This window comes from Anser anser (assembly GCF_964211835.1).
Source record: "Anser anser genome assembly, chromosome: 30".
Taxonomy (NCBI): domain Eukaryota; kingdom Metazoa; phylum Chordata; class Aves; order Anseriformes; family Anatidae; genus Anser; species Anser anser.
In genome coordinates, this window is record NC_139751.1 from 1,343,664 (window position 1) to 1,614,460 (window position 270,797).

The 270,797-nt window shown below is 55.1% G+C and overlaps 12 protein-coding genes and 2 long non-coding RNA genes across 37 annotated transcripts in view; 6 read left to right on the plus strand and 8 right to left on the minus strand.

Moving 5' to 3' along the window:
* The first annotated feature begins 5,399 nt into the window (after positions 1–5,399).
* Positions 5,400–31,654, plus strand: LIMA1 (LIM domain and actin binding 1). 4 transcript variants are annotated; one of them, XM_083814073.1, is made up of 11 exons: positions 5,400–5,526; positions 8,963–9,098; positions 11,704–11,749; positions 13,763–14,221; positions 19,515–19,623; positions 20,510–20,670; positions 22,942–23,049; positions 25,131–25,188; positions 25,919–26,034; positions 28,957–29,090; positions 29,482–31,654. In XM_083814073.1, the coding sequence occupies exons 2-11, from the start codon at positions 8,980–8,982 to the stop codon at positions 30,479–30,481; spliced, it is 2,310 nt and encodes a 769-aa protein (XP_083670199.1). In that variant the 5' UTR covers positions 5,400–5,526; positions 8,963–8,979; the 3' UTR covers positions 30,482–31,654. The 4 variants fall into 4 exon arrangements, with proteins under 4 accessions (XP_083670199.1, XP_083670200.1, XP_083670202.1 ...); XM_083814076.1 differs by lacking the exon at positions 5,400–5,526 and adding an exon at positions 5,740–5,840; XM_083814075.1 differs by lacking the exon at positions 5,400–5,526 and adding an exon at positions 8,351–8,475.
* A 2,030-nt stretch (positions 31,655–33,684) lies between these two features.
* Positions 33,685–52,651, plus strand: CERS5 (ceramide synthase 5). Of its 2 annotated transcripts, XM_083814083.1 has the most exons (11): positions 33,714–33,954; positions 39,724–39,829; positions 41,942–42,072; positions 42,701–42,728; positions 43,042–43,099; positions 43,681–43,731; positions 44,395–44,487; positions 45,819–45,947; positions 46,221–46,327; positions 48,216–48,372; positions 51,342–52,651. In XM_083814083.1, the coding sequence occupies exons 3-11, from the start codon at positions 41,991–41,993 to the stop codon at positions 51,492–51,494; spliced, it is 858 nt and encodes a 285-aa protein (XP_083670209.1). In that variant the 5' UTR covers positions 33,714–33,954; positions 39,724–39,829; positions 41,942–41,990; the 3' UTR covers positions 51,495–52,651. The 2 variants fall into 2 exon arrangements, with proteins under 2 accessions (XP_083670208.1, XP_083670209.1); XM_083814082.1 differs by lacking the exon at positions 42,701–42,728 and having other exon boundaries at positions 33,685–33,954.
* Positions 52,652–52,761: 110 nt separating this feature from the next.
* COX14 (cytochrome c oxidase assembly factor COX14) lies at positions 52,762–53,256 on the minus strand. The gene is made up of 2 exons (XM_083814085.1): positions 53,099–53,256; positions 52,762–53,019 (listed from the first exon to the last, which is right to left on the minus strand). Exons 1-2 carry the CDS (start codon positions 53,223–53,225, stop codon positions 52,859–52,861), a joined length of 288 nt encoding a protein of 95 aa, XP_083670211.1. The 5' UTR covers positions 53,226–53,256; the 3' UTR covers positions 52,762–52,858.
* A 1,892-nt stretch (positions 53,257–55,148) lies between these two features.
* GPD1 (glycerol-3-phosphate dehydrogenase 1) lies at positions 55,149–60,440 on the minus strand. Its single transcript, XM_083814084.1, has 8 exons — positions 60,304–60,440; positions 59,975–60,152; positions 59,357–59,497; positions 58,873–59,011; positions 57,806–57,918; positions 57,257–57,490; positions 56,959–57,065; positions 55,149–56,690 (listed from the first exon to the last, which is right to left on the minus strand). Exons 1-8 carry the CDS (start codon positions 60,342–60,344, stop codon positions 56,594–56,596), a joined length of 1,050 nt encoding a protein of 349 aa, XP_083670210.1. The 5' UTR covers positions 60,345–60,440; the 3' UTR covers positions 55,149–56,593.
* Positions 60,441–61,365: 925 nt separating this feature from the next.
* On the minus strand, positions 61,366–68,744 carry SMARCD1 (SWI/SNF related BAF chromatin remodeling complex subunit D1). Of its 2 annotated transcripts, none has more exons than XM_083814077.1 (13): positions 68,503–68,744; positions 68,201–68,388; positions 66,843–66,885; positions 66,622–66,744; positions 66,188–66,316; positions 65,600–65,716; positions 65,154–65,255; positions 64,894–65,055; positions 64,702–64,799; positions 64,140–64,275; positions 63,670–63,792; positions 63,317–63,418; positions 61,366–63,091 (listed from the first exon to the last, which is right to left on the minus strand). In XM_083814077.1, the coding sequence occupies exons 1-13, from the start codon at positions 68,668–68,670 to the stop codon at positions 63,038–63,040; spliced, it is 1,545 nt and encodes a 514-aa protein (XP_083670203.1). In that variant the 5' UTR covers positions 68,671–68,744; the 3' UTR covers positions 61,366–63,037. The 2 variants fall into 2 exon arrangements, with proteins under 2 accessions (XP_083670203.1, XP_083670204.1); XM_083814078.1 differs by having other exon boundaries at positions 66,194–66,316; positions 68,503–68,743.
* A 1,046-nt stretch (positions 68,745–69,790) lies between these two features.
* On the plus strand, positions 69,791–73,648 carry LOC310887909. Its single transcript, XR_014575789.1, has 3 exons — positions 69,791–70,324; positions 70,447–70,575; positions 72,973–73,648. It is a non-coding gene; the product is annotated as an uncharacterized lncRNA (long non-coding RNA).
* A 238-nt stretch (positions 73,649–73,886) lies between these two features.
* ASIC1 (acid sensing ion channel subunit 1) lies at positions 73,887–95,826 on the minus strand. 2 transcript variants are annotated; one of them, XM_083814091.1, is made up of 13 exons: positions 93,452–95,826; positions 93,196–93,322; positions 92,438–92,832; positions 91,351–91,546; positions 78,205–78,355; positions 77,639–77,766; positions 77,294–77,444; positions 77,159–77,215; positions 76,931–77,084; positions 76,760–76,851; positions 76,425–76,504; positions 76,082–76,186; positions 73,887–75,912 (listed from the first exon to the last, which is right to left on the minus strand). In XM_083814091.1, exons 3-13 carry the CDS (start codon positions 92,800–92,802, stop codon positions 75,808–75,810), a joined length of 1,584 nt encoding a protein of 527 aa, XP_083670217.1. In that variant the 5' UTR covers positions 92,803–92,832; positions 93,196–93,322; positions 93,452–95,826; the 3' UTR covers positions 73,887–75,807. The 2 variants fall into 2 exon arrangements, with proteins under 2 accessions (XP_083670217.1, XP_083670218.1); XM_083814092.1 differs by lacking the exons at positions 91,351–91,546; positions 92,438–92,832; positions 93,196–93,322; positions 93,452–95,826 and adding an exon at positions 79,421–85,595.
* Positions 95,827–107,321: 11,495 nt separating this feature from the next.
* Positions 107,322–115,676, plus strand: RACGAP1 (Rac GTPase activating protein 1). 3 transcript variants are annotated; one of them, XM_083814090.1, is made up of 17 exons: positions 107,322–107,472; positions 108,712–108,800; positions 109,249–109,451; positions 109,822–109,958; positions 110,175–110,244; positions 110,455–110,508; positions 111,165–111,242; positions 111,381–111,498; positions 111,689–111,819; positions 111,970–112,134; positions 112,510–112,605; positions 112,851–113,049; positions 113,354–113,459; positions 113,649–113,781; positions 113,922–114,057; positions 114,317–114,425; positions 114,715–115,676. In XM_083814090.1, the coding sequence occupies exons 2-17, from the start codon at positions 108,716–108,718 to the stop codon at positions 114,788–114,790; spliced, it is 1,896 nt and encodes a 631-aa protein (XP_083670216.1). In that variant the 5' UTR covers positions 107,322–107,472; positions 108,712–108,715; the 3' UTR covers positions 114,791–115,676. The 3 variants fall into 3 exon arrangements, with proteins under 3 accessions (XP_083670216.1, XP_083670215.1, XP_083670214.1); XM_083814088.1 differs by having other exon boundaries at positions 107,431–107,472; positions 108,716–108,800; XM_083814089.1 differs by lacking the exon at positions 111,165–111,242 and having other exon boundaries at positions 107,430–107,472; positions 108,716–108,800.
* LOC310887910 lies at positions 115,523–127,480 on the minus strand. 3 transcript variants are annotated; one of them, XR_014575790.1, is made up of 3 exons: positions 123,710–127,480; positions 122,334–122,425; positions 115,523–121,509 (listed from the first exon to the last, which is right to left on the minus strand). It is a non-coding gene; the product is annotated as an uncharacterized lncRNA (long non-coding RNA). The 3 variants fall into 3 exon arrangements; XR_014575791.1 differs by having other exon boundaries at positions 122,334–122,472; XR_014575792.1 differs by having other exon boundaries at positions 123,680–127,480.
* A 3,403-nt stretch (positions 127,481–130,883) lies between these two features.
* On the plus strand, positions 130,884–211,344 carry HDAC7 (histone deacetylase 7). Of its 11 annotated transcripts, XM_083814105.1 has the most exons (27): positions 130,884–130,984; positions 131,101–131,245; positions 134,417–135,188; positions 196,289–196,485; positions 198,065–198,155; positions 200,517–200,631; positions 200,794–200,909; positions 201,072–201,194; positions 201,478–201,587; positions 201,928–202,044; positions 202,252–202,450; positions 202,624–202,832; positions 203,070–203,273; positions 204,116–204,341; positions 204,809–204,942; positions 205,432–205,552; positions 205,657–205,706; positions 207,046–207,153; positions 207,280–207,335; positions 207,551–207,638; positions 207,890–208,009; positions 208,240–208,337; positions 208,434–208,552; positions 208,738–208,871; positions 209,068–209,152; positions 209,372–209,510; positions 209,845–211,344. In XM_083814105.1, the coding sequence occupies exons 3-27, from the start codon at positions 135,170–135,172 to the stop codon at positions 209,888–209,890; spliced, it is 3,024 nt and encodes a 1,007-aa protein (XP_083670231.1). In that variant the 5' UTR covers positions 130,884–130,984; positions 131,101–131,245; positions 134,417–135,169; the 3' UTR covers positions 209,891–211,344. The 11 variants fall into 11 exon arrangements, with proteins under 11 accessions (XP_083670231.1, XP_083670226.1, XP_083670230.1 ...); XM_083814102.1 differs by lacking the exons at positions 130,884–130,984; positions 131,101–131,245; positions 134,417–135,188 and adding exons at positions 169,268–171,048; positions 171,171–171,318; XM_083814104.1 differs by lacking the exons at positions 130,884–130,984; positions 131,101–131,245; positions 134,417–135,188 and adding an exon at positions 157,493–157,660.
* LOC310887914 (uncharacterized protein) lies at positions 157,667–164,089 on the minus strand. Of its 2 annotated transcripts, none has more exons than XR_014575794.1 (2): positions 160,585–164,089; positions 157,667–160,471 (listed from the first exon to the last, which is right to left on the minus strand). XR_014575794.1 is itself a non-coding variant. In XM_083814109.1 (2 exons), exons 1-2 carry the CDS (start codon positions 162,470–162,472, stop codon positions 159,949–159,951), a joined length of 1,512 nt encoding a protein of 503 aa, XP_083670235.1. In that variant the 5' UTR covers positions 162,473–164,089; the 3' UTR covers positions 157,667–159,948. The 2 variants fall into 2 exon arrangements, 1 of the variants encoding a protein (XP_083670235.1); XM_083814109.1 differs by having other exon boundaries at positions 161,484–164,089.
* Positions 211,345–216,632: 5,288 nt separating the features above from the next.
* LOC310887915 (twist-related protein 2-like) lies at positions 216,633–220,214 on the minus strand. Its single transcript, XM_083814110.1, has 2 exons — positions 219,561–220,214; positions 216,633–218,056 (listed from the first exon to the last, which is right to left on the minus strand). The coding sequence occupies exon 1, from the start codon at positions 220,047–220,049 to the stop codon at positions 219,567–219,569; it is 483 nt and encodes a 160-aa protein (XP_083670236.1). The 5' UTR covers positions 220,050–220,214; the 3' UTR covers positions 216,633–218,056; positions 219,561–219,566.
* A 15,647-nt stretch (positions 220,215–235,861) lies between these two features.
* Positions 235,862–249,433, minus strand: SLC48A1 (solute carrier family 48 member 1). The gene is made up of 3 exons (XM_083814566.1): positions 249,259–249,433; positions 238,639–238,806; positions 235,862–237,963 (listed from the first exon to the last, which is right to left on the minus strand). Exons 1-3 carry the CDS (start codon positions 249,395–249,397, stop codon positions 237,827–237,829), a joined length of 444 nt encoding a protein of 147 aa, XP_083670692.1. The 5' UTR covers positions 249,398–249,433; the 3' UTR covers positions 235,862–237,826.
* A 12,215-nt stretch (positions 249,434–261,648) lies between these two features.
* RAPGEF3 (Rap guanine nucleotide exchange factor 3) overlaps positions 261,649–270,797 on the plus strand; it is a 15,086-nt gene continuing 5,937 nt past the window's right edge. Inside the window, exons 1-11 of one of the 3 annotated variants that reach the window (XM_083814304.1) lie at positions 261,649–262,020; positions 267,982–268,035; positions 268,342–268,448; positions 268,585–268,706; positions 268,845–269,019; positions 269,268–269,352; positions 269,522–269,582; positions 269,789–269,865; positions 269,999–270,145; positions 270,394–270,503; positions 270,690–270,778. In XM_083814304.1, coding sequence (XP_083670430.1) covers positions 261,715–262,020; positions 267,982–268,035; positions 268,342–268,448; positions 268,585–268,706; positions 268,845–269,019; positions 269,268–269,352; positions 269,522–269,582; positions 269,789–269,865; positions 269,999–270,145; positions 270,394–270,503; positions 270,690–270,778 — 1,333 coding nt within the window. In that variant the 5' untranslated portion in view covers positions 261,649–261,714. Of the gene's footprint in view, positions 262,021–264,864; positions 267,376–267,981; positions 268,036–268,341; positions 268,449–268,584; positions 268,707–268,844; positions 269,020–269,267; positions 269,353–269,521; positions 269,583–269,788; positions 269,866–269,998; positions 270,146–270,393; positions 270,504–270,689; positions 270,779–270,797 lie in introns of those variants that run through there. The other 2 variants (XM_083814303.1, XM_083814305.1) reach the window with 2 other exon arrangements.

Consider the following 270,797-nt stretch of genomic DNA (forward strand, 5'->3'; position numbering starts at 1 on the left):
CTGGTTACTCAACGGCCATTTCAGCTTCCTGTTCCTCACTTAGCCCATTGTAAAATGGGGATGATTCTTCCTGAGCTTCTAGTAATGCAAGAATCACCTAATGAGTGTTAATTAGGAAGATTCAAAAACAAATCGATAGATTACTGACTATGAAATACACGCTCGCTAGAGAATTGCTTAGCAGAGCCTCTCGGATAGGAGCCCGCATTTGCAAGCTCCAAAGGCCTGAGCTTCAAGCACTGATGCCAAGGACAGCCACGAGCTGCCAGGGAAGGGGGCTCCAAGAACAGCTCGGCAGTTCTGGCTGTGTCCCCCAGAGAATATCCAACCCGCGGGGAATCTACTTGTCCCTTCCATTTTCTCTGCAATAATCTGAAAGGTGTACAAAAGGCAAGAAATCCGTGACTGTTCGTCACACAGATCCAGTGTCTTTCTCAGTCCCCAGAAGTGAGAAGTGAGAATGAATTCTGTAACTGAAGAGAAAGAAGCAGCTGTGAGGGTCTGGGAATGAAAGCGCTCGCAGTAAGCAGTTGCGTGGTTAAAGTTACCTGCAGACAAAAAAGGCCTTGGGACACGCTGGGGGAAGAGATCGGGCTGTCCTGGGGGTTCTGCTATGGAGCGGCGCTGCCGTACTGAAGGCAGGTTGGATTCTTTCACTGTGAAGTAAAGCAGCTTTTGCTTTATAAGCCTCCAACGTGTAGAGCGAGAACAAAGCGTGCATCTGTGCTGAGACCTGAATTGTACAACACTCACCGGGGGGCTGGAAAAGAGGTAAGCAGCAAGGCGACAAAGTTTACTGCTGCTGCAGAACTACTCAGGACATCCAAACCAAGAGGCAAGAGCTAGGGAAGGATCCCACAACACCCAATACCTGGGCAATTAAGCTGCATGCGAGACGAAATACAAATGGATACACAGATGCTGGGGCAAAGCAAAACCTACCTGTAATTATACAACGTGGGGTCTAGGTTGGCTGCTGCCACTCAGGAAAGAGCTCATGGAATTATTATGGGGTACCCGGCTATGCACTCACTGCTGGTTAGAAAACACGAAATATTTTTTAAATACATACATATTAAATATGGAATTTAAAAAAGGGAAAAAAAAACTTGCAGTGACCTCGTAGGATACCATCGCATTCTTTTTTTATCGTACTTTACTTGCAGGGTTAGTACCTAGGTGTGCGGTTGTTTTCTCCTTAGCCAAGGTGACAAACGTGCTGCTGAAAGAAGCGATCCTGGAGCCCTGAACCGTCTGCTTGAATGAGAGCTTGGCAAGGCCTCCAGGAGCCAACGGGGGCACTTGTGCTGTAACGTATCTAAGAGATATCAGCTCTCATCTTCTGGCTTTCTGTACAGCCTGAAGCTTCTGCTCTTCAGCCCCACAATCGCCACATCTAATACCACATCACAGGGATGTGAGGTCTCCTTAGAAGAGTTATGCCATGCTACTTTAATGGTGCATTTTTCTATTGCCTTGGTGTTATTAAAAAAATGGGGGGGGGAGGGAGGGAGGGAAATGTAAGGACTGATAGGGTATGTTTGGAAGCGAAGTAAAATTCCAGTTTAATCACTGATTAAACAAACCAGTGGTGCTGTTGGGAGGGGTCACATGAAGTTCACTGCTTGGGTGGAGATGTTAAAAAAAAAAAAGAGAGAGAGAAAAAAAAAGCCATGTGGGTGTTCAAGCACTGTCCATAGCTCCAAGTGTTTCTTCAGCAGCTGCCTTACCCTCTCTGCTGGTGCTGGGCCTCTTCTGTAGGAAGCTCGGCAGCCCCAACAATCAGAGAAATCAGAGAATGCAGACTCCCTCAGGAAGCGCTGCTGCGCCAAGAGATAGACCCTTAGATGAAATATCAAAAAGGGAGGACCGAATAGACAAAAAATATTTCTTTGGACTCTCCTCTCTGGTATAAATCTGCTAACAGAACGGCATTCTGCTGCTCTAAGAGTAACGCTAGAAACGATGCCGGCCCTGGAAAGCAACAAATGCCATTCACATGTTAATAATTACACCTGAGATTATTTCCCGGAACAAGTTGTTCATATCCTATTGACTCCTCACCCTTTCTGCCTGCAATTCTCAACAATCTCTTACCAAATCAACACCAAAGCCCACTTTAAGCATTCTAAATCAGTGAGCTCAGAGCTCTCAGCTGCAGCTCAGGAAGGAGATCCCAGCATTGCCATTGCCAGTTCTCTGAAACCACTGGCTCAGGACGCAACAGCAGCCAAAAAAAGCCAGCTGAACGTTGGCTGTTTTCAAGAAGGATACCAAGGTGAGGGCAAAGCCCTCGTTTTGCCATTACAGAAATCCTCAGTGCGCTCATAGCCGGAGCATAGAGAGTGGCTCTGGTCCCAACAGTTCAAGAAGAACGTGATGGAGTTACAGAGGGTCCAGCGGAGGGCAGGGACCAGCTGCCTTCAAAAGAAGCTACCAAAAAGTTTCGGACTCGCTCTTCAGTGTAGAGAAAAGGCTTAGAAGGATCACACTGAGGTTTGCAAGGTTCTGAAGGCAGTAGAACAAGCGAATAAAGACTTTGTATTCACCAAATCCCCATACAAAAGAATGAGAAGGCACACCTTGGAACTGGAAGATCAATTGAAAGAAGAAAGTATTTTTTGACAGAAGTCTGGAACCTGCTGTTACAGAAAACTGGAGACGCTACCAACGAGTTTAAAAGAGTCTGCATAAATTCAGGAGCAACAGATCTGTAAAGTGCTGCCAAAAGGGCAGGGGTGCACCCTTTAGCCTCTCTAACCCATTCGGTGTGCTGTGGAGGAAAGCAAGGACCCAGGCTCGTGTGCTTGCCCAAACAGCATCTCCTGTTGCCACCACTGGAGACAGGATACTGGGCTAGAGGTGCCACTGCTCTGCCCCAGGAGGATGTTTTTAACCTTCTAAATTAAATCCTGAAAACCTCACAGTTAATTAAGTCAACGTGGTATCTTCCAACTGCTGCACTCATCTGCCTCTCAGCCCGTCCTCGCTGCTGTGCGCAGCGCCTCATGTTACAGCGTGGCCTCATTTAGACGCACACTAATGCTACAAGCAGCTCTGCGCAGGCAGATCCCTTTGCCACATGCGGCTCTGCTGAGACCAGCAGCGCCAGAAACCGCTGGAGAGAGGAAGCTGCACATGTGGCACAGGCACCAAGGGTCAGGCTTTAAACTTTGATGTGCGGCTTGACTGTTTGTCTTTATCATTATTTGTCACCGATTTTGATCAGCAGTGTGTGAGCTGTTGTAGTGACATGCATCATTTGATATCCTTGATAATTGGATAATTAAACTTACAGATCCTACCACAGTATGCTTTGTATTCACAACATTGCCAAAGAATTACTCCATCATGTATACGTAGCTCTTAAAATGATCGTTTTCTAAGTATATATTCATAGAGAATGAATAATAGAGAGTGACGATTTCTCACTTTGAAAATCTCGAAGTCTATTGAAATAACACCACTTTCTGTATCACCCTTAGTCAAAATAAACCACTAGAGCATTTCTGCGGATGAGGCTGTACGTTGGTGAAGTGGGAACCTCTTGCTGTGGGTGCCTAAACGTTGGCATCTGGTGTCGTTTGAGATACTCTGTGGTGTTCCCATCAGCCAAAAAAGGGGTGAAGCTGGTCCGGAGGGGGGCATGCCTCCAGTGGTCCCGTGTCAGCCCTGTGCAGATGTCTCATGTGTCTGAAACAGCAGCAGGCACTTCTGCTTAGGCAACTGAATGAAGCTTGAAGCGTCCTGCTCACATAACCTAAATAAACATGCAATTTCCTGTACAAGTCATGCCTTTAATAACAGCACATGCAAGTTTATCTGACGTGCTCTAATAAGTGGCACATCTGCTCCACCTGGACATGCCTCCGAGCCTCCAGTACACAGATCCCTATGCTGTTTATTCCAGCTATGAGGTCTGTAATTTATAAGGTGTACGTATTTTCTGGGCCATAATTCAGGCTTTTTACTGTGATGAATAAATTTCACGTGTCAATGCTGAGATTACTGTAAAAATAATACTAACATTAACTAATCACTTCCTGCCTTAATGGCCATGGCATCTGGTGAAGACTTACGAGGAGGTCCAAAAGCACAGAACGAGAAGGCTGAGAATTTGGGACAGCTCAAAGTAGAGGCGAGCTGCAGCTACGATAAAGGCCACGTTAAACTCCTGGTCCAATTAACGGCAGCGGTGGTGAGGCTGGGTTATAGCACTAATTACATTATTTTTTACCTCAGGAATCTGGTACTTTACATGTTACGGAGAACAACAAGGAAACGAGAGAAGAAAAGCACCTACAGCTATTCCTCAAAGTACGTTGCTCAGATAAACATCTTGAGGAGCCACGGTATGGCTGCAGAGCGAGCACTCGTGTCATGCTAATGAAGACACACAAACTTTCCAGTATCTCAAGAATGCAGGTTATCTAGTTTGGCTGCCGAAAACCTCATTTTTTGTTTTTAAACAAACCCAGGCTGCGGGGGGGCCTCAACACCTAGCAGGGGCACGCCTTCCTCACAGCACACAGCTTTATTCTTACGGCCTAGCCTTTCTCAGGGACCTGCAAGCCATCAAGATCGGGGCATGTTGGAAGGACACAACCAGCCACAGCTCCGAGACCTTGGTTCCACCCTCACTCAGTGGGCTGAGGGGGAGGCTGGGGGCTGCGAGCCAACTTTGAGTAACTGGGGGCTGCATGCACCCGCTGCCAGCAGAACTCTGTGTGGAGAGCAGCCGGGCCATGAGGGGACCATGATGGGACCATGAGGGGACCATGATGGGACCATGAGGGGCCATGAGGGACCATAGGGTGACCATGAGGGAGACATGAGGGGACAGTGAGGGAGACACGAGGGGACTGTGAGGGGCCATGAAGGACCCTGAGGATCCATGAGGGGCCATGAGGGACCACAAGGAGCCATGAGAAAACTATGAGAGGCCATGGGGGGACCATGGGGAACCACGAGGGGCCATGAGAGGACCATGAAGACCCATGAGGGAACCCATAAAAGACCATGAGGGGCCATGAGGGGACCACAAGGAGCCATGAGGGGGCCATGAGGGGCCATGAGACCAGGAGGGGCTATGAGGAGACCATGAGGTGACCCATGAGGGGACCGTGAAGAGTTGAACTCGATAATCCTTATGGGTCCCTTCCAACTTGGGACGTTCTATGATTCTATGATGATGGGCCATGAGGGACCCATGAGGAACCCATGAGGAACCCATGAGGGGCCGTAAGTGGGCCGTGAGGGGCCGTAAGGAGACCATAAGTCGCCGTGAGGGGCCGAGTTCTCCTCCCCCCCCCCGCACCCCCTCGCAAAATGCAGCAAAGCGCAAGCGCACGGAAGCCCCCCATGGCGGGGAGCTGCGCATGCGCCGGGGAAGACCCCGGCCGAGCGTGCCGGGGGGTGTGCCCCGGTGTGGGGGCGTGGCCGGGGGCGTGGCCGGGGGCGTGGCCAAGCGGCTGCCCGGTGCCGCCGCGGGCGGGGGGGGCGCAGTCGGTGCTGCCGTTGCGACAGGTGCGAGAGGGGGGGACCGGGACCGGGACCCGGGGACGGGGACGGACGCGGGACCGGGACCCAGGCCTGGGATCGGGGACTGGGTCCAGGACCGGGACCGGGACGGGGGACCGGGGACCGGGACCAGGGACCGGGGACCGGGGACCGGGGACCGGGGACCGGGGACCGGGACCGGGGACCGGGGACCGGGACCAGGGACCGGGATCCCCCGTTCTGTTCCGGAGCCCGGCGGTGGGGAGCGAGCTGCGAGGGGCTGTGCTGGTGCCCGGTGCCCGTTATTGCACCCCTCCGGGCTTCCCCTCCCGGGGCTGCCGGTGAGCAGGGCAGGGCCGGCTCGGTACCGGCTGGGGCGGGAGGCAGCGGGGTCGTGCTGCTGGGGAGCAGCCCGCGAGCTGCTTGGGCAGGTGCCCTGCGCTGCAGCCACCTGTAAGGAGCCCCTCTGGGGCCTTCGTTAACCGGCGGTTCTTCTTGAAGGACTTCATGGGGTTTTATCCTGCTTTATGGGGTTTTATCCTGCTGCGAGGCTTCTAGGTAGGGTTAGCAGAGCCGGGTCGGGTGCGTTACGGTGGATAAGTCGTGGTCCTTTCCTTCCCTGCTGCCTCGCACGTTCCTTTTCCCCTTCTCTATCCCCTTTGGACTCCGTGCCGTTCTAAATGTAACCTGCACCATGCTTGTGAGCTTGTTTAAAATTTAATACATACAGTAAAGGGCTATTTCCTGGAATGGCCTGGGAAAAGTATTCAGAGCGAGCAGCAAAAGAAGCACAAAAAAGCTTAAGTGAGTTGAAGCCGTAAACATGCAGGAAAGGGCTAAGAATGTGGAATGGCATTAAAAATGCGGGAGCGCGGGTTTCGGGGCATCTTGGCGTTCTGCTTTTTGTCGTGAATTGTGTCTGAGCCTCCAAATGTGCTTCTTAGCTTACCGTTTGAATGACCCAACAGTAGCTGCTGCCTCTAGGAAGGGGTTTTGCCAAAACGGTCCTAATTGTCTTAATGCACCTGTGGCTGTAATGGAGAAAATGGAAAGCTGAACAATAAGAAACCAAACAATGACACAACAGGGTGGAAAAATGTATCCATAAACAGTGAGTGCTTCAGTGGAATGCTTAGGCATCGAAATCAGGAGTATTTTCTGCACAATTTAACTAGATTGTGTTTTCTCAATATTTTACTGAAGCTGTCCTTCCGTGTAAGGTGCACGTCAATCAGCAACCTGTTATCTCTGCCCGGGGAGGCTTCTAATGAGTGCCCTGCTACTGTTTCCTGTGCAAAACTGACTCAGTGGAGAGAAAGGCGATTGAAACAGCAAAGTGGGCCTTCAGATGATCTCTTCTTTGTCTCAAGAGTAATCATAAAACAAAAGTTTAAACCGTAGCATTACACAGCTGAATTGGATTAGTTTTTTCCTTTTTAACAGATATGTTTCTCAGGAGTAAATTTTAACTACAATCTCCACACATGTTCTGTGGCTTTGTTAAATCTTTATGCTAAGTGTTTGCTACTGCGCTCGATTGTAGTGACTGCATCATGTAATCCCAGAAATGCGTATTTATTTGTACGTAAAGTATGCTTGTTTAAAAGTGGGAAAGTCGAGTGCTCCTCATAGTCTAATTAGATCCTTTTTCTTTGTGGATGATCGTTTGTGCAGTTGGCAGAGACTGGTAACTATTCTAAGCCTGGAGAATAGCATCCTTTTTCTAGTTTAGTCTGGACAAAACTTCTCAGGTTAACAGAAGAGGGTAATTTAGTGACGCAAGCTGTTTTCTGCAAACTATAAATTTCAAAAAGTAACTCTTCAGTCTGAGTTTCTCTCCCTGGTTGAAAGGGGCAATGGATTCATTTTAGAGACTGCCTCAGTTGGGAATGAGTCTGAAGCTGCAGTAAGCTGCAGCTGCAACCATAACGTTGATAAGCAGTTTCAGTGTTTCAACACCCCAACAATTTTGGTGTAACTTGTCTTGTTTGCCATGAGAGTTCAACCTGCATATCTGAAAGCACCATCTAAATGATGATCTTGAAAAAACATGTGTTGGCGTGGTGTGTCATTGCCTCTGTTACGTCAGGTGAATTAAGGAATGTTAGAGAAAGTCCCATTCTTCCTGACTACATCCACCAAGGCAGCAACATGCTCATCTGCTGCCTGTTTTATCTCTACGCAGCAGCAGGGTGCAGCACTGGAGAGGTTCCTATGGTTCCAGCAACAAGCGGGCACCTCGTGGACCCGGTGTTCCCCTCTCAGAACTGGAAATCAGGTTCCTCCGATCCAAATTCTCACAAGATCAGTCAGACTCTGCATGCTGCAGCTGAATTCCTTTGGACTGAGGTGTTACAGCATCCCAAGTCTGTCGCTTATGAGGAATTGCATTACATGCCTCTGAGGATTTCAGAAACATGTAGATGTAGGGTCTTCCCTACATCTGACTGTTTATATCAAGTTCTCTTAAGGTGTTACTTCAACTGTGCCTAGTGGTCGAGCAGACCTGTACTCAGACTTCTCGAATCCTGTAACCTAACGGGGCAAATCAGTTAAAGAAACTGATGGAAAAAATGAGAATGAGATCAGCCTGCCCGATGTTAGCGTTGTAGGATCAGTCAGTGCACTTGCTGCAGGCATTGTGTGGCATGAGACTAGGGATAAAAGAAAAGAGGAAAAAAGGAAAGGCGTTGTCCCACAAGCTTTATTTTTGTCTTATCAAGGAACTCTTTAAATTAATCTCCCCTCCTTTCCTCCTCCACAAAAGAAAACTAAGTAAAAGTAAAAATCTGATACTGTCTTGTTGGCTTCTGTAGTGAAAAGCTGTATAAAATCTCTTCTGGTTTACAGCAAGACAGGGCAGTCAGAAGTATTCCTTTAGGTAACTGATAACTATTGCAACGTGAGGTTTACAGCTGCCTGCATGAACACAAGACTTAACTTCAGCTCACGGAGGAAACGGCTGCTGCGTTAAGAGTGAGTGCTGCCAGGGTGAATGAAAAATGTTTGCATAGGAATTACATCCTCTTAGGTTTCATAACTCAAGCCTTCTTACATAAATGCCAGCACATTTGGTTCAGAAAGCAGAACAAGAGAGGGCACACTAGGGCTTCCTGGAGCCTGTCTGCGTGCACGTGTGTAAAAGAAATACAGAGCTTCACGTTAGCATCCTTTTCAATCACAGCTTGCTTCTTACTCGTGTTCTGGTTTACAGCTTATCTCTCGCCCCTTTTATTGTGGCTAGTGTTTTATCAAGGGCCCCATCTCAATAGCATCTGCAGAGGAAATTATAAGTTTAATCTGATGCCGTTTTTTTTAGTCAGTTGAAGGACAAGATCCTGAATGATCGGGACTTGGTGGCACTAGTATGTTAGGTTCCTGAGCAGTGACTTAATATCAAATCGCGCTGTGAAACTACTTTTCTGCTCTGTATTGACTGGCACTGTACTTTCTTCCTGCGTAGGTGTTCATGGTGATAAGATGGAGCCTTCCCCATTTAACAGAAGACAATGGACTTCACAGTCTTTGAAAATCACTGCAAAAGAGCTTTCTCTGGTCAACGGGAATAAGTCGTCAGCTCTTTTGGAGAGGTTCTCCAGGTAAGTGCTGTGAGGCTTCTGAATGCAATCTGGGGGGGGGGGGGGGGGGTTGGCAGCTGGAACCTTAACAGTACTGCTTCACTGACAGTTGCTTTGCTTCTCAAAAATAGTGTCACTCTGGAGGCATTTAAAGTTCTGGCTTAATATGTACTGTGCAAAGCTTTGTTTAGCTGCTGATGTTATATTGTTTCAGCAATCAGAATTATAACCTCTTCTTTCTTCTGTCAGAAAGTACAGCGTTCTCTGTCGAGTTACAATTTGGTTTTGAGGGCCGAGTATTGGCGTGCAGGCAGCTATTGCTGATAAGACTTTTACTCCATCAGAAATGGGCTTTTACAGCTTAGTCACGAGCTACATCGGCTTCTCTCTTAACGTGGCATTTCCTGGCCGGTACTTTAAAAAGTAGCATTAATGTGTTATCGGTTAACTGGAGACCAGTTAGAATTTGTAGTTCTGTCAACTGCTGGTGATGGATGTAACCCTCTAGGAAGAGCTCTTTAAGAGAATATAACAGTAGCTACGTTCTTCACAGATGTCACTTCCAGCTGTCTCACAATACTGGTTTAGAAAAGGAAAGCTACCCATCCCTTTTCTCTGAGAGATGCATGATAGATTGCAATCAGATCATAAAGTAATATGCTGGGAAAGCTGAGCGGCACTAGCCTACTTGTTTTTGGGAAAATCAAGCATTTCCTTAAGGAAATAGCTAGACTAGAGCCTGAATTTTCAATGGGAGAGGGGCAGCCCAGTCGGCTAGACTACTGCATTAACAGTGCACCAAGGTTTTATTTAAATCTTGAGAGTGAAAACTTTATGGAGGCTATAGAGGAAAGATAATTGTGATGTGGACTTTACACAAACATAGCTATTACTCTTCAAGTACTCTGTCCTAGGGAGAAGCTGCTTGCTTTGACCACGCTTGTTAAGGTGATTTATTCACTCATTGAAACTTGATTACAGAACCTGGTCATCTTGCTAAATGTTGATAATCCTTTGGAAAGGGCTTACTGGAAGTAATCCAAACTGCTATTCCTTAATCAAGTGGAGCTCCTCTACATAACCAGTGTCAGTTCCTTGCAAAAACACAGTCCTACTTACTTTACTGGCTTTGCCAACTCTGTCACTAACAGTGAGGAGCATAATCTTTCTAAATTGCTGATACCTAAATATTTGTATGTGAAAATAGTTTTTAAAATTCCCATGGTGTCTAGGTAATCAGTTTTGCCAGGTCAGAGAAATGCAAATTTGCAAGAGGCAGAGACTTAAACAGTGCACTGTGGTGGGCTGACTTACCGTGAGCGCTGCCTGGAACTCTTCAATTCTTGTTTATGTTTTCCACTGTGGTACTGGACTTTCATCGCCATGTCTCTGTTGATTCTTCCAGTGTTGATCTCTCTTCCACCATAAACTTACTTTCTCAGCATGTCTCATCCAAATTATGGAAGCTGTGTAGTATAAAAGATACAGGTTAATACATCTGTATTGATTTAAGAGAGCCACCTACAATCCTGTAGCAGCTTTCAGTCTGTACAGAAAATTCAGCTTGTTGAGCAGAAATAAGCAAGGGTGCAATTTGTCCACTCTCCAGCATAACAAGAGAAGAAATTTACGTGGGAGCACACCTTTCAAAACAGGAAAAAAAATCACTAAGAGAAATGAGTTGCAGAACAGGTATTTATTTGCACATAAGTATTTTTCTTTTCCTTCTTAGAAGGAACCAAGCCCCTGATATATATTAGTTCTTGGTTTGATACCAGCAATTATTTAAGGTCTGAAGCTGACGACTATTATAACATTAGTGCCTTGTTTATGGCCTGTAACATATTCACAGTCGTATCAAAAGTAGAATTCCACAGATAAGAAAGACAGAAACATGTTGAGTCATGATTCTGCTCTTCAAAAGAAGCAGAGCTCTAGTTACAAATGGCAAAATTTGTCTTATCTGATTAATTTGGGCATTTCAAAAGCAAACTGCAGTCACCTTGGGCTGATCGGTGTGGTCTGTGTGCTCCTAGCTGTGGAGTGGAGCGCAGATTGCTGTGTGTAGCGTGCAGATTGCTGGGAGTTTTCTATAGCTTCTTAAAGGACTTTGATTCATGATCCAGGGAGGCTTATCTTCAGAGGACTGTGATTGCTGTTTCCACTGCTGGGATAGTTCAGCTGCTCCTGAAGCAACTGCTGAATTGGTGCAGTTTACAACCCAGCATAGTAAGATAAACTGGCACTTATGTAGATTCTCTGCGTATGCCAAGCTGTAATTTGTTACGGTTCAGCAGCTGCTGTATAAATAGCTGAGTTATTCCTGCAAAGGGGCACAGCAGACAGCTGGGTGGGAGAAACAATACAGCTATTCCAAGGTAAACTGTCTATATTTGAGAATGAGAGTGCTTAGCTAATGAAAATTATCAACGCAGGTTGTTATTGTGAGCTGAATGTAAAATGTGTCTACCACTGTGCATTGTTCAGATAGTATTTGCTACTATTTTTCCAGCCTTTGGTTTTATTTGATAGGTCTGGTAAGTGCACAGAATCCTAGGTGGAAATGAAATCTCAGCTGTCTTCATGAGCAAACTGTGTGTTTTTTTCTCCATCCTCTTTCTCAAAGGTATCAGAAGGCAGCTGAAGAAGCCACTGCTGAGAAAAAAAGAAGTGTAAGTATTTGTTTCCTAGGCAATAAGCAACACTCTGCATGAAAAATGGATCACCTACATGAAACGTTGCTGTGATAGTTTATTTTGGGAATATCAAAGCTGTTGCTATGTGTCCTACAGAAAACTTAGCTTAGACACAGTGGCTGTCTTTGACCCATTCCCCTTCCCTTTCCCAGTGTGAATGAAAGGAAAGAAAATCAAGTGACTTGCCCAAAGCTATATATTGAATCACCAATTCACTCTTAAGCAAAAGGCAGAACGAGTTGGCTGTCAGTCTTCATTTCTAACCACAACCTCTTTGTTCTTAGCTGTAGGCAGTTATGTGGTACCTCTTCCTTTCTTAACTAAATTTAAAAAGTCTGCTTAAAAGAAACTGCCAGCCTCTCTGAAATCTAACACGCACCTCTTTGATAACTATAGAATCTGTTAAGGGGGATCTTCTGGGAAGTGATTTGCAAAGTTCAAAATGTCCCCGAATGAGGGAAAGCCATCCTTTTTGGCTCTGTTTAGATCCTTGCATCCCCTGTGAACTACATTGCACTCACTGTTCTGGGGTCACCCTGGTGGAAGGCCAGGCAGTAAGACTTAGGTCTGTTTTTATAAGCAGATCCTTTAATTTTCCTTTTGAAAGACCAACAACATTTACAGGATATATAGGAAAGTCTTTGCTAGAGCATACTTTTTTGAGCTCTTTAATGCTTGAGGAGTCATTCTTCTGTTTGGAATACAAGTGTGATAAAATAAGTGTTCTAAAAGTTACTCTCCAGTCTTAAGTTTTCTTCACTGTTTTTATGATCAGGGACAGGCGAGTCCCAAGCAAGAATGACTTGTGTTATAAAGAATGCCAGGACGTCATAGCAATATGTCGCACATGCAGAGGTGGAAACCTGCTGTGCGCTTTTGAGTATGTCTATTACAACATTTGCCTTACAACTTTAGTGCTTTCTTCTAAATACAGTCAGCAAGCAAGCTGATCTTTTTGAAGCCTAGGTGGATTCAAGTTAATTTGCAAAGCAGTGTTCAAAATGTGACCAGAAGAGTAATAAGGTGAGAGACTTAAATCCTAATATAGCCGCTAATCCCGATTAATTCCTGTAAGCCTTGCAGACCTGTTCCACTTGCAATGAGTTTGTTACAGAGCACTCTCCGTAAGGGAGAGACAGCAAAAATGCAATGCTGGCAGGTATTGGATTTGAATGAATCAAAGGTGGGCTGGTCTGTTACTGTGGGGAGAGGTGACTACGTGTAAGTAAAACTAGTCTGGAAAGCATTTGGATGGGAGCGGTATTACTGCTCCACATAGTACCATCTAACTCACGATGGTGAGGCAGCACTTGGGGGGTGTGTGGATGTGTCGAGCGATACAGAAGAGTTCCAGCAAGCAGTCTCGTGTTTATGAACGGGAGCAAGAAGAAATTTCTTGTCAGTACTTAGCTTAAGCCTTACACTGAGTGGTATAAAATACTGAAGAGGGATCTCTTGTAAGTAAAAGGCTTTGGTTAACTGATAGCAGAAATGCAAAAGACCAACAAAGCAGTGGTTTCTGCGAGCTAATCAGTAGCTTTTTGGAAGACCTACTAGTTATTGTCTTCTGAACCAGCTGGAAGACACTGCAATGCCTGGCACAGCACCCATCTCTCATGTGGCTGTGTTTTCTGTTGCTTGCTTGTTCCAGGACTAGAGACCCTTGCAGCGTGGATTTGGGTCCCTTTTCCTCCATGTGTGGATTGAAGCCTTTTGTGTCATTTAACTCATTAGACCTTGACTCCCTTTTTCCTTATAAGGCCATCCTGTTTGCTCACTTCCTGCTTTAGCTCCTGACTTTTCTCCCCCCTCCTTCCTTTCCTATCCTGGATGCTTTCTCCATGTGGCACAGTTGTAACTATTCACAGCTGTCTGAAAAAGCCGAGAGCAGAGCTCAGTGCTGAGCCTTTAACTTCCTTTCGCATAGAAAGGAAGTGTTTTAGTGCTTCATCAGGCATATAACTGGAATTAACTTCTTGTTCTTTGTAGAGCACAGAAAATCTTCCCCCTCATTTTAAAAGGGGGAATCTGAGCGTGCTGAAGAAGAAGTGGGAGAATCCAGTGCTGGGAACGGAGTCTCGGAAGGAAACGCTCCGAAGCAGCTGTGCTGAGGTTGGGCACAAGGTCGCAAGCTCCGGGCTTGGAGTCGGGACCAGCCCTGCTTCTTGCTCAGACCCGGAGCAAAGCCCAGCAGCCGGCACCGCATCTCTCGCCCAGGCCTCTTCTGGCACCGCTGGCCAGCTGCCGGGTCCCGGCGTTGACAGCGAAAAGTCTAAAAGCCACTCAGTGGAGAGTGGTAAAATGGAAAACTGTCTGAGAGAGCCCAGAGAAGCGGAAAAGCCTGAAGCTAGTGAAAACACCGACTCCTCGGGGAAGATAGAGAAGTACAGCGTTCCGCTGAACAAGCTGAAGATGATGTTTGAAAAAGGTGAAGCGGCTCAGACCAAGGTAAGGATCTGTCCTTTCAAATCCTAAGAGAAACTAAAACTCGGCTGCCTCCCGGGCACCAGGAAAAGTCCCTGGAGGGAGTGGCTCAGAGCTATTGACTCTGCAAGTAATTGTATTCATTGTTTTAGGTGAAACATAGCCTAGCTGCTGTTACTAACTTATTCGAGCTACACAAAACCTGTAGAGAGCTTGGATTTGTCAGTATTTGTGACTGCTTATTGCAGATGTAAGATGAATTTGCTTTTGATAGAGGTTTACAGTTTAAGATGGGGAAAAACAAGTCTGGAATTTACTGTTTTTCTTCTTTTAAACAACCAGGGAGTGTTTATCTCCTGAGGATTAAGGTGAATTATGTAAACAAATTGTGCAAAACATAAATAGTTTATATATAAAAGAGAAAGTAACTGTTTGAAATGAGCTCAGCAGTCTCGGGCAGCTGAGATGGAAATACTTGCCAGAGTTAGGAGCTTTATACGTGTCTGGATGTGTGTCACACGTACAGGCGTATAGGTGTGTATAAATGTGTCTATCTAAAAGTACTGTGAAATGCTCCCATCTTTTCCTTGCTGTTCTCTCATCCTTGTCTCTTAACAAATGTTTCTTATCAAAAACTCCTCACCAGGAAAAAATAAGCAAAGATAGCCAGATGAGCTCCTGCCTTCACTAGTTTTGACTTGCAAATGCACAGGGCTTGCATTTTCCTACAACTGCTCATGAAATCTGATCCTGCATGTGGACTGCAGACTGTGTGTCCCGGGGGAGAATTGCTTAACTAGAAAATGAGTTGCATATGCCAGTGACTTGCAACATAGTCCTGAGGCCTTGATGCTGGTGGATTTTCCAGTTTTCTCATATTTTCCTTTACTTCTGGCTTTGTTTTACTGCGGGTGGTTTTCTTGCAGTACCGAGTAAAACAAATATATTTAGTACAAAATTTTTAAAAATATCTATCAGCTAAGGGCTTCAGGGGAGCAGCTCTGTGTTAAAGTGAATTTTAGGTCTGTGTATAGTAATTTTGCAACTTAGATTTTGTAGTCTTTGTCCTTATGTAAGAACTGCCCATACTATCACAGCTGTCGAAAGGTTGGGCTGAAGAGGGTGATCACTTGATAGCACTTCTCTGAACTCTTGCTGTAGGATTAGTCAGCCAGGATTCTGCAGGAAAGTACCATTTTGCAGCTGGACTTGAAGTAACTTTATCATAGCCTGGGGAATAAATTGTTTTGGAGCTGATTGAATCTGGAACTGAAATTTCTGTGAAGCTTAGTCATTCGAATGTGGTTGAAAACCAACTGAAGACAGTAAATATCATGCGCTAAATATGAAACTATTCAGGTTAGGTTCAAATTCTGTTCCTATTCCAAGTTAATCTGGTTACTTTTTAATTTTGGAAGGGAAAAGGCATGAAGCGCTCTGAAGTTTGTGTTGGGGGGGGTGTCTTTGTGATTAGAACACCCCACTGTAAGGTTTCTGGTTGTGGGATTTTATCTGAGGATTGGAGGATGTCACGTAGTCCTGTACAATGAAGGTCGTTAGGCACTGTGGCAACACAGACCTTCTTCAATAAGGTAGGAAGTGATGTGGTACAAGTTTAACTGCAAGCTTTGCAATTGCATCTTCCATTTATGCTTTTCCTGAACTCTGTCCGATGATAAACCCCTGATTTAAGCGCAAGCAAGGCTTCACCTGAGAGACGGTAATTCTCCTTAGTATTTACTTCAGCCTCGTGGTATAAGCACTGCCAGAGCTTTCCTGAGAAAACATCTGTATAAGCTAAGCAGCAACACTGCTATAACGTCATGGCAGTAAAGATAAAATAACTTGCCTGGTTGCTGGGTAAGTCCATGGCAAGAATCCAGATTAGAGCCTGGATTTCCTGACCCCATCTCACACTCTAAACAAACCTATTCTGATGGTCAGAACTATAAGCAAAACCCTCTTAGTTTCTTCATCTGTTTGTTCAGATCTTGCTCCATCTTCTGCAATTTAAATAGAAGCCAGCTATTTTTCTTCCATGAAGATGCAATAAAAATGCTTCTTGGGACAATGGTCTGAACCAAAAGCAGGAATATCAGTCTAGATTGGTTCAGCACTAAGCAAAGGCTGAACATGAGGTCTTTTATCAATTTCAAAGAATTCTTCCAGTAAGTGATAGCAAAAACATACACAAGGTTAATCAGAGGAAAGGAAAGAACAAGCAGATCTACAATACTTCTTTAAAAAGTTGTCTCTAAGTTGCTTTGTGCTTTTTTCTTTAAGGCAAAAACTTACTGTGTCTTGTGGATCTAGCCCAATGTACAGGGTCACATTTGACACAGTTATTTATAATGAAATAGGTGTAACTTTTATTTGGTCTTTTGCCCAACAACTCCTTGTGCCCTAGGCGAAATGCTGTTAACTCTGTTTGTGGTACCTCTGCGCTCGCCTCTTTTGTCTTAGAACCTTGGGGCTTTCCAGACGCGAGGAATATTTTATTTCATTTTGCAAGGAGCAGAAGCTGTGGCACTGGAATAGTGGCCCAGCCAGGACTGAAAAGAGAACTGAGTGCCATAAGCGTAAGGCTGGGAGTTGGGGATTCCTTCAGGCTAAAGGTGTTACCTCCCGTGAACCCTAATCGTCCTAATTACTTGTGGTCAGTCTATTGGTGCTAATGGAGAAAGTCCCTCATCTTCGGTAAATATTTTTTCCTAGCACTCTGTGCTTTTTTTTTTCTTCCACAATGTAAGACTGTTGATATAAAATCTACACAGCTGTGGCTTGGTATTTGCAGGTTTTAGTACTAAGTCTTGCACAGAAATATCTCTGAACTCTACCTAAAGCTTTTGTATGTTGGTGTTTGGGATTTTTAATCTCAAGACAGGCTAACCGTGTTATTCAGAAAAGTTCTTCAGGTGATGCTGTAACCTCCCTAGGTATCGGAGGGGACAGGGGAGGAGCGGGCAGGACTGGAGGTGATTCAGCTGACAATAACTCAGTCTGCCTAGCTGGTCGTGAGATGGCTGCCTCTGATAATTGAACACTTCCTGCTGCACTGGATTCTGCAGCATGGTGATAAAATGGGGGGAAAGCTGCTCGTTCTCAAGTCAGAACTCATGCAGCCTTCAAGTTAGATGAAGGTAATACAGTCACAGACAAGGCTCTTTCTGAGGAATCCTTAAGTGCTGGTGAAATCTGAATTTTTATTGCTTGGAAGAAAAAGTTGATTTTATGTGCCTAGATGAGATGCTAACAGCTGATCCAGAACTTCTGCTGGTGGCAACAGACTGATGAATCCTTGTCAAAATTGTTTGGCAGCATGCAGGCCCTTTGCCACTTCCTATGTAGAGGTTTAATTTGTTTAATAATTAATTTCAGTAATAATAGAGCTTTCTTTACCCTCTCAACATGAGGGCAGTTCTGCATATTACTGAAGGAAAACCACAATGAAAATAAATTGAAATGAGATTCTGAAAGAAAGGAGAATGAGAGGGGGCAACTTGAACAAGTTTCCAGTCTGGGTTTCTAGCTGCCTTTTTTCTCCAGAAAGATGCTGATAGTTTCTGGAGTCTTGGAATGCCAGACACGGAATCTAAATTTCTTGACCTTTGTTCCCTAGTAGTGAATTCTTCCTTATGCATGCTGCTGACCAGTTAAACTTCTCATGTGTCTGTACTGCAAGCTTTTTTGTTCCTTTTGTAGATGTCAGTCTTGCTATGTGCAAGAAACTGTATGTGGTGCCATGTTAGAAAAAGATTAAAAAAAAAAAAAAGAAACCCAGCTTCTTTGAATTCAGTAGGGCAGTGATGAAGTAGTTTGGGGTTTCAAACGGCCTAAGAAACATTTTTTCTCCTGTGTCCTCACAGGATGTTGTCTTCAGATATATGCTGCCAATAATGATCTTTCCCATATACTAGTCAAAAGCTAGACCCTTTAATGACAAATTTCTGAGTTGTAAGAACTTCAGACTCGAGGTGACATGAAAGCGGACATAGGCTTAATAAGAATCATCTAAGGGTAGTTTGCACAGAATGAGGAATCTGCAAGTTCTTACAAGCGTGCAGACACTCCCAAACTGAACCTATCAACACACTCAATAATGGAAGGAAAAGACTTGTCATAGCTAAGCTGTTTTCCAGTAAGAAAAGTTACCAAAGTCTTAAACCACAGAAATAAAAAATATTTCCCATGCTAATGGAAATAGAGGCTTTCCAGCTGCGTTTTCCTTTCCTGGTAAAGTTGCTGTTCTGTATGCCAAAGCAGCCTGATTTTTCACAGTGATTATCTTACAGCGCGGTTCTGTTAAAATAAAACTTTGGAATTTCCTTCAGTTTGGTGACCAGCAAATAAGAAACTTGTTGGAAGGGGGTGGGGAGGCAGGGATGTGTGGTTGGAGCATCTTGCCAAACCTGCCTTTTTCCTTGCGTTAGCCTCAATTGCAATTTCCAGCTGGCTCTGTGATTTAACTCTTCCGCGGGAGGGAGCGAACAAAGATCTATCGCTTTATTTTCTAGGATGTCTTCCGTGGCTGCAAGTCAAAATATCTTGACGAAGTCCAATTAAAATCTGCATTTCACGAGCATTTGGCAAAGCTGCTTTTTCACAATTTCTTCTATTGAGCACTAGATTTTGGGGAGTCGGTCTCAACACACATGTATTAAATCTGATTGAGCCAGCCAGAGCACTTCTGTGGTAGCTACAAAACTGTCCAGCCTTGCAAGTAGTGATTATCCTGGATATCTGAGAATATTTATCTCTAGCACTCTGCTGCTTAAGCTTCAGCCTTATCAGACCTAATCAGGGAATTATTTGGTACCAAATGCATGAGCTATCCAAACCAAAACAAGTAGATCTAGATAACTTTTATTACAATAGTATTTTTTTCTCCTTTCTGTTCCTGAAATTCAGTGCAAATTTTTGATAGCATACTCCTTTCGTACTTCTTTCTGATTTTAAATCTTCATAAAATTACCTTGAACATTGACTTCAAAAGAAATTGTATGAGCTGCAAAAATCTAGACTGAAGTTTTGTACTTGCAGCCATAAATGCCTAAAAATCTGGTGTGTGGTTCTGATTTTTCAACAAATATAGCTTGTCAAAGGGCACCCACAAATCTCTTCACAAAAATGTTTTCCAGGTGACGGAGGGTCATGTATTCTGTGATCAAACTTTATATTGGTTAAATAAGATGTCACCTGCTAGAGTTGTTTATTCTAGTAAAGCAGATTTGCTAGTGACACCTGTGCATCTTAAAGGATTAAATGCAACAATCTTTGTTTGTCCAGGCAGCTGATAGGTGGGTTTTGTCTCTGCCAGGTCCCTAGAGACCAGAGGAAGACAGCAGTCAGTAGGAGGATTTCTGAAAACAGCTTCTCTTCGGAAGACCTTGATGTTGGCCAAGGAGAGAGGAGCCACAGTACATCAGGTCAGTAATACCCGATTGGCTTTTTCTCCAGCTTATAAAATTAAAAACTACTTTATACAACACAATGGAAATAATTTTTGCCTTTCAGAAATAGAAGTGCAGCCATCTTCCATCTGTAAGGTCCACGCGATCATCGCATTTAATGAACTGAGTCTTGCTGTGAATGTTAAACCCTTAACTCCTTAAGCACAGGAAACTGAGGCATGGGGATAACTAGCAAGTTAAGGAATGGAACACGTTTTTTCCTGTGTCTTAATTCTAGGACAATCCTATGACTACTTTTTAATAGTCGATCTATTTTAGAAACTAAGTGGAGAACAGACAAGACAATACATCGTCTTCCCTGTTGCTTTAATTCTTGTCCCTCCTACACCTTGTCCAGATGCTACAAAAGATCTTGCCAAGATGAGTGAGGCTAAACTGAATTATTTCATGTTTGCTGTTGTGGTCCTCATCTTTAGCATGTCATGTGATAACTTATTTTCACAGAGAAGGTGGAAGTGGCAGGTGAAACTTCCTTTTTCACTTCTCATGTCCTCCACAAAAGACTTTGATAACTGTTCCACTACAGGAATGAACCTCGTTTCCATTTAGCCACTGTAGCAGCTGCTGTCATTTGACAGTAACACTAAAATAATCTTCAGGGTTCATACTGCTTGCTTCTGATTCCCCTGGCTGGAATTTGACAGGTGGATGTATTGTTTCTGAAACCAGCTGGATAAATTATGAGATGTAGAATGTAAGCCTCTGAAGCATTTCTATGTTCCTGAGACCTGGAATTTCTGTGCTCTTGGGACTGGTGAAGGGATGGATTAATAAACGTTTTTGCACACAAGTCTGTTGGTGTTCACAAAAGTTACTCTTTATTCATGTAATTCTTTTCCAGGGCATCTTGTAGATACCAGTCCAGCACTCAGCCCAGATAGGGCAGAGCCCAAGAAAAGCCTGGAGATGCCCCGCTTATCAGAAACATCGATAAAGGATAGGCTGGCGAAATATCAGGCAGCTGTGTCCAAGCAGGGCAGTTCCACAGGCCTTGTTACCACGGTAAGTCTGTTCAGCTTTGGCTTGTGCAGAAGTGATTTTTTGCCCCAGCCTGAGGCTAGAAAGAAGATCTTAGGGCAACCAGGCCATTTGAAGATAATGCCATCTTGTTTTGAAAAGACCTCCGTGCTTGTAGGATTCATTTCTGATGAAGAGCCTCTACAGACTGCAGGGAGAAATAAATACTTGCATCTTGCTGCAATGATCTTGAAAGTTTTCAAGGGAATTAATTGCTGGTACCCTGACTGAGGTGCCTCTGAAACACAGCTGAACTTTTTCTTTCTGCCTGTCTGTAGCTGTGGGTTTTTTTTTTATTTAAAAAAAATAATCTGTAATGTGCATTCGCTGTAAGCTAGGGGAAGCTGAGGCACAGTAATAGGAGCAACTTTCAGTGTCCTGCAGTGCACAGAACCTAGATTTCTTGGCCTGCAGCCTTGAGATCACCAGGCAGTTGTTCTCCCTTTTGTTTTCACCTTCCTTCAGGTCTTCTCACCCATTATCTCATTCCAGCTGGCCTTGCAGTGAGTTAACCTACGTCGGTTGTGCAGATATTTGAACAGGAAGTGAGCAACGAATTGAATCATAGTAAACTACTGCAGCTGAAGAGACTGCAAGAATCTAAGCTTTTAATAAAAGAAAGTTAAATGTGCTTAACTACATTTGCTGGAACTGTCTCATGCTTTTGCTTAATGATGGGAACTTTTACTGTTTAAGTATGCCTTTTGTTAACCATACTAATAAATTGTAACGGGAGAGACCTTTTTTAAGTTAGGAAACTTGCACTGGAAGTAAAAGCCAAAAATGTTGTTCCTAGGGTTTAGAAGAATGCATGCACATGTCTTTATAATGATGCTAAAATCTCTACCCAGCTAAAATGATTTTTGAATTTCATGTGCAGCATGGGCTTAATTCTCCAGCCCTTGGGAGGAAAGTCAAGTAAACTTCATGGAAGGAGTGGAAAGTAATTGCATCCAGTGCAACAAATGTCATTAACTGCAAACTGCTGATTTCCAAGTCCTGTTTCTCACCTGCATTCAGTTTGCTAGATCATCTTTTCCAGTTTGTGGCTTGGAGTGGTAGCTGATCCACTAAATTATGTCCTAATGTCAAGAGATTTACCATAGATGTTTCTTGAGACCATAATTTGCAAATCTCCAGTGCTATCAGTTTGAGAGTCGGTCCAGTGTCATGCTCTTAGGTCCCATTTGGCAGAATCTCTTGATTTTTGGCTTGCCCTATCAATTAGGGCAGCAGGTAAGATGCTGACGAGGCTGTTTGCAGTACTTCCAGTAAACCGTAACTCTTGGATGTTTTCCTTCTGTGCTGCCAAGGGAACTATGGGTCTTTGATATGGTAGTGTGCTATTTGAACTTCCCTCCTCTGAAAAAGTGCTGCAAAGAAAGGACATAATCTGTCTTGGGAGCAACTGTTTTGAGGGCATTGTAGACTAATTAGATCTGGATTAAAACTGGTAGTTGTTTTTACAGTTGGTTAGAGTGAGGGTGAGAAGCAATTTATTTCTATAGCATTGCAAGCAATACAGAAAGGGGACAGAGATGAGGAAAAACATATTTAGAGATCTATGTATTAAAACAGCAACACTTAATTACATACCTATTAGACACGATTGGTTTACAGAATCCAGTACGCTGCTGGTGCTGGCAGTTGGCTATTTCTCTTCCATGTTAGAGAGAAAATGCCTTGTGAATGGCACGAGTCTTTCTCCAATTATCTTGAATCCTGTGGCAATGAAACACAAGACTTCACTGGATTTGTTTTTTAAAGTCTGAAAGATTCTTTTGTGTAAATCTTAAGACAGTTCGTAAAGTACAGAGATCTTGGTAAATAACAGTATTTTTTTGACTAAACAAGGGTAGGATTTGCTTTTATGTTGAATTATATTAATTACACGGTGCTTTAGATGATGCTTGTCTTGAAATATTTAGCACTTCAAGTGAAAAATTAACATATCTAGGAAGGGAAAATGTGGAGTGAGCAGGGGAAAACAAAAGAGCTGATTTCAAATGGAAATGTGGAAGCAAGGAAAAGGGCTGCCATTACCTTCATAGAGTAAAATTCTACAGCCCCATCTTTCTTCCTCATTAAAATGCATCACTTAGCAAGTGTGTATAGATTTTTATGTTCCTTCCTTTAGTTATCAATGTATATGCTAGGAAATCAGTTTTCCAAAAAAAAAAAAAAAAAGAAAGAAATATAGGAAGTGCTTTCCTAGGAGAAAAGAACCTGTCAACTTTCAAGTGCTTTATTCTATAGAATGAGATTCAAGCCAGTGAAAGTGAACTCAAGAATTACAAATCTGAGCAGAAGGAGAATATGCCACCAAGTTTTGAGGACTCCATTTCCTATCAGGATGGGGAGAAGGTAAGATGCTCATGCTGGTGAAGGTCAAGGACTTCACTGTAAGTGGAACAAGTTGAAGAGGGTCATCTGAGATACTTGTTCCCCATGCCATCTAGAAATTGAACCTGAGCAGCAGGTACTATTTACACACTGCAGAATTCCTTTTTCGTTTTTGTCCAGATTATATTATATGAATTATAAGATAGCAGGTCTCAGTGAAAGACTTCTTAAGCAGTTGTAGAGTAACTAGAGACAAATCTTACCAATTTTCCTGGAGTTTTCCCCTGTCTTCTCGATGATGACGTGTCTGTAGTGTGGCAGAATCCTTGAATATCATGCTTATGTATTCTTTTTTAGGGGCTTCAGCAGCTGACTAGAGCTGAAATCTCTGGTTTTAGGTTGTCTTCCATTTTGACTCTGCCCTTAACATTTGATTACAGTGAAGTCACCAAAATTTTTCTGTGTCATGTTGCCAACCATAAAAATAATGATTCACAACTAGGTATTTGATTGTTTTTTAAATAAATGAAAGTATGAAAAGCTTTGTGTGACAAATGTAAAGGGACTTTGTCACCGTTTCTTCTGCATTTAGTGGCTAAATTTTGGTTAAGGTAACTGTGAACTACAGTTTGGGTTTGCTCCTGTTTTTGAGCTTCAGCTGCAAATAGAGGCTAAATTACTCCGTGAATACAGAGATAATAAAGCATGTTCAAGCATTTGTATACTAGTAGCAGACAGGATAAAAGTGGCTGAATAATAATTGGGGTACTGTGTATTCAAGCCATGCTGAACACGTGGCAGCCTAATGCCAGGAGGGCTTTTAGAGCTTTCCAGCCTTCCTTGGGCAGGGGGCCAAACGGTTGCTTTCAGCTGTTCCTCGCTGACAGCTGAGCAGCTTCATGTTTAACTGGTCGAGACTGCTTTTGCTAAAAGGTGAGTTAATTAAAAGAGCACTTATGAAATCTGAATACTTCCCTGCTGTTGGATGGAAGATTTGAATAAAATCTCTTGTATTCAGCAGTAATTGCGAAGTTGCTTGTTGAGGATCCCAGGTGCGATAAAGAGCCTGAACAGAACATTGTTTGAGAGGGAGGATTGTTCATTTGAAATGACATCATCAAGTTGGGAAGTCTAATTAAAACTCCTATTAATAATTGCCAGAGACAGGAGTCTTCTGGTGAAAAGGGAGCAAAAGAAACTTGCTAACCTCTATCATTTTTATACTGAATCCATGAAAGATTTAGTAACCAGACATGTGTGACTCAGCCACAGAAAACACCGATGCGCTTCCCAGTATACTAGTGGTAGTGATTTGTTCAGTAGAACGTATGCTAATTTATATCAATTGCTTCATCCATTAACTCATTAATTTGCAAACAGTTGTGTGCAATGGACTGTTCAATCATTAAAGTGAATTAACGATGATCTACATTTAATCTTGTTACAGTGTTTCAGTTTCTCACCTACTTATAACTATTCGATGTCATAGCAATAGTGCCAAGTTTAACAACTCTACATCAAGAGCTTTATTTATAAAAAGCTTGGTATCTGAAACTGGTTTATAACCAACTCTTATTAAAAAAAAAATGCTTTTTGAAGGTGTTTTTTTTTTTTTCCAAAAGCACTGTTTTGCTGAATGCTTAAAAGTCATAGATACGTCAAATGTTGGAGGGAGCCATGAGGTTTGCACTAAATGTGTCTTGCTTGATGGCAAGGGATTTCTCAGTAAGAAAACCTAGGAGGTACCTCAACAAAATCAACAGGGCTTTTTAATAACTAACAGAGAAAGATGTACAAGCTGCAGGTGTCTGGGGAAACAAAACCCCAATGTTTGTGTGAATACTGCAGCAGGTGATCCGCATGTTGCAGCAGCTGTAAGTGTGTGAGGGTGGCTGCCTTGTAGCAAGGACAGAACATCACTGGCAGTCAGCTGGCCGCTGTCGTGTGCCTTACAAAACAAAAGTAGCTTCACGTGCACCTTAGTGTGGCCGGTCTCTTCCTGTCATGGTGCTTACACTGTCGAATTGTCTGCGTGTTACTTGGGATGTTGTTATTCAGCCTTCTGAAGGTCACAGTATTCATTGCCTAATATTTTCTTGCAGGTTTCCGTGGGTGAAAACAGCTCGTCTTTCCACTCCAGCCTTTCAGAGGATGGCAATGGTAAGCACTTGTCTTCGCACCTCACCAAGAGTAGAGAGCATGGATGAGGAAAAGCACCAACTCTGCCCAGTAGTGTGTAGGATACTTGAGATCACTCTTTCAGATGATGAATTTGGCCCTATAAAAGCCTGTCTCATACTAAAAGTGTGTCCTGTGCTTAGCTCAGCTGTATAAAAATTTCTTTCAGGCTTAGAAGTTCACTTGCAATTGTAGTTCTAAGACATCTGTAACTTGTTTGCTCTGACTGAACATATTTAGGTGTAGCTGCCTCCCCAGCTAGACTTAAACTAATAGCTCTGGCAACTCCCAGACCCGTCAGTAGGCTGGATATGCTAATTAATGCAGGATGGTCACCAAATATCTTTGATGTTGACCGGAGGTAGACAAGTTCCTATTCAGTAAAGTACTCGAGCATGTTCTTGTGCTGCATTAGCTTTACACCCGAATTCAAGTCCACGCACGAGCACTTTGCAGAAATGACGAGTCCTTCCTTGGAGTTAGATGTTGTCCATGTATTAGTCTTCTTTATGTATCAACTTAGGTTTTCTGGTACATGGGAGGAATAGATTGATCGTTTTTAAATAAATTTGCTTGATCTAGATCTAATGGTTTAGCAGCAAATGAAAGTTTCAGCCCTTAGTTGGTAGGATTGCTGTTTGGTTTTATCAGCATAAACTTGCCATGGGTTTACAGTCATTATAATTCTTTTCTTCCTGCTCTGCTCCCTTAGTTGGACAAAACCTGGAGAGCGAGACAGAAGTTCAGAAACCTGTCGGCACAAAACAGCAAAACCTTGGTTCCAAATCACTTGGCCAGGCAGATGCATCTCTGCCAAAAGCAGTGAAGGTAAAGGAGCTATTTATTCTGCAACACTGGCAATGGTTAAAACCAACTTTCTTCTCTATTTAATACTATAAAGCCTTAATGTAACAAAGGGTCTGGCAGTAGCTGTCAATATCTGATGTGGCTGTTCACGAGGGAACTTGAGTTCTGGTTGGAGAAGCACCTCCAAACTGTCAGTTTTTCTTCAGAGGTGAAGTTGGAGTTGCTTGCTGGGAGCTCCCTTGCCCCTGCTGAAGTGGTGTGGCCCTGCAGCAGGGGCAGTTTTTTTCTTCAGTGTGGGAAAAGGGGGTTGAGCAGGGAAGTCAGGATTCAGATCCTGCCAGGGTTTGTCTGTGCCTCTTGTCAAGTCAGAGCTCCTACAGAGCGGCCTTGAGGTCCTGATCCTGAAGCCCAGAGCCTTCAGAAGGCTGGGACCTGGCTCTCCACCCTCCTCTTCCAGCTGTTCCCCGAGCAACTGCAGTTGGTAGGAACTTAATAGTAAGGGTGAGTGGTGAGTGACCCTCCAAAGATCAAGTCTGGCGTTCCTAACAACAAGTCTTTAATGTAAAATTTTTGTTAGCAAGGACTATAAGGCAGATAGAGAACTTCTTTGATAGGAATGTATTTGCTGATCTTATGAGCCACCCAAACAGCAGTTCTGAACATTTTGATCATGCTGTACGTGCCTGTCACGTGTGCTGTCTGGAGGTAGGATGCCTGTTCCCTGGGCTGCCACAGACTTCCTGGCTCGCTCTTGAGGAAACAACTGGGCTTTTGTTGTTTTCCCCATCTTTGAGAGGAACAGCGCTGACCTCACTGAGCCCAGTGAGCTGCGGGTTCCTAGTGTTCTGGAGTATAAATGCCAGTATGCAAAATTAGTCTGCTGTCTGTGACGGTTTTGTAATCTCGTTCTGTTAAAGCACACAAGGTATGTGCAAGCTACGTGTTTTGGTCCTCTACAATCTCTTTCTATTAGTATAACCGTTTTAGTCCTCTACCTTGTTACTGCTCTTGATGCTGCACTGCTCAGATAGAAACCCAGATGCTGTTTATTCATGTCAGGTTCCTATTTGTCTCTTCCAGCTTCTGTTTCCTGTTCTTGGTTCCTAATCTCTACTCCTGCCTTCTGCTTCCCTCCTAATGTGAGCTCAACTCTCAGCTTTCTCTCAAGTTTTTTATATTTACTGGACCTCACCTTCCTCCTGTAGCTCCTATTTGTAGTATGCCTGGAAAGGAATTTCTTTCTCTTCACACCCCAAAACACCTCTCATCAGGCACAGGGCTCATTGATACACAAGTAAGTTCCTCTTCTTAGATGGGGACGTGCATTGCAGAAGCACATGCCGGCGCTGTAATGTAATGTTGCAAGCAAAACTGAGCTACGGGGGAGAGTCTTTTTGATGGACAAACAAATTGTTGCTGCCTTGCTTCCTGTGGCAAATGTGGATGACCAGATTTTTGTTTGAATTGGTAAATGCTCTCCATTTTTGAGATTTCATTTAGCAACTCAAAATTCAGAGTTTGTACGCAGTTCTGGCGGCACCTAGAGATTGTGTCTCTTTTCAAAAGGAGCTCTGAATTCTTTTTGGTCAAGCTGTCATCATAATTAGAACTTTAATCTGCTCTTACTTAAAGCAGTGCCTTAAAAAATTGACATACCTGTTGAACTGGAATCAAATTGGCAGCAAATTTTATGGCTGTGACAAACTGACTTCAGCTGGCTCTGTCTTCAGCAATCTGTCCCTTGCATATTGTAACTTTCATTGCCTAACCATTGTTTCTTGTCTGGTATAAATAAATTGCTGTAATAATGTTTTCCTGTGACCTTCCTGTTTTTTTTCTCTTTAGCCATGTTTTCCTCAAAGGTTTTTACTAAGTTTGTAGCAGGTAATTCTTTGTCAAAGGCAAGCTACGATATCAGTGTCTATGCAAACCCATGGATATGGAGCCTAGGCACTTCCACCCTGATGCTAAAACAGTAACAATCAAGGGGCAGCCTGAGAATGCCAATTTTTCATTTGCAAATTGTTTTTTTTTTTTAAAGGTATCTTTCCTGCTGGCCAACCATAATAGTTTCCAAGAAGTGCATGGCATCAAGTGACCTTTTTCATGGACAACATACTTGTTTTCTTGATGCTTTCAGAACACAAAGTCTGAAACCGTTCCCATACAGCCCAGCAGCGACACTTGACTCCTTAGCGTTTAAGTTTACCCTTGCACTAAATTCTCAGGAAATTCTCTTAGTGAGTACATAAACATTTTTAGCTGTTTAACCTCAAAGCCCTGCTCAACTTTAAGTCTTGGGTGAGTTTGAGGGCTGTTTGTGCTGAAACCCGAGTATGGTTTCCTTGCTATAGAACTGGAATTACTTACAAATGAAGTCAGAAGCGTTTCCTGCTGTCTGCATCTGTGCTGAGACTATTTTCTCGTCACTAAAAGGAGAGAGCATTTAGCAAAAATGGATTTCAAACTGCTGAGGCAGCCTGTTCCGCTCCTTTTCTTTCTTCACCCTCTACCTATTTATTTTGAAGTCATTTCAGATTTTTTTTATGATAACTTTCCTAATTTTGGTAAATCTTATACTGACTGTAATCTACCCTAATATTTCTTCATCATTTTCCTATAAAGAAAAAATGAGGTTGGAGAAATAGATCAGGCAGATTTCTGGGAACTGGCTTAAAGTTATAACTGAGTTCTAGTATTTTTTATTGTTCCTTCTCAGCCACTGCTCTGCTTGCAACGGGGCAAAATCTTGGCTGTCAAACCACACCAACCCCTGTGGGCTTGCCATACCTGACTCACGCATTGCCCCCCAGAACCCACTCTAGCACTGAGCTGCAGAAATGCTGCAGCTTTTCTGAGCCCTCTGGAAGCTGCGCATGAACCCAAGCCAAGTCTAGCAGTTGATTCATTTTCCAGCTAACGAGCTTTCTCTTCTTCCCGTAGAAGTTTCAGTTGCCAGCGAAGGAAACCTGCGTTGGGTGTCAGAAGACTGTGTACCCGATGGAAAGGCTCTTTGCCAACCAGCAGGTGTTCCACATCAGCTGTTTCCGCTGTTCCTATTGCAACAGTAAACTCAGGTAAACACACTGCTCCGCTTGGCTGCCTTCTAGGAAGCGGGGCTTTCCTCTTCTCAGAAGCTGAGTAAGTTGTTGTCCAGGCTTAGCTGAGGTGAAGGCAACTACAGCGCGGAGAATTGAACAGGAGCATGAGAGTGGTAATGCAGTCCTAGTTCTGCCAGCGGCCTCTGCACTTGATGCAGTCTATTTTTTTTACTCGTAATGTCACTTGCTGGGGGGAAAGACATAATGTCCCGCTCCTGAAAAAAGGGTTGTACCAACCTATGAGAGCTGTAAGAACGTCTTTTCTGAACATGTTGGAAGAAATTGAATCTGTTCAGCACCATAACTGAAATATACACCCACCGCAGTGGCTGAATGCTAACATTTGACTTTGTGTCTTTCTGAGCAGTCTTGGGACATACGCTTCTCTGCGTGGGAATATTTACTGCAAGCCTCACTTCAATCAGCTCTTCAAAGCCAAAGGCAATTATGATGAAGGCTTTGGACACAAACAGCACAAGGAATTATGGGCAAGCAAAACTGAATGTGAAGAATCCCCGGAGAAAACTCTCCATGGTGTAAATGCAACAGACAGTCCTCAAAACCCAGGAGTAGAGGATGCCCCAATTGCAAAAGTAGGAGTCCTGGCAGCAAGTATGGAAGCCAAAGCCTCAGCTTTGCCTGAAAGAGAAGAGAGACCAGCAGAAACAAAAAAGCTCAGGATTGCCTGGCCACCTCCGTCTGACCAAAGTATTCAAGGGAGTGCCCTGGATGAGGGCATCAAAGTATTCAAACCCAAGTGGCCCCCAGAAGAAGAGATTTCCAAGCCAGATGTGCTAGAAGATGTGGATCTGGATCTCAAAAAGTTGAGAAGATCTTCCTCGCTGAAGGAGAGAAGTCGTCCCTTTACGGTAGCAGCCTCGTTTAGAACAGTATCTGTTAAAGGCCATAAAACAGACAATTCAGCTCCTCCTAAGGCAGAGAGAGACGCGTTGAAAAGAGGTGAGGAACTAGAGAGAGAGGTGGCAGACAAAAAGCAAAAGGAAAAGAAGGTGGAGAATAGGAACATCCAGAATGCTGAAGAGAAAAATACAGAGGAAGAGCAGGAATTGCCTGTTATCAAAACAGCAGAGCATAACTTTGTGGAAAATGGCCAGGCGAATGAAGAGACAGATGAGGAAGAACACGGTATGGAAGAGAAGCAAACCCCAAATGAAGAATTCCTCGAACCCAATTCTCCTAAACATTCCAGTTTTTCCAGTGTCTTGACGGCTAAGGAATCATCTCCGAACCAGAATCGCAAATCCCAAGATGTTGGTTTCTGGGAGGGTGAAGATATGGAAGACCTCTCTGTGGAAGAACAGATCAAAAGGAACCGTTACTATGAAGATGATGATGATGAAGAATAAATTGGCCTTTTACTATAAAAACTTGCTGCAAGGTGCTGGGCCTCTTTAAATTGGTGTTTTTAGCTTTAACAAACAGCTGCCCTCCATGCAAGTGATGCTATACTGCACATCGACATTAAGGGAATCAGATGTACAAATTATCTCAAGCAGAAGAGTACTGTGGGAGCCTGCAAAGAGGATACTTAGGGGCATGGAAATGAGAATCTGTGGCTGTGGGATGGCATCAACAGGTAGTGGCTGTCCACAGGATGGGAACAGAGCTCTTCTGTACTCCTATTGTCTTATCCTTTTTGAGCTCTGGTACCTGTTTCGCTAACGACTTACAGACTGCCCCTGCGCTCTCAGTGGTGGTGTGGAGCAGGCTTTTTGTAATACACTACTTTTACCACTACAAATGCGACTGCAGTGCTTAGGGACCAATTTCAAAGGGACTTTCTGACCTGCTTTAAAACTGGTAACTAAATGCACTTTAATACATGTAAAGGGCACAGCTGTTTTTTTATGATAACAAAAGCATTTGGTTTTGCTCGGAATCCATCAACTAAAGCATTTTGAACTGAGTGCAACGTGACTTTCTTTCTCAAAACTGCCAATGATCAAGACCTACTACTCCATTTTTCTCTGTGCAACTGGAATGGTGTGCCCACTGCTGGAACAAATGTATTTTAGTGCTGATCCAGAAGCTGCGCTGACTGACTCTTTGAGGGCAAGTCAACATTTTTGCAGGAGCCTGCAGGGCATTATTTTTGCATTTCATATGCATCTGAAGTGTGTTTTTTGACTTTTTTTTCTTAGCGTTCATCATAATTCATTTAAAACTGCAGATAACATTTTAAGGCCTTTTGACAATTCTGAAAATTTACTTGTATCAAACTGCCATAAATCTTTTCATTGTGGCTGTGAAATTCTGCTGCATTATGAAATCTTTGGAATAAAACCATATGAACAGTGAAAATTTCTGATTGCTAGCATTGAAGCTTAGTATGTTTTTAAACTTGACTGCATTTATTTTACAAATAATGGAATCTGGTGGAAGGAGGATGTCCTTTTATATTCGCTTTTATTTGTACTGTACTCATGAGAATTAGCTCTAACTATATTTGAGGTGTAAAATATCCTGCTTTCTTAACAGTCCTGCTAACTTCAATAAAGTTTGGTCATTTACATAAAAAATTAGGTCTGAAGACTGGATTCATGCTCATTTTGCAAAGAAGCAGTATTTTAAAAGGACCTGCGGGAATGATAGGTAAAGTACTGGTGTTCTTACTTGAAGCTGGAGACCAGACGGTGATTTTTCTGGTGCCACTAGGTGACACTGTGGGTCCACTTTTTTGTGGAATGTCAGATGGGCAGACTGCTCTCTCAGATGCAAGGCTGGAAGAGAGATTAGAACACGATGGGCAAAAGAAATAAGGACGTGCAGGTATTTTACATTTCCATTTCTGGTTTCATCTGTTTCTCAGGCGTGGTAGCTGAAGATAATTGGGAATTGTTTTTGTTTTTTCCTTCCTAGAAGCTTATTTGTATTGCAGTTGTCTTATCTCAAGCCTGGGGTGGTTGTGGTTGGGATAGATGGGGTTAAGATCTAGAAAAAATGCAGTAAGTGACCTGCAGTAGCATAAGACAGTGTGTGGTGGTGTATGGCATGGGGAATGAGGGGGAGAGAGGGGAAAAAACTGCTATCTAGCTAGGTGTTAGTAGCTACACATCCTGAGGTGTACAGCCTGCTGGCTGGCACTTCTTAAGGGAGAGCTGAGCCTTGACTTCTTAAGGGAGAGCTGAGCCTTGATTTGAACAGATAGAGGGGTATTGCAAAACTAGGAAAGCGGCTGTAAAAGTACATATGGCTTTCTTTAACCTCTAAGTCCTTATCTTTTTCTAACGAAATCCACTTGGTATCAGATTGCCTCCTCAAATTACTAAGCAATTGGAGATCTTTCTGGCTGGAAGCTATTTGTCGTGGACTCAGATTTATTGGATATGCCCATTATTTGTTTCTTAGGAGACACAATTGAATTTTACAATGCATCCCCAGTTACGTGATACTAAAGGTACACTGGCTGCAGTTCCCAGAGACTTTACTGTTGTACATCGCTAATTCTAGTTAAATCTGAGGCATCTGTGAGTCCTTGAGCTATAAGGATGCTTACTGCTCGCTCAGCCAGGCTAAACATGTTCATGGAGAAATTAGTGCTACTGGTATGTTTAAATAAAGTTGTTCCATTGGAAAAAAGTGAACATATTATGAACTAGCCTGTCCTTGAATCTATTAATTATCATAGCATTTGAGTGCTTAATGGGCCATTTAATTTGCTCTCGACTGGACGGATGCCAAAAAGGCTATTATATGAAAGATGGATCATTTGCTGCGATGGGGAAGGAAGCTGATGCTGTCCGCCTTCGTGGAGAATTTGAGAACCTAATTAAAAAGCTGACCTAAAGGCTAGGTTGCATTACTTGGTAACCCTCGCCCCAAGGCTGTCAAGCTGAAAACATGAGAAATTTTCTGAATGTTTTGAAAACTATTACGACTGTCTTAAACTTTGGTAACAAGCATACCTCTCTGTGTTTTGTCCTTAAATGTTTAAACACATGGGTGTTATTAGTAAAACTAATCCGTGGTACCTTACCATAAACTCTTCATGTGAGAAATTGCACCGTCCTGCCTTGGAGCCCGATTTTGAGGTGAGTGAAGCGGGCTGTAAGCCTGTGTGAGGAATGCTGCCCAAGGGGTTTATTGAGGTGTGTGTGGGGTTAGCTGGGGGTCTTATCGAGGGGGGTTATCTAGGGGGGCTTTATCGAAGGGGGCTTTTGTCGAGTGGGGATTCATGGAAGGGGGATTTATCGGCGGGAGGGGGTTGATGGAGTGGGTTTTATGGAAGGCTGGGTTATCGGGGGGTGGGTTATCCACCGCCATTTGATCCCACAGAGGCTGCCTCGGGTCCTGCCTCACCCAACACCTTCCCGAGGCAGAGACCGAGCCCCTCTGAGAGGAGCCCGTGCTTCAGGGCTTCTCCCGAGGGCTGTTCTCCCAGCGCCACCTCGGGGCGCGGGGCCGTTCCCGCCCATTCTCCTCAGCGAGCCGCGGCGGGCGCCTAACGGTCCGCGGCGGGGGCGGGGCGGGGCGGCCCCGGGCCCGCGCACGCGCCATGTTTGAGGGGGGCGGGGCTTGGGGAGAGGCCCCGCCCCCTGGCCGTGGCGGCTGTGGCGGCGGCGGCGGCAGCGGCGGGGGGCGGGGGGAGGTGACGGGAGGGAGGGAGGCGGCGGCGGAAAATGGCGGCGGCCGCGGCGGCGGCGCTGCGGGCCTGGTTCTGGAACGAGCGGTTCTGGCTGCCCCACAACGTGACGTGGGCGGACCTGGCCGGGGAAGCGGGCCCTCCGGGCAGCGGGCTGCAGTACCCGCGGGCCGGCCACGTCCTGTCCGCCTTCCCGTTGGCGCTCGGTATCTTCGCCGTGCGGTTGCTCTTCGAGAGGTGAGCCCCGGTCCCCCCCCCACCCCCGGTCCTCCCCTCAGGACTTCAGCTCCTGCCTCGGGGCGAGGCCGCTGGGGTCCTTTAGCAACGGGCCCCGGGGGCAGCCGGGATCAGGGCCCCGGGACAGCCGGGCTCGGGCCCCCCCCCTCGCCCTTCAGGCAGCTCCGAGGCCTCCAGCCTTCCCCCTGCTTTCTTTTTTATCTCCTTGAGTGGAAAGGGAACGGCAAAACCCATCCCTGGGGCTGTCAGGGTACTCAGGACCCCCCCCCAAGGCTCCCCTCTCCCGTGGCTTTGGGCCCCGAGAGGCTCCTCAGGTGCTGGACGCTGAGGTAAGGCGAGGAGGAGAGCCCCAGGAGGTGGTTTTATTTCTTAATGCTCGTGTCCAGCTTGGCTTGCTGGCGTTGCTGGGCTCTGCCTGCGGTGTACTTTCCGTCCCAGTTCCTGGATGAGGAAATAGGGCTCGTTCACATGGCCTGGTGTATCATTAAACAAGCTGTGGATCCCCCCGCGTGACGGAAGCGCGTGCGGATCAGCATATCTGCCCATAAGCAGGTGTAATGCAGCGTTTCCCATTTGTTTGAATATCCATAAGCGTGTATTAACTCTCCCCTGAGGCAGGAGTTTATCCTTTGCATGATGGATATCTCCTATAGCCGTACGCAGGGCAGGCTCTGTGGGTGACAGACACTAATTAGGAAAGCAGCTTGCTTAAGAGAACCGTTAGGTGAAGCCAACTAAAACACCTTGGGTACCTGTTCAGATAGTTCTTTAAAGGTTGATTTCGTCTTAAATTTCTGCAAGAAAAGAGCGGAAGTATTTCTGAGTGTGGAAAGGCCTGTAGGATTAAAGCAATCAGGGATTGAGTTGGTGTTTTTTTGCAAGTTTTCTTTAAAAAGTGTACCTTTTTTTTTGAGCTTTCAGAAATTAAACAACAGGAGGGAACTGGGACTAAGTAAAAAGACAGGAGAACTGTAGAGAAAAATGTGAAGCAGGTAAGCAGAGTAGGAGAGAAGTTTGAGCATCTTTTTTTTTCCTTCCCTCTCCATCTTATCTTTCGAAGTACTTCAGAAAGCTACGTTCAGCTCAAACCAGTGCAGAGGACCCAGGAACACCCAGATACGTGGCAGTGCCAAAACCTCATCTTAGCTTTGCACCTTGCTGCTCCTCTTGGCCAGATGTATGCAGTTGCCAGCAGACAAGGCAAGAAGTTGGGAGGCAGGATGCTACCCCTGGAAGGAGTATTGTAGGGAGGTCTTCTCGCTTCCCTAGCTCAGTCCAGGTGTCTTAGCTTGGGGAAGAAGTGCAAAAGTTTCTTTTTTCTGGATTAAGAGACATACAGAGAGCTACAGTGCATCCCACTGTACCTAATAACGCAATCCTCCTACTAACAATTATTTTATCCTGATAATGTCTGCACTGTGCCCCGGTACGTGAAATTCCGTTTGCGGTGTTGGTTTAGGGAGGACTCAAATGAACAATTAAGTGCTCCTCCTGCACAATAGAACCTAGAGACCACAGGCTGCTTCCTGAGAGGGTTTGTTTCTTTCCTTTAACAGTGTCAACGCTGTAGTGTGTCTCCGTGGTGGTATCCCAGTGAAAGTAGATTGTGAAGCAAAATGCAAGGTTGTTTCTAGCATGTTTATTTACAAAGGCCACATTTTTCAAGAAATGCTTTCTTCTTTCTCCTGCCACCTTGAAGGTGTTGAAACTTCAGTTTTGTCTAATAAAATCGCCTTGTGCAGATACCCCAATTCTGGCCTTGGGGATGATTAAGTCAAATGGTTTCCTTGACACACAATTGGCAGTCGGACTTGATGGCTCAGAACTTGAATTATAAATGTCTGTATCTCTTTTGTTTTAGCTCCTCTCTTCATTTCTTTTTGTCTGTTTGCTGTAGATCTTCAGTGTGAGGAAGTGCTTTTGCTACACTGACACTTGTTACACTGGCACACGTTTCTCTGTTGGCAAATGCTCCTGTAAATTAGCCTTTGCATCACGATGATGGCAAAATGCTCATTGGGCTGGCTCGACTTGGGAATAGTGTGTGCTAAAAACCTGACTGTAGGGATGAGCCAAGACTTGCAGGGTGAGGTAAGGTCCTGACTTGGCTGAAGGTGGATTTTTGGTCAGGCGAGATAAAGAAGTACTTCTGCTTACAGATTTGTGTGGCTTGTTTTTTTTCTTTTTTTCTCTGTTATGTTTGCTGTGGTTTCTTCCTATGCATCTTGTCCCACTGCAGGCGTAAAATAGTTCCCAGGTATCTGGGAAAACACAAAGCCTGGTGATCGTACAAGGTGTTTGTGTTTACACCAGAATTCCTTTTCACTTATAGGTATTCTTGTTACTCTCTGCATCTGAGGAAGGATATGCTGCTTGTGCTCGTTCTGGTAGGGGAAAAAATAAACTGGTTTTAGATGTTGCTTTGTCAGTGCTGTCTGGAAAATTTGGTACAGTTTAAGTGAGGTTTAATCTTAACACAGTGAAACTGAGAGACTATAAAGAGATGAACTCTTGAGTGCATTAGCTGCAGGATGTGCCTACTTCATAAATCTTATTATTTAGGGGATTGTTCTTCCTTTTCAGAACTGTAGTAGGGATTTACCAGACAAACCAAACTGTTCCGTAAAGGAGGATTCTGAGGCTGGATTTGTCAAGTACGACATGCGCGAGAAGTGCTTGTTATACGTGAGTCTGCGTGCTAGAAAACTGGTGTTGGTGTCAAAACCAGTTTGTCTTAATAACCAGGGTGAAACAGATAGGTTGGTAGGCATGGCTTACATCAGTGCGCAGGTACGTGTTCAGAAAACCCTAATAAAAGTAGTGAAATGATGATAACTCCTTGCAGCAAGGGTGTGGCAGGATCTTGACCTTGGGAATAGTTGCTGCAGTGAGTATTTCTATGGTATCATAAAGTAATTTAGATTGGAAGGGACCTCTTGGTCACCTTTTCAGTCCTTTCCTCAAAGCACGACCAATGTTCTAGTCAGGTCAGGTTGCTCGTGGTGCTGTTCAGTTTCAAATATCCCCAAGAATGGGAATTCTGGAAAGAATGGGAATTCCGGAAAGAATGGGAATTCTATGTTTTGGGCAGTGTTTTTTGGTGCTTAACTGCTATTGCTGTGCAGTTGTTGTTTGTTTTTTTTTTTTTCCTATGAGATACGCTGCAAAAATTGCACATCTGGAAATCTGTTTTGGGGCCAACACTGTAAAACACCACAGTCGCCTTAGCTCAGCCCTAAAGGCACATCACCTGGTTGTATTTCTGACTGGCAGCAGGGTGGATTGTTCGCTTCGTATTCCACCTGCAAGGTGGTAACTGGCCGAGGCAGCTGGGCAGTGGCATGGACTCCCGAGCGTGAGCCAGACGCGTCGCGGCCAGGTAAAAACACCTCGCGTGGCTGCTCAGGAAGCCCTGCAGACGGACAGACGTACAGTGGGATTTGCAATTCCACTGCACGGAGCCATTACTTGCCGAGTTAGAGAAGCAACGTTACAGCGTTGGGCTAGACTTCCCTAAAAGTAACGAAATCCCTTGCTGCCATCGTTTTTCCTTCCTGTTTCTGGGGCTGGGACGCCCTCCCTTAGTGTGGCATGTCCTGTGCGCTTGCATTGATGTCTGCTTGCTTCCGTGCACCTAGAAATGTTGGTGGGGGTTTTGTTCTGCTCTGTGCTCACCTGCATGCCTGATGACTGAGTTCCTTGAGTCCTGTGCAGTGTCTGTAGCCTGTAGCCTACTTTTGATGATTTTTTTTTTCCTGATTTCTGGAAACATCTGTATTTTTTCCCAAGGCCTTCTAGTGAAGGAAGCTTACAACGCGGGAATACTTTTCTGCAGAGTTGTTGATTGGTTGGTTGGTTGTTGGTTTTTTTTTGGTAAGTGTTAGGTTCTAAAGTGAATTATTTCCACTCATTTCTGTACCTTTATCTAAGGAGATGTTCTTTCTTCTTTCTTTGATGCTTCAGGATTTGAATTCTAAGATAAAGCCACATTCTGTGCATCATGTGAGCTTTCTTAACCATTCATTCTCCTCTTGGCTCTTAAGCAGAGTCTCCTGAATAATAAATGTATTGAATGTGCAGATTTGCAGATTTCCAGGTTTTCTCTGACATACGAGGAAACTTTTCCCAGCCCGAGTATCTTCAGACCAGCTTGGGATTTTTTTTTTCTTTATGGAGCTGCAAACACTGTGTTCCAGCAAATGGAATAAAGGTATTGATCTGGCATACTGCGACTGCACACGTGTGCTCCTTTGCTGTTGTCATGGTGTATCCTGCAGGAAAGCAAAGTATGGAGATGTGCGCTTTTATGAAGGTCCAGCCAAGTGTTTTATAACATCCTAAGATGATTGCTGGCTGGTGGTCTAGATTGTAGAGGAAGCAGTGAGCCTTTAGAGCAGGGAAGAGCCAAGCTGAAAGGAAATCACCCTTTCCTTTTTTTTGTGTGTGTGTTTTTTTTTTTTTTCTTTAGCTGCGACTGTTGAAACGAACAGGACATGTGAAGAAATCTGGCAGGACAGTGAAACCTGGTGCTACAGTGCCTGGTACTTGTTTAGAGTTTTCTGAAAGCAGAGGAGTTCCTTTAGGATTACTCATGAGCTGATCCACAATTTCTCAAGGGGAAAGCCCTAGAACCTGCGTCTGTTCTTAGATCCAGTCGTAGCTATTTGTTACTGGAATATTAACAGTGTACTCCCAAGGAAGGTTGCGGTTGGAACACTTAGGGTAATGATCCTGCTGAGTTTTAATCTCTTCTTTTAAGCACAAGGAGAAATGGCAACAGATTTAATGGTTGGAAAAAGCAGCGTTTTCTGCTTAATGGCACTCCTAGTCTTCTAAATGGAATACATATGTGTAATAAAGTTGTCTCTGAATCAATCTCTGTTTTGAGGCAAAGTAGATTTAATGATGCAAATGTTGGGTCCTTTTCAAAATTGTTTTTGAGAAACAGTTTTTTTACGTGCTCTCAAATTAATTGATGTTTTTCTTGAATTTGCTGTACCTTGAAAGCTCTTGCCCCACCGACAGGAGGGAATACAATTTACATTTTCAGGTAACACGTGCATTTTCCATAGTATCCCTTGGCCAACTTGACACAAAGGTACAGCAAAACCTACTTAGTTTTGAAGACATATATATTCATTTTAGTTTTTGGAGTGTCTGTGCTATAAAATTCACAAAGTGCTTGATCAACTTTGGGAAAACATGGTGCGTGCAGGACTGAGATGTTGAGATCTCGGCTCTCGGACTGAGAAACTTCGTACATCTTCCCTATTCTTCCTAAGGAAATAAGACACTTTTTTTTTTTTTATCCTCTTGGGGAAAAATAGAACTGCGTCTGTGTCTTTTAGGAACCGTGTCACTTGAACTTCCCTTTTTTTTCTGAGCCATGCGACACCAAGAAGCAGTCTGGAAATAAGGCGTTTTGTTCGTGGTGCTTCGGGGGCTCTAGCAGTTGTTTGCAGAGATCTCCCATCAGTGTCTATTATTTATTTCTGAGCTAACATATCCTGATCCTGCAAGCCAAGGGCATTAAGGTTTAACTTTTCATTTTAGATGTGCGTACTGTATGCGCTGTCTACAATTACCAGTTGGACTAATAAAAAACGTTTCTTTACCTGTGAAGTTTCTTTGAGCAACATGAGTGAAGATCTTCAAAAGGTTTTTGAATAGGTTTTGCAATTTGTGATGAGTTGGGGTTGTTGTGATTTGGGCAGAGGAGGGAAACTAATGCCTTGTTTTAATGTGGCTCTTTGTTCGCAACTCTTTCAGATTTATTGCCAAGCCCTGTGCCATAAACCTTGGCATTCAAGACAGTGGACCTCACAGAGCCCAGCCTAATGCAATTTTAGAGAAAGTGTTTACATCCATCACTAAGGTGAGTCACACTGCAAATTCTGCTAGAAACGGAAGCCTGTAGGAATGAATGTTGGTATTTTTTGTCTTCCACTTCTCTAGTGTGAAGAGTGCGTTTCACACTGTGCATGTACAAGTGTGCTCTTCCTTATTTTATTTTGCCTCTGAGATCTTCTCGTAGGAACGTAAATTCTCTTTATGGCTGACCTGAGCTTTTGCACATAGGGGAATCTTTTTTGAATCAAAGTTGTTGCCTTTTAAAAAGATAAGAGGTTTCTTCCTTTAGTTCCCTTTGTCCAAATTGTAACGAAGGGAACGGGTGGCAACCGTTGGTTGAACAAGCAATTTCCTAGCATCTTTCACTTTCCATTGGAAAAGCACTGCTCCCTTGAGGTCTGGTGGCCAGCGGTGTGAATGCCTTCATCTTCCTTTTGCCTCCTCTGTGCGATTGCTCAACAGCTGTCACAGTGGAAGTCGCTTCCACAAGTAAAGCCATTCGGTCAATGGAAGCGTGCCCTGACAAATGGCAGGCTGTTGAATGTTGACAGTAGGTATTCCTGTTGTTATCAGCTTCATGTCTTTTCTCTCACTTGAGCTGACAGTGCTCTTTCACTTTGGAACGACGGAATTGCGCGCTGTCTGTACTCTATTGAATATTGACAGTTAAATCAACCCAGATGGTGTGATAGATTTTCATTAAAGATAGTAAAATGGAAGGTTTTATGTTCTCATTTGGTGATGCTGAACTCCATTCCGAGTGCAGCAGATAAAGCACTCAGTGAATGGAAGGGAAATTCTATAAAAACCTTAGCAAAACTTGCCTCGTGGGAACATTAAAGTTCTGAAGTATTTGGAATGACATGTGAACTGAAAGGCCCCTATAATTTGATGCCATTTGTGGGGAGGACTTTTATGTAGGGGATGTCCTTGAAATTAATGTTCAGGAAACCCATGGGGATGCATGCTGTGCAAAATTTATCTAGCTTATGAAAACAGAGCTGCATTTAACTGTACCAGTACGCTTGTGTGCTGTTAAGATCTGGAGGATCGGAATGTAGGGTGGCACTGATGCAGGGGGAAGATGTCATTGCTGTTCTGAAACGGAAGCTCTGTCCGTTCTCCTTTGAGGCAGGTTCGCTTCCAGTGCACAAGTGTCAGGCAGCCCGAACCTGAGCCTAGTACAGAGGCAAGAGGTCTGGCAGCGATGGAATTACAAGAAAGTTGTGGTTTCAGTACTGAACATCAGATTACATTATTCTGCTTTTCAGTTCAACAGTCTGGTGACTCTTTATTAAATGAGCATTCTGCATAGCTTTTGGGGTTTGTATGTAACTCGGGTGGTAAAATGTGTTTATCATCTTTCAGTTGTAAGAGCTCCCTGGCAGAGCTTGTTAAAAGGACACTGGTCTGAAACTAACGTGGCTTATCTCACCACTGGGCCATTTTAGAGGTAGTTATCAGGTTTTGTTCACTTTGCTCTTATAAATCCATTTATGTCATTATTCAAACAAACAAACTGCCGGTAGAGTTTCCAGTCGGAGAAGAGTGATGCATTCTTCATTGTGCAGTTATTTCAGTTGTCAAGTGTAATTTTATTCATAAATTTAAAAGTGATAATGGAAATAACGCCATCTCCATCATGCCCTTTTGGAATATATTAGTATCTGATGTGTTAAACCCAAATTCTTACTTTAAAGTTTCCCTAAACTCCACAGTGAGTAACAACCCATAAATGTGTTCAGCTTTGATCTGTCTGAATTCTGGACAGGTCGAGTTGATGTGCAAGTTTTAACAGGTAGGGCAGGACATTTTAAAAGTTGCTCCTCCTCCCAAATTAAGAAACAGAACAATTGCATTCTGTGTAGTAATGTGCTGTCAAGTGACGAAATAGATGAGGAAATGCTAAACCAGAAGTGTTCTGAATAATTAAGTCATTAGTGGCTTTTGATGGTTAAACTTGAATGAAAATTTGTGGCAACAGGTTCTTGCTTCTAAACTGTAATAGTCTGTATGTAGTGCCTTCGTAGTGTGTTTTTTTTGTCTGTGCATCGTTTCTGTCATAGTACAGAAGGGTTTTCAGACTGCACGCAGATTGAGAAGTAGGAGAAATGACACTTGTTTCATTTTCCTTCAGTCTCCAGATGGAAAAAGGTTAGAAGGCTTGTCAAAGCAGCTAGACTGGGATGTTCGAAAGATCCAGCGCTGGTTTCGTCATCGGAGGAACCAGGACAAACCCACCACCCTCACTAAATTTTGTGAGAGCATGTATGTTTGTGCAGAGGCCAAGATGTGCCTTCATCTTAAAGCTCCAGCTGTATGTTCTCTTTTCTAACTGAAATTGTCAGCTGCTAACTTAAACTAGTGTCTTGGGGTTGGCTGGTGGAAGATAGATACTCGTATAGGCAATTGGAAGAGATTAGGAGGGCTTTTTAGGATTGGTTATTCTCAAATACTTTGTATATGTGCACCACAGCCCAGGCCACCTGTACAGGAGTCATTCCTGCCTGTGATAAGCAGCTTTTCATAGCCCACCAGGTCCATAATGCAGATAGTAACACTTCGGGGGTGTGTATGCATATATGCATGTGCACAACTCCAGTAATTATACCAAAGACAAGTCTGCTGTCTGCACACTTACGTTGTAGACCAGCATTTTTCCCAAATAGAGTGACCTTATGGCTTGCACAATGGTGTGTGTGTACTATGTTATAGACACTTCTTGGATTCCTGTTCTTTTCATTTCAATTCATTCTTTTGTTCTTTGTTTCCTTCTGAATGCTTATAGTTACCCCTGTTAGTGTAGTAGCAGCTGAACGTTTTTTCCTGACTTATTTCTCCTGTGCTGGTTTCTTTCCTTTCCAGTAACTTTCTTCATATTAATTCTTCCCCCCAGTATGGTTTTGTCTACTTAAAGCCACAAGGTAAGAGGGACAAATACATTTATTAGGATACCTTCTGGATAACAATGACTTTTCTTGTTGTTATCTTGATTTGATATGAAAGATGCATGTTCACTCTGGACTTGACTGTTGATGCAAACTAGTCTGGTTTGAAAACTCTTAAATAGGTTTATCCTTGCACAAAATATTTACAAGTGGAGGATTACCAATTGGTGGGTGAATGCTTTTTAGGTGTCAGAATTGTTTTTTTCACAGTTTGTTCCGATTTTTGTTACAAATGTTAACCAGAAACTATTTCTATTTCATACATTTCATTTTCTGCTTCCTTTTCCAGGTGGAGATTTACATTTTATTTAAGTATATTTTTTTATGGAATCAGGTTTCTCTGGACGGTGAGTAGATCTTTCACACCCCTCCCGCCTTACTCTTCTGTGTGATGTGCTAGTGGATTTTGTCTGTCCTGCTGAAATTTAAGGGGTTTGATTAGCAGCGTGCCTTCTGTGCTTGCGCCTAGCTTAAAACAAGGGGAGTTTAGTGGTGATAGTCATCTTTGTGTTCCCTTATTTGACATCCTGGTTCTAAACAAATCTGTCATTATGGAAATATTAGAAACCTATTTGTTGTGTTACACCAGAACAGCACAGCCCTGCTTTCTTGGTGTGCAGAGCTGCTTATTTTCTTGCTAATCTCTTTCCTTCCTGCAGGGATACAGATTCATCTCTTTGGGTCATTATTATTAGCGCTGTATGCTTATTCTTTGTATTTCCATTGCATTATAGTGTGCCTTTGGGTGCCCAAAGAATATTTTAAATCGTTATGACGTCTTACAATAAACTTAGCTTGGATGGTAGGATGGAGATACAATTTATGTGAAACAGAATTGTAGTGGTCAATTGCCTTAGATGGTAGCGAATTAAAAAACAATAACAACAACAAAACAATGCAGAATAACAACTTGTCTTTTTCCTTTAAGGCACCCTGGTTTTGGGACACACGACAGTGCTGGTACAACTATCCTTTTCAGGTAAGATGTAAACACTTACTGGGTCCAAATCTTTGCAATTTCATTTCTTATTTTTGTTGATGACAGCAAATTGAAACTCATTAGATGCGTCTGCTTCGCATTCTGTGCATGCTGCACAGGCTGCAACCTGGTAAGCTTTCTCCTTAGTGAATGGCCATCCATTTCTGTAGGTACAAAGATGGCATTTGCCCTTCGTGTCTTCAGATCCTGGTTAGGTTTGTTAACAGCAGTGTTTCCTCAGATGGAAGAGACTCAGTTCATATTCATTTTGTGTTTACTTGCTGCTGAGGTTATTAAAAGTAACTTATTTACAGTGTTATTTTAATTATGCAGCAAGTATGATTGTATAGAGGCCAACCAGTTTGGTTCAGTGCCAGGTTTTCCTAATCCAAGAGGCTGCAATATGATTTGTAAACATTGAACTTTATTCAAAAAGAGTAAGATTCTGCTGTCAAACACAAATGTTTGCTTGTGTGAATAAGCCTATAGTAAGATGGCTGTTGCTTAAGCTTGTTTTTACTAAACCTTAATGCTGGATCTTTTAACTTATGCCTCAGCATTCTGAAGGAACAGAGTGGGATGGGAAGGAAGGAAGAAGTGGATTTTAATGTAAATTTTGAAGTATTTTGTCCTCTAACTGTGCTATGTTTGTTTGTTTTCCAGCCTCTAACATCCAGGCTTTATTATTACTATATCTTGGAGCTGGCCTTCTATTGGTCTCTCATGTTTTCTCAGTTTACAGACATTAAACGGAAGGTGAGATTAACCAGAATTGCACTAACCACTTTGCTAAATAGACAAGACTAACAGAAAGTGTGAGTGTGCTTGGCCAGTAGAGCTGAAGCATAGTAATAACTGAATTTTCTTCCTCATTCACATCTCTGTGTAGCCTACCTCCTTCTGTAATCACTACACAGTCCTGGGGGAAAGGGAGGAGCAAGCCTGCTATGCAACCTGGTATAGCCTCGAGAGTCCCTTTCACCTTCCAGGGAAAAGAACAGAATCAGTCAATACCTCCTAATAAGCAGTCAGCAAATCATTGAGAGATAAAAAAGAAAGATTTAATTAGAAGGCTTGCAAGAAAGGAAAATAAAATGCTCTAAGCATTACCTTGCTGAGCAGGATGAGAAAATGGCAAACACTAAAGCGATAATGCATTCTTTTTTTGAAAGTAATTTTTCATCTGTGTATGTAGCAGAATGATGACTGGTCATGATTGCTGGAATCTAATTCCGTTGCGTTCTAGGATTTGGCTTATTGTTGCTGTTGGAAAACAGTTCAAAATAAATCATGGTTTATTGCGTCTGTTATACAAACTGCAAAGTAACAAATTATCCCAATTCTTGCATTAACTGTTTAAAAAGAGAATTATTTTTTTTTCCCTGTACTGGAATATCAGCTCCAAAATACAGAGTAGATGCAGAAAGAGTGTGATTAACAGCATCTCTGATATAATCTGTTCGTAATATTTAGTTTTGTGCTCTGTGTATTACATCCCTCATGATAAGGTACACTGAGGTGGAGTGTAAGTGTTGTACCCAGGGGACTGAACTGGAACAGAGCCTTGAATGTACGTGCATTGTGAAAACTTTTTAACTGGAGTGGCCTAGCTCTTGCTGTTGGATTATCTTGTGTTCTATGCCTGCTATGCTCTGGCAGGTTTTTACATGCTGACAACAGTAACAACAGCGTGCTTACGGTTTGTGCCAAGAGCTGAAAGGACTAGCAACATGACTGCAAAACCAAAAGGAGCCAAAAACAAGGACCATATGTTGTCCTATCAATCTTTTGAGAGGATTCTGCAGCCATACTTATCTTGATCTTGCGAGTATGTGCCAAAGAGTGCCGTACTCCTGTACGCAGAATTACAGCCTTACAGAAGCACAGGTGCTGGGAGAGACCTTTCTGGAACCTCTAGCGATCGTGACAGATGTTGTGCGATGAGCTGTGCTTCATACAAAGTGGAGTCGAGTCTGAACTGAACTGAAGTAATCCTCTGACCCCAGTTAGTCAGTTTGGTGGCTCTGCTCTAAACATCTGTATCTGTTTGACAGCCAAAGGGTCTGAATTCTTTTTTCTGTTTCCAGGACTTCCTGATCATGTTCGTCCATCACTTGGCTACAATTGGACTCATTACGTTCTCTTACATGAATAATATGGTGCGGGTTGGAACGCTGGTGCTGTGTCTCCATGATGCATCCGATTTCCTCTTAGAGGTGAGTTTCCTTTCAGATCTTTACCTAACGCTAGTGTGGTCTCAGGGGAGCAAGCTGACTTTCCTGTTCTTGCTAAAACAGCATTAAATATGCCGTAAAACCTGTGTTGCTGATCCTGCCTTGTCAGCTTTTCCTCATAACTGCTGAGAATAATCCCTAAATGTTCCTAAGTCCTTACAAATGTGATGGCTTGAGGGTTTTGGAGCTCTACAGCCTGGTAATTACATGATTGCATGAAGGGAATAACACTCTCATATTTCTTTCCTTTTTTAGGCTGCAAAGCTAGCCAATTATGCCAAGTACCAGCGTCTGTGTGATGCCTTCTTCATGCTCTTTGGTGTCGTATTCATTGTTACACGGTTGGGCATTTATCCTTTTTGGTAAGCACCTTGAGGTATAAGGTCTTGCTTGTTCTTCCAAGCCCTTCCAAGCCCTTAAGCAAAGCCTTTGTACCTAGACTTCTTGCAAGCAGTACAGCCTGTCCCCTCAAGGCAGCCTGAAGTTGCAGACACCCCAAGTAGCATTTGGAGCAGTACTTTCAATCAAAACTACGAAGAAACCTCTCAACAGTCAGTTGAGAGAGTGTGAAAAGTGACTAGAATCTTAACGCACAGCTGGCCCCTCTCCTCTTACTGCAAAGTGATGACAATGCTCATTAGCTGGAGCAGAGTCAGCTGGTATCTGAACGACTCAAAGGGTTGTTTGCTTCTCTTGACTTGAGAAGTTTTGGAAATAGTTACAGCTGAGGCATGGTCTCTTGAAGTAAAATTAATTTCTGAGTATCTGGCTTAGTCATCATTGCCGCTTTTGATTTCTTATGGCACTTTTGTCCTACCCTTGAGTCGTGACTATGTAGAGCCTAAAATAAGTCTGAGGTTTCTGGAGAGGTAAAACCCTGGCTAAATGGCTTATAGCTAATCGTTGTATAATGAGATTCCCTTTACCCCAGTAGGCTTGGTGAGGTGGTTCTGGTGTTAGCCACTTGTTTCTGTTGAAAGAGTGTACTGAAAATTTGGTTATAGCTGATTATCACTCAATTAATTTTGATTTTACTTCATATGTTTCTTTCCTGAGCAATGGACAACCTGCATGGCTATTCTTCTGGCGTGCGTTAGTGGCAGACAGAAACAGCCCTTCATTTATGTTTTAGTATCAGGGTTGCAATTAAAGCTCCTGCTTGTTTCCCGGAAAACGCATCAAAGAAATCTGGATAAGGAAGGGCCTTTAATCCCTTTGTTTCCATTGTCTCCTTCCAGTGACAGATGAGGTAGTTGTTGTTGTTTTTCTTGCCGTTGTCTGTCATAAGGTGATGCTCTTGCATCATGCTATTGCTCAGCAGTCCTGTAAATCTTTAATACATTTTCCACTGGCTGTAACGTAATTCCACAGCTTTGTGCAGAAATCTGGCAAGCTTGCAGTGGCATTGCAAACCTTAGGCTGTTTCACTTCATGTCTATTCCCTTCCCTAATTAGTAGTGTAAAACATCAACAGACCTCAGGAGTTCCATGTAAGTCATCGATAAGCCAGCTAGGAGGTAGATGTTTCTGTAACTGTATTTTGGGGGGGCCTGGGTTCTTCTTTGAAAGGCTTGTTTTTATTTTCCTGCGAAGCGTTCAAAGCTCTGTGAAATTAGTGGCATCTTTAAAGGTCTCTCCACACATCTCTACTTCATAAAGTCAAAAATGTTTATTAAATTACTTAAGTACTGGCAGTAACTCCCAGCGATGAGAACAGCAAAGCAGCAATGAAAGAAAGCACAATGCTTTGTCCGTGAACTAGTTTCTAGTCCTCCAGCTTGGCAGGAGGAACCTGTAAAAATAAGAGAGAAGGGAATAGCACGCAGGGAGGCAGACCTACTGGGACCAAAATTCTTCTGTGATCTTTAAATATGGGCGAAGACGGCCTGAGTAGGAATGTGTTAACAGTTGTTTTGATGACTGGAGCAGCTTGACATCACTTCCTGTAAAGTTATTACAAACGTTCATGCTGTTGAGAAGGAAATTGGCAGCAGATCTGTGTGTGTAACCAAACTGCGGAACGTTCGCATCTTCTCCTGTTTGTTGCTCCATTCAAATGTTTCTAATTAGCTTTAGTCTGTCTCTTAACTCTGGCAAGAGACTAGATGCATCGCTGCTCTGACAGGAGCAAAGCAACAGATGCTTAAATGGTACAGACTGGTGTGCAGCTGGCCAGTCATCTTAATTTAGAGCTGGAAGCCATGTTACCAGCACAACTGGTCTGTAATGTGTTTCTGGATCTCTTTTTAGGATTTTGAACACAACCCTCTTTGAAAGCTGGGAGTTGATTGGTCCCTATCCTTCATGGTGGCTCTTCAATGGCCTTTTGGTAATCTTGCAGATCTTGCATATCATCTGGTCCTATCTCATCATTCGCATCGCCTACAAGGCCCTCATGCGGGGAAAGGTAAGATTGTTGGTGACTGTTTTGGGCCCTCTTTCTATAAGCTCTGTGAAAGAATCCTGAGGAACTGAGCCCTTCGGTGAGGGCTGGTGTTAGTTCTCAGTGTAATTGCATCAGAAATGTTTTGTAGGAGAGCAGGTTGGTTTGTTTTTTCACCCTGGTTGCTCTGCAGACTTGAGAGGCCAGGTATATACAAAGGCGAGGATGCTTTCCTCTCTGTTCTGGTCATACAGGGAAATAATGCCATTACCCAGTACACTGAGATGTTGTAATAGTGATGGTGATGACAGATCTGTTAAGTCCTTTTTTGGAGTTTAAAGCATTGGAAAGCTCTTTTTTGAACAATTTGAACGGGCTGGTTTTTAGCTGCTAGCTTTCCAGCATCTGCTGGTTCTTGGGTTGCGATGAGGACTGTGCATCTTCCGCTTGTTAGCAGTGACAAAGGCTTCTGGCTGCCAGTGCACGGCCAGGCATTGAGCTGCAGCATGCAGAGGAGAAAGGGTTATCAGAAATTCTGGGGAGTGTGCTGGCTGTTACCGGGGTCCAGTCTAGCTTCAGTCGTAAGTATTCGAATTTTAATTGTGTTGGGGTCTTAGGGAGAATGAGGGTGAAACTACAGCAACTCGTTAGCAGCAGATGGTACCCTAAGAGCAAACAATGCTGATTTTTGGCTGCAACCTAAGTTGCCAAGCTCAAAAGGTGCACTTCAAGTGAAGGGGCACGAGACAGGGAAAGCCAGTCTGGGAACTAATTTGACACTTGGCCAACCCATCAGGAGAAGCCGCTTCCTTCCATCTACCAGAGTGCAACAACTGATTTACTAGCACAAAATGCCTTTTTTATCATGTATCTGAGTTTCTTTCATAGCTCTGCTTTATTTTGTGTGATTTCTTAGTTGCCCTTACACATGGAACATAACCTTGAAGAATATATCGTAGCTGTTTGTGGCGCTCGTCATCAGAGGAAGACATGGTTTAGAGCATGCACATGGTTTTTTTCATCTGTTCACCACAGCTGCTACTGCAAGGCTTGTTTTCTGTCTGTGCAGCTGTTCCTACAGCTGAGGTCTACACCTTTTTTCCTTTCCTTGCTTCTCTCCTGTCCAGGTGACCCAGCCAGAGAAAGGACTCTAAGCTTTGTCTTCTTCATTCTTTTCTCACTCCTTTTCCTCTGTGCCAGACTGGAGCTGGACAGTTTCATCCTTTGCATGTAAGTGTGATCTGTACTTCCGTTTCTACACTGAAACACATCTGTGTCTGTTTCTAGGCTGAGACGAACGCAAAGCTATGGTCTTGGGGTTTCGGATGGGTAGTGCCTTCTCCTAAAATGTTTGACTCCCTGTTTTGTGCAGTGCTGGCTTTGACGGTACGCCAAAATGCAGATTTTTCCAAAGGTCTCTGAGGTCTAAGCAGTGTCCTGTGGTGGTTTGTTCTTCTGCTGTCAGATGGCTGCATGACCTTGACCTTTCTGCTTTCGTAGGCCCACAGAGACTCCGATATCTCTCTTTAGTGCTCGTTAACAATCTGCTGGGTGAAAGAGGGCAGCAGAGAGGCAGTCCTTTTTTTGTGAAAAGGATTACAGCAGTCACTAGCCCCCCAGAAAATGGGGAGAAACAGAGGGATTTCTGCTTCCTTCCTGTGACCCTTTGAACTTCCAATATAGGAGAGTGGGGAAAGATACCAGAAGTTTTGGCAACACACAGAAGCCAGTACGTCCGACAGGCCTGTCAGAACCAATCCTGGAGATCATTAACTTGACCTGGCTTTCCGCCACGTCTTCCTTGGAGCTGAAAAACTTCCCGGCTGGTACTGATTGAAAGCCATAAGCCTGACTCAGAGCAAGCAGAGTAGGATCGAGTCCCGAAGTGCCTGGAAACATGCTAGCCACAAAGTGCTTGCATGTGAAGTAAATGAGGGCTATTAGTTGCAGCCAGAAGTGTGGAGAGCCTGCCTTGGGGTATGTAAAGCATGTGCCATTCACGCAGCCACAGCTCGGCACCGGTGCGTTTATGGCTCTGGCGCCCAGCCAGTGACCAAGGTGCTTATTTGCAGTTAGGGCCGGGCTTGCGATCCCTTCCCTTCACCTTCTGGTGCGCTTGGCTGTGCGGTGTCGGTACACTGCCCTCCTGTGGCACTCTGAGAGCAGCTAACAGCGACATGTGCCGACTCCTGGCCAGAACCATGCCTGGAGGGGTTTCCAAAGGTCCAAAATCCCACGTACAAACCGAATTCAGCTGGGTTTGCAGCCCATCTTTTAACTAAAACCATAACGCTGTAGAGCAGATCTAGATTCCTGTGGCTGAGATGCTCCTGCTGTACCTGAACTGGTTTTTGCTGGATTAGATAGTTGTCTCTTTTCTACAGCTTGCTGTCCGAACACACTTTTGCTCGTAAATGGGATCTCGTGTATGAATCACAAGCTGTGAAAATGGGAGGCGCTTTGTGCAAACAGTAATGTGATAAATATAGCTGGTTAATTTTTAAAATATCAAAGGCACTCCCTGGAGTGTGTTCTCTAGAGGTGATATACATACATTTTGTCATCATACTTGCTGATTATAAAGGTGTGAGAAGATTTATTTTTTCAATTTTAAACCCATTTGTTGTTTGGAAAAGCAGCCTTTAACCAATCTAGAATAAGGCTCTCCGAGGACAAAAGCAGGCAAAGATCTACAGCATCCTCTGATCTGGTGAGAGCGAAAATGTGCAGTGCTTCCACAGATGGACAGGGCATTTGAAAAATGGAACTCGTAGCTCCCAACTGCCTTTTTCAACATCTTTCTTGCTTTCTGTACATGATGACAGGCTCTTCCTAGTAATTTTGAAGTTACTACAGATGGAATATAGAAGGTAATTGTAAGTGACCGAGGCTGGTTAATCACGTGGACGCAACCTTTTTTACTGCTGTTTCCTGTTAATTTATCAACTTCCCTCCTCCCCTTCCCACTACCCAATCTCTTTTGAATTGTTTAGGTATCAAAAGATGACCGCAGCGATGTCGAGAGCAGCTCTGAAGAGGAGGATGTGACTTCCAACAGCACAAAAGGAGTTTTCAGCACTTCGAGCAATGGCTCCAACCGCGTTAACGGCCATGTGGCTAGTGGCCAGTGGACAGAAGAGGAGTAAGGCTGTGGGTCAGCCTTGAGCAAACACGAACTTGTCTTTAAATATCTAGATGTGTTGAGCTCCACATTCCCATGTGATCTTTAATCAAGATACCCCTTCCCCAGAAAACCTCCAGCAAATCTGAAACGGGCACAATCCAGACCAGTCAAAGGCTTTGCACGACAGAAGGGAGAAAGCCGATTACTAGGGCAAAACCAAAGCCACAGATTTCGTTTTAAGCCATGTTGTACCCAATCTTAGCCCCACTGATATTTGCAGAGGTGTGTTTGTATGTGACAAACTGGTTTTTACTAGGATCAACTCAAGGTGGAAACGAGTTTGGATGAGGCTGGCTGCCGCCCGCAGGAGGGTCCGGGTGCCATCTCGGTGACTGTTCCAGCGCAGGTTCCGCGCGGCTCCTCGATGCACTCCAGAAGCTGCTCAGAGCACGGAGAGAGGGGTGGGTTTCTGGTCCACCTCCAAGCTATCCGGGCTGTAGCAGAGACTTTCCTCAGCCCTACTGCGAGCGCTCTGGACCACAGCCAGGCTTTGAATTGGATTGTGCTACAACAAAACCGCTGTTCTGACTCGGCGGTGGGGTGCTGTAGGCTGAGGAGGAGGTTCTCGCTTGTTATCTCTGCTGTCACGAGGGACCAGGCCAGCGTTTGCTGCCTCTTTTGGTGCTGCAAGCCCCTCTGAAGTCTTACCTACAGCCTTCCAAAAAGGGGGAGGGGGTTTGCTTATTGCCCCTGAGTCAACTCTCACAATACATGCCTTAATTTTTTTATTTTTTTTTCCTGTTGCAAGTCATGGTTCTGAAGACTTTTCTAGATGTACAGGCTCGAGTTGGCTAAGCTAGGACCTGAGGGTGGACCAGGGCTGGGGGGCTGCTTGTAGTTTTCCCCAAAACGTTTCAGTCCTGCTCGTCTGTACTTTTAGCCAGAAGTGAATGTTGCTGCTCTGATTTTTGCAATTCTGTGGAGGAGATCACTGGGCCGGCAAGGCGGCCGTGCCGCGGGCTTCGCTTCTTATTTTTTACTTGATGGTACTTGGGGGCAACGGGCAGCCCTGCGCGCCGAGCAGGAGCAGGATTGGGGGAAACTCCTTGAGTTGTTACCGTTTTATACCATTGTTTACTCTTTATCTCCGATTAAAAAAAAAACAAAACCGCTTCAGAACCTCGCTTCACGCGCCTCGCCTTACATCAACCCCCAAACCCCCCCCGTCCCTAACAAAACCCCAAGCCCTTCCCCCAGCCCCGGGGCGGGACGAGGACACGACACCGAGCTCGGGGGCTTCTCACGGGGCTTTTATTGCGCTGCCCCGGCCCCGGGGAGCCATACGGGGGGGGGGGGGTGGGGGGGATCCACGGCCCGAGCACCCCCTCAGCTCTCGGGCCTCGCCGCCGCCTCCCGCTCCCGGCGGCGCTGCAGCAGGCGGTAGGCGCGGACGCCGCACAGGTACCCGCCGTACACCGTCAGCAGCATCATGGAGCCGGAGAACGCCTTGTAGCCGAAGTCAGCCAGCTGCTTGCCGGACACCATGCCTGCAACACAAGGCGGCGGTCAGCAAGCGACCCCCCCGGTTCCTCCCCCCCCGGTCCCGGTCCCGGTCCCGCTCCCTACCCGCGCTCCCAGGCTCCGCCGCCACCGCAGGGCCGCGCTTCCCGGTAGCGTCCCCGTGAGGAAAGCGGGGCCGCGGGGCCTGCTGGGAGTTGTAGTCTGAGGGGGTGGGGGGGCGCTGTGGCGCCATCTGCTGTGTGGCTGCTCCTTCACCTCAGGAGCCCGCCGTCCCTCAGGCCCTGTCGTCCCCTGTCCCCCAGGCCCGTTTCCCTCAGCACAGCTCCCCCAGGGCCTCCTCGCTCCTCAGCGCTCTCAGCACTGTGTGAGGCTGAGGAGCCAGCCCATTTTCGGCCTCACACGGGATGGAGCGAAGGGCGCCTTGCTCCAGCCCTGAGGTGGTCGGGCCACCCCAGTCCCCGCTCCAGCCCTGAGGTGGTCGCTGGCCTCTTCACCCTCCCTCAGGGCCCAGGCTGTGCTCACATCTGGAGGGGCTCACGATTTGGAGAGCTTGTGTGCCTCCAAAAGTGCCGTGGCTGCTGTCGGCGCAGCGCGGTGCTCTTGTCCCAAGCCACGAGCTCCTTGCTTGTATTTGAGGTTGGAAATGAGGAGACATTTCTTCTCAGAAAGAGCAGTCAGGCGTTGGGACGGGCTGCCCAGGGAGGCGGTGGAGTCACCGTCCCTGGGGGTGTTTAAGGACAGGTTGGACGTGGTGCTTGGGGACATTGTTTAGTGGGTGATACTGGTGGTAGGGGACGGTTGGACCAGATGATTTTGGAGGGCTTTTCCAACCCTAATGATTCTGGGATTCTCTGACACCACAGGCACAGCGCAGCCCCAGGCTGTGGGCTCTTTGAGGCGCTCAGAGTGCAAAAAACGGGGCCACCCCCTCGCCTGTGTCTTCTTGTCCAGGCTGCAGCAGCCCCCGGCGCTGCAGAGCCCTGAGCCATGCAGACCCTGCAGTGCCTGGATGTGCTGAGGCTGCAGAACATAACTCCAAATGGCAAAGGGAAGACTTTTTATAGCTCATGAACTCCAACGCTAGCGCAAGGCATGAAAAGTCTGAAAGCGAGGGATGCATACGCTGGCCACCCCCAGGTGAGACTCAGGACCTTCAGCAAACGCTGACAAGGCCTACAGGAGCTCAGGCACTGCCAGCCGTGTGTAGTGGCAAAGAAAGCCATGCTTGGAGCGATGTACTTCTGTAGCTGATGAGCTAATAGCTAAATTTAAGTCCAAAACACAGCTCCTGATCCTGCTGCAGCTCCAGGCAGGTGCTGGCAAGAGCTTTACACGCTGAGGTGAGAGACTGCAATGTGTCTAGGGAGGAGCGCTTGGACGCTCTCTCCCCTGTATGAGCCTCATATGCAAACACTTGAGCTGGGATTCCTGAAGCCCATCAAGACAAAGGGAACTAGAAGTTGTGCCAACCCTGCAAGAAGACACTGGACTTCCTTTATCTTCCCTCCAAGCTCACTAAAGTTTCTCAGAGGAAGCCGATGTTGGCTACTTTCTGAACGATAGCTCAGTTGAATTTAAAGGTCGTAGGGTGCTACCGAGAATGCGTGTCTAATAAAAGGCACAGAGGCAACTGCACTGCCAGCAGATTAAATTCCCCTAGCAAGAGGGCAAGCGGAGAACTAACAGTCCTGGAAAGGTCACTCAGTACGAGATGTATTTCAAAGAAAGGCAGGAATGAGGCAAGTCCAGCAGGGAAAAGAAGCTGGAGAGAGATAAATAAAACAGCACAGACCGTCCCAAGAAGCTAAGACATCAAAGTCTGGGGTACAGGTGGCACAGTGGGATCCTGGCATGGTTTCTGCCGGCCCCAGGTTAGGATTCTGTACCCAGCTCAGCGCTGCAGTTTCTACCCTCCCCAGTCCTACAGCCAAACTTTAACACAGGAACTGCTGCTGAGAAAAAGCAAGTGGGACACTGCGTTATGTTCTGAGCCAACATTGTCCTGCAGGGGCACTCTTACTCGTTTCTGGAACAGCACACACGGGTGCAGAGCCAGGAGGGAACAGGCAGTGCCCTCTCCTGCACTCTTAGTGAGACCAGCAGGCACCAACCCAAAGAGAACGATGCACTGGAACCACAGAGAAAAACGTGCGCCTCCCCTTCCCTCTCCAAATTTATTATTATTTTAAACATTCATAAAGTACACTGCTAGTCGGAGACCCAATGGCACTAGGACCCGGAACGGGGGTGGACAGTGAGATCTGCAGCAGCTCCAGCAGCCTGCCAGCCCAGACAGGGATCAGTGAACCGCCGGACACGCGGTCCTGAGCAAACACGAGCAGAGTGAACCAGCTTCAGAGGCCCAGAGAGGCACGTGGCAGCCAGCTGGACAAGGGGCAAGTTTCAAAGGCACGGCATGAGGCACGAGACCTCTGTCCTCTGTTGTGATGCTGGAGGTCTGCCCGTACCTCTGTGGATCACGTCCTTTGCTGCCCCTTGCGCTAGTGGGCAATTGCCAGCACCCTCCCACGAGGGGCGGCAGGGAAAGCGTGGAACCTGCTTTCTCAGCTCCTATAATGCCACAGAAAGAAGCAAAGACCAGCCTAAGGCACAGACCAGAGCAAGCCAGAGTGAAGGCAAAAGCTGCTGCGGGTCACTCATCTAAAAGCACCATGGCCCAACTGCTTTGGCAGGTACCCTGCCAAGGGCTACGCTGCCTGCCAGCTGCTCAGAAAAACTTTGGGGCAGTTGGTCCCTGCGTTGCCAAAGCCAGCCAGAGGACAAACCAAGGCGAGGGAGGAAGGCTGCCCAGGGACAGTCAGCGGGCATGGAAATAGCACAGACAAATTAGTGACAAAAGGGGTCAGCGGCCCGGCTTGGGTGTGAGAGCAAAAAGCTGAATAACTGAGCTCCGAGGGCTCCCTCCGGAGCTGTCCTCACACGCAGAGCCTCGGCCGTCCCGTTCAGCAGGAGCAGCTGGTGGTGGCTGGGGAAGCAGTGCATGGCAGGGTGGCAAAGAGCTATTTTCTGTGCTGGTGCTTCTTAGAAAGAAGAGTGATTATCAGCCCCTTTGAAAGTCCTCAGGAACTTCAGTCTCTGGTGGAGCCTGGCAGGGAACCGTGCCCCCTCTGCGAGGCGGTAAAGCCAAAAAAAACAGCAGCAAGCAGGAAAGAGCTGGTGTCATGCGAAGTGGCCCCATGGGGCTCATAGCAAAGCTTGCCCTCCAAGGCAGTGCCTCCTGCACAGCCTGTATTGATCAAGACGATTTAAGCAGAGTCCCTCTGAGAACTGAGTCCATCGCAGCAAAAGAAAGTGAAAGGAGGAAGATGCTCAGCCCCGCTCAGGGCAGACCCTAGACAGAAGCAGAAGCTAAACGAGCCCTTCGAAGAGAGAGGGAGATCAGCAGGTACCTCCGTGCAGATGCCAGGCTCAGGCTGGCAGTCTCCAGGGCCGAGAAGGGGAACCTCTGCCCTTCCAGCGCTCTGCAAAGGCTCCCAGGAAATCTGGACTCCTCACAAAGCTGTAGCAGCAGCGAGTTGGTGTGGGCAGGAGCTCTCTGCTCATCTCAGCAGGATCGGTGGTTCTGCAGGCGGAGCCCCCTTACATGTGCTCGGGGTGGTTCTGGAGACACTTGATGACATCGGTAACAGGTTTGCCCTCGTAGCAGATCTGATACACGGCTGTGAAGAGGGGGAACCTACGGGCAGATGAACAAAATCAGCCCTTGCTGCATTGCCAGAGCTGGCGGAGTCAGAGCACCTTCACTTCTGTTGCGCCACGCAGGACCACTGGGCGGGAGCAGGGGGGACTGAGGCGTGCTGCCTCACCCACCAGGCTGGATGCGGGCAGTGCAAAGCTTTGCCTGAGCTGCAGGGACACCGAGGGTGAATTTCCCCTCCCTCACCTGCAGGGAAGATCCCAGCCCAGCCTCGAAAAAAGCAGGCAAGGGGGATGAGAGCACTCACTTCTCCACCATGTTCTTGCTTTTAAGGATGCGATGCAGCTCAGCAGACGTCTGGGGACCCTGCAGCTTCTGCCCATTCAACATCTCCTTCTCCAGTTGCTCAATAGACTGAAACAACCCAACAGAGAGGGGAGCTGGACGCTGCGATGCCATCCGCTGCCCCGCAGTTCCTTCCCTGGAGCCAGGTTGTGGCGCTGGGCAAGTGAAGAATGCCACAAGGCTAGCTGGCTCCCTGCCAACTCAGCAGATTGATGCAGGTATTAACGCCCCCCTCGCTGCCTGCTCCCCGCTCTGCTCACCTTCCCAGTCTTGGCAAAAGCCTCAGCCACCTTGCGGTTGCGACCACCATAGCAGGTAGTGATGAGATCGGCGACCCCGCAGCTCTCCAGGAAGGTGGAGGGGGTGACGGGCCCCTTGCAGAAGAGTTTGGCAAAGCCAATCATCTCCATCAGTCCCAGACGGATAACAGCAGCCTTCGTGTTGTCTCCGAAGCCGAGGCCGTCGCAGAAACCAGCCCCTACAGCCACGATGTTCTGGAAGACAATAGCACAGAGTGATCTGTTCCCACTAGAGCCCAGGGCTTTGCCACATCCACAGGCTGCCCGAGTGATCCCGAGAGCAGGCTGCTGCCTGCCCCTGCCTGTCTGGCAGCCATCAATCCCTCCGAGGAGCTGAACAGGACACACACAGCTGCCTCCAAAACCTGGCCTCTTGCCCAAGCGTCTCAGCGAGCCAGGGTGCAATATCCAGAGGAGTTCATCCAAGTGGCAGCCTCCTCCCCAGAGCTCCCCGCAGAGCTCAGGCTCTGCTAACCGAGATCTGCAGACCTCAGCCAGCAGCTCACCCACCTTGAGAGCCCCGCAGATCTCTACGGTGTCAGCCTCCTGCACCACCGTGACGCGGAAATTCGGCGTCTGCATCAGCTCCTTCAGGATCTGCCCGTACTGCGCGTTCTTGCACCCTGACGAGACAAAAGGAGAAGCGTGAGGGGAGAGGGAGACGTGAAGGAGACCCCGGAGGAGGGCTGTTCTCTTCTCCAGCGCACTGGTATGTTCCTGCAGCGTAGCCCTCGCATCCGGCGCAGTGAGAGGAATCTCTTGCTCAACTGCTGGGCATTGCTAAACGTTTGTGGGACCACAAAGTGCCAGGCGGGCGTACAGTGCCTGGCGGATAATCAAGGTTCAACCTTGGGATTCCCAGAAGATGGGGATGATGCCTGCCATTGCATTGAGCAAGAGAGAAGTGGCGTGCCCAGTAGATTAAAGGCGTCTTCAGAGACTGCAGATTTGTGTTTGGAGGCTGCTGCGCTCTCTGTTCCTGCAGGGCCCTGCATGGGAGACTTTCTGTGCTTGCAGTGACAGCAAGCTCTGCTTCCACGTCTCCGGTCCCTGCAGCCTTCTGCATGGCTTGTTTGCTTTTGTTTCAAACACGGACACTTTGAATCTTGTAACTTCTAACCCAGAGAACTGTTCTGTTGGTTTTGGCTGCTGTGTACGGTTCACAAACAGTGCGGAGGATGTCAGGAGCTGCCGCCAGATGAACTCTCAAGTAGCCCTGGCTAGCAAGGACATGAGATCCAGGTGATTGTCCCTTGAAGCCCAGTGAGATAAAGGTAGGTGAACTCTATTTCCTAAAGGGTCTCTCAGTGTCCGTCCCTTTCACTTGTACCAGGCCGACTGCCAGATGCTCCCAGTTTGTGCTGGCAGGAGCTTTCAGACACACAACCCTGTTTTTAATGAAGGGAGCAATCACACTGCAAACCCTGTGAATCAGTTCATCGAGCTCCTACGGAGCCTCACTGCCTTCACAGGGAAAAAGGGACGGCTCTCCCTAGGCAGCACCACGCTCCCCCCTTTACGTCTTCCCGCTCGTCAGAAACGGTGGCTGCTAATGAGGAGGGATGCTGGCTCCTTACCGATGGTTGTTTCACAGAACTTCTCTTCTGCCACTTCATTAGCAATGTTGGCCCCCATGAGGACGCTCATCTCTATTCCCAGTTTCTCGTGGATAATGTCTGAGATCAGCCTCAGCCCGTCTGGTCCTTCGTCCACCCCCTGGGAGACAGCCAGGGGCAGAGATGAGCACCTGTCCCCTCCAGCGGGACCTGGCCCCCGCTGTCCCAACCCCGTCACTCCCCATCCTGCGATGCTGTCGCCCCAACAGCCCCCCCCAAGCTCAGCTGCGCCCCGCTCACAGCGCTTCAGACCCCCTGCATGCCCTCACCCTTTTCCACTCCACGAACACACCTCCAGACCCCTGCGAAGACTTCCCACACCCCTCTTGTACGCCACCAAAACCCCAGAGCCCACTTTCTGCTCCCAGACCCCCCTGGCTCCCCTTTGCAGCCCCGCACAAGCTGTAACCCCCGGCTGCCAGGGCGGCGCTCCTCCTGCTCGCACCTTGATGAGCGACACCCCGATGGCGCCTTTCTTCACGTGGCCCTTGAGCTGCTCGCAGACCTTGCCGATGAACTGGTGGGGCACCACGAACAGGAGGACGTCGGCCCCGGCGCAGGCTTTCAGCAGGTCTGGCTCTGCCACCTGCAGGGTGGGACCGTCAGGACCTGCACCCGATTTTTCGTGGCGAGGGGCCTGCCCCTGTCCACGACGAGGGGAGCAGGGGCTGGAGGACAAGTGCGTGGGGTTTCCCCGTAAGAGGACGGACACAAAGGCTGGAGCTCGGCAGCACAAAAGGCTGAGTGTACGGTCACAGGGCGGCAGCGCCCCGGCTCGCCGCGCACCGCCGATGCCAGCTCGGAGGCAGCCGCGTGGCCTCGAGCCCAGCCTGCGGGATGCCAGAGCAGGGGCAAAGGTGGGCAGCGAGGGATGCCAGGGCCGCGGCTCATCCAAGCGCGCTGCAAGGTCACTGGGAACGTGTAAGCGAGCCCCGTGCATCCCCGTTCGCACAGCCAGCACGCGGGGCCGCGGCAGCTCCCAGCGCAGCTTTTTATTACCTGTCACCGGGGAGCCCGGCTGCCAGCGCCGGCTCTCGAGCTCGGCAGGGAAGGCCACACTCACCACGTTGGGGGGCAGCTTGTGTCCCGGCAGGTACTTGACGTTCTCGTGCTCCGTGTTGATGATTTCGGTGAGGCGCCGGCCGCCCACCTCCTCCTCCAGCACCCACATGCTCACCAGGTTCTCGAAGGTGCTCAGCCGCGCCGCGTTGCTGCCCGCGATCTTGGCGATGGCCGAGCCCCTGCACGGGCAGAGCGGAGCCGTAGGCACCGAGGCTGCCGGCACCGGGGAGCCCGGGGCACCCCACGGCCCTTGCACGGGGGTCCTGGTGTCCCGGGGACAGCTCCGTGCTCCGGGAGGGGACCCGCAGCGCCCGGCCACCGGCTGCTCACCAGTTGCCGGAGCCCACGACGCACACTTTCTTGCCGCCCATGGTGCGAGGAGCTGCAGCGCTGCTCCGTGCCGAGCCCGCCGCCGGTATTTGAAGGCTGCCCCCGAGCAGGGGCGGCCCCAGCCCGCCTCCCGCTCCGCCCCGGGGGCAAACCGGGCACCCGCGGCCCCGGGGGGCCGCCCAGGTCGCTGGCCTCGGCCGCAGCCGGTGCTCGCGGCTCTGGGGAAGCCAAGCCAGCGCCCGGCGGCTGCAGATCGCTGCCCCGAAGCGAAGGCGCTCGGCTCGCCGATCTCAGCGCAGCCGGGAACGGTGAGTGCCCAGCGGCTTCCCCCCCTCTCCCTCCCCTCAGATTGCCGCATAAAAGCATTTTATTTGCCCCCAAAGAAGCGTCGTCCCCGTCGTCCCCGTCGTCCCCGTCACCTCCCCGGGTGGGAGACGTGAACCATCTGACTGCAGAGCCAGGAGGCAACGCCAGCCTTCATCCCAGCGCTAAGCAGCAGCAGCACCGACTGCTTGGCCTTACGCAAAGCGCCCTTGCTTCTAGACACAGAGGATCTCTTTCTCTTGCAGCGAGGCTTTACAAGTTTTCTGTAAAGCGTTACATTTCTACTCCGATAACCAAGGCAGGGTGCAAAGAGCAAAGCCCCTTTCGCATGCCTTTAAACCCATCTCTGGAACCTTTAATACAGTTTCCTCAAAATCATGCCTGAATCCCGCGGGGCTTACAACAGGCTGTCACCGTTCTGCACGGCGGCGGTGTGAATACCGGGCCGTCTAGATTTTATCAGCACCTTGGCCACTGGATTTCCAGGTTTGCTCAAGTTACTTTGCTTATTTACCACAAAAGCACTCTGCAAAAGCTTAGTGGGCGCTGCAAGCCACAGATCCTTACCTGAAAGACGCTGTATAAAAGGCCAAAACGTGATGGACGTTTTCTCTGCAGTTTCTTAAACCAGTTAAAAAAATAAAGTGAAAATAATCCTGTCCCTTCCCAGGCAAATACATGAGGTATCATCCACCAAGGCAGCTGCTGAGAGAAAGTGTGCTGTCAGCACAGAAGGAGGGAGGACAGCTTCCTTCACAGGAGGCTTTTATTAAAACTGGGTGACATCTACAAGGATACAGTACAAAAAAAATTTTGGTCCATGGAAAAACCCATAATATTCAGTTAAGAAAAGCAGTTACTCTGCAACAGCTATGTTTGCCTACGCAGTACTCAGCATCCTTCATGTGTGACTACCCTGAGGAGTCAGTGGGCTGCTTCACCAGCACCAAGACCTTCACCCCAGTACCACAGAGGAGCCATTTCAAAGAGGGTAAAGGAGAAGGGAAGTCGAGAGCCTATTACTCACAGACATGTAGTAACACAGACACAAGGAGTAGGGCCACCCAGGCTCCCAAATTCATAGTAACCTTCCCAACCACACCAGAGCCGGGTGTGGGGATGAGGGGGGCTTGTCAGTAACGTGGCTTTGCAGCTGTTCCAAGAGAATATGACCAACTTTTGAGTCCATTTGCATTAGTCCCGAGCAGAAATACTGAGATCCGGGTTAGAGAAGCCGCTCTCTTACACCTGACCACTAGTTCACTAGTAAATAGTTCCATGACGAGGCATGGGGGCTGCTACTCCCCACAGTAAAGAAAGTCTACTTGTACATTCCTGATCCATGCTGGGCCTTATGGCAGCCCTGGAACCTAAAACTTGACTAAAAACCCCAGGAGCTTCAGCATGGAAACATCTCCTAACTCACATATGCTTGGAGCTACATCCATTCCCAAGGACGGTCCTGTTACACTCAGGTCCACACAAAGGAGCCTCTGGTCCCCAAAGCAAGTGACATATGACAACTGTCCCGAAGGAATGAGCGTACAACACCCCACCCCTGCACAATTACACGGGCAGCTGTTGCATCCTCCCTCCCTGCTACAGGGAAAACAAGCAGCCAGGTGGCTTGCTGGAACCCCAAGTGTTCTGAAGTGCAGTGAAGTCTCAGCACTCCAGAGCTTGCACACCCCTGCGGTAAGCCAATGCTTCATCTCCCCTGTGATTCCCAGCCTAAAACAGTCTGTCATAAACATGAAGGGAGCAGGACAGGAAAAAAAGGGACAAGGGAAGAAGCGATTCTCTACACAGTCCGGTAACTTCCTCAAGGAGGAGAGTGACCTGTGGGGCAGCCCAGTGCAGCAGCACCCTCCGCGTGAAGGAGGGGAGGGCTGGGAGGTATGTCAGCTCGTGGCATCCTGCCCGCTCCATCTCCTGGTACCTTGCTACAAAAAGAGGCAGGGACTAGACTAGCCGCAGAGCTCCACCCTTAGAGCAGGTCCAGGCTTCCCAGACCCAGGTCTCACGTGTGCCACAACTAGATGCTAGTTGAGGAGGAACGGGCTGTGGTTTCTGAACTTGAGAAAAGCTCCAAGTCAGCATTCATACTGGCTACCGGGGACACTACAGGCAGTACGGAGTCACGGAAAGGCTCTCAGAAGCCCTGGGACTGACAAGGCAACAGTCAGGAAGAAAACCAGGTAGAAGTGTGTGCTCGTTGGAGCCCGTCTGCTTGCCACTCCCCAGAAGACCCCAGGTGTCCTAGAGTTGCCCCAACAGGGGCAATGCCAGGATGGATAATGGTGCAGGCCTCAGTGCCGGAGTGGGATTACGTGAGCCGTAACAGCGTACTCTGCAGCTCTGTCTCCACAAGTAGCTGTGATGCCTTCTGGCTGGGGAGGAGCGGAGCGGCCTATGTGTTGCGGATTCCCAGGGCCTGCTCTAGTTCCTGCCGTCTTTGCTGTACCTGCGAGAGAAGCCAGAGTTGCAACATTAACACAGACAGCAGCGCAGCATCCAAGTACCACAGGGCCCAGGGGTAAAAGAGTGAGTCCAAACCGGGACCAAGATGCATCAGCAGCGCCCACAAGTGAGGCTTAGCAATGCCACCTTTCACCAGCAGTGAAAAAGGAGCGACAGGTATGCGGAGCCACCAGGTACAGAGGCGGGACACCTGCTTGGGGACGCTCACCTTGGAGTAGAAGTATCTGCACACAGCTTCCTGAGCCCACGGCTGGAAGTAGAACTCAGCTCTACGCTCCTCTTCAGGATTCCCAACAACATCAGTCATCGTCTGGAAAGCACAAAGGACAAAACAGTTCAGGGACTGTGAAAGCTCTGGCTGTGCTGAGCAAGCCTGCACGCACACACGCCCTTCCTCAAAGAAACATCAGTAGTCAGGTCAGGTCCTTATCCTTGACTTCAATACAAGTCTTGCTTTCTGAAAAGGAAATTGCCTCTCTCCCTCTCTCTCTCTGTGGGAGCTGGTAATAATGAGGAAAGAGTGTGACTGGATCCAGCTTCCCCACAAGACGAAGCTTTTACCTTCAAGTCCCGGCACTGGGACTGCAGCCAGTCATTGATGAAGCCCTGAGGATCTCGGGCAAAACTCAGCATGAACTCACGCTGGGTCTTCAGCTGGTTAATTGTCTCTATTGTTTCATGGATCTGAAGGAGATAAGCACAGCGACGCGACTGCTGAATAGGGAAAAATGTCAGAGAAACATCAAGAGATCCAACACACGAAGGTGAATTCTTATGCTTCCTGGCTGACTTATCAGATAGGATTCTCAACTCCCACCTTCCTGCTCTAAACATTACCAATTTCCCCACTGACCATTTCCTTTAAAATTGTGCTTCCAGATAAAGCCACCTATTTGAAACCAGGGCTGAGCCGCCCCCAGCTTCCGAACGCACAACAGCGCAAAGCTGAACTGTCACATTCAGGGGTCACTTTGCTCCAAACCCACACTCCTACCCAGAACTGACAGCAGACCCAAAGGAGCTCTTCCTACCTTGTTATCCAGAGCAGCAATTTCCTGTTGACTAGCTGTTGAGAGCAGGAATGAATTCATCTGAGTCTTCAAGGTATCATCCACCTCCACATCGATGTCATAGCAGGCCGTTTTCTTCTGGTCATTTGGGTCAACGCTAGGGGCATCCAAAAGGATCCAAAACAAGTGAGTAGTTCAAGAAAGCACCAAATTGTGGCTACTCTAGGGTGATGCTGCATAAGGACTGCAGGCAGGGACAAGCCAAGCTACTGTTAGCTTCAGCTCTAACACCAAACAGCAAAGCTCCGTGTGGCTTTGCAGCACACGGACTAAGTAACTGTGTAGACAGAAATCTGCTTGGAGCAATTGTCATGCAAAGGATGGTACGAACATGGGAGTGCCTGGTGGAAAAGAGGGATGTGGTAGACAAGAGGTGGCCATTCTTGTACAAAGAAATGATGACTGGCAACACAGGGGAACCGCTACTGAAAAAGCAGAACATTACATCGTCCTCCCGTGCAAGCCTCATCCATCCCTTCCACTCTTCTTTCTATAAATACAAAGCCAAGTGGAGCAGTCTCACCTGATCACATGATTGATGATGATCGGTTCTGGGGGCATAAGCAACGCGTGAAGCCTTTGTGGGATTTCAGAGAACTTCATCCGCTGAGATTCAAATATCTGTGCCAGAAACACAGGGCTCAACGGAGAGCTCAATGCCAGGGATCACTGGCTGCTCACATAGAAACGGTGAGGCAGCCACGGACACCATTACCTGCTGGAGGTATTTGTCACAGATGACATACTCCCGCTCGTGGGGGTCCTGGAGCTTGTGGGTCTTGATATATTGCCACAAAGCCTGGATGATCACTGGACGGGTCTGAGTGTGAATCCCCAGGAGACGAGCCAAGCGGGGGTCCAGTTTGAACTGGGGAGGCTTAAAGAAAACAGCACAGAAAGATGAGACGGGAGCGTGGCCACAGACACAGCTGAGCAAACACTGCAAGCCCAGCACTGTTGCTCCCGATATCTTACCTGGTAATCGAGCATCAGAAGGACAGTACAGCGCACATTGACATCTCCTGGCCTCTTCACCTGGAAGCCATCCGTCTCCTGGGTTGTTGCAGTCCTGTGCCACTGGAATATGTGGAACAGGAGAGGGCATTCAGATGCACTCGCACGCTCGATTCCCTTTGCTCCTGCTGCTTGGCACCCAGCATGCTTGTCAGTAAACCACACCCACTCAGAAAATTCATCTTATTCCCGTTTATAGTTTGTAACAAGAGTTAATCCATTTATTCAGACCCCTAGCAACTCAGTGGAAGAGCTAAGAAAAGAATTCAAGAGAATTCAAGCCTGGCTCCCAGCCACTTGAACAAGTCTTAAATACCCTCACCTCTCAAGTTATACAACTTATGTACAAATCAGTCTCCTGAAACAGCAACCCATTTTTAGAGACAATAGAGCAAAAAGAAGCTCACCTCTACCAGGTGATTGTCAGGGCCATAGAGGTCTTTATCAAGTTCAATGACCAGAGATTTAAAGAAGGATGAAAACTTTCTTTTCTGCTTGGTGGCATCGTATTTGGACAAAGCAGACTGCAAGCAACACAGGAAGGAAGAGAGTCAGGAGAGCAAGTCCCAGGACGCAAGCACAGGCAAGGCGCCCAACAGCGTTCCTCTAAGTTCTGAACACTTACGTTCATCAATACATGCTGGAAAATCAAGTTCCAAGTCAAAAAAATGGTGAAAGACTGGAGATAGAGATGAGCTTGGAGGAATTAGCTCACTCAGCAATCAGATAAAACGCAAGTGCCCTGGTTCTAAGAGCCATTGACCGTCTCTCACCATTAATTCTTATAGCTATAAGAACTTTGTACAACTCATGTTCTGCCATGGGGATACCCAGCGGTCTCTGAGTTGGGCTCTCGGTCTCGTCACCACCAGACTCCTTGGAAAACAGAGATGAAGGAGGATATCAAGCCCTTAGCTACGCTCTCGGACACTAAGAAACTGGTTTCACTGTCAATTCCAGATCCATAAAGTCACCTCTGCGGCTGCGTAACTCACACTTACATCTTCCAGCAGCCGGCCTTCCACCCGAAGCTCCCAGGAGGCAACCGTTCCTTCTCCATCCTCTGCATCTGACTTGGCTGGATTGAAGGTGTTGGAGATAAAAATTCGTAGCTTTCGCTTTTGCTACAAGAAAAAGCATCAGTTCAGCGTTAATTTTGAAGTAAACAGATGGCTATCTCGCTTATGCTTTGCCAAAACTAAGCTTAATATTCTTGTTTGCCTCCTATTTCCCCTCTCCTAAGAGGAGCAGCACGGAAAGAGGCATTCCTGGTTCTGCTCCATGGTTACGCCTGCAGTGTTAATTAAGATTCCTTATGGGCCACGCTTACAGGGACATGTCCCAAACTTCTGTGCCCTCCTCCCCACTCCACTAAGGTGAGATTCTCCGATCCTTGCTTACAATAACCGTGAACGCAGCCCCCACCTACCTTAATGGGTCGCTTCAAGGCCTCCTGGATATCCAGGCGTTTCCTCATGATCGTCTGGTCCAATTTCCTTTCAAAGGCCAGCAAGTCCATGTAGGCCTGAGACTCGGGGACGAGCTCACGGATCTACAGCAAAGCACGAGCCCGTCAAGAACGCAACTCACCACCAGCACCCTCGCACTCCTTTCATATCGTCAGGGGCTGCAACCGCGCGTGCCACTCACCCTCTGAGGTAGAATTTTGTCAGCCATCTTTTTCTTTTTAGCGCTGTAAAGGAAGGAGATGCGTATTAAAATGTCAACTATGCTAATTAATGACAGGCAGTCATGAAAGGAGCAGCACGATGGCTTGTTCCCTGGTTTAGCACTGCGACACTGGCAGCGCTCACAGCCTGGAGGCCGGTCTCAGGCCCAGGCTCTCATTTTCGGAGGCAGTTATCGTCACCGTCGCGCAGTCGGGCTCTTTATTTCCCCCAGCCCCTGCCCCGCCAGGCCTCCAGCGCTGCAGAGCTGACAAATCCCGCGGCAGCGGGACTAACCCACTACCTGCACGTTTCAGAGCCACAAGGAAAGCTCAGAAGGCATGGCTGCATCACGTCGGAAAGGCTGTGCTGACAGCACGCCTCACCGCAGCGACTTGTGATTTCTAGGACTGACTTTTCTAGGAGACTCATTTTAAACCAAGGGATGCGCTGCCAACATTACTGAGGCATCGTATTGTTCTGCCAGAAACCTAACACAAACGTGCCCTTGTCTAATAGCCGTGCGTTATTCTTATATCTGCTGGAAGCTCCCCTCTCCCAGAAAAGGGGCTGCACACGAAAGCTGAACTCCCTTTCAGCCACCCAACAAAAAGAAGCAACGAGAGGCCCGGGCATGGCGCGAAGGCAAAGCGCCCTGGACACGGGCACACAGAAAAGCTTTGTGCTGCTGAGAGCAGCCAGCACGCGACACGAGGTCAGCGATGCTGCCGCTTCAATCCCTGCTTTGGCAAGGCCTTAGAGCTCGCTCTGTGATTTCGGCGGTGCCCTACCCGCACCCCAAAACTCGATCTTTCCCCATTACGCCTTTGGGGAGAGAAGCAATGAATGCGTGCCTGCCCGGGGACGCTCGAGGGGATCGGGGGTGCTTGGGGGGGGATCAGGGGTGCTTGGAGATTTTGGGGGATGCTTGGGGGTGATCGGGGATGTCAGGGGATGCTCGAGGATGTCTGGAGATGCTTGGAGATGATCGGAGATGCTTGGGGATGACTGGGAATGTCCAAGGATGCTTGGGGATGTCTGAGGATGCTTGGGGATGCTCGGGGATGTCAGGGGACGTCCAAGGACGCTTAAGGATGCTTGGGGATGTCAGGGGATGCTTGGAGATGTCCGAGGATGCTTGGGGATTGCCTGGGGATGTCCAGGGATGCTCGGGACTGCCTGGGGATGTCCAAGGATGCTTGGGGGTGTCCAGGGATGCTTGGGGATGATCAGGGGATGTCGGGGGACGCTCGGGGATGCCCGCGGATGTCCGAGGATGCTCGGGGACGCCCAGGGATGCCGGGGGACGCTCGGGGATGCCCCGCTGCCTCCGACCCTTACTTGTGGTTGCGGTTGGGCACGGCCTGCGGCTGCACCTGCTGGAGCTGCTGCGGCGCCGGCCTCTTGCGGGCCTGATCCAGGCTGGCCTGCGCCATCCCGGGCCGCACCGCCGGGCTCCCGCCGTAGCCGGGCGGCCCCATGGAAGGCCCCTGCGGGGCCAGCCGGCTGCCCGGCAACATCCCGGGGCGCTGCGGAGAGAAGAAAAGCGGTCCAGCGCCCGCCGGGGCGGGGGGACGGCCCCGGCCCCGGCCCCGGCCCCATCCCCGCTCCCTCCCGCCCCGCCGGCCCCTTCCCCGCCTCACCGGGTAGGCGGCCCCCGGCAGCGGCGAGCGGTACAGGCCCTGTCCCGGGGCCGGGCCCATGCGGACCGGCCCCCCCGGAGCTCCCGGCCCCAGGGCCCCGGCCCCGGCAGCGGCCCCCCCGCCGCCACCGCTGGGAGTCACCGACTGGAAGCCCGCCCGCGCCGCCATCTTCTGCGAGCACAAAGGGAGCGGGGCCGGAACGGCGGCGCCGGAACGGCGGGGCCCGGAGCGCCCAGCCCCAGCCCCGGCCGCGAGCAGAGCGGCCGCGGCGCCGGAGGGCGACCCCTGGCGGATGGGGGGACCTGGGGGGGGGCGGCGGGGGGGGCTGGGGGGGGCGAAGGGGGGACCCGGGGGGGGCGCAGGGGGGATATGGGAAGGGGGGGGGGACACAGGAGGGGAGCGGGGGGGACACAGGGGGACACAGGGGGACACGGGGGGACAAGGGGAGGCCGGGGGGGGGCACAGGGGGCAGCTGGGGGGGACACAGGGGGGGACATGGGAAGACCGGGGGGGGGCACGGGAGGGGACCGGGGGGACACAGGGGGACACAGGGGGACAAGGGGAGGCCGGGGGGTACACAGGGGGACACAGGGGGACAAGGGGAGGCCGGGGGGTACACAGGGGGAACCTGGGGGGGACACAGGGGGGACACGGGAAGGCCGAGGGGGGACCAAGGGGGGGCACAGGGGGGAAGCGGGGCACAGGGGGACATGGGGAGGCGGGGGGGGGGCACAGGGGGGACCAAGGGGAGGCACAAGGGGGAAGGTGGACACAGGGGGGACACGGGGAGGCTGGGGGGGGACACAGAGGGGACTGGGGGGGGCCGGGGGGGTACACAGGGGGACACGGGGAGGTCGGTTCGGGGGGCACAGGGGGCACCTGGGGGGGACGCAGGGGGGACATGGGAAGACCGGGGGGGGACACAGGAGGGGACCAGGGGGGTATACAGGGGGACACAGGGGGACACGGGGAGGATGTGGGGGGACACAGAGGGGACCTGAGGGGTCACAGGGGGGAAGGGGGACACAGGGGGACACGGGGAGGCGGGGGGGGGACGCAGAGGGGACCTGGGGGGGACACAGGGGGACACACAGGGGGACATGGGGAGGCTGGGGACGGACACAGAGGGGACTGGGGGGGGGGGCACAGGGGACAGGGGGAGGACAGGGGGAGCCGGGGGGATGGGGAGGGTAGGGGGGGTGTGGGGAGTTCTAAGGGGTGTAGGGGTCTTTGGGGGGCGTGGGGTCCTGGGGGGGCGCTGGGGTCTTGGGGAGGGGTCTTGGGGGGTGTAGGGGGTATGGGAAGGGGCAGGGTCCTGAGGGGTGCAGGAACCCTGGTGGAGTACAGGAGGGAGCTGGGTCCTGGTTGTGCTGGGGGCGATGGTCCTGGGGAGCCTGTGGGCGATGCAGGGGCTGTGGGGGGGCTGGTGTTAGGAGCAGGGGCTGTGGGGAATCCAGGGATGTGTAGGGTCTGGAGGGGGAAGGGAGGATGCATCTATGGAGGTGCTGGAGGGGGAGCGTCTGTTGGGGTGCGTGGCGATGCCGTGACCGGGGGGCTGTGGGGTGGGCAGCGGCAATGTCCCGACTGTCGCGGAGGGGTGTCTGGGCAGGGGGGAGCCGCAGTGGGAGCCCCAGGAGCTCTCATCTCCGGGCAAAACCACCTGTGAGATGGATTTGCAGCTCTCTGAATGCTTAGGCTGGCAGCCATCAAGCGCGGCTCAGGCGTGCTTGGGGACTCATCCACCTACCTCAGCCGCCGCCGCACCTCGTTCTGATCCCTCCTGCCCTACTTTAGCCTGGCTGATTTCCTCTGCAGCCGTCAGGTACTGCACAGGAGTTGTCACTGTCAGTGCTGCTCTGGAGCTGAGGAGGGTTGGGGTGTTGGTCCCACACTTGCCAGCCCATACCTGTAACACTCCCCGTTATAAATCTGTGCCTCTTGCAGGAGATGCTGGTCCTGAAGCCTCCCCGTTCCGGGATGTGCTTGGAGGAAGGCAGCTTTGCCTGCCCCAGGGCTGGAGGAATCCAACCTGCAGAAGGGTCAGCAATGCCTCTCACCAGGATATCTTGGGAAGTAAGCAAGTGGAGCATAAATGGTCACGTTTTCATATCATTTATACACATCTGTATCAGTATGGTGTAGCTAAAAGGCTTTATCCAGACGGTGATGGGTGCCCCGCAGGTGTACAAAGTTATCCTTGGTAGCTGCTCATGAAATCGTGCAGAATTGCTCTTTGCATGTGGGTGGGTGTGAGTTATGGAGAGACTTGGTGTGCGTTCAGAAGGGGGTTTCTGAAAGCGATTTTCAAAAGCTGAAGGCAGAAATCTTGTCTCAGCGTGCAGGGCTTGAGCCTTGATGCTGTGTGACTGAAGGGACAAAGAGGGGAATTTACGGGTGCAGACTGCCAGGCTTCACGGGCTCTGTCCCAACCAGATGCTTTGTGTGGTCTGTGTTTGGAGTTGGTTTGCTCCAGTTCAGGCTGAGCACCTGGGAGAAGGATTCCTATCTCCATTGACAGTGACCTGGGTTGCTACTGAAAGCATGATACTGGAATTAAAGGCCACTTTCTGCAAGTATTAGCATTACATTCCCCTGCTCCCCAGAGCACTTATCCTTGCGGTTGTTCAGAGAGAAAAGGGACGCAAACTCAGCTAGCATTAATCTGTGAAAAACGCCGAGGGAGCAGTCACACCACAAGTATTAATTAAGCAATTAATGATGACCATGGGCCATTTAGGAGGCTGCCTTGTACAGTGCATGGCATTGTTGACCGAGGAAAGAAGCGGGGATGTTTGCACCTTTTCTACCAGATAGGGAATTTCCTATCCTCAACGAAAAACATGAAGCTCTGAGCACAGCCATTAAACTGTTGTCTCAGCATTCATGTGTCCGTGCAGTTAATTTAATGCCACCTCCGACAGGCTTGGCGCCCAGCTGCCTTATGAAATATTCATGGAGAGGAAAAGCAGTGGAACTTATCTGTTCCATGTCGTTCAGATGCAACTTTGGCTGAGACTTAAAGCCTGGCAGGAGCCTTTGGGGCAGGCTGGAAAGCTGCCTGGCTCTCCTGGGAGGGACGCAGGGAGTGAGGCAGGGTGAGAATGAGGGAAAGCAAGAGCTAACCTGAGAAATGCAGGTGGGACATGGATTGCTGCTCAGTTTGGCACAGGGAGCAGGGGAGCTGCAGGGTCTGGAGAGACCCCCTCCGACTGCATCAGCTGGGGATGTGACCCCAGATCCCGTCCCCAGGGATGCTCCTTTGCCAGTCCTCGGTGTCCCCTGTTTTTAGCTGTCTCATAAGAAACACAGGGAGAAAATAACCCCGGCTTCCCTGGCTCAGTGTCTCCTTACACTCGTCCTTTCTCCTTCCCTCTGCCCTGAGGGTTTGGTTTGTTCACTCCTCCCAGTGGAAACGGTTGGTGAAACGCTACCCCGCGCACCTTCATTTTCCTGCACCTGCTGGCACAAGGCAGCTCCTCTGAAACCTTCTTCCCCAACCCGTATGGCGGTAGCTCCAGGCAGCCGAGCAGCATCCAGGGCTGTGTAATTATATCTCAGCGCCTGTTTCTGCTGGCAGCGTTAGCAAAGAGCAAGTGGTAACCGGGAATTATTGCCAGGGAGGAGAAGAGGTGATGCTATCTCTGCCATGGTTATATGCACGTTGCATGATTAATCCGAGCTCGGTAGGGTTTCAGCAGCCACACAATCCGCAAGGTAAACACAGCAGTGTGCAAGCAGGTGCTTCCCAGCAATCTCAGACCTAGGTGCGTCGCACCTCATCCTCACGTGGATCGGCAGAGATGCTTCCTGCGAGGTGTAATTAACTCCTTGTCTTGCGCGCAGCGGGAGGCTCGCGCCACTGCGTGCGTCGCACACCTTGCAGGTTGCCAGCCCGTCGCAGCCTCTGCGTGGTAATCCTGAGCTAAGGCTCCCTGTCCCGTATGCTCCGGCGGTGCACGGATCGCGTGTTTCCTTGGAGCCTTGAGTCAGAAAATGCGCGACTTGTCCGCTTCGTGACCGTGCTGCTCCCGGTGGGGTCCGGCTCCTGGCTGTGCACCCATCCCTCACCTTTCCTTGGCTCCAGGGGTGGGAACTGCATCAGCTGCGCCGCTTTTGGGGTCCTGGCACCCCTCTGTGAGGCTGCTCCAGGCTGTGGCTCACCGACATCATTTCCAGAGGCAGCAAAAACCTCAGGCAGCGCCAGGCTGTGACAGATGGGTGGCCAGCTCCTCGCAGAGCCCAGCAGGTTAATGGGGAGCCGTGGAAGAGCTTACGGCTCCCAGAGCTGGGGTCGCTGCCTGCCCCCTGCAACAGGAGCTGTGCGAATGGCACCGGGGAGGGAGCAGGCATGGTCAGCTGCCCTGGCTACTCACAGTGTCTGGCTGCAATTAATTTAGGTTCATTAACTCCCTTCTGGGCTTTGCTATATTATCTTGTTCCTATTCAAAGCCCACCCTGTGGCCTTTGCAGCACCAGCTCTGGCAGAGAAGGACCAGAATAGCAGCACGTCTCTTCTAGTTTAAATGCAAAACACCCGTCTGCCATTTCCAGGAGCAAGAAGGACATGGCCGGAGCCAAGTGACCGGGGGGAGTTTGGCATTTTAGTATTCCCTGCCCACTGCCCATTCGCTATTATGCAGTCTCCACAGGGTCCTGAGGGCCCTTTTGAATGCCCAGGACCTGGAATGTTGCTTTTGCTCTTTGCAGCTGGAAATCATAAGGACAGAAGCCGTGTTTGCATATGGCTTGTACTACAACTGCAACTAACTTAGTTAAATTAAAAACAGGTAATATTCAAGCCGGTGACTCATTTCTGCTGAATCTCAGGTACCTGTCCCAAACCACACAAGTGTTAGATTTGTCAAAGATTAGCAGCTGCACGTATGTTAATTCTCCTCCCCCTGCCTGAGAGCAAAAGTCAGCTCCCATCCTCCAGCCCCGAAGCATCCCTCGGGGCACGTTCGCGTGGCAGCACAGGACCAGGCAGGGATGGCGTGTCGGAGGGATCGAGCGATTGCCACGTTAGCACAGCACTTGGCAAAGGGGCTCTTTAATGGGACTCTGCTCAGCATCATCTCTGATGTTGCAGGTATTCACGTGTGCATTTGGAGACTGTACCAAAGCTTTATCCTTCCCCCCCCCCCCCCTTTTGGCTTCAGCTCCAGCATTTCAGGGATGCCTTCAAGAACATCCTGGGCTGCTGCCGTCCCGCCTGCCTCCTTGGGGAGCATTTCCTGCAGCTCCGTGAGAGAGAGAGGCTCAGTGTTCGTCAGTTATATCATTCTTTATATCATCGTTAAGAGTAGCAGGTATTGATGTACAATGCATCTGTCATCTTATTGTGCTTCCTATGAAAATGTGTGTACATAGTACAGATACCAGAGAGAATTCAACACTTTATACACTTGAAGGCATTCAGAGATCAGTAACAGAAAAAAAAAATGGCACAAGAACAAGGCCTAAATGCTACGGGATGGGTATCTACACTGATATGATGCATATATAGATATATATATATATATGTACACATATATATATAGTCATATATATTATATATAAGAAATATAAAATGCGGATGGCATAATAGAAACAAACAAAAAAGTGTATGCTTCAACAGGCGAGCATCAAGGTCAAATCCCAGCCCCATCTTTAAAAGCTTTAGTGGGAGAGAAAGAAAGAAAATAAATAAATGACATGAAATGAAACATTAGGAAAAATCCATAAGAAAATTTATGGATGTGGCCGACCTGTCATCTTTGGGTGATCGCTGGATAACAAAGGACTGCCCCCCAGTTCCTAATTTTGGTCAGGAAGCAAATAATAATAATGACAATAAGAAGAACAAAAGCACGCCGTAGAAATAATAATTACTAAAAAGACTTATTGCAAAAGCTCTTGAAGATAAGTAGCACTTCAGCCCCGGGAGGGCTTTTGCTTGATGCGAGGGGGCCTGGGGCTGGCAGGGGCTGGGGGAGGCTGATTGCCGCTGACCCTGGAGCCGAGTGGCCGTGCGCTCGCGGGCCCGGGGAGCGGAGACTCGGCCAGAGCCGGCCGGCCGGCCCCCGCTGCTGGGAAGGGGCAGCGACGGGAGGAGCAGCGGGGGTCCCAGGCGGCGAGCTGGCAGGCGCCCCAAAGGTGCCCGGGGCTCGTGGCCCCCGGGGGTGGCTGCTGTTGGGGCGGGGTGGGAGCCTGCGGTCCCGCGGACCGGAGCACCCTGTGCCGTGGGGTGTCCCTTAAACCTCCAAACCCTTTCGGGGTTGGGGCTGCTATGCCCGCCTGGCTGAAGCGGTGCTGAGGGGCTCCGCCTTGCGCCCCTAGCCGAGCCAGGCCAGTGGCTGCAGCCGAACTGGGGGCCAGGAGCTTTCCTTATGCCTTTCTCCCCAAGGACGGCTGTTTTTGGGGCCGCACGGGGTAGCTCCAGGTTCGCTGGGGACACAAGGGACTGCGGGGCAAAGCCCGGGAGAGACAGGCAGGGAGACCACCCCATGACACAGCCGAGGCAGAGCGACTGGGCAGCGGGGTCTTCGATGCCAAGGTGGCACCCCCAGGCTGGGTCCTCCACGGCGCTCGCAGCCACCGGCGAGCTCAGCGGCCGGGCACCGCCGTCCCCAGGGCAGGTGGCCGAGGAAGACGTTTTGGAGAGGTGGAGCTGCCCCGTCTTTGTGCATGTGGAACGGCCGGGGGTGCCCAGACAGGGCCATGGTGAGGGTGGGCTGCGGGCCACCCTGGTCTCAGGGGGCAGCGAGGCTCTGCTGGGGCCGATGAACCCGCGGCTGTGCCCGCTGGACACGCTGCAGGGCTCCGCGGCGATCCCTCCCGCCGGGCACAGGGCCACCGGCAAGCGCCGGCCGAGGCGTGGGAGCAAAATGGGCATGGAGACGACGTATGGACAGACGGACAGGGCTGTGGATGGAGACCGTGCGGCCGAATGGCTGCTTCTTCTTGGCTTCTGGGTTTCTAGTTAAAAAGGCTGAGGGGAGCCGAAGGGGAGGAGACGGGGAAGGCCCGTGCCCCAGCCCGCTGTGCGTGTCGCTCCCCGCGCCGCGAGGATGGCTGGGCTGGAGCGTCCTCGAGTCTCTGAGCTAGCAGGGCAGGCACGGAGCAGCTGCCGCGGAGGCTGCATGCCGGGTCCGAGCTTGGCCCGACCCGACCGCCTGCCCCGAAATCCGAGGCCGTCGCTCTTGTCCATGTCCCACTGTGGCGAGGAGCAAGGTCCCCTTGGTGTGTCTCTCTGCTGGCGCTCGCAGGGAGAAGGGCAGCTCTCCGGAGGGCTTTGGTAGCTCAGGTTGTACATCCAGACGTCAGTTAGCAGGTGAAGTCCTCAAAGGTGCCCCGGGCCGGGTGATGAGGTAGGATGTTTGCTGCGTACGTCATGCCTGCCGGGTGGCCCCGTATGCTTTCACAGGGATTCTGCGGGGCAGAGAGGCTGGGTGGGGTGCTGGGCTCGCCGGCTTCACCCAGAACCCTGCAGAGTGGGATCCCTGGCTCCCTACAACATCTCTGCCTGCTGCCTCTGCTTTCCCCACCTGGTTCCCAAAAGAGTGACCCCACCACCACTGTGAAACACCGCGGCACTTACGTGGCGTTTCACGTCGTCCATGCTCAGCGCGACGCCCTTGTCCGTGTTGTTCCTCTTGTGGTTCTTGCGGCACTTGCCCCGCCGGCACAGCCGGTGCTTTATCACCTGCGAGAGCCATGTTTCAGCTCCACGCGGGCTCACAAATGGCTCTGCCGTGTGCCCAAGGTGCAGGGAATGGCCCAGCACCCCCCAGCAGGCTCTGCCAGCCCCGGGGGAATGTGGTGCCAAGGGGAGGATGGGGTTGTGCCAGCTCTGGAGGATCAGAGGGGACTGGGGGGGAGCACTTTGGTGTTCCAGCATATCCCGGGCCCCCTCGCAGCCAGGGGATGGCAGAGGTGCTCACCTCATAGGCGTAGTCAAACAGCTCCAGCACGGTGAGGATGCTGGCCCCGATGAAGAGCCCCATCTGCCCCCCAATGTCGCCTGGAAGGGAGAGGAAAGGAGAGGAGAGGGAATTCATCAGCGGGGCACGAGCCCGGCGTCTGGGGGCAGATGGATCAAAGAAAGGGCAGAACCCGTCACCGCTGTGACCCGGCGGGGTGCCCTGCTCTGCGCCCACGCTGTCGGCACACCCTGGTGCCTCGGGACTGGGCTCACAGCACGCGGGACCACGCTGGAGGATGCCGACGTGGGGCATCCACCCGTCGCAGGGCACAGCCAGTGGCCCAGAGCGCTCACCCAGCAAGCCGGCCACCTCGTACGCCTTCTTCTGCTCGATCGTCTCATAGTTCAAGGCTTCAAAGAAGATGTCCAGCACCAGGATGTTCTCCCTGCACGGAAAAGAAGCAGCGTCAGGTCGAGGTTTGAGCCAGAGGGGCGCGATGCCGCCCTGTCCCCGTGGGGGGTTACCCGATGTACTGCTCCGACTTGTTGTACTTCTTGGCCAGGTACTTGGCAGAGGCCTTGCTGGGGATTTTCACCATGGAGAGCTCTTTGCCGTAGCGGGTCACGTTGCAGGGCATCTCGCAGACGCAGTACTCGTTGTCCTTCTCCACCAGGAAATCTGGGCAGGGAGAGAGAGGGATGAAGAGATGGAAAAACCCAACGCTCAGTCCCCCCGGGGCCGGGCAGCCTCACCTAAGGCCGGGTCTGCACACTCCTTGTACTGCTCCGGGGTGCAGTAAGGGGCATCGCCTGGAGGAGAGAGAAAGGATTCCCATGGGACCGTGTCCGCGGGTCCGGAGGGGCCGGACCTGGCGGCGCGCGGCTCACCCGGCATGTGCACCATGCGGCAGTTGCAGTTCTCCACCAGGTAGCGGGTCTCGCAGTCGATGCGGCAGGCGGTGATGCTGTAGGTGTCGTAAAACTCCGAGTCGCCCGTCACGGCCTTGCAGTCGCCCCAGGGAGGTGGCAGGTAGATGAGCTGGGACGGGGCAGAAGCCAGGAGTGAGGAGAGAAGCCCACCTCCCCGCAGCCCCCCGGCGCAGCGAAGGGACGGAGCCTCCCCGGGGCCGGTCCCCCCTCTCCATCCCACATCAGGACAAGGGGACAGGGGCTCGGTGGCCCAGGTCTAGCCCAGAGGGTGGGAGGAAGCATCCTGGCACCCCCAGCCCCTACCCGCTGCTCCTGGCAGGACACGAAGGTCTGGAAGCCGGGCGCCACCCCGAAGCCCAGCTGGTCGATCAGCGGGGGCTCGTCCTGGCTGTGGATTTGCACCTTGATCCCGGCTTCGAACGAGGTCTCGTCTGCGGCAGAGAGAAGCAGAGAGAAGCTGAACCCGGCTGCCAGAGGGAACGAGACTTCTGCCTGCCACCCTTCCCTTCAGCGAATTCAATCCTTTACACGTCCAGCCATCCGTCCATCCCCCTGCTGCACCGCGTCCTCGTCCCCTCCGCCTCTGACCCTCGCAGTCCAGAGCTTGGGGAGAGCAGCAGGGAAAGTGCTTGGCTCTATTTATAAACAAGTGACGGCTGCTTGTCTAAACTGATGGGGGGTTGCCATGGCAAATAGCACAGACAAGGAGGGAAAAGGAAAGCGAAGGACCTGAAGTGGTGAGAAATGGAAGGAGGGAAGAGGAGGGAGCCCGAGGGACGTGGCCCTGCAGCGTGAGGAGCTGGGAGGTGGCTGGGAAGCACGGCAGGAGCTGCTGGCAGCTGAGCGGACCCGCTGGGGCGGTGGGTTACCTGTTTCCCCCCACACCGGCAGGTACTCATCCTGCTGAATGTCCAGCATGATCTCCAGGCCGTTGCCGGTGCCCCCCTTCATGGTGATGAGCCGGGGCTTCCCGTCCTGCCCCGCGTTGAAGGTGTAGCACTTCCCGTAGCGCGTGAAGACCTGCAGGAGAGAACACGGGGCTGAGGCTAGGGCCCCTCTGCTGACCCCAAACTGCCACCGGCACCACTGCGCAGGGCTGGGAGGGCACCGCCAGCCCTGAAGTGCCACCAGCCCCAGCCTGGGTGTACGATCCGACCTGGGCTCCTGCCCCATGGGGTGTCTCTCACCGCTGGAGCTGCCTGTCTTTGCCCCGAGAGAGGAGGAGACCCCCGCTCCAAGGCAATGGGCACGGGAATGGCATCGGTTCAGAGGAGACGCTTTGCAGATTCACAGCACCACAACCCCACGGACCCCACGACAGCCCCAGATCCCCGAGACGGTGGCGCTCAGCCCTGTGCCCACACCAGCACCTGCCCCGTTCCTCCTCCATCCCCACAGAGGACGGGGCTGGACAGGATCCTCAGCTCCCCTTGTTCTCACCCGTTCCAGCTCTCACCTCCGGCCGCCGGCACGGCTCCACGCTGAGCTGCTGCCAGCCTGGGCAAGGGGCATTTAGGGCCAAGAGGCTGCACGGTGCCAAGCCCAGGCGCGGCGGTGACACGAGGATGGAGGTGCCAGGCCCCTTCTCTGCAAGCACAGCCCCGGAGCTGCTCTCCAGTGGGGCCACGCAGCCGGCACCATCCCCGACACCAGCGAGACGCCTGGGTGCTGGAGGATGGGGTGAAATACCAGCCTGTCCCCACAGGAGCCGGGCAAGGACAGCATCGCTCGCCTGATCGTATACAACGCTGGCTGGAGCTGCTCCCTGCTCCCTTCCCTCTCCTCTTGGGGCCAGAGGACAGGCAGGAGTCCCCCGGGAGCCCACTCTTTGCCCAGGGGTTTTGCTTCTCCCCAGCCCGAGCTGCGAACACGGCGCTCATCACGCTGAGCAGTCCCGGGTGGTGGGAAGGGTGAGCTGGGGCGAGGAGAAGGAGCAATCGTGGGGCAGGTGAGGGGTAACGGGAGCCGAGCGAGCTGGAGAGCGGGCGGGATGCTTGGTGGAGACGACGGTGCCGGGCAAAAGGAGCGTGCTGCCACCCGGGGCTGCGCCCGGCCGCGCTGGGGCAGCGGGACGGGGCTACTCACCGCCACAAAGTCGCTGGGGCCGCACCGCTCGCCCCGGTAGCTGCAGCTCAGCAGCATGTCCTCCAGCTGGTGGCAAGTGCGATTGAAAAAACCGTACAAATTTAGGGGCTCGTCCTCCTCCCAGGGGCTGGGCTGGGCTGGGGCAAAGCCCAGCTCCATCCCGGGCTCGTAGTCGACCAGGGGCGCCAGGTAGAGCAGGTCCTCGTGGCTGAGCTGCGAGACCCGCACACGGTTGATGTTGCAGAAGGTGACGGCGGGGAAGGTCATCTCGGGGCTGTCCTCCTCGCTGAGCAGCGTGACGTGGTGGTACTCCAGGTAGTAGGCGATGCGGTCGGCCACCTGGTAGAGGAAGACGGACAGGGAGAGGAGGAAGGCCAGTGCCCAAAGCGCTTGCCGGGCACCCAGGCTGCCTTCCACGAAGATGTGGCTCAGCCCGTGCAGCGTGCAGCTGCTGGCAAAGGCCACAAAGTCCGTGGCTGCTCCCACGTCCTCCTCCTCCTCTTCATCCTCCTCCTGCCCGTATAGGAACTCATCCGCTCCGTCCTCTCCCCTCCCAGCAGCTGTGGCATCTCTTGGTCCTTCCTCGCGGGAGAAGGAAATGGTGCAGAAGATCTGGAGGGGCATTGTCCAGCGTGGGGGTCCTGGCTCTGGGGTGGTCCCGGCCCCTGATCTTCTGGGGGGGTCTCCGACGGCGGGTCGATGCCTTGTAAGGTGGGCGAGAGGGGCAGGGGGAGAGCGGGGAGGGAGGAAGGGGAAAGTTCAGAAAGGAGAAACGGGAAAGGGAAAAGGAGCGAGAGGCACACTGATGCGCGCGGAGAAAGCGAGAGCGAGGGGAGAGGAGCAGAGGGCTGCTCGGAGGGGACGGAGCGAGGAGGGTATATCAGGAGCGGGGACGAGGAGAGGAGGAGCGAGGGGCGGTTCTGCGGGCTCCCCGGTCCCGGGGGACCAGCCTGGCTGCGGCTGGCAGGACGGAGCAGAGACGTCTCCGGCTCCAGAGGCGCTGCCGTGTTGGGAGCTGCTGACGCTGCCCGGGGAAGCCGAGGGGCTGCCAGCTCCCGTGGGGATAGGTGCGCGCGGGTGTGCGCGCAGGCACCCGGTGTGCTGCGTGCTGCATCCTCCGGCCTCCCCATGGGTCTCGTGGTCCTGGCAGCCTGACCGGCTGCTCCAGCCAAGCCCTCCCCGCCGGGGCCAGGCTGTTTCCGCAGCCACCATATGCTCAGCTGTCCGTGCTCTCCAGGCTCTTCACCGCGGCAGCCAGAGCCTTGCCCAAAATGCCTGCGGCACCGTCCCGCCGCGGTGCCCGTCTGCGTGGTGCCGTCGAGAGCGGACAGACGGACGCTGCGGTGTCCCCGAGCTCTCGTGGTGCTCACCCTGCCCTGGTGGCACCCGTCCCCGTGCGCTCCAAGGTCCGTCGTCCTCCAAGCCAACGCTGCTGTTTGCAGGATTTGGCACTGCCGTGGTTAGGGCGATGACTCCTGCAGAGCCCAGCTGGCGTGCGGTGGATCACCTCGTCCTCCACATCCCTGCAGGGCGCAGGGAGCCACTGCTGCCCCCCGGGGATGGTGTTCAGGCCTTGTGCCAGTGAGCAGGATGGGACCAGGGGGCCCGGAGAGGCAGCCCTGAGGTGGGACGGGGGCACGGAGCCAGGGCTGGGCAAATGCCGGGAGCAAAGGCATCCCCCACTGCAGCCCTGCGGCAGCACGGCCCCTTCTTGCGGTTTGCTTTTTTCCTGCACTCAGCACTTCATAAAAGCATCCGACGCGACCACAGAGCAATCTCCAGCCCCATCCCAGCACCGCAGCCGCCATCGGGGACCCAAGGGGAAGGGGAGCGGCTGAATCCAGAAGGGCTTCGCTGCGCCAGAGCTGGACGGGAGGTTTGCGATGCTCGGGTGCGATGAGCACGCCCCAGCCCGCTGCTTCAGCTGCTGTGCGTCCTTCCCTGCACGCACCACGGGGCATGTCGGGGCCCCTCGTCCCTGAGCACATCCCGGCTCATGGACACAGGCACCCCCAAATCTGCTGAATAAATACAACCAGAAAACTTCTGCGGAACTGATGGGAGCCCGGTACAAAGTTATCTGCCCCTTCCCGAGCAAGAGATGCTGGTGAAGCGTGCAGGACGCACACTGGGGGCCACTGCCAGGGCAGGGATGGCGAGAGGTTATGGTGTGATAGCACGTGGTCCCTCAGGGGTCTGCCCCGGGGCCCTCCAAGCTTGATATTCCCAAAAGGGCCCCAAAAGTGTAAGGGGAACGCTGGCAGAGGCGCTGAGCACCAAGCTGGGGATGCTGTCAGTGCCCGGGAGAAGAGGGGGTGACCTTGGGGACGAGTGCCAGAGCCACAGGATGAAATTTCATAAGGCTGGGAGCAAGGTCGCGCCTTTCAGGAGCAACCTGGAGAGTCTGAGCTGGAAACTCGTCCCGGGGACAGGATGGGGGAGCTGGGAGCCACCCCGCCGGGGGGACTGGGTCACATCCTGTCCCTTTGCCTTTTCGGTGGAGACGAGCTGCAGCTGCACCGTGGGCAGGGCTGGGCTATGAAAGCATCACCTGGGAGGGGGTTTGGGGTTATGGGGCTGGCTCAGCCCCGGGGTGTGAGCAGGGAACAGGCACCAGAGGCTGCTTTTGGCAGGGAACGAGCTGGCTGAGGTCAGGGTGGGATTTCTCACGTCCCTTAGCTATGGGACAGGGAGCTTTAGTGCAACGAGGGGAGGAGGGAGAGGCGAAGAAGGAAAATGGAAAAGAAAGGGTTTGCTTTGCCCTGCTGGTCCCTGATGGTGTAAGCAAGGCGCTAATCTGATCTAATGGCATGGTGGGGGGACTTTTAATGTGTCTTCTCAGGAGCAATTGCAGCAGGGAGAGGGAGGTGCTGTAATGAAAACGCTCCATCATCGGCCGGAGCCATTAACCTGTCGCGCTCGGCTTAACCAGCCTGCGGAGAGCACCGGGGCCGCTTCCCGGAGAGGCCGAGCGCTGCCTGGCCTCCGGTTACCAGAGCCACCGCTTGAGCTGGGATGAAGGTGGCCAGGGATGGTCACGGCCAGGAGCACGGTGGCACCGGTGCTTGGGGGACCCCGTCCTGCCCCCGCAATTAGGGACAAACCGTGGCCGTGTCCCCGTGCCGTGGGCGGGGGTGTTGCCGTCCCAGTTTGCGCGAGTTTTGGAGATGCTGGAGCCAGTCCTTGGGCTCGCTCCAGCTCCTCCCTCAGCAGGAGTTATTTTTACCCTCTTTCAGGTAAAGCTTTTGCGGGGGAGAGGGACGGGGGGTGCTATAATTAGCTGTGACATCAGCCCCCGTGGCGGCGCGTGCTGGGACGCTGCTGCCGTGCCCCGACCTGCGGCTGGGGGCCAGGGATGCTCGATGCCCTTGTCCCCTGCCGCGGTGAGGGCAGCGGGACGGTGGCAGGAGCCTGGTTGTTCCTGGCTCTAGCTCGGTGTTTGGCCGCTGTCTGGGGCGGTTTGGCCCCGCTCTGTGCCTTGCAGCTCATCATGGGCTGGGGAAAGGAGGTTCCCCGGAGCGGGGGAGCACGGAGGCGGCGGGGGGGGGGGGGGAGCAGGAGGGGGATTTGACGGCAGCAACAGCACATTTCACAGCCTGTCACGCTTTAATGGCAGAGGAGATCAAAGCCGGGATGGAGTTATTCATAGAGATAAACCAATCCCCGAGGAGGCGAGGAGAAAACAACATTGCAAGCTCTGTTATCCCAGGCCTGCAAGCAGCAGCCCGGCCCTGGGGAGGCTGTCGCAGGAGGTGCCCTGGGAGCCAGATCCGCTCGGTTCAGGCGCTGCCTGTCCCTGGCAAGGCCTGGCCAAGCTGGGGCTGGGCTGCCTGCACCTCCCCTGGGGGGTCGCTGAGGTTGGGTGCAACCCCACAGCACCCAGGAGCAGGGTTTGGGGGGCCGGATATTTGGTGGGGCAAGCGGGCTGCCACGCGCCTGCGATGCAGCCGGGTGCATTGCGCCAGAGGTGGGGGGAAATTCAGGTCTGCAACGTGTCCTGCTCCACAGAGGTGCTCCGCAGGGCCAAGGCCGCAAAACAGCGGTGGCAGCACCTCCGTGGGTGCTCTGGAAAGGATTTCGGGACAGCTGCAGCTCCCGAAGAAGAGGCAGAGTCAGGGCAGCCCTCACGCTGCTCCTGGGCAGAGGAGGCGGGTGAGCAAGGTGGGATTGCCCGGGCGGCCAGGATCTCTGCTGGGACTAATCCTGCCGCACTTATCAGATGCTGCCACCTTGCCTCTGCTTGCACTGTCGGCCAAGCCGGGCGCAGCTTGTGTTATCCGACCCTTTATCCCCCCAGATTAGACGCTTCACAGTGGATTAGCATGTCACATTCTAATGCAGAAAAATTGATGATTAAAAAGGAGTTTTTTTTCTCCGTATTATTCCCCACCTCCGCCTCTTCTCCACCCCGTCCCCATGGGCCCAGGCAGTCCAGCCCCGGCTACGCACACGGGTGATGCGGGAGTCCTTTCCTGGCTCGTGCAGGGGATGGGAAAACAAAGGTCCCGTTTTGGGACCACGCAGGGCTGCTGTGCTCCATCCCGGCTGGTTTCGGTGGCAGAGCCCAGGGTGCCTGCAGCCAGGACGCTCCCTGTGCCTGCCGGCCCCGTGCCATCCTGCCCGGGGCTGTCGTCTGCAGACCCAGCATCTGCAGCTCAGGACTTTAATAAAAAGCACATTACGGTGAGTAATGCGCTAAGTGGACTTCATTATGGACCTGGGGCCTCCCTGGCTCCCGTTGTTCCATATCATTTCATATCAGACGAGCCTTATCTCCTCTCCAAACGTTTCCATTTAAACTCCATTAATCTTTCAGAACCTCCCTGGCCCGGCGCTGCTCGGCGCTTCCCAGCCAGCCCTGCCTGGTGCCGGGGCTGTCGGCATCGTGGTCCCTTGTGGTCCTGCTGCTGGGGGTCGGTCCGGGGGGGTTCCGCTGTGCCCCGTGCAGCTCCGCGGGCACCCACGGCCGGGCTCCTCTGTGCATCCGCCGCGGTGGCTCCGGCAGCCGCCTTATCCGTCTTGCTGAGGACCCGTTTACGCTCCTATAATTGAAACAGTTTGTAACGCCGAGAGCTCGCTGGGTGATTTACCCATCCGAGAGCTCGCTGGGTGATTTACCCATCCGCAGCAGCTCCTGTGCCTTGGAGGGGGGCAGCGGCACCGTGCCGGCTCCTGCCCCGCCGGGAGCAGAGGAGGAGGCTGCCGAGGTGCCGCTAATTCCGGGGCCGCCGGGATTATTCTCCGGGCGGACACTTATCCGAAAGCCTTCCCGTGTTTCCTGCCGCCTGTGAATTACCCGTAAGCAGGTCGCAATGTTTTCCGACATCCTTCACAATTGCTTAGACAGTTCATGCAAACATTCAAGCCGATGTTTTTATTGGTGGTGGTGGGGGGGGGTGGAAATTGTATTCCGAGCGGGTTTTCTTGCTGCGTTCGCCTGCTCCGGCTCTGCGCACCGCACGGTTTTCAAATCAAATCTGATCCAAGCAAGGTGGTTACACAGCCCCGGCGTGTGGCTGCTCTGCGTGGGGCTCACCGCTGCCTTGTGGGGCTGCTGGGGCAGCAAGAAGGGGCTTAAAATCCCCCATAAACTGCGGGTGGGGGGAGCCCCTGCCCCAGCGTGGTCCTGTGTCCCTGGCTCTGTCCTGGTGCTGGGATCCTGGGTGCAAATGCACCGGACCCTCCGTGCAGGGGGAAAAAATATTCAGGAATAATAAAAAAAAAAAAGTTGTAATATCCAAGTGTCAAGGCCTGTATAAATAAATAAGAGCCTGAGATGGTGAGGTGCATCTTGAGTCATGGTTGTTTCGGGAATTGCAGTGATGCCTGCTGCTTCGAGAGCCCCGGCTCTGACCAAACTCTCTGCAGGCGATAAAACAAAGGCATCTATAAAAAGCCAGATAAATTAAAACTGAGGCAAAAGGCCACGAGACAGTTAATTTCCCGGATCTCCCTGGGGAGATCTCTGCCTCCTGCACGGCTCCAGGTGCTCAGGGGAGCTGCTCCCCCTGCCCCAGGTTGTCCCCGTTTAGCACTGGTGAAGACGAGAAGCCACCCGGAGAGCTTTCCTGGGCGGATTCTTTGAAATACCCTCGGTCACCGAACGCGCCGTGTGCTCAGCTGCTGCTGCTCAGCCTGGGTCTCAGATAAAGACCGAAGGGAGGTAAAGGAGAAATCATTTGGAAAAAACAAATTCCATTTTCTGGTGGTGTTTCTGGGTTGTATTTCCAGCCTGTGGCTCCCACGAGGGCTGGTGTCTGGGGTGCGTGTGCCTGGAGCTCCGCGGTCGTGGCATCCCTGCCTCCATTGCGGCCAGCCAGATGGTGCTCGAAAGCCTCCTCATCTCTTCCAGCAGCTGAAGATACCATTAAACCTTATTAATAATAATTAATAATTAATTTCCTAATGATTTTGTGTGCAAAGGCATCTCAAGAGGAGCAGGAACAGCCTGGCGGGGCCCCAAAGGTGCATCTGAGGCGCTCGGAGCTCTTGGCACGACACCTCCGGGTGCCTTGGGGCGCGCAAAGGGCTTCGGGTGTGCAAGACAGCTCTGGGTGTGCAAAGTGCTTTGGGTGTGCAAAGCGACTTGGGTGTGCAAGATAACTCTGGCTGTGCAAAGTGCTTTGGGTGTGCACAAAACTCTTCGGGTGCGCAAAGTACTTTGGGTGTGCGCAACACCTCCGGGTGCGCGGCGTTCCCGTGCGCGCGTGGTGCACGCTCGCATGTTCCCGGCCCTGGGCAGGGCTGCGCACGCTGATGGGGACGGCCGCGATGCCGGGCCAGGACCTAAACGACCCCCGGCTGGGCCTGCTCCTGCTCCTGCGTGTCCTCCTCTCTCCTCTCCTAATCTCCTGCCGGGGCGAACGGGAGCGCTGTTGCTCGGCGCTTGCAGGTTCGAGGCGCTAAACGATTTACCTGCTCCGTGGCAGAGCTGCTAACGAACCGGCTGCGAGGCACAGGCACGCGTCGGCCCCCGCTGTGCCATGCCCAACACTGATGTCCTCTGCCACTTGTTCCTGACCCTCTTCTGCTGCTTTTGGCTCTGCCAAAATCCCAGGGGGTTCGGGGGCACCGCTCCCGTGCAGGAACAGGGACTGTCTTGCGCTGTCCTGCTGCAAAATGAGTAAAATGCAACTGGATTCAAGCAAGAGTCGCTCGCGGTGTGTTGGCGTGGGGCGAGTGGAGCCGTGGGTGGCCGAGGGATCCCGAATTCTCCCACCTGCACCCCGCAGGCACCTGTGTCCAGAAGACCTCAGTAAGCACCGAGGAAACGAGGCTGCTGGAGGAACAGCACTCGGCGGTGCCTCTGCTCTGCACCCGAGGGCTAACTGGCTCTGGGCTGCTTTTTGGATGATTTCCTTTGAGCGAAATACTGGGATCCTTGAAAGCCTCCTAGGTGGCCGAGTCAGGGTGCTCCTGACCCAGCAAATAGCTGCAGTCCCGTCTGGGGCTGCTCCTCTGCTCCGTCAGCTCCAATTATTCCGCAGCACGCAGCCCGCGTCCCACGCGGTTTGCTTCGCTCGCGTGGCAAGCGATGCGAGCTCCGGGGTCAAACGAAGCCGCTGTTCGACGGCGCCGACGGCTGGGGCAGGAGCTTGCACTGACACAGGCGGGGATGGCACCGCCGGGCCCCGGGGACCACCGCCGGGATGCCGGAGGTGAAACGCCGCTCGGAAACAACAGATACACGCGAACAGTTTCAAATGCTTATAAGTTATTTAGGAGCCCTTGTGCCGCTTTAAGAAGTGATTTACATAAATCAGTTGAATGTTTTACAGCGTTTGTAAACGCGTCAGCTCCGTTGGGCACCGTGGGGAGCGCTGCCGGGCTCATCGTGCTGCTGGGGACCAGTCCCAGGCCGGGGGGATGATGCTTTTTGGGGCCAGCAGCTGCTCCTGCTGCCCACGCGGTCCCCAGGTTGTTTTTCCAGAGCCAGATGAGCCCGTGAGGTTTATTTATTTTATTAACTCTCTAAAGCTCCAGAAAATATCTGGGTATTGGTAATTCCTGCGCCCGGTCTCTCCAGCTGTGTTGGAGATGCTTTCCGCTCCGGCTCCGTGATTACCCACCAGCGCTTCGCCGCGGGGATGCTGCGCTCACCGCGGGGCTCCGGGCTCGTGACTGCCGGGGCCCCGATGCCTGGGTCCGCCGGGGGATGCTGGGGTCCCCCCAGGGCTGAGGGTCGAGGCAGAGCCATGGCTCTGGGATCTGGTGGGGTTCAGGAAGGTGCCCTGGGGTTTGGAGGGGCTGTGGGGAGGCTCAGCGGGGTGCAGCGAGATGGTGCTGGATCTGTTCCCCGTTACAACAGCTCCCGTGTTGGTCCGCGGGTGGGAGGAAGGAGAGGAGGAGCGTGGCAGGGGGTTGTTGGGGCTGCTCCAGACCTTTCCTGCTCCCTGCCTCGCTCATCCCCCGGGCACTCATCGTTTCCAGGGCAGAGGATGCAGAAGCCAATGCAGAAGGCAGCGGCATGATCTCCGTGTCAGACTCAATTCTCCCGAGTGCCAGCTCAGCCCCGGAGCCTCATGGAAATGGTCCAGAGGTCTTAATCCTCTGGGGTGTCCCACGTGCGCTGCCCTAAGGCTCTGAGGCCAGGCACGGAGCCTGGATCCCGTGCCCCGAAGCAGCAGGGGGATGGGGATTTGGGGACGTGACTCTCCCCCAGGACCGGCTGGAGGGGCGTGAGATGGGAAAGCTGCAAAGGCACATCGCTCCGGGCCCAGCTGCCCACGTCACCCCAGCTGCCCCCACCCCAAAAAGGGGCTGTGCAGAGCGAGCGGCACCGTCCTGAGGTTTAACGATGGTTTTGTGGGGGACAGCCCCAATTCCCATCCCATGACCCCTGCCATGCCCCGGACCACACGCTGTGGGGTGAAGAGGAAGGGTATCCTCGTTTTCCCCTTGATGGAAAGAAAATTAATGGGATTTAGAGCCCAGAGACGGGGCCGCTGGGCAGGGAGCAGATCCACGGGGGAGCGAGCAGCACTCCCGGGGCCTCCGCATGGGGAGGGAAGGGAAATGCAAGCAGGGAGCCAGTGGGGCCGTGCATTCCCGCAGAGGAATGAGGGCTCGAACTTATAAATAATGAAGAAGCAGGCGAGAAACATTGATCTCTGCTGCTAATGAGCACGATGGGGGGCATGGCCCCGAAACGGAGGCAAAGGGGAGGCCGATTCCCCCATCCCCAAAAAGGAGTCCTGGGAGGCTGCCCCATGAGCAGCTCTGCGGGCTCTGGGCACGGCCCCGGTGATGGGGACGTCCTCGCCCCATATCCTTCAGGGCTGGAGGCTCTGGGGTGGGTTCAGGACATGCCCCATGCCTTGTGCTTGCCCCTCTGGGTTTTAAGGCCGTGCCGGGATTTGGGGGCTGGGGAGAGGAGGCGGCTGCAGCTCCCTGTGCATCCTCCCAGGTCTCCTTCAAGGGCTCAGTCCCCCATATGGGACCGCTCCAAACCCTGTCGGCATCTCTACCCCCGGAGCATCTGTACAGTTGGTGCCCCTCGCAGCACCCCCTGCAGCGCGTAGCCGGGGCGGGTGGTGATGGAGGGGAAGGAGCAAGGCCAGCCACCCCCCCCCCCCCCCCCCCCCGATGTGGCCCTGGGTTGACGCAGGATGAAAGGGGAGGTGGGAAAAGCCCCGACAACCCCAGGACGGGCTTCCCCTGGCACCCCGCACCAGCCCTGCGTGCTGGGGAATCCTGGCCACGCTGCAAGCCCCCTCCATGCAGGGGGGCTGCGATGTGCCCCCACCGGGATGCTCCCAGCAGCGTGGGGCCGCGCCGGCAGCACTCCCCACATCGGGGGGGACCCCGGGGCTGCCGTGGCTGCCACCCAGCGATGCCCTCCCACCGTCCAGCAGTGCAAGGGGGGGGTCAGGACAGCAGGCAGCTCCTGCCCCCTTATTGTCACCCCGGATATTTCGGTTACGGCACCCCCCCATCTGCATTCGCCGTGTCTCCCCCGAGCCCTCCCTTCTGCCGGGGACAGATAACGCGGCGGCCGCGGTGCTGGCGGCGGAGCCACGGCTCTTCCCGTCGCCTCCCGCGCCGGCCAACATCAGCATGCAGCCGGCATCGCCTGGGCGGCCGCTCGCTCCCCGGCTCTCCCCATCGCTCCCCGGCTCTCCCCATCTCCCCCCCAGCTCTCCCCATGGCCCCCCCCGGCTCTCCTCCCCGGCTGCAGCACTGAAGTTGAACGGTTGTGAAGGGGACGGGCGCGGAAAGGACCGAGCTCCAACCCTGCCTGCACGCAGTCAGCTCCCCCCCAGCCCGTGGGGTCTGGGCAGCCCCCAGATCGCCCCCGGCAGGGGTCCCCTCGGGTGCAGCATCTCCTCTATATCAATAAGGGGGGGCTGTGAAAGCACCTCCTTGGGCATCCCGCTAGCCTGGGTGGTGCAAGGGGCTCCGAAACAGAGGCAGTGGGATGTGCAGTGGGGGGACACGGGCGGGGGGACCATGGGGCACCGTGCAGGGCCAGCAGGGCATGGTGCAGGGACGGTCCTGGGGATGCCCCGGCACCCACCGGCCTCACTCGGTGTCACGGGGCCCAGAGCAGCACCGAGCATGGACGGACACAGGAGGGAGCAGCGTGGCGGCAGGAATTATTAACCTTTAAGACAAACGCCTCTGAAAACTGCCGCAAGCCCCGTGCGGGGACAGGGCAAAGGTTCCTGAAAGAGCTCGGAGGGACGGGGCGGCCGCAGGACCCCGCGTGCGCAGGCGGTGCCGGCCCCAGCCCCGGCACGCACAGCCCTGCCTGCACAAGGCTGCAAGGGGAATCCAGAGAGCAACATAAATATAGCACCGAGCCAGCTTTTTCTAATCAAATCCATTAAATCATCCAAACCTGCTTGCAAGGAATAATCCAGGCAGTAATAATAAACCAGCTGCAAGTCTATTTTGCTTCTCCCGGTCGGAGCGGATGGGGGGAGCGGGGTATTTGCACCCTAACAGATGGATGGAAGGATGAAGGATGAGTTCCTGAGGATGCTTTGGTGCGGAAAACACGACCCGGCACCAGGAAGGGCCAGGCACCAAAACCACCTGGGGACCGCACGTGGGACCTGACCCCCACGGGGGGGGATCCAGCCCCCTCGGGGCTGCAACTTGCCTCCATTTAACAACCGAACCACCCGACTGTTAACAACAGAAGGCTGCTCTGTCCAAAGAGCCCGCCGAGGGAATTTACTGCAGATGATTAAAACCTCTCGTACGGTGCCGGGACCTGGGCAGGAGCCCTGGGGACACCCAGCCAGCGCCTCGGCACGCTCAGCGGCTTTGGCCTCGCTCAGCACAGGATGCAAGCAGGACGTCCCCAGGCCATGCTGGGGACAGGGACGGGGACCCCAAAAGGCGCAGAGGGGCGCACGCCACACCAGAGCCGGCTCACAAAGAGCCGCCCCGGTTGCCGAATTTATTAGGCAGCGTCCGAATGGCCAGCACTGTGTGATTCCCAGCTGGACGGGGGAGAGGCAGCCGCGGGGGGATAAAGGCTTTATTGTGCGCTGGAGCTGAGCACCAGTGCGAGCCGCAGCCTCCACGCCGCGCTGTGCCACTGGGACCTGCTTTCCCCGAGGGCCTGGGGGGGCTCCCTTAGGTCCCCGCTGGCCGTCGCCGTGCCTCTCCCTGCTTTTCCATCCTCACCGTGCGGCGGTTTCCAGCGCAAGGCGTCCAGCCCGGCACGCACAACCCTGCTTGGCAGAGCCCGAGTGATCCCGGGGAGCTTTGCACACGCAGAAGCACCCTGCACTGAGCGGCACCCGCGCCTGGGGGGCACCTGGACCTCTAAAGCCCGGCACCACCCCCTGGCATCCCCTTAATGCTGCTGCTGCCCGTTCTTTCTGAGCCAAAAGGAGGCAGGAACGGTTACAGGCGGACAAACACCCTCCTTGCACAGCGGATTCGCAGCGCTGGGAGGGGGCCGCGGGGGCACTCACCACTTTGAAGTCTTCGGGGGTGCACTGCTCCCCGCGGAAGAAGCAGGACAGCAGCATCTCCCGGATGTCGTGGCCAGCCCGGTCATAAAACTCCAGCATGTTGAAAGGTTTGGGCTTGAAGTTTCGGAAGTTTGCCTTGTCCTGCAGGATTTCCAGCTGCTTCTCGTCGGCCGTCTGGGTGTCCGGGATCTCGTATCTTAGGGGAAAGAGCAGGCAGAGGCTCAGGCCTGGCTGCAGTGGCTGCTCCCGCTGGCAAAAGTCATTTGGGCTTCACACGAGCTACTTCTGCCCCAACCCCTGGCAAAAGCGCTCTGCCCACGGCATTTTTTAGAGCCTTCAACAGCACAAACTGGCCCAGAGATGTGAGATGGGGCAGGAGGATGGGCAAGGAGGAGCTCAACGCATCCAGCCATCAGCATCCTTCTCCAAGGGCCACCGTGACACCTGCGGCGCTGGAGAAGCTTGGCATTGGCAGCGACCATGTACCAAACAGAGCCTGCTCGCCCCCAAAAATCAGTCCTGCAGCACCGGCCCCATTTCAGGGCAGCCCAGCCGCGTGCTCCGTGCCGTTGGTGGCAGGCTGGATGCGGTGGCTGTGCCCCACCAAAATGAGCACAGGGAAAGAGCGCGCCTTGATCCCAGCCCCGAGCTCATGAGGATGTCTTGGCAGCACCACGGAGCTGCTGCGGGCACGGGGATGGGCTGGGGTCTCGCCCTGGGTGCTGCACTGTGGGGTCCTGCAGCCCAAGGCATGGCCCCAGTGTGCAGGTGACGCTCAGCAGCTTCACCTCCTGGCATTGTTGCACGTGGGGACTGGAGCCGTGCTGGATCCGTCCAGGGCAGCTCCAACGTGGGAGCCACGTGCCCAGGAGCAGGAGCAGGACCTGGGGTCACCCCGCTCATGGTAGGGCCATGCAGCGGCCGCATCCAGCTGCGGAGCCGAACTAGCTCAGGATCTGCTTCCTCATGGAGGTTAAGGAGATGCCGCCTGCACCAGCCGCCTTGTGGGCAGGTGGGGCACCCGGTGGCACGCCGAGCCGTGGCTGGAGGTGTCACCCGGCGCCACCACGGGGCACCCAGCACCCACCTGTTATTGAGCAGGGCGAGGAGCTCGCCGGCGTGGTACAGGTCGTTCTTGGTCACCCGGCTGAAGCGAAACTCGTTGAGGTTGCAGAAGGTGACGGCGGGGAAGGTGAGCCTGGTGGCGGCCACCTCGTCCAGCTTGGTGACGTGCGGGTAGAGGAAGTAGTACTGGATGCGGTTGGTGCAGACGAGGGCGAGCAGCGCCAGCGAGCCCAGGAAGCAGAGCGCCCAGACCACGCGCTTCAGCGACAGCCGCTCGTACGAGAAGATGTGCGAGAGCCCGTGGAGGGTGGAGCTGCTGGCGAAGGCCTGGATGCTCACCGGCTGCCCGCTGTCCACCTCTTCCTCGTCCACCTTCAGGTCCATCATGGTCCGCGCCGGCACCCTGGGGTTGCCACTCTGCCGAGAAGGGAGCCCGTGGGTGCCTGCCGCCACCGCAGCCTCCTGGGTGCCGCCCGGCCCGTGGCATCCCTGTGCAGGGATGCTGGGGATGCGCCCGGCGGCCCTTGCGTGGGGCAGACGCTTTGCCGTGCCCTGCTCTCCACCCCCCCCCGAGCCTATTTTATACGTGTCTATCTATTTGGGTGCAGCCTCTCGCATTTCCTCCCCTCCCACCTCCTCTCCCACGGCAAGACCTTGGTGCCGAGCCCCACCGGCACCCCACCACATCCACCCCCTCCAGCACCCTCCCGGGGCCCCCTGCGCATCCCTCGAATGGCACCGGCGCGTCGACAAAGAGAGGAAGGAGTGGGAGATGCAAACCTGGAGTCAGGGCTGGCGGCCGGGGCCGGAGCTGGGCTGGCTCTGCTCCGTGGCTGCCGCTGCTGCGGCGCAGGTGCCGGGGCTGGGACGAGCCTCCACCACCGCTCCTTCCACCGCTCGCTGCTGGCTGGGGAGACGGGAGCGGGAGAGGCGCAGGCACAGAGGGTGCGAGCAGCAGCACCGAGCCCGGCAGCGACGGGCGAACCGGAAAAGAAGAGCGAGGGGGGGGGGGAAATAAAAATAGCCTCGGCGGTACCTTGGTGCAAGCGTGGGAGCGGGGATGCGCCGGGGCCTCGCTCAGCGCCGCGCGGGGGGACCGGAGGCGACCATCGCCGGAGAGGAGGCAGCTGATGGGTGCGAGGAGAAAAGAGGGGGAGAAGGGAGGCGAGCAGGAGGCTGCTTCCCTGCCAAACACATGGATACCTCCCCCTGTGGCTATCTGGGAGCTGGTGATTTCTTCAGATGCATAATCCGCATGAAGTCATTGTCTGTGCGCTGGTGGGGCCGGAGGCCGCTGAGGGGTGCCGCAGGCTGGTGGGCAGCGAGGAGGAGGAGGAGGAGGAGGAGGAGGAGGAGGAGAAGGAAGAGAAGGAGGAGGAGGAGGAGGAGGAGGAGGAGGAGGAGGAGGAGAGGCGGAGGAGCGGGGCGCTCCAGCGATTGCAGGCTGCTGGCAGGGGATGTTGGTGCTGCTGCCGTGTGCATGTGGGTAATGTGTGTGTGCGTGTGCCTGCGTGTGCCGCTCCCATCCCCCAGCGCCTTCCAGCCAGGCTCCAGCTCCCCGCGCCGCCCGAGCCCCCTCCAGACCCCCTACACAGCCCCGACCCCGCTGCCCCCGGCCACGGCCTCCAAAGCCCCGGCAGGCTTCGCCCACGGGTGGCCCCAGCCACCCCGGCCAGCAGGGTGGGTGCTGAACACGTGCGTGGCTCCATCCTTTTCTGGAGGACCGGGGGCAGCCACCTTCCAGCACCTGCTCGGGGTGGCAGCGGGGCTCCAGGGTGCCTCGAGCACCTTCCCCGAGCTCACTGGGTGCAGCCCTGCTCCTTGCTGCCGGCACGACCCCGGCCGATGCTCGCCACAGCGGGGACAGGACCCTGCCGGAGGCGCTGGGTTCCTGCCCCGTGCAGGATGCGCTGCCCTTTTCCCGGCTGTTCACCTTCAGCTGCTTCCAAAGTCATCAGAAAGGTGCTGTTGTCTCCCCAGGGTGCTTCCCCGCTGCCCGGTTGCACGGGGTGCTGGGTGCTCTCCTCCTCCCCGTGGTAAAGGAAGAGGGTTGCGGGGCGCTGCCCAGCCAGCGCTGCAGCATCTCCAACCCCCCTCCACCTCCGTGTCCCCCCTGTGAGCTCCCTGGGGGCCTGGGGGTCCCCAGAGCCCGAGCCGTGGACGTGCACCCCGCTGCAGACCCCAGCCCAGCTGCAGCAGCGCAGGGAGCAGGGGCTGCAGCGAGCACCTACCCCCCCTTCCCAGGAAGGCGGCTGCAGAGAGCGCTCCCATCCCCTTTGTGTGATGTTGGAAAGAGGCAGGCCGACCCTGGGCTCACCCCAAAAGCTGTGTCCCAGCCCAGAGATGTCCCCCCCTCAGCGCGCCTTCGCTGCCTGACCCACGGATAACGGGAACACGGGCAGTTTGGGGTACAGCAAGGTCAGGCATGCGTACCCTGTTCCTAAATCCCGTGTCCTGGCCACACCTGGTTTGGCCCTGCTCTGGAGCATCCTCTCCCAACCCGGGTCCTTGCCCATTCCTTGCTGGAGCAGAAACCTGGGGGCTTTGCGGTGGGGCCCACTGAGGGACATCCACCCTGGCCCTGTGGGGACACAGACGGGGCTTGGGGCCACCCCAGGGAGCCAGCCCCTCGCTCACCGCTGGGCACAGGAGGGGCCCCGCCAGCGCTCGGGGACAAAGCCACGAGGCCGAGAGAGCGGCGTTAGCGTTTCCCGTTGGCACCAGCTCTGCTTTTCCCTTCCCCACGGCGCTCTGCAGCGAGGCTCATTGCTCCTTGCCTGGCCGACAACCGCCTGCTGATAGCCGCCTCTCCATTAGGGCTCTGGATGGAAACCCGGAGAAGGATGTGCCGCTCGGATAAGGGATAAGGACATTAAAAAAGGGGTTGTTTTTTCCCTCTCCCCCCCCAACCCATTTTTTTTTTTTTTTTCCCTTTCCAGATGACAAGTCATTCTCTGCAGTGGTTTTATTGACAGTAAATCCACCGGCAGCGGCAGGGCTGCACGCGGGGAGGGATGGGGTTTCAGGCTGGAGCAGATGCGCACGCGGACACTCTTGCAAGCCCTTGATTCCCCCCGTGCAAGAAACCCCGGCGAGGCAGCTCTGCGCCATCCCCGTTGGGAAGCGCGCTTCCCAGGGGTTTTGAGGGGCCAGCAGAGACCCCAAATGTGCCGGGGCTCTTTTCCTGGGGGAGCTGGGGAGGAGGTGAGCAGCCGGAGGAAACTTCCTCGCCGCTGGCCCCCGGCCAGGAAGGATGCAGCTGCATCCTTGGAGTCGAGTGGAGCGTGGGGAGCACAAGCGTTTCCGCGTTATTTTTCGGGGGAGCCACGTGACGGTTGTGCTGATTCCTGCGGGGAGAGGCAGCGGGGCCAGCTGAGGGCCGTGGGACTGGCATGGAGCTAACGATTAGCGCCAGGTGTTAATTGGTAACAGCAAGGCAGCGGGCACGAAGGCTTAAAGGTCGGTAGCCGAGGGTGGGCTGGGACCTGAGCGTAGTGGGGGGTGAAGAGGAGGAGGAGGTGAGCTGCTGGGGCTGTGCCCTTCCTCTGGATGCTCGGTCCCGGTACGGACCCAGGAGCCAGAGCTCCCCTCATCTGGCTGTGCCTCAGGCGTGCTCGCAGATCTAATTAGCAGGAAAAATGTAATCAAGGGAAGGTGCGGCACTGCTGAGGCTCCCAGTGCAGGCTCCGGCAGGCAGGCACCAGGGTGTCTTGAGAACACCTCCTGAGCTCAGGCCCAGGGATAACTCGAGCCCTGGAGGGATTTTTTTTTCCACTTCCAAGCAATGCTTGTCTCCATCCCACCGTGCGCATCTTGGTTACAGAAAGAAACTGCTTGGAAGAGCGTCCCCAGGGCAGGAGCACCGCCAGGGCAGGGACGGGTAAGTGCTGCTCGTCCTCCCCACGGCCCGGGCTGTGTCCTGCTATCGCTCCCTCGGACGAGGCAGCCCGGCCTTGCAAATTGCTTCTTTATCTGCACCTGCCACCCAGCTACTGCGCAGGAGGCAATTTAATTCCTAGCGATCTATTAAATACCACGTGAGCTGGAGGTGCCGGACGCTGCTGCTTGCTTTCCCGGGGTGTAACCGCTCTAGGGGTCACCGGCCCTGCGATCTCTGGGGCTGGCCGTGTATTTAAGGGGAGAGCTTGAATTAAAAGGCCAGCAGCGTGGCACATATCACAAAGCCCTCCCTGCTTGCTGCCAGGGCCTCGGAGGCAGCGTTTTGGCTTCCAGCTGCTTGCTGGGAGGATGCTGCTGGTGTCTGCCCCGTGCTGGGCGCCTGGCGTTGCTCTGAGCCTCGCTGGTGCCAAGTCCTGCAAGGCTGGTGCAGGATCCGGCCCTTCCCCATCCGATCAGGCCAGGAGTCTTGGGGGGGAGATGGGAAGATCCAAGCCCCCCTTGAACCTGGGCTGAGTGACATGTAAAACATCTTCGCAGCCGATTCCTGCTAATGGCTTGCAAATTGCTTCCATCAGCTCTGGTATTACAGATTGCTCATCTGAAATTGCTTCCAGGAGCCCATTTTGGGGCCAAACGCTTCCTAGCTTGGGGAAATAACCATCAGCATCATTAGCAACAGCAAACTGCGCTCAAACGAGGCACTATGGGGCCCCACTAGGACTTCCTACATGCGCCTTCCCCGCTGGTGGGCAGCTCTGGGGTTAGGGCTGTTGTGTCCGCGTGGGGCTGGGCACCACTTTTCCCCGTCCCCGTTGCTTTGGGATGCTCCCCTCACATCGCTTTGCTCCAGCTCTGAACCAGGAGTGGCTTCGGTGCCTCCACATACCTCCTGGTAGAGGTCCAGGGCTTCCTAACTCCTGAGCCCATCGCTAATTATCTGCTGGAAGCCAAAGCCTCAGCATCTCGGTGAGCCTAACGAGGCTGTTAGCAAAGCCACCTCCAGCCGCTGCTGGCTCTGGCTGGCCGGGAGCATGTCGCTGTCGCGGGTTGGGCGAACGGTGGCCGAGATAAAACCTCGCCTTGCTTCTTTTGGCACCTAATCTCCCTCGCCGTTTCAATCCCACCTGACCATTTGAGACCTTTCCAGAGGAAACCTCGGCCTCGAAATCCCGAGAACCGAGCACGCGCCGCTCGGCAGCGCGGCGGGGTTGCTAAATTAAGCACGCCCCGTCTCCCCAGCGGGGATGGATGCGAAGGGTCGGAGCCAGCCTGGGGCGAGCCGTGGCACCCGGAGGCTGCCTCGCCGGGGTTACCCCGAGGAGGATGCGATCCTCACGCTCAGCACTTCGCTGCCTCCCCGCTCCGAGCCGCCGGGTCGCTCGCCCCCGTGCCGAGCGTCGCCGCCTGATTTATGCCGTGTTGTGCCGTGCTCTCGCTCGCACCCGCTTGGCTCTCCCGGCGCGAGGAGCAGCCAGTCCATTAAACACTGAGTCATCCACAGCGGCTTTTAATTTCGTGAGGGGCAGCAGTTTGGATAATTAAAGGCCTCCGTGGCCAGAGCTGGCGGCTGCAGAGAGCAGGGCTGCCGGGGAAGGCGAGGACACCCGGCAGCAAGGATTAACCAGGTGCCACCACCCTGGAGGCGAGGCCCTGGCAGAGAGGTGGCTCCCCTGCTCCCCCTCCCCTCTCCGCTTGGATTTTGGGGTGGTTTTTAACCCTTTCCTGCCCCAGCAGAGGGCTTCCTCAGCCAGGTGAGTGCAGTGATGCTCTGTGCTGTTTTCTGCCCGGATTAACCAGGTCCTGATGGGATCTCCCGTGGGCAGATATGCTATCTGGAGGCCTTGGCTTATTAAAAGGACAAGCTGTTCGGGGAGCTGGTAATAAAGCCATGAAAGCTTTTACGAACCAGAGTTGAAGGCACTAATATCGCTGTGCTCTGCGTGGGTGAGAAATTAGACAAGAGTTCCTCCATGCTGATGGGGTTTTTTTCCTCCCCCCTATTCATCTTTCTCAACAATTATCTTTTATTTTGATATCTTTCTATTTAAACCTTCAGAACCGCGCTCAGGATAACAAGGAGGCTGAATCGCTTAACAACCAGGCACCTTGCAGCACGGGTGCGGGGGACCTGGAGACGCAGCGGGCGGTGGGGAAGGTGGCTCGGGCTCTCCTGGGGGTCTGGCTGCTGGAATTGTCCCCAGGGGTCAGGGGATGGGAGCCCCAGGGCCGTCTCCATCAGGAAAGCTCCTCGCTGGCGGCCTCAGGAAGAGCTGTGCTGCTGCATCTGTGTTGCACCAGCGTTGCACACCTGGGGCTGGATATTTGGGATTCCCTCTGGCTGTTGCTGCTCATCACCCTTGGATGTGGGTGTCCCTTGCGTGCTCTGGGTTTGCTGCGGTTTTCTTACAGCCCCTGTCTCTGCTTTTCTGCCATCCTGGAAATCTCGCGATGGCTCAGCCGCAGCTTCCCGGAGTTGTGACCAGCACATCGCAAACCGAAGGTGGATGGAAACACTGGGAAGTCGCTGAGCTGCGTATGCACCTTCATTAGCTTGAGCAATTAGCGTGAGGAGCAGCATCCTGAAGCACTTTCCCTGTGCACCATCTCCACCTCGTCTGGCCCCTATCATCCTGGATTGTTTTACCCTGAGTCCAGAAAAGGCTTCCTCAGCTGGGACAGACGCAGCCCAGGGCTGTTCCCCCAGACCAGAGGGTCTGAAGCTGCTCAGGAAGGACGGGACCCACATCTGGAAGTGCAGGGCTGAGGCCCAGCATTCTCCTGTTGCAGGATGCTAGGTTGAGCAGGGGATCTGCGTGGTGCTTGCGGTCCTGCAGCGCTGCCCGAGGCCATCCCTCCTGGCTCCTTGCTCTCTTTGCTGCTCTGATACGCACATCAGAAGCTGAAACTGTTTTGGAGCTACATGAGAAGAAACGCCCCACGTCGTCAGTGGCCATGCTGGTGCTTCTGCAAATGGGTCCAGCAAGAGCAAACACGTTCCTGCTGCCTCAGCCCTCACTGCAGTCCCAGACCACGAGTGGGTACCAGTGTCAGGAGCGTGCCCACGGAGGTGAAATGCAGGATGTGCAAGGTGCAGCGCAGGGCAACGGGACCCCAGCTTCTCCCTGGGTGCAGATCCCCCTGTTCCCCTGTGCCACCCCGCTTGTCCCATGCCATTTGTCCGTCTGCACTGCTCCGGCTTTGCTAGGGGCTGTTTGTCCCTGTGCCCTTGTTGCTGCCACAGCACCCGTGAGGATCGTATTTTCCTTTCTTCTCTTTGACACTGGTTGCGGTCACAACAAAACTCATTAAGGAACCGCTGAGGATAGCTGGAAAGGGAGCTGGATCCCCACATCTGGGAAGTGCCAGGTTGGGCCAGTGGCACGTGTTCGCCGCGGCTCCGAGCAGCCCAGAGCTGTGCTGGAGAAGGCAGCTCGCATGTCCCGAACGTGCAAACATGTTTTGGCAGCCTGGGCGACTGTGCAGGAGCTGAAGAGTTAACGCTGCCAGCATCAAGCATCCTCCAAACAGCACCGATGGGAGCAGCGAGCCTCTCCGCTCCCTGAAAGCTGGCAAACAAATTAAAGCAATGTTGCAACGAACGCGTTTTCTTTGCAGCAGAGAGGAGGAGAAGCACCGCTCAAAGGCTGAGGAGACAAAGGCAGTGCAGATGGGTGCTGGGGGACCCGGCGAGCGCCACGTGCTCTGCGCTGCTTTGCTCGGAGCTAAGCTGAGATTTGCTGCTACAGCTCAGTGACAGCGGCTGGAATGACCTGGGGAGGATTTATGGGAACCACATCAAGGCCAAAGCGGGAACCTGGCTGCGAAGGGCTGCGGCTGACAGTTGCTCTGGTGATGCTGCTTCTCCATGTTTGTGCCTCCAGACTGTTCCTCCAAGAGGAACTGGGCTGTGCAGGGAGGGAATAAAGTCTAAATACCCCAGGCGTCTGGATCAGCCTGTCGGCTTCCCAGCAGCCACCTGACACGCGCAGCAGTCCAACATCTCTGAAAATGAGGTCCCATTTGGCTTCTTGTGCTCATGTTTGCCTTAAAGAGAAATTAAACGGGGAGATGCAAATTCCCTAAAACAATGAAGTGAAGCTGGTGGCTGCGGTGGCCCCGGTGGAGCCAGGTTTGGTGCATGGCAAAGGGGGCTGCTGGCACCAGTGTGGTGCATGCCAGTGGTGCAAGGGCTGGTGGAGTTGGGCAGCTGGGACCTGAATCTGTCATCAGAGTGCTGCTGCGGGTCCCTGGCATGGCCCTGTCCTTGTCCCCCAGCCCCAGAAATGACTGGGGGTGGTGGCGGTGGTGTTCCTACCCTCCCCCAGACAGCCAAGCCCATGCAAGGAGCAGATGGAGCCCATCCTGAATGTGCAGCCTCAGCAAAAGCAAAGCCAATAAGCGAGTTAATTACCGGCGCGTTATGTGAGAGCTGGGGATTCCCAGGAGATGGCTGAGGATGAAGCAACCCTGTGCTCACCATCCACAGCCCTGGGAGCTGCTGGAGGGGCCGGGTGACCTGACCGGGCACCGCGGGAGCCGAGTCCCCTCCCTGGGGGCAGCTTTTTGGCAAAAACCCTCAGCAGAAGGGATCGGAGCCCTGCAGAGATTACTGAGGTTGTATCTGTCCCTTCCCCGGCGGTTTTCCTGCCTGTGCCTGATGAGGCATGTTCATGGGGTAGCTGCAAAGTGCCAAGCAGTCTCTGCAACTCACAAGGCAGTCGTGGCTCTGACTTTGAAAATATGAACATACCTGAGGGCAGAGCATCTCTTGCCTTTGCCTTACTGCTGAACATAATTGGGAGAGAAAGAGGAGCAGCTCCCAGACTCCCTGGTTTAAAAGTGAATTGTAACTGGGCTTGAAGAACCGCTCGCCTTTGTGCCAGTGCCTTTGGGGCAGCTTCATTGTGTCCCCCAGCAAGTGTCCGATGCCTGCCTGGTGACGTGAGGGGCTTCCCAGCCGAAATACCAGACTGGAGGCAGGGTGCCTGGCTCTGGCCACTGGAGGACGCAGACACGCTGATTTGCCCTTGGTGCTTCCGCTCTGCTCCCCATCAGCTGAGCTAATAAAGTTTGGACTCGTTAAGTCCACAAATGGTTTCAAACTCGATTGCCCTGGGCTGCCTCGCAGCTCCCATCCACCCCTCCCTTTGTGTATCTGCCTGGGAGATAAGGATGGCAGTGGCTCTAATTCCTCGCTTATGCATCGACTGCCAATTCTCCTGCCCGCTCACCCTTGATAAATATTGCACAAAGATTTGGCTGCCAACGTGCTGGAGATAAAGGTCCAGTCCCGCCAGATCTCCTTCCTCGGTGCCTTTTGTCTTGTTCTGTGTCCAATTTGTTAAACAACCCACCTGCTGCAAGAGAGGCTCTTCCCATCTCTGCTCCTGCTTCGGATTATTGCTAAACCTCTGAGTGAGCTCGCTCCTCCCCGCGCCCGGCCTTGGGTGGGAATCGAGGACTAAGAAAAGGCGCTGTCATTTCCAGGCCTTGAATTGTCATTGATTGGGGGATCGATAACGGAGCCTGCTTTGGCTCAGCTCTCTCCCAGGCCCAGCAGGATCCTGCTCACCAGTGTCATGCAGGATTTGGGGATGCTCCTGTGCAGCAAACCTATAAGGGGAAACACCGAAGGCTCTGGCAGGGCTTAGCCTTGCTAAAAATCCTCTTTGCAGCCCTCTGGCCAGGCTGGATGAATGCAGTCTGGGTGCCAAGAGTGGGGCTGAGGTTGGGAGGCATCACCGGGAGCTGAGCTGCACCTTGCCCACCCACCACGTCTGGGTTGCTGGAATTCACTCCCAATCCTGTAACCATCCAGGTGACTTGGGAGCCAAAAACTGCTACCTGGTAGTGTGCAAATATCTTACGGAGTGCAAAACACCAATGAGAGGCGCTTGATTGTGCCGTGGTGAACGACTGCGGTGTTCAGAGGGAGGATGCCCCGTGCTGGTGGTCTCTGAGACCATGCAGGCACCAGCGCTGGTGCTGCAGCACAGTGTGAGCATTGCTCCTGATTGAGCCTCAAATTTCAGGGCTGCTGTAGATGAGAGGACAGGCAGAGGCTATTGATTGGGGTGGAGAGGGAGAAACTGAGGATGGAAAGTCTCCAGCAACCTTGTGGCTGTGTATAGATCTGGTTGGCGGCATCTGCTAGAGTTGACCTCCCCCTTTTGCATCCTGTCAGGCAGCGTAGCGTGCTGCTGTCCTGAGCGTTGTCTCTCTTTTAAGATTGAATTGCGAAAGAAAAGAAAACAAAACCACAACGAGTGACAGATCTGGAAGCATTTGAACTCAAATGTGGCTTCTCTGACGCGTGTCTGTTAGCCATGCTGTCCTGCTGGAAGGGCAGCTGTCCTGGGTGGCTTCAGATGCTGCGTAGCTTACAGGTGTCTGGATTCCCCAGTTTGGAGGTGGCTCTGACAGTGCGGTTTGATCACTATCACTTCTAAATCCATAAGAAATGTCATCTGAAGTGCAACAAATAACCCTCTGATTATCTGCTGGATCCTAATGCTACTCCCTGGAGATAAAAGGCTGCAATTTTCCCCCCGGGCCATACAATAATCGCCCCAATTACTCCCAGGCAGTGGTTATTAAACTCATGTCACTGCTTTAATTTACAAAGCAAAAATAATTAAGCAGGTGTCTATGCTTGCTGTTTGGCTGGGAGTGACCACGGTTATTTCTGCTTTGTTCTGGGAAAGAAGCTCTCAGAAGCTATGGAAAACCTCCGTGGCCTTTCTGCTGTGTGTGGCACAGTTCTGTCAAAAAAAGGTACAGAGAAGCTGCCAGATGAGCGACCAAATAAAATACAGTTGGTGTCTCTTAATGCTGGGGTTGGTATCTCAAAGGAAGTAACCTCTATTCAACTATAACATCGGAGGGATTTAGGGAGATAGCTTGGTTACCGAAGCTGAAATGTGATGGCCGTATGAAATCGTCCTTTAGACCCTCGCAGAAGTGTTTTGGTTTGGTTGGGTTGGTGTCGGGTGTCTCCCGGCCAAGTGCAGGCGCTTCTGCTGAGCGTGGTGCTGCAGGTGACGTTTGCACGCTGCTGCCGTGTTTCTGGGTGCACACGCGTGTTTGTTCCCCGTGTCCAGGTGTGCTTCTGCACCCACACACGTCGCCTGGCATCCTTCAGGCTCGCTTGGACAGGGAGGCTTCCAGGTTTTGTAGGAGATCAGTGAAAGCAGAGAAAGGGATGACCGGACGGAGGGAGGCAGTGCTGGTGAATTATGCATGACAGAGGGAGGAGAGCCGTTATCTGCACGGACAAGGGCCTGTGCCAGGCAGCCCAGCTCTCCGCTGTACCTGTGCCTTCCTTTCGCCCGTGCTTTATCTCCACTCCCAGCTTGTAATTCAGCCCAAATATCAGAGGAAGCTGGAAGATTAATTTTCTGTGTTTGCATGGCAAAGGAGAGGGGACGCACTCTCACTCCAGGCTCCCAGCTGCTTAATCCGCTGCTGAACCCTGCTGAAGGAAGAGGCAAAAATTTATCAGCATTGGCAAGTTGCTGGTGCGAAGAGGGTTGTTGGGACCCAGTGGCTGTGCCGAGCCTGGGGCTGCACACCAGCAGGTTGTGTGCTCTCGCAGCGGGGCCTGGTGTGCTTGAAGTGGATGCAATTGTGAGGGGGGCACTAGGAAAATCCAAATCCTTCCCCCCTCCCCCCCCCCCCCCCCCCAGTTCTAGGGACCAAAGAAACATGTGGGGCTTGGGAGAATCATTCCCTGCCCTGCCACTGAGCCATGACCTTTGTGTGCCACCAGCATGAGAGTTCTCATGACTGCAAGTTGCTCAAATATTTAAGAGATGACAACTATATTAATACAAAAAACTAGATAAAGATCCCTTGAGTTTAAAGCAGGAAACATCAGCTCAGCTCTTATTTTGCAGCCCTCTCCTTTAGCTTACTCCCTGGCTTAAATGAAATCATAAATATCAGTCCACAAAGACCCTTTGTCACTGCATGTAGCTCCTGGCGACAAGAGGTCATTCATTAAAGGCCAGATGAAGGCAATAAAAAGACTCCCATTGTTTTTTAACGAGTTCAGGATTAGGCTGTGGCTCCTCCGCCGACATCAATGCACCATTTAGGTGCACGGAGCAGAAAGGATGGGCTGCGTGGTGCCGCAGACAGATTTGGCTGATTTCATCCAAGCACTCTTTACCCTGACGCTGGTCACCGCTGGAGGAATCACGCAGGCAAGCGATCACAGATAAACCTGGCTGCTTTGGCTTGATGGTGCAAGCTCTGCTCCTTTGGCACCCTCATTGCAGATCACACGGGCAAGGAGCCGAGCAATATTTTGCACAGCTGAGTCGTGGCAGAGGCCTCGCAGCGCCCAACACCACCCAACGGCATGAGCGTGATGCCATCTGCCGGCCTGCAGCTCGGGCCAACCACGAAAAATTAGGAATTCATTCCCCAAAATGTCCAGCTTCCTCCGGCTAAACCCAGGCTGCCCTCCCTGCTCCGCCTGCTGGGTGTTTTCCAAATGCTACTGAATCATTCTTTTTTGAAATCAGTGCTGCATTTAGAGAAGTGCACCAAAGATATTTTTTTCTGCTTTTTTTTTCCCCTAGAGAGAGGTTGCCATCTTAAAGTTTCTAGCTCCCCTTTCTTTGTCTGTTGTTTTTTTTTTTTGTTTGTTTGTTTTTTTTTTTTGGATGACTGTTCATGAAGACCATCATGCTCTAGCTGGTTTTGGATTAAGAGGAACTTAATAAAGGCTTCCCCTAAGCACAAAACTGCACAAATGGGTTTGCAATTCTGGAGTTAATTAGGCAGGAGCCAGGCAGAGAGATTTGTGCTTGCGAAGCTCCACCAGAAGATGAAGCTGGTAGGAAAGGTTCGCTGCTGCAGGGCCGCTCGCTAGCACAGTGAGGCACTGGGGCAGTTCCCCCTGCTTTCTGCCCCCAAAAGACGGAGGCATGGGGCCACCCCTGAGCCCAACAGCATTGTCACAAACCAAGGTCCTGCGAGCACTGCCCAGCGAGGGAGTCGCCAGCAAATGGAGGAGACAAATGGGCGAACGACCAACCGAGTGAGACTGCAGGAGAAGCTCGAGGAGAATTTCTGCTGCCTGAAAATGTGAAGTGCTTCCGCCAGTAATCGCCGGAATCATCAAATTAGCATAAATTCTATTAACGGTTTCCCAGATGAGACATTTCAAGGCTCCCCCCCCCCCCCCCCACTCGACACAAACAAAAGAGAGTATAATTACTTTGCAATAAAGGCCCTCAATCCTCGTGCCTTGTCTTCTGCCTTGAAGTAAAGTGATACGTGGAAGGTGCTGCTGGCCTCCCTGCTCTCACCATGTGTCAAGCCAAGGAGGAAGAAAGAGAAATCCTACCAAGCTTCAGGGCTCCCGCTTCTCTGTCCTGTTGGCTGTGGCCAAGCCATGTCAGCAGATGAGGAGGTTTCTTGCAGGAGCTTTTTTGCGGTACTCAGCTCCTGAGAGCCTTTGAGGTTCCACACATAAGATTTCAGAGGAGGTTTTTTGGAAAAACGGTGCTTGAAATCATATGGAAGAAATCTAATTTGCTTAACGTTGAAAAAGAGTGCCTAATGCGGTAACTCGCTACAAGCACCAAGGGGGCCATAATCTAAAATAATGTGCCTTTTTATTGGCACAAGAATGCAGATGACAATTTAAAAGGGGGGAAATTTGCTTATGAGCAAAAGGCTCCTTAACTCTTAAGAATGACACTAAAACAACTCGCCTACCTATAAATATGATCTGCCAATAGAGACATCTTAGCTGCAAAGATTTAATTACAGGCAGGAGATGCAGGAGACTCAGGGCTGGTGATAAAAGAGCTGAACCTCCTCAGAAATGGAGTTACAAGAAGAGCCCAGATGGTCTGTGTGCGCACCAGAGGCTTTCAGCAGGGCCAGATCTAACTACCAACCTTTGACTTGCCTTCCAGACTGGGTCAAATTGGGATTTTGGATGATTTTGCATACCAAGAGGTCAAATATCAAGGTCAGTGTCTTCCTTCTGCTTTGCCATTGACTCAGGGGATGAAGAATTTCTTTTCCAGGCCACAGTTCCCCTGTAAAATGTAGATAATTTTGACCATCTTCTGTAAGGAAGCCTCATTACTCTGTACTCTTCAGGGAACCTTGAGGCTTTTTGTAAACTATTATGAATTAATTATTATTAATTAAGTTAAAGCAGACTATATAACCTAAATAAAACAGTCCTGACAAAGCAGCTGGATGTTTGAGAGCAATCTGCTTTACGAACTCACTTTTCCACTTAGCAATTTTAAGCATTTATTTCCGCTTTCTAATTGCTAATATCCATTCTTCAATTACCTGCAGTTTTGTTTCAGATTTAAAAGATTAAAGTGCATTGATATTTTATGATTATGCGATTTCGCTTCTTGTAATTGTTGGGTTTTGGCTTGTGTTTTATCTGTTTGCATATTAAATGTCTGCGACTGGAGGAGTCGTATGCGGCATGAAGTGGGGCTTTGCTTTTTTTGCACATGGGACAGGTGGCTGGCTGTTACTCAGATCAACATTTCAAAGAGAAAAATCAGCCGAGGCATCATTTTTCTCAAGGGACAGCATTGAATAAACAGCCTTCCAGTCAAATACCAGTTCTCTGGGTCACGCTGAGTGTCTTATGTCACTCTGCAAAACCAGTGCATGGGGGGCTCTCAGATTCCCCCAGCCTTTGCCATTGGCATAGCTTAAAGTCACAACCGGGCCTCAGCCTGAGGCTTTTTTTTCCCCAAACACCCCAAAACAGCAGCTTTTTCTGCCCAAAACAGCCCGCTGGTGCCAACGGCTGCAGTAGAAGCAGCCCCCGGTTTGGGGAGTTTAGGCCCTGCCGGCATCGCCCGCCTGCTCCGTTGCTAAGCAACGCGGCTGGAAACAGCTACCAGCAGTAAAGATGGCGCCGCTTCGCCTTCAGCAGGCGACCGCGGCCCACACTGGCCGCGCTGCGTGGGGAGGAGAAACCTTGCCCTTAACAGACATGGCGCCGGCTTGTCTTCAAACGCGCGGCGAGCAGAGCCAATGAGAGGCCGGGAAGGCGGAGCGCGCCTCGGGATTGGCTGGCGGCAGGGATTCAAACCGAATCGCGGGGCGGTTAGGCTGGGCGGTTGGAGCCGGAGGTCGCTCCGCGCCGGGCCGGCGGCTGAGGTGAGTGGGGCGGGGGGCGGCTGAGGAGAACCGGGGGGGCTTGGGCACCGGGCCTCGGCCCCTCTTTGGGGCGAGCCGGCGCCTCAGCCCTCCACCACCCAGGGGAGCCGCCTGTCGTGGCCTGGTGCCCGTTTACCCGAGAGATTTTTTAAAAATTTGATTTAATTTTACCTTATTATCTTCCCCCGCCCCCCACCGGGGGTTCTGGTGCTGTAAGCTATGGTACAAAGCCGTCGAAGTGCCTTTGGCGACGAATAAGGCAGGCTACAAGGAAGGCTTTTTAAGCAGAAAGCCTTTCCACACCCTGTGGTCCGTGTAAGATTGAAAGCCCCCATATTTCTGTATCTGTATGGTCCACACATGCCCCCATATAAATATATGTGTCTGTAGGTTCCATAAAAGACCCTCTCTATATACGTGTGTGTGTGTGTCTGTAGAGTCTGTAACTGAATAAAGCCCTTTGGAGCTTTCCCTGGTGGTCTCCAGAACATTCTGGTGTGTTGTCCCCCATCCTGGTACCTCTCCCAGCAGTGCCTGCACCTGCTCCTGCTGCTCATTTTTTAATTGGGGTTGCCCTGTGGGCTCCAGCAACCTCGTGCATCGGAGAAGTGATTTCTGTTGTGCTGAGCTGGAGACTTTCCCCTTCGTTGCTTCTGTTTATGCCATTGTTGCTACTGATTGAGGAAAATGTGCTGACTGTCTGCATTTTTAAAAGCTATTTGCAGCAGGAGCTGTAACTTAAAATGCAGCTAAATTTAAAACGGTATTAAAATTCCCCAGAACGTTGCTTCTATTTTTATCGTAGGAGCTCTGAAAACTTACAGATTTTTAGTGGCCTATATAGTGCTGAGTTACTCACAGCCTGGGCGCAGGCTGTGCTCTGCAGCCTTTCAGAAGGAAAAGAGTTTGGGATCCCTCGCTTTGCCTCGGGTTCTGAACCTCTGTAGTGTACTGGAGGTTATTCGAGGCAGTCAGGTGAGGAGCCATGCTGCTTCTACGTATGGTGTGCTATCCTTAAAATGTGGAGGAATGAGGATCTGTACTTCCTAGGAAAGTGTTTAGATGCATGTAGCTCCATGAAACATATCTCTTAATGTGTTTTTGTTTGTGCAGCTTCTAAAACTTGCCTTAAAAAAAATCCTGAAGCAAATTCTCTTTTCTTTGGACTGGTAACGCGTTTTCCATGTGGAGGTGGGAAGAAAGGGCTGGGCTGTTTATTTAGTTCTGGTTTCTTGGCAGGAAGATGGAGGCCGCCGCGCTGAATTTACTGCGTATGTTTGACCAACTCGTGCGCCAGGCTGAAATTTTAAGTGAAGGAAATGAGTATGGTAAGTTTTGTTTCAGTGGGCAGCCTAAGTGGGATGTCGTGCTTGTTTGTTTATAAACTTACAGCAAACATTATTAGCTGTTACTGAAGAATCTGTTGATGAGGCAGTGAGTAATAAGACTGCTACAGGCACTCAGATTTGATTTTTTTTCTTTTTCCTCCGTTCTTGAGGAATATGAAGTCACAGACTGACAGTAAGCTGACTTGGTCTGTGCAGGGTCTCATTCAGGGTCTTTTCAGACCAAATCCTGTGTGTCAGTATCGAGCAGAAAAGCTGTGAGAACTTGTGAGCATCTAGAGTGTAGCTGGGTTTGCTGAAAGGCCAGCTTTGCAACTCTCTTCAGTTAAGAGCAAGCTATATTAATAGAAACCTACCCTCAGTGAAAGGAGGGTTGCTGCATCTCCTCTGTTTGCCTGAGTAGTTAAAGATGTATTTGCCTTCTCTCCAGAATTTATTCAGTTAGCAAAGAACTTTGAGGAATATCGGAGAAGACTGCAGAAAACAGAGCATGAGCTTGGCAGGTACAAAGATCTTCTGATGAAAAACGAAGCTGAACGTAGTGCTTTGAGTGTGAAGTTGAAACATGCTCGCAATCAAGTGGATGTGGAGATCAGACGCAGGCAAAAAGCTGAAATGGACTGTGAGAAGCTGGTGAGTATTTCCTTTATTACCAGTTAGCTCCAGTTAATGTGAAGAGGAGGTGGTTAAACTGCATCGATCTATGGAAAATAAGGACTGGCACTCATGATAACTTGTTGCCTGGAGAGGCAAAAAAGCCAAACCCCGCCACCAACAAACTGGCTTAGCTCCTTGTAGCAGCCTTCTGCTTAGGTTTGGAAAAAGGCGAGTGGCTGCCGTTCAGAGTTACCTGGCAGAGCACATGCTTTGCAGCTCGTAGCAGTGTATTGTCACAAGTCCTGAGAGCCTGTCTGTGTGGTATCTCAAATACCTGAGACTGGTTCCTACAGTAATTAAACACAGTTTATCCTGTGGCAGCTTCAGATATTATCTCTCTTTCCAGGAGAGGCAAATACAACTGATTCGAGAGCTGCTCATGTGTGATGCATCGGGGAGTATTCAGCTAAGTGAAGAACAGAAGTCTGCCCTTGCCTTTCTTAACAGGCCACAAGTTTCTATGGGAGGTTCAGGCAACAAAAGGTAGGCAAAATAGTGTTTTGTCTGAGCACATCAGTGGCAAATATTGATCTAGCTGCATGTATGTCTGTGACACGCTGCGTCAGTATCAAAGGAGTTTTACTTTACAGTCCAATTTGAAATAAAGCTCTGGAGAGATGAGAGGGATGATTTTGGGGTCGTGGCTGACAGAAGGTCAAACTAATGAATGTTTCTTCTAACTCTTGTTTTTTTTTTTAGGTTGTCTACAATTGATGAATCTGGCTCAATTCTGTCAGACATCAGCTTTGACAAGACTGATGATTCACTGGTAATGTAACTCAAAGTCCTGAAGTTTTCTTCCCCTATTAAAACCTCAGGGATAGTCTCCAGAGACCCCTTGTGTTTAGATTACTGTAGTATTAGACTAGTAGAGCTGATCTGCATTTCTGTGTGCCATTGGGTAAAACTTAATGAAAGCCCAGACCAGAGGCTGTGTGGTATTTACACTGAACTAACCAGTACTGTTTATTTCCCACAGGACTGGGATTCCTCTATGGTGAAAGCTGTCAGACTGAAAAGGAGAGAAAAGCGGGTATGTTCAATTCTTTGGCTTCAAATAGATGCCACTGTTAGCCCTAGCTAATACAATGTCACCATCTGTCATCTCGCAGCCACCTATAATGATGTTGAGCTGCTAGTCACAATCAAACTTCAGACGGGTGTGCTTCTACTGTAACTCAGACCTGCTGTGTGGATTTTGTGTGAAAGTTAATTAAACACATACCTTGTGATGGCCTAGAGTTTGCTAGAAAGCATTTTAAAATCATTAACAGCTACTGCATTAGGAAAAAAGTCTGTAGGAAGCTGAATGTTTTCCTGTACGTAAAGGAGCTTGTGATTGTTTTGGTCTGCTGTTAGCATGCAGTAGGCACTGGTGTGGGAAAGGACAGCCTAAAATCATCACTGGTAGAGTTAAGAGTCTGGGATTTGATCAGTTGCTGCTTCTTTTTTTCCCTCTAAATTGATATTGATGGATTATAAAGCTGGCTAGGAAAATCATTGGAGAGAGCTGCATGTTGAAGCCTCCTGATTACCACTTTTCATTACAAACCAGAAGATACTGTAGAGAACTTACTGCTGTTGTGCTGTGTGCAGACAATTGTTCTGCTCCTCTAATTCTACTGAACTCCTGTAACGCGATGTTGACGGTATGCGTGCCTTGTAGACAAAAATACTGTATCTCTCCAGCGATCTTCTGGGCAGTACATTGAAGGCCCACCAGGTCCTCAGAAGAAAAAACGATCAATTGGCTCCACTGCAGACCAGGTATGGTGGTCCCAGCTGGGTTCATGTGCGTTTAAAATAGTTGGTCTTAATGCATACCAGTTTCCAGAGCCAACAAACCAAAACAAATCCCTTGTCCTGCCAGTATTGCTGTCACTAACAACATACTTCTTGTTACAGGGAAATGACTCCATAGTAGCAAAGACAACTGTTACGGTCCCTGCTGATGGTGGCCCAATTGAAGCCATCTCTACCATCCAGACTGTGCCTTACAGCCGGAGAAGTCAGAGGAAGAGTGGTAGGTGTCATGTCTCCAGTTGTCCTAGTCCTGAAGCAACTACGCAGTGGGCTGGAGGCTGTCCCATAACATTAGTTACCTTCCTCCAGGACCTAAGCAGCTGCCTCTGATTTATAATGCACATTTTTGGAGCAAAGATTACACAAAGGAGTGATTCCCACCTAGCCAACACTCCTCTTCTGTCTTCCAGGTCCTTTGCAGCCTCGGAACAGTGAGTCAAACTTGGGCAATAAGCAGCTGGAATCCAAATCAGAGAGTAATGGCTCTTGCACCCCACAAAACAATGGGGGAGTGAGGCTGCATGAATTTGTTTCAAAAACGGTAGGTCAGGAAGAACTTGCAAGTTCATCTCGCTTCATTAAATGTGTGTGTTATTGTGGTATCAAGCTATTGATAAGAGGCTACCAGCTGCTATGTCTCAAGTCACTGTTAACCATACCTATATAACATCTATATGTTCTGAATCATTAGGTTATCAAGCCGGAAGCATGTTTTCCTTGTGGAAAGAGAATAAGGTTTGGAAAAATCTCTCTGAAGTGCAGAGGCTGCCGTGTGGTCGCTCATCCAGAGTGTCGGGACCGCTGTCCCCTTCCCTGTATCCCCACCTTGACTGGCACTCCTGTCCACATTGGAGAGGTGAGTGTGTATGGTGAGCTTGGGGGACTATAGCTGCTGACACAAATAATCCTAGGTTGGAGGTGGAATGTGCTTAGGCTCCAAGTCTGCCTTCTCCGGAAGAGCTCCTGTTGCTCAGAGCTGCATAATGAAATACAAATGAACTTGCTAAAGTATTGTTCCAGGACAGTGGATGATGGGGGTGATTTGTTAGTCTCAAGTCGTGTATATGGCAGCTCTGCATAGGCAACCCTGTGGCATCGTGCTGAGGGGTGCAGTATTGCACTTCCCAGGGCTGATGAAGGAGAAATAATGCATGTCTTTGAGTCTAGATCTCTCTAGATTAGTCTTGGAGACTCGAGTACCTTATTTTTTTTCTGCTCTTCTACCTCTTAGGGGACCTTAATGGACTATGTCCCTTCTGCTCCTCCAATGATCCCTTCCATCATAGTGCACTGCGTTAATGAGATCGAGCAGCGAGGGCTAAATGAGGTAAAAACAAAATGAGGCGTGAAACCGTGCTAATGAAATAGGTTGTGGGGTTAAGAGAAGAAAATTGTTAACCCAAACATCTCTGGTTTACGGTATGTGTAGCGCTGCTCAGTGGGGTGACTCTGTGAGGGAGCAGCAGTGTCTATGCAGAGTGCTCAGGTGTGGAGGGAAAGTGGGAGCAGAAGAGTGTAGGCTTTGTATGTGCGGTCTATATTCTGCCTATAAGCAAGGTTTTCTGCCTACAGATAGGCATTTACCGGGTATCTGGCTGTGACAAGACAGTGAGAGAGCTGAAAGAGAAGTACCTGAAATCAAAAACCATTCCTTTGCTCAGTAAAGTGGATGATATCCATGCTATCTGCAGCCTTCTGAAAGACTTCCTACGCAGCTTGAAAGAACCCCTTCTCACGTTCAGGTTAAACAAGACTTTCATGGAAGCTGCAGGTAAGGAGATGCTAAATGACACCCTCAATACTTTGTAAAAGGTTTGATGGTCACAGGTTTATCTGACGTGTGAGCTGGCAGACCTCAGTGCTTCTGCTGCAGATACCCAGTCTGCTGGGGAGGTCTCTTCTGCTGTACAGTTTTGGAAAAAGAAAAATTCTAGTGCTTGGGCAGGATATGGAATTATTAGAATGGCTACTTCCTAGTTTCCTTGTTCCTCAGGCAGCTTACTGTGAGGGGAATATTACAGCCGTGCATCTAAGACTGCTTTCTCAGGTCTAAACTTCTTTTTCTCCTCCGCCAGAAATCTCGGATGAGGACAACAGCATTGCTGCCATGTACCAGGCAGTTGGTGAACTTCCTGAGGCCAACAGGGAAACCCTAGCGTTTCTCATGCTTCACCTGCAGCGGTACGTTCAGATGGGCTGAGAGTTCTGGAAGGGGGGGGGATATTGCCACCGGTCCTTCTCTAATTGTCTCTTATGACCGCTTGTGAGCAAAATGTCTTCATTCTTTCAGAGGCTGAAGTGCATGTTGGCTGGGGGGCTGTGTGGAAGGTGAAGGGGGGTAAGCTACTTTTATTTTTTCTTTAAATGTAGGGTGGCTCAGAGCCCAGACAATAAAATGGACGTTACCAACTTGGCCAAAATCTTTGGCCCCACGATAGTTGCTCATGCAGTGCCTGATCCTGACGCCATGACGTTACTGCGGGACAGTAAGCGGCAGCCCAAGGTAGGTCAGCAGAAAGGACTGATGTGAGTAATGTGTCCCACGTAAAGAATTCTGTCGGGAGGGAGATGAGCTGATGTCTGTCTGTGCATTAATGCTGTGTACCGCTTCCTAACGTTGCCTACTCATGGGCAATTCTGTAGGTAGTGGAGCGGCTTCTGCTGCTGCCCATGGAGTACTGGAGCCAGCTGATGCTGGAGAAGCAAGAAAACACTGACCCAGCACACGTAATTGAGAACACCAATGCCTTCTCCACTCCACAGACGCCAGATGTTAAAGGTAAGAGCTGAGTGCTGCTCTATTGGCTGTGCAGCTGCTGTGTGGGAAATAATGATCCTCAATCAAGGCTGCTTGTGAGACTGTTGGAACTAGCCATCCCTGCATGCTTTGTGCAGGAAGAGGGAAGGAAAGCGTGCCAGAAAATACCAGATTTGTCTAGTATCTTTGACAGATGCTAGGCAATGTCTAATGTTGCTTGCCTAACAGTGAAAACTCAGCTGTCCTCATGTTGCTCACTTCATTGCCTGTGTTTTGATAGTGAGCATGCTTGGACCACTCACCACTCCGGAACAGCAGCTGTCCAAGACGCCATCATCTAGCTCCCTGTCCCAGAAGGTCCGGTCTACCTTCGGCATAACCACCACCAAGTAAGTGCCGCTGGGTGCTTTTACGGAAATGTTGGTGCGCTACAGGTGGTGTGGGTGTTCAAGGAGAAGTAAAAACAGACTTTTGGACAGAGTTCCGGGAGCAGCTTGGATTTACTACTTGATCTACTCTCTCCCTTAATGCTACAGTAACCGTGCAAGTTGCGTAATGGTTAATGAGCATCACCTTACAGTAGGGAGAGGAACACTTTGAGAGGCAGGTAAAATTTGAGTAAGTAGACCTCTACAGCCAAAAGCCAAACCTCATTTTTTTCTACTCCTCTTGAACTAGATCTGGGAGCAAAAGCAAGTCAACAAGCCAGCTGGGGCGTCAAGGCAACTTCTTTGCCTCTCCTATGCTGAAGTGAAGTGGACCTGGGAGTTGATGTCGTCCTACGATTTGCACACCAACACTTACGAGTACAACAAACACAACTCCCCTCCTTGGCAGCTTGTGAAATAAGATGTTTTTCCTTTTATCTTTCAGTTTAACTAAGAGTTTTAATGGTTTTTTATTGTGCAATGTATTTTATTACCTAATGCTGTGTTGCTTTTAGCATTGGTGAAGAAAGTAACTACAGGATCTATTCAAAGTGTTAATTAAAAAAGAAATTGCTGAATTCGCTGACGCTTTCCAATAGCATCCTCTGCCTGTGTTAAGTGAAACAGAATTGTAAGTTGCATTTTTTTCCCTAGCATGTAGGCTGCTCTTCACGCAGGAGCGACCCACCCTCCTCCTCCCATTGACTGAACTGTGTCAGAATCCAATCTCTCAAACAGCACACGAGTCTGTAATCCTTGGCTTGCGCTGTGGTGGTGCAGCCTGGAATCCTGACGGTGGCGTTGTTGCATTTATCTCACCAGGCAGAAGACGCTTTAACTGCCACAGGGACTGTGACTTTTCCTAAAGAAACACTCCCTGATACTGTGTTTACAAGGGGAAAACTCTCTAGAGGAAATCTTCTAGAGGACTGTCTCTAGATACAAGGATACCAATCCTGAAGGATTCTTGGGTACTCAAAACTAATTACTAGTGGTGTTCATACTGGTGAGGGGAACGAGGGTCATTTAATAGCACCCTTGTTTTTGGGAGTCTCTGTTTTCTGAAATCAGATGTGACCTTGTGTAGTGCTGCATGGAAAAACTTTGGGAGAATGTACAAAAGTTTTATCAACTGGTTGTTTGTTTTCTTTACTGAGTTCTGGAAAACTGTCCTAACTTGTGCAGCGAAGTAAATCTCAAGTTTCTATGTGACCTGTGGTTCTGTACTCTAGCTAATGCGTCTTATTTGTGTTGGGGAGTTTTGTCCAGGGCCTGTGTAGCCTTACACAAGGCTCTGGTGCTACGTTACTCTTGTACTGCTGAGTACTGCCATAACAACTAACTAATCTGGCAGCTTTGGCTGCTGGGGTGCAGGCTCATTGGCCCAGAGGAAGCAGAAGAACCATTTTGTTTCTCCAGTGTTGTTACAGGAAGCAAAATACCTTTTGGTTGAACACAGGGGCCTGCGTTGTCTCCCTTTTGGTGTGGGGTCTGCAGGGTGAAGGCTTTTCCAGCCTGGTTTGCACCCTGGCTCTGACGCCCTGCAGGAGGTGGGGCAGCTGGGAGCTGCCACTACTGCTCGTGATCCCAGCAGGATCCCGTCTTTCTGGGATCCACCGCAAGGATGGCTGCTGTGCACTTAGCACACTTTGCTGTGGGTGTAACATCAAGTGAAGGAGCAGTAGGACAAGAGGAAATGGCCTCAAGCTGTGCCAGGGGAGTTTTAGGCTGGATATTAAGAAAAACTTCCCTTGAAAGGGTTGTGAAGCGTTGGAACAGGCTGCCCAGGGAAGTGGTTGAGTCACCGTTCTGGAGGTATTTGTATTTAAAAGACATGTAGATGCGGTGCTTAGGGACGTGGTTTAGGGGTAGGCTTGGCAGTGCTAGGTTAATGGTTGGGCTTCATCTTTGAGGTCTTTTCCCACCGAAATGGTTCTGTGACCCTCGCTGGCAGGGAGCAGTGCCTCAGGCTCTGCCTCTTGCTGGGCAGTGCAGAGTCTGAGGTTTACTGACTGATCCTTCAGTGGAGAAAGTACTTCCCTTCTGGGTAGGATAGGGGAAACAAAACTGAAAGAAAGCAGCTTAAACCAAAAAAGAAAGCATCCTGCTTTACCTGCCTTGGAGCTACTGCCTTCCCTTCCCAAAACGGGGCTGGGGTCTGAGTAAACAAAGGGGCGAGGAGAGTGAAATGTCACAGCAGCGGGATCTGAACTCACCCTGGAGTCTTCCTGCCTGAGAAGATCGCTGTTAATATTACAGCTTTTAGGAAGCAACAGGACGGAGGTGATGGAAGAGGGGTGTGTTCTGCAGTCCTGCAATCCAGCATTTATGGTGGTGTCACCATTAAAAGGCCGCAGAGTGTGAAGATCTTGGCGCTGGGGCTCGTCAGGCTGGTTTTGTCTAAAGCTGCCCTGACCTGCCCAAAACTTTGCTGTAGTTTGCTGTTCCAGGTAAACAAGCTAAACAACTGCCTGGCAACGAGGTGGCTGTTACCTAATGGGTTTTAGCAATTGAATTTGTGTAGTTTTATGTAACTGTGGGGTATGATGGCTGTGCCTGTGGTAAATCTGGTGGATTTTTTTCCTTTAAGGAGCAGGTAGGGCTAGCAGGTGCGGTCTGTGGGCACTGAGGATAGGGTGGCCCCAGGGCTATTAGCAACTCATCAGTAACAGATCATTAAATTGCACAGCTTTGGTAGGTGACAAACTTAATGGTAACGGGAAAAAAAAAGTAAAATGTGATGTAGTAACTGTGGATGTAATGGGGAATTGCAGCTGTGTGTGGAAAGAATTAAGTGTAGAGAGTATAAGAAAATATATAAAAATAGCCTCAAGTAGACCCTAAAATGAGGAGGAAGAAACAATCATATTCTTCCCAGCAAAGAGGAGACAAAACCCCATCAACATCGTATTGGCCTTTAAGAAGAGCTCAGGATGCTGGTGAGTCACTAGCAATGCAAAGGAAGATGGGAGAATTTCTCATCAAGGGAAAGGGGCAACTGTTTCTTTTTTCTCCAGTTACTGGCAGCCCTTAATAGAAAGGGAGTGATTTGGCTATTAATAGTTTTCACTGCTGTAACTGGCCTGCTGGTAAGCGATCCTGATGAGGCTGAGGCAGCAGTTGGACCACTGGTAAGCTCTAATTCTTGAGTCCTCCCAAAAACAGGTTCTTTCTGTGCACTCTGGCTTGCACCAAGCCCCTTCTCCATCACCTGTTGTGGCCAGGACCACGTCACTACACCAGTTCTTTCTGCAGATGGAACAAGCCTGAGCTGCAGCTCATCCTTCACCTCTTGTGTGCCATCGCTAGGGTGGCCAGCTCAGCACCGGTGTTCCCACAGCCCAAATTCTGCCTGCCCCCTTGGGACTGGGCAAGCTGGATGTTGGACGGGTTTTTGGGTTCCCTGGGCTGGGGCCTGTGGGCAGCCCTGGCAGCACGGAGCAGAAATACAGCGCACGAGTTCCTCAGGCCTGGGCAACAGCTCTTGGCTCTTTCTTCTGCTAATATTAGGACTGTTTTGAGGATGATTATGGTTCTGTGAAATGGCTATTAATATCATACAAAGCTTGGATGGAAGTCAAAAATAACAGCAAATGAGAGAACTACTCGCTGTGCAGCCAAACAGGAAGTACAGGCAAGGCTTGGTGCTGCGAGAGATAAACAGTGGGAAGGAAAAGCAAAAGAGCTGCAACAAGGTGCAGAGATGAAAAACGCAAGTAGCTTTGGAGATCGCCCGAAAACAGTCCTTGGCCCTGAAACAGTTCTGTTCCATCGAATAATGCTGATCAAATGCTCCGAGCTGATTGAAAGGAAATCCTGGTTTATTGGCCCAGACGTTTCCCGAGTTTGCAAACAAGCCCTTCAAGTCCTAAAGTCCCCCCGCTGCCTGCTCGGGGAAGGGAGGGGTTGAACCAGCTTGCTGCGGGCAGGCCCTGACCCTATCCCCCCTCCCTGCCTTGGGAGTGGATCCGTTTCTTCTGCCTCTTTCTCCCTTTGCACGCAGCAATCTGTTGCTGTGCCCGTGGCAAGCCTCTACTTCTGAACCCTGGTTTTCATCTTCCTTTTTGATAGTTACTGTGACTGCAGTAATCTATGGGTAGAGCCAGGGCCTGAGCTGTTTGTAGGAGGAAATAATTTTTAAGACCAAATGAACTGGCTAGAAGAAGACAGACCAGCAGGCTCCCAGTCCTTTATTGAGTAGGAAAAGGAAGAACAAAAGTTCAGGTTTATTGCCTGATTCTTAGAAACAACAAAGGGGCTCTGAACCCCCAAGCTGCTCAGCACCGTGATGAGGAAACGCAGAGCCTGGACGTGCCGCTCCCCTGAACGCGGTGCCTTAAGGGTTAGGAAGTTTCAAGGAGCTTAAGCTGAGTGGCTGAGGCCAAAACTAAAAATACATTGAGGTGCGGCAGCAGGATTTCCCTGACAAAGCTTGAGTCCTGGCCGGATATTTAAAACCTTTCTCTTATTAATTGCATTTAATCTCCCTGTTGGCATTGAAGCACAGGTGAAGCTTTTATGAGTAAGAAGGCACGTAACAAAAGGGCAGCTTTGGTTTCTGCCGTGCTTTTTCAGATCCTCTTGCCTCTGCTACTCCTGGCTGTACTACTTTGTGGCTCTGCAGGTGGACGTTCTGGCTTCTCCAGGGAAAGGAGCCGGCAAAAGCAGAGTTCCACTGGTGTCACTGCACCTGCACAGAGGTATTTGGTTCATATGCTTTTCCTGGTGATTGCACAACCCCCCTGGACCAGAGCTATGCTGGCAAAAGCCTGCGGCCACCAGACGCTAGAGAAGGTGCAGAGGATTCTGCACAGCCTTCGGTTGCTCTTGGGTCCCTGCTCTGAGCCACAACTTGTGGCAGTACGCGCATAACCGTGAGAGCGCAAGGAAGTAAACGAGGCGAGGCTTATGGAGGGATGCAATATATTTTATTAGACCCAAACGGGCAAGCTTTCCGCTAGACAAGGGCTTAGACACTCCAGCAGTGCTTATTTTCTCCAACTACCTACCACAAAGTTACTGAGCCTGACGCAGGCGCTGCTGCAGTGGTTTGCACCAGCAGAGGGCACAGGGTTTCCATCGCAGAGCTGAGCCAGGCTACGCAGGGCGGGGGACAGCATTTAGGTCTCTACCTCACAGCAGGATGAGTTTTTAACAACATTCCATTTTATCCCCCATTTATTTGGAGGAGAGGATACGTATTTGGAAACGGGAAGGTTTCTAGGGGTTGTTTAAAGAAAAAAGTAGGGCTCGCAGCGTTTGATGGAGCTGGAGCTGCTCGTGGAAGGCATTCATTCCTCTTTACCACGGAGCTCCCCTCTTTACCTCTCTGTGCATGCCCTGATTCCTCTGCTCACCCAAACTCCCTGACGTGGGAAATCTAGATCAGTTGAATTCCTCCAGAGAGGAGTCCTAGACCTTCGGCTTTACTGATACGCGAGCAGCAGATGACATGTCACCAGCAGAGGCTGGATTTGCTGCCCTGGGGTGATGCGGGGAGCTCTGTCTGGAGGTGGCAGTGAGTTTCACTCCAGACACACCTGTTCCAACCAACTTGGACAAGAGCTGCTTTGTACCAGCCCTTGCTGCAGCTTTGTTTCTCAAGCACAGGGAGCAGCAGAGTGGAGCCGTTAAGTGTTTCAGAATCTTGGGCTGAAATACCTTCCTACCCTCTTTCCTCAATTAATCTATCTCCAAAAATACGAGGATGCAAGCGTCTGTTTACTTCTCGGTGAGCCAACGAGGTCACCGCAAAGGCTGTGTCAACAAGAGAAAAATAATTTGAGGGGAGAGAAAATAAACGATAGCGAGGGATTCAGTTAACTGACCTCAAAAACGCAGCCCTCCCTGGCTGCTGTCTACGTGACCGCCTCGCCATCTCGCGCGCTCCAAGGGTACATCTGTGAAGCGCTGGAAGACGCTCCGATACCAACGAACTCCCCTGGCTCCTCAGGGAGGGCTTCTTATCTCCAAGAGCAAAGCCTTCCCTTCTATCAGCACTTAGAGAGACACTCAACTGTCTCCCAACTGCTCTGATGCTGCGATAAGCCCCGAGCGTCTGCTATGCAGCGAGGCTGGGAAACGCCGGAGCACCAGGGGCTGATCTAGGGCGTGCAGCTTGGCAACAGAGAGCAGCAAAAACCCTGTCCTGCCAAAGCATGCGGGATAGCTGGGGTCCAGAGAGCTATTAACAACGTTTTTGGCTGCAGGGCTGTAGCCTTCGGGCCATCTTTTGTGCCCAGGTAACACAGAGCTGCCTATGAGAAAGGGCAGGAAAAGCTAAAAGGGGATTTTGCAGCTCAGCCCCTTGTTCTGTGAGCAGGGTCGCTCTCTGCAGAGGGCTTTAATGCCGGTTAGGAGGTGAGCTTCGGGGAGCAGAAGTTGTTTTCTGGGGTTGGGAAAGGTCAGGAGCCACTCGGATCATTCAGTGGGACTGAGGATGCTTCAGCTGGGAGCGTAACAGGGGCAAGGAGAGGGTGCCTGGGTCCTTTACAAATGTTGGATGAGGAGAGAGAAGAAGGATGCGTGGGGAAGACAGCCGGCTGGCTGCAATAGCTCAGAAATAAGGCCAAGTCCTACCCTTCTCAGCAGCGAAGGCATTGCAGAAATCTCAACGTCTATCTGGTCCCAGCTTCCCACAGCAGTGACCGCCTGGGGCAGGGGACGCAGTGTTCCAGCTTTTTTTCTCCCAAACCAACTATTTTTCAAAGTCTACAGCTCGCTCATCGGACCGTGGCTCCCTCTGCTCCTGTGGCCGCAAGGTGCTCTCCCCTTGTTTGGGGGGTTCAGGCCACGTTTCGGGTTCGCAGGGGGTCAGCAGAGCTGCCTGGGCGAGCAGGACTAGAAACCTCCGCTCTGAGAGCTTCTGTGGCTGCCTCTGGCACAGGGCTGGGGCTGAATCCCTGCTCCAGACCAGGGGAAAAACGTGCAAGAGGATCCGTGGGGTCTGCAGGGTTGTTGAGGAAGCCAGGATTTGAGAGAAAATCAGATCCTGAATCCAGCAGCCAACTGCTGGTCCTGAGATGCGTGGTCCTCCTACCGAGACCTAAAAGAAATGAGAAATTGCGGGGTTCGGATTTTGATAAGATTGCAGCAGTAACGCATGAAGGTTTGAGCCAAATTCTCAGAGAGCAACGGGAAAAGAAGAGAAGCCGTAGCGATGACAACTGAACATAATGTGCAGAAAGAAAGAATAATGGCTAGTGGATGATTTAAACAATGTGTTAATTAAAATAATATAGATATTGAAGGAAGAATCTGTTTCCCGCAGAATTTAGAAGTGACCGGAACATGGTGCACTTGGACTAGTTAGCAGCAGCTGCAGGTGAGAGTAGGCAAGGCGATGCCTTGCCCAGGGAAACACTCAGGTGCTTTTCAGTGGTTGGAAACGTTCTCAGATGTGGCTGAGCTTGTAGGAATCCCACGGGAATGAGAGAAAAGGGCCTCTGGATGCCTGCAGCCTGTCCAGGTCATGCTCTGTCTCTTCAGGATAGCCAATTCTGGGTGTCTCTGAGATGAACCCCAGCTGATTCTGCAGCCCTTGCATCCTGCCCTGGGTGGGAGACTGTTTCACTGCGGCGAGCAACAGAGAAATTTCTGTATGGTGAGAGGGTCACCCAGAAAAAAGCAGATCTAAGGCTTTAGAAGCTAGGAGTGGATAATGTTAAGAAGGTGAAAATATTTCAGCCTGACTTCAAAGGGCAATCGATCAGTTAAGCAACATGGTTGCTGTGGATGATAAAGGGGGAAGAAATCACAATACTGTAAGGAAAGAACAAGCTAGAAAGCACGCTCGTTGTATATTTCTGGGTTGTCTGGACGAGATTAAATATAGACAACAGTTGGAAGCTGAGAAAAGTCTTTGCTAACCTGGGGAGGATGGAAAACGCACAAGAGAAATGCAGGAGGTTTGTCTTACGATGGAGGCTGAAGATCGGGAGAGAATTATGTGGTGTTGGGCTCTGGGAAAACAGCAGAACAAGCAGTTAAACACATTGTTTGTCAGCACCTAAAAAAGAAGACCAAAGCAAATGAGTAACAGGCAACGCTAATTTGGCAAGAGCTAACCATCCCAAGCTAAGATAATTTACTTCTACAATGATGTTATGAGCGCTGCACTCCAAGAAGAGGCAGTAAAATACAATTTTATGGCTTTTGACACTGTTCCACATGGTACACGAGCAAGCTAAAGAAACACGTTTCAGATAAAATCACTCCAGAGTGGATCCAAGGCTGAGCGATGAGCCCTGTTCGGAGGAGATCTTTCAGTGTTTTCTCCTTGCAAACTGGAAGGCTGGAAGCAAAGCGAGTTTTAGGAGCAGGCTAAAGAAAGGGGTTGGGAATGACGCAACTGATCCTTTGGGCAGGAGGACGTTTCTCTCGTCTCTACTGCTGGAGGTTTCTGCAGGTAGTTTGGAAAAGAAGAAAATTTTAAAGAAAAAATTTAAAGAATGTCATTTTCATTGCCATGAAACTCAAAAATGACTTGAGGTGGTGGCTGTGGTTTTTTTCAAGCAGGAAACTAAAATACAACTTGAAACAAGAAGCTGACAGCAACTTTAACTAATTAAAGATAACAAATATGTAGTGAAAAAGAAAGAAGAAAGAAAAATGTTGCTTCTAAATGTATTAATTTGTGAAGAAATAGCTCAAACTGGCCGTGGGTGTCTGCTCTCCCAAACACAGATGGAACCTGGATATTTCTGTAAATAGATCTCCACCACATTGTTCCTGAAAAATCCCAGTTTCTCCAAATGCTGTGGTTTTTTATGGGACTGTTTTCTGCCTTGCTGAGAAGGATTTTACCCCGGCCCAAGTCAGAAATGAGGCTGCATGACACAATTTCTTGGGCGAGCAAAACTGGGTTGGACGACCCCCTGAACCTCTCAGGTTTGTTTTCTTGGGCTTTAACTTGGAACCAATTCAGCAACTCTTTTTGTCCTAACTTTTATCTAACCAAAAAAGAAGGGGAGAATAAAAATATACAGTGCCTTGTATAAAAAGAAAAACTATTGCTCCCCAATTCTGACTCTTCCCCCAGCATGTTTCAGGAAACCACATGACGGAGGTGAAATTGTTTTATATAAACTATAATTTCCACCCAGTGAGACGACGGCTCCCTACTTGCTTCCCTGTCAAGTGGAGCTGAAGGTGGTGGTTTCTGCCCTGGCCAAGCCTGGTGGCCTAATTCTGCATCCCTGCGTGCGATGTCTCACCGCAACAGCGGGTTTTCCGTGGGCTTTCACCTGCTCACAGCAGCATCTCCTGGCTGCCTCGTTCCTCCTTCATCTGCTGCTTCAGGGACTTTAAATATCCGTCAAATTTCGATGAAGCAGAAAGGTGGGGTGCCCGTCTTGTCTGCAGCACCTCTGTAGCCCACGTTTGGGGAGAGAGCTTGGTGCAACCACAGCGGGCGCTGGCTTCTGTGCCTAGTGCTTGGTCAAAGTCTTTTGGCACGCAGCACCCAGGTGGCCTGCAAAGATTTTTCTCATCTCGTGCTGTTTTCTTTCAGTTCAAAGTGTCCGAAGTGCTGAGAAGGCTGTCGGCACCTTCCAGGGCACTTTATTTTTAGCACAGCATCGAGAGCAGGCTGTGCGCCTTAGGTGATGCAAAGACACTTGAAAACATAAAGCTCCCCTTTTCGACGCAGGCGAGCTCTTAAACCTGCCCAGCCTTTCTAGTGGCTAAATCGCGTGTTTGCGCTGTACCTCACTCGGTGGGATTTTATTTGATGTTTCAATTTCGAGGCGTTGCTGGCCATGTGAGTATTCACAGTCTGCCCCCGAGTCCCTGCAGCCCCTCTGAGCTGCTGTCGGATCCGGAGGTGGTGCTCAGATGATCCCGGCAGCAACTTTGGCCTCGCGGCCGCCGACGCCACAAAACGAGAACCCCTGATTATTTTCACAGACCGCGTTACTGAGAAGCGGTCTCACAACAGCTCGCGGCATCTGAGCCCCTTGCTTATGAAACTCTCGGCGTGTGCAGGCGGGAGGCGTTTCATCCGGAGCTGGAACACATCAGCCAAGCAGAATTTCCTTTGAGCTGCAGATAAGCAGATGCTGGCGATAGAGAGGCCCTGCTCAAACAGACACGGTGCTTCCAGCCTTCAGAGCAGCCTCCAGCGCCAAAGGGGAAGGAAGTATTTAATATTGCGAACGCAGGGACATATAGCGAAAAACAATGCTTCGAGACTCATCACCCTTAACGCCGTACGCCCTGCGCTGTTAACCCGCTGCTGCCGGGGTGAGAGTGCCCGAGGTGGCCTCGGAGCACGGGGTGAGCGGTGAGGCTGAAGGGTTCTGAGCCTGGGCAGTATTTGGTAAGGATCCCTCGGGAACGGGCAACAAGGAGGTGGCACATTGTGGGGGAAAGCGGGATAAGCCGTGGATAAAGCTGATTTTTTTTTCAGTGGGCGCATTGAAAAAATCACATCGTCTTTGCAATGCGCCACTGAAAAAATCACATCGTCTTTGCGATGCGCCACCTCAATGGTCAGATTACAGAAAGTAGGAAGACAAAAACGCATCATCAACAACAACAACAAAATCAAAAACCAAAGGGCAAAATCCACCAAGCAACAAAACGATGCCAGGCTCTTCGCCGAGCCCTGCAGAGCACGCGAGGCTTCGCTTCGGTTCCTTTCACCGGCAGCAGAATTTGACAATATAATGGTCTCTGCTTCCCGAGAGCAAGCAGAAGCAGCACGCTGCACAGCCCAAGTGCTATCAAAAAGACAGACTGGGATAATAAAGTTGTGGTCAAAAGCAGATGAAGATTTAGGCAGAACCTTAGGCAGACTAGTTCTTGAATGGAAGTCTTAGGAAAAAATAAATAAATTAAGCCCAGTAATAAGAAGCTAAATATTTCTGGAGAAGAAAGGGAGCAGCACTTGCTAATTTTGGGTAGACCCACCTGTGCTCCAATGACAATTGGAATAATAAATAATGAAGAGCAGGGAAAAATATGCAAGAAGTTACCCCATGGTCACAGATGGTATGAATATACAGATAGGAGACAGTAAGGGAAAAAAAGGCAGTTCAAGGGACTCTTTCCTGGTTTGGGGGGATACAGGAGGGACCGGCTGGGGAAGAACCTCGTTGCGGGGCCACCTGCCAGGTTAGCTGAGGGCACGGCTGAATACCCAGGGACACAAACTTCACCCAAGGGTAAGCAGTTGAAGAAGGGGAGAGCAGGATTAGGAGCTGCTGCTCAAAGACCTTGAATCAGAAGGCGATGCTGCATCCTCGCAGCAGCGGGGGCAACAGGAGCCCTCCAGCCTGGATCCGGCTGCTCCCCGACGATGTACGCGTCACCCAAGCGATGCTCGCAGAGGGACACCCCCATCTTCATCCCCCCCAGCCCACGGGAAGATGCCACAAGATGCTCTGCCCACTGCTTCCAGAGACTGCCTCAAGATGGTGCTCCAGCCAATTTGCTGTATTTTTTTCCCCTTTTTTTTTTAATAAAGAATTTGCATGTGTTACAGATGGCTTTTCTGTGTAAGTCTTTACTTAATAGTAACAAACGAGGGTGGAACGGGCTCACTCCTTGCGGGGAGCCTTCGGCTGCCTCTGCCAAGCCCTTTGCAAGGCCCATCGCTTCCAGCTCCTGCGCTGGAAGCCCCTGAGTGCCTGCCGGGAATGAGTCACAAGCAAGGTCCCCATAGGAAAGGAGAACTATGGGTTCTTAACCTTGACCATTCTGGGTAGGAAAAGTTTATTTGTCCAGCTTGCTTTATAAATAACCCAGAACGCAGCAGCCTTGTTTTCATAATCTCCGACTGGCCGTGCGGAGGAGCCTCAGCAGAGAGCCTGTCCAAACGCTGGCAATCCCGGCCGGAGGCTGGCCCCTGGGTCTTGCTTTAATGCATCCTCCATCTGTGCTTTGCTCCGCAGCGCGATGGAGAGGAACGCCAGCAGCCTCCCCGCGAGCTCTGCGGTATTGCCCGGTCGCCTCCTGGGGGAGAAAAAGGGTTAAAAAGGAGCTGGGGCATTTTTATTGCGAACAGGAAGAGTTAAGGTCAAAGAGCGAGGTGTTAATGGAGGGATGCATGCAAGGAGTGGGGGGCCAGCTCTCACCACACCGGTAACTTCAAGGAGAAGCTGGAACCCTGAAAATTAACCCCGTGCAAACAAGGTTAACCCTCGCCTTGTGGCAGGAGGGCTCGCCATCCGCCTCGTGGTTTTGGCAGCCCCGTCCTGCTGGAACTGCACCTGCTCGCGGGAGGGAGGATGGGGAAACATCGAGGGCTCGGTGCAACGCGGGTAGGCAGGACAACTTGCTGTGTAACCTCGAGGAATAATAAGAGCAGCAAAGGAGAAATGGCCAGCAAGGCCAAATGCAAAGTCCTGAGAGACCATCTGGGGAGCAGCCCTGCAGGGAAGGGCCTGACCATCCCGCGTGGCCACCTCCAGCAGGAGCCAGCAGCCTGTTCTACAAGCAACCAAGGCCAAACGCGCCCTAAAACAGCCTTTTTGTCCCAGAAAGCAACAAAGCTCCTTTCTAACGGAAGGCAAATACTATTGCAAGGTGCGGCAGAAAATTGGTGCGTCGTCAGTAGACACCAGGAGCATTTCCTCTGCTTTATTAGAGGATCAGAGCAGGTGCTGGAAAGGGGCAAGTACCCTTTTACACCAGCCCAGGGAGCTGGGAACTCCTAGGGCCCCACTGGCATGGTAAAGGCAGCCAAGAGCCAGGTACCTGAGCCCAGCATCACTTGGCAGGAGATTTACAGAGCCCGACAGTGGTCGGCTAAGGAGCACCAAAATCCTACAAGCTTCAGAACAAGCGTCGGATAGGGAGAACTCTGCAGAGTGTGTGGAAAAAGAGAAAAAGCGTCGGGCAACGAGAACCCGGGTGCTCAGCACTTCAGCGATGTTTAGCCTGTTTCTCCCATTGCAGGCAGTTCCCAGGCAGCTTCGCCTCCTCCAAGCCCGCTCTGCAGAATACTAAGGAATCAAACAAATCTTTAAAACTAGATACTTCCCTTGCCCAGCCCACTCTTCCTCCAGCCCTTATCTGCCCTTACCTGTCTCCACTAGGTCGCTTTAAATGTCCCAGACACTTCCTTCCTTTGTTTGTCTTGGCGAGAAAGGGAAATGTCTTGTGTGTCAAAGGTTTAGTGCAAATTCTTGGCCGGGCTCTTTAGTACCTCTGGCCTCAGTAAATCAAACTTCTCCTGACTAGGGATTTGCACAATCAATCAGACGCTCGTGCCGCATTCTCTGTCTCCTGCTTGCCCACAGGGTTGAGATGGAAGCGACAAAGCGACGATGGGGAAAATATGAGCTATCGATGGTCAGATTTTAATCTGTGAATGATCAAAATCAGGGCCTCTCTGGGACCACTGGGGCCACCAGGACCTCGTGGAGACCTCTGCTGAGAGGCTGCCCTCCCCCTTCTTCTCGTGTCCCCATTTCTGCTACCACTCAGGCTTTGTCCTGCATTTGCTGCATCCCTCTAGATGCCTGTGCCCATGTGGCAGCTCTCAGGACTCAGAGAAAGCTGGAAAAAAGCCCATTATTGGAGCAGGCAGAAGACGGAGAGATGTTTTAATGCCCGGTGCATTAAGGCAGAGGGGTACATGGTACGGGACTTGATGTTTCAAAAGAGAATTGTCCCATTACCGAAGTATCTGGAGACCCTGCAGGCGTCATGGTGACGAAGGTGCTCAGATGAGCCCCCGTTCTCCTGGTTTCACAAGAGGAATTAGTCATTTTTGGAGCAGGATTTTAAGGTGGGATTGGCACAATGGTTCAGAGAGAGCAGGGTTGCTGTAAAAGAAAGCTGGGGGAGCTTCGTTCGCAGGCTTGTCGGACTGAGCAGCTCTGATGGGATGCTGTGCTTGTCCTAAAACTGGCACAATAAAGCCAGGGGCAAAAGTGAGTATGGAAGGGGTAATTTTTAGGAATTTCTGGCAGGTTTCATGCCTGAAATAACTTCTCTGCGGGTTGTTTTCAGATGAACCACTCCGTGCCGTGCTGGAGCAGCATGTTAAGTGGGGGTGGAGTGAACAGGACGAAGAGTGAAATATCCTTGCCTGTGCTGGGTGACTTTTCTGAGTGCTCTGCTCGCCCCGTCCCCTTTGGGATGATGATCTGGACTTGGGGACTCAGGGCAGGACCCTGGGCTTGGTGTGGGAGGAGGCGCAGCCCCCGTGAGCCCCCTGGACTGCAGCACCCTTTCCTTAGGCTGACGGTTCCCCTCATCCTGGAGCAGTGAAAAAAAGCACTAAACCTGAGACCCGTTCCGAAGGGAAACACCGGCCTCCCCTTTGCATCCCAGACCTTTGCCTGGGTTTCACCGAAAATAAAAAAAAAATAAACCCCTCCGCCGGGGGAGCAGCTCAGCGGCAGCAGGTGCAGAGCAAGAGCCTGAGGTCGAGTTTGAAGCTCTCCGAGCCACGGCAGGGAGGGGTGAGCTCGCTAGCCACAAGCCTCCCGCGCAGGCAGCACTTCGGTTGGGAGCTCCTTCCTTCGCAGACGGGCACCTTGATCTCGGCTCCCCCCCCTCTTCTCCTTCTCACCGCTTGCAGCCCCGTGCGGTCTCTCGAGAGCAGCACACCTGGCTGCGGGGTGCCTGGTGCCACCAGCTGCCGAAACCACAGCCCGAGCGACGCCAGCCTGCCTCTCCCTCGCTCGAGAGGAGGCCGCGTTGCATGAAAACAAGACCCAGCCAGGCTGTTCTCACTCTAAGCTCTCCTGGCAAACAGGAAGCTACGAGCAGGGGTGGAAGAGCAAGTCTACGGGCTCCTGGGTGACACCAGGGGCATGCCCCAGCCACCACCTGCAGGGAAGCGAAAGGAATGCTTTCCAGGTAAACACGCATCTGGCTTTACCTGGCCAGCTGATACACTGACATCTGGATCCAAAAAGGGGGACGAGCTGAGCTCTTGCACTCCCCTCTCTGAGCTTTGTTTGCAGGAGAAACGTTAAACTGATGTTGATGTAAAACCATCTGCCCGAGCAGCAGCTCAGGTGCGGGTGGCTGTTGCTGTCGTTGCAGCCAGGGGGGGAAAAAACTGATGCAGAGCCACGAGGTTAGTGGTCAGCAGCGAGTTTCCCCTGCGCCAGTACCACTGTGGCTGGTACCAGGTCTCCCTGGAGGTCCTTCCCCTTTGGGGAGAGAGGGTCTGCCCTCCCCTGTGCGGCTCCTTGCACCTCGGATCTCCTCCAGGAACATGGATTATGTCCAGGTGGCCCTCCATCCTAACGCCCTCGGCACGATTTGCTGTCACAGCAGACGGCCAGCCCTGCACCGATGGGAAGGGGACAGGAGCAAGCACGTGCCCAGGGAGATCCGAGTCAGACAAAAGCAGCTTTGCAGTGAGATAACCCAGCTGTGGAGCTATCTCAGGGAAGGTCTAGAGGGGAAAACTATCAGTTTAAATAAATTGATATTAAATTGCCCACGTGCCTCCGGAAACATGCGCCCAGCAGACGCCGGGTAGGTTATACCTGTGTAAAAATGCCAGCACTGATTTAAGAGCAGGAGCTGCCCAGATTAACTGCATGTACAGCCCCAGCAGGCTCCTGCTGCTTGTGCATGCTCAGGAGTGACTTTCCTCTGCCTGGCACTAAGAGTTCAGAGCCCTGGATGCTACCAAAACCATTTCTCTTTAATCGTTATGTGGCTTTCAGGCTGATGCACGGGCAAAAGGGAAGCTTTCGTGAGCAGACCGCTAACGTGGCATCATCTCGCCGGGTGCATTCCTCTTTGGCAGCTCCAAAGCGAGCCACGATGAGGACCAGGAGATGCCACCACTGGCTCGTGAGCACGCAGGGAGAGGACAATGCTCTCAGCAGGGCACCTCCACCTTTCCCCAGCTCTACGTTTTCACACCAGTCCTCTCCTTCCCTCCCTTGGCACCCAGATTGCACGTTTTGGTGTACGTTCATCCGTTTTCCACCACGATGGTCCAAGCTTTTCACGAGCAGGTATGCACAGAGACCGACGAAGGGATCCCTTTGCTCAGCACCTGCTCGTTCCTGGTGTTTCACCTTTCTGCAGTGATTAGGGTCTGTCACAAAGGCTCACCAAGAGATCTTCGATGGTGATAGGAGAGCAAGCAGCCATTTGTGTGGGTCTGCTTGTCGAGTCCACCCCAGAGATGCTCCTACCTCTGGGGCACCGAGGCCGGGGCCACCATGGGACACAGGTGGGATGATGGATTAGGAAAGTGGCTGGGAAATTTCTCATACATTTCCTGCAAGTTTTGAAGTCAGGCCCCCCTGTATGACATCTCATCCCTCCTCTTCACAGCTGCTTCTCATTTCCCAGCCATAGTCTTCCTGTTTTGCTGGAACTTTTTTTTTTTTAATTATTATTATTTGATTTTTTTGGAAAGGTGGGGAGGAGGGGGCTGCACTAAACAGCTGCACACAATTCTCCCCTGGCCATGCCTGCTCCCATCACTATATATAGCCTCAGACAGGCCAAACAAATGGAGCAGGGCTGGGGTTAATAATCACAAAATGGAGTTCAGCTGTCTCTGAACTGTGATTTACTGGGACCAAGGCCAGGCAAGTTCCTCCTCACGCCCTTGCTGTGGAGTTGTCCACAAGGGACCAGCCTTTTCAAACTGGGAAAAATTATTTGAAATGCCTTTTTTTTTTTTTTCTTTCTTTCTTTCTCCTAGCTGAAACTTGAGAAGATGTGAACTGATTCAGGCAGGTCTGCTGCTGGATGAGACCTCCAGGGAGGCGCTGGTGTGATGCGGAGGGGCACCGTGTGTGCTGGCCCGCACCTTCTCCGCCCCGTGGAGCTTGGAGCCAGGAGAATGGGTGAGTTCATCCTGTCCCTTGTTCTTCACCGGGCCTTTCAGTGCCTGAGCAGTCACTGGTGGTAGCAGCCCACGAGGCACTCGGATGGAAATTGTGCTGTGCAGAGGCGCTGGTCCCGCCGTGACCCGCCTGCTGGGCTCAGATCTCCGTTCCCTGGGGTCACACAACTGCTGTGACGAACCTGCGGAGTGTAGCTGGGGCTCTGACTGCTTTGTATGCTAGTTATTAACAAACGGGACACGCCAGGCTGCTGTGTTTGCTCTGGAGTCTAGAATGAGAGCCCACGTGTGAGGAAACATCTAGGTTTTGGGGTCTCGGGTGCCCCAATTCTGCCCGTTGGGTGTGCTGAGCATCCTGTAGGTCCTGGTCCCCTGAGCTGTTTCATTCCTGGACCCAAAGCAACCTGCTGTGCAGATCACAAGCTTGCAGAAAGCTTGCAGGCTGCCTGTGCGTATGCCCAGCATCTTCTGGGAGTGTCCTGGTACATCGGTCCCACATGGTGCGAGTGCTCTCCGTGTATGTCTTCACATTCCTCTTTGCTACCCTACAGTTTGCCAGGAAATTTCCAGAAGCTTTGGAATTTATCTCCATGTGCATCCTTAAATACAGCGGGGTACCCACGGGGCAGCTGTGTGAATGGTAAGCAAGCGCTTGCAGGCCATGTGAAGATTTCCCTTTGAGAGCATTGTGTACATAGCTAGGGATTTCACGAGCCCACTGGAATGCGTAGAGGCTCGCTTTTTTCACGATAAAGCCTTGAAGAAGTGCTCTTGGAAAATGCCGGCACAGATTAGAGCACGGGGGCTTAGCGTTTGCACGACTGCGGAGGATTTCAAAGCAGCTAGGCATATGCCTTCCCTCAAAAGATGGGTCACAGCACGGTTTCTGAAAGCTCTGCTCGCTGCTTGCTCCGTCCCTGGGTCCTCCCAGGTCTGCTGGGTGCCGCTTCCCGGCTCCTGGCACAGCACGAACCCGCCGTCCATGCTCGCAGCGAGGGGTCTGTGCGTGCTCAGAGCCCCGTGGGTACGCATGTATCACACCTAGCCTACCCCAAAAGCTCTGCCTGGCCGCCTTCCTGCTCTCCTTGGCTGCCCATGCTCTTATTTCAGGGTGGTTCTGCCCCTGCCAGGAGACTCCAACTGCTCCGTGCTGAAGAAGCCATCAGGTCCTCAGCCAAGGGTCCTTCTGACACCAGCAGCTGTGGGAGATGCTCCTCCTGCTGGGGTGCAGATGTGCACAAAAATCCTTCTCTCTTATCCAGCAGACTCTCTGCCTGTCCTTTAAGATGGAGGCAGAACTTCTTAGGGACACATCTTATTTTGGGTGGCCATCCTGAACCTTTCAGACACCTTCAGGAACCTCCGTGGATCCCCCATCGTGACCACTTCCAGCACTCAGGATGCCACAGCACATCTTTGGGGTTCTCCAGTGGGTAGAACAGGAGCTCTCCTGGCCGGTCTCCTCTGAAACGCGAGGATTTTAATCTTTCACTGTCTGTCTTCCTCCGAGGAGACTTTGGTCGGCCTTCCTAATTAGACAGAATTGCCTCACTTCCTTAGATATGGAAGTGTCTCTTTGTTAAATAAGGCAGGATCCCTTATCTCTGCCTGGCCTTTGCACAGCTCTGCTGCTGGCGATTTGCTGGGTGGAACGAGCCCGCACACCTAACTCCGTGTGATGCAAATATCCAAGTAGGTAAAAGTTTGTAACTCGTTACCAAAACACGGCTCTGAGCTGGGCAGGAGTGGCCCTGTCTGGGGACACTCGATCCCGCGTGGCCGATGGCCAAACCCTCTCCGCAGCATGTTGTTACCCTGGCCATCTCCTTTTCCCTCATGTCTTTCCCCATTATCTTTTTTCTCTTTTCTTTTTTCCTTCAGGATATCAGGTTCTTTTAACTGTTGAATACGTTGAAAAAAACTGTTGAATATGAAAACTGTTGAAATATGAATATGAAAACTGTTGAATATGAATTTCGCTGTTGCCACTTTGAGGATAAATAAGCGATTTTCTCCCTCAACCTTGGGACAGCCAAACTGAGCTTCTGCTGTTGAGACGTCGCCTGTTTCCAGTCCCAGGAATTCACACCTACCTGCTAGACCAGGACGTGGCTTTAGAGGTGGGCAGAGGTCCACCCTGCTCCCTCTTTGCCACCGATGTCGTGGCATCAAAGAATGAAACGTGGCTCTCCTGGTTCGCGTGGTTCTCCTGGCTGCTGGGATTTTCCTTCCCTCGGAGGCAAAGCTCGAAGCCAGGTGCCCTCCTTCGGGCCAAATGTCACTGCAGGGGGCACTGGGGGTGGCAGGAAAGCGCTGCCCTCTTCCTCCTTGTGCCACGGGGTCCTTCAAGAGGGGTGAAGGCTGCAAGCCCTGGGATGCAGCTGGGAATCCCAGGTGGAAGGAGCCACCTCCTGGAAGGACCAAGGCTTGCAAGCACCCAGGAGGGACCGTCCCTTGGCTTCTCCCCAGCATCACACGGGCGCTTAGCACCTTGGAGCGTGTCTGACTCGACTTTCCCCAACCAATTCGCTATTTAATCCGCAGGTTGCACCTTTTTTTTCCCCTAACAGCAGCCGACTTCATGTTTGAAACTCGTGTGGCTGTTGGTAGGCAGGTCCTTGAAAGCAGGGACGGCTTCGGACAGGGCTGGGATCCATTCGCTGGCTTGCAGCAGGTGTTGAAGGGGCTGAGTCTGTTCTGCACAGCAAAACCCAGCGGCCTCCCAAGCCGATGATCTGCTCTATGGTTAGTGACACTGGAAAATACTGGATTGGACTAGGTTTGAAAGGGATAAAATGCATTGCAATAATCAGTTTCGAGGAGCGAAAGCCAAGCACGGGCAAACAAGAAAAACGGTGTTGCTTTTGGCAGTTATTTTAACATCGTAAAAAAAGCGTTCCTTGTTGGCTGCTGAGTTACTGAGGGGGGGAAAAAAAAAACTGGCGCAGTTTGGGGCTGGAAGTTCAGCTCTTGGGACAAACCTGAGGGCTGTTGGGTGAGGAAATGGTGCTTTCTGACCCCAAAAGCTGGCAGCCTGGGTCTGAGAAGCGAGCTTAGGTCTGGGCCCGTCCTGAGCCGTGCTGCGTGATGTCTGCACGGCTTAATTTCTCCCTGGCCCTCCGTTTCCCACCTGCTGTATCAGATTCACCATTTCCCTTGGTTTCTCCTCCAGGTTTCCCTTTCCACTTGGGACGGGGAGCCCTGGGGCGATGCCACCCGCACCGGGACCAGCCCGGCGCAGCGAGCGGAGCCTCGCCAGACAGCACCTGGAGGGGAGGAAACAAAAGGAAGAAGAGCCGAAATCTCTGCCGGTGACACTTTCTCCCAGCCAACAAACAAAAGTTTTATTAGCTAAACCCTCTCAGATGCTGCATTCCAGCTTGGTAACATTTCGGTAACACATTGCAAACGTTTGACTCATAGAAACTTGGAAGGCTGGAGCCGGGGGAGGGGGAAGAGCGTCACATTCCCATTCCCGGGCAGGGTTTGGTGGTTGGATTTTTTTTTTTTTTTAAAAAGAACTGAAACTTCTCTCTGTTTAATGGAAAAAAAAAAAAAGTGTTTGAGCCTGACGGCTTTCGCCGGCTCGCATTGTGTTTTCGGCGAGGGGCTGGGGGAGGAGGGCTCGCGCTGCCAAGGGAGGAACCCGGGGCAGCTGAACTCTTTTCTTCTGCAAGTTTTTTTTTCTCCCTCTGTGTTCCCAGGACAGGGTTGGCTTTCTAGGTTTGATAAAGCATTTCCTTCCATTGTCATTCTATACGGCCTCTGGGCCCTTCGCTCAGTCCCTCCCCTTTCGCCTTCCCCTCTCTTTCTCTCTCTCTCTTCCTGAACTTTAGTGAATCTTGAGATATAAAGAAAGCAGCTGCCTCCCCTAAGCACATCTTGAACAATGAGACCTCATCTCCAAGGGCTTTAACTCCTCTGGATGCAAGGACAAAGCCAGGGTGAGTAGCCTGCCGGTGGCTCTGCCGGTCCCGCGGGGCTCCGGTGGGCGCTCGCGTCCGTCCCCGCTGTGCCGGGGTCTCTCCTGACCTCGAAGGCGAAGAAAAAACAAATCTGATGCCACCAAGGGTGCCCGGGAGTGGGTCCGGTGTCGGGGCTGAACCAGCCGATGGGAAGGTGCCAGGGGGAGACACGTCCCCGCGCCGGGGTGCTTGGTTTCGGAGGTGAGGGCTGCACAGCGCGGATGCTGCAGACCTTCCTGCGGCTGCCCGCGTCGCTTCTGCTCCCTGCCGTGTACTAGCCGCTGGGATTTTTCCTCTTTTAAATCATGAGGCAAGAGATGGGCTGGAGCACCGGGGAGCTGCTCCGGGCAGGGGACCGGTGACGTGCGGCCGCTGGCTGGGGGCAGGCGCGGGTTGGAGCTGCAGCAGGGCTGGCTGCAGCCTGGTTTTGCCCGAGCGATCCCTTTAGATTGTTTCCTGCACAAAAAGCAGAGGATGTCTCAGAAGCGACGTGGTTTACGTTTGTTAAGGGAATTCAGGGCAAGTGATGGGGCTGCTGCCTAGTTTGCAATACGGGTCCCGGTCTCACCCTCCCAGGAAACCGTAGCTGATTCACGGGGGAGACGATGACAGACACCGAGGCCTATGCCAGATAAATCTTTAAGACCATCCAAGGGATAGCACGGTGCAAAAAAAAGCACATTGAAATCCTGCCACCTCCTCCTCTGGAGCAGCAGCCTGAGCTCCCCAGGACACTCGCTCTGTTCGGTGTGCACCAGCACAGCTCCGTGCTCCTGGTGCTTACCCCTGCTCCCTCTGGCAAATAGCTAAAATCTCATGAGGTTTGCCCTTCAAGGTGCTTGCTTCCTGGGCTCTAGTGTGCACTGCTGTGCTCTGTGCTCGCTGGCCTGGCAGCCCCCTCCTTGCCTCTGCCATTATGCAAACTTTTCATCTGCTGTTTTGCTTTCAGTGCCTAGGTGACAATGGGAACAAAGGAGCAGGGTCTGTAACTCCAAAGGATGTCTGAGGTCAAAGCGGCCCCTGTCTCATTTGTATCGGCTCTGCTGTTTGCTGAATAACTCGCGATGCATTCCTTACCTTTATGTACTCAGGGAACCGGGGGGAAATGCAACGTGCAGAATAAATACAGGTGATGCACGTGGGCTGCAGAGCAGCACGGGAACTCGCAGTGCAATATGGGCGAAGGACAGCAGTGATGTGTGTGCTCCAGCACATGGGAAATTGTGCACGCTTCAGAGGAGCGTTGCTGTGTTATGGCACGTTTCTTACAGAGGTAACCCCTGGAGCTTGAGAATGCACAGGGGGAAAATGGGAGCGATGCAGCAGCAGCTGTTTTGGGGAGGGAAGGTGCTGCCAGCCGTTCTGCTGCTTTTCCCTGAAGCCCTTCACTCCTGTTGTTGGAACCTGTGTGATCGCAGCGGGGTTAAATGGGGCCCTAAGGGCTTGTTTCTAACTTCAGTCACCCGGTGGCAGTTCCGTGATCTGGGTAACAAAGCGATGCCGCAGCGAGAGTGGTGGTGCTGCTGAGAGGGGCTGGGAGCTGCAGCACCAGTGGGCTCTGGTGGCCTTGGTGGGAAGTCCTTAGGGCCTCGCTACCAAAGACCCCATAAAGAGGAACGACCACCAGCTTGAGGAGAACAGAGCTTGCAACTAAATCCAGCCCAGATGCTGCTATCTGTGTCTGAGCACCCCCGCACGGAGCTTTTTTTCCCTTCGTCTCCATCTGTCTCCAGTATCTGCTGTCTGCGCTGAAATATGATTCATAGGAAATAGGATCTTAATCTGGGAAATGCCAACTGGGCATCCGAGGTGCTTGGGACCGGGCATGGAAAAGCTCGGTCCCTGAAAGTCCACGGCGAGCCCCATGCCAAAAAGCCTGAGCCTCGGATAATAGAGCTCTGAGGAGCCTCTTGCAGGTGAGTTTTCCAAATTGCTGCCTGCTGCCCTGGAACAAGGAATGAATGTCTGGGATAACTGCGATTAGGACGGTTTCCAGTGGCTTTCTTGGCCTCCTCCATCCCCTGTACGGGCTCGTCAGGAGGAATCCATCCAAGTGAAGGTGGAGCAGCCCAGCTGGGCGGCTCGGCCTTGGCTGCCTCCGCAGGCGCAGGAGAGGAGGAGGCTCCTCTGGCGACCGCTCAGCCCGGCTGGAAGGGGATATTTGATGCGTGCTCCTAATCTGGAGAAGTCGAATCCTCCTGGTAGGGGCTTTAGAAGCTGCTGATGACTTACACATGGAAGAGAGGGAGAACAGGGGAAAGACAGCTGATGGAGGGAAATGGAGATTAACAGGGTAAACCTGGGCATGTGCAAACAGTGTGATTTTGTGTTAGAAAACACTGGAAGGCTGCAGCTGAGACCAGGGAAAGTAGGTCAGACGCCGACTGCTGTATCTATTCTAGGAAACCAGCTCTGGACAGGATTTGGCCACCGTCCTGGGCAGGCAGGAGGAAATGCCCCACTTCTCCCGTGTGACCCAAGCTGGTACCTAGGCAGATAACAGCTCTGACCTCTCGGTGGGTGTTAGTCTCACAGGAGCTGAGTTATTTGGAAAACAGGAATGCAAATGCCACCTGGTGTAGGTGCAGGGCATATTTGCAATGGGGGGGTTGTGTTTTAGAAAGCAATGCCTTGAACAGGCAATAGAAACGTCCTGGTACCGTTCGTGGTAGTTGAGAAAACCAGGCATGATTTTGGGTCTAATGATCAGGGAACGATCAAACAAGGTATGAAAGAACACCTTTATTTCTCATTAAAACAGTACGGTCTGGGATTCAGTATCCAGTTCAGGTAGCTGTTAAAGTACGGCGTGTTCTGACGCTGCAAGCAACCTGGAAGTTGTCCCGTACGCGTATAAACTGTTCAAAACCTGTCTGGAAGTATTCTAGGAGACCTGCAGAAATTGTGGCTTGTGCAAAAATTATCCAGAGAGCCTGTCTAGCGTGTTGTGGAGAAAGTCAGAGTAGGCTAGGTACCTCTTGAGCTTTTCTCTCCTTAAAAATCACATTTCTGGTGCAGTGCAACACCAGATGTTTTCCCTGCATCCCAGAGCAGCTGTGTTTGTGGTGTTCGCTCTTAGATTTTTGTTAAATCCAGCAACTTTGGGCAGCTCTCTGGTGTCTCTGAAGATGGGCTAGGAGCTGTAGGTAGAAATGGCTCAGGAAGAGATGCTCGGTCAGATGGTCATAGACAGGATTACTTCATTCCAGGGAGGATCAGGGCCCATGAATAAAAGGGGAACTGTCATACTCACCTTAAATCCCATTGCTAAAGTAGAAGGAGTTGGGCAAAATTGGGCTTTAAAGCAGCAAAAAGAGGGAGATGAAATGGGCATCCCCAGACTTGAACGTGAGCAGATCTCAGGTCTGCAGCTGGAGGAAACCCCCAGAACTGTTGTTCAACTGCCTGGGACAGGCATTTTTCCAGCAGGAGCTGACATGTGTTAACACAGATGTAGATGAAACCTTCAGACTTAATGGAGCTTGTCAGAGGCATAATTATGTTCCCTTGATTTTCAGGAGTAGATAAGAACTTTACTGCCACTTCTGCCACTGAAAGTCTTCCCCAGCTCTGTGCCCACAGTCCCCTCCATAGCAGCCTCCAGGAGCTCATCTGTGTTCTTGGCACTTGCACAATGAGGAAATTGGCCAGCGTTTCCATATTAGCAATCAACTTTCCAGGGATGTTGCATGTATTTTCCAGCCAGGGATGGAACAGCATCAGCAACCCTTTTGTCCGCCAGGCCAGGGCTGCAGTTCTGCATTAGGAAGGACCAGACATTGTTTAAAAGGCTCCGACGAGAGCTTTCGGTGCGAGCACCCAGAGAGGCCGTTCCTGCAGCACAGGAGCTCTGTATTCAGACCCTGTCCTGGCTCTTGGCTCTCACACCTTGTCCCTGCTGGGACGTCGTGGCCAGGCGCTGTGACTGCTGCCAGTGTTACACCAGCAGGCAGCTGGGCACGGGATGGGGGAACCGGTGGGGTGCTGGGGCTGCACCCAGATGTCCTGCTTGATGAAGCATCTTGGTGGGCTATGGGGAATTGTGGCAGGTTCCCCCCTCCTGAGTTTACGGCACTGTTCCCTTGGTGAAGCTGAGCTCAGGGCGCTCTGGGGGGCTCTCAGGGCGCTGTGCCTTGGGCAGTGCGTGGCGTTGGGAGCTTGCTCCCTGCTACGGGGAGAAGGGACCCTGGGACAAAGCACCTTGAGATGCCACCGGGAATGGTTGGTGAAGTGGGACTGAGGCCATGCGGTGTTAGGCCACCCCCATGGCGGACTCTTCTCGTATCTCATCAAAATTTCCTTTGGTGTAACTTCGTGCCCGTCGCCGCTCTCCTTAGAGGCGTGCAGCAAGGGGATGAGTGACCAGCACCCAGCCGCAGCCTCGTCCCCAGCAGCGCCTTGCCCTTTGTATCTCTCCTGGACAGACCCAGCCTTGCATTGTGTTGGTGTCATCAGGAGGATGCACATTAAATACATATTAACTGGGCGCGGCTGCTTTGTTAGGAAGTCTTCTCTCCAGCACAAATAGAATTAGTGAGCAGGAAACAGGTAAACTTTTTCTTTTTTTCTAACAAACCAGGTGGATGAAGCAAAAAGTCTTGCCTGAGATGCAGGCGTCTAGCAAATTTGTGATGGCTGCACCTGATGGTTTTAACACACCGCTAAATAATAGGTTTGTGTGGTGGCCACACAGAAAGGCCCCTGTGGCTGCACGCATTTCCCCCTCCTTGAAATTTGCTGCCCTTTGTGGGGCTGGCGGTGGCTCTGGAATTGTTATTCCATCAGCCTGTAGTCGGATCCAGTTTGCTGCTGCCTTGGCATCTTTTGAGTGCAAAATGCACCGAGGAAAAACCCTCTGCCTCCTGCTCCGTGCTGTGTCTGGCAGAGATGAGGGGCTGCAAAACCCATCCTGAGCTTTGCAGCGGAGCGAGTGCGTCGGGAGGAGGTGGCGGAGGGCAGCGGCGCGGAGGAGATGGAGATTCTCCAAGTCCACCAGGTCCTCGTGGTGCTGCTGTGAGCCTGGGCCCCTGTCCCCGTGTCCTTCCCTGGTCCCCAGCATGCTCAGATGACGCCGTGGCTCCCCCCGGTCGCTGCTCGCCCTCCTTTGTTCCCGAACCATATTTCTCCCCACGTCACCAAAGCGCCGTGGAAAAGCTCTGCCTTTCAGACACGACGTCCTGCGGCAGCCCCGGCCTCTTTGTTTCTTTTCTTGTGTGCTCGGTTTCATGCTGGGCGAGCGGTTTTCTTTTTCTAGCCAGGCCGGCTTTGGAAGGGCTCGGAACATCGGACATGTGCAGAATGAGCAATGCTGGAGCCTCAGGGCTCAGCCTGGGCTGGACGGACGGACACCGGGCTGGATGGACGGACGCAGGGCTGGAGGCCGTGTAAGCAGGCAGATGGCCTCGCAGGGGAGGAGAGGGCTCATCTGGGGGAAGGAGCACAAGCCAGAGCACCGCTTAGAAGGGAGCAGAGGCTTTCCAGAGATGGATTTTTGACTTGGAGACATCCTGAGGCTTTGGGTTTGAAGCAAAACTATTTCCTCCACCTCTCCGTGCCCGTGCTTGAAATCTGGGAAACGGCACGTGTTCAGCGTTGGTCATCCATTCGGTGAGACCCCAAACCCATAACTCAGTCGATAAATGCTGCGGCAGACTCCGCTCCCCCGGCCCAGCTGCTGCCTGAGCGCTGGCGATGCATGCGGGGACGGGCAGGACCTGGCTGCCGAATCCTGCTGACTTCTCAGATCAGTCTCCTGGCGGTGATTTGTCCAGACAAAAGGTTTTCATCAAGCTGGAAAAACACTGCAAGATCCCTGGGCACTTCACAGCACTTGGCATCCTCCGGCCCCTTTGCTGGAGGTGAAACCCTGAAATGATGAGAGGCTCAAGATCATATTGCTCTGCAACTCCCAGGAATGATTTATAGACCAGGGATTACAAATCCTGCTCTGTTCAGATGCTATAAGAAAGGATCTCTATTCCCATATCCTGAATTAATTATATTTAAGACAAGCAATTTTGCATTAGAACAAAAAAAAGTCTCTGCAGCAGTTCGGGAGGGAAATATTCCTATATAAGAAACTAAATCTCAAAACAAAACCGAGACAAGCAGAGACCAGATGTAGAGACCAAACACAGGGAGCTGGCTGAAAGCCATCCGAAGTCGCAGGATTTGGGCAGGGTGAGGGTGCCTGAATCGCCGCCCCTCTCCTGGCTTCGTGACTCCAAGAGCCCCGAGGGCAGCCCCCAGTGCCCACAGAAGGCACAGAGCTACTGCTGCTGGCTTTGTGCAAGCAGTTCTCCAGCTTATCGTCAGAGAAATGAGGGCAAGCAGGTTTATTTTTATTATTATTATTATTATTTAGAGAATTTGGGATTCCTGCCTTAGCCACAGCACCCGGGCGCTGCGGATGCACGGGGCCGGGTCCAGGTGCGGCTTCACCAAACCCTGGCACCAGGGACGTCACCGGAGGCCACCTCTGTCCCTTCCCTGCTCCCGGGATGGCCGCAGCCACCCGGGGCCATGGCCAGGAGGTCGCCAAATCCCCGCTGCCTCCTGCACACGCAGCGCCGGCAGCGTCACCGCGCGGGGAAGAGGATGAGGGCCTTTTTCAAGGTTACAAGCTTCTTATTTTTGGACGCTTTCCCCCCACCCCTGGAGCCGACCCAGGCTGCGAGCTGTTGAAGTTTTTTAGCCCCTTTGTTTGCTTAATTGAAGCGATGTTTGTTTTTGATCACAGGCATTAGATAGGCACTTCCTCTGCAGGCAGGAAGCAGTGATTTCCTGTTAATTCGCCGGCCAACTCTCACTGCGCAGGAAACCTCGCTCTGCTGAGTGTTCACTTTTCGTGCAGCATTTTTGGAAGGCCTCTCATGTTGTTGTTTTGTTTTCTCTTCCCCCTCCCCGTCCACGAGCGGGTGCCGGTGCTGTTGGGTCTCCGTAGGAAGGATGTGCAGAGCCAGCCCTGAGTCAACACCCGCGGGGCCGAGCGCGCCGGGTGATGCCGCTTGCCCGAGATGTTTCCATTTGGGCTGCGGCGAGGGCCAAAACGCAGGAAAGACGGTGTCACAGCGCTGCCTTCACACCCCTGCCAAGCCTCCCGCTGCTCGCCGTGCTTGGTTTTGACGGTTATTTGACGACAGCTTTGTGCTCCTGCAGCCAGCACGAGCGGGCCCCCCTCTGCCTTTCAGCCCCACTCCGCGTCCCAGCACCCGACTCCCCTCTGAGTGCTCTTTTGTCCGGGTGCCTCGTACGGCGTGGGTTTTTCAGGATGCTGTTTGCTATGGAGGAGGGTGTGTTTGTACCAAAACAACTTGGCTGTCATGTGAAGAGTTAAAGCAGAGTGCTGGATAAAACCCGGAGGGGTTTGCAGGCTCCTTTGCTTGCTGGGCTAAAGGGGTTTTTATGCAGGGCAGTGCTCAGAGGACGAAGCAGGTGAATTTTATCACCAAGTACCAGTTAAATCAGGGGGAGAGCTCTGCTCTCGGTGTCTGCCCACCTTGGCGTGTGTTCCTCAGCAGCTTTGTGAGCACCGGCAGCTCGTTGCTCATCGCTGCGATGCTCCGCTGGCCTCCTTCCCTCCTCGGCTACAGCTGCGTGCCCAGGTCGGTCCCACAAAGCGTCGGGGCTGGGGTTAGAGCTGATGCTTCGCACCTAGAGAAGTGTTTCCGAGGAGGAAAAGAGGCCGTTAGGCTTTTCTGCTCTACCAGGGACGGGTGGAAGAGGGGTTCCTTGGCAGCTCGGTGCACAGGCGGGTATTTTTACCCCGTGTCTTTGTCCTGGTGGCATCTATCGGGGCGCTAACCCAGACAGGGCCTCGCTGCAGCACCACGCACGAGGTAAAACATTGCACTATCAGACGTCTCCAGCCACAGGAAGCCCAGACAGACAGACACAGCACCCCATGGGAGCGTTCAGAGTGCCCCGCAGCGACAGACGCCGACCGTCAGGTGCCTCTGCCCGAGCTTTGAATTATTTTGCTGTTGTAAAGGGGCTCCCCTGAGGGGAGGGGATTTGTGCTGGGGAGAAGAGGGGCTGGAGGAACAGAGGGGGACGGGGGAGGGACTCATCCTGCAAGCGCCCCACGCAGGGGAGAGGAGGGGCTCGGACGTTTTAGTGAGCAGCAGCAGCTAAATGGAGCTGTTGGGGGGATGCTCAGAGGGATGGGTGATATCACTGCTGTTTGCCATGGAAAAGCCAGGTTGTCCAAAACACGACCCCTCGGCCTCATCCCCTGCATGTCAGGAAATGAAGGTTTGATGGCACGTCGCTGCCACGGAGCGGGACCGGCAGCTCGGGGACGGGCACGCTGCTCGCCCCCATGGCCAAGCAGCTGCTGGCCTCTCCCGTGGGGAAATGGAGACCAATTTATTGGGCTGTACAAGATGGATTTCTTTCTTCTGAGTTATTTCTGGGCTGCTGAGCTTTCCGCTTTGGGCTGCAAAGCTCCGGAGGTGGAGGCAACCTGGAGCTTCTAAGCCGGTGCCCAGGGTGAAGGCAGAAAGTCTGCCCGAGGCTCCAAGCGAAGCAGAGGCGGATGTTTTCCACCACTAAACCCAAGGAGAAAATGTCTCTCAGGGTTTCCTGCAAAGAGTTGAGGGTGATCGAATGCCTCCCAGCTGAGCTTCTGTCACCTTTGGAGAGGCTGGGATGCGCAGCGAGCAGAGCAAAAGAGCTTCAGGAGTCCTGGCCCCAGAAGTCAGCCAGCAGTTTTCCTAAAGCCATTAAAAACCATCCTGGAATCAACGATTACCAAAGGCCTCGCAGACAGTGTGGGGGCTTTGGAAAGGAAACATCAGGTGTTGTCCTGCGGTGGGGATGGGATGCTGCTGGTAAAGGCAGCCTTTGTTCAGGCAGGAATTACAACCAGACTCTTCTCTCCCACAACGTGAAGGAGAGGAGGTGTTTCCCCGAGGGAAAGCTGGAAGCTTTACCTTGGGATCCTCCAAAACCAGGCTGGAGAAAGCACGCCGTGTCCTGCCCTGACCACAGGGACAGCCCAGATCCGCTCCCCCCATGGCGATGAGCGTGCAATGCTCCTCTGAAGACCCGAAGCCGCCAGCAGCTTTGCCAGCTCCAGCTTCCCTGCCTGCTTTGGGTGGCCTGAATGTGGTGTCCCTGCTGTAGTGCAAGCTCGTCTCCACCCCAGAGCATTTTTTTTTTTCCCATTCATTTGGCTCCGTGCACGCTGCCCAGTCCCGGCAGCAAGCAGCGGCGGTGAGCAGGTTCAGCAGCACACTCATCTGGGGATGTGCTGGAAAATAAAAAAAAATTGGAGCCTTTTGGTTTTGCATACCCCATCCGGGGGCACGGGCATGGAAAGTGCCGGCGTGACACATCAGCACTCTTGTTTTGGTCGCACTTTGCTCGATAACTTGCCAATGCCACAGTCAAATCACCCCGGTAAACAAGAGCACGAGCCAGCTCAGACCCAGAGCCGGGGCTGGCGCCGACACCTTCCCGAGCCCGGGGGAACTGCAGGCTCCCTCCTTGCAGTGGGTGTCGGAGGGTTAAAAATAGACTCCAGATTTCGGTTAGTAAATGCGGAGGCAGGGAGCAGAGCGCTGTTTATCAATGCCAGGGTTTCCCCTGAGACGCTGAAATGAGTCAGATAAGAGACGGGCACAGCCGTGCACGCGCTGGGTCCTGGGGAGCTCTGTGCCGAGGCGCCTGTGAAGCCGAGGTCCCTACGGACGTGTGGTCTGGCTCGGGCTCCGAGCAGGTCGGGGGGCTTTGCAGCATCCTGCCCTTGGACCCTTTTGAAAAACCTCGAGCTCTGCCATCAATCTGCCAAGCCTCGGCTGTGGAGGAGTGATTTTGCTAACCTGGCTCGATTCCTAGCTGGGTTTTGAGCTCACGCAGAGGGGTGGCAGGGCAGGGACGAGCGTTTGGGATGGCACGGGCGTCCCAAAGAGACCCACAGATGGCTGCCAGGTGCCAGCCTCTGCTGAGGTTTCTGGCGCTGGTGAGGCTGGGTGAAGACCGACCTCCTGCGACACACTGCAGGCGTTACTCCAACCTTTTCAGCACGTGCAATAAAATTGCTTCTGGTGTGGAGGTCACGCAACCCGAGCTCTGTAGTGCCCGGGTTTTAGAGAAGCCCAAGGGAGGATCTCACTGTCCGTGACATTGCATTGCTGCCGTTCGAGACCTTTACAGCAGCTGCAGTGAGGAGAGCTCCGTCCCCGGGAGCAGCGCGGTGCCACTGCTGCTGCTTGCTGGAAGGGAAATAGAGGGTTTAGGGCATGGTGTGGTGGGGAGGGCTGCCCAGCGTGGCTGCTGCGGCTCCCGTTTGGCCCCGCTGAAAATTAGGACACGCATTTCGGTGCCTTCCTGTCCTGCACGTGTGCTGCAATAACCGTGGTGGTGGTGGCACGGCAGGTCCTGGTGGGGTGGGCACGACCCAGGGGCGTCTGCGGAGCTTGGGGTTGGTGCGTGGCTGCGAGCAGAGGCAGCTCCTGCCTGCGTGCATCACCCAGCGATGCCCCAATGGGCCGTGCCTTTACACCCCGTGCCGCCACACCATCTCTTGACAGCAATCCAGGCACCAGATTGCGTTTTTATGGGGTTACAGGCTCATCTTGGCCACAGCCCCCCCCTTCTGTCACCCTCTGCCTGCTGCCAGCCTCCCTGGGGCGATGCAGACCCGGCTGCTAAGCCGCCGTGGGACGCACGTTTTGGGTCACCTCGGGCTGGGTGTTGTGCACAGGGGCAGCAGCGTGCTGCTGCTTTCAGCAAAGGGGCGAATCGCTCCGTTGCAGGGTTTCTGAGATCGGCTTGGCAGATGCCTCGGCTCAGCCCCACAGGGAGGGAAGATGGGGCTGAAACCACCCCCCGTTTCCAGCCTGCCCCTTCTTATGCCCCACATCCCCCCCAGCATCCCATCCCTGCACACCCACAGCGATACATCCGCACGTGAGGATGCTGCCGGGACTCGGGAACCCTTTTCCCATGATGAAAGCATTTTGGAGGAGGGATGGAGCCAGACCCTGCGCCGGGAGCACCCCAGGGTGCAGGATCTGGGCCATGCCCGGGCTGGGCTGGGGGCTGAGTTAATCGAGGGCGCTTTTTCACAGCCGATGCCTCGCTCGTGGAAGCGGCAGCGGCTTCCTGTTTGACTCACACCTGACAGCCCTGCTGAATAAGTCGGGGCCTCTCGCGCTTGCAGCAACTGAATGGGGCTGTTTACAATTAGAGAACATGGGATTCCCAGAAAGAGGCTCAGACCGGACATCCTGAAGCGAAATACCCCAGGCGTCACCGGCTAAAAATAACCGTAGCAGAACAGGCACCAAACAACCAGCGTGCTAGCACCGGCCCTGGCGCGGGGCTCTCACGTATCCCATGGCACCGGGGGGGCACCGAAACCTTTCCTGTCCTCCCCTCTCGGTTTTACTGGCATAACGTGGTGCTCCTGAGTGGCTGCGGTGATTTCTCTTTGTTTGTGGATGGAGGGATGTAAATAAAGCACGGTTTGGCCAGCCGGGGCTGGTGGGAAGCAGCTCAGCCCTCCGATGAGCTGGGGGAGCGCACAGGACCCCCCATTTTCGGATGCTGGGATGCTGCTCTCTGTTCCCAAGCTGGGTCCTGCTGTGCTCTCCCACTTACATCCCCCCGGGAAAACCAGTGCCCCACCATTTCCAGTCTTTCTCCAGGTCAGGAAGGTGCTGAGGGAGGGGGTCCCCAAACGGGGACGCGGCGCTGGCGGCACCAACCTCGCTGCGAGCACCGAAAGGAGCCCGAGGGCTCAGCCCCACAGCCCTACGCTCTGGTCAGCCTCTCCCTTACAGAGATTTCAGAAGAGACAAGCTCCCGTTAAAAGGCACTTACGCAACCGGTTGCTATTAGAGGAAGTTTCTCTGTAACCCCAGGCAGTTAGTGGTTGATTTATGTCCTACAGCTTTAGATTTTACAAGTTGCAGGGGAGTTGCATAAGAAGAAAATTTGACCTTACGTTTCTTATAAGCTTCTTTTTTTTTTTTTTTTTTTTTGTCTTTCTGCTCAGGGACATCTTTTATCCGCCTCTCACGTGCCTGATATTTTGGCGAGGAGAGAGAAGGAGAATTATACAGCTCAGCTCATCCTATGTGCAATGAACCGCGTGCGTGTGGATGTGTCTGTGCCAGCTGCGTGTTGGCGGTGCCGGTGGCAGACGGGGGTCCAGAGCTCGTCCTCCCAGGGGGGCTGGCTCTTGGACTTGTGGCTTTCACTATTGCGATGTCAAAGAGCGAACCCCCAAGTTTTGGGGGACTGGATTTGGCTCTTCCTGAGCTTTATCCTATGGATCCTGTTGTGACTTTTCCTGGCTAATTGTATCCCCCCCCCCCAAAATCCCGGAGGCTGCGTCGTGTGGCTGTGCAGCAGGGCGGACGGCAGGGCTGGAGCTGGGGGGGGACCAAGACCACAGCTCGGACACTTTGCAGCCTTTTTGATCCCATCCTACAGGATCAGGGGGAATCCCTCAGGGTCAAGGCTCCTGGTGGCCTGGGGCAGCTTGGGGCTTTCACTGCAGCCGATTCACCGGGTTTGCTGCCCTAAAGGGAGCATAAATCGGGGCTGTTTCCTGCTTCTTCTGCAGCAGGAAAATAACCCTTTCCCCCCTTGATGTTTAACTCAATTCCTAAGTTATTCATGCCTTTCCTTTAAGCCTTATGGAGATGTGGCAGGGCATTAAACATCTCTGCGGGGTCTGGGAGCTGTCGGGCACCCAGGACAGGTAAGCTGGATGCTACCCACGGTGGCTGGAGGGAATTCCCCTCGGTCAGGCTGGACGCAGCCCTTGGGGATTTCCTTCCTGGCTCCGTGGGGTGCAGCACGGTCCCCTCTGGCATTTCCCCTGCTGCTGCAGGCACGGTGGATGCCGTGCGTGCCCTCGATTTCTTCTGCTCCCGGCGTGTACCGAGCTACAGCCGGTGCCTTTGGCTCTTAAGCAATGAGTGCAGCAGCAGGGAACACGCCGTGTGGGGGCTGGGGGGTGCTGAGGACGATTTGGGACTTTTTAACTCCACGTAGATGGGGTAAATGGATCCCCAGGGATCGTTTCCAGTCCCGTGGTCCGTCCCAGGTGACTGCTGTCACTTAATGGGGCTGACTTCGTGTCAAGGCAGCGGAGGCAGGCAGACGTCTTCTGCCTCATGGAAACTTCACTCGGGCTCTCTCCTCATTTGCCATTTGCCTGTCTCCTAAAATAGAAGTTACTTAAACGAAAAGCACACATTAGTGACTTGTGAACAGAAGGACAATTACAGGCAGAAAAACTAATTTCCCCCAGCATAGTGGGGGAAAGACACTGCTGCATTGTCTGAGCCCTTCCCAGCAGAATAACCGGTCCAGGTTCTCTGCCCCCGGCTATTTTTGATGGCAATAGTTTGTGAACTCTCTTGTTCTCGGCCTCCTCGGAGTCCCACCACGGGCTGCCTCCCTGCCGAAACCTCCCGGCCTCCCTGTCGATAAGCAAAAAGCTTCGTTTGCTCAGGGGCCGACCCAGCTCCTCCATCTGCTCTCGAGCAGCGCAGAAGCAGAGCCGCGCGCTGGCAGGGGCGCCGGTGGAAGCAGCCAGCTCTGAGTAAATATTGCTGGAGGGACAGGCTGCCAAGCACGGGGAAGACAATATCGGTGCTCCGAGGTGCCGAGCGAGGAGCTGGGGCGATTCCTGCTTTTGTTGCAGGCTCCCCGGGTGCTCCCTGGGCTCGGGCATCGGCTCGCCCTGCTTGCAGGACCGGCGGCAGCGGCTCCTTCGTCTTTCGGTCTGCCCCGGGAATTGGGACCGGCCCTTCGTTCGCGTGGGTGTCCGCTGCCATTTGGAAATCTCAGCTTTGGGTTGTTAATTCTCAAAGGGAGGGACTTTTCCCTTCCTGGGCGAGTGTGGGTGGCTCCGAAGCTGCTCCAATTTTAGTCTTTCTGCACCACCCAGCAGCTATAAAACCGGGCATCCTGCTGCATCTGCTCCCGGGATATTCACTGCCCGGGAATCCCCGGGTGACCAATTATGCCAGTGGGAACGTTCATGGAAACAGGCCATTTTCAGCGAGGGCTCAAAGTGTTTTCAAAAGGTTGGTAGAGTCCCAAGAGCTCCTGGCAGCTTTACTTTATTTTGAAACCGGTTGGCCCCCAGCTGGGTGTGAGAGTAAAATGAAAGGATGCGAGATAAACCCACTTGTGCGAGAGAGTGAGCCGCTGCCCGAGGCAGCGCAGCATCAGAGGTCGTCATTCTGAAACCGAGCATGGAAACTGCACTGAGAAGAAAGCTAGAGAGCAGGGCTCGGGCTCCTCGCCACACACGGTGCAGACCACACTAAAGAGCTGCTCTGCCTGGGGACTGTCACATGCACTGGGGTGAAAGAGAGACAAACCCAAAGGGCAGCAGGCAGCTCTCCGCTCGGGCCGGGCAGATGAGCGCCGACAACAAAGGTACTCTCGTCCGACCCATCTTCTCTGCTTAAACGCGTCTCCGGGCTTTCTTTATCCTCCGCTCTTTGCTGAACATCTCCCGTGTTCCTCTGGCTCCGTCATCGCTGCGTGCGGGGTTTCAGCCGTGCCCCGACCTAGGGAGGAGGCGTGGAGGTGGAGGGCTTTAAAGGATGGCGAGGCACGGCGGAGAGGAGGCTCCGGTCGGTTCTTAAAGCCTGCGTTCGCGCCCTGTTTACCGCCGAGCAAGCTGCCAGCATGCCCAAGAGCTCGGGGAGCGTTTATCGGGAAACACGGTCGGTATGTGCCCTGCCGTAGCTCCGGCACTGGGTGACCTGCACCCTACCCGTTCCTTCGCCCTGCTCCCAGGAACGCGCAGGGAGCGAGGGATTTCTTGTCCGGCCGATCCGTTTCGGTGCAGCGCGTGCCGCGCTAGGACCGCCCTCGCTCAGATGTCCCCAGGTCCCCTCCATCGCCGCCGCTGGTGCTGTGAGCAGCCGGGGGATGCTCTGGCAGGCGAGCCGTGGCAGGGTGCTTCACCCAGAGGATTTCCTGGCTCCCTGCAGGCAGGAGGGGAGCGCAGGCAGGGCAGGCAGCTCTTGCTCACGTTTGGTGTATGCAGGTCAGCTGCTCGCTGTGCAACCCCGTAAAACCTCCTAGCAGGCGGGGATGACTCCCCTCTTTCAAGCAGCAAAGGCTGCTCTGCTTTAGGTTTGAGTTTTTCCCTTTGCCTCGTATCCTAGCGAGGTAAAATGGAGCGCAGGCTCTCGCGGGACACCAGCGCTCCCCACTTTCCAGGCCAGATGCTCACTGTCAGGTTTTCACCTTCAAAGCATGAAGCTCTCGTTGCTGCTCCTCGAGGCCCCCTTTGTCTGCGCAGCACCGTGGTGCTGTGCGACCCACGGCACGGGTGGCTTTATCCGACGTGCGCCCTCCGGACGCTATTTTTGTGATGTTAAACCGTGAGGATACCCAACAGCTGCAGCATTTCCTTACATTACGTCTGCCTCCACCTCGCAGAGCCCTGGACCAAGGGGCTGGAGCCAGGAGGTGGGGAGCATCCCCCCGCTTTCTCCATCCCGAGGCAGCGCAGCTCTCCTCTCTTCTCACGCCACCCCCCCTGCTCTCTCGCTCTCTTTTTTGTGAAGAGCTTGGGAAACTGCATCAAGATAGAAAAGTGCATGTCGTGACACCATGGTTAGAAGGAGGAAAGCTGTGATGGAAGAACTTCTTGAGGTTCGTCCTACCTCAAAAGTGCTGAAACTGGTGTAACGTTCCCACAGCTCAGCCTGGGAATTTCCAACTCAAAACAACTTGTTTTACGTCTCTGGGCTGCTGAAAGCTCTGAGCACATGCTCAGGGTGCTCTAGAGGTTTCAAGAAGCACAGCACAAGTTGGAAGAAGTGCTACTTTTAAAGTATCGTGACCCTTAAAGCTAAATCTCGTGATCTAAGTGCATCTGATGTGGCTTTTGGATGGTTGACCTTAGCAGAGCAGTGGTGTTTCAAGAGCCCTGTCTCTTGGTTTTGTGGGGGATAGTGAGGAGGGAAGGAGAGGGAGAGGGTCCATCAGCAAGGAAAAAGGAGCCCTACACATGATGGGAAGTCTTTGGGAAGCGGGGAAGAAAGTGAAGGAACATTGGAGACATCGTACAGAAGGAGGATTTTCAGTCCCAGGGTTCCTACAGCTCCTCCCAAGCCAAGAAAACACCTTCAGGGCCGTTCTCTACAGCTGGAGCCAGCACCATCTGGTCGTGTTCATGCAAATTTGAGTTAATTAGAGTCACTTGGCCAGGAGCTGATGAAATAGCTGCAGCAGGTCCTCTCCTCTCACATATGCTCCTTCCTCTGCTGCTCCCCTCTTGCTTTGTTAACGCTTCGCCAGGGATGGGCTCTGGTTTGGGGTCGGTTTTGCTCCCTGCCTACAGCAGCGAGGCCAAGCGAGGAAAGCAGCAGAGATGCTCACAAGCAGGTGCTGCCCCAATCCAAGAAGACTGCAGGTTTTAAGGAAAGCTGCAAGAAAAAAAAATGAGTGGAAGGTAACTGCCTAAAAGTCTGAGCACCAGAGATGCTGCCCTCGGAGGGAGGAAAAGGGCAAAAAAAGGCAGAATTTACAAATTCCTCATGCTGAAGAGGTTTAATTTGCAGAGGTACATCAATGCACGGAGGCTGGGCTGTTGTTTTTAATGCTACTTAAGCCGTTTTGCTTGTAAAAGCAGAGTGAGGAAGCAAAGTGGCTAAAACTTATGCTGCACAAACTGGGTTGTTTTTATCCTGGGTGCTTGTGAGCTCTGTATGGAAAACCTGGGAGATTCTTACTGCTGGGATGAAAAGAAGGGAAGGGCTGGCTGCTTCTCGATGGGCTGAAACCCCCGTGGGGCAGAGAAAGCTGCTCTGGGGCTGAGAATTGACTTAGAGCTGGTGTTAGGCGAAGAAGAGAAAACGTGAAAAGATGCAGATGTGTGAAATGTGAGCTCCTCTGGTGGCAGTTTTGGAACTTTATGCACAGCCCGCGTTCACCTCGTCTTCCTCTGCGTTTCCTGGGAAATAGTGACATGATGCTGGGGGGAGAATTGTTCTGGCTGCTCAGAAAAAGCATCCAGCTCCTTGCCCTGCAGTCGCAGGCAGAGCCAAACCTCTGTAGCAATGACAGAGGATGAGCCACGTCTTGTTAGGAGTTTGGGGGGGCTTTTTATACCAAAACAGGATGGCTCCCAACAGATTACTTTGAATCTGAAGCGTGAGTAATCGCGCAGTCATGGGGATGGTGAGGTTACAATTGTTAAGAGGAAGCCTTGAAAATTGTCAAGTGTCGTGTTCAAAGCTCACATGAGGGCAGAACCCATGTAACAGGGACCACAATGTGCCGAAACGTTGCTCAATGAAACCTCAAACGAGACTGCTTCATTGTATAAGCCCTGTTTTTTAAAAATAGCTCTACTGAAAGCGTTCAAGTCCACGGGAAGCGATTGCAGCAGAGGAAGGTGGGAGAGAGAACCCATGCAGCGCGTTTTGGATGGGGCAGGGTCTTCTCCTTCCTGCTTTTGGGAGAGGTGAAAGAAACCTTCAGCTCTCGGTGAGAGGAGGTGGAGAGGAAACGGACCCTGAGTCAAAGCTGAAGAGGCCACCGAGGGCTGGGAAGGGTGAGCTGGCAGCGGGCTGCGACCCGGCACCGCTCCCCAGGTTGGGACCTCCTGGTGCCCGTCCTGCCCGCGTGGTGACCCGTAAGGGAACAACAGCCCTGGAAAGGGCTGGTGTCAATGCTGGGGAGTTTTTTTGGGGGATCCAGCTGACGTCTGTCCCACAGAGAACTCGTAGCCATCTGGCTGCGATGTCTCTCCCGCAGCATCCTTCCTCTGAATTTACCCCCCCCCCCCATTAGATAAAACCCATCAGAGTTATTAGTCCATCTCATAGATGCCATCAACCGCAATCAAAGCCACGGCTTAGCCAGCAAAGCGTTAAAGTCTCTCCCGGAAACTCTCTGAGAGAGGAAGGGAGCTGGCCAGAGGCAGGCTTGGGCCCCTGCCAGCCGCTGCCACGCAGCCTGAGCCATCCCCTGGCCACCTCCCTGCCAGCCCCGGCCGGGGACACGCACGTCGCGGGTTGTCCCCTCGCTCTTTTGGGGCATGAGTGGTGCTGGGGGGCTCGTTTGGATGTCCCCTGCTGGCATCTGCCTCCGTCCTACCCCTGTCCTCTGGGGGGTTTTTGGCAGCGCCCGCAGAGCACTTGGTGTCACTGCACCCAGCGGTCGCAGCGGGGCATTTGGGGACCAGTCAGAGAGAGCCTGGGGGGGGGGGGCTGGGGGGATGCTGCTGGGAAGAACAACCACCAGAAGCACTCGGTGGGGTGGTGGATGTGGGCAATGGTGTGGGGAAGTCTGAAAACGTTGCCTGTGGTACAGAGCAGCGGGCATTTCCCTCTCGTCTCCTCCAAACCCCAGAGATGAGCCTGCCACAGGCCAGTGCCCAGGCTCTCCGAGGCTGCCTCCCCTCTCCTACCAAGGCCGGCCCGTGGCCCGGTCCAGGAGGAAGCCCAGGCCATGGGAGATGTCCCCATGCTCGGGGGTTTTGCCCTTGCACCGCTTTCTGCTGCTTCTAGAAGCTGCTTGGAGCTGGGGATGGGCTCAGTGGGTGCGGGAGAGCTCACGATGCCTGGGGCTCACTGACAGAGAGACGGATGCAGGAGCACCGTGCAGGGGGGGGCTGCAGATGCTGAAAAGTCAGATGCACCCCTGCACGAGGCAAGCAGCCCCTGCCATCCAGGCCAGCACTCCAGCGATGCCCTCTCGGTGCTGCTCATCCCGGGAGCAAGGTGCCAGCATCGCCCTGGGGACGTGGGTGGGAGAAGCACAGAGGATGGAGAAGCGCAGAGGAGCAGCCTCCGCGGACCAGAGGTGGGTGCTGGATTTGAGCCTGGGGGGGGGTCCAGGCACGTGGCGTGTCCCCTGCTGCTGGGGGCTGCTCTTCTCTGGCCGTCTCCATCGCAAGGTTGAGTTAAATTCGCCCAGCCCTTGGGTGAGTTACAAGCAGAAGCCACCAGGACTGGCCTCTTCCTGAGGATGGCCTGATTGTGGGTAGGATGTGGCTGCTCAGCAGCCTTTGGGTGCATCCTTGCCCAGGGGTTTTAGGCAGCTGTGTCCCCACAACTCCTTTGTATTCGCCTTTTTGGTCGTCTTCTGCTCTTTGAGTGTTGTGCAGTCGTCAGAGACCAGCTTGGGTTCCTCTGTGGCTTTCAGAAGCGCTGAAACCCCACACCTCCTGTTTGGGGAGCAGTGCTGTGCTCAAAGGGTGAGCAGTGACCCCAAAAACACAGCGCTCGCCTCAGTGGCCGTGTTCAGAAATGCTAGCAAGTCCAGCAGCTCTGTCGGACTTGTCCGTGGCAACTATTGCCGTCAGACCTTTGGGGACAGCAGAGGGGGAGAAGAGGAGGGGAGCTGGTGCCCAAAGCGACCTCCCTTGGGTGAAACAACCACTGGGGTACCCGGGTGTCAGGAGCCCCTGGGTTTATTTGCCTCCCTGGATTACCCCGGATCAGACCCTTCTCTTCCTCTTCTCTGCCACGAGTTCTGGATATTTCTGAGCCATCTGCAAGGGCGTCTGCACATGTGTCTGGGTCCACCTGGTGGCACTGTGTCTGCCTCGGGTGCTGCAGGTGAGGCCTGACCTGCTTTGGGAAGATGCTTCGGGATCCTCAGATGAGGTTGGTGCGGGTGCCAGGCGTGGCAGTGATGCCCTGGGTCCTGATCCCATAGCTGGCTTTGTTTCAAGCAGGAGGCTGAGCTCCAGACCTCCAGCTGCGGCTGCCATCCCGAATTGTTTGGTGATCCCGCGACAACCCTTTGGTTGTCCGTGTCCTGTGTGACGGGAGACCTTCCACCCTCTGCCTCCTCTCCACGGCGCTTGCCTCTCATGCAGGATATCCATGCCCTGTTCTCTTTTTCTTTCACCTGGGGACTCATCGGGGTGCTGAGCTCTTTGCATTCTCGGCAAGCTCCAAGCATGACCTAACCCATTCCACGTCGCCCGTCTGCGCTGCCGACACGTTCGCCGGTGAATCGGCACCAAGGAGCTGAGCGTCGCCTCCAGCCTCAGCCGGCGGGCTGGGAGCTGAGATCATAGCTTGCTGGGTGGAAAGATTTACTAGCACGGTCATTCCTGATGTGTTTTCTGAGCCTTTTCGAAAGGGGAAAAAAAAATCCACCTTCCCCTGCGGACCCGCCTCGTCTGGTGGTGCGGCCGCTTTGCAGAGTCTGGGGATGGCTCTGTGGCCATCCAGGTAGACCACGTCCAGGGTGGAGGACGCGGCGGTTGCCATCACAAAGCTCCAAAACACATCGGCCCTTCCAGTCCGAAGAACCTCCCGGTGTTCCCTGTATCAAGGCAGGGGTGAGCTTCGTGTCGTTATTAACAGGAGAACAGGAATTCGGGAATTGATTCCAGCTGTCGAATTGACGGGGAAAGTACCATGTCCCTGGATGGGTTACGCCTTCCCTTAAATGCTCCTCATATCTTATTGAACTGAGCTTATCCCCGTTTGAATCTTGCCCTGCTGTTGTTCCACAAAGACCCTTCTGCACGGGGAACCCTTGCAGACCCCTCCGGTCGCAGTTTGTACATCCCGTCACCTTCCCCGGGGGCACGCTGCGCTCTTCAGCCTCTCGAAGCACGGCAGGACGTACAGACACTGCACCTTTACGGAGCTGTGCGATGTTTCACCACCCTGCGGGGCTGCACTTCTTCTCCAGACAGGAGATGGGGGGGTTCCGGTGTTTTTAGGAGCCTCGTGTGCTGCAGGATCACCGCCCTGCTCTGCTCAGGAGCAAGAATTGAACATGGGCACGTGTTGCAGATTGCAGTTGGCTGGTGTAAAAGGGAGAAAACCTGTACGTGGCTTCTTTTGCTCTTGGTTTCCCAGGCAGCCCGGAGCCTGCTTCGCTTGCAGCATTTTCCCCCGTGTGTTACGGACACCGGGGGCTGTCCTGGTGCTTTCAGAGCTGTGCCATGCTTTGGAGGAGCCACGCACGCAGATATGATGGTGGGACTTTCCCGAGGGCATGAATTCATCTCTCCTACCTTTAGATATCTTCACCTGAGCGGCACTTCAAAACCAACGGAGAGAAAGAGCTTTTCTAGGGCATGAGTCACGCGGGCTCTCTCGGAGCCGTGCCGTACCTGCTCTGCCCAGGGATTTCACGGGTGGTTTTTTTGCTTGCGCGGCCGATGCGGTGCCACGTGAAGTCGTGCGCCTGGATCCCCTCAGTTGTGTTTTCTATCAGCTCACCCATGGTGAGCCGCTAGCTTCAGGTCAATATTTCCTTTCTCTGACGGGCTTGGTGAGAAAATCCCAACTGCCTGGGTCGGGGCGGGTTAAGGAACGGTGATTTTCCCGTGGGTGGCTGCCAAGCTGAAGGGAACCCGGGTGGCTGTACCCAGGCAGGCTCTGGGGATGAGGTGGAGCTGTCATTTTGCACCCTGTAGTCAAGGATTTGGGTCATATGTCTGAAGGCTTTGGCCCCCAAACCCACCCTGAGGGCAGAAAAGCCACTTTTTTGTTTTAAATGCATGAGGGGCCAGCAGTGGGGACCCAGATCTGGATTCTGGACCCCGGTGTGGGGCTGCAGCCTGCGATGCCAATGTGCCCAGCAGCTCAGAGCGCTGCCAGACGCTTTTGTTCATTCTCCCGGTGTTTAGGAAAACACAGTTTTGCCGGCTATTATTTCTTTATCGGGATACAACCCCTCTGGGCATTTGGAAGGGAAATAAACAATTTCCAGCTACTCAGGTGGTGACATTTGTAAACCGTGCCGCAACCTTACACGGCCCCTTTCCGTGAGACGGTTTGGTTTGAGCTTCTCTAATGCAAAAACCAAGGAAGAACAGGTAGGGGCTGATGTATACATGCAGGGGGATTACGTGTGGTTGCCACGTTAGGCTTGCTTTTAAGGGTATATTAAGAAGAAAAAGAGAAAGGTGGATTGGGCAGTGCCTTGCTTTGCAGGGAGCGCGCGGTGAGGCGCCCGCTGGGCTGTCTCTGTGCTTGCACAACCCCGGGGTGAGGAGCCGTGGTGAGGAAGGGGCTTGAAATGGGAGGTGAGGATTTGGCAGGCGGCTGCAGGGCAGAGAGCAAAGCCAACAATTATTGCATTTGCTGCCGGAGTCAGGAGAGGGCGTGCGGCGCAGGGCTGTGGCTGTTTGCTACAGAAATATTTAGTCAACTCACAGGCTGTTTCGAAAGCTAAATTGAGAGCTGCTCCGGCTCCTTCCCCAGCCCATTGTTGTGGTTTTACAATCACATTTTCCTGTTTTTAAAACAAATGTTTTTCTCTCCCCCGGGGCTGTACGAAAGACCCACGAGAGCAGCAGGGGAAGCTGGCGGCCGGGATGCCAGCGGGGCCGGGCTGAGCACGCATCGCCCCTCTCCTCTAATTGCCGCTCGCTTTGCGCAACGCCGCCAACAACGGGAGGGCAGAAGCGTGGCTGTTTTAAGACGATGGTTCCTCTTTGCCGTGCTGCGGTTTCATGCTCAGCAGAAGGACGGCTGAAGGTATTTTTGTAGGTTTTATTCAAGGAGCGTCTATTTAAAACTAACCTCCGGGCTGCCAAGCGAGCGTCATTGTTCAGTTAAAAGAGCAGGCGGAACACGGGGCCGGTGGGGACGTGGTCTGGCCGTGCGCTGCCCCGCGGGGCTGCTGGGGGTTTGGGTGGCTGGGGGTGCTGGGGGACCCCCGAGGGTCCTCAGATCCCGAGCCCTGGCCGAGACGGTGTAGAGGATTGGACCCTGCAGCATCCATAACGGTGCTGCCAGGCAAGGGTCTGTGGAGGAGAAAAACGATTTATTTTACGGGCACCTCGTTCCTGTATGCACCTCGTCTGTGTCTTGCATTTAAATGTGAATACTTTGACATTCACTGAATGGAAGGAGAGGGGTTTAATTCTGAGCGGGGTCACCATCACCCGCGCTCAGCTGCGCCTGGGACTTTTCAGCCAGGGTGTAACTGGGGACAAAACTACGCCACCACCAGAGGGCTGACGCTGGGCTAACTGGCCTGCTCAGCCCCTGCTCTGGCCCCGCTGCCTTCACTCGCACAAGCTGAGACCCTCAGATACGGAGGACGAAGCTCTTCAGCACCCGGGCTGCATCCTGACCGCCCCGTCGCTGCAGCCCTGTTTACCCAAGGTGCTGCTCGGAGCCTCCTCTCCTGCCTGGCTGAGCGTTGCCCAATTCGGGGCGTGAGTTGCTGCCGCCATACGTCAGCAAATAAAAAGGCATCGAGCCTTCTCGTGCCCAAGTCAGCAACTTGCCTGCCACCCACCTGCTTGCTGGGTCAGCCCGAGCTGCAGCTGGCAGGCTCAGCAGGTTGGCCTCAAACTGTCCTCAGCCTCCCAAATTCTGTCTTGGGCAGAGGAATAATTGGGAGGGGAAAAAAAAGGCGGAAGGTTTGAGATGGAGAGGTTAGGCTGGGAGGAGTGTTTTAATCCTTGCTCGTGCACCAAGAAGAGATGTGCAGGCTCCTTGCTGCGTTTGCAGGCTGCAGGGCTCTCCGGTGCTGCTGGCACGAGGCCGGACTCGAGGCCAGGAGGAGGCAGGGCTTCAGGTGGGATCTGAAGAAGCGGAGCGGGTTTCCATTTCAGTTGCATCTCCAAAAAATCCACCAGTGCCGTGGGGTGCTACCTTGGGTGTCGTTAGCTGTGCCCTGCTCTTGGTTCGATGGGGCTGGTGCAGGTGCAGGGGCAGCTTTATCTCCTCCGGTGGGTAGTGATGTCCCTGCTTGGGTTTGTAGGGGGAAGATAAAAAAGCATGCTTGGAGCAGACGGCGTGTGCTGGAGCATTAGCGGCTCTGCAGCTCCTGAGCAGGAGCAGACAGTGATTTTTAGCATCTTATACTGCGGCTAAAGCAGCCTTCTGCCAGATTGCGAGCTCCTGTTACAGCCCAGAGAGGCCAAAATATACCCAAACCAAGCACAACCCCGTTTTCTCCTGTTAAGCAGGAGAAACCTTCAATTTTTCTCATTTTCTCATCCCAGCCACGGGGATTCAACCGGTCCCTGGTGGGCGCTGGTGGCGGGTGCCCCAAATAGCACCAGGTTAGCAAGCGATCCCCAGCTTGCACGCGGCCCTGCAGGTGCCAGCAGCAGCCAGGCGTTTGCCTGCTCTCCCCACACCCCATGGAAATGCAGGGGTGCTGCTGGTTCCCAGGGCTCTGCCGAGGAGAGCCCTGTGCCAGCAGAAAGCTGGCCGCAGCCCAGGTTCCCAGCCCAGCACCGTAAAACGGGGTGGGTCGGGGCGCCGGGTGCACGTCACAGGACGCTGTGCTCCAGCGAGTGTTCTCTCGGCTGATCCAAAGCCCCCGTCATCCGCTCGCTGCAGCCGCCGCCTCCTGATTTTGGAGGCATCCCCGCTTGCAGCGGGCACGGAGTCTGAAGGTGTGGGAAGGGGAGCGCTGCTACAGCCCTCCTGGACACCCCCCGGCTGAAAGCGGGGCTGCCCGTGGTCCCGATGCTGATCCTCGGTGCTGTTTTACACCCCTTGGTTTCCCCACCTCTGCTCCCCCATGCACGGCTCCGTGTGCTCATCCCCACGACTCCTGCTGCGCCCCCAGCCCTGGGGACGTTCCCAGCTTTATCCTCGCCTTTTCCGGCGTGCTGAGCCCGGTCGCATCCAGCTGCTCAGCTCAGTGGGGAGCCACCACCATCGCCCACCCTCCTCCGGGACCTTCTTCAGGCTCTGGGTGCCCCAGGAAGGCAGGCGAAGAGCTGGGGCGAGCCCAGACAGCGGCTTCGGCTCCTCCGTTGGCAGGCAGAGGGTTGCACAACACGTGGGGTGAAGCGCGTTCATCTCCTCCGATGAAAATAGCTCGGTTCTTTCACAACTGGCAGCGGGTCCTGCACAGGTCCCCCTGCCCGGCCGCAGCAGAAAGCCCTGGCCCCTCTGGCAGTGGTCTCCAAGGGAGGAGGGATGTAAGAAAGGGAAGTGGTGCCTGCTTTCCAGGCTAAAAATACCGCCCGGGCTTCCAAAATAATCTTGGTTGAGCGATTGCCATTAACCCCGTGCTCCGGGGCTGCCAGCTGGTTGGGTTCTCCCGTAACTCCGGGCTGAGCTCTGGCCTTACCCCGCACCTGGGTGGAGGGAGGTCTCGGTGGGACCCTTCCGCTGCTGGAGGTGGGTTGTGCTCCTCGGCCGCAGGTAATTTCTGCGCGAGGTCGGACCAGGAGAAGGCAGGCTTGGACGTGGGAAGGGGACGGGAGTCCCGGTTGCTCCTCACTGCCCTCCTCTGCTCGCCGAAGCGTCTGAAGAAGCAGGGCTGAGAGCTGGGGGAGCAGTTTGCTCAGAAACCCCAGGAGCAGCTTCAGCCCTCTGCATTTCCAAAATGCAAACATGGGAGAAAAAAAAAAAAATCACAAATTTCAAAGCCAAATTCAAAGACCTCTAAAACTCCTGATTTTTTTCCAGCCCACCCCAAACCTGACCTTTCTGTTTGGGCTGTTGATCTGGAAGAGAAAAGCACCAGCTTGCTCCGAGGCAGGTTCCCGTTGCGTTACACCTGAAGCTGGAGCCATGTGCAGGACCGAAGGGACAGATCCTGCTCAGGAGGACCCCAGGCTGCTTTTCCCCCTGCTCCTGAGCCTTCAGGAAGGATGAATTTAGCGGAATTTAGGGCACCGCGCAGCAGAAAGGGCTAGAAGGGGAGAATGAAACCCTTTTTCCTGCTGCCGCTGAGCTTAAACCATAAAGAAAGGTCCCAATAAATCGCACTGCTGATTGGCTTCACTGAGTGGTATGCAAATTTATGCAGAGTGGGGCTTGCTGGGACTTCCATCGTGAAGTTATTGGGTGTTCTCAGACTGAGCTGTTAGTCATAAAAACGTTGCAGTGGCAATTTTGGTGTCATCTGGGGCTCGGGGGGCACGTTACCGTGCTCTGCAGGCTGCGTGGGGTGAGCGCAGGTTGGACCCGAAACGCAGAGCACCCGGTTTAGCAGCTGGGTGCTGTCTGAGGGTCACGTATCTCCTCAGAGGGACTTTTCCCAAGCATTTCCAAAGTAAAACTGCAAATAAATGAACTTTCAAAAGTTTGGAAATGACCGGGAAGGAAAAGCCAATCAAGCAGAAACCCAGCATCAATGAGAGGGGAAAGGGAAAGCCCCAGAGGTGAGATTCACCGTGAGCAGCTGCAGCTTGAGCCTCCCAGCTTCAGAGCGCACCGAAAATAACTGCTCGCTAACTGGGGCTTACAACTGGGTGCCAGCCTGCATGCACGCATGCATGCTTGATATGTAACTTCCCATATTCTGTTCTGGTATCGTGAAAGCGAACAAAATAGCTCAGCAAAAAACACAGCCGCTGCCCACCCGTGTTTCGGTGTTTACCTCGCTGCATCTGCACCGCTTGACCTCTGGAGGTGCGGAGCTGTGCAGCTGAGCCGTGGGCTCCTCCAGGTCTCCTCGCTCTGGGATGAGGCAGGGCTTTGCTGTGCATCTGAAGAGATTTCTTCTTGGGAAAGGAGAAGTGTAATTCCGTGGTCAGAGAATCCCCCCCCCTGCTTCGGATTTCCTGGAAATGCAGCTGTCCTCTCGCAAAGGAGCCGCGCCAAATAACTGCCATCGCGGGCTGCTCCCCGGGGCGATGCCTTTGAAGGGGATTTGAAGCCCCTCAGCACCACCTCCTTGGGTCTGAATGTGGCTTTTTTCCTTCCCTTGAGACCCTGGGGTCCCACCCGGTGCTGCGTGGGGACGGTCCTGCTGCCCTGCCCTCTGCTCATCCCATTCTTGCCCCGCTGGGTTTGGGAACGGGCATGGCAGAGCGAGGCGAAGGAACGGCACTGCCAGTCCCTAGGAAGCGCTCGGAGAGAGGTGTGTCTGCAGCCTGCAATTTGATGCAATTTGGGAGTTTTACTCGGGGCTATGCGGAAGCGCCTACCTCCGTCAGGGTTTGCAATCCTCCCCCCAGGTCGGGGCCTCCTGCCAGCACGTCTGCAGTCCCTTTTCTCGGTGGCTTGGGCGTTCACCCAGGATGGAGGGGACTTGGGGTCGGCTTTGGCCTCTAGCCACAAGTCTTTGAACCATATTCCCTCCTGTCTTGTGTCTTTCCAGCCAGCTGGCTGAGGGGTTGCTGGAGCAAGCTGCTCGCGTTCCCTCCTGTTGAAGCAGGTCTGCCTATATAAAATAATAACATATTTATCGGCTATGAGATAATGCAGCTCCCTCCTTCTGGGACAGAAGGAGCGCTCAGTGCTCCCAGGGGTGGGCAACCCGGATTTTTCTCTGATGGTTATTGCAATTCCAGTGGAGCTGCTGAGATGGTCAGGGTTGAGAGCATGGGGCCTACGAGAAGAGGTGAGGGGCTGGTAAGCATCCATGCTGGATGCTTGAAAGACAGCCTAAACGTTTATAGACGTGGAGTTTTAGAGCACCTGAGAATACTGCTCCGAAAAGAAGTATCTGGCTCGACTTCAAGCAAAGAGCTGCTATGCCTGTTGAATTTATGGCAGACTGCAACCTGCATAATATTCTGGATTAGTATCGTTCCATTTTCAAAGAGAAAGTGCTTAAGACAGTGATATAAATAGCAGCAGAAAAGGCTGGCGAGCTTCACGCCTCTTTCCTGCTCGCACATCCCGTATCTTTCTGGAGCCACCCGTACTTGACCAGACGGATGCGTCAAACCCAAGCAATGCGAGTGCTTGAAGGGAGGCGTTGCTGGCGACCGAGTCCCGAGGGAAGCGGGCAGGAAATGGCACCAATCTGCCACAGCCAGCCCCGCGTGCTCTGCGCTGCCGCTGCCACACAGCTCTCCCCTGCAGGCTTTGATGGATTTCAGATTTTGCAAGGAAATCTGTGGCGAAGAGTCTTTTTCCGAAACTAATCAAGTGAGCCGGGCTCAGGGTCCAGCTGCAAGAGATTTTAAACGTGCAATACCCAGTTTTTCCTCCTTAAATGCGCCTGTGGATTGTGCCAGGCTCTCTCTAGCAAAGAACAGCATCCTGCAGGTTTGGGAAGCAAGATAAAAAGCTGCAGTTACAGCAAAGCTTCTTAACGAAGAGCTCTTGCTGCAAGAGGCGAGTTTCTTAAGTTCCTGCATTTAGCCAACCTGACCCTTAAATTTTCTGTGTCTGGGATTTATAAGCTGTCGTGGCGGTGCTATCGATTCTTGCTGATCTTAGGGGGATCTGTCTGGTAGGACTAAAGGCGTTACGGTTGGCGGGGAGGAGCCGCTGAACCCGCGGAGGTTAAACGTGGCGAGCACCCCTCTGCTGCCTGCTCCGCCACGCTGAAGAAAGCCGAGAGGCGTTCGGACAGCGCTGAAGCAGCCTCCATTTGAAGCCGGCGCACAAACCCCAGCACCACATCACGTGTCCAAACAAGACCCAGCTCCGAACGCGGCCGTCGCAGCTGCCACCTGCAAACGCTTTTAAGCGTTTTGGTGGCGGGGCTGTGGCGGGAGCCCTCCGCCGCCGTTCCTCGGGGTGCGGACGATGCTTTTCGTTCTGTTTGTCCGGCACTGGCTTGTTGCCCCCTGCCTTGAGCATCAGGTGCCGAGGAGGGGCAGGGGGGGCTACAGGGGGGCTGCGGGCCCGGAGGGCTCTTTGGAACGAGGGCTGGTGGTGACACGGGGAGGGCAAAGCCACGGGGGTCCCGGCATCCACCCCCCCCCCCAAAACCCATTTGTGCAGCAGGTGCTGGCTGGGGGCCCAAACCCCGGCTTGTTCTGAAGTGCACAAACCCCATTTCGCCTCGAACCGACCCTAAAAAGCACAGCCCCTTGTGGTACACCCCTTTTTTGTCCCCACACCCACGATCCCCCCCCTTGCGCGGACCTCGCTTCCCGGGGGCACAGAGCCCACCTTCGCCCCACTCAGGACCCCCGGGGGGGGGGGGGTACCCGAGACCTCGACACCCCCGAGGGGGACCCGAGGCCTCGGATCCCGGCCCCACAGCCGCCCCCCGACCCCCCGGGGGTGGGTTCAAAGCCTCGGGGCCCGGCCCGGCCCGGCCCGGCCCTGCGGGCGGCGCCATGAAGCGCAGCGCGGCCGCGGGGCGGCGCCGCCCGCAGACAAAGCGGCGTGGGCCGGGCCGAGCCGAGCCGGGCCGGGCCGTGCCGGGTCCCGGTCCCTCAGAGCTCCGAGCTCCGAGCCATGGCTCCCCGGCTCGGACGGGCTCGGACGGCCCGGCCTCGCCTTTGTCCCCGCATGGCCCCGCCTGAGGTGAGGCACCGGGGTGGGGGGGAACCGGGACGGAGCCGCCGCCGGCCGGGCTCTGTGGCGGGCAGGGCTCCGGTAACGGGGGGGGGAGCGGCTGCCGTTTTGGGGAGCCCCTTGGGGGGATGGGGGGCCGTGTCGGTGAGGCTGGGGGTGCTGGGGGTTCCCCCCCCCCCCTTATTGCTGGGAGTTCCCGTGTATTGCTAGGGATTGGTCCCGGGGCAGCTGGGGGCCCCCCCGTATTGTTGAGGGTCCCCCTGTATTGCTAGGGGCTGGCCCTGGGGTGTCGGGGTCCCCTGTATTGCTGAGGCCAGGGGCTGGCCCCGTATTGCTGGGGGTCCCCCCGTATTGCTGGGGTTTCCCCCATAGTGCTAGGGATTGGCTCTGGGGGTCCCCCCGTATTGCTGGGGGTCCCCCCGTATTGCTGGGGACTGGCCCTGGGGGTGCTGGGGTCCCCTGTATTGCTGAGACTGGGGGTCCCCTGTGTTGCTGGGGGTCCCCTCGTATTGCTACGGCTCGGCCCAGGGGGTGCTGGGGTCCCCTGTTCTGCTGCTGGTCCTTGGGGAGGTGCTGCCCGTGCTCTCAGCCCGCGGTGTCGCAGCACCTGGATGCTCCCGGCCGGAGCGGGGAGCCCGGGGAGGTGTCAGGGGACGGTGGCTTGGGGATCGGCAGAGGAGACGGGGTGAATGTCTGTGTGGGCAGCTCAGCGGGGCCGGGCTGTGGGCGAAAGCAGCTCCTGGGGCAGAACGGGGGTCCCCAGAGACACGGGAGAGCGCGTGCTTGGCTGTGGTCAACTGGAGGCTGGCTGCAGGGGGGGGGGTTGTTCGGATCCTGACGCCTTTCCCTGCTGCAGGGCAGCTGGTGCTTCCAAGCAGCGAGGTTTTAAGGGACGGGGGGGTAGCTGAGCCGGTTTGCATCCTTGTTGGGTCTATTTAATGAAATGACATCTCTCTTCCCTGCCTGAATACCTTGTTCAGAAAGGATGGGAGCAGCTGCCCTGGAAAAAGAGTTGTTGATACCCTGAGTAGCCCAGCTTCGTCTCGAGCCAGCACAACCCACAGACCAGCAAGTCGTCCAATGTTTGCTCTCTGCTGGCAGTCCCCTCGTTCCAAAAACGCAGAGCTTCCCACACCTTTTTCCATGGCGAAGGTATTATCAGGGCTTTGGGCACGTTAGGAGGCTCTGCTGAGTAATGGGCTGGTTGGAGGCTCCTGCAGAGGTGGTGGTGAGATGCACACTCAGGCTTGGCTGGCTCAGCAGCGTGCGTGCAGGAGGGAAGAGCTGTCACTCCTGGGAGAGGACGGGGAACAAATGGCCTCAGGACTTTCCCTGTGTCTAATCTAGAAGCTGGTCCCAGCTCCTGGCAGAGCTGTTTTCTTCGGGAGGGTGGGTTCTGCTCTGTGGGGGTCTGGTCGGACACCTCTGAGCAGGTGTCTGCAGAGCATTTCAGCCCGGACATGGCAGCGGGAGATCTCTGGTGCTTCCTGGTTTGCACCGAGGATTTCAGCACCTCCTACTTCGCTGCCTGATGTGAGCAGGAAGTAGGAGCGTGAAAATGGCAGCAAAAATGCTTGCAGCAAGGCTGGAAGCTCCGAAGGTGCAGATGTGAGACGGTGATGAGGTTAGAGCTGTCCTGACCAGGGTCCTAAGCCTTTTTGATGTGTAATTTGGGAACAGACGCGTGAAAATGTTAGGGCTGGTCTGTGCAGGCATGTGGTCTTACCCTGGGGCAGCGTGGCACGAGGGTGAAGGTGCTGTGCAGGTGCACATGAGGGCGACTTTTCCTGCAGTTCATTAAACTGCGTAGCTGCATCCTGCCTGGACAGAAAGCCCTGCAGCGGGGATGGTGCCCAGCTCGGGGTCTGCGTTGTGTTTTGAGGCAGGTGACTCAAGGGATGCGAGCGGCAGCACCCATGGCTTTGGGGTGCGTGGCTGAAGCTGAGCACAGTTCTCCCACCTCGTGGCCCCGAGGCAGAAACAACTCTTGGGAGGCTGAAAGCCAGTGCTACAAAGCCTGCACCGTTTAGAAACTGTTCAAAGAAAAATAATGTCTGAAAATGTTAGTAGTGAGGAGGCTTTGTGTTGGGAGTCTTTGCAAATCAGACTTTTAGTTTTTTTTTGGTTCAGGTAGTGGATGAAATGGTGGAGCATTGCAGGAGATCCTGCAACCATGCATTTAACAGCTGGGACCTTGGGGAGGGCAGGAAAAAGCACAAACACAAACAATTGTGTTGTCAGTGCTCTGAAATTAGGCAGCTCCTGCATCGTCACCTGGCTCTGGCAGGGGCTTGTACGAATCTCTTTGCTTTGACTTGAGTCTGAGCCAGGTTTCTTGAAGGGTCAGGCTTCGAGACCTTAGCTTACCTCTTGATCTTCATCCAGCCCCCCCCCAGCTGTAGCAGGCCCCTGCTTCGTCCCCTGCAGCCAGCCCTGGCCGTGGGGGACAGGGGGAGGACGGGTAGGTGATTCAGTCCTGCGAGCTGTTGCATCGAGTCCTTCCCGAGGTCTGTGTCTCATTATCTTGCTATGCTCCCCGAAGGCAAGAATGCGTCCTTCCCCGATTCAGGCTTCGCCGGCTTCCCATTAGCTGCTTCTTTGCTGACTTTTTGTGTCGTTAGTAAAATGGGGCTGATGACTGATGGCCAAGGAAGCGTGTCCTGGCCCTGCTGAGTCTGGCTGCAGCTGGGTGGGCTCGTGTCAAACTTGAGCGGCCCTCTGTGACTGAGGCTTTGAGAGCCCTGCTCGGTCCAGCTCCCGCCCGCTCTCTGCCATGCTGCCCTAAAAATACCGCAGAAAGCCCTGCAGCTTGCAGCCCCGCTGAGCTGCTGCGATGTTTTTCTACCCCCGTGGGTGCCTGCAGCGAGCGTGGTTTGTGCCTGACCACCCCGCTCCTGCCTCCTGCTACAGCTGCTTTGTCAAATCGCCTTCCCCTGAGGAGCAGGGCTGGCTGCATGGGGTGTTAGGGGCAATTTTCTTGCTTAAAGAAGATCCAAGTTAGGGCATCTGCAGTGTGATGTGGCACGGGGCTTTCGAGCGGATGGACAGCGTTCGGGAGACTGGTAGGGCTCAGCGTTAATCGCTAATGCCCCTGATGGTAACTTTTAGCAGAAAACCGCGGCTCTCGTTACGCCGAGCCGAGGATGTTTAGGAGAGCAGCGCTGTCCTGCAGAATGTATGCGAAGGATTTGTTTTCCTTCTGTGCCTCGAAGAGCCTCGTCTTCCTTTGAAACCGTCTTCCAGATATAGCAGCTGTTGCTAGCGCTGAATGAGCCTGGGCTGCGTTTCGGCAGCCTCTGCGTGTCGTGCAGGATTCGGTCGCTGGCATTTGAGTTTAGCCAGAGCAAGCGGAGCTGGTATGCTTGGGTGGCTTTGTCCCAATTGTCAAACTATAAATAGTAAATGGAGCCCAAGCGCTCGCCGGCCTGACTTTGGAAACTTCCCAGGCTCACCTTGGAGGAGGAATTCATGCCGGGGCACATCAGCCCTTGGCAGAGAGGGGCTGGAGGCGGCGGACGCGCAGCGTGATGCGCCAGTACCCGTCAGCGAGCTGATGAGGTGGCAGAGTCAGTCCGAGTGCCGTGCGTCCCTGTCACCGGGTCCTTCTTGGGCAATATTTGAGGATGTTGAGGAAAGAGCCTCGAGTCAGTGCCAGAGAGCTCTTCGGCAGGACGGGGAGCTTCTGAGCGAGGGTGGCCGTGGAGCTGCTGCTCCTGCGGATGTGCTGGAGCAGGACAGCAGCTCACCCGTCACGTCTCCCTGCTCGTCCTCCCTCCTCCGAAAAGTTCGCTCCGTCCGTGCTCAAAGCTCCGTGCCGTGGTCGGTGCTCTGGGTTTCTTGGTGCCACGATAAACTCCGGGATCGCAGAGGTGTCTCCGAGGCCGCAGGCTCGGTGGCTGGCTGGCTTTCTGCACCTTCCCGCGGCGACAAACCCCGTGGCTCTCCGGCGGCCACTTGAAGCTTCATCCCCCGAGCTGTTTGTATCTGGCACACGCCAGCGAGAGAATTAGCTCTTCCACGGGGCTGCCTTGCGCAGTTGGATCAAAATACTGCTCGCAGCAGCGCAAAACAAACACTGCTGCTGCTCCGGCACGCCGTCGCGCTCGCCCCGTGGCCTCTCTGTGCCGCCGGAGGTGACAGTGGGTGCTGCAGGGTGCTGGGATGGGGCTGCGGGTGCCGGCGGGGGGAACGGGATGCGGGAGCTGGGTCAGAGCTTGCCGGAGCTCTGCTGAAGCAGTACCTCAAAACCAAGAGCCAAACCTTTGCTTGTTTTAGGAATGACTCAGTGGATGCTGTCGGGAGTTAAACGAGCAGGTAGGGCTTCCCGGTGCGCTTGGGCTTCCTGACAAGATCGCTTTTACTCCTTCTTTGGGTTGTGTTAGGTGATTGTGGCCTTCTCGTCCGCTTTGCCTCTCTTATTCCCCCTCTCCACCTTCCCTTCTGCTCAAGCACGTGCTGTTCTCCCACAGCTGCCCCTTGGAAAGGAAAACTTTCATCCCGGGTCCTGTTTGCGTCCGAGTCCCGTGGCTGGGAAGGTGCCTGCGGAGCACCCTGGGGCCCTGCGGGCGCTGCGGGGCTCAGCTCAGCCGCTGGAAGCAGGGCACCGGGCGGCTGCTGCTGCAAGGAGCCGGGGTACGGTGCTGGGAGCCCTTCTGGGGGATATTCCTGAGCCTTCGCAGGAGGGGAAATCTCTTACGCAAGGCAGGGGAAAAGCAGAGCGGTGTCGGTGCTGAGGCTGCTTTTTCAAAAGCCGCTCTTGCGTAAGAGCGAAGCCTTGGGCAGCACAGAAAATGTGGAGAACGTCACTTCCTCGCCAGGGCTGGAGACGGGATCGCTTTCTGAATTTCTTCCTTCATGTGGATCCAAAACTTCAAGGCTTATGCAAATCCTGCAGGTTCACCGGCGGTTTGATGCGCTTAGGTTGCAGAGGATGTTTCCGTGCGTAGCCCGGGGGTGCAGCTGCCAAGCGAAGAGCCTCCTCTCTTCCTGCCGTTGACTCCTTCCTAGATCTAGCTGCCTTAAGCAACACTTAAGAGGCCGGTGGAAGCACAGGCTTTGCAGTATCGTCTTCGGGGCGAGAATATTCACAGCAGAGAGGTCGTGGGGAGGTGTCTCTGCTCCCCGGGCAGCCCAGGGTGGATGGGAAGCATCGTTCTGCTTGCTCGCGGGCTTTGCTGCATCCCTTCTGCTGCCTTTGTGGGCTCACCCTGCCTCCTCTGGCCTTGCTGCCCTTGTCCCAGTGACTGCTGCGTGACTCCTTGCTGTCCCAGGGCTGCTGAGGATGGAGGATCTGCTGTTTCTACGGAGCACGAGGATCGGGAACCTCTGCCCCGAGAGCAGGGGCTCGCCTCCAGGTTTCTGCTCGGCTGCCGGTGCTGAGCTTTGCGGTGTGGTCGGCGTGCCAACTGAGAGCTGCCCCGCTTCTTCGTGGCTCAGGGATGCATCCAAGCCCCCGTTTTGGGGTTTCTCCGGGTGGCCGCAGCCCTGTGGCTGTCACCTGCTGGCCCGGGGCCGGCGGTGGCGAGCGGACAGGACGGGACGGCTCGCGCCGCCGTGATAATTGAACTGCGGTGTTAAGCAAATCGGCGGCTTGGGAGCTTTATTCAGAGCGCTCAGCCGCTTCGAACCCCTGATCCAATGCGGGCGGTTTGACAGAGGCCTTGATAAGCAGCTGCTGGCTGGCCGAGGGCTGGGATCGGAGGTGCGCGCTCCCGGTGCCCCGCGGAGGGTTTGGAGGCTGTTTTTACAACAGGCGAAGCCGGTGGGTTTGGGGAACTCACTTATTTAGCACCGCAGGCTCTGTCAGTCCCGGCCTGCGACTTCTTCCCGTCCAAAAAACCAGGGGAAAATATTTCTGGGGTTTGAGTTAAGCCAGCAGAACCTTGTGCCGTGCCAGCAAGGGTTCCTAATGCACCGGCGAGGTGGGACGTGCTGGGAGGTAGCAGGGCGCCGCTGCGGGGACCGGTTTCAGGTGGCGGGCTTGGTTTCCAGAAACCGTAGCTTGTGTGTTTGTTTTCCCACTATCTGCGGGTTGAAATCAAATACCCTCGGAGCATTGCCATTTAAATTTCCCTACATTAATCTTAATGGTGGTTGCTAACCGAGACCAGATCTTTCCGAAACACATCTGGCGACCGGGCGCGATCGCAAACTCTCCCTTCTAAGCGTGGGGAGGGCCGCAAGGCTCAGTTTGGGGTTAGAAAGCACCGAGAAGGGGCCGAGCCGCTCCTGGGGGTGCCCCGAGCATCGCCGAGCCGCGAGTACCACCGCCGGACCCCCTTTTGGCAGCACGGGCTGGCGCGGAGGTGGCCTGGGGCGGGGGGGGCTCATCCCGCCGTCTGCTTTGCCTCAAAAGCACGCGCGGCGGCTCTACCTCGGCTTCCCCGAATCTTTCTCGGCGAGGTGAGAGTTGTTGTGCAGTTTCCTCTTTATATCCTCTTATGTCACGCCGCCCCGCCGGCTGAGCGCGCTGAAAATAGCTGCCAATCCCCGTTGGTTTCACTTCAAGGTCTCTATTCTTAGCTTGCTGGTTAGCTGAGCAAGCCGCCTTACTCAGTAGTCATGAGTTCAAGGACCGAAGGGTAAAGAATAGCGGAGCCGGGGCCATGCGGGAGCTTTGTTTGCGTTTCGTGGCAGCTCGGAAGGACCGGCTCGGGCCGAGCCCTCCCCGGCGGCCGCAGCTCCGCGTGCTCAAAGCGAGCCGCGCGTACGGGAGCGGGGAATAAAAGTCGCCGGCGCTGGTGCGTCCTCGGCAGGAGCCGGGGTGACTCCGCGAGCGCGAGTTTGCTGAGCGGCGTGGTGCAGCCGGCTCGTCGGTAAGCGAGCTCCATCCGATGCGCCGTGCCGCTGCCCCGATGACCAGATACGTGCGTGGCAGGAGCGAAGCAGAAGTGAACGTGGGATGCGGAGCGGCGGCTTCCCGGGAGCGGAACTAGCTGGATGTTCTCAGAGTAAGAGCCGGGCGCTGAGGCTGAGGATATCTGCCGTGCTGGGGATGTTCAGCCCCTCCTGTAAGTGCCTTTCCTGTCCCTGGGGGGGGATTTTTTTTCTTCCTTGCACGGCTCCGAATCCTGACCCGGGGTGGGCCAGCTGAAGGCGCGCCCGGGAGCATCCTGCCGTGTGTTACGCGGGGCTGAGCTGAAGCTCGGATCCCGCTGGATCCCTGCAGGAGGTCTGTGGGTGCCGGGGCAGCAAAAAGGCTTTGCTGCTTTGACCCCAGGATCCCAGCCTGGTGCCTACGTAGGAGCTTTCCGCAGCCCTGTGGCTGCAGGAGGGGATGGTGTCGGCCCCAGCTGCAGCAGCAAGCACCGGGCAGGCTCCTCTCATCCTCTCCTCTCATCCTCTCCGCTCCTCTCCTCTCCTCTGCCATGCCTGCCTGCCTTGTTTGCTCACCCACGAGCTCTTGCTTAAATCTGAAGGTACCTAACTGGGTGCAGAGCCCGAGGGACCCCTCGTTAGTCCTTCGGCAGGGCTCGCCTGTTTTAGAGATCTCGTTTCGGGAGAGATCTCGTTTTCCAGGCTCCGCTTAAATCCCTTTAACCCTTCCAAGCTGCTGCTGAAGCTGCCCGGTGCCAGCTCTGCTGGGGCAAGGAGCAGCATCCTGCCCCCGGGGGCATCGATGGCACGGGAGGACGGCGCCTGCCCGGGGCCAAAGCTGCCGGCCCGGCTTTCTCCACGCGCCCGAGCTCGCCGAGTCTCCGTCCGTGGGGCTGCTGCGTACCGAGCTCGCATCCTGCCTCCGCTGCGGGTGACGGTCACGTGCAGGCGAGGCCTTTGTCCTGTGCCTGGCTGCTTTTTTGAAAACTTATTTTTAGGTGCTTTCTGGCTTCCTCTTCCCCCTGCGCTGCGCTGCGCTCCCTCTTTCTAGCTCCCTCTTCGAGGATCGCTTTTCTGAACGATCGGTTCCTCCTTAAAGCCGCCTTTGCAGGCCTTTTGTCTGGGCTTGGGAGCTGTCCCAGTTTAGCATTAGCAGCTGCTGGCTCCTTCTGGGTAAGCAAGAACAAATAAAGGTTTCGAGTGAATGAATCATTTGAGCCTTATCTGTCCTGGGAAGCCGGGACAGCTGTGCAACTGCTGCAGGAGCCTGCCTGGAGGGCACGGAGGCTCCTCATTGAGGAACTTCTCCTCCAGTGGCGGGTGCTTAATGGGTTCGGTACTTAATGGGTTCAGTGCTTAATGGGTTGGCCCTGCTGCCCTGGGCCTTGGCGAATTCCTCCGCGGGCTTCTGAGCTTTCCCCCACGCTTGGTTATGAAGCACGACTCCGGATTAACTCCCTTTCCACGCTGGTTTTCCTACAGTTCCCGAGGAAATCCAGCCCGTAGGATGCTTGGAGTGGTTAAATCCCGCGTGAAAGCGGGGGCTGGTGGCTGCAGAGCGTGGTGCTGGGCCGGGCAGGGATGCTCCTGGAGGACGGGCAGCGCCTTTGTTGCAGAGGTGGCGCCTGGGCTGCTGCTGCTGTCCTCGGGGCTCCCCAGCCGAGCGGCAGCGCTGCGGGAGCTGTGGCGTGGCTGTGCCGGTTCCAAAGGCGGGATTCGGAGATAAGCGGTGTTGGTTTAATCCCAGAAATGTGCGAGAAGGGAGGGGAGCAGCAGATAAGCCTTGGGCTCGTGCCTGCAAAGTTTTCCTCTGGCCCTAAGGTGGGGACTCGGTGTTTTGCTGAGCTCAATGGGACGGTGTTTGCTCGCCTTCCTCCCGCTGGCCCCGACTTCTGGCACACCAGATGAGGCTGGGTTTCTCCTCTTGCCCTGCCTGACCGTCACAAAGGGCTCGCCAGCAGCAGTGGGGTGGCTGGGATGAACCAGCGGGCTTCGATACGCGACCGCAGCGGTGGCAAGCTCCTGGGAGCTGCTTGAAATTTCCCCTTTTTTTTTTTTTAAACAAAACAAAACCCTCTGGGTTGTCGCATCCCACGCCCGGCACCGTGTCCTGGGACGGAGGGACGGGGGTGCCACGGTGCTTCGGTCCTGCAGGAGTCCTTGGTGCTCCCCGGAGCTGGCCTTGCCCTCGAGCGGCGACGGCCGCTGCTCTGGGAGGAGGCTCGTGCTCCCGGTGCCCCAGCGCAGGGAAAGCAAACAGGGCTTGTACAACCCTCACGGAGCTGGGGCTGGAACCTGCTTTTCTTGTATGACAGACCAGGTCTCAGCTGCTCGGCCTCCTTGGAGCAAGTGTGCTCAGGCAGGGCTTGGCTTTTCTGCCTATACCCGATTTTTGAGCTGGTAGGCGGATGGGGCACAAGTCCCCGCTGGATTTGTCACTGTGAAGCTCTCGGTTGTGTTATGAGAATCCGTGCCTGGCCGTGTGCTGGCTGTGACCCCGTCCTCGTCAGCTGGACGCTCCCGGATTGAATCTTGATCGTAATTCACCTGGAACAACTCCCACGTCGTCCCTCTTCCACCTTCAAGGCTCTGCCGTTGCCGGAGGTGAGCGCAGGCACCGCAGTCCTGCCGAGCCCTGGCGTCCCCAGATGGCTAAATCCCACCTGAAAAGTCCAAGGATGAAAACAGTCGGTTTGGGGTTTGGCTCGGCCACGTGGATCCGTGGGGTCGAGCCACGTCTTGGCCGTCCGGATGAAGAGCAGAGCTGGCCCTTGGGCTGGGGGCGAGGGGCCGGGGCCGGGGGCTGTCGCAGGTGAGCTGTCACGCCAGCACTTTTGGAGATGCGGCACCGTAGCTGTGTTTTCTGGCTTCAGAGCACCGTGGTTGCTCTCCTGGGAGTGTCCAACGAGGTGTCCGGGGAGCACAGCTCTTGCTGTCCCACCTCTGCCCCTGCAGCTGCCTACGAGCTCAGCGGTGTCGCCCTGCTGAGAGACCCCTGGCTGTGGGGTCCCCGACCTGCTCCTGTGCTCCCATCTCCAGCTCCCCCGGCAGCTGGTGGTGGAGACCGAGGAGAACTTGGCTTTGAAGGCCGTGTCTGCTCGGTGTGGGTGAAGCAGAGCAGCAGCAAGCCTCACGATGCTGCGGTGCCTGCTTTTCTGAAGCCCCCGTGTCCGCGCCCTGCTCTCCAAAGGGCGTCCTCCATCCCCGCTCTGAGAAATGCTCCTTGCGGGGCCCGACTCTTCTGAAAGGCTCCGCGCTGTTTGGAGGGAGATAAGGGTAGGGGTTAAGGCAAAAAAAATTAAGAGAATTTCCTGCTGCTGGAGATGGAGGCTGGATAACGCTGATTTAGAGCTCTGACTCCCATCTGCAGCCTCCCTGTGCTCCCAGGGGAAGCTGCCCTGGTTCCCAGCCTCGTGCCCGCTGGCAGGGTCAGTGCCTCACTGGCTCCGCAGCGGGTTTGTGCACGCAGATCCACGGTTCTCGGTCCTTCTCCTGCGCTCAGGGCGGCGTGGTTCGCAGGTACGTGTTGCTGCAGAGATGCCGCGTCCTCCCGCGGCAGGACGGGGCCCGGCAGCCCAGACACCCCGTCCGGCGTGGCCAGGCTCAGCGGTGAGACGCTGGTATGCGAGATGTAAACTCAATACCAAAGTTTAGATTACAGCCCTGCGAAAAACATCAGCTCCCCTAAATGGAGCCCAGATGGTGGCGGAAGACGTGCGGCGCGCGGAAGCGGCGAGCTGGTGGAGGAGGAATGGCAGGGACCGAGCGAGCCGAGGGATGGGGCCGAGGCGGGGGGGGGAGAGAGGGAAGAGGTAGGGTTACAGCCCCGACCGCCTGCAGCAAGGGTCAGCCAGGAGCCCCGGCTGCTTAATCCCCTTCTCCCCCTTACCAGCAGCTCCGGACGAGGAATGTCTGCGGGGTTGCATCAGTGTCAGCGCAGCGTTTCCAAAGCTGAGGTTTCCCACAGCCCATGGCAGCTGAACTTGCGGGCATTGAGAGGCCGAGGGCTCTCGGGCGAATTAGAGGGGAGCGGGCAGATCTGAGGCAGCGGCTGCCCAAACTGCTCGCTCGGGAGCTCTGCCAGAAGAGGAGGCTCTGGGTTTCCCGGCTGCGGCAGGTTCAGCGCCGCGGAGCCCGGGGACGGAGCCGCTCGGGTAAGAAGCGCGTGGACGCGGGCTCGGGCCGCGGGGAGGCTGAGCGTGACTCAGTATCCTGGCGTGGTGAAGAAAGGCAACGTCCCAAGGGCTGTCCGGGAGGCTTGGAGCAGACCTGCCCGGGGTTTTGGAGAGGAGTGGAGCGACGGGGAAGCAGCGGGGCGATGGGGGATGACGGGGCGCAGCCTGAAGCTGGGCGCTGCGAAGCCAAGCAGTGCCAGCACGCGTGGAGACAGGAGTGGAGGCCTTCAGAAATGATGCTGCGGGGATGGGACAGCAAATCAGGCCCTTCGTGCGTGGACAGGGCTGGTGGTGGCTTGGGGTGGCTGCAGGGAGAACCCCTCTCTGCGCTGGGACCGGTCCGGTGGCGAGGATGTGCTGGGTGGTGTGGAGCAGGGTCCCCATCTTCGCGGTGTTTGAGCAGCGTTAGGAATGGCCGAGTTATTTGTCCCCTCTGCAAACTGGAGTGCTGGGGTGGTGATGAGAGAGGAGACATTTATAGGAAAAAAACAGGGTTCTTCGGGGTGATTCTGTCAACAGCTGTGGGGAGACCCCGGACGTATCCAGATGGGGTCGGCGCACTTCAGTTAGGATCCTGCCATCCTTTCTCCCTGCTCCATCCTTCCCACACCTCCCTCCCGTGTTCAAGCCGCCGTATTTTTCTTTGCCACGCACTTCGGTGGTAGAAGAGGACTGGGGCTGAGCCGGGGAGGAGCAGGAACCCCAGCACTGGCACCCGCAGCGGCGCTGACACCGAGCCGCGGGGCGCGCACGCGGCGTTTGCCTTGGAGGAAGCCCACATCCCTCGAGATAACAGTATGTGCAGGAGAAACACACCCCTCCTCTCGGAGATAAGTTTGTGTGCAGACACGGCCCGAAGATAAACACCCAGGAAGGCAAACATCCAAGTCGTACACCTGTATGGGCGCGGAGCACCTGTGCGCAGCCTCCTGGGTGCACCCGAGCTGGGCTTCGGTGCTCGCCAAGCCTGCTTTTGCCCTAGGGAAGCACTTATAGGGCCGAGCCGTGCCCCCAAAATCTGGAGATGCTCAAGGTGAGACCCGGCTGAGGTTTGTTCTCGCTGGGTTCAGCTGGCTGCAGCTTTCAAAGATGCTTGGAGCAACGTGGGCATGCCGGGGCCGGGGCGCATCCCGGGCTGGGAACCAGCTTATGCGGGGTGCCCTTGGCTCCTCCTGTTGCGTTTGGAGGATTTGGGCCTTTGAGCTGAAATCCTGCAGAAGAAAGGTCTCTGGACGCGTGTCGGTTTGTGCTGAAGCACGCTTTGCGTGGCTGGAAGATGCCGTCTGTCGTCTTTAGGCTGCGGGTTCACTTTTCCGGTAGCTTTTGGGTAGCTTCAGCGCGCGGCTCGGAGTCTTCAAGCTCCCGGGAATGGCAGGAAGGGCTTTTGGTAAGCTCCTCGTTTGTCAGCGGTTGTGAAATTGGCACCGATTAAACCGTCGCTGGCACGGCCTCGCCACAGCGCGAATGCTTTTGTGGGGGATTTCGACACGGGCTTTGCTGTTAGGATGCCCGTGGTGGGGTTGGTGCTGCTGAAATGTCTGCCCTGGCAGATGCATCCCAGCTGCAGCCGGTGGGTTTGGATCTTGCCCTGCCGTCGGGCTCCCGGGGTTTTATTTTTCAGGGCTGACTGGGAAACGGCGAGGGCACCGTCACGTATAGCCCAGGTCAAACAAGGGGGCTGAGGAATTCTGGTGCAGGTCAGCCCCGCGTGCGCGTCTCAGAGGCTGTTTCTGCATTTTTTCTGAGTCTCTCAGTGGAAGTGAAGCGGCAGAACGACAGCTGAGGCCGGGAAAAGCTCTGGATTGCTGCGAGCTGCCCTGCTGTAGGAGCAGGGGGACGGTGGGCCGATAGCTGCAGATGCCTCCCAGCTGCGTGTGACCTGTGCAACGGCCCAGCTGCGGTTTGTGGGACACCCTGGAGGACAAGGTGGCGGGTGCCAATACCCCCTCTGCTCGTCTCCAGGAGGGTTAGCAGATGCAGAGATGCTAACCGTCTGCAGGGAAGGGTACTGCAGAAGGAGCCCCCCTGGCCCCCCGACCTGCCATGCTGATCGCAGGGGGCTGGAGACACGCTTTGGCACCCCGGTCGCACCTCCGTGCGCTCGCTCCGATTGAAAATAAGTCACCGGCAGCGGGTTGGAACCACGCAGGGGTGGTGGTTCTGCCTCTTGTCTGTCACCAGGAGGGCTTGCTGCAATGCAGCCTCGGCTGGGAGGCGAGCAGCAACCTGAGGAGCCCTGTACGGACAGGTAGGAGCCGTAAGGAGCCGGGCAGCCGGCTGCCACCTCCGTGCTTCTCGTTAGCTTTGTAAATACCGCGGCTGGGTCCTTCCTCGGGAGCACGACCCAGACCAGGGGCACTGTGCCGGTGGTTTGTGGCTGCGAAGTGCTCCCGATGTGGATGCTGCGGAGCAGAAAAGATGTGCCTGCAGCTTAGCTCTGCCCTGCCTGCTTCGCGGGACCGTGTGTGCCTCCTGCTGGTTTCCCAGTTGTGGATCAACAGCATCCGTACCCGTCAGCAGGAGCTGAGATGCCAGGAGAGGTGGTGCTGGTCCTGACGGGGCGATGCCACGGTGACTCTGGGTCCTCGAAAATCCCTGGGCAGGATCGAAGGCTGCGCTGAGTCCGTGCTTCGTGAGCGACGCCAGGGCTGGGCCACCGGTGAGGCGTAGGGAGGTGCCATCGCCTCGGGAGCTCCAGACTCAAGCATTGTCTATTTCAGAAAGGGCCGAGGCTCGTCGGAAGAGCCTCACACCGACCAAAACGGAGTATTTGCTTTGAAGGAAGGGACGGTGCTGGAGCTTGGAGTCAAAAGGAGCCTCAAGGTATCCAAACAAAGGGGCCGAAGCGGTGGGGACAGAGGCCAGCTTGCAATTTGGGTGCTGGCCCTGTCCCTCTGCAGTGAACCGTCCTAGCAGCGCCACGTCTGATCTCTCCTTGTGTCAAATCACAGCAAAAAGGAGGCCCTGGAGAATGGGCTGGAGCCCCGCTCCTTCCCTGCCTGGAGAGCTCCGAGTCTCCCCGCGGCTCCCGTCGCTTTTCCTGGCTGCTTTTCTGCTCGTGCCTTGAGGTGTTTGGCACGGCGATGGAAACGAGCCCTTGAAAGATCAATCAAGCTCGAGGAACTGGAAGGATTTTTATTTATTTATTTATTTATTTTTCGGTCTTGGTGGGACTTTGCTGGATGTCTCGTTGGGTCTAGCTTGCTCCCGAGTCACTTTGCTGCCTGGGTGGAGGCTCGCTGCCTCCTGCAGGAGCCCAGGCTGGGTGATGGCCTGCGACAGCGATGGGAACAAGTGATAGCGCTTGGCTGCTTCCCTGCTGGAGAGGCTGGGGTGCTGGCACGCCGGGGCCGTTTCACACCACGCAGACGTGTCTGGGACAATCCGCCGAGCGAGCCAAGAAGGTGGAGGGCGTGTGCGCCGAGAAGCCTGGGAGGGACGCGGGGTGTAGGATGGGGTGCTGGCACATCTGGAGGTGGGACAGGGGAGCTTGCAGAAGGATTTGTGGGCTGGGTCTGGTGTGAGCTTGGGCGTGTGCTGGATCTGCACGGATCTGCATGTCCTCCCTCTCGCTGCCTTATCTGCTGGCTTGCCGGAGGAGGCCTCCCAGCGCTGCTGCCTGCCCGAGGACATCCTTGCAAAACCCAGCAGCTCTCCCCTCCGTCCACGCAGCTTTCGTCTTCCTCTCTGCTCAGCAGCTCTTGGGCATCGCTGACCACGGGAGCGAGCGCCGAGGCTTTGCCGGAGCTGCCCCTGCTGATGCTGAGAGCCCAGGTTAGAGGAGAGGGGACCGGCTGCATGCTGCTGGTCGCTCGCGTTGTGTGTTCAGCATTAGGATAAAAGATGGTCTGGTTGGAGAGAGAGGGGTGTCCCAAACACAGATCTCACAGCAGGCTCTGGAACGAGCGAAGCTCCCTAAGTGGTATCTCGTTACAAAACCTGGTGGTTTCATTTTGTCGGAATATCTAAATTAATTGCAGAAAAGCTACGGCTTGCGTGGAGTTGATGCAAGGGTTTGGTCGCGGGCGAATAGTTTCCAGTGGGTTTGTGCGTTGTGTTGGCATCTGACACGTTTTCAAGAGCCTCGATGGAAGAGTGCGCTGGGATTGCCTTGGCTGGAGGGTGTCCCACGTGGGCAGGGTGCGGGGCTGAGGGCGTCTCGGTGTGGTGGGGCTTGCAGCTCCGCTGCCTGGCAGCGACAAAGAAAGGGGCTAGGGGCTTTATGGCAGTGAATACAAATCAAAACCCAGAGCTCTGGCCAAGAACCGCGGCTTTCACGCAGAAAAAAAGAGCAATGGCTGAGAAGGGAATTGGGTTTAGGGCTGGGGTCAGCGGGTTTAGAGCTGGACCGGGGCTGGGGGCTTCAGGAAGGGTTTGCGTAGCCCTGGGCTGTCTGTGCAGCAGCGGGATGCTGAGAAGCCGCCGTGTCCGCGATGCTCTCGGGTCCGGCTCCAGCTCTGGCAGGCTTTGCCGAAGAGGGAGGCCAAACAGCTGGTGGAGGAGGAGAAGCCAGCAGAAATGGGACCTGCAGGAGCTGAGCTCTCCGGGAAGGTTAAAACGCTTTTTATCCAGCCGAAATCCCGTCCTCTGTCCAGGCTGCGCGAGGCAGGCTGGGCTTGCTCGCTCCGGGTCCCTGCCGCTCCGCGTGGGACCGTCTCCCGCTGCGCCCCTGCCAAAGCAGGAATTCACCCAGGCCTTGCTCCCACGTCTCTCTGCAGCAGGCGGGGGGATCGGCAAAAGCAGCCGCAGCACCTCCGCTCCCTCCTTCCCACTTGGGTGCTTGCTAACCACACGTGCGGGCTCGCAGGAGCCGAGCAAGCTGGCGGCTCCCCGAGCCCGTCCCTGGGCTCTCGGCGTGCAGTTTTTTGTTTTTTTTTTTTTTTCTCCCGCAGCAGCCTCGTGCCCTTTCCGCAGCCCACACAGTTTTTCTTGGGTTGCAGGAGCCCTGGCAGCGGGATCTCGGGGCTGCCTTCCCTGCCAGGGCCCTGCGGGCGGACGGACCAGCTTTTCTTCTTCCCTTATCACCTTCAGCTGCAGGAGAAGCCGCTGCGCAGCTGCCGAGCCGTGGAGGAGCTCTTTGGTTTTGGCAGCCAAGGGAGAGCGCGAGTTCAAGAGCTGCCTCGGCTGCGGAGGGACCACCTAAGAGAGCATGGGAGGTTGGCAGGGAGCAGCGTTGAGCAAAAAAAAAAAGGGGCTGGCAAAAACCGATGGCGAAACTCCTGGAAGGGGGAGAGCGACTGCTGTGGAGGGGGAGGAATGAGAGGGGAGCAGGGGAATGGCTTGCCACCAGGTGGAGGGACTGGTCCTGGGGGGATTTATTTTCAGCCTCTGGCACGTTCGGCCCAGGACCTTCCCCGCGGGAATAGGTCCCCTTTTTCCTTGAGCTGCTTCTGGGCTTGGCTTCGGAGAGCTGAGCTGGGAAGCAGCGTCTCCCCCGGCGCTGCCCAGGTGTGCTTGGCGTGGCGGGCTGGGCGGGCACCGCGCCTTCGACGTAGGGCAGAAGTCACCTCCGTGGGCTGTGGGACCAAGGAGGGGATCCATGAGCTCTCGGAGCCCGTGTCCTTCAGCAGAAGCACCATGGGGACTCTCCTTCGGGCAGGCTGTCCTTCGGGGGGAGAGTTTCCGCGTGTGAGTATGGCCGACGTGGTGGAGCAGGTCCTGCTGGGGCTTTGGGTCGGGGAAGCGGCCTTTCGGGAAGCCACCCGGGCAGGAGCTGGAAGCATCGCCCACGGGATGCTCACGGAGCCACAGCAGGATTCTGCTCGCCCTGCGGCCACCCTTGGGGACCTGGGACCCGCAGCAGGAACCCCCGGCACCTCCTGTTCTCCCACCTTGCTGGTAGAGAGAGCCGCGGACCGTGGCAGGAACAACAGGAGAGAAGACATGGGCAAAACTCAGCCGTCCCTCTCTGGAGCTGGCTGGGAGCATCAGGAATCCCTGCAGCAGCAGCAGCAGCTCCTGGCGACGCGAGCGCCCGCGCAGCCGCCCCGTCGGGGCGCGATGCTGCTCCCTTCCCACCGCCCGCACGCCAGGGGAGGGGTGAGCTACAGCAACAAAAATGCGCCCTTCCACTTGGGTGACTGCTCCCAGTTTGAGATGAAAACATTTGTTCCTGAAATTGGAGTCATTCCTGGGATTGCAACACCCGGGCTGTGTTTCCAATTAATCTGCTCGAGTCGTCATGCATTTCCAAGCGCGTTGGCTCAGCAGAGAGCAATCTGGCGCTGGCTTTGGGCTGAAATGCCAGCTGAGATGTGCACGGTACGAAACGAGGAGAAAGCGGCCCCCACACACCAGCCCACCGGCAGCTGGCACGGGATCGTGGTGGGGGGCACGGGGCAGCTCCGGTACGGCCGGAGGGGACGTGGTGGGAGACAGACCGGCTCCCTCCTGGGAGCGGGGAGGCTTGAAATAGTTGTCGAATGACCGTCGGGTTTTTCCTGCCTGGTTTCCTTCTGTTTCTGGGTGTGTGTTTTGTTTTGGGGAGAAGGGGGGGGGGGGGTGAAGGGAGTCATGCTCGGTCCGTTCGCCGCATCCGCACGAGTCTTGTTTGCGGCCTCGCTGCCGCAGCAAGGAGCGGGAGGTGTTTTGGGGATGGTGGCGGTGTCTCGACCCCGATGCCTTCAGCCTCCTGCCCCTGGGGAGGTGGGCACGGGCTGCATCCAGCAGGTCCTTGGGGGCTGCTCGGGGGGATGCGGCACGGACTCGCTGCTGTCCCCGCTCGGGCTTTGCTGTGCCTCTCCAGGTACCTCTTGGAGGCACCGTCCTCTCGAAAGCACTGCCCACCCAGTTCTCCACCCCTCTGCGGCGATGCTGTGGTCCCGGCGGTGCATCTCCACGTGGAGCAGCTCTCCGGGGAGCTGCTGGAAGGACAGCCCCAGCCCATGGCTCCTAAATGGCTCTCCTAAAGCCGCCTTTGCAGAAGAACCCGGGGTTTCTGCCTGGGGCTGGAGGTGACCTGATGCATTCCTCATCTCCCGTGTGATTTTTTTTCGAAAAAACGAAATCGGATCTCGAGCCCGGTCCCAGCTGGGTGGGAGCGGTGCGGCGCGTTAGCACAAACACTCATGGAAAAGCCGAGCTTGCGTAGAAATCTTCCCTTTCCAAGAATGAGGCTCGGGCTGAGGCCCCCTCCCTCCTGAGTCAGCAGGGGTGATGGATGGGGAAGCTCGGCCGCCCTCCTGCCGCTGGGGTCACCGGTGGCTTCTCCCTTCGGGGCTTTGCGGGGAGCCTGCAAAGGGGTTTTTCACCCTTCGGAAGCTGGAGCAGGGACGGAGCCCCCGGCCGCCTCCTCTCCCCGCGCCGTAGGGACGGCGCTGCCGCCTTCCCCGCGGCAGCCGGAGCTGGAAAGCGTTAAGGGAGGCCGGTGACAAGTCCCCTCCCAGCTTGGCTCGTGCTCGCTTTCCCAGCTGCGAGGGCAGCACCGGGGCAGCGCGTTCTTCTGCGGGAGTGCCGTGCGAGCCTGCTCACCCTGCTCGGAGGCCAGCGCAAGCGGGCGGCCTGTGGCGGATGCACAAAAGCCTGAAAAAAAAAAAAAAACCAAAAAAAAAAACCAGGGAAGCGAGAGGAGGGGGAAGGCAAGTTTACCACTGGCACTTGAACGCTGCAGTGCGTCACTGTAACGTATAATACTCTTAAGGATGTTGTGCTGATTTCCCAAGTTACGTGCTCCGCAGTAGGCTCTGCCGCGTAGATTTTTTAGCGGCGAGGATGTAAACTTTCTATATTTGCTTGCAGGGCAACAATACCGCTCGCTTTCTATTTTTAACATGTCGGCGGGGCAAAAATGCTCTTGGGAACCTTCGGGGAGCGGAGCAGCTGGGCTCGCGGCGCTCCCTGCGCGGCCGGGCTTCGGGCGCGACGCCAGCGGCTCGGCGAGCGGCGTCTGCTGTAGAAGTGCCTGGGCCCCCTTCGCAGCAGGTACGGGGGGCTCGGGCTGGGCAGAGGCAGCAGGGATGCGGAGCCCAGCGCTGCCGGCACGACGCTCGTCTTCCTTTCTCACCCGTTCGAGCCGCGGGCAGGACGGGTTTGCGCCGGGCTCGGTTGCCGGCAGGGTTTTCCAGCCGGCGCCGTGCGCGCCGGATGGGGATGGATGTGAGCGCCCCACGCCTTTGGAGCAGAAAGTGAGGATTTTAGCGTGGAACCTGCTCCCTGGGGGCCTTGTTCTTTCCTCTGGACTGGGTGCGAGGAAAGGAGAGCTGCTGTCTTAGTGTTTTTTTTTTTTAATTGTGCAACAGAAAATCCCACCAGCCTCGGGAGCGGGGTTTATCCCAGCGCTGGCCGGTCCGAGTGCAGACGGGGCCGTGGGTTTGCGCTTTGGGGCAGTTTTGGCTGTGTGTCTCACCTCCCTTCTGCCCCTAAATCGCAGTGGAGATGACTTTGGCCTCGAGGGTCCTGTTTTCGCTGTTCCAGGCCGGGTGCAGCTGCGCAGGGCTTGGCCGCGGCCGGGACAATGGCAGGAAACCGTCGGCCGCGCGCGGTCCTTGCCGCTGGCCAGGCACCGGAGCCTCGCGGAGCCGCCGCTGCCTCCGCCGCTCCTCCCGTGCTATTTCCATCGCATTGTCCGGAGGAGAGGAAGGATGTTTCCAGCCTTCTTCCTTTTTGCCTCAAAGGGACGCGGGGAGGGGAGAGGATTTTGCTGGCTGCTGGTTGTGCAACAGGCACAACCGCTGCGCTCGGGACGCGCCGACCCGCTCCGCCCAGGTCGAGGGGCTGCTGCGTCGCGGCCCCGGTGCTGCAGGAGATGCTGCTGCTGCCTCCCCGGCCTTCGTTCCCAGCGGCCGCTTGAGGCTGTTGGGATGCTGTTGGCTCTCAACGTAAGGTATCTGGGGAAGGCAAAGTGGGATCCTAACGTTAGAAATTCCCCGGGCGCCGCGCTTTGCTGTGGATGTGCGGGTGGAGGTGTCGGGGCAGGGGTGGGAGGATAATCCGCATGCAGTCGGTGGCCCATGAGTAGGCGCCTCTGAAACCATTACGAGGTGTGCAGTGGAAATGGGAAGGTCACCTCGTTGAGATGAAGAAATACGGCCTTTGAAAGGTAGTCTGTTTTTTTTGGGGGGGTGTTTTTAGTTCTTTGTCTTGTGGACAAAGCTCTGATGGTTGCGCAGAATTGCTGCAAAACCCCTCCTGCTTTTTTTTTTTTGCACTGCTCTGGCTGCTGTGGGCATGCAAAGTCAAGGCTTGCTGTGCCGGAGGAGGCTGGGCTCCCACGTGCCAGGAAGTGAAAGCAGAATTAAGATGGGAAATGATCTATATTTGCTCCGGCTCGGCCCTCCTAACGCCAGTAAACCCCAAACGTTTGAAGCAAAGATCTTCGTCAGAGCGCGGCCACACCTCTGCCGCTGTCCAGACGTGGAGGCATCGCCCGTGACGCATCTGAGGGTTTGGCTGCACGGGAGAGCTTTGCCAGTTTTACCGGGGTGGTTATCAAGTCCTGGTAGCAGCCAAACCGGGAAAAGCCCCGCTCTCACTGGAGCACGTGTGCTCAGCTGGGATCACCCCAGGACAGCCGGGAGAGTCCAAATTCAGCCCCTTGCACGTGCTCACGTCGAGTCTGCGCCGGGACAGCCCCAGCACGGAGCAGGACGGCTGGTTTTTGACGTAGCGGAGCGGAAAGCTTTAAGGATCCCTCTGGGCTCTCTGCTTTGCTCGTCCCGTGGGGAATCGGGACGCAGCGCGGCGGCCGCGTCCTCCTCGCGCCGTGTCCTCTGGTGCACGGCACCCAGCATGCGCCGCCGAACGCTTGACGAAGCCCAGGGTCGGGGCCAGCCCGCGTAACCTGCCAGAAATCCCGGGAGCTCCAGGCTTTTCCCGCTGACAGGAGGCGCGCGGCGGTGCCAGGGCAATGGAGCAATTCCTTGGCGGCCGTCGGAGCCAGCTCCTTGCGTTAGCACGAAACGCCGACGGTCTCCGGGCTCGTCAAAGCGCTGCCGGTCCCCGGGGGTCGGCGTGACGGCCTTGCCTGCGTGTTTTTAGCCTCACTGACGCTCCGGCCACACGCGTCCTCTCGTGCATGTTGGCGTCGGCTGCCCTGCCGCCGGATCCGCCGGGGAGGAGGAGGAGGAGGCGCGCAGGGCCCTCGTCCCCTTCTCCCTCTCCATTTTCGTGGCTTTTGAGCACGGCGAAAGCAAGGGGACGGCGATTATTCTGTAAAGCAGCTTAGAAGCGATGCAGCGGGAGCTGATGCAATAAAACGTCACTTTAGGCTTAGGCAGGAGCCTTTCCCTGCTTTTACAAATGAATGCGCCGGGGTGTGAGCTTCGTTATGGTCTTGCACGTCCCTGTTTGCAGAGACCTCGGCGTTTCCACCTGCTGCTGCGCGGGGCCTGGGTGCCAGCCACCTGCCCGAGCCCACGCAAAGCCTCCCTGTTTATTTTGTCTAAAAGCAATATCCCCAAAAGGAGGAGGAGGTGTCGGGGGGGGGGGGGAAATACCCACTCTGGCTTAATTGCACTTAATGAGCCTGATGGAGCCGGCTGCCAGCGGGCCGAGGGCTTTGCCAAGGTTCGTACTTGCCCGTGAGAACTGCAAGGGTGTGGTGGCTGCGCCCGGCTCCGCCGCTGCTGGGAGAGGAGATCTGAGAGCCGCCGCCAGCCTGCGCCGCGCTCGGCCCGGGGACGCGCACGCGGTGCACGGGGACACGCGGTGACGTCTGGCGGTGGCCGTGCCCGCCGGGCCGCAAAGGTCCCGTGCGGGTGCTGGAGCCCCGGGCAGCCTCGTCGCTGGGGCTGGGTGCGGCTCTGCAGCGTGTGCCCAGCGAGGGGCTTGGCTGTACAGTGAGTTTTGGGGTCCTGGGTGGGGATGTGGGTTTTGACACCAGCTCCGAGCCTGGGCAGCGCCCAAGTCTCGAATCCCAACGCGTGCGCTGGTTCCTTGGTGTCTGAGGTTAGGCTCAGGGGCTCGCCAGGGCTTTGTTTATTATCTTCTCCTTTTCTTCCCGTGCTCGAGCAGCTCAGCAGCGGGATTAACCCGGGTTAACTCTCGGGGCAGTGCCTCTACACGAACACCGAGCGCGCACGTCCTGCAGCACCCGCTGTGCCTACACCGCGTGCTTTGGCTGCCCGCATCCTGCAGCCATCACACCTCCTCCGGCTGCTCGCTGCCCTTGCTCTCTCCTGGCAGGATCCAGGAGAAACCCTGCTCTGCCTTGGCCTCGTTTAGCTTTTCCAGCCCTTGTTGCATTCCCCAGCTTCAGCGTGGTGGCTCACCCGCCTCGGTGCAAGCACCCACGCTGGCCCTGGGTGGCCGCCACCGGCGTCCCCGTGGCGTGGCAGAAAGGTTTGTTGGACCCAAGCACGCTTCAACCTCCTCCTGAGTGAAGGATCTGATGCCTGCGCCTTGCCCCGGCTGCACCAGCACCGACTTTGAGCCAAAGGTTGCGTTTTCCGCAGCTTCTTCGCGAGGACCCAGGTACGGGAGGCAGGGCTAGACAGACCCACGGCGAAGGATACCAGAAGCGTACCCGTGCAGGAAACTGAAAATGCTGCGGCTTCCTTCCTCCGACATAAATAGCTCCTGCCCTAAAAACCGCGGCTCGGCTCCGTGTGCTGCCAATCGGTCTCCGATGGCTGGAGAGGACACCGAAGGGCTCCGAGCCGTCCTCGGCCGGCTCCGTGGGCACCCCGCGCACCTCCCCGTGGCTTTGTAGGGCAGCGCCGGCCCTCCCCAGCCTCAGAGCCCTCCTGAGAGCCTCCTTCCTTAACTGCCCGGCCCGTCGGCGCTGCAGCAAGGCTCTTGGGTAACCCCGGCTGTGCCCTGGCTGGTTGTGGTTTAACTGTCTGGGCATCGAGCGCTCTGGAGAACTTCGTTTGTGCCTCTTTGCCCCCGTCCCCTACGAGCCACCGCTGGCGCTGCTTCTCCTGCCTCCTTGTTGGCCCGCTCTCTGCGCTGCGTTGGGCATGAGTTATTTTGACTTTTTTTTTTTTTTTCCTGACCAAATCTGCCTTCCAGCCCGGCCTTGGACCTCGGCCAGCGTTTGCCAAAGGGATTTCCTCCTCTGCAGCCTGCAGAAGGGCCCTGATTAAAAGGCAGGTCCCCCTTGAGGAGTCACTGCCTGAGAGCGGGCATTGTGGCAGTCGAGGCTTTTGTCTCAGCAATTCCAGATCAAGCAAAGCACCGCTTGTGAGCCCCGAGCTCCTCCCTGGGGGCTTATGAGTCAAGCTGGGCTCTTGCTGTGTTGCACGCAGCAATTAAAACAGAAAAAAAAAAAGAAAAGAAGGAAAAAAAAGTGGGCTGAGCTGTAGCGCTGGTGACAACAGCCCTGGCGCAGCAGCGACCCAGCGCAAGGCGAGGCTGCTCCTGCCTGGGGAGGCTTAAACTAAAGGGCTCGGGCGTTTCTCCGCACTGTTTTGGCTGCTGGGTGGGATGCTCTGCGCGGTTCCCTTGTGCACACAGGGGACGGTGGCAGCGGGGACCCCCAGCCGGGCTTTGGGTCCGGAACGGGAGCGCTGCCCAGCCTGCCAGCGCGCCGTCCAAACCGGTTGGGAACGCTCTCCTCCGCTTATGCAAAGGGCTGGTAATTGCGGAGCGGTTCGTCTAATCGTTTGATCTCTCCTCTGCTTCCCTTGGCACGGAGGCAGCATCCTCTCGTGCTGATGTAACCAGAGCCGGCGCGGCGAGGCGAGGCGTCCTGCGTGCGCAGGGTGCCGCTCGCTGCCCGCGAGCGCTCGGCCGCGGGGCTGCTGCGCGCCCCGGCACCCGCCGGCTGCGAGAGCGGGGCTCAGGGCACGGGGAGCGCCGCCAGAGCCTCTGCAAAGGAGCTCTGGGATCGCCGGCGGAGCGAGGTGATGCCGTGAGGCTCCGGGCTAGATGGTTGCCTCTCGCTGGAGCCCCCCAGGAGAAGCCCGCTCTGCGGGAGAAGATGGCACTGCCGGAGGACGCCGGGGTGCTGGAGCCGAGGCAGAGCGGGAGGACTTGCTTGCCTGGAGCTGCTGCCCGTCGTCTGCGTTCGTCTCTGCCTGCAGGAGCTGGCAGGATTTAAGGTTTTGGGAGCACACCGCGAGCCCTCGCCCCTTCTCCAGCTGCGTCTGCAAGGGAAGGAGGTGGGCGATGCTGCGGGACCAGGCGAGGGGCTCAGGTGGGAAGGAAGCGAGCGGGGAGCTCAGAGATGGGGTGGGCTGCACTGCGGGGATAATTCCCTGCCGCCTTCCGTGCGGCTCAGGACTTTTCCTGGCAGTTTCCCCCAGCAGAAGCTGCCCACGCTGCTCTGGGGAGCACGCGGCGCCGCCAGGCAGCCTTGGCTCTCCTTCACCGAAGCCCTTTGGTGGTGGATTTCCCTCGGTTCCAGAGGAAACGGCGGTGGTGGCGAGGCTTCCTGGGGATGCCTCGCATCCTCCCCGCGAGCCCGGTGCCGCAGTTTAGTTTGGGATGGGGCCGATGGCTGCTGTGGGTGGGAGGATGCAGCTGCTGGCAGGAGACAGCAGCCAGAGGGGTCCGGCTGCGCCAGTCCTCCCTTGCTGCCCACACGGAGAGTGGCGCGGGGATGGGGTCCTTCTGCAGAGAAACTAGTAAAGAAAAAGAAAAACCCCAAAAAATGCTATTTACTCGTTTTAGACATGCACACCTGCATGCATAGGCATGACTGGTGCCATACGTCAGGGCGGGACAGGAACAGCCGCCAGGGATGGGGATGCCTTACGCTGGGGTTGTGAGCAGCTATTTGGGAAACCGCAGCCGCTGCGTTGCCTGCCCGTGGCGTGATTCCATCCTGCCTGCGCCCGGCTCCCCCCTTGGCTCCGTACCTCTGCATCCCTGCGACCGAAAGGTCTCCAATTTGGACTGGAAACCCGCCGCCAGGTTTTGCTGTGCAGGTTTTCTGAGCCGATCTGCCTCTGTGTGCACGCGCCCCGGTGCTTTGAAGGCTTCTAAAACTCCCCGGGACGGGGGCAGCATCCAGGGTGCTCAGCCCCTGGCACGTTTGCAGGTTGCTCCAGCTCCTGGGGAGCCGTGCGGGAGAGCAAAAGGAAGCTGCTTGGTTTAAGTATCGCCTACAGTGAAATTTGGGGCTGGCAATGGGATTCAGGGCTGTGGGGTAATTTGGCGAGGCAGGGTAACCTGGGATCCTCCTGACCAGCTTTGCCCTGCGGGCAAAACACTTCGCAGGCCCGATCTGAGCGTGCGGATTTGGGAGCACTTTGAAAAGCTGCCTTGGAAGAGGCTCCGAAAACACACCTGTGCGGCTCCGCTCGTGCCGCCGGGGCAGCGCAGGAGCCGAGCCAACGCCGGAGCTTCGCGTTTCGGGGAGAGCCGGGGTGCCCGCGTCCCTGCTGCAGGTGCAGCCGGACCTCTGGCATGTGGCGGGAGCAAGCACGGATGAATTACTTCGTGCTGAAGGGTTCCCAGCCCTCTTCCTATGCCTTCTGTGCCGTAAGGATGCTGCAGGAAGGTGTAGCATGATCCCGCGGCTCTGAGCATCCCCAGCAGCACCAGTACTGGGCTGTGGGTTGAGAAGTTCCTGTGGGTCTTGGTGCTGCCTGGGTGAAAGGGATTTTTGTTTTTCCCCTCCTCTTATGTTCCAGATGGGGAGAATACCTTGGTGGGATGTAGGTAAGGTTTTTTTTTTTCATCCACCTAGCGCCTCCCGGCTCCCTGCCAGCATTAAAAACCGAAAATGTGACAGCTCCGGGCACAGCGTGTTTTGCTCCGTGTCCTTGCAGCGCAAACGCCCCGGTGCACTGTGAGATTGTTGGTCCCGGAGTCACAGGTTTTCAGAGCGTGGCTGCGTGCGTTCGTGGGGAGAAAATTCCAGGGAGGGCTATTAAATGTCTGACTCAAAGGTCACGAGCCACAAATAACCAGCGAGAGTAAGCGGGGGAAGGATCTTGCCCTGGTCCGGTTGCTTCCTTGGGCCTTACGTGAGTTGTTCACAGGCTCCAGCCGAGGAGTTTCTGATTTATGTGCCGGATTATGTGCTTGAAATACCCAAATAATGTGCTTTGCTCACAGGTGTATGTGCACAGGCGGGTTGGTTTCAGGTGCATTGCTTTTCGTTGTGGTTCATCCTCCGTTTGGGAAGGGTTTTGTAACGCGCGTCTGACTGCCAGACTTGACTCGTCAGGTGTCTCGATTTTTTATTTTCTTTTTTTTCCTGGAAACTTTCTGCAGAAAAAAAGCTTGCAAGAAGCAGAGTTGAAAAAATATATATATATTTATGTTTTTACCCTTGTGGAAAAACTCTTCGGGGCTTTGCATGAAGAAGCGTCAGCCTCTTCTTGTTTTGGAGCAGGAATTCGATGTCTGGTAGGGAGGAGTGGGATCCACCCACATCTGGCCAATTCATAAAGCCCTTGAAAGCCCCAGCTAGCATGCTCCGAAAAGAGTTATCGGGACTTGGCAGCCGCCCGCTCCAAGCATTACATCTTCCCCGCGCATCATCTGCTCGCATGGCTCACGCGGGACGCTGCCTGGGGACGGCTGCGGCCGCGCGGGGCTTTCCCCGCAGCTGCTCTTCTCCCCGGGCAGGAGCGCGGCGGGTCCCCCGGGCTGCCCCTAAAAGGCTGGAAAAGAGGAAAATGCCCCAAAGGCTCCGCTTTTTTGGGGTCCGGCGAGGGAGCCCTCCGGGGACACGTGAGGAGATGGAGGTAGGGGAGCGGAGGGGCAAGCGGAGCGTCGCCGGGGGGTTCCCTGCACCCGCCGTGGGGTTCCCTGCGCCCACCGTGGGGTTCCTTGCACCCACTGTGGGGTTCCCTGCACCCGCCGTGGGGTTCCTACACGTGTCCCCACTCCTACTGCAGCAGGGCAGAGATAACGGGGCGATGCCCCTTCTGCTGGCGTCGTCCTTCGTCGGGAGCGCAGTATTTGGCCCCGTAATTGAAGCCAGCGTCTTAGCGCGTATACCCCAGGGGCCCCAGGGAGGTTATGTGAGGTACCCTGACTCTGGGATTTCCTATTTCTTGAGTCCCGGCTTTGTGTTCTTAGTGTTATTTCAACATAGTCTTTTTCGTGTGGTTTCTGATCTAAGTGTTTTTAATTTGAACAAATCCCCTCCGGCTAATTTTTGTTACTTGTGCGTGGCTCTGGAGGAGACCTCTTCCTTTTATTAAAGAGGAATGTTTTTAATCACATGCATTCTTCAACCCGGCTGAACTCTGAACCTTTCACAGCTAATCAACAGAAGATGGGAAATGGTTTTCAAAAACTGCATTTAATTCCTGCTCGGCCTCGGACAAAGCTCGGGGCTGGCCGATGCGAAACGGGGACAGCGAGGGGCCGCGGAGCCCCGGAGCTCCACTGGGTCTGCTTTGCTCCTTACCAGCCCGCTCGCCTGGCTTTGTTCGCTCCCTGCTCGATTTCCCTCTTGTATAAGCGCAGCTTTTTGCTGACGGCTGATCTCGGCTCGTTAAAAAAAAACCAGGGAATGCCAAAAGCCGAGCGTTCGGCGGCGCTTTGTGGTTTTTTTTGCGGGGGGCGGCTGGCCGAGAGCGGCGGCGTGGCTCGCGGTTTCCCCCCGGGGAAAAGGAGCTGCCCCAGCGCCGGATTAACGCCGCCGGCCTGGGGAAGTCGCCGGCACCAGGGTTTCACCCTGCTCAAAAAGCTTAGCAGGGGGCACTCGAGGGCTCGTGCAGAGCGTGGCGGAGCCGGAGAAGCCCCAAAGCCGGCGCTCGGGGGGCGCAGAGCCCGGCTCCGTCGTTCGGAGTGCTCCTCGCCTCTCCTCCTTCGCTTCCTTGGGGTGCGGAGAGAGCGAAGGAAGGAAGGAGGAGGAAGAGGCCGGCCGGCGGAGCAGCCTGGAAAATGCTCGTAAGGCGCTCGGGGCTGCAGAGCACAGAGCCCGCATTCACGCTCGCCCCGCCGGCGGCTTGGCCGGGAAGAGGCCGCGCCGCAGCCCCTCTCGCCGTGTTGCAATCTCCCCTTTCCCGCGGAGGAAGGGTGTTGCTGCGGCTCGACCTGCCCAGGTGCCGAGAGGTTTGTGCAACGGGCTCGGCAAGCCCCCCCCCCCACCCCGGGGCCGTCGCCTCCGCGCGCTCGCGGGGGCCCCGCTTTCGCCTCCTCGGCTTCCTCTGGGCGCGCTGGCGTGTTTTCCTCCCCGCGACCTGCCCGCCTCGGGTGACCCAGAAAAACAACCGCCTCGTGCCGCCGGCGGCGCGGTGACGTCCCCGGTGCTGACGGAGGGCAAGGCAAAAACCTCCCCCCGCCCTCCCCGCTTCTCTGCGGCTGCTTCGTGCCCCAACCGCCTCCTGCGTCGGCTGGGCTGCGCGGCCCGGCTTTGCCGTTCGTGATTTGTTCAGCAGAAGCAGGAAGGAGCTGGGGGGAAGCGTCGTGTCCTCGCAGAGAGGCTGCACCTTGCCGCCCGCCCGTGGCGGGGGTCGCGTTTTTGAGCGCTGCCCCCCGGTGCCGTCCCGGTGCCGCGGTGGCCGTGGAGCCGGGCTGGCCACCAGCGCCGGCCTTCCCATGCGAACGTTCTGGTGAACTAAAAATAAGTCGCAAAAAAAAAAAATAATAATAAAAAAATGTTGGCAGGCGGGAGAGGAGCCTGTCCCAAAAACCGCCTCTTTTTCCCCGGGAGGAGGAGGAGGAGGAGGAGGAGGATGCTCGCTTCGCCCCGCGCGCACGGCTCGGGAGCTGGAGGCATCCCCTCCGTGGGGTTTGCGGGTCCCCACACGGCGCTGGTGGCCTCCGAGGGTCCCCAGCAGGACGCGGGTTCAGCTCGGGGAAGGGGGCAGCCCCCCTTGGGCAGCCCTCGAGGTGCCGGGTTTCGGCTGCGGGGCCCTTTCCTGGGGCGAGGGGAAGAGGAGGAGCCGCTCGCCTGGCCGCCTGCCCCCTGAATCATGCGCGAGCGTCGCATCGGAGGCTGCGGCGGAGGGGAGTTGTTTACTGTAACTCTTGGCGGAGGTCCCGGCATCGAACCCCAAATGAATTCAAGCTGCGGAGGGAGGTCACGGCTGAAACAAACAGCTCCCAGGGCAGGAAGGGCTTCGTGCGGGGGCTCGGAGCTGCAGGAGGGACGGGTGGCACCCCCGGGGAGCCACCGGGTGCTGCCCGAGGCTGGACAGCGGCTCTGCCCTGGAATTTGCTCCGCCGAGCGCCGCGTTTCCAGCTCTGCAAAATCACCCCGAGCTTCGCGGCTTTAACCCAGCAGAGAAGCTGCAACCCTGTTTTTTTTTTTTGTTTTGTTTTTTTGCAGAGGTCTGGGCGCTCTGCTCCCACGGTGCCTTTCCTCATCCCTGCCCTCGCCCTCCCCTCTCCCCACCGGCCCCGTTTGGCCGCAGCCTCCCCGCGGGGCGGCTCTCCGCGCGGCCGCTGCCTCTTGGCCACGGGGATGCTCGACAGCCTTTTTCCTGGCTCCGGGAGCACGATGAGGAGTTGTTTTTCTGGCTGCTGGCCGCTGGCCTGCCCGGCCTCCCTCTCCCCCGGCGCACGCGTTCCCTCCCACTTCTTCCCTTCCGCTGCTGCTTCGGAGTTTGTTTTTAAAAAGTCTGAAAGAAATGAGGCAGAGAGATTCCCAGCTACCCGGCGAGCGCCTTCCGTCCTCGCCTCCCCTCAACGCCCCGTCTTTCCCCCGGGCTTGTCCCTGAGCCCCCCTCACCCCTTTTCTGCCCCAGGTTGGTGCCGGCAGGGCGGCGGATGGCTGGATGGAGAGGTGAGAACAGGGCTGCTGCTGCTGAGCTTAGGCTGGGGGCCGGTCAGGGAGCTCCCTCCGGGTGCTCTGAGCACCACGAGCAGAGGGGAGGCTGTGAGGATGGAGGCCGTGGCACGGAGGATTGGTCCCGTCCCCCTCGCAGCCCTGTTTTCCCCTCCAAACGGTGCTTCCGCACGCCGGCGGCTCTTCTCCGCGTCTCAGAGCTGAGCCTGGCAGTCGTGGCCTCGGCTCCTGTCCCGCAGCAGGACAGCTTGGCTGGAGGGGACGCAGGGGTGGCCGAGCCTCGGCAAGTTCCTGCAGCTAGCGAGCAACCCACGATGTTTTTTTTTAATTTTTTTTTTTATTTTTTATGGGCCGGGTGCCATCAGAAATCCCCGTTTCCCACCCCAAAGTTTGCTCGTTACAGCCTGTCCCTGCCCGGCGCCCCTGGGGAGTGCTGAGCTCCAGCCTTCCTCCCTCCGAGCATCCTCCTCCTCCTCCTCCTCGCCGTGGCCCGGGAACCACGCGAGCTGGGAAGCCGGGAGGTGGCAGCCCGGCGTCTTTATCGCTTGCATCCTTCAAAATCGCTGACGTTTAGCGAGGATCCGGGGCCCTGCAGGGCTGGCTGGAGCTGGGAGGTTTCGGGAGCAGCGCCCGGCACCGCGGGGATGAGCTGGCAGCACCGTGAAGGCTAGCGGCGTTTTCTGGACCCGCGCACGGCTGCTTGCAGGCGTGGAAGGGTGAAGCGAAGGGCTGAGGGCAGAGGAAGGGTCTCCTTGCTTAGGGTAACGCTACTTGGGCTCAGGCTGGGTCATAAAAACGCGTCTGAAACACGCTTAGCTGCTTGTGCGCTGCCCGAGGTCTCATCCCGCCCATCTCGGGGCATCGCACCTGAGGCTGGAGCCTCAGGGGGCGGGAGCTCAGCAGCTTCCAGCTGTTCTCAGCCTGGTGTCACACCAGGGTGCGGCAATTAGAGCCAATTAGCTGGAGGCAAGTGAAACCCCAGGTATCAATGAGATGGAGGGAGTGGGGTCAGTCCTGAGATGGGGCACCCCTGGGAGCATCAGGCCCTCGGGGCTGAAGCTGGGGTCGTGTCCCGAGGGATTTAGCTGGTGTGAAAAAACATTTATCCCATGGAGCTGGGGCAGCTTTCCCTGCCCGGGCCGTGCAGGATGTCCAGAGCTGACCCCGCTTTTGCAGGGCCGTGCATTTCATCACCTGCATGGATGGGAGCTGGCATTCGGGACCTGTCCTGTGCCGCGCTGGGGCTTTGCCAGGTTTCCCCCGTTCTGTTGCTGCGTTGCAGGGCTGCAGCCTGCCGAGATTTCTCCTGCAATATCGCAAGCATCAGCACAAGCTCCCTGATGTCGTTGAAGCTGAGGTTTGCACAGCGCAGGGCGTGGTGCTCTGCCTATAAAAATAACATTTGCATTTTTATTTTCTTTTTTTTTTTTTTTTTTAACTTGAGCTGCTTCACTACTTGCGGAAAACAATTAGTTCTCAGGCTGCAGCAGCTTTGGCCCTGCAGGAGCATCCCCCTTGGCTGGATTTCCTGCCCACCTGCCCGTCCCCAGCTTCTTTTCCCCTCCCTGTGCTGCAATGCTCGTGGCGAAGCTGCTGCAGCTGCCTTGGCTGTGTTTTTGGGATGCCACAGGCCCCTTGGGGCTGTCCGCGTGTCCTTCAGTTGCTGTCGTGCTCGCTCGTCCCCGCTCTGCTGTGCTTTTTGGAGCATCCTCCTGCAGCCCGCGCTGGATGCGACCTCTTTGGGGCAGGCACTGGGGGCAAGCCGTGTCCCATTGCCACCGCCACCCCATAGCTTCCTGCAGGTGGCTTCGTTGGGCTAAATCGGGCTGCAGAGATGCAGGAGGGGCAGCATCCGCATGGCAGGGTGGGGGCATTGCCTGCCCTTCCCACGGGGGGCTGCAGGTCGCCCTGTTTCTTCGCCGGCTTGCAGCGGTGCCGTGCTGGAGGCAGCCAGCCTTTACGCTGACCCGTGGCACCTGTGGGGTAAGCTCAGCGAGGCTTTAGGTGAAAATCCCCTGCTGCGGGGGGTGCTGGACGCCCTCTGTAGTCGAGGCTGTTCTAGGGGGTCCCGTGAGGACGGGGGAGGCTGCGCACCCCGGCAGGACGGGAGTGCCTCCGGTTTGCGAAGCCGTGGTGTCAGGGAGAGGTGCCTGCAGCACCTTGGAGGCTCTCCAAGCGCACCTAGCTCACAGGATTTCTGCCTGGATGACGGCGGAGGCTTTCGCAGGCAGCAGATGGGATGTGGCAAGCCCTTCTCGGCAGCAGGGCGCGTTCCTCCCAGCGCCCTCCCGTGCGTCGGGGTATCCTCGCCCCGTCCCCACGCTGCCGCCGCTTCCCTGGGGGTACGAGGCACAGGGGGCCCCCCTGCGTGCTGGTTCTCACCCCGCCGCACCCCGCTTTGTGTCTCCGCAGCTGCTGTGAACCCGTGCACCTCCCCGCGGGTGCCCCAGGCCGCCCCCATGGACCTGCGCATCGGGCAGCGCGTCGTCAAGCCCGGCTCCGACACCGCCCTGCTGGCCCTGAAGCACACGCAGCAGCTGCAGCACCAGCTCTTCCTCGCCAGCCTGCACCAGCAGCAAGTGGAGCAGCTCGCCCACCAGCACGTGAGGGTACGGGCGGAACGGATGCTTCCAAAAATCCCTTTTTTTCCCCCAAAAAAAAACCATTGAGCTCGGGGTGGCGCTGCGTGCGTGCCAGCAGTGCCCTGCCTCCAGGCTGGCCTCGCCTGGGCTCCCATCTCTGACGCCTTAACCACCAGCTCAGTAAGAAGCTGGAAATCCCAACCCCAAAATAATCTTCGCAGGTCAGTTCTTGCCTTCCCATGAGCTAGAGAGCCTGCGGCGCTCCTCAGCCATCCCGGAGGCCGCGCTGATGCAAGGAGGCCGGTTAGGGAGGCAGGTTGGGGGGGGGGATTTTGTGCGTTCCAGTCCAAACTTCAGCCCTGCCAAGGGCAGCAGGAGGCTGGGGCCTCCCGGGACGCGTGGAGCGGGGAAGTGTTTGCAGCCGCACGCCGTGTGTGCCGAGAGAGGAGCCAGCGCGGCTGGACAGGATGCCTGGTGTCTGTGATCTGCCACTCGTCTTGGCCACCGCTGCCTCTCTGCCCTAAAGGCACGGCTTACTCACTCCGCCAGCTAATTGGCTTTTCTGGGAAGCCTTCGCCGAAATCCTCTCGTGTCACCCGGAATAGGACCCTTCCCTGGCACGGCGCCTGCTGCCGGGCTCTGCATTGTCACAAGGTTTCCTAAGGTTTAGGCTGGGTGCCTCCTCTGGGGCCCGATGCTTCCACCTTCAGGGACAGAGCAGGTTTTTGGGGCCACGGCCAGGCAAGCTGTGACCATCTCCTAGCGTGGAGATCGAGCCCTGTCCTTGTGGCTCCTCGAGTCCAGCTGGGATTTACGTCATTGCACGTTTGTCCCATTGCTGCCTGTCCTTTTTCTGGGCTCCGTAGAACCTGGCTCCATCTCTAATCCCCTTCTCTTGCACCCTGCGTGCTCCAGACTCTGCTGAATCCTGCAGCAGCTGTAAAACCACCTTGCTGTGAGCCCCTGGACCACCAGGGCCCTCTCCTACATCCTGCCACGTCCAAGAGGTGGAAGCGTCTGCCCCTGAGCGCCAGCCCCACTGGTCCCACTAACCCTGGCTGGGAGCTTTGGGGGATTCCCTGGGGCTTTCGGGGGGATGCTGAGCATTGGCTTGGTCCACACGAGGGAGGTTGGAGGTGGTGATGCTGCTACGGCTGCCAGGTGCTTAGAGGCTTTTGTGCAGATGTGATGCTTTCATCCATGTGAGAAGTGATAAGCTGCAGAAAACAGAGACACAAACTTCTAAGATTAGTGTATATTTTTTCTATTTCTTTTTTTTCTCCTTGTTAGTCAACTATGATTTTTTTTTAGCTGTATTACAACGTGCCCCAGCTACAGATATGTCAAAACAGGCAGCAAGCTGAAACAAACTGGTCTGAGTTTTGCAGTGTCCCTGGGGAGAGCATCTCTGGAGACAAAGATGCGTCCGGTTCGCTGTGATGAAACAGCTTTAACGCGTCCTTGTCAGCCCAGGCTGCCCACCAGGTTTCCAAAAATGACAGCGGATCGTTTCAGAGATGCTCTGGCATCGTGGCATCGTGCCTCGGGTGCTGTATGGGGTGAGGTCAGGGTCCTGTGGTGCTGACGGTGCGCTCTTCTCCCCCAGGTGACCATGGAGTCCCCGCACCGCGAGGCAGAGCCCGGGCAGCAGGAGCAGGAGCTGCGGCAGATCCTCAATAAGGACAAGAGCAAACGAAGTAAGAGCCTCGGTGTTTTCTGGCGTGTGGCACCAGGGGCTGCGTCTCTGCCCGAGGAGCCGTGTCCCCAAAACCAGGGGGATCACAGGGAGCGAGGTCAGGGCGGCTTCTAGCAGGGTCTCAGCAGGCAGTTCTGCCCTTCTCCAGGTCGTGCTCTGCCTGCTCTTGGTGTGAGCGTTCCCATCCTCTGCATCAAACAGCCGTGTGCTGTGCCTGCCTGGGGCCAGGAGGAGAGGCTGGGGAAGTCACAGAATCCCCCGATGTCAGGGACTGGAAGGGACCCTGAAAGATCACCCGGCCCGGTCCCCCTGCCGGAGCAGGGACACCCGGATCGGGTCACACAGGGACGCCTCCGGGCGGGTTTGGGGTGACTGCAGAGAAGGAGACCCCACAGCCCCCCGGGCAGCCTGTTCCGTGCTCTGCCGCCCTCCCCGTGCCCAAGTTTGGGCTCGTTTTGAAGCGGAACCTCCCGTGTCCCAGCTTGCACCCACTGCCCCCTGTCCTGTCGCTGGGTGTCACCGAGCAGAGCCTGGCCCCGTCGTCCTGCCGCTCGCCCTTCCCATAATTATAAACGTTAACGAGGTCGCCCCTCAGCCTCCTCTCCTCCAAGCCTCAGAGCCCCAGCTCCCTCAGCCTCCCCTCCCTTAATGCTCCGCTCCCTTCATCATCCTCGGGGCTCTGCGCTGGGCTCTCTCAAGCCCCGTTCCTCCTGAGCAGCAAGCTGCGCCCAGCAGCTGGCAAGTGACTTCCTGGGGACGCCCTGGCCGGTGTGCGTCCCTCCCAGTGATGCCAACCCGGCGGTGGCAACAGATCCCTGCTTTAAATGTCGCATCGCGCCCGGCAGCCGCTGCAGCCTGTGCTTGCGCTGCCCCGTGAGCTGGGCAGGGCAGGAATTTGGCTCTGGAGCTGGCAAGCCCCAGGCTGGAGCAGGGTGGTGATGGGGAGAGGTTTTGGGGTGCCGGGCAGGAAGGTTTGCACCACGCAGGAAAGCAAACCCCCGTCCTGCTGCGATCTCCCTGCGCCATCTAGTGCCTGCTGCTGCAGGAGCTCAGGGGAACTGAGCTTTTGGAGGTGCAGAGCCCTTCTTCACATCCTTCTTCACATTCAGCTGCAGCCGTTCCCGGTGTCCGTGAGCCTGCTGCCTCGAGTCTGAGCTCTCTCAGGGCGCCGATGCTTTCCCCTTGTCATCCCTTAGCCCCTGAGCATCTGCAGGACGTGGGCTGCTCTTCCCCAGGGGCTGGCGGGGCCGGTTGGGGTGCTGCGGACGCGGTGCCTGCCCTTTCGGGGCCGTGCCCGAGCAAATGCAGCTCCCGCAGACGTGGGCAGCTGAGCAGCGCTGCCTGCACGGGGCTTCCTTGCGCAAGCCGGGAGTTAATTGTAGAAATTAATGCGTAAGCTGTGCTTGGAGGTGCCGAGCAGCACCACGGAGGCGTGGAGCATCCCTCGCGCAGCCACCCAGCGCGCTCGCTGGAGCGAACAGCTGAGGATGGGGCATGGGTCAGACAGGGGCATGGGCCCTGGGCTGAGGCAGGGAAAGCACGGGAGGCTCCTGGCAGCTGGGGGCAGCTCCCTGCAGCAGTCAGACCGCTGCCTGGGGGTGCTCTGCCACCGCCACGGTGCCACGTGCTGAACGTGGGGCGCTGCTGCCGCCCGCCAGCAGGCCGTGGTGAGTCCGGTGTTAGGTGCTCTTCTGGAAGAGCGCAGCTCCGTCGGGAGGTTCAGGAGCCTCAAAGCCTTCCCCGAGCTGTCTGCGCTTTCTTTTTCTTGCTGCCTCTCGTTCTCTCCTGTTTTGGAGGTAAGAGCAGGGAGCTGGGGTGCGGGATGGGCAGGGCCGTGTGCTGGAAATCAGCTGGAAATCTTCGACGTGTGACAGGCTCGGACAGCCCCAGGGCACAGTGCTCTGGAGAGGCTTCAGAGGGATCCCGGGCACCCGTGGGAGGCTTGTCGCTGCTGTACGAGCCGTGCTGTGCCTTCGTGCCTTCCTCATTCCGTGGGTGTCAGCTCCTACCTGCTCTGGCTTGGCTGCAGCAGGCAGATCCTGAGCTGAGGCTCGCCCCTGCTGATGCTCTGCCTCTCAGCTGCTGGCGCTCAGTGAGGTTAGCAGCTTCAGCACCTTCATGTTCACCATCTGGGAGACTCTGGTGGTCCTTCTCTGCCTCTCCCTGCGCCCACCTTGATCTGAGACCCGTGCCAAGCATCTCTGCAGGGCTTTCTCGGTGTCTGTGTGCTCGCAGGGGCTCTCCAGCCACCTTCCATTGTCTCGTGCAGCCATGGGGAGCCACAGGGCCATGCTCTGAGGGTCCTGTAGGATGCTCTGTGTCGGCGCTCAGCCCACGGTGGTCACTGCCCGTCTCTCTGCAGGTGCTGTGGCCAGCACAGTGGTGAAGCAGAAACTGGCGGAGGTCATCCTGAAGAAGCAGCAGGCGGCAGCTTTGGAAAGGACCAGCAACCCCAACCCTTCAGCCATGCCGTACAGGTAAAAGAAGGGCATCCTTCCGATCTGTTTGACCCACACGGAGCAGGACAGCTGCTCAGGACCCTGAATACATTTTTGGTGGTGGGTTTGGATAAGTCACGGCATTGCTAACCGTGGCTGCGAGGAGGGAAGATCCTCTAACAAGGCTGCTTCTCCCTGCAGGTCTTTGGAGCCTCTGGATCCCGAGGGCCCTTCCCCTCCTGTACTCAGCACCTTCCTGCCCCCGGTCCCTAGCACTTCTCTTGACCCCCCGGAGCATTTTCCGCTGCGGAAGACAGGTGAGGCTGGGGGCCAGCACCATCTCCCCCTGCTGTGATGCCGCTGAGCCCGCTTGCAGGGGACAGCAGGAGCCAAGAAGTGGGGTGGCCTGGCCCCACCAAGCTGCTCCAGCTTTCCCCCACCCGTGGTGGGGCCGGGGCTCACCACCTTGTCCTCGGCAGCGTCCGAGCCCAACCTGAAGGTGCGTTGCAAGCCCAGGAAGTGCCTGGACCGACGCAAGAACCCCCTGACGCGGAAGGAGAGCGCGCCCCCCTCGTTGAAGAGGAGGCCGCCCGAGGCGATCGGTGAGGATTTCGTCTGGGTGGGGATAGCTCGGCTGTTTGGGGAGGTCGGGGCCAGGCTGGAGCTGCCCGGGACCCTGTGCGATGCCTGCTTTGGGTTTCAGAGGGGGAATTTCACATCGCAGGGGCTCAGCACGTTATCGGTGCCCTCCTGGCGACCAGGAGTTTTGGCTGTAGGAGGGCAGTGGGGAGTTGTTGGAGGGAGGGCGAGCTTTGCGGGGCTGGGGCTGTGCAGTTCTCCTCTGTGTGCAGGTGCCCATTTTCCCCGCTTCTCTTCCCGGCACAGATTCCTCCCCGAGCAGCAGCAGCACCCCCGTGTCCGGCTGCAGCTCTCCCAACGACAGCCTCCCCGCCGAGCACGGAGCCCTCCCCGCCGCCTCCGGCATGGCCCACGAGGTGAGCTCCTCAGCTTCCTGAGCCCGGCCTTCGCCTCCCCGCTCTCCCGCTGCCATCCTAGGCTCAGGATCAGCTAGCATCCCCCCCAGGCGCTCCAATCCTGCACCAAGCTGCCCTTAGCCCGGCTGCCCCGGCACGGTGGGGACCCTCTGCCCGACCCAGTGACACGCTGCCCGCCTCTGCGGTGTGCACCGGTGCTCTCCTAGTGCAAGCGCTGCCCCCGGTGCCCTTGGCCCTGGGTGTTCCCCCAGTATCTGGGACTTGGCCACCCCCTTCTGCTGCCCCGTGCTGAGCCCTGCCCTCACCAGAGCAGGAGACTGACGGATTGTGTTTGGTGCAGGCGCCCCTGGCCCAGCGCCTGATGCTGCAGGAGAGCTCCCTGGCCCAGTTTGCCTTGCAGAGCGCAGCCTCCCTTCCGGCCATCACGCTGGGATTGCCGGCCACCACTAGCGCCAGGGTAGGTAGCCAGTTTGTAGGAACCCCCGAGGCCTTGGGCAGAGGGTCCCCGCAGGGCAGGGGAAGCCCTTTTTTGGGGGGGTATGGGGTTCCTGGGCAAATGCCAGCCATACACCGGCTCTGAGTAGTCGTAGAGGCTGCCTGTGGGTACGGGGAAGATGTGCCGTGTCCTGGCGGGTTGCTAATCCAGCCTTCCTCCTCTCCGCAGGGAGATGCGGATCGCCGCCCCCTCTCCGGCCTGGCCCACCGGGTGCCCGTGCTGAACGGGCCCGTCCTCGCAGGCACGCACTCGCCCATGTTCATACCAGCTGGCTTGGAGCAGCACGAGGCCGGGAGCCCCTTGTCCCCTCGGCTGCAACCCGTCATCATCCTCGAGCCCTCGGTCACCCACGCTCCGCTTGTGGCTGGTAAGTGTCAAGCTTGGGGCAGGCACTGGGGCTGGCAGCACGGTGCGGAGCCTTGCTCGGGGTACAAGTTTCTGGCTTCCCGTTATTCCTCCATGAGCTGGAGCTGAGGAGATAGAAGGTGTTGATCTCGCGAGGGCAAAGCCGCCCCTAACCTCTCCCTCCTCTCCCTGCAGTGCCAGGGCTGGGAACGGTCCCCTTCTCCTTCGCCCCCTCGCTCATCTCCGCAGAGCGCCTGTCGCTCCCGGGCCACCACAAGCCGCTGGGCAGGACCCGCTCGGAGCCCCTGCCCCAGAACCCCAAGGCCATCCAGCAGCAGCTGGTGTACCAGCAGCATCACACCCAGTTCCTGGAGAGGCTCAAGCAGCAGACGCATCTGGGCAAGGTAAGGCCCGGAGCTCCGGCCCGGGGGCGTGCGGGAGGTGCTGGGCAGCAGGGTGCTGGCAGGGTGCAGGATTGCAGCGAGGATTGCCCTGCCCAGGCTCAGGAGCTGAGGGTATCTGCTCAGCTTCGTGGGCTCCCACGGCCATCGCGCTCCCGCCCGGGGGTGCCCCGTGACCTCCTCAGCCTGCCCCTTGCCACCTCCCCTTGCTGACTTGTGCCCCCCCCACCCCGGCTGCAGCGCATGGCCAAAACCAGCGAGAAGCCCCGGCTGCGGCAGATCCCCTCCTCGGAGGACATGGAAGCAGAAGGGACGGAGACGGGGGCTGAGGGCGGCGACCAGGCGAGGGCACGCGTGGAGCCTGCGCGGCCGGGGAGCAGCGGGAAGGAGCCCGAGAGGACGCAGAAGCTGCTGCAGCCTCAGGAGGAGCTCGTCCTCCAGCAGGTAGGCGAGGGCTGGCTGGGATGGGGGAGCCCTGGGCAGGGGTGTGCGGGCTGCCAGGCGAGAAGAAGTGGCATTCCCAGCCTTGTCTCTCTCCCCCCAGTCATGGTTTGTGCTCTTTGAGCCTTAATCCTGCGTTCAGGGCGACTGGGGTGTGAGCAGGTGTTGGTTTTAAAGTTGTTTGGTTATTTTTCGTTAGCTCTCACTGTGCTTTTCCGAGACCCAGGGCTTCCCTGGCCCTCGCCCTGGGGATTTTTAGCCTCCAAAAGTTGCGCTTTCCCCGTGGCTGACACGCAGCAGTCTCAGGTCTCTGTGGAGCTGTGCCTGTGTAGTCCTGCAGTCCCTCTGCCTGCTACACTGCCTTTTTCCGGGCCAGATTTGCGGTTTGCTCTGAGATTGCTGCTGGTGCTGCAGCACAGGGGTGTGCAGGCAGCGTGCAGAGATCAAACCCCGAGAGCTGGCTTCGGAAAGCCATGCCCGTGCGGGTAGGGATGCAGGCACTGTGATCCGGGGGCAGTTTGCTAGGACAGGCCGCGAGCTGCAGCCACCCGTGGTGCAAGCAGGGCTGGGCATCGTCCCCAGATCGCTGGGCGTTGTCCCCAGGCTGCCGGGCACCATCTGCAAACTGCTGCACCTTGCACCAGGGCTGCCCAGCACTGCGGGGCTGGGCCAGCAGAGAGCAGCAGACGCTGCTTTACGCATCCCAGCTCCTACAAACCAGCTCCGAGCCCCCCAGCGCGGAGGGGGCTGTCGCATCCAGACCCTCCAGAGGCCGAGGCTCCTTCCTGGGAGAGCATCCCGGCCCCGGGTGATGCCGTGCTCACTGTCACCTCTCTTTCCATCAGGCGTATCTCTGGGACCCCTACCAGCGCATGCAGCACCAGCTCCTCAAGCGGCAGCCTCTGGCTGACCCCCCCATGGTTCCGACCGTCCTTGCAGGGCACAGGCCCCTCTCCAGGGCCCAGTCATCTCCTGCCACTGCGACCATCTCCCTCCCTGCCCAGGACACGGCCTCCAAGACGCTCTCCCTGCCCGTGCAGGAGCAGCCGACCAAGCCACACTTCACGACAGGTAGGGCACGGCCCCTCGGGGGGCGCGGGGTGGAGGCTGTCCCAGCTGGAGCAGCAGCAGGGGCTTGGGACAGGAGGCAGGGATGCTCAGGGGCACCTGTGTGTCCGTCCCAATCATTCCTGGACCCCAAAATTCCTGGGAGCACCCTGGCTGGGTGCAGAAAGCAAAGCAAGCCGTCCCTTCTCCTTATCTGAGGTACCTTTCCAAGCAGGACTTGCCATCCTGGTCTGTTATGAGGGATCAGCTCATCTCTCTTAAGTATCCAAGGCAGGATGTGCTTCAAACATCTCAGGGCAGAGGCTCCCATGGTTCGAGGAACGTGTAACAATCAAACTAAATAGCTGAGGGTGTTTGGGGTCCCAACCAGCAGCCCTAGCCCCCGAAAAGGAGAATTTGGGTTGGCAGCATCGAAGCTCGGCTGTCCGGTCCAGCCTCAGGCCAGCAGCTCTCCTTGGGCGTTATTGCAGGGCTGGTTTACGACTCAGTGATGCTCAAGCACCAGTGCTCCTGTGGAGACAACAGCAACCACCCGGAGCACGCGGGCAGGATTCAGAGCATCTGGTCCCGGCTGCAGGAGCGGGGGCTGCGCAGCCAGTGTGAGGTGAGCGGCCGGGGAGAGGACGCTGGTATCAGCTAATGGTGCGGTAGGGTGCCCTGCTCCCACCTCCATCCCTGTTGTTCCCAGAGCTTCTCAGCCTGTTTTCCACCGCTAGCCAGGCAGCGAAGCTCTTGGGAGGGGTCTTGGACTTGGTTGGTGCTGGCAGTGCCAAACTGGAGCACCTTGGTCTGAGTGTCCCTGGTGCCAGGTGGCAGCTTGCTGTGTTGGAAGGCGGGTGTAATCCCTGCTGAAGCAGGGCTGAGGGGTTTTGCCAGCTCGGGGGGACATCACTGTCAGTTCCAGCCTGTTAGAAACCTTGTCCTGGTCTAGCTGAGCTGACTCTGGTCCATACAAGGCTCTACAACTGTAGGAAAATAGTGCTGGCATTCCCTACCCCATCCTCTCCTGGCCACCCGCGGGGCTGGCGCGCCTGGGTGGGGGAACCTGCGTCTCCTGTCCCGGAGCACCTCGGTCACAGCCCGTCTGCCGCAGTGTCTGCGGGGACGCAAGGCCACCCTGGAGGAGCTGCAGTGCGTCCACACCGAGCGCCACGTCTTCCTCTACGGCACCAATCCCCTCAACCGCCTGAAACTGGACAACGGGAAGCTGGCAGGTGAGCCCCCATCCGCACCCGTCGGTGCCCCCGTGCCGTGCGCCCCGGCCCGTGCCGGTCCCCAGCTTTGTGGCTGTGAAGTCCTCATTGTCCCCTCCCCGCAGGGATCCTGTCGCAGCGGATGTTCGTCATGCTGCCCTGCGGAGGGGTGGGGGTAAGTCCTCGTTCCCTGTTCGGGGCATTTTTGGATGGGGGTCGTTTATTTCTTCTGTCCCCACCAAGGGCCTCTCGTGGGCTCGAGTGGGGAAGGAGCTCCCAGAGCCATTGGGCTGTGCTCAGTCCCCATCCCTGCGTGTCTGTGGGGGGTCCGAGGGAGCTCGGAGCCTGGAGATGACCAAGGGTTGAGGCTGTGTCTGTCCGGAGCCTCCCTGCAGGAAGATTGAGCTCAGCCCAGGCAGCAGCAGCCTAAATGTGGAGCCATGGGTGGGCACAGCAAAGCGTCCTCTCCTTGTGTCACCGGCATGGGAGCAAGGCACTGTAGCAGGGCTCCCGCCTGTCCCCGGGATGGTCTCGAATACCCCACCCTTGAAACAGGCCTTTTGAAGCCCCTTCCTCCAGGGCGCCCGGCCACCAAAAGCCCCTCACAGCCTTGCCTAAGAGCCGGGGGCGTCAGGAGGGAGCGAGCTGCTGGGACGGGTGGGAGCCGTGCCCGGGGTCCCAGCGGGACAGCCAGGGCAAGCCGTGGCTTCCATCCAGGGTGCGAGCGGTGGCGTGGGGACAGCAGCTTGCCAGTTCTCTTCAGACACTTCCGTGGCCTCTCCTCTCACAGCTTGCTGCCCTGGTTTCTCTCCATTCACTGCGGTCTTCTTTCTTCCTCTCCCCCTGTCTCTGTCCTCCTCTTTCTCTCCCTCTCTCTCTCTCTCTCTCTTTCAGGAAGGGTCTCACTCCATGCCTTCCTGCTGCCTCTTCTGGTTCTTCTCCTCCCCTTGCCCCTGCTGCTGGGCACCAGCTCTTCTCAGCCCCGTTTGCATCCACTTTCCCTGCTCTGCCTCCCTCCCTGCCCTCCTCCTGTCCTGCCTGAAGGCGGGGGGGGCTGGAGCTGCCCCCTCTGCGGGCAGAGGGGAGCCCTTGAGTCGCACACATGGAGTTGATCAGAAGAGACTCAAGTTTTCCGGCTCTGGCTCGGCCCTTGACGTGATCCTGATCAAACCAAGATGTTTGGTTAAACAATAAAATAAGATAAAGAAGGTAACGAGCGTTTTCTCAGTCACTCCTTCCAGCCCCCGGGTGCAGGGGGAGATGCTCTGTGCGGAGCTTGGATGGGGCTGGGGTCTGCAGAGGAGCTGCCACCCCCCGGCCGGTGGCACCAGGGAGCCACCGTGGAGCTGGGGAACTTGGCCCGTGGCGTGCGAGGTGGCCTTGGCTCCGCGATGCCCGGGACTTCAGCCCCTGGCCCGAGCCGGGTGGCTGGCAGAGAGCGTGGGTTCCCCGGCCGAGGCATCGTCCGTGAGTGCCCTGTCCCTGTCCCCGTCTGAGCGTTCCCTCGCTTGCAGGTGGACAGCGATACCATCTGGAACGAGCTGCACTCCTCCAACGCAGCCCGCTGGGCCGCGGGCAGCGTCACCGAGCTGGCCTTCAAGGTGGCCACCAGGGAGCTGAAGGTAGGTGGCCTCACACAGAGGGCCGGGGGGGCTCACCAAGCCCCCTCGTGCCCCTGCTGGAGGACCGTCTGGCGGGGTGGGGTGCTGGGGGCAGCGGTGATGATCTCCTTGTGTTTTTGTCCCCAGAACGGTTTCGCTGTGGTGAGGCCGCCCGGACATCACGCGGATCCATCCACTGCAATGTGAGGGTCCCTTCCCGAGGAGCGGGGGGTTTGGGTGGTCCCAAAATCCCGGTCCCTTTAGAGCTCGGACAGGCTCGGTGTGAAATCGCTGCTCCAGATGAACTGCCCCGGGACCCTGCTGTATCCAGGGAGAGGGGAGGGACAGCCCACCCGTTGGTGCTGGGAGGGAAGGGTGCTCGGGGGGCCCTGGGTGTTGACCAGCTCCCTCTTCGCAGGGGGTTCTGCTTCTTCAACTCGGTGGCCATCGCCGCCAGGCAGCTGCAGCAGAAAGGGAAACTCAGCAAGATCCTCATCGTGGACTGGGTGAGTTGCTCCCGGCCCCCAGCACGTCCCCGTTCCTCCCCAGGATGTCCCAGCTCTGGTTTGGAGCTGGACTTGGGAGCAGAGAAAGCTCCTCCTTGGGGTCTGGCTGCAGGAATGTGGCAGAAACCCCTCCCCAGGACCAGATCTGGGGACAGGGAGCAGGGACCCACGCGCTTTTAGCTCCGTTCAGCTCCTGGGCCACCCTTGAGGCTATTTAGAAGAGCGCTCTCCCAGCTTCTTTCTCCCCCTAGGATGTTCACCATGGCAATGGGACCCAGCAGGTCTTCTACAGGGACCCCGACGTCCTCTACATCTCTTTGCACCGTCACGATGATGGAAACTTCTTCCCCGGCAGCGGGGCCGCCGACGAGGTGAGAAGCACGGGCAGGCCCCAGGGGCCACGCACCTCTTTGTGGGGGCAGCCGCTTGATTTAGGGCTTATTGCAGGGCTGGGGTCTCCTGGGGCACGGGGTTTGGTGAAGCGTGGGGCTGCCTGTCCCTTGCTTGGAGCTGGGCAGTGGTGGAGCCTCGTCGGGGCACTGCCCCAGCACCCCTGCGGGGCCACATCCTGCCCCTCACCGTCATCCTTGCTCACTCACAGGTTGGTGCTGGCCCTGGGGAGGGATTTAACGTCAACGTAGCCTGGACTGGAGGGCTCGACCCCCCCATGGGTGACCCTGAGTATCTGGCAGCTTTCAGGTACTGCTCCTTGTGGTCCTCCGCGTTTCCCTTGGCTTCGGGCTGAGCCGGCGCTTAACATCTAACGTTATTTGGTTTTATTTTTCAACCTGACAGGACGGTGGTGATGCCGATTGCACATGAATTCTCCCCCGATGTGGTGCTGGTGTCGGCCGGCTTCGACGCGGCCGACGGCCACCCGCCACCCCTGGGCGGCTACAAAGTCTCTGCTAAATGTAAGGAGGTGGAAGCAGCTCCGTGGGCTCCGAGCGGGCTCTTCCCGCTGGGCTCCGGGGCTGGCAGCTCTCCAGGGAGCAGGGGATGAGCCCCGGGTTGTAGGGGCACAGCGGGGAGGGCCACGATCCCGGTATTTTGGGCACGGGGGGGCTGACGGGACGCCCCTTTTGGGCTTCCTCCGCAGGCTTTGGCTACATGACAAAGCAGCTGATGAGCCTGGCTGGGGGAGCCATCGTCCTCGCGCTGGAAGGCGGCCACGACCTCACGGCCATCTGCGATGCGTCCGAGGCCTGCGTGTCGGCCTTGCTGGGCAACGAGGTGAGAGCCGGGGCTGGACGGGGGCCGATTGCGCTCCCAGTCCTGTGGTCAGGACCCGATGGGTGCACTGGGAGCCACGGGAGCAGGGTGGGACCCCTGCAAGGCAAAGCTTGGTGCAGGTTGTGGCTGCGCGGCCGCAAACCAAGCCGTGGGCACAGCTCCTTCCCCCTGACCCCCTCGTCTCGTCCCTTGGCAGCTGGACCCTCTCCCGGAAGAAAGCATGCGGCAGAAACCCAACGCCAACGCCGTGCGCTCCTTGGAGGCGGTGATCCAGGTCCAGAGTGAGTGTCCGGGGCGAGGATGAGTTAGCAGGGATGGCCCAAGCGTCGGCTTTTCCTCCCCTGTCCAGTAAAGACCTCCCAGGGGATGCTTCATGAAGGACCCCGGGGGAGCCCTCCATCCTCCTCCCCACAGGAGGGTGATGCCCCATGCGTGCACTCACAAGGGAAGCCCAGAGACCCCCGTGCCAGCCCCTTTTCTGACGTTTGCTTCTCCCGCAGGTAAATACTGGGTGGCCGTGCAGCGCTTTGCCTCCAAGCTGGGCTGCTCCTTCCTGGAGGCGCAGCACCACGAGGCAGAAGAGGTGGAGACCGTCACAGCCTTGGCCTCCCTCTCGGTGGCCGTGATGGTGGAGAAGAGGTGATGCTCTTCGTTGCTCGGGGGCCGTGTGGGTGCCCCTCGTGTGCCACCAGGCCCTGAGCCTTGGCGTCACGGGGGTGGCGGCAGAGCGTTGGTGTCCCACAGCCCAGCGAGCTGCTGGGAGCTCAGGGCAGAGCCGGCTTTGAGTGGGTCCCAGGGGGTGGGAGATGGAAATTGTGACCGTTCTCCACACCTGGAGCTCAAGTCCTGTAACCCTCACATCCCTGGCAGCAGCACCCGGTGCTGGGCTTGCCCTCAATCAGAAAGAGAGCGTTGTGCTGCGGAGGGGAAGAGCAGCTCTCCTCATCTCACGTGCCAAATTTCTCCGTTTCAGGCCCCAGGACGAGCCGATGGAGGAAGAGGAGCCCATGAACCAGTGATGAGCGGTGATGTTCTCTGCTCCCCTGCTTCCAGGACGTGGCTGGACTCTCCTGAGCCCAGCGCTCGCTCTTCGCTCCTGGCTTCCCGTTTGCCACGTCATTCTCACTCCCCGAGCCACGGTCCTGAACCGGCCTGGACCTTTGGCTGCCGCCTCTGCAGGGCTCCCAGAAAGGATGCTCCCCCAGCCCCGCGGGAGACGTCCTCCCGCTGGGGACAGGTGGAAAACCACAACCTCCCTCTGCACGGCGCCGCCTTGCACACCTAGACCGTGCCTGCAATCAGTCCCCAGCCTTCAGGACCTGAAACCCCTCCTGGGGACACGCGAGAGGCCTCCGCCCCTGCCCTTCTCCTGGGATCTTCCTCACCTTTGGGGAAGGGGGTGGGTGTTGGGATGGATGCTGTGGTCATGCTGCGGCTGGTTGGAGCCGCCGTCGGGACTGCACCCAGAGCTCCTTCCAGCCAGCCATCCCGTGGAGAAACAGCCTTGCTCGAGAGGCACAGGCTCCCCGTGTCTTCTCTGAAAGGATTCCCGGCCTTCTCCGCGTCCTCCCCTTCCTCTCTGGTAGAGCACGAGGCAGGAGCGAGCGTGACAGTGACAGGGGCTGCGACCTCGCTCTGCACGAGAAGGGGTCGGAAGGCGACGGCTGCTGCGCCACTTGCCTTGCGCCTGGGGAAGAGCAAGGGCTGGAGGGGCTGCAGCGCCCAGGATCGCACCCGTGGGACATCCTAACCACTAACCAGAGCGCGACCCCTCTGGTGCTGGGGCTCTGATTTGCACTATATACATATGAGATGTGCTAATGTGAACCTTACGTACTCTTCTTTCCATGGGAATTTCGGGAACAAACGCCTCGTCATGGGGATGTTACCAAGGTGCCTTGAGCCCTTTCCAGCAGCCCGCTGCCCTCTGTCACTGCAGACCCCGGCTGTCTTCCAGCCACCCCCCTCGGAGCGGGGGGCACCCGGTGCCCACCATCCCCGTGGCTGCACCCCCAGCTCCCCCTGCACCCCCCTGGGCTCCTCCATCTGAGATCGAGTCCTCGTCACCCACTGCTTGGTGCTCAGCTCCCCAGGGATGCCTCAAGCCCCGGTGCCTGTCCCCTTCCGGGTTATCTTGGGGTGACAGAGGTGGGGTCATCCCTCACCCCCCCAAAATGATGTCTCCATCTGAATTCTCCTTCCCGTCTCGTCCTGCAACAGGGCCTCGTGGCTCCTCACCCCGAGAGCCTCGTCCTTCCCCGGGGCCCGGGGGTTGCTCCGCAAGGACGGGTCCCCCATTGGGCTCGGCGTGTCACAGCGCAGGGGGCTTTGGGGATGGATGGGGTGCTGAGCTCAGGGGGTGGCCAGGCTCCATCTGCAGGCACAGGGAGGAGATTTTGTAAAAAAAAAAAAAACAAAACAAAACGAAACGAAAACAAAAAACTTGGAAAAATAAACATTTCTGTGTCTCAAACTGCCCAGAGCTGGGGTCCAGCAGTGCCAGCCCGTGGCACAGAGGGTGGGATGGGGTTTGAGGATGTGGGGAGAAGCCATCGTGGTGCTGCCCGTACCCCCCCCACCCAGTGCTGCTGCAGCCCCTGACGGCCTCCCCCCTTGCTGCTGGGGCTCTGCCCGCACCGTGGGCCCCCTCCATGGCAGCCTTGTGCCGCGCACCTTGCCTCGCTGCGGTTGCAAAGCGCCCCCAAAGCTCTCTCCAGAGCCTGGCACGGTGGGTGCTGCCCCCCCCATCCCATCGGTCTCCCCCCCCCGGGGTGGGCAATGGGGCGGTGGGGAGGACCCGCTGCTTCTCCAGCCTTGGGACGTGTCAGCGTGTCCCTGAGCTGGGGCTGGTGCTGCCACCCCAAACCGACCCCGGGGCAGCCGCCACAGCCCCTCGCTGCCCCCCTGTCCCCTCCGTTGAGCCGAGCACCCCGGGGACACGCTGCAGCCCCTCCGGCTGCATCCATCCCCTTCCCAGCTCCGTCCCAGCCACGTCCCCTTTTTCTCCCCTTGGGTCCCAGTCGGATTTGTGCCACGCGGGGTGAAACAGGCCAGGGTTGCACCCGACGGTGAATTTTGACCGGGCTTTTCCCCAACCTCGGCACTGGGGGCACCTTTGTACCCCAGGAGAAAGCTGCGGGTGAGCTCAGCCGTGCACACCAGCACTGCCCCAAAAGCAGAGCGATGTGCGCCGAAAGCAGAGCGATGTGCCCCAAAAAGACAGCTGCTTTGCTCCCTCCTAAACTTCCGCAGCCACCCATTTAAGATTTTCAGCTTCCCTTTGGTTTCGGGGCAAGAAACCAAACGGGGAAAAGCAAGAAAAAAGTTCATGAATTCAAAAACTCGACCTTCCCAGGTGCCAGCACCCAGCTGGGAGCTCCTAGCCTGGGGTCTGTAGCCCCCAAATCCTTCATCCCGTGCACCCCCTCTTGGTAGGGTCACCCCAAGCTGAAGCCGAAATCCCCTGCATTTGCTGCCTTGCAGCTGATGTGGTGCCGAACATCCCAGACTGAACAAATTACCCGAGGTAAGTCCGCAGCTGAGCCTCTCGGGGAACATCGCAGCGATCGCAGCGAGGCCGGCTGCTTCTCCTAAAGCTGGTCCTAGGGACACCGGGCTTGCAGGCGGGGCTGGAGTCAGAAACCCCCAAATTAGCACTTTTTTTTTTCATAGCAAACTCACGCTTTCTTGGCACGGGCCCCCTCTCCCCATGGGACAGCACCGCCTCACCCCGTAAGCATCCCTCGCAGGGGAGCACGGAGGAGGTGATGGGGCAGCTCCTCGGCAATGTTACCTTCCAATATTTTTTTAAAAAGATATCGAACCCCCTTTTTATAAAAAAAATAAATAAATCAGGGTTGGAAGCCTGAGCCTCCACTGCGCAAAGAGGTATTTGCCTTTATTTTTAAAGCATGTTTTATTTTTTTTTTTTGAAAGAAAGTTTATATTTCTAAAGGTGGTCTCTTTTTTCTTTTTTTTTTTTTTCACTTGCAAAATACTTCCTCTGATGTGGTTAATAAAACCATCCACAACTGTATTTTTAATGGAATTTTTATTTTTTTAAGAGCATTCAGATCTTTTCAAAGGCTGCGGTCAGCTCCCCGGAGCAGGGAATTCGCTCACGTTGTACATAAAGATTGAGGATTATATAGAGAAAAAAAAAGGTAATTTGAGCCTTGCTGTCGCCTGTTGTTGGGTTCTCTGGTGTGTAATAAAGAGTGATCACTAATTGAAACTCTTTCTGCCGTGGAGTCATTTAAAACACACATCTCCCACATGGATTAATTTGGGTTGCACGCTTATTGCAGTCTCACAGGGTGGCTGGCTGTTTTTTTTCCCCACTTTGCAGTAATGAATGAAAGTGCTGGATTCTTGGATTCTCTTCTTTTTTTTTTTTTTTTTTGCTAAATGTGACCAAAACCGGCTGAGCACCAATGCGTGCAGGGGTGCGCACTCGCCTGTGCCCACCTCGTGCTTACAACAGCAGCATTTCCTTAGGGAACCAAAAGTTTTAAGCCTGGAAAACTGCCCCGGGACCTCGGTGTCCAGCAATGCCAGCTGCTCTCCATCGCTTAAGCGAAGCCGGTGCCTGTTCCAGCAGCTCCCTGCATCCAGGTGAGCAGGGGGGGGCTGAAAAAAGGAAGCCCAGGGGCAGCTCAAGGCCTTTCAGTGTCCCTAAAGCATCGTCCTCCCCTGGTTTCGGGGTGCGTGGGGACCACATGCAGGCTGGCACGAAGAAAACTCATCTGTCTCCTTACAAATAAATCGCTCTTCAGAGAGTTTTGGGCACAGCAGCCAGCCAGGCTGGTTCCAAGACGAAACCACCCGGCTCCTGGTTTGGGTGCCAGCCCCAGGCACGGGGGGGGTGGGAAGGGGCTGGTGCTCGCCTTGCTGGGCGGCTGCTGTCACCATCAGGTGCTGGGTGCTCAGGAGCCACCGCGAGTGCTGGTGGAGCCGTCGCGCTCCTGCATCCTGGGGGTGCGGAGAAATGCAGGGCACGGGCAGCCCAAAAATCGCAGCCAGGTGATGCGAAAGCTGGCGGCAGCGGGGGCTGGCCCTGGTTGCTGGCTCCTCTGCAGGGATTTCGTGTTCCTGGACTTTCCCGGAGCCACAAGGGCTTGCGTGGGACACGTTGGGAAACGCACCCGCGCCCGATGCCGGGACTTGGCACGCCGGGAGCAAAGACGTGAGCATCGCAACAAACGGCAGATTTTTCCCCAAATGCGCATCTCCGGGGGTACAGCGAGGCTGGAGAAGGGACGCAGGCAGACAGCTCGGCTCTCCATCCCTCCGCAGGGACGGCAGCCGCCCCATGATGCAGCGTCCCCTCTCCCCTCTCCAACCCGGGGAGCGACGCGCTGTCCCCAGGGCGGGTGACGCCGGAGGGGACATCGCGGAGCCACCGGGCGCCTGTGGCCGACGCCAGCCGGGAGCCAGGAGCAGGGCAAAGCTCCTGCGGGTGCAATCCTGCGATGAGAAACGGCTCCAGCGGGCCTTGAGGGAGCGGGCAGAGGCGAGGCGAGCTCACTCCTCCCCTGCTTTGCTTCCCACTTTTCTCCTTGCACAGTCGCCGAGACCTTTAAGTCTCCAGAGAGGAGCTTGGAGAAGAATAAATCAACCCCCCCCCCCCCCCATGATTACCTCTGGCACCAGCTGAGATAATGCTGCCAGCTGCTGGGGAGCTGGGAAAGGGATGGATCCAGCACGATGCCAGGCACCTGGGCTGCCCTCGGGGCTTGCAGAGGGGACGGAGCAGCCCCCAGCCAGGGGGAAAAATGCCCCCAAAGCATGAGGGGACCCATTGCTGTGAGTGGGAGGGTTATCGTTGTAAAAATAGGTAGCCAAGAGCCTTGGGAGGTGGCCAGGGCTTGCAATGGGGTCCTCCAGGTTGTGCCCTCGCTTCCCACCCACCTTCCTAGCTCTCTGGGGGCTTTATTCCAACGCAGATCCTTGGGGACCGTGGTCTGAAAGGTCTGCGATGGGCACTGGGGTGGTGCCGGGCACAAGGGGTGACCAAAAATGCCGGCATCCGACGTGCACGGGATGGGGCTGCGGCGCTCCGCAGGCGCATCTCCAGCAGCACCCTCGGCGAGCCGTGCCCTGGCCGCTGGTCCACGAGCGTGCAGGTAAAAGTGGCGTAAAAGGAAATGAAATGCAAAGCCCTTCCTGGCAACGCATCTCCTTCGTCCCCCTCAGATCCCAGGTGCGTCGCCGTGACATTCGGGATGAAATACGGGCTCGTTTCAAAGGCATTCCTCGGGGCTAAGTGAACCCAGCTGAGAGCTGGCGAGTGGGGATCATAAACCGGCAGGCATCTTCATGCTGCGGAGGGCTGCCTTGGGAATTTTATCTCTTTTTTTTTTAATTTTAACTAATCCTGACTAGTGCTGAGAACCTGCCTTCCTGCAATGGGGAGGGAGGCTGGGCGTTGAGTTCTTCCGTCTGTAATAGAAAGGTTATTGCTCTGAGGTTATTGCAGGCTCTGCCCCATCAGGACACCCAGACGTGGCCAAGGTGAGACTGTGGCAAAGAATTTGGAGCCATCGGTGACTTTTATGTGAGCTCAGCCCTGCGGTTTGGGGGATATGACGCATCCTCCTCCTCCCCAGAGCACCAAAGCCAAAACCTTCAAGGCAACAAATGCCACTTTTTCTGGCTGTCCATTCCTTTATGGTAAATGCTGCATTGGCCCTGTGCTGGTGGGGGGTGGGGAAAGAGCAGCCTTTGGAGGAAAATGGCCTCTAAACCCACTGCACGATCCCTGCCAGAGCAAGGAGAACATTCCAGCTCCGGAGACATCGGTGGGGCTGGCAGCGAAACGCTTCTGCCAGCTGGGGAGCTGCGTCTGGAGCAAACCCGGCGCAGCCCAGAGAGCAGCCCCAGGGCCCCCCGGCACAGCTCCTCGCTCAGATGGCGAGAGGCAGCTCTGCTGCACACATCTTGTCCCATCCCTTGGCTTCGCTTTTGTGCTTGATTACAACCTGGCAGCCGCTCAGGCAACGGCTGCAAGAGGAAACAGCCGCGGCACAGGCTGTTGCAGCAGCATCTGCACCACCGCAGCCTCCAGCAGCTCCCTGCCGTGGGTTTGGGCATGGAATTGCTGGTTTTGGGGCTCCGCACGAGGCGGAGGCTGTTCCACCTGGTGCAGCCGCCTCGTCTCGTCTCCTAGCACGGATGTGGGCTGACCCGTGCCAGCAGGACTTTGGGGCAGGGAGCAGCCCATACGCGTTTAATTTTCTCTCCCAGTCGCAGCCAGAGCACCCCGGGGCAACGCTTGTTCTGCAGCGAAGTCGTCCCCCAGCCTGACCCCGTGGTGCTGCTGCACTTGTCTCGGTGGGAAGCGTCCCTGCCTGCGTCGGGCAACCCGAGCCCCATTTCCCCACCAAAAGCATCCTCCCGGAGCACGTGGCCGGGATTACGGCTGGTACCTAACCCAGCGCTTGGCCCCGGCGGGAAACAAAATCACCCCAGGCACAGATTTCCCAGGATTTGGGCAACTCATCGTCCCTTCTGGGAGCGCAAAACAAAAGCGAAAGCGAGGCGGTTCGGGCACGGTGCCAGGCTGGTGCTACCCCAGCCCCCGTGGTACCTTCCTGGAACAGATGCTGCTTTAAATGCATTTTCTGAACAGAGCTGAATATAGAAGGGAGTGCTCCCCAAGCGCCTTTGATACCCTGATGCTTTAATACCATGCGAGGAGACGTATTTATAAATAAAAGGAAATGAAACATCCACCCGACAAAGCAGACTCCAAGCAAGAGCAACAGTCCCCAAAGGGAAGATTTATCCAAGGTCTTTCAGGACAGACAATTAAGTGAGGGCAATGCGAGAAAGACAATAAATCCAGGGAGACAAATGAAGGGCAAAGAATATCACCCCTTACAACTCCGCCAGTCTTTCCCCCCCAGCAGTTTCTGCTTCCAGCCTCATTTTCTCCTCCAGCAGGAAAAGAAACCATTTTAATGTGCTCAAGACTGTGCTGAAAGCCGTGAGCTTGGGGGACTTCAAACATGATTTTTTTCTTGCCTGAGGGCTCCATCCCTCTTTCCCCGGATGATGTCTCCTGGTTAACAAGGGCATATCCACATCCAGCTCCTCCAGCGGCCTTTGATATTTAATAGGCTGAGTTCCAGTGGAGACCAGTACGCCGGCGCTCGCAGCAGCCATTAGCTGCTTTACATTATAAAATTACAGTCCCATTGCAAGCGCTGGGTTAATTCACTTATGGGAGAGGGACGCAGCCTTTCCAGCTCCAGCGCCGCTTCCCCCCCGTGGCGGTTCCCTCTTTTTGTTCTTTGCTTAGCAAATCCTCCTCCCGGTACTTCTCGGCCCAACCGGGAGCTGCTAATTGGCACCCGAATACCGCTGCAGGTTGGCACAAAACAGATTATTATCTATTCAGCCGAAGGATGCTTTGCCTCCAGGCAAGCTCCGGAGCCTCTAGGGATGATTATTAACCAGCAGCGATAACACACCGCGATCACCACGCTTGCAGGGCACGAGGGATTTTACAGGGAGGTTTTTCGTTTAGAAGGGAGGTCTTTAGGAGCTCTAAATGTCTTTAATTCCTCCGTTTATCATGGGAGCAAAACTCCTGCCAAGCACTCAGCTTAAATAAAGGGGTCTGCAAGTAAATGAGCAGACCTGGAGCTGCCCGTCCGCCCACCCGGGCACCGATAGCACCCAGTGGGAACCAGCCCTGAGTCTGGGGGAGGCAGGGAGGGGACCCTTACTCAAAAGCCCTGGATGACCCCAAGGAAAACCGCCTTCAGCTGGGCAGTGACAAAGCACACGGCTCTTCAGCATGGGTTTTGTCAACGTGGTGTGGAAACGTGCAGGCTACCCACAGCGAAAGTCACGCTCTCGTTGTGTTTCCATCTGGCGTCAGCTGCAGGCTCAGGCACCTAGTGGTGATGTCCACAGAGCCTCATCTTTTGGGACCACGCACAGAGCCCCAAGAGGGGCTGAACACAGCTGCAAAACACCCAGGGCTGCAGAGATGTGGCGGTGAGGGGGGCACGGGCTTGCTCTGCTCGGGCTGTTTTCGTCCTGGTTGTCTCCAGCAAGATCCTAGCAAGGTTTCCAGGAAGACAAGAGTTTCAGTGTGGCTCGTCCTGAAATGAATTCCTGCTGGGAGCCGGTCTCCATCTTCAGCCGCTGCTTGCACCTATGTCCGTGGAACTGGCCTGAAATTCAGGGCTGGTAAGTGGCAAAGCCCAGGGTCAGCAGTGCTCACCGAGGGACACCGCACACAGCGGAGGGTCCCCAACCACCTGGGCATCGCTGGGGCCACTTCCCAGGCTTGTGATGTGATTTATTTTGTCTCAGCAAAGCCAGCTCCTTCCTTTTCCCTCTCCTTCTGCTCTTTCAAAACTTGAGGCTGGGATGGAGGGGAGAATTTTGAACCCCTTCTCCAGCCCTCCCCACCTTTACGGCCGTGATGCAGCCACAGCTTTGGGCACGGCTCTGCCGATTTCCCCGGCACTGAGCTGCAACCCCTTGAGACCAACCAGGAGCAGAAAATGGCACCTAAGGAGGGTGTGCCGGACTCAGCCGAGTGCTGGCAGAAAATAAGAAGAAAAGGTTTTTTTTTCCGATGGGTAGCCCTTAGTGGTGGGCGCAAGAAAATGAAGAGTCCCTGCTCCTCTTGCGGTCGCCTTTCCCGGAGCACCAGGCGGGCTCTGACCCCAGCATCGGGGCTGGCACCAAGCAAGGATTAACTCGTCGGTGCCTGAGGAAAGCCTGATCCTGCCTGGGGGACAGTGGGGATCGGGGATCCAGCAGGATGAGCTCAATGGATCCTGGACAAGCTGGGATCCTGCCATGAGCTGGCCAAAGGGGCCACTGGTGAGGCTGGGAGGGGAACGCTGTGGCGAGAAGAGTGCCCAGCACCACGACAGGGCTGTGAAACCCTCAGCCCCCAAATGCTGCCGTAGGATTCTTCTCCTCGCCTTTCAGCAGCGTGGACAGGGGCTGCGAGGGTGCTCGGGGGCAGCTGGATGGCATTGGGTGCGTCCTGCCAGCAGACAAACCTCGCCGCCCTGGCGTGCCCACCGAATATATTTCATTCCCTGCATCGTGTGCGGTGTGGGAAACCTACAGATCCAAAGGGGTGACGGAGCCCATCTTATCTGCGTTGCTTTAGGAGAGGGAGAGGAGCAAGCCTGGCCCCAGGGCCACCGAAAAAAGCTTTGGGGACGGCTTCTGAGGTTCTCTGAGGGCAAGGCCAGGCTCTTTGCATGGCGGAGCAGCAGCAGCATTCGGATGCCCACTGCGGGACTGGCTCTGGTCTCATGCAGTTTTGACACCTCGGCATCCCCAGCGTGCTCAGGAGGGCGCAGCCTGATTTACGCACCCCCCGGCTTCCCCGCGGGAGGATAAATCAGCTCGTGAAGCCCTTGTTTGAAACCTTTCACTTGCCTGCCCCAGCCCAGACCCCGCTAAATGAGATCAGGGCTCCGCTGCTCGGCCCCCTGCGACTTCCCACCGGGGTTTGGGAATCGCTCCCTCCTCTGAACACCGGCCTTGACAGCGCCTGGGGTTTGTTAAAAAGCAAATCGCTTGCACGTGGAGCATGAGGAGGGGGCGGCCGCCGCGCGCGGCCCCCGGAGGAGCGAGCTGGGAGATGCGCGGAGGATGCAGGAGCGAGGGGCGTGCGCGCAGTGCCCTTGGCGGAGCTGCGATACGTACCCCGGCTCAGTGGGACGCGGACATGGACCAAGCCCCTTCCATCCTCCAGACGGAGAAGGCGTAGCTGAGCCTCTCGTGGGCCAGGTAGTTGCAGCTGGTGATCTTGTGGTCCAGCTCATCGCTCTGCAGCACCTGGTACAAGAAGTCTATGTAGCGTGCGGCCAACTTGAGGGTCTGGATCTTGCTCAGCTTGTCGGAGGGCAGCGTGGGGATGATCTTCCGCAGCTCCGCGAAGGCGTCGTTGAGCGACTGGGTCCGCTGGCGCTCCCGCACGTTGGCGATCACCCGCTGAGTGTGCACGTCCTCGAAGGACTGCGGGACGGGGCTGCGCTTGCTCCGCTTGCCCTGCAGCGAGGCTCCGCCGTCCTCCGCCGGCTTGCCCGCCTGGCCTCGCTTGCGGAGGCATTTCTTGTGCAGCCGCTCGCCTTCCTCCTCGCTGGTGACCAGGCTGCCTTCGGGGGAGTCCAGGCACATGCTTTCCTCCTTCATCGTCTCGGCAGCGACCACCTGAGCCCCCGGGACCTCTTCCACCGGGCAGGCAAAGGGCTCGCGGGGCTCACGGGGCGCGGAGGCCGTGGCGCATCTGCGGAGACAGCGCCCACGCGAGAGGGGCAGCCTGGAGCATCCACCCTTCGGCCCCTCCGAACTTCTCAAGCCTCGCGGAGCCCTCCAAGGAGCTCAGTTGGTTTTTCCTTTGGGCGACGGAGAGGAGGGCGTTCGGATAACTTTGGGGAAAGGCTCTTGCTGATAGGGCGAGGAGGACCGGGGGCGGACCAGGCGCAGACCAATGCAGCAGTGCAAGGTAACGCAAACATCAGTGGAGCTTATGGGTTCCAGATTTCCTCCCTCCCTCCTCCACCGACACCCCCAAGCCCTCCGGCACAGATGCTCCTGCCTGCTGCCCGGATGTCAAGGGACATTGCCTATGCTAATGTTGAGCACCAGCCATGGAGTTCAAGGAAGGCTGGTTTATTTTTAGGTCTTTTTTTTTTTTTTTTTTTTTTTTTGAAAGCCCAGTTGACCCTGGAAAAGCCAGCCAGAAATATTCATTTGTCCAGCCTGGAATAGAAGACTTTAATCTATGAGAGGTTCAAGCAGAAGTGTGGAGCGATGGATGTCTCCATGAGCAACGTGGGGCATGCTCTGAATCCAAAGGACGAAGCAACGCTGGCAGGCATCCATGCTGCTCTTAAGAAATGGCACAACCCAAAATGAATTTGAGTTTGCATCCATTCATCCATTCATCCACTCGTGCAACCATTTTCCTTCCTCTGCCTCCAGTTCTGGCTGTCTTATATAGCCCTTCTTGTACGGAAGTGAACCCATACTCATCCACCACCATATTCCTCTGAAATAAATGTTATTACGGGAGAGGAGAGCGTGGTGGCAAGTATTCAACTGCTGAGCAAATGTCTTGAGGAGCCTCCCAGCAGCATCTCACCTCTGCAGAGCCGGGGTCCTGCACTCCCCGGGGACGCCTGACCTGGGAGCTGAGCTCCACGGAGCCGCTTTCTGCGCACAGCCACGGAGCAAGGAGAAGGCGTGGAAACGTTAAAGCCTCGTGGTTCAAGCACTCAGCCAGGAAGACGACTTGGCTTCTGCAGTCACTGGGATGGGACCACCACGGAGAGCAAGAGGACAGCAAGATCTATAGGGTCAGTGAGGTGACAGCGGGGTGAAATGTGGGAATTTGTGACTTGCTGAGTTCAGCCTCGTGTTTCTGCAGCGACTGGGTCATAAATCCCTTTCCGAAGGCACCAGGCTCCCTCTTAGAGATGCTTTGGCTTCTTTGCCCACTGCTGTTTGGCAGCTACTGCAGATAGGAAGGTGCTATGGGCCCAGAACCTGGTCCTGACTGGATCCACAGCCAGTCCAGCCGCTGATTTCCACAGGAAACCAAGTTCTGCTAGCAGTGCCACGTCCTTTCACAGCTCCTGAGTTGATAGCCTCAAATAAATTATTTTCTTCTCCCCACAGAAATGCCAGGAGAGCTGCATCCTCTTCTAGCCAAGGGAGGAGGTTCTGGTTCATACCAAAGCATGCGATATACTGCACAGCACACGCTGACCCCATCCAAGCTGTCTCTGCTCATCACACTCTCTGGACATTGCTCCCTGCTCTTGGTCATTGGGAGCTCTGCGGAGGAACGCTGAGGTCCTGGCACTACGCTCCCTGGGGACACTGAGGTTCATCCCCAGCAGCTCTCCCAACCCTCGCTAAAATCTTGCTCTGTTGTTCTGCCTTATAATGGAACACACAGCTGGGGGTATTACGGGAACAATCTTGTTTAAAACAGTGTCAATAATTAATCAAAGTAATGAAAATAATGCCAATAAAATAGAAATTGTTGAGTTGACATAGGTCTGTATAGATTTTTTAAACTAGCTGTTGCCTTATATGCATGCATGTGCAATATATATAGTTTACATATATATGTATAAATATGAAAATGAAAAGAATATAAATTGTATATAAAATATATATATATATATATACACATTTTCTGCAGCAAGTCGGAAGCCTCGGTGGCTGTCCCTGCTTGCTCTCTTGCCTGCTGGTGCACCCAGCAAGGCGCTCGGGGTGCATGCACCTGGGCTTTCAGAGCAACTCTGCTTTTGCTTTTGGCTTATGGCCTCGCTCCTCTTTGGGGTGGGGCTGAACAAGAGCAAGGGACTTGTCCAAATTTGCTCAGGGAAGCTAATCCCACTTGCAGAAGACAACCTCAATTCGATCCCAGACACAAGGTATTTCGGAAAAATACGTACCATAGACCTTACAAGCATCCGTAGCGTGGCTGGCCGTGCAGACATGTCCATGTCCACCACCCCTCACAGCAAACCCCTTTTGAACCCCTTGGCGTCCTATTTACACCCACCCAGATTCTGCTTTTTCACTCTGGATGAGCCGTAGGAATGCTTTTCTCTATTTTGAGGATTTCTCCGCTTGGACATTCTTCCACAGTTTCCTCTGGAACAACCTCCACGCTGGACAGGGTCCGGGTGGAACAGGAGCCTCGAAGAGACACCTCGGCCCCCGAAGAGATGAGAAGGTGAGTTTGGTTTTGCGAGGGCTTGGGCTCAGCCCCATCCTTCCTATCGGGCTGGCGAGAAGCTGATGGGGGTACCTGGTGGGATGGAGCCCGGGGGGCTTCGCTCCCCACTCCGTATCCGTGCCGGAGCTCTGCCAGCGGGGCCACCGCTCAAAGCCCTGCTCACACGCGAGCGTTGTCAAGACAGCGACTAATATCAGCTGTTCCTAATGCGGGAAGACAATAGATCACAGGGGCCTGGGAAAGCGAGAGAAAACAAAGGGCGAGAAAAAAATACCCCAGGGAGGGCAGAATTTAGGCAGGATCCCGGGTCTTCTGATCCCGCGCTTGAAGAAACTGGCTGAGCTCTGGAGAAGCTGGAGGGCGGCCAATTAACACCAGCTGGGGCATGGGCTTGTGCCTGGCTTTTATTTTTTTATTAATGTTTTTATTGTTTTCCTTTTTAAAAATAAGTTTAATTCAATTTCGCTGGCGAACGATCTTGGGCAAAGGAAGTGCAGCTCGGTATTGTTGCTGATATCCTTGAGCAAAAGGATAAATACAATGAGCTTTGATCCGCGGGAAGGATCAGCTGCGCACCCCGAACTGCTCGAGCGGGCTTTTTTACCCACATTTGGATGTTTTGTGGCTGGAGTATTTTTCCCTTAAACATTTCAATTTGTTCTTTCAGTGAGTGTTTTTGGAAGAATATTAATATAAACTTCTCATGAAAAGGTCACGAGTCACCAAACTGGTTTCAATAACTTTGCTTTTCCAGCTAGCTGGGGGTTTTATAGCACTCATTTTGACAGATCAGTAAAAATTTCAGACCTTAAAAATGCGGGGAGAGAGAGAAAGAAAAAAAAAAAGAGAGAAAAAGAAGAAAAAAACCCACAGATCTCCTGGTTCAGTGAGAAGCCACCAGATGGAAGAAGGTTTGGATTCCCACCATGTCCCAGCTGCTCTGCCTCTGCTCGTCTCCCTCCGGGGCCCCTTCACTGCTCACCTTCACCTTTCTCGAGCGGCTTTTTGGGGTGAGAAGGAAAGGTTCTGGGGTGCCCGCAGGAGAGCAGAGCCCAGCGGTGCTGCTCAGCGCTGTGGGAAGAAGGGCGATGTTAAAAAGGAAAGCAGTGACACTGCTGAGCAGGCACTTCTGCGTGGGGCGAGGGCGCCGGGGCTGGGGGACGTGGGCAGCCTCAGTGCGGCTGCAGAAGCTTCGTTATGGGGTCGAAGCTGGAGCTGAGCCTTCTTTAGGAAGGGGCTGAGGTGTTCCCTCAAAGTTGTGTCCTTCAGTGGGGTTGAGAGCACGGCTCGGCCAGCCTGAGCCTGTTTTTGTCTCTGCTGCCGACCGCGGATGCTCCGTGCCAGCCGTCAGTCCTGGAGGAGGTCCAGCCTCCTGCTTGGCACAACAAGCCCAGCCCTCTGCGTCTCTTCACCATCACCAGCCCCCCAAAACCCCCGGGGATCCCAGCTCCATGCTGTCCCCGTGGGGACTGGGCTTCCCCTCCTGCCCTGCAAGGGAGCCGAGCATCGGCACGGACGCTTCCCTCTTTTCACCGGACCTCGCTCGGGTCTGACGGGTGTCCCGGCCTCCCTCCAGGCCCAGCAGGGCACAAGGAGGCCGGTCTCAAGGACGGCGGGACAGTGGCCACGACAGGAGGTTCTGAGCACCCACAGGCTCTCCAGGTTAAGAAGAATTCGTATGGAGCTCCATGGGTGCAAGGAAGGCGGCCGGGAGGCTGTTGCACCCTTGGGGTTTGAACCCCTGTGATGTGTGGCATAGGACAAGAGGGAAGGGCCTCAAGCTGCACCAGGGGAGGTTCAGGTTGGAAATTAGGAGGAATTTCTGCTCAGAAAGAGCGGTCAGGTGTAGGGATGGGTTGCCCAGGGAGGTGGTGGAGTTGCCGTCCCTTGGGGTGTTCAAGGAAAGGTTGGACGTGGTGCTTGGGGACGTGGTTTAGTGGGTGATGCTGGTAGGGAGGGATGATTTTGGAGGTCTTTTCAACCCCCCCAAAATTCTCTGATTCTATAAACCAGGTCCACAGCCTGATGCCAAAAGAGGTGAGGGTGAGCTGGCCTTTTCATCCTCGACGCCCTCTGTGTGCGCAGCACGCCCTTGGTGTGCCGCGAGGGGCCGGGACGAGCCCCGCGCCACGTCTGTGTGCGAGCACGTCCCTGTGGAGGCCAGGAAAGTGTCCCCCCCGCCCCCCCGGCTCCTCCCCACTCTGCTCACTGCTGCGACGGGGCCACCAACCTGCCCAGTGCCACGAGGGATAACGCAGAGCCCGGTGCTGCCAACAGCATCGCTTGGATGTGGGGGAGCCGATTACACCCGCGAATAATTCCGGGCACAAAATCAGAGGCCGAGCCTCGATGCAGAGGCTTTTCTTTTTTTTTTTTCTTTTTTTTTCAGGCTATTTTCCTTTGTTCGGGAGGACGAAAATAATCTCTATTTTATCCTGTGTGAAAAAAAGGAGGATAACGCTAATAAATTGAGAACATTAAAGGGAGCCAGGAATAGCCGCTGCCCCTGGAGGCTGGGGAAGCAGCTTTGGTTTCGCAGGTTTTTCTAGTTATTGCAGCGTTAGAGTGGAAACATGTGTGGTGCGAATAAAAATGCGAAGCATCCACTGTAGCGTGCTGTTGCTGAGGCAACCACAGGGAATATGGGAGGGGGGCATCGTGCAGGGCTCTGGCTGTAAAAGGGAGCTCGAGCGCTCCGGGTGCCTTTGATCTGCGCGCCTGCAGCTCTGATTGATGGCCCCGCAATTCATTTCCTTGTCAAAGTGACATAATGTTCCTGGAACTCGCTGAACTTTTTAAGAACTAAAAGATGTTCCCCCCAAAACGCAGCCTCTCCCCGAGAGGGGGGCAAGGGGGGAGCTGGGGGGGGATAAATGGGGTCTGGCCGTGCCGCAGCATCGCTGGCGGGGCTGGGCTGTGCCCCCTCCCAGAGCTGGGATGGGACGGTGGCACCAAGGGCACTGGTGGCAGCCACCACCCCGCGCTGACGGCCATCCTGTTCCAGTTAATTTTCCTCGCTGGAATTTTACATGTGAAAGTCTTCTCTCTCTCTTTTTTTTTTTTTTTTTCCCCTCCCCATCTGTTTCCATCTGGCCATCAAAGGAGCAAAACGCCATGTCCTGGGCCCCGCTGCCAAGAACCTCGCCGCTCGCCCCGGGAGCTGACCGATTCCCACCGAGGCAGCCTCCAGCCTGCCCAAATAATTCTCCAGGCACCGTCACCACGGGGCTGGCAGCGCAGCTTTGGCCGGGGGGGAGCCCAGCACCATCCCTCGTGATGACCCCGCTCTGTCCTTGCATTTACATCCATCCCAGGCAGCGCTGAAGCCCAGGATCTGCTGAGGACGAGGCGTAAAAGTGCTCTCCTGCTGGTAATAAAAGCCCATCGCAGCCGTCGCTCTTCCTCTTCGCTGCAGCTTTCTCCTCCAAAGGACCCAGCCGCTGCACAGCCCCGTGCGATGCCTCGCAGGCTTGAAGCCCCCCCCCCCCCCCCCCCCCGGGAAGGCACCGTGGTGCCGGGGCAGGTGGGGGACAGGGATCACTGCACGTGCATCCCCCTGCCCCAGGTTACAGGGCAAATGCAGGCTTGGCAGGCAAATATTTTGGGAGGAGGGGGAACTGAAACCCATCCCTGGCTGCTAACCCACCCCAGGAGCCTAACCCCAAAGCGAGAAACCTTCAACCCTTCAGCAGCCGTTTCTTGGGCCAGCTCCTCGGCCCAGACTTGGGGTGTTTTGGGGTGTTTTGCTCACCCCTGGCCGTGCACCCTGCACTGCAGAGGTTTGGCTCCTTCGCCTTTGCAAGTTGCGAGTAGCTCTGCTTATACCCACTCTTGCCCACCGGAGCAAATAAAAACCTTCAGTCCTTTAATTTCTTGCCTTAGAAATTGCCTTAGAAATTTAATTTCTTGCCTAAGGCCAGGCGGAGGCACCCAGCCCTGTCCACTCGCCGCAGCTCCCGGCTCTTTCTACCTTGCCTTGCTGTGGCCGGGAATTTCGCCCTGCGTTTTGGGGACCAGCTGCTTTTGGTGCGGTGATGATCTCCTCCCAGCTCCCTCCAGCTGGAGGCACGGAGCTCTCCAGTCCATCCCAGTGCTCCCCAGTACCCAGCCGGACCTGGGCTGGCACCGGCGACCCAAGGACGGGCGGTCGGTGACTCACGGCACGGAGGAGCACGGATCCTGACGGCTGCGGCTGGGAGCACGGCTCCATCACGCTGTGCATCAGCTCCTGCACTGAGTCACTTCCAGCCGGGAGATGCTACAGCCTCTGGCCCGTGGGAATGGAAACCAAAGGGTTGTCTTCCGTTCCTGGGCAGTTTCATGGCTTCAGCCCATCTGAATGTGGAAATGCTGCCTGCCGCCCCCCCGCTCCGGGCCTGTTCCCCTCTCTTCTTGCAGCTACGAACCCACAAAAGCAGAGTTTCTGAAATGTGGGTGCTCCCAGGAGGAAACGCAGTCACGCTGCTCTTTGTGGGCTGCACCCCTGGGTTCCGCACCAGCCCCTTGGGAAGTCTCCTCCAGAGGGGCCCTGGGTCAGGCTCAGATCTTCCAGCACCCAGCTTCTGAACCCCTCTTGCAGCTGCACTCGGGGCTCTTTAAAAGGAACTGGGTTGAGGCAAAACTGCGCTTTTGTGTGCGCAGTTACCTCTCTGTGCAGAGCTGGAGAGGGTCCAGCAGCTCCGAGCCATCCTGACCTCCACCCGCCCCCATGCAGAAAGCCACGAGATCCTCCGACAGCAGCTCAAGTGCTTGCGGGAAGGAGAAGTTCGAAACGGCCGTTAGCAACGAGACAAACATCCATGGAAGCTTTTGCTTAATGTGCAATAGAAAGAGCTTCTGGAAAAATCTGTGCAATAAGGTGCTAGAAGGGCAGGGGTTGAAACCTCCCCAGGATGTCCCCCAGGAGGTGCAGGAACTGGAAGGGAGTGAAAACCATGGAGGAAAATTGTTTCTCCCTTCCCAAGGGCAACCAGAGCTGGACAAGACCCATCCAGGGAAGCTAAAAAGGAAGACACCAGCAAGCACATGCAGCTTATACCAGCTTTTTGGTCTGTTATCTAAGTGCCACGAAGCCTACCAGAGGGGTAAGGCCACAAAAGCGGAGAGCAGACAGACAGCCGGATGATACCGATGATGCACATCCCCAAGAATGCCAAGTTATTTTTATGTGAGCAACTTCGCAGGCGCTCAACGCTGACTCAGTGTTCTGCATCTCCTCCCTTCGCTCTGTGGGCCAAAGTGGAGCCATGCCAGCTCCAGGGATGGAGGAGAAGAGGTCTCGGAAGAGCCAGGGTGCGGGGGCTTCACCGCAGGGCTCGGCATGAGAGCCCGTGCGCACGCACCTCACCGGTGGTGCAGAGCAAAGCCCGTGGCTTCCTGTGGCTCCCAGCTGGCCCGGGCTTGGCAGCCCACTTGAAGCAGTGGTGAGCAATATCTCAGCATGGACAGGGTGGGCTGGGAGAGGACAGGGTGGGCTTTCTGCCATCACCAGCCTCTGGACACGTTGGCGTCATCCTCCGTCACCATCACCCTCCGTCACCATCACCCTCCGTCACCGTCACCCTCGGTCACCATCACCCTGTTGTCAACAAAGCATCAGAAAACCAGAAGGAGCAAGAAGAATTTGGGGGCATGGGGAGGTTGAGTGAGCACCGGGGTAGAGGGCTGCAGGGTGAGGACCCGTCCCCACACCAGCGGTACTTCGCTGCCCATGAGAACCGAACTCCATCTCTGCAACAAGGTGTAAAACACCTCTGCCCTCCCCACAGCGCGGTCTTGGGCAGAAAGCAGACCCTCCGAACCCAAAGACCCTCCGAAAGCCTCATGAAGCTGGGGGTTGCAGCCCTGTCTCCATCCCAAGACACTCCAGGAGCTCTCAGAGTGCTTGGGGAAGAGAAGGTCAAAGCCACCAGGAGACGTGGCGTGTCCCTCCGCGCTCCGGTCCCCCGGTGACCCCTGCCCTCCCTGTGACCATTCGGGCACCTCTGCTCATCTCCCGGAGGGCAGAACTCCCTCCCGTGCTGCTTCCCGTCCTCTCTTCCCTCCCGGTCCCGGAGCAGACACCACTCCCAGCCCCAGCAGCACATGTGGGAGGGCCCTGCAAGCCTTCAAAGCCCCGTCTGGGGAGAGACGAAAGGCCGGTTAAACTCCTGGCCGGAGATGAAAGGAAACTCTCCCCTCCGCGCCTGGAACGAGTTGCTGGTGCTTTGGAGCCGGGGCTGAGGCCCATTTCCTGAGCGCCATGGCAGGAGCTTTCATTTGCAGAAGGGACTTTGCTCACGAGGCAGGGGGCAGCGGGAGCAGATGGCCGAGATGGCCGTGGCCCCGCCGCCTGTCCCTGTCCCTGAGCGCAGGGGACGCAGCCCGGGGCACGCCACGAGGACGCTCTCCATCGCGCCGTCCCCATCTCCCCCAACACAGCTCAACAGGAGATAGCTCAGGGGGTGACCAAACCCTTTGTCACCACCCCAAGGGGGTGTCACCACCCCTCGGGGGTGACAAAGCCACCCGCTAGGACACGCTGCCCAGCGAGCAGCAGACAAAGGGGAGGTGCCGGATCCTGCGCCCAGCGCGGACACACAGCCCTGGGCTGAGGAGCGGCTGGCTGGGCGGATGCGAGCGACAGATTTTCCTCATTTTGTCAAAGGAAATTCTATTCCGATTAAAACCCGTTTGATCTCGATGGAGGAGGGGGGCAGGGTGGGGGCAGGATTGGGTTTCTCTCCAATTGTTGGGCTTTATTGGGCTAATGTATCAGCTAAAAGCTTCCAAGTAAGATTTAAAGGAAGGCAAGGCAAGGGCATGAGCTGCAAAATCTGGAGAAGACTTCAAGGAGCTTATTAAAAAAATTGGATGAGCGGGAAGAGCCATGTGTGTGCGTGCGTGCTGCGGAGCCAGGTACCCCCTGACACCCCCGGTCACGGCTGCAGCCCCCCGGGGCTGTCCCCACTCTGCCCCCCGCCCACCTGCATCGCCCCACAGCACAGAAAAAGTGTTGGGAAGGGATCACCTAGCTGATACCGCAAGGGTTTTTGCAGGTACATTAAGCTGCGTGGTTTAATATGATGTATAAACCTACATAAGTCCTACACAACTCGCTCTGAATTTAGCATTTACCTTGAGCAGGAGGTTGGATTAGGTGACCCCCCCCGGGGTCCCTTCCAAGCAGAGCGATGACTTCTGTGATATCCTCACCCCCAGGCACCCCCCCACAGCTGCTCCTTCCCAAGAGCTTTGCCGAAGTTAAAGCCCATTTGCCCAGCTGGACTGGACGAGACCAGATTGTTCCTCTCTGATGTGGGTTATGCTGAAGGGAGAGCTGAAGCACAAGGGTTTCGCAGGGAACTGCACTTCGTTTCTTTGAAATGGAGGGGGAAAAACCTCACCGAGCCATTCAGTTTACAAGCAGAAAGCAAAAGAACCAAAGAAAACCTCTAATTTTGGGGGGGTTTGAGGTGGCAGGGCAACGCCAGAATTGTCCTGAGCGAAGGAATCAGAGCTGGCTAAGGAACAAGAAACCCTTCAGCCGGATGCATAAAGAGGGCAAAAAGATAAATTTAAAAAAAAAAAAAAGAAAGAAAATGACATCTGCAAAGTGCAGACGAGATTGGGCTGGAAGCTGTTTCAAACACATCTCCAAAGTTCTCCGCGATGGGGTGAGGAGGATGAGGACACAGCGAGGGTGCGGCACGAGGAGCCGAAGGCAAAGCTCCTTCGTGCCGGAGCTCCGAAACTCAGCGCAGTGGCCCCGACCCGCAATAAATATCACAGCTTGGTGGAAAATAAAACCGACTGAGTAAAGACAGTAAATATGAAGCTTTTATTGTCAGAAGGGCAAGAAAGGCAAGCGAGTGTGACCTCGGCAGCGTGCGGGGCTCGGAGGAAATCTGGAAGGCAAAAACTATCAAAGATAGGGAGATAATTGGATAAAAATGGCACAGAACGAGCTCACCTTGGGCTAACTCGATAATTGTCTTTGATCAAAAATTATTTTCCGAACAAAGGCCGTGCAGTAGAACTCCTCTGTCTGGACTTTATTAACACACTTGATAAATTGCTCCATAGGAACTTCTTTGTTAAACTGGAAAAAAAAGGGGGGAAAAGGAGGCTCGAACTGGGGAAGGAGTGGGATAAGGGGGAGACGAGGGGCTGCGGTGGGAGAGGGGCTGGCACCAAATGGAAGTCCCACAGGGGCTGCCTGGGGACAGCCTGCCCTTACGCTTCCATGTGCCTAAAAACTGGAAGGAAGGAAGGAAAAGGCATTTTGTAACCCAAAGTCACTGCAGTGCAGAGGCTTTGGCCATAAGGAAGAGGAGCTGAATATCTGACAGCAAGACCCAGATGCATTAAAAGATGAAGGCAACAAAAATGGAACCTGAACAGATGTAAACTTAGCACATGGAAATATAAAACCCTTCTTGACGAAGACTTCTTGCCACTTGCCATCTGGACCTCCCCTTTTCTCCAGCCCCCACCTCCCCCCCGGGGTGAAGCTGCCCCCAAACAGAGCTTGGCTGATCCTGTCCCACCAAGCAAACCTTCCCTGGGGTGAGAAACCAAAAATAAATAAATAAATAAATAAATAATAAAAAAAAAGGATCATATTTGGAAAGGCATTGGTCTGGTGGGTTTTGGGGTGCAGGGGCTTCAGCTCAGCGCTCTACTGCAAGCCAGCAGCGCCCAAAATCTGCTCGGCACATTCGGGCATCCCAAACCAGCCCCATCTCCCAGGCTAGGGAGATAAGGGAGAAATCTGTTCTTTTTGAGGGCGTTGGAGCCCTCAGCTTCGGGACCTAGCTGCCACTGCGTGCGATTTTTAATGTAATTATTCCCAGAACAAGCTCTCCCCCAGCAGGCCTTCAAAGCGCTGCGCTGTGCCAGGGGACCTGGCTCCCAGCCCCACCAGGCATGGGGTGAACAGGATCTGGCGGAGCATCTCGCGGGCCAGGCACTCACGAGAGGGGGGGGAGAGCACCCAGAGCACCCCTTCCACTGCTCGCCTCCTGGTTTTTTTGGGCCATTTTCCTCTGCAATGATCATTCTAGTTCTTTTCTTTTTTTTTTTTTTTTTTTCACCACCTTCGTTTTTCTTTACTTTTTCATCCCTGGGTTAGCAGCGGTCCTCTGTGCACGGGGCTGCCTTGCACCGTATGGGCTGTCCTAACCAGAGCCCCCCCAGCCAACGCCAACCACAGGGACCTCTGCAGGGCACCAGGACCGGCCGATAACTTTGGGGCAAATCCACATTTTGGCTCCTTTTGGCTGCACACTGCCATAAATATTGTCTCAAAGGCTCTTCCCAGATACTCAACTTCAACCCGGCAATTTTCGGCCTCTGTTTTTTTTTTTTTTTCTTCTGTTAAATATTGGAACCATATTGAACCATTTTACTCACTTGGTTGCTCTCCAAACTGAAAGATGTCCTAAAAATAACTATTCCCAGTTCTGTGTGTGATGCTCAGCATCCCCCCCTCAGACCGTGGCTGCCTCCCAGCTCCGTCTGCACTCCGGTTAGCTTACCCCGACACTAAATCAGCTCAGCTGGGGACTTTTAATCCCACTGCTAATTTTTACCAAAACCCACCTCTGCCTGCTGGCTCTCGAGAAGCACAGGCAGGACCACAAAAATCCCCTTGGAAGGAGGATCAGGATGGCAGGACCTCGCGCTCCACTCCCCCAGCATCTTCCTCACCGCGCTGCGGGAGCCCAGCTGAGCTCCACCAAACCTCTTGCACCGAAGCCTTTCCTCCATATGTGGCCAGGGAAGGGGGCGCAGCACCTGTCTGCAGTGCACGGAGGATAAATTTTGGGAACAGCCCCTGGAGAGTCATCACCAGCGGCTGGATTGGAGATGGTGACGTGGAGAACCTGGCCAGGGCTCGTGTCCGTGAGTCCAGCATCCATATCCACGGTCACCCCAAACCACCCAGCACCATCTCGACCTACCATGCCCAGGGCTACCCCATGCCTGGTGCTTCAGCACGCTGCTGTGGGGGCCTCATCCAGCCCTGCCCCAACTTCTCCTCTGTGTCCGGGGCCACCCCGTGCCCGCTACATCTCGCCCCAACCAGCACACGATGGCATCCAGCTCCCTCCTGCTCCCATCAGGACGTTGCGTGCAACGGCTGCCGTTATAAAAATGGTATTTGGGGGATTTTTTTTCTTTTTTTTTATTAAAATTTTTTTTTTTTTTTTTACAAGCAACAGCCAGTAAACAAAGAGCAAATATGTGCTGAGTCGGCTCCCTCCTCGCAGGGCGGGCCGGCCTCGCTGCTGCAAGGCTGGGGACCACGCTCACAGCAAAGCGGGCGGTGGGGACAGTTGGCGCGGCATGGCACGGCACACTGCCACCAAGCCTGGCCAAAGTCCCCCCTTCTTGGCCGGGAGGGCTTGTGGAAGTGGCCCACTTGTCCTTGCTCTGCTCCGTGCTGCCAGCAGGTCTCCACCTCCACACCCACGCATGGGTGCTCCAAGCGCAGCTTCGGCTAAAAGGAGCAGGATGGGACCCAAGGTGGCCCTGTCAAGCCAAATGGGTGGACATCCCAAGGGAAATGGGAGGACTGGGCAGCCTCCCTGGGGACACTTTGGTCCCCCAGCCATCCTCCACCACTCCCAGTGCCGTGCTCCCAGCCCAGCCACGTTTGGGTCCCTCCACGACCACCTCCAGGATGGCTGGAGACTTCTTTGTCCCAGCCACATGCCCTAGAGCTATGGGACACCCCTAAGGACAACCCCAGAGCCCACGCAGTAGACTCATGCCCAATTTTTATGAACCCAGCTCACCCAGGGTGCCATCACCACCCAAAGGCACCCTTCCAAGGGCCAGGTCCAGCAGCTCCAGTGAGGCTCGGCCACGGAGGCCCCCGCGCCTGGCGGGGCTGCGGCGCTCGAACCCTTTGAAATGCCGCTTCCGGCCTCCCCACATCTTGAAAGCAGATTGCTAAAATGCAAAAAATCTGTTGTTTTCATTAATGCTGCTTTGAATATCTTCAAGCGCCGCTCAGGCAGGAAGACGGGATCAGGGCGGCGGACGTGGGCAAAGAGGGGACCCTCCCCGCGTCGGCCGTGAGGGTGCTGGGACCTCAGAAAGGTGCTGGAGACCCACACCCAGAGGGTGCTGGAGGGCTGCAGGCAGAGCTGTGCTTCGTGGCAGGCTTCTTCCAACACCAAAAACCCTTTCCGAGGCACAAAACGCGTGCCGAGTTCGGCAGATGCTGCCCCATTTCTGCAGGCTTCCTCGCGCAGCCAAGCGCCACGTGGTACAAACGCTGCTGCACCTCCAGTTAGGTGAAAAAACGGGGAATTTCATGAAAACGTCCTGTTGGGCGGTAAAGCCTGGTCTACCCTGAGAAAGGAGCTGGGGTCCCCAGGATTTTGGGGAGCCTGCAGGTAGGAAAGGGCTCTCGTACAAGGTGGGGGGCTGGAGGGGTTGCTGTGGCCCTTTAGAGCCACACGAGTCCTTGCTCCCCTTGCATCCCAGCTCCCAAGGGCTGAGCCTGGAATTTGGGCTCAGGTGCTGCCCTGCCTGGTTCGGAGCAGGGGCTGGAAACCTTGCTGCAGGGGAGGAGAAGCTTTTTCCCATCCTGACCGGTGCAGCCCGACCCTTGTTTCGGAGGGCACCTGGATGCACTGAGCTGCAAATCCCAACCCGCGGCACAGGAGAGCCACCCAGGGGACACCGACCCCCCAGAAACCAAGCGAAGAGCCATCACCTCCTTGTCCTACCTGCCCTGGCTCTCGCAAGCAGCCTGGGAGCAGCTTCGTGGCCGGGAAGCCACGGACAGGGGGATGGCAGGACACCACGCCAGGTGGGTACCAATGTCCCCGAGCATCCCTCTCGCTGCGACACCCGGCCACCCACTCAGCCCCATGGCCGGACACAGGGGACAGGGCCCCAGGGAGGGCTCCGGTGCTGTCCCCGGCTGTGCTCTGAGCCCCCGGCACATCCCCATCCACGGCAGAGACTCGGTGGCTCCACAGCAGAACGAAACCAGCTGGGATTTCGGCACGAAGGAGCCGGGAGCGGTGCCAGGAGCGACCTCCCAGCGCAGGAGCAGCTCCCAGAGCCGCTCGTGAGACCCCAGCGAGGCACGAGCAAGCCCCAAAATCCCCCCCCCCGGTGCATCTCATCGCCCCCCCAGACCCTCCTGGGGTGGGGACGTAGGTGAAAAAACGGGGACTTCTGCAGACCTCAGCTTGCAAGGGGCTTGGTCCCTGCCCAAAGGGGTCCAACCTGGCTGCAAGCTCCAAGGGGACCTCAGCCGGGCTGCCCTGGTGCTGCAGGACCCTGCTGCAGCCGGGGGGGTCCCAGCCCGCCCCCTCCGTGCTGAGCCACCGCTGCTCCCCATGGCCAAGCCGCTGCTGCCCTCCGCCGGCCGCTGCCCACCCTGCACCCATGGGTGCTGCCCTCCTGCTCCTAGTCCAGCCAGGACCCCCCTCCAGGCTGCTCCTGCTGGGGTGGCAGAGGGAAATAACCCCTCCTGCCCCCTGAGCAGACCCCTCACCTCTCACCCCAGAAGCCCCCAGGAAAGCTGCTTGGGGTCCCTTAGGGGAAGGCAGCCAGGGATGGGGCTGAGCCCAGCAAACTCGTTTCAGTTGTGGCTGGAGCTCCCCCGGCGCACCCAGCCGCAGGGCTTCAGCACTTGGACTCCTTCACTCAGGGAGAAAAAGCTTCAAAGGGGAGATGATGTCCCAGCGCTTCCCAAATTTATTCCAAATGTTCTCATTATCACGGCCTCCCCCCAGCCAGGCGACAGAAAGCAGACGATGGGCATTATTTAGGTGGGGTTGCGCCCCTGAGCACAGGTTTGGGAATCTCACCTGGGGTTGCAGGGGTTCACAATCTGCTATTTTTACTATTTGTAAGACAACAAACCACCCCACCGTATCCTTCGTGGGATCCCTCGGAGAGAAAATTCACCGCTCCAAAATAAAACCACACCTAAAAGGTGCCGTTTGGGAACGGGAAAGACAGGGCATTAAGTTTTGGGAGGAAAGAAACAAACAAACAAACAAAACAAAAAAAACATATCAGGTATTGCTACGTGTGGATCTAGATGTTGAGGGTGCTGGTAAAGATGGGCAGGATGCAGTAAGAGTTAAAATTGCTGTGGTTCTGCATCACCCCAAAAAGCTAAGTGTTTTGTACAATTCCTGTCCTTCCCACGGAGCGACGCTGCTGCAGGCTACCACCGAGAGAGGGAAAGAGCCGGAATTTAACAACTTTATAGAAGAAATGCTACAGACACTGGTTTGGTGAGAAAGACGACTGTATTTCTGCTCTCACCGTGGTGTCGCACACGAGTTACACAGCGTAGCTTAGTACAAGGAGACACTGGGATACACGCAAACGAACCCCGCTGTGAATCACACCATCCCGCTGCAGGACCAAGTCTTACACCAAGCGTGCAAACGAAGCGTAAACGATGTAAAAATATATTATATATTTACATACACGATCTTTTAAAAAGCTGAGATGGAAGTATAAATTCCAGAGCTAAAACATGTCAGGGAGAAAACGGGGTGGGGGGGGGGGGTTAGATTCAGTGAGCTGTTTCGTAGGCAAATTTAGTGTCACAAAAATAAAGTTTAAAAAACCTCCGGGGTCAGCCGAGGGGACTTTTGGACGCGTGCCCGGGAAGGGAGCCCCGATGTGCTGCTGAGGGATGCCAGCGGCGCGCAGGCAGGAGGGCGCTGCAGCTTGGGGACACGGAGGGACAACGCTTTGCTGCGAGCCTTCCTGCCCGTAAGGATTTCTGCCTCCCGAGGACACCACGACACAGTTGTCAGAGCTGGGGCTTGCACCCGGACAGCGAACACGTGGGCAGAGTCATGCTGGGGAAATTTAAGATGAGAGATGGCTCCTTGAAACTCCCTACCCTAAAACCTCTCGCAAACCCCGCATCGGTTCCGTGGCAGGGAAGCGAGCTCGGCTGCTCCATCTCCTGCCGGGCACGCTGGCAGCCCGACGTCAGCAGTACGGGAGATTTTAGGATTTAAAAGCCTGAGTATTAACCTCGTAAGCGCATTTCACGTACGCAGCCTTTTGTCGGGGTTTAGCAGCCTCCAGCAGGTCCCCCGGCAAGGCTGGCAACACCTCGCCTCGCGCACTGACCCGCTGTCCCTCGAGCTGGGTAAGCTGAGGATCTTCCCACCCAAAAAACTGGGGAATGCTATCCAGGTGATGTCAGCTGCTTCCAAAATAACCCCATCAGCTTAATTTAATTATTACATGCTCGAACCTCTCGCCTTCCAAAGCAAAGCAGGGACCAGCGGCAGCACGGATGGTGCCTACATCGGGCACTCCTTTTGGAGGCTTGCTGGATACCTTTTTTAGTTTTGAGGACCGCATCTCCTTTCCCTCTCTCATCCTGCTCTCCAATACAGGGAAGCTGAGCAAAGAAAAGGAAACACTGCTACCTACGGAAATACTTTTTTAGAAGAATCATATTCAGGTTTCTCCTGAGGTTCAGGTAAGCAAGCCCTTACCCAGCACACCTGCCACCCAAACACCTTATTCTGCTTCCTAGAAAATTTAGCATTAAATATTAAATTCCTTCTAGGTTAGCAGCCAGAATCAGCACTCTCCAGCTCTGACAGAGGCAGGGGATGACTGGCACTTCTCTGCTGCAGCCCCATCCCCTGGGGCTCTACACATCCTCCGGACTTTGTGTATTACTCCTACTACTAGTTGTAAAAGGAGAGTACTGGAAGATGCGTGCTACTGGCTGGAAGGTACCCAGGGACTCGCTACGAAGGAAGGCTCTCCCTTTGAGGTGCAGAGCAGTGCAAAAAGGACACGACTTCCACCCAGCAGGGTTTCTACGCACATCTGGGGCACCCACCTGGCAATTCCCTCACAAGCACGAGGTGTCAGGGTGCTGCCCAGGGCTCTCTCCCCAAGTGCAAGCCCAAGGACTTGAGGGCAACACAAAGAGTGGGTCTGGGCCTGCTGTGTGTAAGCAGATGGAGTCTTTCGACCCGCTACCAGACACAGGGACTCCCGGGAAAGTTACAGAAAGACTGGATTGACATCGTTAGCCAAACTTTAAATGGTTGAGTAAAAGCAATTAGGAAGAACCCCTACTGCAGACAGACAAACCAAGCAGCACTGGGTGAGTTCCTTCTCCGCCTCTTGTACATCTCTCGCACGTACCATGCCTTCGGGGGGCCAAATCAGACCTCCAGCACCTTCAGACGGGATTGAAGTCCAAGTGTTAGAAGTCACTGAGGATACTGATGTCTGCGAACTCGTTCCTGTACCGGTAGGCGTACAAACTGAGCAGGAAGGCCCATTTCAAGGAGATGAAGCTCCAGACGCACGACAGGTAGTAGCTTCTGGGATCAGTCAGGGCTAGGAGAGAAAAAGGATACAGGTGCATTTAAAGATCATTTTATTCCTTATACAGCCTGGCCAGAAGGAACCCACCTCAGTCCCAAACAAAAACACAGCCCCCCCTGCCCCAAAAAAAAAAAAGAAAAACAAAACACGATCCTTCTCCCTTTGATCTACTGCCAAGCAAACACTGGGAGGAATGACACGAGCCCTCATATGACACTTACACAGCTCCAGGGACACAGCTTTACGTGCTGACTAAGCTTAGAAGGCATTTCACCCTGCTGGCTTGTGTTTAGATTTCAAAGTCCTCGCCCACCTGCTTTATGAGCGCCGAAGCACGATGTTTAAGAGCACTCCCCTCAGCTGTCAGAGGAGTAAATTCCAGTTTCTACTGAAGACAGAGCTGGAAAACGGGGACTGCCTGCAGCACGGCTAGGTCTACCAGGGCAGCTCTCAGACATCAGCAGACGGGCACTGCCCCAGGGAGTGGTACCCGTCGGCCATAGGATCGCTCTCGTGTCATCGGGTCGTGACAGCAGAGAACTGAAACGCGTTCTGGCACCCTCCCCAAAAGTCTCATGGCACCTCTCGAGAGGTGCTAGGAGCCCTCCCAGCCTGTTCCTTCCAACCCAGCCCCAGTAACCCCAGCAGCGCCAGCCATCGCTCCCGGTACTGCTGCCAAGTACTTACACTGGTGCTTGGTGATGGCCAGAACGAGGAAGGTGCAGAACCCCACCACTGAGAGGGCTGAGAAGAGGATCCCAATGAAGAGGAAGAACCTCAGCCCTTTTAACCAGGTCCTCCAGTAATCCTGCACATACATCACATGCGTGATTAGGGCCCAGAGCGCCAGAACACCTGCTCGATCAGACAGCAAGGGGAATCAGTACCGTGCATCACACTGCGACACAGAAAGGTGTCGAATAAATACACATCCCAATAACCCCCCCCAAAAAAAATCACATAAAGTTAACGCTTCGTTGCCAGGGCCCTCATAAAAGGGGGGCAAGACGGCTGCCTGTGCGAGCATCGCCCGCCGCAAGCACCCCACGCCCCCTGCTTGGGCACAGGCTTTAGGGTACGGGTCTGGATCCCAGGCTGGCACAGAAAGGGCTTCGTTCATTGAATGGATTCCCCTAAACAATATTTTCATTTTCCTGTTCTGAACAGACCCATTTGAAAGGACCCCTGCATACACAGTGATATCTCGGGGGCCCTTCCAAGCCCTACAATTCTGATTTATTTACGTCTCCATGCAGCCTCCGGGGCAGCAGCCGCAGCCGGCCACCTCCCGAGAACTAGCTCACCTTTTTACAAAAGCCAAGGAGCCCCTTTTACACGTAGGGACGACGAAGAGCACCCCACGACCACTCATTTCAGACACCCAAGGAAGATAACACGGGAGCTGCTCCGCACCCAGCATTTCACACCGCGTCTTTTAGCTCCAGCACATCTCCACTTAACCTCACAGGGCGTGCAGGCAGACAAATCCCCTCCAAGCACTTCAAGTGACCCAGAATTAGCAGCCACTCGGATCTGTATTACAGTCCGGATGCCTTAAAGCAAAACCCTTGTGGCAGAGGTGAAAATAGCCCAGCGCAGCTTTTTGCTGCCTCGCCACCAGTAACACCAAAGCCAGCAGCTTCCTCCGCTAGCCGACGCCAACGAGCACCATTTGCTACGCGGCCTGCATTTATTTGCAGAGCAAATTTACTCCTTATGCTAAAGGAGAAGCGTTGCCACGAGGTGGGGACAGGACGACGTGCTGCTGTGCCAATGGACAATTGCACAAGTGTACAAGGAACACGATCCAAAGCTCTCCCAAGCAAGATTAATTCAGGTTTTACCCAATTATCGCGAAGCCTTCCTGTTCCCTTTGCTGTTATCTGTGCTTTCAGAGAACTGTACAGCTATTTCTATTTTTTTTTTTCCAATTTATTTGGAAATATTCTGGCAGCACCTTGAGAGTTTTAAACGCGTGGCCCAAGCCTTTAACTCACAAGCAAAGGAGCACTGGGGAACAAAACCCACACCATTGCTGCCAAGCTGGCCGGATTTTCAAAGGGCTGTGACATTTCTGTCGGCGTTTCTGAAAGCAAAGGGGTGCAGAAGTTCAGCTCCCAGCTGATATTTACATACAATTCCCACTTAGGGCAAAGCACGCTCGCGAAGTGCTTAAGGTGGACTAAATCTGGCTCCGCGCTCCTGGGGCTGGCCCAAAACGCCTGGGTTACACAACCAGACAAGTATCTGAGCACGTACGGGTCTTTGTTTTGTGTTTTAAGATCGGCACAGCTTCAATAGAAGCAGCAAAAGGCACTTCCAAGGGCTTAGGTGACCATTCCTGAACCACATTTCAACCCCTTGTCAGAGGGGAGGAAATGAGAGAGCAAAAGGCACGAAAGCCCCCAGGTACCGAGCACTTTCTGATGTAAAGAGAAAAGACACATACTTCCCTGATCTCGTGCTTAAAAATATATGCTACCTTTTCACCAAACATGAAAGAAAAAAATGAGACCGGGCACTTGGTGTACGAAAAGTCGGTCCAAATGCTTAAAGCCTGCCTGGTGCTCCTCACCGCGCAACCCCAGCGTCGTCCCCGTTGAAGTCTCAGCGCTGAGGAGCAGGGCTGCAGCTCCTTAAATCCCACCCAGCCTGCAGTCTGGGCCCCTTTGCACCTCCGAACATTGCCTCCTTTTGGCAAAGACCTGGGTGGTGGCACCGCTGACACCCGAGCCTCCAGCGGTGCAGCGAGCTGGCTGCTGTTCCTCCTTTTTGCTGCCACCTCCTGTAGACGTCTTATTTTAAGGGCAGCAGCAGGGAGGAAGAAAAAAGGGGGAAAAAAAAAAGGACAATAGCACTGCTAAAACACCAGGCTGCTTTACATGGTACCCTGTAATAACACAGATCTCCCTCTGCAGCTACCGCTCGGCATCAAAGGAAGCGAAACCCAACCTTGCCCACTACAAGATAAACATTTTCATATTAAGCACAGCCACAAGTCTTGCCGGAGCTCATTTGTTACTGGATACGGCCATTATGCACCAAGCTTCCTGAGGCTTAAAAGAGTGCTTTACGGCACGGAGGAAAACAACGGTGCCAAAGCTGATAGAGGGGCAGAGCCACGGCACGGGGCTTGCTGCTGAACACCCCTGGCTTACGGGTGGGCTGGTCTCGGGGCCACACGGACAAGGGGTATGTCGTAGGTGCACGGTAGACGATGCCGAACATTCACAAAGATCGGCTCCAGGCTGGGCAGGAGAACCCTGGTGATGTTTTTTTTGCCTCTTCAGTGCCTCAGGGTGGTGCCAAGTGGGTGAGAACACCCTCCATGGTGGCCCAGAAGAAGAAAAAAAGGCGGATCACGGAGCAGAAAAGACAACTTTTCACTAGGGGTACTCGGGATTTTGCTGCTGTGGCTCTCCCCGAGGCAGCACGGATGCTGCTTTGCCACGACCGAGCTGGCAGGAGGCGTTTTGGAGCTCTGCAGACGACCGTAATTGCGCTGGCAATGCCTTTCGGAAAGCCTGCCACGGGATTCGGTGGAAAAGCCCAGCGCTCAGCTTGCTGATCAACCACTTCCTTGACTTCATATTACCTTTAAGCTCGTGCTCTAGCGAGTTCAACCCACATTTAAAAAAAAAAAAAAAAAGGGGGAACTCTGGCTTTATGATTAGCAAAAACAAGCCGCTTCCCCACCGGCGCTTTCAGATGACTTGGCACAATTTATCTGAAGTGCTGAGTCAAGCTGCTCCTGTTTGCACGCCAAAAAAGCCTCTAACGCCCCAAAAGCTCTCGTGGCAAGAACAGAAGGAGCACATGAGCATCACCAGATCCCCCTGCCAAGCCTGCCCCTGCCTCTTCCCCAGCCCTAAAGCCTGACACAGCGCTCGGAAGGAAGCCGCGGGGCAAACCTCAGCAGTGAGTCTGTAACTGTGACGAGGCAAAAAACACAGCTCCTCCACGTGCAGAGCCGGGTCACAGGGCCGACAGGCACAGGGAACCCTTTTACCCACAAAACGTCAGCAAAATGTTCGTTACCCCATGAAACGGGGGGGAGCGGAGTCCTTGCCAGCTCCGGCTGCGCGACGCCTGCCTCTCCCCTGCACCCCTAAAACAGCCCCAAGTCCTTCAGCGAGGCTATGGAGCTTGCAGAGCAGCAGGGTTTGGTGGTGGTTTTTTTTCCTAAAAGGGCAGAAAAGCGCTCCAACAAGTTAAATCAGCCGGCAGAGCCGCCTCAAGAAGCATCCACAGCGGCGGAGGAAACGTGCACGTGCTCAGACACAGGCAGGAGAAATGAGAGCGGGACTCACGTCCTGAAACCCCCTCCCCGAGAGCAGGGGCCTGCAGGTTTAACACAAACCCCTCAGCTGGATGTAGGCAGCGGAACAACAGCTAACTCATTCAGCTGTGCAGCTTCAAAAAAAAAAAAAAAACACATTTTAATAAGGTTTTTTACTGGAATAGGAATAAAAGTCACGCCATTTAAAGTCTGCAACGATTAACTGCAGGACCTTCTGCATTCAGACCTTCTTTCTCACCTCAAGCTCCCCCCAATCCTCTCCACATCCACACCTGTATTTTCGGATTGCATTTTGCATTCGCTGAGAAGCAGACCCAGAAGCTGCAGACGCAGCCCTGGAGCTGCAGTGACATCACCTGCTGGAAATAACATCAAAAACTCTGCCCCCTTTTCAGGGAAGCGTTTTGGCTGGGTGGATTTACTCCAAGCTGGAACGGCCCTACAACAAGAGGCACTAAACAAAACACAATCGAGGGATTTCCGACATAAAGAGCAGCGGGAAAGTTGTTACCTTTAAACCAAAAAAAAACTAATTACCCAAAGTACACAAAGCTCCAGGAAAAGGAAGCTGGCCCATCAAACAACCACGAGAACATCTGAAACAACAGCGACAGGGGCAGTTGTTTTTTCTTTTAAGCCTTGTTAATACACCTGATAGCTGCTGTTTAATTCATTTCTGAAATATAAAAACCTACAGCATAGTGGGAACACGTTTAAATAAATCCTAAAAGGCAAGTCCCAAAGCCGGATCGAGCTCAGCCTTTAGGCAGGTGCAGAAAAACACGAAAACGCAAATATTTTGGTAAGCCAACCGACAGGCTGGCGTGCTTCGGCTGAAGTGGAACCAAACTTTTGCTTTCTCCCAGCATAAACCCAAAAACCTGCGAGCAAACAGAGGCCTCCTCAGAGCCCTGCTCGTCACGGACAGCAATTTTGGTCCCTGCAAAAAAAAAAACAAGTCGCATTGTTTGGCAGGGGAAAAAGCAGCGCAGCTGCCTTCCCGGAGCTCAGAGCGGCCAGAGGCCACGCGTGTCAGGCCACGTCTGCACGCCGTGCTGGGACGCGGTGTCCGACACTAAGGGGTGGTACAGATTCGAGGAAAAAAAAAAAAAAAAAAGCCAACAAATGTGCGAGCGAGGCCAAGAAGCCAAGCAGGCGCGCACACACAGGAGCTATTCTGCGAGCGGCGCTCTCCTGCCAGCTGCCTGAAGCCCCAGGCGCGCGTCGACGATGGGAGAAAGCTGACGGCGAGCAAAACGAGAATAAAAACATAAAAATGAAAAGCATTAAAAACCACTTGCATGGTGCTGGAAGAGAGGGAGTCTACGGTGAGCAGCAAGAAGAATTTTTTCAAAGCCTCCCGTCATTGTCCACCTGCACAACCTCCTTTTACACGCTCTGCTACTCTAGCAGCACCAGTTTAAGCTCATTTTTCCCATTTTTAAGTTGCAGAAACTTTGCCTTCGCTGGTTGATTCCCAGAAAGGGTAAAACGCTCTCTTCCGCGAGTCCAAGCCAAGCCAGCTCAGCGTCAGCTGTTTTTGGAAGAGGTTAAAAACGGGTTTTCTCTAAGCAGCAATTCTGCCAAAATAGCTAAGGATCAACAGTGAAATATTTAAGGAAAACAGCTCTCGAAGGAGAGGAGTCTTTGGAGTATTCTAGTGAAAAGCCCTCGGTAAAATCTCCCTCTGGGCACGTGCAATCGAGTGCTTTGCTATTTATTCCGGGACGTTTCGGTTCGGAGGAAAGCAGATTGGGCTGCACGGGCGCAAGAATTAAAAAAAAGGGGATTTTGAAATAAAATTTCAGCTGCTTGCTCGGCACCGGGCTGGCCCGAGCAGCCGTTCTGAGAAGCAGGAAATGGAAGATGTACAGATTTCAGATGCTTTGTGCCTCTGCCATTCACGCTGAAGACGAAACCAGCATCACATTTTCCACTTAGGAAGGATTCGGTTCTCCCCTCGCAATTTAGTAAGGTCATAACGAAGCACAAGCCTTGTGCCTTTGTGTTTTCCTTCAGTGTGCTTTTCCCCGCTTTTCGCCATTGCTTAAGACGAAGGAATAAAGCAGGCACGAGGCAAAACTTAACATTTTGGATTTTTAAGTATTCTGTATGCAAATCCAAGCACTCGAAAATGCTTTATTCCTGAAATGCTTTTTTTACGTGCTATTCCAGCCCTGGAGAGGGACCAAGCCAATCTGCCTGAATTTCCCTGCGATATGCACGTTAGATTAGCTATCAGTGCCTTCAGAGAATCGTAGCTTTTGTACGCAATGGGTACTGTGAACAGCCTAAGCTAGCTTCTACTACTTTCACTTATCAGATATTTTTAAAGTTTCAAGTGTCTGGAAAGTACATTTTGTGTTTCATCTTCTTTGCAGCTGCTTTAATATCTGGTCCACATTATGTTCTCAAAGCACAAGCTCTCTGTTTTGCCAGAAATATCTGAGCAGCTTGGAAACAGCCAATAAAGTCTCTTTGGAGTGGAAAAAAACCCTCTTTTTCTATTCAATTTAAAGAGAGAAGATACATACACAAGAACATTAAAAGCCACTCAGGAAAGGGCTGGATACATCCTGAAAACATTTAATTGCTTTCTTCTCTTTTAAATTGCCTCTGGCTGAACGAAAACATCAGAGTTTCTTAGAGATTCATGGCTTACTTCAAAAAAAAAATTAATTTAAGGCGGTGAGGGGGGGGAAGGTCAAACACACAAACAAGCACTAAATTACAAAAGCCACCGTGACTAGCTCGAAATGAAATGGCAAACCACCGAGACAGCCAGCACTAACTCAGGGATGACTTTCTGGGTCCTGCGATCGGTCTGTTGAGTTGCTGTCCCTGGGGTTATCGGAAACCCTCGGCTGGGTGTAGAACAAGGGGCTGACAGGCGAGGTCTGCATCTGATTGAAGAGGATGCGAAAATTCCCAAGCATGCACGCCTGGAGGCAGAGCTGAGGTTCGGAGGATCAGCGAGTTGATTTTACCTGGCACCGTGGCAGGAGGGGATTGGGGGGGGGGGGGGTTATTATCACGAAAGCCAACCGGAAAGACTGGAAAGGGGGTTGCTCAGCATCTGAAATTGCACGCTTCCAGTTTCATAACTAGAGGTAATTGAAGGCTCTGGTTACAGACTCAGCAGAATCCGACCGCCTGCCCCTCCGCAGAGCTTGCGTTCTGCAACTCGGGTTAAATGAATTTGAAGATCAGCTCAGATTCGATTGAATGCATCCAAGCAGGTGAAAGTTAACAAAACCAGTAGTGGGAGATGGATTTCAAAGGAAAACACAGTAGGAAAGGTTCTCTGGAAGATAAGGAAAAGATAAATAAACTGATTACAAAGACACGGGTTCCTAATGATAGAGGTATCAGCAAGGCTTCTTACAGAGATTAAAACAGAGACAAAAACAGCATAGGAGAGAGGAAGCACACAGATAAACATCCTAAAAAACACACCCCTGATAAAACCAAATGCACATCAGCAAAAGTTTCAGCAGGCTGCAATCCAACGCGGGCAAGAGAGGAGCAACGACAAACACACCAGAGGTGATGGGAAAACCAGAAAGATAGCTAAAACTAGATAAGCACGTACGAGCACACTCGCAGAGAAGGCTGGCAGGAGAAGCCTTGGCTTAATCAGAGTTAATTAGCAGCTTTTGCAAAACTGCCAACTACGCCAGCCTAAACAATTCCCCCCCCCATAAAGTGTCAGTGCTCCCAGCCACAACAGCCGGACCCGCAGCTCACGCAGGTGCTCGGATCGCTTTTGGAAGCTCCTGAACAAAAAAAGGCACGTATTGACCCAAAAAAACAAAAGCCTGTGGTGAAGACAGCGACCCCAGAGAGCGCACAAGGACACCTCCAGCAGGATTTTTTGCTTTCCCCGTGACACCGGCAGCACCCACGCACCGCATTTGAGCCGTGCCGGGGGGATTAGGGGAGAAGCCGTCCTTCTGCCTGTGTTAAAAGAAAGTTGCAACAGGGTTTTTTGGAGACTAAAGGGCACACAGCAGTGCCTGAGAATGAACGTTGCAGTGTCTGCACAGCGGAAAGTTTCAGCCGCTCGCCCACTTCCTTTCCTGCCATTCTCTGCCAGTGGAAATAAGAGCTAGTTAGCGTGCGACAACAAAAAAAAAGGTGGTTTAATGCAGTATGCCAAAAACAAACAGAGTGAAATACCTGAAACTGAATGACCCGTGGCGTCTAAACACAAGGCCAACCTCCTACACACAGTGATTTTTTTCATAGAACAAACTTAATTCAGCAAGCAGCCTTAGCTTCAGTGCACGGCAAAAAAAAAAAGCAGCGATTCTTTTTTTAGAGAAAAAAACCCCTCCACAAGTGACTGAGCACCCGCTTAGCCCTACCCATGAGCTACGTGAAATGTCTGCCCGCGAAGGCTGGCACAACTTGACTTGAGCGCTTGTCTGGCAGCAGAACTAGTTTCAAAGGTCCTTCCCGTACACGAGCGGTTCTATCCCTACTCGGTCCCGGCCCCTGAGCTGTTTGCAGGACAGCACGCTATATATGATCAGCTCGGGAGCATAAAGGAAAAATCTCATCTCAGAAGCCTGGAGCCCATTTCGCCTATTGAAACACTGAGAGCGAAGCAGAAGGGCAGGGAAAAGCAGCCAAGAGTGTAGGATGGCAGGAACCTCTTAAATCAGCTTTGTCATAACGCCGAAAGACGCTGAAAGCCTTTCTGATTATTTCTTAATGCGTTTCTGAGGCTTTGTTGATCCTGCTGGGACTCTGCCTGTGGACATTCCACAGATGTTTGCGAGCCTACAAATTCACGGAGTGCAGCCTCGCAAATGACCATTCTTTTAATCTCGCTTACCTTGATCCCCTGTTCCCTTAACTAGCTCGAATTACTGGTGACTAGCCAGCACACAAACCTCCTCCTCCTCCTCCCAGCAGGCAATAAGCTAAATAACTTCAGCACTGTCAGTGCAGGATGGTTTCTCCCTCTGCTTTCTCACCAGCTTCCTTCTGGAACGCAGGCTCCAGAAATTCCTCTGCGAACACAAAATAACAGGCACTGGCAGCGTAAAATAGCACTTGTTATTTCCTCGTGCGTTTCTGGGGTACTACGACACCCCAGCTTCCATCCCACCACCTAGTAAAGCAAGATGAGCGTGGCGGGGCCGCCCTGCTTCATTCCAGCTCCAGCTAGAATTAAAGATTTTTGGAGGAACAGCAAGAAGAGGGCGAGGGAGCGGAGGGAATCAGCTAAATGGCAAACCTAGCGCAGCCCTAGGCATCACAGCTGAGCTGACAGCGGGGCAAACACCGAGGCGTTCACAGCAGCGTTGGCATCACTCGTGTGCGAGAAGAAATCCAGATTCTTTACCAGGTTTAACTTCCCTTTCTGCTCTTCCTCCAGGTGGTTGCTCGCATTCAGCCACACAAAACCCCTGAGCTGCTGAGCTGGTAAATGGAGGGATGACTGCGATCTGCTCCAACCCAACCACTAACTGAAAATATATAATTTAAGCAAGATATTTACGCATCTGAATCCCACTGATTTCAGCGGGCGTGAAGACGCGTTTTTACAGCCTGTGGCCTGTCTGGAAAGCAGCTCAAACGCCTGTTTCGGAGCACCCGGCCCAGATGCTTTCAGTGGGTACAAACCTCAGGAAGCTGGCGATTTGGGTTTCCTTTCCTGAAAACACAGAGCACGCGTAAATGCTGCTTTCCAGGCCAAAATTTCACTAGGAAAGCCAACGAAACTTGAAGTTCTGAAGTTTAAAATAAAACCCTCTTTTCGGTTAGAAGGTCGGACGGCACCAGGGGCTCCCTGCTCACAGGTGCTGCCAGCGTGGCCCACAAAACGCCGCTTGGCTTCCCCAGCTGCAAACGCAGCCAGACACCGGTCCCCAGTCCCGAGCAGCCCCAAATGCCCTTGGGGGAGGCCGGGAGAAGCCTCCAAGCCCCCACCCGAGCCCCGAAGCCCCCCGGTGGCTGTCACAAGCAGCTTCCCACCACGGAAGGGCCCCCCGAGGATCCCCGAGTCCAGCTCCTGGCTGCAGACCCCGAACCCAAACCATGTTTCCGAGAGCGCTGGGACAAGGATCCCCCAACTCCGGGGCTGCGACCAGGTCCCTGGGGAGCCCGTCCCAGCGCCGAGCACCTCTGGGTGCAGAACTTCCCCTGGATCTCCCCTGTCACAGCCCCGGGCCCCAGCACCCCGGGCCCCAGCACCCCGGGCCCCAGCACCACGGCCCCAGCACCCCGGGCCCCAGCACCACGGCCTCAGCACCACAGCCCCAGCACCACGGCCTCAGCACCCCGGGCCCCAGCACCACGGCCCCAGCACCACAGCCCCAGCACCACGGGCCCCAGCACCACGGCCTCAGCACCACAGCCCCAGCACCACGGCCTCAGCACCACGGGCCCCAGCACCACGGCCCCAGCACCACAGCCCCAGCACCACGGGCCCCAGCACCACGGCCTCAGCACCACGGCCTCAGCACCACGGGCCCAGCACCACGGGCCCAGGACCACGGCCTCAGCACCCCGGGCCTCAGCACCCCGGGCCCCACGGGCCCCAGCACCACGACCTCAGCACCACGGGCCCAGCACCACGGCCTCAGCACCACGGCCTCAGCACCACGGCCTCAGCACCACGGGCCTCAGCACCACGGGCCCAGCACCACGGGCCCAGCACCACGGCCTCAGCACCACGGCCTCAGCACCACGGGCCCCAGCACCACGGGCCCAGCACCACGGGCCCAGCACCACGGCCTCAGCACCACGGCCCCAGCACCACGGCCTCAGCACCACGGCCCCAGCACCACGGGCCCAGCACCACGGCCTCAGCACCACGGCCTCAGCACCACGGGCCCAGCACCACGGGCCCAGCACCACGGGCCTCAGCACCACGGACACGAACGGCTCCTGCCCGCCGCGATCTCCCCCCAACCCCAACCCCAACCCCAGCCCCAGCCCCAGCCCCAGCCCCAGCCCCAGCCCCAACCCCAGCCCCAGCCCCGGTGCCGGCGTACCGGAGAGCCCCCCCGCGGCGGCGGTGGCGGGCTGGCGGAAGGCGGGGGCCAGGCTCCAGGTGAAGAAGGCCGAGAGCCCCAGCACGCAGCCCGTGGCCGCGTAGGCCAGGCGCAGGGCGAGCGCCCGGCTCACCGCCATCGGAGCGCTGCGCCGCCGCAAGCCCCGCCCACCGCCCATAGGCTCCGCCCACCTCCCGCAAGCCCCGCCCACCACCGCCCTTAAACCCAGTCTGCCCCACCACCAAGCCACGCCCATAACCCTCAAGCCACGCCCACCACCCGCAAGCCACGCCCACCACCCGCAAAGCCACGCCCACCACCCGCAAGCCACGCCCACCACCCAGCCCCGTCCATCGCCGCCGTTCATTCACCCCCGTCTCCAAGTCCCGCCCCCGCCGCCGCCGGGCCACGCCCACCGCTAAGCCACGCCCACCGCCGTGGCTAAGCCACGCCCACCTGCAGTGCTCCCCCCGGCGGCCCGGAGGATTTGGGGGGGACATGGGGGGATTGGGGGGGGGCATGGGGGTTACGGGGGGTGTGGGGTGTATGGGGACACGGGGGGGACATGGGGAAATGGGGGATTTTTAGGACACAAGGGGGGCATGGGGGTTGTATGGGATTTGGGGGTGTGGGGTCATGGGGGGGCACATGGGGGAGATGGGGGGCAATGGGACACGAGGGGGGCATGGGGGTTACGGGGGCTGTGGGGTGCATAGGGACATGGGGGGCACATGGGGAAATGGGGGATTTTTAGGACAAAAGAGGGGCATGGGGGTTGTATGGGATTTGGGGGCGTGGGGTCATGGGGGGGCACATGGGGGAGACGGGGGGCAATGGGACACGAGGGGGGCATGGGGGTTACGGGGGGGCATGGGGGTATGGGGACGTGGGGGACGTGGGGGCATGGAGGGGCACAGAGGACATGGGGGGGTGTGGGGACATGGGGGACATGGGGACACGAAGGGGTACAGGGGACATAGGGGCCTGGGGATGTGAGGGCATAGGGGGGTGAGGGCAAGGGGGGGGGGGTGAGAGGAGCAGGGACCTAGAGGGACATGGGGGACATGGGGACAAGGGGTGACACAGAGGCATGGGGCCACGTGGGGGGGACACAAAAAAAAAACAAAAACAATGGTTTAAAAAAAATAATATTTTTTTTCCAGCTTCTTCAGCTCGATTTCTGACTGCGGCTCGCCGGCCGCCGCTCCGGGGCGGCAGGGCCGGGTGCTCAGCCCGGCGCCCTGGAGCCTGTCGCGTGCTCCGCTCCAGCTCGTGATGCTTTTTCCTTAAATTTCCGTAAATTTAAGGCGATGTTTCCGGCTTGGCGCGGCCGCACGCGGAGGAGTCCCTGCTCTAGATGGCAGCAGCCTCCTTCCCTTTCGGGCCGAGGCACCCAAGCACCAATTCCCCTTCCCTCCCTCACCCCGCAGCGGGGTCTGGAAGCCCCCCACGGACGGGGCTGCCCCGCAGACCCACCGAGACCCTCTCTGAGTTCAACCACCACCAGGAGCCCGGCTCCATTTTCTCCCTGACCCCAAAAAGACGGTGGGAGGTGACCCCAAAGCTTCTCGCCCCTATAGGATGGACAAGCCCCATTCCCCCAGCTTGTCCCCATGGGAAGTGCTCCAGGCTGTGACCCTCTTGGTGGCCGCCCCTAAATTCCCTCTGTTTCATCCGCCAGTGTCCCACGTGGGTGGCCCCAAACTGGGCACGGTGCCGCGATGCGGTCTGATGAGCGCTGAGCAGAGAAGAAGACGAATTTCGTCCCTCCTGGGGCAGGACCTCGAGCGTGTCGTCCGCTCCCCGAGTCGGGTGTCACCTCCGGAGCCGATCACTTTGTCCCCGTTGCCTCCTCGTGCTCACGGTGTGACACGGGACGGGTCCGGGACGGGTCCCCGTGGTGCTCCAGGTGCCACCGCCCTCCACCACCACGGGGCCACCAGCTCGGCCCGTTGCAGGGCGGGCGTTTCACCTTGCGAGGTGAAATAGTTTTGACGAATCACAGGACCACGAGGGTTGGAAAAGCCCTCCAAAATCACCGGGTCCAACCGTCCCCCTACCACCATCACCCACTGAACCCTGTCCCCAAGCACCACGTCCAACCTCTCCTTCAACACCCCCGGGGACGGTGACGCCACCACCACCCCGGGCAACCCGTCCTGACGCCTGACCACTCTTTCTGAGAGTAAATTTCTCCTCATATCCACCCTACGAGATCCCATCCAGCGGGGAAAATTAATTATAGACGTTTGGAGGCTGTCGCGGGAGGCACAGCCCTCGCAGGGACGGATCGGAGATGTGGCCCTGCCACCTGCGCACGGCCACGTGGCAAAAGCAAACAAGGAAGGTTTAAGCCATGGGATTACAGAATTGCACGTGCTCGAGGCTGTTCGGCACCGAAACGTGCCCTGAGGCTGCGCAGCAGTGCGGTGCCGCCGGGAAGCAAGGGGAGGACGTGGAGGAGCCTTGTTTTCGGGTGGTGCCCACCGTGGAAAGGCCGGTGCCCATCGGGAAGGCCGATGCTCATCGCGAGACGTGGCTGAGGCTTCGGCTCGGTTCAAAATCAGAAAGAAAGAAAAAAAAAACGAAAAAAAAAAAAAACATTTACGCAGCGTGACCGAGCCGCGAAGCCTTACCAAATTCCTGGCCGAAGAATGGGAAAATCGGAGCGCCGAGCTCGCTGGGCGAGCGGAGAAATGGGGAGCACCCCTCGTCCCGTGCGCCCCTCGTGCCGGAGACGCCGAGCGCACGTCGGCCACGCGCCGGTGGAAGCGCTGCAGGATGGTCCTGGTGTGTGCTTGGGTTCGGCAGCGAAAATCTCAGCCTCACGCACCCCAGGGCCGAGCACAGCCCTCGGAGGACATTAATAAAACGTCGTGTGCCCTTGGGACTGATGGCTGCAGAGACCTGCTCGACCTTGGGGGTGGATGTGCTGTTAGTGCTTTTTTTTTTTTTTTTTAAGCAGTTAAACCCTGCAAGGAGCCCTGAAACCTGCAAAAAATAAGAATAGAAAACCAACACCTTTTCTGGCACCTTCTTCTGCAGGAATTCAGGTGCTGCATGCACATACCTGAAAGTGCAATACGCGGCGTCAGCAAATGCCAGGCGGCCGTTCTGTGTCAAAACAGGTAAAATCAGTTCCGCTGTGGTCCTCTCTGCCCAGACTGGCTGTTCGCACACGTCCAGCCTGCAAATTACCCGGCAGAAATTTGGGGAGGGCTTCCACGGTGTCACCCCAACTGCGCTGAGTCCGGCCGAGCAGCGGGTACCAAAGGCGGAAAGATTTTGCAGGCCCCTTTTTTACGGGTGGAAAACCTTCACGACCGATCAGAACCGGGGAAGTTTGTTCCTTGCAGGTGACCAAGGTTCAGTGGGATTGTTTAGGGAGGATCAGGCCACAGCAGAAAGTCACCCAGGAAGTATTTGGGGACACAAAAAATGGACAAAGGGCTGGTTCTGGGGAGCGGGTCCATCACTGTGACCAACCCCGGGGGTGGCCAATGTGTCTTTTAAAAGGCTGCAGGAGGGATGTGGGAATCACAGGTGGGTGGATCTGCCTGCGGGCTGGGAGACGGGTTTGGGAGAGCTTGGGTTGCTTCTAAAAAACAACAGGACAGCGACTCAGGCAAATACCCTGCAAGGTGCTTTGAAAGGGTGCGTACGAATAAAGTGGCCTCAAGGATGTAGCGGACATCGATTCCTAAGGAAATGCATTTTGCTCACTTGCTGGGGAGGAGAAAAGCCCACCCCCCTGCATTAGCAGCCCCCCAGCAGATGAGCACCAGGAGCAGCATCGCCGACAGCCCCCGAGCGCAGGGAAGCTCCGAGGGACGGGCAGAGGAGAGGGCTGGGGGCTGCGCAGAGATTTCGTGGGCTCCTGGAAGGGAGACGACTCTCAGCAGGGTGGCAGAAAACGTACCTTCACGCAGGACGATGGTGGAGCAGATCCAAAACGAAGACGAGGAAGCTTTGCATGACCTGTAGGAAGACGGGAGCAAGATCGGGTATTTGTCTGGCCTCCTCCAGCCTCCAGCACGATTTAGATTCAGATTTGGAGGATGGGTCTGGCAAGGACCTCGGCTCAAAGGTCCCAGGTAGGGAGGTAGGAGCAGAATCAGTGCTCAGCAGTAGCTTTATACCAGGTAGGCACAGGAAGGAGGGAGCAGCGTGTGCATCCCTTCGCTAGGAGCGGGACGGGAGGCGATGCCGCCTGCGATACGCGTCCCGGAGGGGCTGACATCACTGCCGCCGCGCAGACGTGCGTGTCTGGGCCAGCAGCACGAAGGGGAACGGGCACTGCGGGGCATGAGTCACCTCGTCCTGAGGTAAAGATCTCAGCCAGCTCAGGGGAATTGCACCCAAGAAGCGATTGCGCCCCAAATCCCTGCCAGAACCGTGGAGGCAGGGCTGGCAGCTGGCACAGGCGTGCGCCTTGGCGCTGAAGGAGTCTGGTTTGGGTCGGCTTTGTGATCCTTTTGGGATTACAGTGCAGAAACGTGCTGATCCTCAGGTGGAAAGGCGGTGCCGCTACCACCCCCAGAGCAACAACCCCCAAGTCTGCAGGGGGCACGGAGAAGCTGAGTGTGCATGGAGGTGCCTGGGCCGGTCAGTCCGTGGATTCTCCTTCCTTGCCCTGATGTATCGAGACCGATGCAACCCCTGGACAAGTGCCATGCCATGTCCATCTCCATCGGGATGCTGCACTGGAGGAGATGGGGCTTCCAGCCAAGGTTTCCATCCAGCATCACTCTTATCCATGATTCTGTCCGTTCTCAGACAAGAGGACCGCATGGCTTGCAGGTGGACGTGGCTTTTCCATGCCTTTTGGGGTTACAGCAGAGAAAATGGGGGGGGTCAACCGGGCTGAGAAGAAGCAGGGAGGAAAAGACCCCTTCCAACTCGGTCAGTGAGATGAGTTTGGAGCGTCCTCAGCCAAGCAGAGGAGCAAGCACCCCCAAAACGCTGGAAGCAACAGCAACCTCAAGCTGGCCCTGGGATTAAGCCAATTAGAAGCTGCTGGAATTTGCATAGCCTAATTAAAGATTCACTGAGCAGACACAACGAGACCGAGTCTGAGCAGCCAGCCCGGTGCTCAGCGTTTCCCCGTGGGCTGCCCTGGGTCATGTTTCAGGGCATGATTCACATCCCACACTTAGGAAATCTCCGCTCTCACGGGACGGGACAGGAGCTGTGTCCTCCAGGGCCGTCATGCAGACGACGGACAGGGATTTTAATACCCATTTTATGGCGGACCGGTTCATTTTGGGTGATCTGGGGTTAAAAAAAAAAATCCCAGGCAGCCTCCTGTGATGCCAACACGTGTTCGTGCTTAACAGCTCACATTTGGCCTGGGTGCACTTCTTAACCCAACGATGCTTTGTCACCTTTTGCCCCAAAACGGGTTTCCCCAATCCTTAGTAAACCCCACAAAAGGGGGTAGCCCTGGATGGGATCTCATTTGCCCACCTGCTTCTGGGCGCTGCTTCTTGCAGAGATTTGGACCTTGGACCTTTTCTCCAGCACCTGGTGGCCAGGTTGCGGCGGGCAGAGGACTTCCCCCGTTAATTGCCCCTGCCTGGCAAAGCTGAAGTCACCGCAACAGCTGGGAAACAGCAGCGATACAAGCCGAGGGATCACCTTCCTCCTCCTCCCTCTGCCCTGTGTGCCAGAGGGGGGAGAAAGCTGGATGGGGGCTAAATCTGGGAGCAAAAAACAGAAAATCCGTCGAGATGCGGGCGGCCCCGTTTGTTTGCAGAGAGCTGGTATTTTATCCTGCTCATCTCTTGAGAATTTGTCCTTGAGGCTTTTTTTTTTTTAAATCCTTTACAGAAGCATTTCAGATACGTGAATAACAAGGAGAGGTGATTTAGATCCCATGAATATTGAAGACTCCGAAGGCGAAAACACGGAAGAAGGAAAAGTTAAGGAAACGAGGAGGTCCCGGCCCTTCCTGGTGAGAGGGAGGGGTTACCAAGGCTTCCTTAAAACAGCCCTGTTGGGAAAAACCATTGTTTTCCCTGCTCCTCTCCTAAACCCCTCCTTAAAGCCCGGGGCGGTCCGTGGGTCACTCGCTGGTGCTGGGTCCCAGGGCCTTGGTCCTTGAGCACCTCCCTGCCCCAGCATCCCGGCGATTCGGGGTCTCTGTGCCCCGGTGTCCCCGTGCTGTGGGGACTCCTCTGCGGTGCTAAAGGCTGCTGCAAGGCAAACCCCAAAGCCCTTTGCACCAAAACATCCCCGCGGCTGCAGCCCTCGTGTGAGCTGCTTTCCAAAATTTCATTTGATCTCGCTTTTCCCATGCGAAATCTTCTGGTTCTCGACCATCCGTAACACTGCTTGCTGAGGATTTAGGGGTCTTTTGCCCGCAAAGGGAGGGAAAAGCCATCGTTTGCTGATGGGTGATAATAATAAACCCTTGCTGGATTCAGATCCAAGTGTTTACATGTCTTCAGAGACGCAAATCTGGGCATCATGTTTCAGGAAGAATTGGGAGAAGCAAACTGGATATGGAAATGCCATGAGAGCAAGACGTATCATGCTCCCCAAGCAGTAATTAAAAGAGAATCAAGTGCAAGTGCCTGGGAGACGGAGATCTTCCTTCCCAAAGCAGCAGCATCCGTCCCTTCGCCATGCCAGGGGAACGAGGCTCCTGCTACAACCCAAAATGACCCCAAAATGGCTAAAAAGGCTCTGGCTAAACGGCTACGGGCAAAGGACTACGCTCAAAGGGCACCTATAGGATACCTGAAGGACAGCTGCTTTCTTTCCAACCAAAAAAAGCACACGAGAGCTTGTGTTAGTGCATGAATAGTGGTTAATTCTGTGCCAATTAGGAGGTAAAATGCAGAAACGGAACTGCTTATTAAATTACAAATCATGCAGACTAAACCCGAAGATTATTTAACGCCAAGTGTTTCAGTGAGACACTTGCAAAACTGCGTTGGAATAATAATGTCACTGTGGAAGTGGTATTAGTCAAAGTAATGAAAATATAAATTAGGAAAGGCTTAGACAATAAAAAGGAAATATATATAGGTTAAGGAAAAGAAACACATAAAGTATCTACATTAAAGAATAAAACAACGTGCTTGGAGCAGAGTAATTTAGAGCCGTTTTCCCCACAATCATATTTTCAACACCAATTTGTTATCTCATCCCAGTAAGCCAAAGAGATGATAAATATTAAAGATTTCTTTTGTAACCATCTGCCAGCCAGCATCCTCATTACTAATAAAAGGAGTTGAGCCTCTTCTTGTTTTGCTTCTTCTGTGCAAACACACAAGGCCCTACCACTGATTTTCATGAAACTGTTCCAAAACAGAGAACGTGGCGAAATGCAAGCATTTATCGAGCACTGCCTCTACGCAACAGGCAGAGGAGGGGAATAAGCTTCCAGCATCCTGCTGCCCTGCGCATCCCTGCATCCTCCAGAAATCTGTGCACGTGTTTTTGGGATGGGACGGATCCTGAGCCCTCTGTCGCACGCGAGTGGAGCAGAGGAGAGGTTTGTCTGCTCCACGCACACGTGCAAGACACCTTCAGCTCCCAGACTCTGAGAAAAGCAGCCAGCAGCTGTGCCCCAGGTTCATTAGCACATTGCAATTAAATGATCCTGGGCGTAGCATCGCCATCATTTAATAACCAGATCTGGGTCTAGAGCTTGTCCCGGACAGGTACAGAATTAGCTCCTGCTCCGCACCTAGCACGAAGCTGTGCTCTGCTCGTCCCATCATTGCCTTCTCCCTCTTCACACTGCACACCAAGGGGACCAGGCTCTGCAAACCGAACCAAAACCTGTCTTTTTCCACCCGAAAGAAACAAAAACCCCATCCTCACGTCTTATACCCACCCAGGCTGCACCATGCCCTTGCTCTTGCGCGTTGCCCGTGCGCCGCGGTCGCCTTGCTCCGGGGGATACCCGAGCCACCCGCCGCTGGTGCTGCTCCTGCCACGGGCAGGATGCGGCCCCCGGGACCTGCCAGCCAGCCTGGGCACCACGTCCTCTGTGGGAAAGGCCAGCCCCGGAGCTATAAAGAGAATTAGCCTGCCATGTCGCCAAGCTTTATTCGGCGCTGACACCGCGCGTTTGCTGCTTTTCCCACAGAAAGCCAGGGCCAGCCCGCCGCCTTCCTGGAATGCTGTTTTATCCCCAGCTTGATTTACGAAAGAGCCCGAGAGGAGCCTGGAGATGGAGGGGCTTGAAATGGGCCTCGCAGATCCTGCAGGAGCAGGGGAAAGGCTGGGAAAACACCCCAAAAATGGCCTGGCAGGGCTCGGGGGGGCCACGTGGAGGTCACAGCACCGCCAGTTTCTCCCCCATCCTCCCAGTCCTCTGCACCACCCCAGGAGAGGCTATTTCTGCTGCCCCCTCAGCTATTTAAAGCCTGAAGCTCAGGGCACCAGCCCTGCCAGAGCAGCCGGCAATTATCGATTTGTGCTAATGAACAACGAGGAAACAACAGGCGACGGCGAGCCCTCGGCGCCTGCACCGCACGGGGCTGCCCACGGGGCCGAGATGCCCACGCTGGGGGCAGCAAATGGCAGAGGGATGGGAGCGACAAAGCCACAATGCGTCATTTGTGCGCTGAACCACCCATAAAGATGAGATTTTTATCTTTTTTTTTTTAGCCAAAACACGTGAGATTTCAGCCATTACTCAAGTCCTGAAAAACACAGAGCAAAACCTCCGGGACTTCGCCTGCGGACGCGGATCGCTGCCGCTGAAGGTCTGAGCTCCGAAGAGACCTGAGGGGTAAAACAGACACTTGCACAAACACCAGCACCACCAGTTTCAACTGGGAACGATCTGGGAGGTGGCTCGGCAGCCAAAAACCTTCCCTCTGCAAAGCCACCCAGCTCCGCAGGTCCCCGAAAGCCTACCACGCTCCGCACGAAAGGCACATTTGCACGGGGCCAGGCCTGCCTGCTCCGGGAGATTAATTATTATTCAAGCGCAGATAAAATGAGCAAGTTAAACACAGCGATAAAGGGTTAGATAAAGCAGAGCTGTTTGCATTTTATGGCAAGGCAGGAGCTCGCTGCTAGGAGCTAACCAGACTCGGGCAGCTGGTGCAGCCTTTGGTGTCCCCGTGGCCGCAGCGGTGACCCTGCGTGCTGGTGGCCGCACGGTTGCAATATTCCTGCATTCCTGTGCTCGGCTTGCACCGGGAAAAGCGAAGGCTGGATGCACGTGGGGCTGCTGAGGGCAAAGTGCTGGGTTTCTGTGCTGGCCACTGGAGCAGTGGCATGCCCCAGAGCCCTGCCATATCCCCGTGCTGCGCGTCACCGGGACCTGCGAGGACGCAGCAGGGACAGCATTGCCGCCTGACGGTCTCATGCTCATCCTCGAGCAGCTCTTACTGGTCCGGTAAAGGTGGGATGCTGGGCTGGAGGGTGTCCAGAGCTGTCCTGGAGCAACGTCCAGCCTCATCCCTGGGGATGCTGAGCCACCGGGAGAGTGAACAGAGCCACGCCGCTCCGCTCTGCGCCTTCCCTGCGCACGCCACTGGAGCAGCCACGACCTCGGAGAGGTTTCCAGACCCCGCCGCTGCTGGGAGCCGTTCCCAGGAATGCGGGGTGGGAGGAAGGGAGGAGAAGGGCAGGGAAAGCGTTTCGGGGATGCTGGCAGAGCACCCGTCATGGCTGGGCGGGGAGGTGGGAACATCGGTGGGAGCATCCGCGAGATGCGGGAAGAGGGGGAGGACCCGCAGCTTTTGGGGGGCCTCGCAGAGCCTTCCTCGCTCCTCTTCCTCCTTCCCCACCCCTGCTTAATTCTCCCTCATCCGCACGGGGCCACGCGGTGCAGGGACCTCTGGAGCACCTCAGCAGGGACTCAGGGGCCTGGCAAAGGTGAGCGGATCCTCGGCGTGCGAAGCTCGAGGCAGCCAAGGGCGCTTTCCATCAGGCCGGGGAACTTTCCAAAGGTTCCTCCCTGCCGCGGCCGAGCCAGCATCCTCCCTGCGCGCCGCGGTGGGGCCGGCTCCTGGCCCGCTGCCCTGCGGGAACAGCCCTGCTCCTTTAGCAGGAGCGTTCCCACCTCAGCACCAGCTCCTCGAGAGCAGGAGCAGCCCCTTTGCTGCCCCTCAATCTCTCCCACCTTCCTGTGCTTGGGCTTTGCTGGTCTTTGGAAAGCAACGGAGGAAAAGGGAGGTGTGCTCAAACACGGAGCTGCATTTGCCAGTGCCAAATCGTCCTTCCTCCAGCCCTTTTAGGAGGTTGTCACCAGGCTGGTGTCCTTTATAACAAGCTGGGGCTGCGAAGCTCCAGCCTGGGGGGCTGGGCTTGTTTAGGGCCATGTTTTTGTGCGTTGCCTCCTGGAGCAGATGGGTGTCCAAAAATTGTCAGCTTTGGAGCCCTCCATGCTGCACAGGCAGGAACATGTGGATGGGGAGGTGTGGGCATGGACAGGAGAGATGCACACGGGGTGGGGAGAAGGGCACAAAGGTGGGGAGAAGGGCACAAAGGTAGGGAGATGGGCACAAAACAGGGGAGATGGGCACAAAACAGGGGAGGTGGGCACATGTACGGACGGAGCAAGAGGTCTCCACGCACCAGGATCTACCGCTGGGCCAGCCCCGTGCCAGCACCACACTGCTGTGGTCTGTGGGGCTCAGGCCAGGGTAGGGAATGGTTCTGGCACCGGTGGTTCCCTGGGAAAGGTGGGCATGGATAATGCAGAAAACACCCGGGGAGAAGCTCACGGTGGGGGGGTGAGGAGGAGCTGCACTCCCTGAGCACGGTCCGTGTGCACGCTGCCGTGCTGGGCTTCGAGGCAGAGGTGCAGAAAACGTGTCTTTGGCAGCAGAAGCAGCAAGCAAGGACTTTTACACCCATTTCTACGGCATCCCAAGTCCCCAGGTCCTGCCACCTCCGCCCAACCCACCCACGTCTGCTTTGTCTGTGGGGCCTCAGCTGGGAAATTTGGCCAGGCCGGGGGAATGGCTCCGCTGTCACTGAGCATCTGAAATGCTGACAGCTTTTCCAGGCTGCTCCCAGCCCCATCCAGCTCCGGGGTGGCTCCATCCCTCCTCGCCCAGCCGGGTCCCACTCGGGCCAGTGGCCACAGCAGCAAAAAACGCCCCGGGATTCCTGCAGTGAGGCTGCTGGTGGCGATTTGCAACGTGTGCTGTTATGCAGCAGCCCCGCTGCTTTCGCTTGGAGCTCCCGGACCAAATAATTACAGGAGGCAGCAGGCACAGGGTACGCGGTGACAGATCCCGGCATGAGGCTCCCCGACACCATGATTGTGTGTGGGTTTTGGGTACGGGCCTCTCTTGCAGCAGAAGCCTCCGGGTCCCCTGCCCTGCAGGAAAATGCCTTCTCTGCCCCCAGGCGCTCACGGAGCCCCGGAGGCGAAGAGGGCGGTGGGAGGAAGGATTGCAGTCCCCGTCCTACACGGCTGCTCCTGCTCGGGGGGGTTGCCCAAGGCCGATTCCACCTCCCCAGGCCCATATGGGGTGACCCGGAGAAGGGACAGCCCTGGGGAGCCCGGTGGGACCCCGAAATCCCCGGGGTGGCTGATGAAGACAGCAAGCAGGAGCGTGCCAAGGGCGCGCCTCCAACGTGCTCGTGTTCAGCTGGCGTTTCTCATTGCTTTGCTGGCCGGGGTGTGGGGCTATTTAAATATAGATTTTTTTTTTAATATATATATATTTAAATATTACAGCAGGGTTTATTTCAAAAGTGAAAGTTCACGTTGGCAGAAAAACCTTTCTTTTTAGCCAAAAGCCCCAGCCCCAGCACTCCCAGGACCCCTTGGCCGTGCTCCTGAGTCCTCAGCTTCGGATGCTGGGGGGCCACCTCCCGGCACAAGCCGCTCCCGCACCTCTGTCCCTGGGGGTGCCCGGGGGGGGGCTGAGCAGGGCAGAGCACCCCAGGAAGGACAGGGGGCTCCTGGGGGCCACCGTGGTCCCCGGGGATGGGGTGTGCCAGGTTGGGTGGGGGGCCAGGAGGTGGGAGGGTTGAGGGGTCCCCGAAAAGGTTGCCAGGGGAAGGGAGGAGTGGGGTGGATTGGGGGGATCCCCAAAAACGATGCCAGGGGGAGGGGGATGATTGGGGGGGGGATGCCCAAAAAGGATGCCGGGGGAAGGAGGGGGGGGAGGAGTGGGGTGTTTTTCTTGGGGGGTCCCCAAAAAGGATGCCAGGGAGAGGAAGGGGGGGATGAGCAGGGTGGTTTGGGGGGGGTCCCCAAGAAGGATGCCGGGGGGAAGGAGGAGCGGAGTGATTTGGGGGGGGGATCCCCAAAAAACGATGCCAGGGGAGGGCGGAGGGAGGAGCGGGATGGATTGGGCGGGACGGGGCGGGACGGGGCGCTGGGGCCGGCCCCCCCCCCCGCCCCGGGCTCCGCTCCCTCTCCCGGCCCCGCTCCGGGGCGGGGCGCGCCCGGCACCGGCACCGGCACCGGCACCGGCACCGGCACCGGCACCGGCACCGGCACCGGCCCCGCCGCGCCGCCGCCGCATGAAGGTGCGCGGGGCCGGGACCGGCACCGGCACCGGCACCGGCACCGGGGGCGCAAGCGGGGAGGCGGCGCGGCGGGGGGCGGCGGCGCTGGGGCCCCGGTGCCGGTTGGACGCAGGGAGAAGCGGGCTGGAGCAGGGCCCCGGAGCTGCCCCGCCGCCCCCGCCGCCAGCCGGTGGGCCCGGGGCGGACGGCAAGCGGCTGTCGGTGCTGCTGAGGAAGATGCACTTGTTCCGGAGCTCCAGCTACGAGATCCGGCTGGAGGGAGAGGGGGGCAGCCTGCCCCGCATCCAGGGCATCCGCTGGGTGAGTGGGGACACGGGGGCGGACATGGGGACGTGGGGACAGCAGGGGCATGGGGACAGACATGGGGGCACGGGGATAGCAGGGGCATTCGGACAGCAGGGGCATGGGCAGGGACATGGGGACATGGGGATAGACATGGTGATAGCAGGGGCATGGAGACAGCAGGGGCATGGCAGGGACATGGGGACAGACATGGGGATAGCAGGGGCATGGGCAGGGACATGGGGACATGGGGACAGACATGGGGATAGCAGAGGTATGGGGACTGCAGGGACCCGGGGACAGACATGGGGACATGGGGATAGTAGGGACATGGGGATAGCAGGGACATGGGGACAGACATGGGGACACGGGGATGGCAGGGACCTGGGAACAGCAGGGACATGGGGATAGCAGGAACCTGGGGACAGACATGGGGACATGGGGATAGCAGGGATGTGGGGACAGCAGGAACAAGGGGACAGGGGGGACGTGGAGACAGACGCGGGGATAGTAGGAACATGGGGACAGCGGGGGCATGGGGATAGAGACGTGGACAGTGGGGACATGGAGACAGCAGGGACATGGATACAGATATGGGGACAGCAGGGACCTGGGGACAGCAGGGACAACAGTCACCGACCCCACCTGCAGGAGCCCCCCCCCGCCTGTCCCCCCACTGCACCCCTCAGCATCCCCCCCTGCGCCCGCAGGGCTGGGGGCTACGAGGTGGAACCGAGCGGGAACCCCGGCCTTATCGCAGCCCCCAGCCCCGCTTTGTAGGGCAGCTCCGGCCTTCCCGAGCCCACCCAGGTGGGCTGGCAGCGGGGCCGTGAGCTGTGCCCCGCTCCGGTTTGCTGCCCGCGGGGCCAGGCGTGCGGCGAGCGCCCTTGGGCAGCCGCCAGCCCCGGCCCCTTCTCCGGGGCGCAGCTGGCAGCGGGGCACGAAACAAGCCCGGGGCCGTCGTGCTCCAGCGCGCGGCGCCCGGGCAGCGCACCCCGATCTGCAGCCAGCGAGCAGGAAACACCTTCCCCGCGTCCGCGGCACGCAGGGTTCAAAACGTTCCCTCCCCGGTGGCGGCTCAGCCCGTTTCTCCAGGCGGAACCGGTCGCTTGGCAGCGGGACGGTGCCCAGCGCCACGGCCTCCGGCCCCAGCCCGCTGCCGGCCCCCTTTGCCAGCCCCTGGGGTCCCCCCCACTGCCAGCCCCCCGCTGTCCCCTGGGTGCTGGAGGTGGCCGCAGGCGCCCGGTGTCCCAGCCGAGCCCCGTGGCCGCCCACCTTCCCCTTCCCACGCTGCCTGACCCGGCACAAACATTCTTAAGGAATAAGGAGAAATTGCTTTGCGTGCTTTTGTGCAGTCTGCAAGCTCTTTCACAAGCAAAATTCTCTTATCTTTTTTTTTTTTCCCCCTTCCCTTCGTTCTAATATTTTCCTCCCCAGAACTTGTAGGGACTCACTTTGGGGTATTTTTATTTAAGAGTGGCACAAAGCAGAGGGCTTGGGACAGCAGCAGGTCGCAGCGCCGCGTGTTTCAAGTGCTGGGCTAGCAAAAATCTGGCAAAATCTGACAGCGCGGTGGCACGTGCAGCGTGGCAGGAGTGTCCCCCCTGCGTGGCTCCCCCCGGTGGGCATCTGAGGGGATCTTTTTGGGGAGGGGGACAAAGGGGGCGTTTTCCCCAGTTCTTGCAGGTCTGAGGGTGCTCGGGTGGGGAGAGGCGGATGGCTGGGAGGTGACACAGTGTCCCTTGTCCCCATGGCCGCAAGCTCCTGGAAGCTCCTCGTCGTGTGTGGCTCTGTCCCGTCCCTCCTGGGGACCCGTTTGCCTGTCCCTGCGGCCACCAGATCTCTTCCAGCCCTGCTCTTTGCCACGAGGCTCCAGCGTCCCCAAACAGCTGCACCCATCCCACAGCACAAGCGCCATCGTCACCGCGTCCCTGGAGAGGGGCGGAGGGGACAGAGCGGGTCCCCTCGGAGACCCCTCCCCGGCGAGGGTCCCGGGGGGAAGCGAGCCCCTGGCTGGCTGCCGTGTCTTTGGAGCCTGCGGATGGGCGAGGACTTTCTCCGGAGCCGTAAAGCCTGAAATAGCTCCTGTTGTTTTTCCTCGGGATCCCAAACAAAGCGGCGCGCGAGCGCGGAACGGTCGCTGCCGGCCTTGGCTGCTCGCCCGCAGCTGCCGGATTTCTGGAGACCGGCAGGATCTCAGCGCCCCCGTGTCCCGTAAGCAGGAAGATGGAAACAGGCAACTCCTTAGGAAGTGCTTTGGAGACGGCGGCCGCGATGCTGCGACGACCTGGGGGTTGGGGACATCCTGTGGGGCCAGCTCTGGGAACCACCCAGCTCCCGTGCGCGGGGAGCAGGTGTGCTTGGGAAGGTGTTTGGGGGGATTTTGCCCGCATTTTTCAGAGCTGGTTTTGCAACGAGGAAATGTCAGCAGGGAGAAACCTCCCCGAGCAGCTGTCCTTGGGCAGGGGAGGTTTTTCTCGGTCTCCTTCGCCGTCCTTGCTTCGAGGAGGACCGCGGCACGTCCTGGCTCTCCGCCCCAAGGACAGACCCGCTTCACGGGGCGACGGCGAAGCCCGTTCCGTGCGGGGCCGGCGCGGGTGGCATCGCCCTGCGGGTCCCGCGGGAGGCAGCTCCACGCTCCTCAGCCCGGGCTCCTGTTTGCAAACATTTGCTCTCCGATTGCCGGAGCATTTCCTGCTCCGCGGGGCGTCACGGGACTCGGAAAAGTTTGCAGAGTGAGTAAGCGGTGGCGCCCCAGCTTTGGTGGCAGCGGCCAGGTTGGGAGCGTCTCCGGGGACCTGCCACTTGTTTTCCATCCGTTCCCCCCCCCCCCCCCCCGAATTGCTCCTGAACCTCATGCAAACTGCTGCCTGCGGGCTTGGGCTCCGGAGGAAGAGGAGGAAGAAGAGGAGGAGGAAGAAGCCCTGGGGGTTTGGGAAGGGACGGAGGGGATGGAGCAGTCTGAGCCAGGCAGAGCACCCAGCCGTGCACCCATCGGTGGGCGCCCACCTCCATCACCTGCCTGCACCCAGAGGTGCCGGGGCGGTTGGGTTTCCCCTCAGCTCCCTGCTAGGTGTTTTTTTCCCCTCGGATTCCCTTGCAGAGGAGGATTCTGCAGCTCAACACCCTTGAATTCCTTCACTGGGGCTTCCATCGGGGCCGTCCCTCTTGCTGGGGTTGCCCAAACCACCGCCACCAGCCCGGAGCCAGCAGATCCGAGGAGGATCTGGCCCAGAAGACACCGAATTGCCAAAATTACATTCTGAGCACCCACCCCTCCACCACCAGCCCTGAGTGCTTCAGGACCCTTCTCAAAGCAACCAGAAACAACCGGGGGGGGGCCCACAAAGCCTCCCCCCGGGGGTGAGCACCCGAGGAGGATGCTCCTTGCTGCGTCTCGGGGTTAATGCTCCGAGGGCAGCGGCTGCCTCCGCGGAGAACAGGTCTGACGGGTGCTCTGAGCTTGGATGCGCTGGGGACGGATTCGGCACATGTCTCGGAGATGAAAGGTTGTTTGTTCAGGGCCGTGGCCGTGCGGGAGCCCTCGCGCTGCTCGGGTGAAACATCCCTTGAGGTTTAACCAGAGCTGTTGGAGCAGTGCGGTTTTCGGAGCGGACGAGGACAGTGCGAGCAGCTGGGTGTGTTTTCTCCTCAGCCCCTCCAGCCACCAGTGATGCTGAGCAGTCCCGTTGGGTGCCCAGAGTGGATTTTTTTTTTTTTTTGGCAACGCCGCGCTTTTTTGATGCCTGGCAGGGTCTGTGGCTTGGATCGCAGCACGCACCCTGCTAGCTAGCGGAGGCAGCTCCCAGCAATTCCCGACGGTGCAGTGATGGATTGCTCCAGGAAGGAGTCCCCGAGCCCAAAAGGGCGATGCTATTTCGGGACTGGCCTTGGTGAACGGCGGAGACATTAGAGGAGCTGGTTTAGAAAATAGCACTGGGTCAGCTCATCGCGTGTCGATTCGGTGTCCATTAAACAAAGCAAGAACTCAGCGGGTGACCGCGGTTTCCGTCCCTGGAAGACGCGTTTTTACGAAGCAAGGGTTTGGAGAAGGAGGGAGAGGCTCAGCACCGAGGTACAAGAGCTGCAAAGAGCAGGGAGGAGCTCCCAGGGATGACTTTGGGGCTCAACTTCACGAGCACCAGGGAGAGGAATTATCTTCTGCCCCCTCCCAGCGACTCGCGACTCGGGCTTCCTGAGCTAGAAGCGGTGCCTTTGCACGCGGCAGATATTTTTGGTCTCCCTTTAACCCACCCAGCCCCTTCCTGCTGCAAATTCAGTGTCCCCCATGCCCTGCGGCAGGGAGTGCCCCCGCTTTGTGTCCCCCTGCCCACCCCGCTCCGTTCACGTCTGCTCCTTCGACTTGCAAGAGACCCTCGTTGGATTCAGAGGTCCTCCAGGAAGAGGCTTTTCGGAACATTTCACTGCCTTCCTCTTTATTTCATCTCTCTTTGAGGTTAAGGGAGCACTGAAAGGCCAAGTGAAAAGGGTGTGCTGTGAACTGGTGCCATGGCACTCCAAGGTTTCCTATTTTCTTCTCTTCCTGCCAACACCCATCCCACTATTTGCATTTTTTACAGCTCCGGAGGCCTGGGCTCCTGCTGCGCTCGAGGAGTAATCATCGGCTCGGAGCCTCTGGCCACGAACAAGGGGAATTTGGGCTTGTTTCCTTCCAATACCCCATACTGACCTGTGTCTGGGTTGAATTTCACCCGCCGCTCTGCTTCCCTGCTGGGAACGCAAAAACTCGTCCCCAGGAGGCTCCATCCCCTTGTCCACCTGAACGTTATTGCTGAGTGCGACCACACCGTGTTGGCATGAGCCTGGTGCTCAGGAGTTTCCAGGATCCCCCCTAAAATCCGTTGGGGAAAAAAAATAAAATAAAAAAAAACTTCATTTTTGCCACCTGCAGCCCTTGGTACCAAGGGAAGCCGAGGTTGCTCCTTGCCCTTAGCAAAGCCTCTGCCTGGCTGCTGAGCTCCTGCAGTTGTGGGACCACCACGTCCTGGTGCTGTTTCTGTTTAGTTTCCATGATTTATTGCATGAGCTATTCTGGCTGTGCTTCGATCCGAGACCGGTCCCCGATGTGTTACCTGCAAAAAGGGGTTTGGGCGTGCTCGAGCACATGGACAAAACTCACCTTCATCATCACTCTCTGCCGTCCTCGTCCTGCTGTGGGACGGGCTGGCAGCGGGTCTGCTCCTCCAGCTCTTTCCTCTGGAATTTGTGATCTTTGTCCCCCTCCTCATTTGGAGCCAGCTTCAAAGCTGGAGGAAAAACTTGGGGCCTTCCCTCTCCCTGCCCTGGGGCCGCTCCGGCTTCCCGTGGGTCTTTCTGATGTCCTCCACGAGTGGTGTTTGCTCCGTGGCTCCAGTAAGGCTCCTTTGATCCTTGTTTGCGAGGGTTTTACTTTTAACTTCCTTCTTTTATCTCCCGGCTCGCCTGTTTGAAGGCGCTTTCCGTCCTGGAGTTAAACATCGCTGCCGTGGGGGGGGTTCGCAGGGTCAGGTCCCCGGTGTGCAAGGCAGCGAGGGGTGTGGGATGCTCTGAGCCCCCCCCAGGCTCTGTCCCCACCGGGACATCCCAGCTCGCTGCTCCTCGAGGCGGGTTTTGGTGGTGCCCAAGGGGTTTTGCATGGCAGGAGCCCGGCATGTGAGCTGGATGCGTGGCGGCGGCATCGGCGCGGCCGGCAGCGTGCGAGGGAAAGTTGGGCATAAAAGGAAAGTGGCTGAAAGTGAGGGAAACGCAGGGGAAAATGAGCAGGGGGTGTTTTGGGGCTGCGGACGTTGGAGGGGTCTGTTCTCAGCAAGATGGGGCAGAGCGGAGACTTTGCTGTGGTTTTAGGATCGAGCACTCGGGGATGCGTGTGTCCTCTCCTGGCGCAGAGTGTTTGAGGCTGAACGGTACCCAGGGGGTGCAGGGAGCATGGCAGAGCCCCCCCCCCCCCGGCCACCAACCCCTTTCTTTTTGGTTTTCCAGACCCCGCTTTTGGACACTGAATCCTCGCTGGAGTATGGACACAGCCTTACCCAGGTGGGCGGACAGGGGATGGCCCCAAGGACACGAGTTTGGTGCTTGGTAAAGGGCGGGGGGGGGGGGACAGAAACATCTCCAAGGCTGCAGTGGGTAGGGGGCCGTGGTGGGATGGGCAATCCCTTGGGCTCAGCTGTTCCTGGGGCTGGGGATGGAGATCCTGGGGTGCTGGGACGGGGTCTAGGCATGGCACCCCAGCACCATACTGGGGAAGTTCAGCAGGAAGCCTGCTGGCATGGAGGTGTCCGTCACTGCCCGTGCCCTCCTGGCCACCCCACAAACCATCTAACCTCATTTCCCCCCCAGGCATCCCCGGAGAAGATCTGGCGAGCCGGGAAGCTCCTCTTCACCCACCTCACCAGCACCTGCCCCGGCCTCATCCGGGACCACAAGCATCACTTGCGGCACCACAGGTGGGACAGTGAGCATCCGCGCCGCGCGTGGGGCCACCGCGGGCTGCGAAGGACCCTCCGAGGAGGGCTTGGCCACGCTCCTGGGCTCTGCAACCCCATTTTGGGGGCATTTCTCACGCTTCTCCCCCTCTTGCAGGCAGTGCTGCTCGGGGAAGGAGCTGGTGGACTGGCTGCTGAACGCGGGGCTGGGCGTCCAGATGCGGAGCCAGGCCGTCGGCGTGGGCCAAGTGCTGGTGGACGGAGGGGTCCTGACGCACGGTGAGCACCACCAGGGGCCCTCTGGGGCTTTGGGTGCCGGGTGCACCGGGTCGCCCTGCTCCTGCAGCACGCTGCGGTCTCCCTTGGGTGCTTGTGGTGCCACGCACGCCCAAGCTGATGTGCTTTTCCCCTCCGCAGTCAAGCAGGAGTGGCATTTCCAGGACAAGGACACCCAGTTTTATCGCTTTGCCGAGCTGGAGCTGAGCCCTGAGCCCGGCACGGGGCTGCGGGATGCGGAGGAGCTGCTGGAGGCCGTGGCTTTCCTGGCCCAGCTGGGTCCCGACGCGCTGCTCACCATGGCCCTGCGGAAGCCGTGAGTGCCCGGGGGCTCCCAGGGGGCCGGGGGGTTCGTTTGGACCCTGCTCCATGCAGCTCTGGAGACGCCAAAGGCTGCTGCGGATGGGGTGCACCAAGCATCTCTTCCCCAGCTGCCAGGTCGAGGACTCGAGGGGATGCCACCGGCTTGTGCCCGGAGCAAGGTGGCTGCCCAGGGGGTGGCAGGGAGGGGTGCAGGGCCCTGGGGTGCTCACGGCGGCCGCTTACCCACCCTTCTCCTGCCAGGCCGGCCCAGCGCACGGAGGACGAGCTGGAGCTGATATTTGAGGAGCTGCTCCACATTAAAGCCGTGGCTCATCTCTCCAACTCGGTGAGTGCCCCCCCCCACCTTCATCCATCCCCTCCCAAATCCTCCTGCATCCTCCTCCTCCTCTCCTGGCCCTCTCCAGCCGTCCCTGGGGCCCCCTGCCACCCCGTCACCCCATCCCGAGCGTGTCCCCTCCTCGCTTGGCCCTAAGGGTGGGCGCCTCTTGCTGCAGGTGAAGCGGGAGCTGGCGGCCGTGCTGATGTTCGAGTCGCACCAGCGAGCCGGCACCGTGCGTGAGTACCGCGGGCTGGGGACGGGATGTCCCCGAGGACAGGGTCCCCAGGCGGGGTGGACGTTGCCATCGGTGTGGATGCTCCAGCTGGATTTTCTTGGACCGGGGACGGTGGGGACCGAAACGCTTGCTGGGGCTGGGTGGGATGGGGCTGATGAGGGATGCTCGGGCTCTCCCAAGAGAAAACCCATCGGTTTTTCCCCGCAGTGTTCAGCCAAGGAGATAAAGGCACCTCGTGGTACATCGTCTGGAAGGGCTCGGTGAACGTGGTCACCCACGGCAAGGTAGGTGCGTCCCTGCGCGGCCACCTTGTCCCCAACGCCGCTGGGTGCCGATGCGTGGGGCTCTCCGGACACCCCGCATTGCCCACCCAGAGTGGGGGCCCCAGGTTGTCACCCCGTCCCTGTCCCCCCGCAGGGCTTGGTGGCCACCCTGCACGAGGGGGACGATTTTGGGCAGCTGGCGCTGGTGAACGACGCGCCCCGCGCGGCCAGCATCATCCTGCGGGAGGACAACTGCCACTTCTTGCGGGTGGACAAGCAGGACTTCAACCACATCCTCAAGGTGGGCAGGGGGCCGGGGGGGGGGGTCCCGTGCTGGGCACGGCAGCAGCACCCCATCCTGGGCACCCCCTCCCGGGGCTGTGGGATGCGCAGAGCCATGGGGTTTGTAGGGTAGGGCAGTTCTCCATGTGCCGATGTGATTTTTGGGGTGCAACCAGCTGGCTGGGCACCGCTTGCTCCCCAAAACCCGGTGCCTGCCCACGCCGGGCTCGGAGGCAATGCTTTACCCCGGCCACCTTCCCCCTCTAGGACGTGGAGGCCAACACCATGCGCCTGAAGGAGCACGGGAAGGTGGTGCTGGTCCTGCAGAAGAACCTGCAGGGCGGCAGCAGCCAGCCGGCCGCGGCGCGGAGCAGCAGGTGACAGCCTCCTGTCCCCGTCCCTCCTTCCCGGTGCTGCCACCCCATGTCTCCTGTCCCTTGGCCACCTTGCTGGCCCTGGCTGGGCTCCACAGCCCCATCCCGGCTTCCCTCGGAGGAGCGGGATGGGGATGGCACGCCGTGCTCGCTGTCCCTTCCCTGATGCGCCCCGTCCTCTGCCCCCAGGTACCTGGTGATGGCCGGGACGCCGGAGAAGATCCTCGAGCACCTGCTGGAGTTCATGAGGCTCGACGCCACGCTCTACGACCCCGTGGGTAGGTGGGGGCTCGCTCC

Excerpts from the sequence above, each read along its gene's own strand:
- LIMA1 (XM_083814073.1), top strand. The coding sequence starts at position 8,980 with ATGGAGCCTTCCCCATTTAACAGAAGACAATGGACTTCACAGTCTTTG. Across the intron at positions 11,750-13,762 it reads CTGCTGAGAAAAAAAGAAGT|AGCACAGAAAATCTTCCCCC; the intron begins GTAAGTATTTGT and ends TGTTCTTTGTAG. Across the intron at positions 14,222-19,514 it reads GTGAAGCGGCTCAGACCAAG|GTCCCTAGAGACCAGAGGAA; the intron begins GTAAGGATCTGT and ends TGTCTCTGCCAG.
- CERS5 (XM_083814082.1), top strand. The coding sequence starts at position 33,755 with ATGGCGGCGGCCGCGGCGGCGGCGCTGCGGGCCTGGTTCTGGAACGAG. Across the intron at positions 39,830-41,941 it reads TGTTTACATCCATCACTAAG|TCTCCAGATGGAAAAAGGTT; the intron begins GTGAGTCACACT and ends ATTTTCCTTCAG. Across the intron at positions 48,373-51,341 it reads AGGCCCTCATGCGGGGAAAG|GTATCAAAAGATGACCGCAG; the intron begins GTAAGATTGTTG and ends TGAATTGTTTAG.
- COX14 (XM_083814085.1), bottom strand. The coding sequence starts at position 53,225 with ATGGCGCCACAGCGCCCCCCCACCCCCTCAGACTACAACTCCCAGCAG. Across the intron at positions 53,020-53,098 it reads GGCGGAGCCTGGGAGCGCGG|GCATGGTGTCCGGCAAGCAG; the intron begins GTAGGGAGCGGG and ends CTTGTGTTGCAG.
- GPD1 (XM_083814084.1), bottom strand. The coding sequence starts at position 60,344 with ATGGGCGGCAAGAAAGTGTGCGTCGTGGGCTCCGGCAACTG. Across the intron at positions 59,498-59,974 it reads ACAAGCTGCCCCCCAACGTG|GTGGCAGAGCCAGACCTGCT; the intron begins GTGAGTGTGGCC and ends CCCACCCTGCAG. Across the intron at positions 57,491-57,805 it reads AGATCTGCGGGGCTCTCAAG|AACATCGTGGCTGTAGGGGC; the intron begins GTGGGTGAGCTG and ends ATTGTCTTCCAG.
- SMARCD1 (XM_083814077.1), bottom strand. The coding sequence starts at position 68,670 with ATGGCGGCGCGGGCGGGCTTCCAGTCGGTGACTCCCAGCGGTGGCGGC. Across the intron at positions 68,389-68,502 it reads TGCCGGGGGCCGCCTACCCG|CGCCCCGGGATGTTGCCGGG; the intron begins GTGAGGCGGGGA and ends TTCTCTCCGCAG. Across the intron at positions 66,886-68,200 it reads GTGCCCAACCGCAACCACAA|CGCTAAAAAGAAAAAGATGG; the intron begins GTAAGGGTCGGA and ends CTTCCTTTACAG.
- ASIC1 (XM_083814092.1), bottom strand. The coding sequence starts at position 80,044 with ATGCCCCTCCAGATCTTCTGCACCATTTCCTTCTCCCGCGAGGAAGGA. Across the intron at positions 76,852-76,930 it reads AAGTCGGAGCAGTACATCGG|GGAGAACATCCTGGTGCTGG; the intron begins GTAACCCCCCAC and ends TTTTCCGTGCAG. Across the intron at positions 76,187-76,424 it reads TGTTTGACTACGCCTATGAG|GTGATAAAGCACCGGCTGTG; the intron begins GTGAGCACCTCT and ends TGGCTCTCGCAG.
- RACGAP1 (XM_083814090.1), top strand. The coding sequence starts at position 108,716 with ATGGAGGCCGCCGCGCTGAATTTACTGCGTATGTTTGACCAACTCGTG. Across the intron at positions 108,801-109,248 it reads AAGTGAAGGAAATGAGTATG|AATTTATTCAGTTAGCAAAG; the intron begins GTAAGTTTTGTT and ends CCTTCTCTCCAG. Across the intron at positions 111,499-111,688 it reads GAGAAGTCAGAGGAAGAGTG|GTCCTTTGCAGCCTCGGAAC; the intron begins GTAGGTGTCATG and ends TCTGTCTTCCAG.
- LOC310887914 (XM_083814109.1), bottom strand. The coding sequence starts at position 162,472 with ATGGATGCTTACCAGCCCCTCACCTCTTCTCGTAGGCCCCATGCTCTC. Across the intron at positions 160,472-161,483 it reads AGCGGTGCAGATGCAGCGAG|AGGGCTGAAGCTGCTCCTGG; the intron begins GTAAACACCGAA and ends TTGGAAATGCAG.
- HDAC7 (XM_083814098.1), top strand. The coding sequence starts at position 183,069 with ATGTCGGCGGGGCAAAAATGCTCTTGGGAACCTTCGGGGAGCGGAGCA. Across the intron at positions 205,553-205,656 it reads GGACAACGGGAAGCTGGCAG|GGATCCTGTCGCAGCGGATG; the intron begins GTGAGCCCCCAT and ends CCCTCCCCGCAG. Across the intron at positions 208,010-208,239 it reads GCAGCGGGGCCGCCGACGAG|GTTGGTGCTGGCCCTGGGGA; the intron begins GTGAGAAGCACG and ends GCTCACTCACAG.
- LOC310887915 (XM_083814110.1), bottom strand. The coding sequence starts at position 220,049 with ATGAAGGAGGAAAGCATGTGCCTGGACTCCCCCGAAGGCAGCCTGGTC.
- SLC48A1 (XM_083814566.1), bottom strand. The coding sequence starts at position 249,397 with ATGGCGGTGAGCCGGGCGCTCGCCCTGCGCCTGGCCTACGCGGCCACG. Across the intron at positions 238,807-249,258 it reads CGCCGCGGGGGGGCTCTCCG|GTGTTCTGGCGCTCTGGGCC; the intron begins GTACGCCGGCAC and ends CTGATCGAGCAG. Across the intron at positions 237,964-238,638 it reads GGCCATCACCAAGCACCAGT|CCCTGACTGATCCCAGAAGC; the intron begins GTAAGTACTTGG and ends TTTCTCTCCTAG.